Here is a 288,358-nt window from a genome sequence, read left to right as displayed (position 1 = left end):
AAATGCAAAATGAGAAGAAGGAGCTGTTGGGTATATATATTTTTTACACTTCAAGCCAACCGCCTGGAGATTCTGGCAGTTCAAAAAAGGTAGAAAGTATAGATGAAAAATTTGGTCATGATTTGTAATAGAAGTAGTATTTGGATCCATGGAACTGTTGTGACCACCAAAGAGAGAAGAATATATAAAGAAGATAGGTTTTAAAAGGCAACTTTTAAAATGTCTTACAGTTAATGGATAAAAGTTTTGGATGTGGAGGTATTATGGTTCAACATTGTGTTGATTCAGAATGTCTTCAGGTTCTGCCTAGTGTGTCATTATGAAAGGGGTATGCAGTAGAGGAAGCATTGTGGTAGCAGCTGAAGGATCATGGCTCTATTTTTACTTAGCCTACATATTATCTTGGAAATAAGCCTTAGCTGCCTTCAGAGTAAAATGAAATAAGGTAATAGGATTAAAAATGGAAAAGAAAAGAGCTTTATACAAATTGAGATTGGTATTGAGTCAGTTAACCACTTAGATACCAGCATGATGGTTGGATCATGCAACTCCATTGGAATGATTCCACAAAGATAAGAATTTGTGGTTATACTGCATCTAGGCTTTTGACCTAAAAATCTTGGGTGGTGAAATGAAATTCTCATTTCCTAATTAGTGTTTTGTGTTTTATCATTACTTTCACCATGAAAATCTGAGAAATATGATACAATTTTTAAATTCATTGCTCTGTTTTCACTCAGTGGCCTTCTTGTTGAAACTTTATTTTCTTATCTAGAAAATGGTAATGATTAATTCAGAGGTTATTGGAAGGTTCAATGAGATGTTGAATGTAAGAGTACTTTGTGACCTGAGAACTCTTTAATTACAACTATTCTCTGAGTTTGTGGTGTGTTGATGGTGGTGGTTCATCACTCAAACTCATCACTGCCTTTCTGCTGCCAGTACATTCATCCTGCATAGAAAAACAATGTACAGTGTGTTTTGTGAAATTCATTTTTTGAACTAACACTTAGTTATTGGTACACACAAGTGAGTACTCCTTTGCTTATCCCAGAACACACACCCTTTGTTGCCAGCCAGTTTTTTTGATGTATAGTACTTACCAGTGTGAGACTGAAGCACAATACAGACTTGCCATTTAAACTATGAAAAACTGCAATACTAGTTTTAACTTCTGATTATAAGTACATATAATTGTGGATAGTTCTTTCTCCCCCATTGCTCCTTTATTCTCCCTTCCTCCTCCCCGTTTTTTTCTTACTAAATCCCAGAACAAAATATAAGACAAATGCCCCATAGAATAGGGGTAGGTGAGGAATTTCTGGTGTCTGCATATCAAGTTTGTGTGGGAGGAATTTTATGAGCTATACTTCCATAAAAGGTCCTGTCTGCTGTAAGCATGCAGGATACAATGGGTGAGTCTCTTTCAGTAAAAGGTAGCTTGGGTTTTAGTGGTTATACTATCCTGCTCTCTCCCAAAGATACATATACACACCTGAGAGAAGTTACTCAGTAAAGTCCAGAGTCCAAATTAGGTTAGTCTATTCTTATGGTGAGAGTTGTAAATCTGAACTGTTGATTTTATCCCTTGTGTCTGTGGTGACTCTCCCCCTCCCAACACACATGATGATGCATATTCGTCTCTCCTATTTGATGCTCTCTTACAACCAGTATCATGTACATAAAGTGTGATGCTTTATATCATGTAACTTACCACTTGTTTTCTCTTAACATACTACACAAGAGAATGCACTTTGCATACATGAATGTTATATTAAACTATTCTGTTAATAGACAGACGATACAATTCTACTTGGAGCAAAGATGTAATTCTTTATGACCAACTTCTGACCATCCATTGCATCATTCATCGCACATCCATTGTCCTTCCTTAGCAACGCCCCACTCGTCATCAGTGCCTGGGCAGTTTCTTTATAGCTCTTCCTTACATGCTTTGTCCAATTACTAAATACTAAAGTGGCTTTTGCTGCCTTTTCTCAAGTGGGATCTTCTCAGGTGATCTGGTTAACTGTTGCATCTCCTTCCCACTGATGCTCCATTGCTAATAATCCTTTCTTCCTTTTCCTCATACAATCCATAATTGATCTACAACAGCACTCATGTTTCTTCTTTACTCCATTTCTCTTTTCTAAACCTGTATGTGGATCAGAATCATCTAGGGAGCTTAAAAAACATGAGTAAGCATGGTCCCTGGTGATGGATTTGTAGTATCTGGGATGAATTGTTGGGAATCTAGTTTCTAAAAGCTCCCTAGCAGAACGTGATGAGTATCCAGGTTGAGCAATTCTTGTGAATGACTGCAGTGTGGTAATCACATATCTTTAACTGGGTTCTTTCCATTGGATATTAACTGCTTTTGAACTTTTTTTACATTTACATGTGTCCTTTTCCCTAAAATGGAGACATGACTCTCAGCCTCATCTGATCCCTTTATCCTCACCCCTTGTAGTTCCTCTGCTTAAGAAGTTGAGGACCTCTTGCATTGTGGACATTCATCAAGGTTACATTGTCTTGAAATTTTAAAGGAATTGAGGCAGATCCCAAGAAAATCAAAGATTTTGGTTAGACTTTATCTAACAAAAGAATTACCTGCCTAGCTCATTGATGTATTTCAGGTGATTCTTTTAGTGGAGACCATCTTCCAGGAGCCTGTTGTCTAATAAAAGTAGAGGAGACATCTTTACTGGACTTCTTTCTCCAGGCCATCCTATCCAGCCCCCTTCAATCTCTTAAATCACTCTTGAACTCTCAGGGGTAGGCCTTACAGCCATGTTTACAATACCTGACCCAGGTAATTCACATTGGTCTTGGGGCTCACACTGGACCCAAGTTGGGGCAGAGATTCTAGGCTGTTTTTTGAGGATATAAACTGAGAAGTCATATAAAGCTGCAAAAAAGCAGCTACATGCAAGAGAAGCCTAGAAAAAAGTGAAGCAAGCTTGCAGAGAGAAATAGATAATGCTGAGAGAACGACATCAGTTCACAAGAGCCTTCTAGTTCTAGTCCCTAGTGGGAGTGCTTTCCATGTGCTCTGTGAGATACTCCTGTAAGCTAATAACAATTTTTTCATTTTTGGTTAAGCTAAGTCAGGGTTTCTGGTTCTTGAACTAAAAGTTGCTTTATTAAAATAACAGGATATGGACTATGTATATGACTATTTGTATTTATCATAAGATCAGTATAAGTAAAATACTGTCGATGAATAAGTCAGAGCCCTATTAGTTACAAGGAGTGTGACATACCAGAAGTATGTGAAGGGACAGTTTAGTTAAACTGAATTACAATTTGGCCATTAAATATCTGCAAAGCACTTCCTTACAGTTACCTGTCCCAAAGTTAGCCATTGTATTTTCAAGTCTAGTTAACATAGCCAGTGAGTATCTTATTAGCAGTTTTATCTGGCACTATAGTACTTCTCTTAGTTTTTGCTGGATCTTGCTTTTCCTGGTGTATACCCAAGGGGGTTTTAATAGTGGTTTTCTTTTTCCCCCAAAATAAATATGTAGTGTGCGGTTTTTCCATTCACACTGCCTGGAATTTTTAGTATCATCCTTTTTTCTCCCCCTGCCTCCAGACTATTAACAATCTTTGGTAAACAGTGTGTTGTAGAAGCATCAGATCTTACTGATCCTGAGTACTGTGATATGGAAATCCTTCTCCTATCTCTGTCCCCAAAATTACAACTGTGTAAGAACTTAGTCATTTTACTTGGAGGTCAACTCCTTGAATTTCCCTCAATGTAGTGAATACTACTGCAGTTCTTATCAACACTACAATTTATCTCTTAACATTGCATTCCCGCCCTATCATTACAGTATTCATTGTAAAAATCAAACACAGTGGTGGGTATTTGCTCTTTTTGGCTGCCCAGAAAATGAACTCCATATCTGTACTAGGGGAATTCTCTACCTCACGATTTTTTGTGGGAAATAGTGTCACTACGCATAACCCTAACCCTCACCCCCACCTCCACTACCCCCACCCTCTCACTTCCATAATCTCTATTTAGCTCAGCACCTTAGACAAACGAGTTCTTTTTAACTTGTAGGTTGTAATTCTTTTTAACTTGCTAACAAGTTTTATAGTTCTCAAAACTAACCTTAGAGTTAAGGGTTTCTCTTAGTATCTGTTGAAATCAACAGACCTTATTAATTTAAGCCATTTAATGGCATTGGGCTATTTAAAGCACATAAGTCTACAGAGCATTCATGATTTACTTATCAGTTTCTGACTTGTTTTTTTCTCCAGATTTTCCTGATTATCAAAACTATATATATCCATTGTGGAAAAATTTGGTTAAGTATAGAGATGTATTAAAAAACAAACAAAAACCAACAAAACAGTGTAGGTCCCCACATTGATCTACAGATTCAATGTAATTCTTATCAAAATTCTTGCTGTCTTTTTTGCAGAAATTGACAAGATAATTCTAAAATTATATGGAAATGCAACAGACTCAGAATAGTCAAAAGAATCTTGAACAAAGTGGATGGGTTTATAGTCTCAATTTCAAAACGTAATACTAAGCTACTATAATCAAGATGGTATGACATGAGCATAAGGATAGGCATATAGATCAATAGAACAGAATTGAGAGTCCAGAAATAAACTGTAACATTTATGGTCATTTGATTTTTGACGAAGACGCCAAGACAGTTTAATAGAGAGGGGTGGAGAACAGTCTTTTCAACAGATGGTTCTGGTACAACTTGATATCCACATGCAAAAGAATGAATTTGGACCTCTCACACCAAAATTAATTACAGTGGATCAAAGACCTAAATATAAGAGCTAAAACTCTTATAAGAATACATATTCATGACCTTGGATTAATCAGTGATTCCCTAGATATGACACCAAAAGCATAAGCAACTAAAGGAAAATAGATAAGTTGGATTTTATCAAAGAAAAAATGATAAATTAGGCATTATCATAATTAAAAACGTTTGTACTTCGAAGGACATTATTAAGACAGTGAAAAGACTACTCACAGAATGGCAGAAAATATTTGCAAATCATACATATGATAAGGGTCTAATATCAAGAATATATAAAAAACTCAGACAACTCAATAATAAAAGAAAACAACCTAATTTAAAAATGAGCAACTAATTGAATAGACATTTCTCCAAAGAAGATATACAAATGGCCAATAAACACATGAAAAGATGTTCAAATCTTTGGTCATTAGGGAAATGCAAATAAAAGCTACAATGATATGCACTTTACACCTGCTAGGATTACTATAATAAAAAAGGTGGATAATAAAAAGTCTTGAAGATGTAGAGAAATTGGAATCTCAAACTTTGCTGGTGGGCTTAAGCATAAAGTTACCATATGGTCCATTGATTATGCTCATAAACATATACCCAAAAGAAATGAAAACATATCCATGTGAAAACTTCTACACAAAGGGTCATTGGAGCCAAAAAGTGGAAACTTTGTTTTTTATAATAGCCAAAAAATAAAAACTAGCCAAATGTCTATTAATTGGTGAATGGTTAAACAAAATGTGTTTTATCCATATAATGGAATATTATTCAATAATAAAAAAAATGACATGCAACAGCATGGATGAAGAACCTTGAAGATAAATGTCAAATGAAAGAAACCAGACACAAAAGACTATGTTTTATGAGTCCATTTACAGGCATACATCAGAGATATTGTCGGTTCAGTTGCAGACCACTGCAGTAAAGTGAATATCACATTAAAATAAGTCACATGGATTTTTTGGTTTCCCAGTGCATATAAAAGCTTTGTTTACACTATACTGTAGTCTATAATGTGTGCAATAGCATTGTCTAAAAAAAGCAATGCATACCTTAATTAAAAAAATACTTTATTGCTAAGAAATGGTAACCACCATCGGAACTTTCAGTGAGTCATAATGTCATGATGTTGATGGCTGCTGACTGATCAGGCTAGTAGTGGTTGTTGAAGGTTGGAGTGGCTGTAGCAGTTTAAGATAATAATGAAGTTTTCTGCATCAGTTGACTCTTCCTTTGGTGAACGATTTCTCTGTAGCATGCGATACTGTTTGATAGCATTTTACCCACAGCAGAACTTCATTCATAATTGAAGTCAATCCTCTCAAACTCTGCCAGTGCTTTATCAACTAAGTTTATGTGGTATTATAAATTCTTTGTTGTCATTTCAACAGTCTTCATAGCATCTTCACCAGGAGAGGTTTCAATCTCAAGAAAACACTTTCTTTGCTCATCTATAAAAAGAAACTCTTAATCCATTAAAATTTTATCATGAGATGGCAGCAATTCAGTCATATCTTTAGGTTCCTCTACTCATTTAGGTCTCTTGCTATTTCTATCACATCTGTAGTTATTTCTCCACTGAAGTCCTGAACCCCTTAAAGTCACCCATGGGAGTTGGAATCAACTTCTTCCAAACTCCTGTTAATGCTTATATTTTGATGTCTTTTTATGAATTACAAATGTTCTTAATGAGATCTAGAATGGTGAATCCTTTCCAGAGGTTTTCAATTTACTTTGCCCAGATCATCAGAGGAATCACTGTTTATGGCAGCTATAACCTTATGAAATGTATTTCTTAAATACTAGTACTTGAAAGTTGAAATTACTCCTTGATCCATGGGCTGCAGAATGGATGTTGTGTTAGCAGGCAAAACAACATCAGTCTTGTTTTACATCTCCATTAGAGCTCTTGGGTGACCAGGTGCATTGTCAATGAGCAGTGATATTTTTGAAAAGAATCTTTATCTGAGCAGTAGGTCTTAATAGTAGGCTTAAAATATTTAGTACACTATGTTGTAAACAGGTGTGCTGTCATCCAGGCTTCGTTGTTCCATACATGTTGGAAAATTGGTGCTGATACCCTTGCTTGACGCAAGGTTGCCACAAACCTTCAATTCGGAAAAAACGCAGTATCTGCAAAGCTCAATAAAGTAAGGTATGCTTGTATGTGAAATGGTCAGAGTAGGCAAATCCATAGAGATAGAAAAGTAGATCAGTGGTTGCCAGGGGCTGGAGGAAGGAGGAAATGTGGAGTAACAACTAATGGGTATGGGTTTTATAAAAATGTTCTGGAGTTAGGTAATGGTGATGTTTGCACAACCTTGTGAATGTGCTTAAAGGCTGAATTTTAAAGGGCAAATTTTATGGTATATGAATTGAATCTCAATTAAAAAAAGATAATTAAACAACAACAAAGTAGAAATCACCTCAGATCCCATAGCCCAGGGACAGCCACAGCATGTTGTTCGAACATTTTACAAAATGTAAATTCAGTGCTAGGCACCTTAAGCCCTTTATCTACCGTCTGTTTTTCTTCACAATAGCTTTTTGAGTCTTGTCAGAAGTAGGACTCCTGAGGCCTTCTCCAGTGTTCTTTTCACTAATTCACTTGCCTGTTTTGACAAAGAATTTTGGGTGAAGAGAGAGCTTGCTAATCTGGAATATCATTAAAATTTTACAAGGTTAGGTGCTTTACCCAAACACACACTTGACAAAAATATATTTGTTGTGTGGTTCAGTTAGTACTCAGTACTCAAGTTTAAAGATATGCAAAAATTTTTCTCAATGGGTTAAATCTCTGAAGTTAGTCTTTTAGTACCGGAGAGTTTATGTTAATCCTTTTTTCTCCCCCGAGTTTGTAAGAGAAAAGTAAGTAAAATCAGAAATTTCCTTATAGTTGGCCATTCACCTTGGTCTGTTATAATGCTGGGGTTAGAAAAGCTGCTTGGATTTTGTTTTCAAAAAATACTAGTTAACAGAATATGCTATGGTCTGTCTGTTGCTCTTCTATGAAGCTAGAGAGTTTAAAGAAAACGTACTCACATAAAAAACTTTGTTACAATGGTTAATTTTGTTTATTTATGTTCTTAACATTTCAGAGCAACCAGTCATGTGTTCACAGGTTTTATCCTGTGCATTCCTTTCTCGATTGTTTTTCCTCATTAGTGGACTTCTAAAACTTAGTAAACTTAAAATTCCTTGCAAAACAAGTAAAAAACTTGGTTAGTAATTTTGGGGGAGGGAGAGTTATTCAGACTTTTTAATGACTTTGACATGAAAATACTGTATTTTTAGAACCTTGAACTTAAAATACTGGTGCTCTGGCTTTATTCTTTTATCATGTAATTAAAAATTATTTTCTATGAAAATTTATTATTTTTAGAAACTTATTAAATCTTGGTCCTGACTGGAAATTTTTCATTGTAGTGTAGTTGATTCCTGCCATTTAATGTCTTTTGCATTCTGATTGAAGAAAACTTGCTTTTAGTAAATATTATTATTGAGGTATGAATGTTTCAGTAAATAGCAAAGTACATTCTTTCTTCCCCAGAAAAATGCTCTCAAAAGTTTGATTTTAATATGATAAATGCTTGGGTATCATAATCTCATAATTTTAATGTAGATCGACCAAGCTGGGATTCTAAATTCTATGAAGGCAGAAATTGTTTTTGTCATCCCTCTATCATCCCAGAGTTTATCCTTATGCCTTCCTTGTCCACAGTAAATGCTTAGTAAGCATTTGTTATATGTATATATATTTGTAATCACATATATATTTGTTATACATATTGTTTTGTAATATCTGCCCCCCCCCCACTGCACAATTATCTAGATGTTGTCAATGGTAACATTGTGTATAATAACTTTTCTTTGTTTTTGTCTTTCTTTAGGTTGGTATTTTGTTTGGCATCTTTTTTTATCGAAATTCAAGTTTCTGAGGGAACTGGTGGGAGACACTGGATCCCAGGAGGGTGATCATGAGCCTTCAGGGTCTGAAACAGAAGAGGATGCTTCATCGTCTCCACACAGAATCAGATCTGCTCGCCAGAGGAGGGCACCTGCTGATGAAGGCCACTGACCCTAGCCATTGTCCTGTGTTAGTCAATGATGAAAGGCAGTTGAGAGCCTCTTGTCTTTAATGACTTGGCTTTGCAATTTGCTAAAATGTTGAAGAACATTTGTACTTGGATATTAAGTCCAATTCAAAAAAAAGGTTTACATGTAAGCCATATGAAAATAAAGGGAATCGAAACCAAATTGGACCATTGCTAATGTCATCTTAAAGATAATCTTTTGCTTTACTAGCTTTTAATTATATACTTATTCCTTGGCTCTTGAGCTTATTTTCTTGCACTCGTGTGAATCTGTTAAACATTACAGGCTTGAAAAACTGTATTTTGTTGGTTTTATAATGTACTCTGCCTCCCTCCCCCTGCCCCCAATTTTAACTTGTCTGAAATTGGGATGCATCCCACGATTACTGTCAACCAGGCAATATTTGATGTAATTTTCCAAGCCTGTGCGTGTTGGAACTTATAGCTTGTCATGGCGACATCACTATATTGTTGATGTCAAATGTGTCAAATTTAATTGGCATTTAAAAATGTCTTCTAAAAGATTACACTGATTCAGCACTGAAACGAAAAATTATTGTGTACACAGAAAAGCATGGAAACAGAGCAGCAGGGCGTACATTTGATATTAGTGAAGCAAATATTTGTCACCGAAGGAATGACTGCAATTCCTTATTTTCTTGTGAAGCAACAACAAAATGCTTTACAAGACCTAAGAAGGGAAGATATCCACAAATAAATGAAGCCGTACTACATTTTGTCAATGAGATATGTGCAAAAGGATTGCCTATCACACGCCAAAAGATGCAGTTGAAGGCGGGGGAAATTGCCAAAACCCTCGGAATAGATGAAACACAATTCAAAGCAACGAGAGGCTGGTGCGATCGATTCGTGTGTTGTGCAAGACTGTCGTTAAGGTGTCAAACACTGTTTTGTCCAAAGTTCCTGCTGACATTAAACAAAAGACGGTGGTAGAGCACCCTTTCAAGAAATGCTGCGTCACCAGTGCTCTTGATGATACCAGGGGTGCTGCTGTGTGGAAGAATATAGATATTGATGACTGTGATAAAAGAGATGATTCAGAAGAGTTGGACTTGGAATATGAAATTATAGTTATATCTTAACTAGTTTATATCATACACTTGCTTTATGTATGCACAAGATTGATGTGATAAAAATCTGTTTAAAAGTTCTGTTTCAATGAATATAAAATAAATATTCTACACGATGCGAAAGCATTGTCAGTTTAATTGCCTGTGTTTTTTCTCAGTGATACATATGGTGCATCTTACAATTGATGGTATCTTAAAAAAATAGTTTGTAAAATTATTTTTTCCTAGAATAGCAATTATTTATTGGGGAAATTAATTCTGACTCTTACAATGTTATTAAAATAGTTATCCTCTATGAGATACATTTTTAGGGCAACCTATTCAAGACTTTAGTAATTTAGTAATCTAAGAACTGTCTTCTGCTTTAGGAAGAGTAAGATTAGTTGCTCCCTTTGTATGGGAGGAGTTCATGCTCAAGGCATGTGTTGTGGAGAAAATATTTCTTCACGAACAGCAATTCAGTGACAAGGTCTCAGAGAAACTGGGTATTGAGAAAAAATAGAGAGTAGGTGAAAATGGCCTGCTTGAACTTTGGACTAAGTGGTTACTGGGGTAGAGAGATATGGATTAAAGAACCTTCCTGTTTAGTGTTTCCTGCTTTGTATAAGAGAGAGTTGCAAAGCTAATATTAATCCAAGTTCTTCTTAAGTTTTTAAAGTTTGTTTCTAAAGTACTAGTCATCACAGAATATCACCTCTGTTTTATGGTGGTGTGTAATTATGTTTGGTACCTCATACTTCATACTGATACTTTTGCTTGTTACTTAACAGTTCACATGCTCTGCCCCAAGCGATATTCCTGATGAACACCTCTGCTATCATTGTAGTCTTTTGTATGTACTAAAAGGGAATTTACAGAGCATAACTTTAGCTTTAAATATTTGCAATGGGAAGATCCCCAGCTGCTGAGAGTGGGGCATAACCTTTGTTTTCATTTCCTTATTAGATGTAGTTTTCTGTTTTTATGTGACTGTAGGGATTTAAACAGTGACACAAGTTTCAAGCATTGATTTTAGTGCTTCATATTAGCTAAATATCCCATTAAAGCAATCATCAGTTAGGGAAAAAATTGCCTAAAAAGCTTCTTGGTAGTATGAGGATATTTAAATTAGATTTTTCATAGTCTGATATTTTAAGCTGTGGATTCTGTTATATAGCAGATATCGTAGATTTAGATAATATTTGCTGACAAACTAAGTAGTTGGAGAGTTTTCATGTTGTGTCAGTATTAAAGAACGATGGCTGATATAAACCCCCAAAACCTTCCAAGGATCATCCACAAATTAATCCATGTAAAGGTGTACATGTTGGCATTATTTATTAATATTTATGCATCAAAGATTTCTTTTTAAATAGAATTTTAAGAAATGTTCTGCTTTACTTATTTGGGAAATAGATCCAAAAGCATGTTAATAGCTAACACCTTTCTATGTTTTAACTTTTGGGAGAGTAAAAAGAATACCAGTATGAAAATTCTACAAATGAATTCCTCTGAAACCTTTTTTCCCTCAATACAGTCAGCATAGTACGTATTTCTAAGGCCACTAAGAGAGGTAAGAGAAATAGTTGTCAACACAGAATTATTTGTGTGGTATAGTGTCTCTGTTCTTTTTCCTATTTTAGAGCTTTTGTTTCTGAACTAATCAGAACCTCTTCCTAAGGGCATTTTCAGTTTCTCAGTAGGAGATGGAATAACCTGTGGTTAATTTTAAAGTTTAGATGGTTCTGAGCATTAAAAAATAAAAATATTAGTCTTGTCTGAATACTCATTAACAATGATGTTAATCAAATATACTATCTTTTGAGGAGTAATTCTAAAATTGAGGACTCTGGTAGGTATTCATTTCCTTTCCAACCAACCATTCCCAAATCTTTCTCTTTGCCTCTCAAACTCTTGTGATAATTGCTGGTATCAGATGTATTGGTAGCACTGCTCTGACAAATGCCAAAAAACTCTAAATATTTGTATAGCACTGTTAAATGAGGTTTTTAATATTTACATCAAGTTAAAAATCATCCAGCAGATTTTGTAGTATTGTTTTCATGGTGGAAACGTTGATATGTTGTTATTTGATGGATAGCCAGCCAATTCACATGTTTACTGACTCGTTTCTTTAGATATTATTAGGTTTAAAAACAGCTTCAAACTGTTATTGTGTTGAAAGTTGGGAATATATTAAGTAATGATTTCACAAATATGGCATTTTAAACCAAAACGTGTTGAAAGATTTGACTTGAAAGTAGTATATTTTTACTTTTAAGAGCAACATTTTTTGAAATTATTTTGTCAAAATGCAATATTTTTTGAAGTCAGTTTTTCTGAAAAGTTATGTTTTAATGTAATATGTAACCAATGTAACTTTAGACTTTAACTGGTAAACTTTTGTATTTGAAGTTAACTTTAAAAAGCCAGTGAGCAGTACTCAAATGTTATAGACTCTCAAGCAGCTGATGGAATAGTATTTTGTTATGAAGTCTGGAATTAAAACACCTTGTATTGTCTGCTTCTAAAATATCTTGTAGCTTTTAACTTAAAGCATTAAATGGTAACATTTTAATACAAGTTATGTCGTCCATTTGTTATTGTACATGTGTTGCCTGTTTTATGACCAGTGTTTAACATTACCCTCCAAATCAGTTCTATGCATAACCACTCACTAAATACTGCTGCTGTGGTTTCTTAAAGGAAACATTCTGTGCTGTGCTATGATGCATTGTCATCTTGCTGCTTGACAAATAGGTTTATAAGAATTAGAATTGTGTATGTTAATAGTACTGTTGTATAATAAGATGTAAAATTAGAGATGAGGAGTATGTGTAAGTGATCCTTTATTTTTGTTTTAAAACTGGTCAATACTATATCTAAAGCTTCTGTGGTTTATGTGATGTTTTAACTTTCACTTTAAACTGCACAGAATAAATTAAAATGAAAACAAAAGTTGTGTATGTTTCATTGATAAAGTATAGTGTGAAGGGTACCTTGGACGTGAAATGATTTGAAAGCAGCCGTTTTGCCCAGTGATTCACCCTTCACCTCATATTTCAAACTCCAAAAATCTAAGAATTAAGGCAAGATAGCAGCAGTATTCTGAGCACCATGGAAATAATTGTCTTAGAGCCTGAAGGACATATAGCACTAGAGCTAAATTACATTTACCATATTTATCCTTTTTGTTTCTTATACTTTAGTATCGTTTTGATATTTTGTACAATATCAAAATACATCATCTGTATATTTGTCTTATATTTTTGTTGGTATTAACCACCAGGAAGACTGAGGAATCTGATCAAAGCCAAGAAAAAGGTTGAGGAATGCCTTCAAAAACCAGTTTTGAGATAGGAGATCATTAGTTGCAGTGGCTTAGGGCCTAAGTCCCCCACCGCCATTTAAAAATTTTTATTAAATTTATTGTGACATTGGTTAATAAAATTACATAAGTTTCAAGTGTACAATTCAATAATACATCATCTGTATATTACATTGCGTGCTTAGCACCCAAAGTCCAATCTTCCATATGTTTGTCCATATGTTTGACCCCCTTTACCCTTTCTCACTTCTCCCACCACCCTTTCCCTCTAGTAATCACCATACTGTTGACTGTGTCTATGAGTGTTTGTCTTATTTGTTGATTTTAGTTTTATATCCCACATATGAATACAATTATATGGTTCTTGACTTTTTCCATTGGACTACTTTTAGCATGATATTCTTTAAGTCCATCCATATTATTGCAAATGGCAGTATTTCATGTCTTACAGCTGACTAATATTCTGTTGTGTGTGTGTACACACGCACACACACACACACACACACACACACACACTCTACATCTTTATCCAGCCATCTATCGAAGGACACTTTGGTTGTTTCCATGTCTTGGCCACCGTGAATAATGCTGCAGTGAACATCGGGGTGCTCATATCTTTATGAAAAAATGTTTTCAAATTTTTCAGATAGAGACCCAGAAGAAGGATTGTTGGGTCATATAGTAACTCGTTTCTTAATTTTTTGAGGACCCTGCATACTGTTTTCCATTGTGTCTGTACCAGTTTACATTCCCACTTGTAATGTACAAGGGTTCCTTTTCCTCCACAACCTCTCCAGCACTTATTACTTGTTGATAATAGCCATTCTAACATTGTGGTTTTGATTTGCATTTCTCTAATAGCTAGTGAAGTTGAGCATCTTTTCATAAGTCTTTGTTTGTATATCTTCTTAGGATAAGTGTCTGTTCAAGTCCTCTGCCCTTTTTTTCACTGGATTATTTGTTGAATTGTATGAGTTCTTTATATATTTCGGATATTAACCACTTATCAGAGTTGTTTATAAATATCTTCTCCCATTTGGTTGGTTACCTTTTTTTTTTTTTTCATGTGCCCCAGGCATGAAATTGCTCTGGCCACCAACCCAGGCTTCAAAGTAGGATGAACAAAGGACTGTATGTCTGCTTTGACCCTGACTGATATCAGAGCAGCACCACAAGTCAGATGTCTTTATCCATAGCCAGGGGATGGTTGCCTTTTTGTTTTGTTGATAGTTTCTTTTGCTGTGCAGAAGCTTTTAAGTTTGCTGTAGTCTCATTTTATGTTTTGCTTTTACTTCCCTTGCTTTTTAAGTCAAATTCATAAAATCCCCTTTAAGACCAAGGTCCGTAAGTTTAGTACCTGTTTTCTTTTATGTGTCTTATTGTTTAAGGTCTTATATTTAGGTCTTTGATCCATTTTGAGTTAATTTTTATATTTGGACTAATGACAGAGCCCAGAAATAAACCCACGTATGTGCGTCTGTGTGTGTGTGTGTGTGTGTGTGCGCGCGCAAATAATTTTCAACAAAGGAGGATCTTTGGAAACATGGCAGAGTGAGAGACGTCCCCAAATCTCTCCCCTTGAGATAACAATAAAGTGAACATTTAAAACTCAACAAAAAACACCCAAACTGCACACCAGCACGTCTGAGCATGGGATCTGCACATAAGAGCTACCACAGGTCAGAACCCCCCGGGTGTCGGGCGGTGGACTGAGAGAAATAAAGAAATTGCCTCTCGCAGCTGCTGGAGCTCCCTGGAAGAGGAGGAAGAGGGGAGAAGGAGCAGCGAGTTCCCTGGGAAAGTTATGAGCTCCTCATGTCTAGCTGGTGGCAGGGCCCAGTCATCAGGGCAGAAAGCAGAGAAGTGACCAGCAAAAAACAGTTGATTTTTACCAACCACTATTGCAAAACCGAGGCTGAGACACAGCTCCCAACCCCTAACGCAGAGGCCCCTCCCTCCATACCCTCCGAGACCGATCACCACAGAGCCCAAGGGGAATCTGAGCAAATGTTACCGAAACTGTTGCTAACACTGACAGGGACTGAAACAGGGTAGCGAGTGTGATTAAATATCAGAAAATAAAAAGGCATTTTTAAAGCTTTATATAAAGCAGGGGGCCAAGAAGCTTAGATATCACCTACTGGAAACCAAAAGAAAAGCACCTTTTCTGCAGCAGGCTAAAAGGAGACCTTTATGTAATAAATCTTTCTGGAAAAAAAGCAGAATACATTTCCATTAATGCCCAGGGGGAGAAATAGTTCATTAAACACCATGAACAAACAAGGCGACAAGGCATCTCAGAAAGAGAAAAATGTCCAGAAAATAAGCTTACAGACATAGATATAGGTAACTTGAATGACGGAATTCAGGATGATATTTCTGAAAAAACTCAAGTGAATTCCGAGACGAGTCATATCAACAATTTCAGGAATTGAAAAAACAACTAGATGAGCAGAGCAAGGAGATTGAAACCCTCAAAAAGAACCAAATAGAACTTCTGGAGATAAAAAACACTGCAAGAGTTGAAAAATGAAAAATCAAGCTTGGGAAATAGAGTTGACCAAATGGAGGAAAGGATCAGTGATATTGAAGACAGAAATCTAGAAATAAATCAGAAAGAAGAAAAGAGAAACTGAAGAATGAAAAATAATGAAAGAAAAATTCAAGAACTAGCTGATACCACCAGGAGAGGAAACATAAGAATAATAGGCATTATAGAAGGCGAGGAAAAGGAACAGGGATCAGAAAGCGTTTTCAGACAAATAGTGGATGAGAATTTCCCAAATCTAAGAAATGAGCTGGAGCTTGGAATTCAAGAAATCAACAGAACACCCAATTATCTCAACCCAAATTCACCAAGACACATTGTATTAAAATTATCAAAAATCAATAACGAAGACAGAATTCTCAAGGCAGCCAGGGAGAAGAAAACGATAACTTATAAAGGTAAACCCATTAGATTATCCTTGGACTTCTCAGTGCAAACCTTACAAGCCAGAAAGGAATGGAATCCAATATTTAAACTATTAAGTGAAAGGAACTACCAGCTTAGAATAATGTATCCAGCTAAGCTCTCCTTTAGATACGAAGGAGAAATTAAGACTTTTCCAGACATACAAAAATTGAGGGAATTCTCCACTACTGTACTACAGGAAATACTGAAAGGGGTCAATTCACCTTAAACAAAATGACAAAAAATATATATACATAATTAGGAGTAAAGTGATTATCAGGCAAATAGAAGCAGAGGAGTGCAACCCTTACTAAGAACAGGGCATTATAAGCTTAAATAATAATAGAATTGTTATAACAAGATAGTGAACATTCGGCATACATAGGGACAAACTGAGACAATAATGACTGAAAAAGCGGGGATCCAAAGATCCAAATTCACAAAGGGGAATGGAGATAAGGCACAAGCAGAAGAAAATGGACGACTGTATGTTTATACAACTATCCTTTACATATTCGTAATGGTAACCACACACCAAAGATTCAGAACTGAAGTATATAACATAAAACAAGAAAGACCAGAGGGAAAACCCACAAAAGCCAACTAAAATAAAGAAAACAGAAACACAAGGTCAAGGAAGAAATGGAAACACCAAGCTACACAAAGTGAAACAAACACAAAGTGAAACAAACACAAAGCTACACAAAGTGAAACAAACACAAAGTGAAAGGGTGGAAAATGATGTTTCAAGCAAATGGTATTCAGAGAAAAGCAGGAGTAGTGGTAGTAATATCAGACGAAATAGACTTCAAAATAAAAAAGGTAAAGAAAGATACTGAGGGACACTTCATAATGATAAAAGGAATCATGCACAAAGAAGACATAACACTTATTAATATCTATGCTTCCAATCAAGGAGCCTCAAAATATGTAGAACAATTACGAACAGAACTAAAGAGAGAAACAGATCAAAACACTATCGTAGTAGGGGACCTGCATACCCCACTGTCGGATGTGGACAGATCATCCAAACAGAAAATCAATAAGGAAATAACATCCTTAAATGACACTTAAGATCAACTGGACATAATTAACATTTACAGAGCCTTCCATCCAAAAACAGCTGCTTATACATTCTTCTCTAGTGCACATGGAACATTCTCTAGAATTGACCACATACTGGGACACAGAGATGGCCTCAACAAATATAAGAGGGTTGAAATCATACCAACCATATTCTCTAATCATAATGCTTTGAAACTAGAGATCAACTGCAGAAAGAAATCAGGAAGAACCACAAATACATGGAGATTAAAAAACATGTTACTGAAGAATAACTGGGTCAGAGAAGAAATAGAAAGAGAGATCAAGAGATAAATAGAAATGAATGATAATGACAGTACAATATACCAAAACTTTTGGGACACAGCAAAAATGGTCATAAGAGGAAAGTTCATATCATTACAGGTCTATCTCCAAAACCAAGAAGGAGCCCAAATAAACAACCTAATGCTTCATCTTAAAAAACTAGAAAAGGAAGAACGAATGAGGCCTAAAGTCAGCAGAAGGAAAGAAATCATCAAAATTAGAGCTGAAATAAATGAAATTGAAAATAAACAATAGAAAAAATAAATGCAACAAGGAGCTGGTTCTTTGAGAAGTTAATAAAATTGACAAACCTAAAGAAAACAGAGAAAGGATACAAATAAACAAAATGAAGGATGAAAGAGGGAAATTATGACTGACATCGCAGAAATACAAAGGATCATGCAAGAAAACTATGAAAAAGTATATAATAATATTTAATAACCTAGAAGAAATGGACCAGTACTTAGAAAAATACAATCTTCCTAGACTGAATCAAGAAGAACTGGAAAATCTAAATAGACTGATCAACAGTATGGAAATTGAAACAATTATCAAAAACCTACCAAAAAGTAAAAGTCCAGGATCAGATGGCTTCACCAGTGAATTCTACCAAACATTCAAAGATGTAATACCCATTCTCAAACTCTTCAAAAAAATCGAAGAGGAGGCAATACTTCCCAACTCATTTTATGAGGCCAATATTACTCTGATACCAAAATCTGGTAAAGATAACACAAAAAAAGAATACTACAGACCAATATCTCTCATGAACACAGATGCAAAAATCCTGAAGAAGATGCTAGCGAACCGAATACAGCAACATATTAAAAAGATTATATACCACTTGGAATGGCTTCATCCCAGAGGCACAGGGATGGTTCAACATATGCAAATCAATTAATGTTATAAACCACACAAACAAGTTAGAAAATAAGAATCATATGATCCTATCAAACGATGTAAAAAAATCTTCAACAAGATATAGCATCCATTTATGATCAAAACATTTAACAAAATCAGTATAGAAGGAAAGTACCTTAACATAATAAAGGCCATCTTTGACAAACCCAACATTACACTTAATGGTGAAAAACTAAAAACCTTCCCTCTAGGATCAGAAACAAGGCAAGGCTGTCCACTATCACTACTGTTATTCAGTATAACATCAGAGGTCCTAGCGAGTGCAATCAGGCAAGAGAAAGATACAAAAGGCATCCAAATAGGAAATGAAGAAGTCGAATTGTCACTATTTGCAGATGACATGATTTTCAATATAGAGAACCCTAAAGACTCCACAAGAACACTGCTAGAAACAAGCAAATACAGTAAAGTTTCTGGATACAAAATCAACATTCAAAAATCCATAATGCTCCTATACTCTAATAGTGAAAAAGAAGTAGAAAAAGAAAAAAAGAAGTCAGAAAAAGAAGTAGAAAAAATAATTCATTTTGCAATTGTACCAAAAAGAATAAAATACCTAGGAATAAATTTAATGAAATATGTGAAGGACTTATGTTCTTGGATTGGAAGAATCAACATAGTTAAAATGACCATAAAACCTAAAGCGTTACACAGATTTAATGCAATCCCCATCAAAATCTCATCAGCATTTTTTAAAGAAATAGAACAAAAAATCATCAGATTTGTATGGAAGCACAAAAGACCCCAAACTGCCAAAGCCATCCTGAGAACAAAGAATGAGGCTGGAGGCATCACTCTGCCTGACTTCAAATTATACTACAAAGCGACAGTAATCCAAACAGCATGGTTTTGACAGCAAAACAGACACACGGACCAGTGGAACAGAATCTAGAGTCCAGAAGTAAATCCATGTTTATATAGGCAAATAATTTTTGACAAAAAAGCCAAAAACATACAGTGGAGAAAGGAAAGACTCTTCAATAAATGTTGCTGAGAATACTGGAAGGCCACTTGCAAAAGAATGAAACTAGACTGTTGTCTATCACCACACAACAAAATTCACTCAAAATGGATTAAAGACCTGAATATAAGACTCGAAACAATAAACTGCATAGAAGAAAACAGGAATTAAATTCAACAACCTTGGACTTAAAGAGAATTTTATGAATTTGACCTCAAAACAAGGGAAATAAAAGCAAAAATAAATGAATGGGACTACATCAAACTATAAAGCTTCTGCTCAGCAAAAGAAACCATCAACGAGAGAAAGAGACAACCATCTCAATGGGAAAATATATTTGCAAGCGACGCCTCCGATAAAGGCGTAATATCCAAGATATACAAAGAACTCGTACAATTCAATAACAGCAACAACAAAAATGATCTCATAAAAAAATGGGCAGAGGACCTGAACAGACTCTTCTCCCTAGAGGACATACAAACGGCCAACAAATATTTGAAACGATGTTCACTATCACTAGCTATTAGGGAAATGCAAATCAAAACCGTGATGAGATACCATCTCACACCTGTTAGAATAGCTATAATCAACAGGACAAGTAATAACAAATGTTGGAGAGGATACAGAGAAAAGAGAACCCTCATACACTGCTGGTGGGACTGCAAATTGATATAGTCACTATGGAAAACAATACGGAGGTTCCTCAGAAAACTAAGAATTGTTCTACCATATGATCCAGCAATCCCTCTACTGGGTATTTACCTCAAAGACTTGAAAAGCCATATCTGAAAAGATATTTGCACGCCAATGTTCATAGCAGCATTATTCACAGTGGCCAGGACATGGAAGCAACTGAAGCGTCCTATGATAGATGATTGGCTAAAGAAGCTGTTGTACATACATACAATGGAACATTACTCGGCCATAAGCAGAGATGAATTACTGCCATTTGCGACGACATGGATGGACCTCGAGATAATCATGCTAAGTGAAATAAGCCTGACAGAAAAAGTTGAAAATCACATAATATCACTTATATGTGGGATATAAACCTAAAAGCAACAAATGAGCAGGACAAATAAACAGAGACTCATGCACATGGACTATAGAGTAGTGGTTACTAGTGAGGTGGGGGAGGAGGAGGGAGGTAGATGGGATAAAAGGGTCAAATATAGGGGAGTAAGGGGATGGTGAAATGGGTAAAGGGGATCAAATATATGGTAGCTGAAGGAAACTGGACTTTAGGTGGTAAACACAATAGAATATACAGATGTCAAATTATAATGTACACCTGAAAATTATATAATTATATTAACCAATGTTACCCCAATAAACTTAATAAGAAAAGAAATAAGGAACCAAAAACACAATGGAGAAAAGAAAGTTTCTTCAATAAATTGTGCTGGACAGGTTAGAGATTAAATATAAAATGAGTGTAACATTTGTGTATAATAAAAGGAAGTTTTGAGCAGAGGCTGGATTTTAGAGGTGAAATAGTTCTGAGCAGTGACACTAAATACAGCCATAGAAAAAGGGAATCTGAGAACTGAGTCATTCTAGGGTGTTGTGCGGACTGTCAGCATGGTCACTAATACATGATAACTGGAGTCAGGATGGAGAAGACTACTATGACCTGGGGACCAGATCAGGTACTTGAGAGGTACTGATCTCAAAGTTAAGGATGTCAGGTGTGGCCCTTAAAAGGAGGAAGGAGTTTCCTGAAAATAAAAGAAGACCGTTCTTAGGGAGCTCTGAGAATATTTTCACCCTGCCCCGCTCCCCACCCCTCACCCCCCCCAGCAGCTCTATAGGCCAATGTATGATTGTTATGTACAAATAAGTACTTCAGTTATAAAAATGATGCTATTTATGGAGAACTTTTGTTGGGGGAAGGAGAAAAGAGGGAAGGACAGCAACAGCTTCTCTAAGAATCTTAAAGGAGGAGTTTTCCTAGTAGAGGATGAAAAGAGGATTCCAGAAAGAGCTTGTGAAAAGTCAGTCATGGGAAGGGGACTTGTTTGGAGAATTGTAGGTAGTTGGTTATTCCTGGAATGTAGGGTGATTATGCGAGGCAATGGTTTGAGGCTGGAGAAGTAGGAAAAATCTGGGTCACAAAAGACATTGTATGCCATGGCAAAGGCTTTGACACGCATGCCATATGTGATGAAGAACACTGAAGTATTTTCAATTGAGAACACTGATTCACTTGTTCAGCATATATTCAGCGGCTACTCTTGCAGGCACCTGAACTAGGTCCAGATGGCTTAGAAACTCATGCTGATTTCAGCAAGGAGGATTGATTTGGAGGCTCACTGAAGATAGGGTGTCTCTCACTGTAGCCCAAGCAAGAAAATTCTTAGAAAGCTATCGGCAGGCTGGAAAGGAGTGACGACCACGGGAAGTTTGAAGACATGAAGAATCAAGACCTGAGATTGGATTGTGAAGGCAAGTGAAGGAGAAGGGTAGGTGAAGGATGATCTCAACATTTAAATTTGAAACTGATAACACAGGGATGCATACAAAAGAAGTGGGTTCGAGGTTGGTCACAGGAAGATGGAAGATAAGAGTCTAGTTTTGGGCATACATATTCTAATTTGAGGAGCTTATAGGCTGTCAGGTGGATAGAAATACTAAACAGTTGTAAAAATATGAAGGGCATGGTTGAAAACATTTTGGTGATTACCAGTTATGTGAATGCAGTTGAAGCTATAAGCTAAAACGGGATCTGCTGAGGCCAGAATAAGAAGAGACCCAAGGAGTGGCTCCTAAGGAGCATCAATATTTAAGAGGCTGATAAAAGAAAAAGAGACCAGTAAGGACATTGAGACAGACTCAAAAGAGAACCAGGAATGTACCTGGAAGAAGGTAATGTGTAGAAGCAAAACAAAGAAAGAACTTGAAGAAAGAGCCAAGTTTTCAACTGATGTATGCTGAAGAATGATGTTTCTCAGATCTAACTATTAAGAAATGTGGCAACAGGAAACTTGCAGTCGTCCATGCAAAAGATGATGTGAATCTGTGCAAGGCCGGTGGCAGTGTGGTAAACTGATTAGGTACTGACAGCAGTCAATTTGACAGGGTTTGGTGATTAATTAGATATGAGAATGGAAGGACAAGGATGTATCATTAATGGATGGCTGATGGAGGACATGGGTGGAACATGTTTGGGGATAAGTCCAGGTGCATGTAAGACTGGTGGAAATGGCCAAGGTGAGGAAAACTGAATTCCTACCCAAGTGCCATAACTTGGTAGTTGGAATTTAACCTCTCAGTTTCCTGGTCTGCTAAATGGGAATGATAATGCCTAGGATTATTATAAGGAGTAAATTTTTAAAATACCTGTTAAATAACATGTTCTTTAATATATAGTAGGCAACCCATAACTTCCTCTCCCTCTCTTCTATTCTTACTTCTTATTCACCTTTGTAACCATAGAAGCTTTCTTAATGACAACTTTGGTCCAGGAGTTACCAGTTCATTGAAAATGTCAGCTGAAATAGGGAGTCATGAAAACATATGTTCATCCTACAATGTTTGAAGTAAGGCCATGACTTTTTTTTTTTTTACTGAGCATAGATCCACTAGAGTTCAATGTTATTTTGTATGAGAAAGTCAGACTTATAATTCTATGATTTCCTGTTCTCTTAAAATTGGAACAAGAACAAAACCTTGCAGAGCAGATTTTAATGTATTTTCCCATCTTTTACTGTTGCCTCACTCATCCTTAGATGGACAGGATTTTTAGCATCTTGCCTTTATCACATTATTTTCCCAAATCATTTAACTAAGTTTTTATGGAAATGACCCTTTTTTTACACTCATATTTCATCATAATATTTAATTATAGAATTATAATATCAGAGATAACTGAAATCAGCAGGTTTGGGAACCATTTTGGTTAAACAAGTCATTTGGTGAGGACAGAAATGTGTGAGCATATGAGATAGTAATCCTCTATCCTTAATTATGCTCCCCACCTAAGCATGTTAATTATTGCATGTTATTTCACAGAGCAAATGGAAACCTCAGCCTGGAATTTACTCACCCTTCTACAGAACTTGCCTTCCTGGTACTTTAGAGGACAGACACCTCTGTCTGAAACAAATGCCCCGCTCCTGTGCTTTAGATCCTATTCTCCTACGTTTTTAGCAAATTAACACCGTCAATTATTTCTTCTATATATTATCAGTCACTCTCTGTCAACTCTTTTCAACATTTAAATATATTCATTATGCATACTCTATCTTGAAAGAAAGAGAGGCCTTCTTCTATCCGCTCAGCTGCCAGCCACTCTTCTCTCTTCACTTCACACCAGACTTCTCTAAGGAATTATCTTTATGACCCCTGACACAAAATCTGAAGGACATTTTCCAGTCCTCAACTTCGCCTGACCTCCTATCAGCAGTTGTCCTGGTTGCTCATTCCTTTATGGAAACATTCTTTTCCTTTGGATATAATGGTACTAACTTCTGGCTTTACTGGTTTTAATCCTGTCTGTCTGGCTATACCTTTAATTTGCAGGTTATCCTGCAATTAAATGTCAGAGTTTCCCCGGACTAGATTCTGGCCCCCTTCTTCTTACTCTGTCTCCTCAGGCAATCCTATTTGTGACTTCAACCACCCTTTCTTCACCGGTGGAGCTTCATTCCTATCTCTTAAGACAATGATCTTCTCATTATCTCTTCTTGATTTTCTTAAACGCTGGTCAAACTCAACAACTGCAAAGGAAGATTTATAACTCCTGAACCTGGTGTTCTTCCAGTGTCTCTGTACGGTTGTTAAAGTCCCATATTCAACACATTGTCTTGTTGATTTTACGTCTGAAAAGCTCTTGAAACCATCTACTCTTCTCCATTTTTTAAATTACCATTTGTAGGCAATGTGGTATAGTGATCATGAGAGTGGCCTCTGGAATTAGACTTCAGTGTGCTTCATTTTTCATCTGTAAAGTGGGCATAATAATAGTAGTTATATGGGTTTTGTAAGGGGTAATGACTGAACATACACAGAGCATTTAGAGTAGTGCCCAGTATATTGGGCATTCCCTACCACTAAACTCAACTGGACTATTGCAACAGCTGCCCTCTCATATCTGTTATAGCCCCTCTACAGTCTTTTCTCCTCATTGTCACCAGAATGATCTTTTTGAAACTCAAATATGACCCTAACATGTGAATGCTTTCCTACTGATAGTAGAAAAAGGTGGAAAACTCCTAACACGCCCAGTGACACGCCACCAGATTGCGTTTTCCAGCCTCACCACAGCCCTCGCTCTATACTTCCGGCAGTGTGAGCCATTCCCCAGCTACGGAAAGAGGCGGTCTTTACCCCACGTTCCTCCATTACATGTTCTTCCCCCGACCCCACTCGAACGCCCGACTCCCCTCCCCTATCTCCTAGTCATTCATTAGATCTCGGCTCACAAGTTACTTTCTCAGAGAAGCTTTTTCTGAACCCGCCCCCCTTCTCCAGGCAGTTTCTTTGTTACATAAGACAGTCTTCTTTACCTTCAGTGAAGTGATTCCAGACAAGAATTAAACATTTGCTGGTGGATTTATTTGAATTACTATTTCAATGTAAGGTAGGACTTACATCAAAATAACATCCTGACCCGCAAGCTGCATATATTCAATCTTTTAGTCAGAATCTAGGATCAGAGACCTAATTCTTGCCTTATGAGCATCTCCTAAAAATGGTTACCATTTTCTTTAATCAGCAAACATAAAAGTGTTTGTTCATGAGATACTTTTCAAGCTTCTAATTCTTTCTGTGTATTCTGTGTCCATTACTCCTCCCATCCCTTCCAAGGTCAAAAAATCCTGTCAGATCCTGCTCGAACAGCACCTCTTGACCACAAGATGGCGATAGATTTCAAGAGTTAGGTGAGTACAGTTTCTATTCCTGTCGGGAGTGGGATCCTTTAAAAGAGTGTGGATGAGTTTGGTAATTATATAGCACCCTGTTTTATGGCATAGGTGTTTTAACTTATCCTATTTGCCTAAAGCAGCAAGGGTGAGCATCTAAACTGTTGAACGAACTGGAACACTTTGAGAGTGAAGGGGAGGTGGGTGGATTATTCATTATCCGGCCAGATATAAATCAGGGCTTCTGGCTACACATGAATGTTGTTTCTTCCATATAAAGCTGAGGTAAGCCAGATGACAATATCTGTAGTCCCTCTGATTCCTACTGATGAAGGCTTAAAGTCAGAAAAGAGAGTGCTCACACCCCTTTTCACCTCCCAGTGTATGAACTTCACCTCCCAGTGTATGATTCCAGGAACTAGACAATTTCAGAAAATGAGTGATGAAAGGATGATTGCTCCAAAGGCCCACATGTTTACTTGTAGGAGTCAGGAATCCTTGCATCTGGTGAGATGGCATGGAGATAATAAGGCGTTGTGTCGAATAATGCCTTCAATTTGCAAAGTCCTTTTTCATATATTGCCTTCCTTGAACCTCATAGCTTTGTGGGGTGTGAGGAAAGCAGGGAAAATGTTATCCTTGCTTCATAGGTAAAGTCACTGAATTTCAAAGAGGTAAAGTACTTGGCTGTGGACATACGTGCCAAACCCTGAGCTTCTGCCTTGTTGATTAGAGTTGGGAAACACACTTCATTTTTACTTAAAGTATCCAAATCACCTTATTTTATTCAGCACATAGGAAAGTAAGTACATGTTCGAATACAAACATGAGATGAAACCCTAATTCATATGAGTATACACGTCAGGATAAACTAATTAGGAAAGTCATAGTGTTTATTTTCTTTTGTTTCTTCCTTACTCCCCTAATAGAGCAGCTGGCCCTGTGTCCTGTAGTGCTGCTGGCTTTCTCTCACTCCAGGAGGGACTCAACAGGTTTGGGCTTGCTGGGGTTCTAAATCTGATTTTCCAACAGGGAGAAGGACTTTCAAAACATTGGCAGGGAAGGGACGTTTAGGGACAGTGACTCAGTGGCCTGAGGGGAATGCAGTTAGATTCCCAAGGATTGAAAGCAGAACCTTGCACCCTGCTCTCACGTAGCCCTGTGAGGTGGCAGGTATGATGAGAGTGGCTTGCAGATAATGGGGATCTGAACACTAAGCTCCAGCTTTGGAAACTTCAGCCAGGTTTTCGATGACCATGTTGGGCACAGGGAATGAAGCTGTGAGTGGATCTCAGGGCAGCTGAATGATGGACATCTCAAAGGCAGCTTTGAGTTTTCTGGATGGTGTACGACCCTTCCGGCTCTTAAGGAGGGAGATGTGTTTGCCAATAATGACTAATACTCAATATCTCACCAACCCTGCTGAATAGACTCACCGCCAGTTAATTTGATTTAGACACAAAACAATACAAAATAAAATGCATAAGTCTTGCGCTGAATGTCGTCAGGTTAATTCATACTCATTAATGATTACATGTAAAAACAAGCTCTTTGTGCTCCTCCCAGACAAAAGAAAGAAACGTAGAAAGAAACCCAAGGTCCTGGCCTCTCTTGCCTTCTTCCACCATTCCCACACCTCGAGTCCTTTAGAGCAGCGTACCATGCTTTGCTGCTGCAAACCCCCGTCACCTTGCCTGGTGACCTTTTACCTTTAATACCTCCCCCTCAGAAGCCGCCACTTCCCTGCAGCCTTCCCTGTTTCCCGTGCTCCTGTGGCCTTGTGCTGATACCTCTAGTAGGACACTTCTCATTTATCTGTCCTGCTAAATCAGTGTTCTCAGCACACAGAATCACCTGGATTCTTCCTAAATGTGGATTTTTGGCTTTTCCTTATTTCCGTAGACTGAGTCAGAATCTCAAGGAGGTCATAATAAATATCCTTTTTTTTTTTTTTAACCCCTTGAGCTGCACTGAATGGTGTCCTTCCAAAATTATACCTGGAACCTGTAAATGAGAACTTATTTGGAAATAGGGGATGCAATTACATTAGAACGAGGTCATACTGGATTAGGTCGGGCACTAATCCAGTGACCTGTGTCCTGAAAAGGAAGAGGGAACTTTAGATACACAGAGACATGGAGGCAACACCATGTGAAGGTGGAAGCAGAGATTGGAGTGATGCATTTATAAGACACATACCAAGGACTGCCAGCAACCATCAGAAGCTGTGAGATTCTCCCTGAGAGCCTCCATAAGAGAATCAAGCTGCCATCACCTTGATTTTGGACTTCTAGCCTCCAGAGCTATGGGAAAATATATTTCTGTTATTTTAAGCCCCTAGTTTGTGGTACTTTGTTACCACAGCACTAAGAAACTAACGGCACCCCCCTTTTCCTTCCTTCTATTGTCTTAGGTTATCTTTATTTCCCTTTTCCCTCTACAGGAAGTTATACTTCCTATTCAAATTATTTTAGTGTTACAGTGCACATATGTACATTTTTTAGTGGTCCAGTAGATGATCTCTGGGGTTTTCTCTACCTCTTATATCTTTGGGAAGCTGATCCTGCCTCTCTTTGTAAAAGTGAAAAAAAACCTCACTGCCTGCTGTGTAACTGTCCTGTGCTAGCATGTCAGCTCAGCTGATAGCTCGTGGCCTCAAGGAGGTTACCCCAGGGAGCCGTTGCTCTGGTTCAGCAGTGGTAGCTGCCTTGCCTTGGCCTGCTTCCCCAGGTGGCTCTGGCAGGGGTTCCGGGGTGGCATGTCTGATGCCATGGTGTAGGCAGTGTAAGCTACAAGGGCAGCAGTGTCCTCATCAAGCCAGCTCAACAGCCTGGTTGCTGTATTGGTCCTGCCCGTGCTGCCCTTGAACTCTGGGCTAGCTCTTCCTGAGATCCTGTGAGCTACTGAAGTTCTTTTAATAAATCTCTTTCCTGCTTAAATCAGCACCAGTTAGTTTCTCTTGCCAGCAGCTAAAAGCCGGATTGTCAATGATGGGCATTTTTTTTTTCTTTTAAACAAAGATACTTGTTCAACGAAATCTAAAAGACAGACAATAATGTTCCCTCCTCAGTGCCAGGACATTATGAGGTAGTAATTGTTCCATTCTATCCATCTTTCATTTTATTAGGATAGAGGATTTTTGATCCACCTTAATTTTAACTAGGTCATTAATTACTTATTATCATCATTATTATAGTTTTAAGAGTTTATGCTTCTTTAGTTACACCAACATATTTACAGATTACTTTGCTCTCCATTGTTTCTTGTAATCCAGTTCTGCCTTTTGGCTTCAATTTCCTTCTTACCAAAGTGTATCCTTTAGTAATTCTTTTGGCGAACGTTTTCACCAAAACGTTTAGTAGTGCACTTTTCAATCTTTGAACATATCTTTCCTTTGCCTGCCTTTATAAGTTGAGCTGGATATAGAATTTTAGATTGTATTTATTTTTTCTTAGCACCTGGAAGTTAGTATTCCTTTGGCTACTGGCCTGTATTGTTGCTAATAAGAAATTAGGAAAATTATAAATTATTGTCCCTTTGTAAGCTATCTGTTCCTCTCTGCCTCCAGCAAACACATTGGTTACTTTGCTGTTCTACAGTTTTACCAGTATGTTTCCAGGGGTATTTTTGTTTTATTAATGTTGCTTGGGAATTGTGGTGCTTCTTAGGTCTTTCTGACCTCTGGAAACTTCTGTAGTTGTCTTGAAATTTCATTTCTCCTTGATTCTCTCGAGTCTTTCTCAGGCCACTGAGTAGACTAATATTGGATCCTTCATATTTTTCAACTCTATATGCCTGTACTACTTTTTACTAGATTTGTTATATTTACCTTTCAGTTTAATTCTCTCTTTACCTATGTCCAGTTTGTTTAACTTTTCAATTGAATTTCATTTTTCATTTCATAATCAGTTTATATGTATACACACGATTATATTTTTATATAAATACATGAATATGACTTTGTCAAACATATGTGTAATTTTTTTCTTTTCCTTTTATCTTGGCTCTTTTTTCCATCTCTCCACTAACATCATTCTTTCTCTATCCTGAGTAACTCATGTTAACACAGTGAATATCCTCTCATATTTTTGCCTTGGTCATATAATCTTAAACTAACTCTTTATATACAAATACATATGACATATGGTTTAAGCTATTATTTATTCTACAAAAGTAAAATCGCACACATGAAATATTAGTCAAAGATAAGGCATAGAATTCCTTCCAAATAAACTGGTGAAATGTTAATTCATTGCTATTAATACTCACTATTCGTGGTATGGACATATTATAATTTATTCAAACACATTATCACAATGGACCGTCCTTTTGCTTGTCCCTACAAGCATGTTCCAACAAATGTTCTTGTACAAATAGCTCTATAGACTCATGATTGATTTCCATGGAATGGATCGGGGTCAGCAAACTTTCCCTTAAAGGGCCAGATAGTAAATATTTTAGGCTTGGTGGGTCATGTGGTCTTTAGCTACTTCTGCCCCCACTCAGTCATAGGCAATACATAAACAAATGAGTGTGGCTATGTTCTAATAAAACTAAATTTACAAAACCAGACAATGGACAGCATTTGGCCTGCAGGCCATAGTTTGCCATCTCCAGGTTAGATTATCAGAGGTGAGATATAATGTATATTTTTAAAAATTGCAATAGTAATTGCCAGATTGCTTTCCCAAAAAGCTATAATAATTCACATATTCCCCAGCAATGTCTGAAATTACCCCTTTCCCTGAATCCCATCCACAAATAGGTATTAGGAATATTAAAAAATTTTGCCTCTCTGGTGGAAATGGAGTAAATAGCTCACCGTACATTTATTTGTCCATCTTCTCATATTTGTTGGCCATTTGAATTTTTATCATCTGTGAGTTATCATCATGTCATTTGTCCATTTTCTATTTTATGTTCTCTTCTTGTCAGTTAATAAGGAATATTTGTATGTTGCAGATACAAACCTTTTCTCTATTCTCTTTAACAATATTTTCCTGACTCTTTTTTATTTATTATTTTGTTTACAGAATCTTATGCATTTAAAAAGATTCTTTATAGAGGTAAATATATCAATCTTTATTAAATAGCTTCTAGGTTTCCAGTCTTGGTTAAGAAGGTGTCTTCCATCCTTACTCTAATGTATAGTTGTGTATATTTTCTTGCAAGGTTTTAATTTTGTTTTTTATATTTAAGTTTTCAATCTATTTTAATTTTTTTATATGACATAAGATAGTGATCTGGGTTTATATTCTTTTATACTCACATATGGCAGATGCCTAAGGTTTTGATTTCTGAAGGATAATATTTTTCCTCTACCTAAGATGCATAGATGACCAAATTTCTTGTCTTTTTCCTGGGCCAGTGTACAGAAATGTCTGGTACCCCTTTCATAAACAAGACTCAATGATTCATGCCCAGGCTTGGTTCCAGTTCCTCTGCTCCCTGCAGTTTGGAGGTCATGTCTCCTGTCCATGTGAGATCTTCATATTCTAGGCCATAGGGCCTTTGTCAGGGGCCCATCCTTCATGGGCCCCAGCACTGCCTCGGCTTCCTCTTACTGCTCTAGTTTTAATTTCTGTCTTTGTTCCTGGCCCCTGGTCATCTCCCATTCTTTCTTTTTCAGCTGGATTATACTGCAATAATAGTAATAAAAAAAAAAAACTGCTATTATATCCAACTCCTCTATGTGTTTGTGGTAGAAAAGAAGGCCTGTGTGTATCACCTTAGTCTGTTGTGTTATTGGAAGAGATCTCTAATAATAGATATTGTTTTTGAACATTGGAAACCAAATACAGGGCCCCTGGGCCCTGCATGAAATGCGCCGAACTCTCCATCACTCCCGAGGTTCTCTACGGTTGCCGCCTCAGGTGCTGTCTCAGCACTGCCAATTCCCATTAAATCTCAGATTCTGTTCCAAATATATTAGCCAACCGGCTTCCCATGGGACTCACAATCTTCTAGGTTGTTGCTTTTTAAACTGTAACAAAAGTAGTTGGTTCAAATTCTTAAGTACTGTTGTTAAACCTATGAAGTATGCTTTTGAGTGACCTTAATGTGCATGAAAGAAATTAGATTGTGAAACTTGGGGATAGAGTCCCATAAAAGTGTATGGTACACTCAAAAAAATCTCACATCATATTGTGTTTGGTGGGATCATAAAGGAACACCAAGAGCTTTCTTTAAGTCAAAAGTTAAAATTGCCTTATGCTTTTAAAATTTCTTTGTTATGAAATTTTGTTATTTCTTTTGTTTGTTATTATTTCTTTTTGCTTGTGTATGTGAGGAAAATGACTCCCATGGAAAAAAATTGCTTAGGCAATAAATAAGAATCAAGGAATAGCTTAGCATTTTCTGAAGAGGGAATAACATACCATAAAGGTAAGCAAGCCTAGGAGAGTTTGGATGATATATAAATTGGGTAAATGTTAAGGTGTGACTATAAAATTGTGCTACTTTGGGGGGCATGTTATGAAAATAAAGTTTATTATTTGTATTATATTTTAGTCATAAAAATTTTATGTTACTATCTGTGGAGAAGCACCTGTTTCTAAATGATAGTTCAGACATCTGGGAATCTTTCACACGTTGAAAAATTTGACTTAAACAAGTCTACTTCTTTTCTTTTTTCTCTTTATTGATTTTAGAATTTATTTTTACCTGTTGTCACCAAATAGGAATGCTGCTTTTGGTAACAGAGCAAGGTGATTCAGACTGATCCTTTTGCTAAAAATAAAGCTAAAGTAAAGCTGGATAAAATATAAAATTCAATTTAAAAATCATTGAAGAATTAATAAGGTACTGAGAAATTACTAGTCAAGATCTGGGAGACGAAAATTGAGAGTGAGCCTAGTATTAGGGGCTACTCTTATCTTGGGAAACATTTGCAGATCTTGAAAGGGGAACTGAAAAACTGAGGTGCACTTTTAAAAACCTGTTGAGACTAAGGAGAAAATCTATGGTCCAGGGCCTACCAAGGTGGGGGGCTTGGGATATACCCCAACTTCAGTATTGGAGACCTGAAGAGCTTCTCCCTAAAAGCAAGAGTGGACTAGAAGTAAATGAGCCCTCATGTAAAATGTAAATTGTAGCCTATCTTCAAGACATTTTGTAAGGCCTAAGAAATCTGAAATCCTAAAATTGGAATAGGATTAGTCTGGATTGTTAGTAGTATCCCTACAGTTATGGCATAAGCAATAAAAATCCTCTCTGGAGCAAGATGTGTCACCCGAGGCTTCTAGTTATTTTTACAAATATATTTTTTTCAAATACAAATGTATAGTATACTTTGAAAAATTAGCACGGGAATGCTTTTCTAACCTAATAAAATTGTGCATATGTGTGTATCAGTCCAAAAGCCAGCTTCTTATTTGATTGCTAAATGTCAAACACTTAAGGGAGGCATACCCCTCAAGTCAGGAATAAGACAAGGATGCCTGCCACTACTACAGTTATTTAACATTGCATATAATGTTTGCTAATGCAATTAAACAAGAGAAAACAATTCGACTTATAAGAATTAACAAGGAAGAGACAAACTTCATTGATAACATAATTGTATATCTAGAAAAACCAAAAGAATTGATGGAAAAGTACTACAATCCATAAGATAATAAAATAATGGGACATAAAACTAGCATACTAAAATAATTTGCTTTCATATATTTAAACAATAAGCACTTTGAAGATATAATGGAAGAGAAGAACCTGTATATAATAACAAAATATAAATATCAACACATCAGCCTAAGAGAAATATGTAAAAATAAAAGAAAAAACTATAAAACATTCTTGAAAGATATAAAAATATCTTTGACCAAATTGAATAAAATATCATATTCTTGAATAGGAAAACCCAACATCATAAAAATGCTATTTCTCCCAAAATTAGTTATAAATTTAATGCAACTTTAATGAAAATGTTTAAGAAATCCTTATTACATTAAGTATATTAGTACTTTATGATATAAGTTGCAAAATTTTTCACAATTTGTAATTATCTTGTAATTTTACTTATTTTATTCTTGCTATGTTGTCAAATTTCTTGTATCGAATTTAGATTTTTTTTAGTCAGTTAGGAATTTCTACTCTTGGGTTATAAAAATAAGATTCATTCATGTTTTCTCCTAGTAGTTGTATATTTTTCTGTTTTGTTTTCATTTAGATCTTTAATACATTTGTAATTTTTCCTGGAGTCAATATTATTATTATTTTTTAAAAAGTGCATTGGGCACAAGGAAAATAGTCCCATATGGAAATCTAGAAATGCAGGAATGGGATGAAGAGCAATAGAAAAGATAAAAATATGGGTAAATGTTAGTGAATATTGACTGATTACTATTAGAGATTGCTAAGGCATCAACTATTACTCTTGAAATAATCAAACATTTTTCCTGCTTTTCCTTTTAGACTGTATTTCAGGGTAACAAAATAGTTGATGAAGAAAAAGTATTTGTTATGGAAGAATTACTACTAATAAGGACAGAGGAAAAGGTTAAATTAGAAAATCACCATATTGAAATAATTTCACCCTTATGAAATAATTTCAATAAAGAACTAAAAAATCACCCTTATGAAATAATTTCAATAAAGAACTAAAAATATATGTCAGATTTTCAAGAAAACCACCTTGAAATTATAGAATCAAAAAATAAAATAACTAAAATTAAGAATTCAATATAGCAGTTTAAATACAGCTGGAGATTTGCCATTGTTTTGCAAACTAAACAACAGGTCAAAAGAATGAAGCACAGTGAGACAAAAAGATGAGAAGTACCTACCAGAGGGTAAGAGACAAATATGATCAAGTGAAAAGATCTGACATACATTTAATTGGTGCCCTAGAAGGAGGGGAGAGAGAGAGAGAGAATGGAGCATAGCAATATTTTTAAAAGGTAATGGCTAGAAGGTCATATAGCCTTAGGGGCAGAGGCTGCCATTATGGGTAAGCATGTGGACCATATATAAGTAAATAAGTTAGTATATTTTCTGAGAAGAAAGAATGATTCAGATTTGGGATTGAGTTAAGATGGTGGAGTAGGTAAATGCTGTGCTTGCTCCTTTCACAACCACATCACAATTACAGCTAAACTAGAGAACAACCATCATTTAGAACTGCCTGAAGTCTAACTGAACACAAGTCCTCAACTAAGGACATACAGAAGAAGCCATGTAGAGACTGGTAGGAGGAAAGGAGTTGTGGAACAGGCTGGTTCCACACTCATGTGTGGCGGTTAAAAATCAGGAAGGATATCTGGGCTGCGGAGATTCCCCCTGAGAAACGAGGTATCCCAGCTCCAAACCAGTCTCCCCCAGCCCAGGGTTCCAGTGCCATGGAGAAAAGTCCCCACAACTTCTGGCTGTGAAAACCAGCAGAGGTTTGTGGCTAAGATAGAGGGTGGCTGGAACATCAGGCATTCCTTTTAAAGGGCCTGCACGTGGACTTATTCGTTGATGGACTCACTTGCTCTAAGTTCCAGTGGTGGGGCAGCAACACAAAAGGCACCAGGGACATGTGAGGAGGAATTGAATTGTCTGGCTTCAGGGTGAGGGCTGAAGGGGCAGCTTCCTCCCAGACAGAAGTGCTGGCAGAAGCCATTGTTTCTTTGTTGAGCCCTTCCCCCTCCTGGCATGCAGACCCAGGTGGCTGCCATATCTGAGTCTCCATCAACCTGGCTAACTCTGATCATCCCATCCAGGTGATTCACTGAGACCTTGCCACAGCCAACTTGTGGGCCCCAAGGTCTTTCCATAAAAATGGCTTGTCTTGGCTCATGCTGAGGACTTTCTTAATATTTCTCAATATTAAAGACCATAGCTAGCTGCCTTGTATCCTGGAATTTTTTTCGGGACCTACTTTTAGACCCTTATGACTTGAACCTGTATTTCCCTTTCTTTGTTTTTTTAAATCTTTGTAATAAATGCCCTTTCACTGAAGCCTTTTTGTTTGTTTAAAGTGATTTAAAATAAAAACAAAAAACTAATTTCTCTTTATTGCTGTTTTACACTGGTTAGACAAGTCATCTTTCTCCTGTTTTAGACCTTTGTGGAAATAATAGTATTGTTTCATTAATATCTGTGCTGTTTGCTTTTGGTTTCAGATTATGGAAGCATCTTTCTATTCTAGTATGCAAAGAACTTTTGTATGTTAGGAATGGGTATGGAAGTGTATCGAATATCTTTTTGGTATATATAGATATGTTCACATGGATTTTTTTACTTAAACTTATTTTTGTGATAATTTACACTAACAGATTCACTACTGTTATACTAGCCTTACCTACCTGATCTAAACTTTACTCATTATTCTTTTAATGCACTGAGGTATATTATTCTTTTAATTTACATATCCACATACTTAATTTACCTTATATTTAATTTACATATTTAATTTAATATCTTGTTTAGAATCTGTGTATCTGTTTTGGACTTCTGTGTATTCTTTTTTCCTTTGTTTTGGTATCAAGATTACGCGGTCCCTGGGGAGTGATGTCAAAAGCATGGAGGCATGAGGGATCTCCCCTGATCTCTCTCTCCCCTTGAAATTACAATGAACTGAACAACTACATTCCAACAAATAACGCCCAACCTGCACACAAGCACATCTGAGAGATCTGTGCATCAGAGCATCTGAGGGTGGTCCATTTGTGCGAGACAAGGAGGTAGAATACAAGAGAAAGAAAGCAAGCCAGGTGCTGCAGAATTCAGCCTGGAGCTCCCAGCAGGATGGGAGGTGGGGGAAGAATTATTCAGTGGTATCTTGGCTCTTTGAAGCCTCAAGCAGTCCTGCCTAAGGGATAAGTATATTCTACACAGTGGAGCCTAGTGATCAGGGCAGAAAGTAGGGCAGAGATGAAGAGTGGAAGCATGACAGCTGTGTCTTAGCAACTGTCTTAGCAGCAAGCAGCAAGCCTCCCTCCACCATCCCCAGTGCACCCTCCCCTCCTGTACCCTTCCAGAGCTAGCACCGAGCCCCAGGGGTTTTTGCACAACCAGAACTGAAACATACACTGTCCCCGGTCTCAATGATAGGGGCAGAGATATAGAAGCAAAGCAACTGAAGCCTGTGAGCCAGCACTACTGGAAGGAAAATGGCTGTACGCAACACTGGCCTCTCCCAGTTTACCTCACCGCCACCCAGTCAAGCTGATTTGGAAGGAAGAAGGAGAGCATTGCACCTGACTGTTGGGCAATACCGGGATTTCAGGGCCTTTTCAGAGGCTCAGACCCTTATGGCCATTCACATTCTTTTGCAGGAGTGGAGTTCTGGTACCAAGGTGACCTGGTCACAGAGAAGATACACAGCTCTCCAGAGAATAAAGGATATTCTTAATCTCAAAACAGAGATCCAGCAAGGTTGTGCAGTGCAGAACGCTTGGGTGTCATCTATTGGAAATCAAAAGAAAAACCTCTTATCAACTGCTAAAGAGAGATCACTACATCATAAATTTTCTTCGAAAAAAGAAAAGTGCAGATTGCATTCCCATTAATGTCTGGGTGGTGAAAAAGCCCATTGAACACCATGAACAACCAAGATGACAAGGCAACTCAGGAACAAAATGAAAACTCTCCAGAAAATAAGCTTAAAGATATAGAAATGTGGTATTTAAATGACAGAGAAATTCAAGATTGCACTTTTGGAAAACACTTAATGAGATGCAAAAAAATTTTGATCAACAGTTCAAAGAACTTAGAAACAAAATCAACAAATAGGAACACTTTACCAAGGAGATTGAAACTCTACAAAAGAACCATACAGAACTTCTGGACATGAAGATCTCATTAAAAGAGATGAAGAATGAAATAGCAAGTGTAGGAAATAGAGCTGACCAGATGGAGGAAAGAATTAATGATATTGAAGACAGAAATCTGGAAATGTTGCAGAAGGAAGAAGAGAGAGACTTGAGAGTGAAAAAAATGAAAGAACTCTACAAGAACTATCTGACAGCAACAGAAAAAGCAACATAAGAATAATAAGTATATCAGAAGGAGAAGAGAAGGAAAAGGGAACAGAGAGCATATTCAAACAAACAGCTGATGAGAATTTCCCAAACCTATGGAAAAAACTAGATCCTCAAATCCAAGAAGCGAACAGGACACCTGATTATCTCAACCCAAAAAGGCCTTTTCCAAGACACATTATATTGAAATTGTCAAAAATCAATGACAATGAAAGACTTCTCAAGGCAACCAGGGAAAAGAAGACAGTATTCTATAAAAGAAAACCCATTAGACTGTCTCTAGACTTCTCAGCACAAACTTTATAAGTTGGGAGAGAATGGAACCAAACATTCATTGAAAGAAAGAAATTACCAGTCAAGAATAGAATATCCAGTAAATCTCTCCTTTAGATGTGAAGGAGAAATAAAGACTTTTGCAGACATACAAGAGCTGAGGGAATTTTCCACCACTAAGCCTGCATTACTTGAAATACTAAAGGGGGTCATTATACCTGAAACAAAAGGACAAAGAAATACATAACTATGAGTAAGATGACTAACAGGCAGATGGAAGCAGGAAAATGCAACCCTTTTTAAGAACAGGGTATTATAACTTAAATATTTACAGAATGGTTAAAGTTTAAAAAAACACTTTAAAAAGATGACAACGGCTACTGCTACATGGAAATGAATGTACATCGTAAATAGGGATACTTTGAGACAACAAAAACAGAAAAGGAGAGGGAGTAAAGATCTGAATCTGCAAAGGGGAATGGAGATAAGGTACACGCAGAAGAAAAAGGACTACTGTATAGCTTTCCTTTACATAAACTTAATGGTAACCACACATAAAGAATCCAGAACTATGACATGTAACATAAAACAAAAGGAAACAGAGGGAAAAATTATAGAACACCATCAAACTAAAATAACAGAGAGAAACACAAGGGCAAAGAAACAATGGAGACATTAAGCTACCAGAAAACAAAAGTTAAGATGGCTATAGGAAAACTTTGTATTTCAATAATCACCCTAAATGTAAATTGACTGAACTCATCAATAAAAAATCACAGAATAGCAGATTGGATCAAAAAACAAAACCCAAAAACCATATGCTGCCTTCAAGAGATACATCTCAGCTGTAAGGACAAATATAGACTCAAAGTGAAAGGGTGGAAAACAATACTCCAAGCAAATGGCATCTAGAGAAAAGCGGGTGTAGCCATACTTATTTCTGACGAAATAGACTTCAAGATAAAAAAGGTAATGAGAGACAATGATGGACACTTCAAAATGATAAAGGAGACCACACATCTAGAAGACATAACACTTATTAATATATAGGATCCCATCAGGGAGCACCAAAATTTATACAGCAACTAGTAACAACTAAAGAGAGAAACTGATAAAACACAATTATAGCATGGGACCTAAATACTCCACTATCACATATGTATAAGTCATCCAAGCAGAAAATAAGGAAGTATCATCCTTAAATGACACATTAGACCAATTGGACATCACAAAATCTCAGAATATACATTCTTTTCTAGTGCACATGGAACATTTTCAAGGATAGACCATATGCTGGAACACAAAACTAGCCTCAACAAATTTAAGAAGATTCAAATCATACTAAGCATATTCTCTAACCATAATGCTTTGAAACTGGAGATCAACTATAAAAAGAAAGTGGGAAGAACCACAAATACATGGAGATTAAACAATATGCTACTGAAGAATGACTGGGTCATACAAGAAATAAAAAGGAGAGATCAAGAGATAGAAGCAAACGAGGATAAAAGTACAACCTATCAAAACTTGAGACAAACCAAAAGCGGTAATAGAGGAAAGTTCATATCATTACAGGCCTATCTCAAGAAACAACAAAGATCCCAAATAAACGACCTAACATTACATCTTAAAAAATAGTAAAAGAAGAACAAATGATGCCTGAAGTCAGCTAAAGAAGGAAATAATAAAAATTAGAGCAGAATTACATGAAATTAAGAACAAAAAGACAATAGAAAAAAATTAATGCAACAAAGAGTTAGTTCTTTGAGAAGATTAATGAAATTGACAAACCCCTGGATAGACTCACTAAAGAAAAAAGAGAAAGGACACAAACAAAATCAGAAATGAAAGAGACGTTACTACAAATACCACCAAAATACAAAAGGTCATACAAGAATAGGATGAAAAATTATATACCACAAAATTTAATAACCTAGAAGAAATGGACAAGTTCTTAGAAATATACACCCTTCTTAGACTGAATCATGAAAAACTGGAAAATATAAATAGACTGATTGCCAGTATGGAAATTGAAACAATCATCAAAAACCTACCAAAAAGTAAAAGTCCAGGACCAGATGGCATCATTAGTGAATCCTACTAAATATTCAAAGAAGATTTAATGCCTATTCTCCTCAAACTCTTCAAAAAAAAAAAAAAAAAAACCAAAGAGGAGGCAATACTTCCTAACTCATTTTATGAGGCCAACATTATCCTGATACCAAAACCTGGTAAAGATAACATAAAAAAAGAAAAGTACAGACCAATATCTCTCATGAACACAGATGCAAAAATCCTAAATAAGATATTAGTGAATTGAATACAGCAACACATTAAAAAGATTGTACACCATGATCAAGTGGGCTTCATTCCAGGGCACAGAGATCTTTTAACATACTTCACGTAAACAAAATAAAGAATAAGAATCATATGACATATCAATAAACACGAAAAAGCCTTTGACAAGATACAGCATTCATTTCTGACTAAAATGCTTAAAAAATGGACATAGAAGGAAAATATCTCGACATAATAAAGGCCATATATGACAAACCCTCAGCTAACATCATACTTAATGGTGAAAAACTAAAAACTTTCCCTCTAAGATCAGGAACAAGACAAAGCTTCTGCTATCATGACTATTATTCAATATAGTTTTGGAAGTCCTAGCTAGAGTAATTGGACAAGAGAAATAAAAGACATCCAAATAGTAAATAAAGAAATCAAATTGTCACTTTTTGCAGATGACATGATTTACTACATAGAAAACTTTAAAGACTCCACTAAATAACTATCGGAAATAATAAAGAAATACAATAAATTTCAGGATACAAAATCAATGTACAAAAATCTATAGAGTTTTATACAATGAATTTTCAGAAAGAAATGAAAAAAGTTTCTTTTGTAATTACAACAAAAAGAACAAAATACCTAGAAATAAATCTAATGAAGCATGTGAAGAACCTATACACTGAAAACTATAAGATATTATTAAAAGAAATTGAAGAAGGCACAAAGAAATGGAAAGATAATCCATGTTTATGGATTAGAAGAATTAATATAGTTAAAATGACCTCATTACCTAAAGCATTATACAGATTTAATGTGATCCCCATCACAACTCCCATAGCATTCTTTAAAGAAATAGAACAGAAACACTGTCAGATTTGTATAGAAGCACAAAAGACCCTGAATAGTCAAAGGAATCCTGAGGAAAAAGAACAAGGCCAGAAGTATCACTTTCCCTGACATCAGATTATATTTCAAAGTGTCAATAATAAAAACAGCATGGTACTGACAGAAAAACAGACACACAGAGCAATGGACTAGAATTGAGAGTCCAGAAATAAATCCCCATGTATACCGGCCAAATAATTCTCTACGAAGGAGCCAAAAACATACAATGGAGAAAGGAAAGCCTCTTCAATAAATGGTGCTGGGAAAATTGGAAAGCCACATGCAAAAAATGAACTAGATTGCTATCTATCACCATACACCAAAATTAACTCAAATTGGATCAAAGACCTGAATATAAGACCTGAAACAATAAATTGCATAGAAGAAAACATAGGTACTAAACTTATGGACCTTGGATTTAAAGAGGATTTTATGAATTTGACTTCAAAGGCAAGGGAAGTAAAAGCAAAAATAATTGGGATTATAGCAAACTAAAAAGTTTTTGCACAGCAAAAGAAACCATCAACAAGACAAAGAGGCAACCATCTGAGTGGGAAAATATATTTGCAAACAATGCCTCTGATAAGGGCCTAATAGCCAAAATATATAAAGAACTCATAGAACTCAATAAAAAACAATCCAGTTAAAAAATGGGCAGAGGACTTGAACAGAAACTCCTCCCAAGAAGACATACGAATGGCTAACAAACATATGAAAAGATGCTCATCTTCACTAGCTATTAGGGAAATGCAAATCAAAACCACAATGAGATTCCATCTCACACCTGTTAGAATGGCTATCATCAACAGAACAAGTCATAACAAATGTTGGAGAGGTCGTGGGGGAAAAGGAACCCTCATACACTGCTGGTGGGGATATAAATTGATGCAGTCACTATAGAAAACAGTATGGAGGTTCCTCGAAATGCTAAGAATAGAATTACCATATGTCCCAGCAATTCCTTTTTTGGAATTACTGAAAATACTTGAAAACTTTTGTCTGCAAAGATATATGCACCCTGATATTCATAGCTGCATTATTCATGGTGGCCAAGATATGGAAGCAACCAAAGTGGCCTTCAATAGATGATTAGATAAAGGAAATGTGGTACATATACACAGTGGAATATTACTCAGACATAAGAAAAGGTGAAATATTGCCATTTGCAACAATGTGGATGGATCTTGAAATTATCATGCTAAACAAAATAAGTCAGAGAAAGTTCGAGAACCATATGATTTCACTCACATGTGAGATATAAATCTAAAAGCAATAAACAAACATGACAAACAAACAGAGACTAGACACATATACTCTGAAAGTGGATTAATGGTTACCAGAGGGAAGGAGGGGAGTGTGGAGGTAGATAGGGCTAAAGGGGGTCAAATATTTGGTGATGGAAGGAAATTTAACTTTGGGCGGCAAACACACAATGCAATACGCATATGATGTATTATTGAATTATACACTTAAAACCTATTTGACTTTATTAACTAATGTCACCCCAATAATTTTAATAATAAAAAGATTATGCAGCCCTTATAAGATAAATTAGAAACTGTTTTTTTTTTTTTTCCTATATTCTGTGATAGTTTAACTCATGTAAGGATTATTTATATCTTCCTCAGGGCTTTGATATGTAGTGTCTTCTTTGGGACAGTTCTTCGAAAATTTTTCAATTTTTTTCCCTCTAGGGATTATTTCCATATAAGTTCCTGTCTCTTCCTGATTTTGCTCTGATGATTTAAAATTTCCAAGAAGTGTCCTATTCATCCAGATTTTCAAACACATTAACATAGAGTTGTATGTTACTATGTACTCTTTCTATACTATAATTATATCTCCTTTCATTTTTAATGTCACAGATTCATGCTCTTTTTTTCTCCGCACACTGTTGCCAGAGATTTGTCTTTTTTGTTGGACTCTTAAAAACAAAGATCTTAATTTTACTTATTAATTCTACTTTTTCTTTGTTTTTTAATTCATTATTTTTGCTTTTATTATTACTATTCTTTTTATCTATTCATTTTAGTTTATTTTGTTTTTTAACTTTATTTTTAAGTGAAAATTAGTTTATTTAGTTCCTTAGTTTCCAATTGCTTTTTAAAAATTTTTTTAAATTTAAATATGAATATGAAGATAGACACTTTCTCAAAAGAACTGAAATTATTTCCAAATTCCAGCTGTGACATTATATTAATTATGCTATCTTATTTAAGGAATCAATATGAGGGAATTCATATGAAAATATGAAGTTAGATCTGCATGAAAGAAGATCATAGTTGTCTTGTAAATTAAAAAGATATCTTTCTATGAAAGCATTAAGAAATGTGAATTACCATGTTTCTCTTCTGTTATTCTTACTTGAGCCTAAGATTATCCAAATTCCCATTTCCTAAAACTGCTCATTCAATAAGAGTATGTTCCTCCAAGGAATAGCTTTCCTTTAAAAACCTCACGCCACTTAACCAAAATTTTTATTATTAATTTTATTTGACAGTTCTCATTTTTTCTTTTGGCCCATCAGTTCTCCAACTTCAACCAACTTTGTTCAGAAACTTTTTAATTTTTTTACAATGGGGTAAAGCGATTCATTTTAATTGAGGAGAGCTTGTTCAGAATTTCCAAAATGAAATTTGACCTTACACAAAGAAAGCCTCAGACACAAGGGCTAATTTTTCATAAACTACTGAAAACGGGATGCAGAATGGATGTCTGTCTGTGACCTTAGTGTTTGTGGTTCCTGCTGTGGAACTGAGCTGCCATTCTTTATTGTTCTGTGACTCAGCCCTCATGTATGAATACTTACATAAAACAGGCACACAACGGAGCAATTCTTCACTAGTTTAAATTGTTTATAGTTTCTTTTGTACCTATAATTCATAATTTAAACATTCCTCTGAGTGCATTTGTTTATAAGTTACTGTAGTCTAACACTGAGGCTTTTTAGAAATTCCTATGAAATGTCTACTTAGCATGGAAAAGAAGGTGGTGAGGGGATGGAGAATATGACCTTATGCCCTGAGAACATATTCAAGGAATCAAGAATGTACTGTGGGAATCTGGGGGACAGAAACGATTCCTTCAAAAACTGAAAAGTGAGAAACAGGTGCTCCAGTATTGGGGAGGATGCACAGGAAGAAAGAGCCTGGGGTTAGGATTGGACAGAGGCGTGAGGTGATTCCTGAATAATGAAGAAGAATCAGGCCAGTGAAGAATCATGGTAATTGTGTGCCAGGCAGGAGAAATAACGTGATCAAAGTTAAGTATGAAATGGCTGATTTATAAAAAGGGGCTTCATGCATGGCTGAAGCAAGTGTGGGTAGGACAAGAAGCAGGGGATGTGTTTCTGGCCAACGAGGGCCTTGTATGCCACACCAAGGAAGGCATTGGGGCACCCCTAAATGGCAGCAGACTCACACTGGGATTAGAGGAAGGTCACCTGAATTTAGGATGGAGAATGGGTGAGACAGGGCAGGGTGCATGGAGGGGGATTAGTTAGGAGGCCCTTGCAGTATTCTAGCTGACAATGATGGTAACTGGCATTAAGGGAATAGCCATGGTAACAAAGTAAGGTGGTCAGATTCTGTCATATCAAAGGCAAAATTCTGTTCCTTTTGGTCACTGGTGTGATATAGGGCCTGTAGGAATAGAATGACTTTGATATCTGGCTTCACCAACTGGGCAGATGGTAATACCATTCACTAAGACTGACCTCATCTGCAGAAGTCGTCTGCAAAGGCAAGCAGTGATGATGCCCACCAGCAGGTGTGAGGGAGATGGAGAAGGCCTGAGGAGGCCCTGTGGAAAATGAATGAGAGAGCCAACCAGAGGCTTGTTAGGTAGCATTTGGTCTAGCTGAAGGTGGGGACTGTGAATGGCACAGTTTGTATGATTACATGATTTTGCTTCTGAGCTTATGAGACAAGCAGATGTTGACTGATGCCTGGGCTTGGTCAGATGTCCCATAGACCACAGCAGGGTGCACATACATTCAGAGGTATCCTATCCTACAATAGCCTAGAGGTGGAAGTAACCCAGCTGTCCATAACCAGGTGAAAGGATAAATAAAAAGTCGTATATACATACAATGGAATATTACTCAGCCTTAAAAAGGAAGGACATCCTGTCACATGCTACAACATAGATGAACCTTGAGGACATTACACTAAGTAAAATAAGCCAATCAGAAAAAGACAAATACGGCATGATTCTACTCATCTGAGATATCTAATATGGTCAAATAAATAGAAACATAAAGTAGAATGGTGGTTGCCACGGTTTGGGAGGAGGGGAAATAGGGATTTGTTTAATGGGTACAAAGTTTCAGTATGGGAAGATGAAAAAGTTCTGGGGATTTATTATACAACAATGTGAATATATGTAACGCTACTGACCAGAACACTTAAAAATAGTTGAGATGACAAATTTCATGTTATGTTTTTTTTTTAACCACAATTAAAAAAAAAAAAAGGCATAGTATAAGCAATGGAGATGCTTAACTTGATTTACAATTAAAAATGTAAAAAGCTGCCCCCTCTGATGTAGCTAAGCAGATTGTCCCACACTTTCTTCTCACTTTGTTCACTTTTGCTAGTCCTGGAAACAGCTCAGCCTGGTGTCTGCTCTCCTGACTCCTGGTAACTGACTTTGGCCGTGACCAAGGATTCACACTGGTCTCCTGAAGTGTATTTGCTTTTTCCCGTTCCCGCTGCCCCCCCACCCCAACACCAATAGGGAGGGCTTCAGGTTTTTCTCTCACCAACCAGTGGTTGGTGAATGACACAGGGCACTGATTTCTCTTGTTACCCATAGAACTCTGTCATGTAACATTTAGCAAAAGCCACCTATGGGATTTATTTATACACTACTACATTTTATTGAGGATTGAGAAGAGCTTAGCAGTGCATTCAGACCTTTATAATGTCTTTAAGACGAGCAAATCAGTGCAGGGGGAAAATAAGGAGAGAAACATAAGGAAGGATGTTACCCTGAAATGCATGTTATAAGGTCTGGTGCAAGAAGAAGTGAACTTTGCCTTTGACTCTGAAAGTACTGGGGATCATAGCTGTGAAAAAACACTCATGGTTCCAAAGTCTACCATGTCCAAAATATTCATTCAATAAATACTTGTTGGTGTATATCCCATCCTATTCCAGGCACTATTTGGCTCTGAGAACAAAACACTGGACGAGACAAGAGGGTTTCTTCTTCCATGGAATCATATTTTACATGGAAGTAGACAAAAAAAAAAAAAAAAAAAAAAAAAACAAGGCAAGAAGCATTAAGAGCTAGGAATAAAGGTTCTGAGAGGATTAAAAGGAGTGCATGTGCTAGAAGATGAGAGATGACATTGGATTGGGAGGTTAAAGCTGCTGAGCTTTGAGTGACAATAAAAAGCCTGATCGTGACCATCTGGGAGGGTAGCCTCAGGGTAGGGGGACAGCTGGTGCAAAGGAATGACTGGCTTATTTGAGGCTCCTGTGGTTGGAATGTGGGAGGTGAGGGTGAGCATGGTCTGAGCTGAGGTTAGAGGTCAGCACTGATTATGAAGGGCTTTAAAAGTCAAGGTTCCAGTGAAAGGGCATGGAGGACTGGAGGGCCCTGAATGAGAGAGTATCAGGATGTGATTTATGTTTTTAAAAGGTTGCCCTGGCTGCTGTGCAGAAATTGCATTATAAATGAGTGAGTGTTGAAACATGGAGGCCAGTTCTGGGGGCATTTGCCACTGTCTGGAAGAGAGAGAACTTAAGCTTGGATTAGGTTGATGGGACTGCTGTATGATCTCTTAGGGAGAAGAGAAGAGGGCACAGAACCAAGCCCTGATGCCCTCCAACAACGAAAACAGTTGCTCAGGAAAGCTTAGCTTTTCAAGGTCTGAGACCGAAGAGAAATTTCTCAGGGAGTCTTAATGAAGGAACACTTACGCACAGCAGAATACTTCTCAAAAGCTTCACTACATTCTCCTTTCTCCCCCACTGCCACCTCCTCTGCCCCTGCTGTGCAGCTGGTGTCTTGGGTGCAGACCTGGTACCTTTTTTGTGACACAACATCTGAGGGGTATCCAGCACTAGCCATGGCTGACACGAAACCCAGGGAAGCATCATGGCTGGGAACAGCGAGCTGATTAATTTGAAGGAGGCAGGGCAGGTTGTTCTGTTGAACAGAAATCCAGAACTAGTGAATGAATACAAACCTCATGAGAATGACAGGTTTTGTCAGTGAGGCAGGTCAAATTCCAATTTGATGGACAGATAATTAATGAAACAGATGTACCTTCACAGTTAGAAATGAAGGATGGAAATACAAATGTGCTACTTTACTCCACAACTCACAGACAAAAAACATTCTCAGAGAAGTACAGTTTGATTCTGCCACATCCTGACTTGTACATAGTTTTCCCCACTCTGTCATTTCCCCTCTCCCTTTCCTTTGTTGTACATGAAGTAACTGACGTATGTGACCACGTCTATTGTACTATCATTATTTTTTACTAAATGGTCATTGATATATCTGATTGACTTCAATGAAAAAATGGAGTGGAGAAAAAACTGTTTCTGGAAAAAGACCCATTAGTAGTATACTCATTCAATTGTTATTTTTATACGTCATTAAGTTATTTTGCTCTCATTGTTTGATAAATGATAACAACAACAACAACAACAACAACAACAACAAAATTCTTTGCATACTTTATTTGATTGGAGAATTTCAAAATATTTCATTTATCATTGTAACATCAAGGACAATTTTATAATTTTATTATTTTTTTAACCGTTACATGTTGGCAATCTGTTTTTAAGTTGGAATAAATTTCTCTAAAAGAAATCAATCCTAAATAGCTTTTCTTTCAAGTTAAGTGTCTTGTTATGTAAATGAACTTCTTGTTTAAAATAGTTATGTAAAAGTCCATCAATGTATCAACCGAACAGTGAGGCTATTTCTTATAGCATGTCTGCCAGGACCAGGCTACAGTATCAAGTCAAAGAGTAATAGCAGTTCTGTGTGTTCTAGAGATACAGCTCACTGGTGGACTGATTTGATCAGGACAAAGTTTCACACAGGTAGTGGTATAAATGATGACTTGCATATCTCTGGGGTAACCCAAAATGAGTATTTATTACCACCTCCAAGGTGCAGTTGTCTTGACCTGCTGGGTTGGAGGCATGGACACCTACCAGGTGGCTTCCTGAGGAGCCCTGCGGCTCTGGAATGGTTGGAGACGGAACTCATTCAGGCCCTGCCTGGAAAGAGTCTTTAGGAGCTTTGCAGAAGAGACTCTTAGGTGCCCCAACTCTGCTCTATTCCAGAAGAATTATAGAGGTGACCAAAAATAGGAAAATTTTACCTTTCCTTCCTCGGGTTTTTGATATAAGACATTCTCTTATGAAGTTTGAGCCATAGCTGTGAGAAGACTCTGATTTTCTAATTCCTTAGCATCCTAAAACGAAGCTGGGCTATCTAGGATATTATCATATTTTCCTCCTTTATTTCTTAGAAAGTCAATATAATATTCAAAGATGTGTTCAGAAGAGTAATGAATACTTATTTTCTCTGTGTTTGTTTTAACTCAGTATTTGATTTATAATACATTTCACTGCTTTTACAAAAGCAAAATTATGGTTAGCTTAAGCTCCTCCACATTTCTAACCCTGCTCAATGAACTGTATGTCCGGTTGGTCACCAACAATTAACACACTGTTCATGATAAATCTATGAAAACACTGACATATCAGTTTAGTCAGTCAATGGATCCTAAGAGGGAATTTTTACATTTGGAAAAGTTTTGCGTGTTTTGTTTTTAATTTCAGGATTGTAGCAGTTATTTATCAAGCAGTTGTGTGATGCTAATTGTATGCCAAAACCTGTTGTAAATATCTTACAAGTATTAATTTGTAATTTTAAGCCTGGTAATAAGCTTATGACACAGCTAGTATTATTATACTCATTTTATTGATGAGGTAAACAAAGCTTGCAGAGAGTGAAATAGCTCAAGATCACACAGCTAAGAGGCAGAGATAAGATTTAAACTTAGGTTCTATTACTGAGGCCAGGCTCTTATAGGTAAGATTAAAGTGTTGTTGCTAGTTTTAAAACTTTTCATTTAAAAATAATTCCAAATTTACAGAAATGTTGTAAGGATGAGAGTAGCATATTTTACTGAAATCCACTTGTTAACATATACAAAATTCTTTTTCTGAGACACACATGCCTACACTGTGGCCCTTTACCTTAGAATATTACAGTGCGTATTTACTAGGAATATTCTCTTACAGAATCAGAGAATTCATCAATTTTAGCATTGATTAGATAACTTCTGTTTAATTTACTGTGTGTATTTCAATGTTGACAGTTGACCCAGTAATAATGTCCTTTATTATTTCCTCTAGGATGGGATCCAGGCCAGGGGCAGGTAGTGTACCTAGTCGTCTTGCCTCCTTTAACATTCCATAGTCTTCCTTTGTCTTGAATAACACTGATGCTTTTGTAGAATATGATTTTTCCCCACCTTTGAAAAATAGAACAAGCATTCTTCATTTTCTGTTTGTCTGATGTTTTATCATGACTAGGTAAGGAAATCCAATATTATGTAGGTGATACTGTGACCGTCTCAGGGTCTCACTTCTGGAGGTATATTATGTCCATCTGCCCTTCACTGGTGGTGTTGATTTTGATTACTCCACTCCATCAAGGGGTTGTCTGATTTCTACCATATAATTACTATTTTCCCCTTGTGACTAATAAGTAGTCTGTGGAGAGACTGAAGGATGTTTGTCTGCCACTTGGAAGCACCAGTCACAGGAAGAAATGTATGTGTGTGAGGGTGGAAGGAAGTTCTTCTCATCCATAGACATAGGGGGAGAGTGGGATATGTGCCCCTTCCACCTGCAGCTGGAAAGTCTGCGTATTTTTTAGTTACACGGCTTACAGATGACAAAGGACATTCGTTAGGGCTTAGACATTGCTCTCAGGTGGAGCATTTAGGGCCTGGATGTTTCCAGGAACTGATGAGTCAAGCTTGCATCTATGAAATTATAAAGTGGCCAAGATGCCTCCGGAAAGAAAAAGGAATGAGAGCCTAACCCTTAATGCTATCTTTGAGAGTAAAATATGTTAAGACTTGTCCAAGACCAGATTTCAGGAAAGGGTGTTAATTCCTTGAGGGGAGACTGATAGGAGCAGAAATGGAACTCTGGACCATTCCACCCCCAAGCCTGGGAGAAGCTGCAAGGAAAGATCGATTTAGGGTGTGAGAAATAGCCAGTAGAAGAACTGGTCTCACCCCAGCACCCTGGAGGTAGGCCTATACTATAGAAGAGAATAATGAGCCCAGTAGAGTTAGTACAGCCCATTCTATCAGAGAAAATTTTGACTCTGTAGAAGGAGAAGCAAAGACCATACGTTTTTACACACCCCATGGACATTTGAGCTCTTATATGCTCAAAATATTTCATATGAACACATATGATAGTAGTAGTAGGCTGAAAAAGAGAAAACAGAGAATAATTGAGGTAGAAAAGATTAGGTGAAGAGAAAAGTTAGAAGCCAGATAGTCAAGCCACAGGTTGCTAAATACTGACACTGGGCATCAAATTTGCTTCTGACCTTCTCGGTAGTAAAAGCAAAAAGGAAAACATGATTAGTTAGTTACCAAAATCTCACTTCCATGACAAAAAGCTTATGAATTATGCAGGAGAAACAAAACATTTAATGCTTAAATATGAATATGTCTGCCTATAATTTGCTTACTGGTAATAAAGTTTTCTTCCCATTAAACCTTTTGTCAATCTTCTCTGTAATTGTTGTTTTACTCGTAGGTGTCATAGTTCAAAGGTCTGTAAATGTTGTAATGTGCTAACAATTTGAGTATCAAGATGGGGAAATAACAAGTGTCGAGTCGTGTGGAGAAAGCACACAGGGTGATGTAACATTGCAGTTATCCAAAATTATGGATTCTTAATCTGGGGACAGAGGGTTGAAGGGTGATGTCATTCATTTGTCAGTTAGCCAGTCAACAAACATAAATTGTGCCTTTGTGTGAACCAGGCTATGAGATGAAGAAGGCAAACTCAAGATACCCTAAATCTGAAATGTACAATAGAAAAGGGAGATGAGCAGGTAAAGAAATAATAGTACAGTTACACGTTTGTAGAACATTTAAGAATTATCTTAAAAGCTTATATTCACAACATTGAGCAAGGTCTGCATTAGTGTCTGCATTTCACCAGCGGGCTGGTGGCAGGAATGGTTATAAAAACCAAATTGTACCCCTAGACCTTTTGTTTCCCCATCCGACCACACGGGGGTGCTGTGTGAGACTACCCAGGACTACCAAGTGAACCCTGCTTTAGATCAGCAAAATGCTGGACCCTAAATGAAAAGCTTTGAAACCACTGGAGGGGTGTCCAGATAAAGATATTGTTACCCGGAGTGAATGGATGCTGGTAATTTACACTAGCAGGGAAACAAAGGACTTGAGTGATGGTCGGGGTTGTCCTTCCAATGAGGGCAGCTGCCTGGGAAGTGTCGACACTTACAAGTCCACTCCACTTTGCAATCAACAGGACACAATAACTTTTTTCTAGAAAGCTTCCCTCCACAGGACAGGCCTCTACAAGCCCTCTTCTTAATGTTCCTTGCAGACATTTTGTTCTCTTGCTCGTTGATTTTCCTTTTGCAAACAGGATTAAGGGACCCATTATGTAACTAAAACCTTCTTTTGTCAAATCTTAGGCCCTTTCTAGGGTTGATTGGCTGTCTAGACAGATAGGTGGAAATAATTGCCCAAGGGCAAGGACAATCTTAACTAAGTTGTCCATTTACAATTGTACATCCTCCTGAAAGTATACCCACACCAGTCCTTTGTCTTGCTGTTTCAACATTGCGCAAGACTCTGGAGTATATTGCTTCTCTTACTAATGTTTAAATGCCCCATTCACAACCATTGTTCTTAGAGACTCCTACTTCTTTACTAGGGATTTAAGTCACAAAGGGCCCAGGCAATTCTGAAAAAACCTCTTAAGTTCCCTGGGTCATAAAAGAGACACATAAACCACTTCTGGATGGTAACTGCTGGGGGAGGGATAGATGGTGTCTGGTGTCTGATGGTATCCTAACTGCTAGGCAGACCAGAGAAAATTAGGGGGAAGTTTTTATTAAACACCATTTCTTGCTGTCTCTTGTCTTCCATGAGGAAACAAAATAAGATGCCCTTTACTGTTAACTCAGTTTTCTTAATTACAGTTGTTGGGAGATGGCTTAAATCGTGTTGTGTGGTATGGGTTCCCCCAGCTGCCTCCCTGACCCCTGCCCTCACCAGGCTACAGAGGAATTTGTTTTAGAGCCTGGTAATAGTAAACTCTGAAATAAAAGTCAGCATGCTAAATTTTTTCTGTTGCCCTTTTTGAGGTTTATCCCCTGTGTATTGGCCTCTACTCATTAAAATTCTTTCAAGGTTTTTTTTTTCCTCTCCCTCTTTTTTTCAACTACAAGATAAGCATGTGTGCGCCTACACGTCAGGACCTGGGAGGAAGTAAGGTAGGCGTCACATAGCCTTCACCTGATACCGTTTGAGGTTTCTTAGCCAGTGTTGCTTCCTTCTGCTTGTTCTTAGCTCAGCCCAATGTTCAGTGCCAGACAGGACTGAAGTTTTATTTCACAGGCTGGTTCCATGGAGATGTCAAGAACTTGGGTGCATCTTAGCTCAAAATGGATCCACATCCATCCAGAGGCCAAGCCAGAAACCCTCCATTTAGCTGTCTCTTCATCAGACACTGTATCCAATTCCTCACCAATTCTGTTGATTTCCCTTTCTATATTCGTGGAACCTATCCTCTTCTTTCTCTCTTTATTCCTCCTTTCTCTCTTTATTCCTCCTTTCTAATCCAGGCTACCTTTGCCCTCTCTCCTAGAACTGATAAAAGAGCTTCCTAACTGAACTTTCAGAATTCACAAGACTCCTCCTTAGCACCTGCCACACTACAGAGCGATATTTTCAGAATGAAGTTTGCATTTGTTCGTATCATTATTGCCACCTTATCGAGAAGACTTCCCATGTATTAAGCACCTCTTCTTAGATGAAATCCCTGGACAGGCCAATCAGTCTATCTCTGCCTATATTTCTCTTTCCATCTATATGTATTTTCTTTTTCTTTCACTTTCTTGGTTCCCATCTGAAAAGTACTTTTATTTTAAAACTCTTCATTTAAGATTGACCTTCCCGAAGCATTTCTACAAAAAAATCTTAATCCAAAGGAAATTGGGGAAGTTCATCCAAATTAACCTTCTATGTGCTTTATTTTTATTGTAGGACATTCAGTTTATGAGAAGTGGACTGAGGAAACAATAAAGTATGTTTATGTATTTCTGTAGGTGCCTTGTATAGATTCAGGGAGAGGATGGGTGCTAAAGGTCAAAACGGGTGCTTCCTGTTGGCCTGTTGGTTCTAAAAAGCTGTTAAAGGTAGAGGTATTAACTTTGATAAATAAGGTGAGACCAACGATGATTCTGTGAGATGAGTCTCATTACCAGGCCTCATCCTTTTGTGGAGGTTGAGAAACAAAGATAAACAATCTGAACATCCTAGACCAGGTTTTTATAAGTGTTAAGAAAGATAGTAGATCTTCGGGTCAAAAAAGTTTTGGGAAACAGTGGATAAGACAGGTTACTTTATTGCCCTTAGAGCCCTTAATATTTTCATGAGTATTATGTCTTTCCAAGAAAGCCATGTACAGTTTGGTATTTTCCAAAATGAGAACACAATAATACATCTACTAACAACTTGTTTCTCAAAATATCTTGAGAACCTAGAATATCAAATGTTGCTTTAGAATCTACATCTCTTGACATCGTTATTTGTTTCACTCTTTTCTGATTCCTGTGTCAGGTGTCTTTCTCTCCCCTCCCCTCTTGCTGCCCCCTTTCTCCCTTCCTCTCTCCATTCTCTTCCTTTTATCCTTTCATAGTCTTCATTATCTGTCTTATCGCTTTTGTCTCACTTTGTGCCCCCTGAGGCCTGCTCTTTCTCCTGTTCGAAATAATATGGTGTTTTGTTTACTGCTCAGTTTCATTAAGCCAACAAATATTTGATATGCCTATTCTGAGTTAAGCAATTCTCTGAGGGTGCAAAGTGAAAAGCCCCAGTCCCTGTGTGGTAATTTTTAGCAAGCCCTTCATTGCTCCCTAGACTACCTCTGCTGTGCTCATTCTTGATTGCCAACCTTTGCCTGGCTTTCTTCTGCCTTCTTTCCATCTATTTAGCCCTGACTTTGCCATCAATCTCTTTAACCCCTTCCTTTGCACGTGCCTGTTTCTAACCATCTTAGATCATTTTTATTTTCTCACTCTCTGTACTCCTGAAGTCTTCGCCTGAATCCTTCAGTTGGGCATGCGCCTTAAATTGTATAAAAGGCCTATTTACTTTTGGTCTGAAACAAAGAACAGCAGAGAGCAGATGTTCCTTTCTTTCCTGTCTATTTGGTGCCCAGCACGTTGCTGAGCAAGTAGAGACACTGTTTGTGAGGCTAGTAGGCTCCTTGGCTGGGACAGCCCATTGCCTTATTGATGGGCAGGGTAGATTTGCCTGCTTTCGTTGGCCAAGGAGGAAATATTCAATGAATAAATGAATCCTTGTCTTTCAGATGAATGGCAACATTTCTTTTGTCATAATTCCTCAAAAGCTATGGAGAGCGTAGACATGGTTTATGGGGAAATATTGAAAGTCCAGATGGACTTTTACTGAGTAGGGGAGTAGGAAACCCCATTTGTCTTCCTGGCAGATAATAAACTAGCTCAAGATTGACTCCTTAGAAAGTTGAGCTTTCTGATTTAAAATTTTTCTGTGAGTCCTCCAGTATTTCTGTGAATTGATTGGTGATAATATTGATTTGAAAAAAAAATTGAAACATTAGAGTTAGTTGGGAAAATGCTTTACCTCTTTTAAAATCAACTTCATTGAAGTATGACTTACACATAATAAAATAAAGACATTTTAAGTATGTATTATTATAATTTTGACAAATATACGCATTCACATAATTATCAAGATATAGAGACAGTACTAAGAATCAAGATATAGGGACATTACTGTCCAGTACAGTGGCCAATAACCACCTGTGGCTACTTAAATTAAAATTAAATAAAATTTAAAATAGTTCCACAGTTGTACTAGTCACATTTCAAATTCCCAATAGCCACATTTAACTATTGTGTACTGTATTGAACAATGCAATTTATGAAACATTTCCATCATGTATAGAACTGAAATAAAACATATTCATCACACCAAAAAGTTCCTTTGTGCTCTTTTCCAGGTAATTTCCAACTCCCACCCTTGACTTCAGGAAATCTCTGACTGATTTCTGTTACTATAAATTTGATTTGTATTTTCTAGAGCTTCATATACATGTACTCTTTATCTACCTGACATTTCTCAGCATAATGTCTCTAAAGTTGATCCATGCATGCTGTTACATGTATAATTATTTCGCTCCTTTTTATTGGTGAATAGTTTTCCATTGCATGAATAGACTACAATTTATTTATCCACTCGCCTGCTAATGCCATTTGGGTTGTTTCCATTTGAGACTACAATGAATAAAGCAGTTTTTTTTTAAATGTGGATATATATTTTTATTTTTCTTGGATAAAAACCTGTGATAGAAATTGCTGGGTTATACGGTAAGTATATGTTTAACTTTATAAGAGATTGCCAAACTATTTTCCAAAATGGTTGTACTATTTTATATTCCTACCAGCAATGTAAGAAATTCCAGTTGCTCTTTCCTAGCAGTTATTACTATTTTTTTTTTACTTGTTCTATTAATTACTGAGAGAAATGTCTAAATTTCTAACTATAATTACAGATTTTCTGTTTCTCTTTCAGTTATATTATTTTTTGCTTCACATATTTGCTAAAACTTTGTCTTCTTTATGAGTTGATCCTTCTATCATGAAAAGCTCCCTTTTGCCCTGTTCTGAATTCCACTTTGTCTGCTAATACAGTCACTCTGGCTTTTCTCTTTTTTTCAGTTAGAATGTGCATGGTACATCTCTTTCTATCCCTTTGATTTTAACTTATCGATATATTTTATCTAAAGTAGGTGTCTTTTAAATAACCTATAGTTTAGTCTTGCTTTTTAAAAAAATCCAGTCTGAGAATCTCTGACTTTTAATTGGAGTGTTTAGACCATTTCAAAGAATAATTGTATGTATTTCAAATATAATTGACAAAGAATAAACAGTATGTTTTTCAAGTGTACAATTTGAGGAGTTTTGACATGCATATACCTGTGAAACCATTACCACAATTAGGCATCGATTTAATTTTTTAAGAAACTGCCAATCAACTTTCCAAAGTGTTTGTACCATTTTACATTCTCACCAGCAGTGTATGAGAGCTCCATTTGCTCCCCTTTCTTGTCAATAGTTGGCATGTCTTGTCCTTTTAATTTTAGTGATTCTATTTGGTGTATTTATGTTTACTTATTGTTCATTCATGTCTTCTTTTGTGAAGTTTCTTTTCAAAATTTTTGCTCAGTTGAAAGAAATTTAATTGTCTTCTTATCTTGATACATACCCTTGGCTAATGTCTGTGAAGTAAATACTTTCTTCCTGTTTGTGTCTTTTTGTTTTCTTAACGGTCTCCTTAGAAGAATAAAAGCTTTTAATTTTGATGAAGTCCAAATTACTTTTTCTTTTAGAAATGTGGGTTTGTTTGTTTTTTTTTTGCATTCTAAGAAACCTTTGTCTACCTAAGATCACAAAGATTTTCTCTTGTTTTCTTCTAGAAGTATTAGAGTGTTAAGTTTTACATTTAGGTTTATAATCTATTTGACTTAATTTTTGTGTAGGCAGTCAGTATTCATTTTTTTTTTTCCCATGGAGAGATCTAGTTGTTGCAGCATTACTTTTTCAAAAGACTTTCCATTCCCCATTGAAGTGCCTTGACACTTTCGTTGAAAATCAATTAATGTTTATAGATATGGGCAAGTATTACATGGTATATTCAAATACTATATCTATAAATCTTAGTAAGATAGTTGAAAGAGTGGGCCAAACATTAAAAATAATTTATGTAATTATGAATCTCTTATTTTCATGAAATATAGCTCTTTTAATTATTTCTTTATGTCTATTCCAGAATAAATGGAACAATTTTCTTTGATTCTAAAACCACATGAATGGTAGCATCCATATTATAGCAGAAATCATCCTATCCATCACTTAAATGTACAGGCTTTCTTATTCTAGATATTTGGGTTTGGTAACATTCACAGAGTCCAGAATTTTCTTCAAATGCTCACACACTTTTTAAGTGACCCAAAATGAAAAAATAAACAACTCAATTTTTCTAAAACAATCTACATTTATAGTATCGATAAATGACTTTCTATACTAGGAGTGCTAAAATAGGCCTATATTTAATTCTGTGATAAAGAGAGGAAATATGGAAAAGAAAACCCAGTGGCTATAAAAACACAGATCTAAAAAATTTAATGATTTAAAATAGCCTCTATATACAAGATGCCAAAGAGAATAATACATATTGAACATTTTGGTCTTGAAAACATGAAATGTCACCACTTAGCTTAGAACAAGTCTGTCATCGCCTAAGAAATACACACTTACAATGAAATCTACAAGGACGCACTTTTAAATATCTTCAAGTGTTTTTGTTTTTTAGCAAGCCCCTTTCTCCCCACACATTTACTTGTCATATAACAATACAGATTTTAATCATCTTTTGGAAGAGCAGAGTTTATTGTAGTTTTGAGAATGACGATAGCGGTTGTTTTGGAAAGCACCCTCTATGATAAGTTTCACTGATGTTTTATCATACTAAGATCACACATTCTTCTCTTTAAATCCTTTCCTGTTCCAATGATTTGGTTGTTTAAAATAAACAAGCTAATTCAGTCAAAGTATATATTGCAAATAAAAATGTTTCAAATAGGCAGAATGAAACCATTAAATAAGCACTGGACTGAAAGACCACAGATAACATGCTTCTTGACTTGGTAATATGTGAATACATTTTTTCACCATGTAGGAAGTATTTTATTTGTTCTATGATGAATCTGATGGCTTGTGGTGTGTCTGTGCTGTGCCAACATCAAGAGGGGAGTGGTGACAGACTGTGGAATGGATGCTGTGATGAGCAGTAAGATGATAGTGAGCTTAATATACAGGGTTGTTGGCCAGACAGAGTTGTAAAGATTAGAGGGGATCTGTACAGCTACTCTAAGTGTCAGGTTTGCCTATGCATGTTTTAAGGAGGGTGCAAGATCAAGCAATAACTTCTCATGGAGTAGGATGTGGCTTGTTGGCTCTAAAGTTCAGGTGACCAAGGAATTGGCCAGTTTCTCTCAGGTAATGGGGACAGTAGCTTCTAAGTGAATACTGGGAGTCAGAAATGCTTCTACTTACTGACAGATGGAATCATGCTTCTTTTTATGGATTATAGTCTGATGTGTCTTTATGAATTCCTGCTGCAAATAATATGGTTTTAGCAAATCTAAAAACATCATTTGGAAAACCTCATGGCAAATCACTCAAAAATACACAACATCAAATAGCCCCAGGGAAACACATGCTCTCCTTTTATTGTGATGTCCTCTCAGTGTTGAAACAACCTAGTCCTGACTGGGGCAATGCCTTCTAAAAACATGTGTCTCTCCTCTCTCTAGCACCTAAAATATCAGTGTGTGGATTAACGTACACTCTCTGAAACCTTTTCTCAAAGAGGGCTTTTTCAATCAGAAGTGAGACATTTTGCCATAATGTACCCAAGATAGTGGAAGTGGTTTCAAAACAAGGACAAGTCATATCATGCCTTGTTATTTGGGAGGTGAACACTTGCAAACATACTAGGCTTCCCAGACTTGGAAGTGACAGGCTCAGAATAAATTGCTAGTATATGTAGAGCAATATTACAACTGTCGGGTATGTTGTCTAAAAAAAAAAAAAAAAAAAAAATGCAGCATTAGGAAGTGCTTACTAAGGTGCTTCTTAATTCATGATTTTTAATGGAATGTATCAGACAAACATCTACAAACAAACATGAACACAAGCGCACACACTCACGTGGACAAGTTTCTGTACATTTTGTCTTAGATGCTTATGTGTGTACATAAGAACCACACAGAAAAAAAAAAAATCCCCCTCTAGCTCCCTGAACTTCTGAATGTTGTCTAACTCATAAAGTGTTAAAATATTTCATTTTCATATAAAATATCTACAAAAATAGATAGTATTTACAAAAACCAGACAGTATTTCCAGTTTTCTTTAGTAATCCACTTAGTCCCCCTTTCTTCCTTTTCTTCTCAGAATGTTGCCATCTCCAGCAAAGAGCGCTTGAACAGCTGTGCATTCCTGGACAGATCTGTCACTTGGTGGACCATTTCTTGTAGGGCGGTAGTGCTGGGGTAATGGAGGGCGGCCGTCTTGGTCGCCATAACTATAGTCTTGAGCTGTTCACAGAGCTGGTTGCTGGAGTTCATCACTTTGTTGCGAATGTCCTGAGCAGCAACCTGCCTTGTCAGCGTGTCTCCAATGAACACCAGTTTGTGTGCGCTTAGAATGACAAACTTGCTGTGCGCCACGAAGATCCGCGGGGGCTGGGCTGAACTGACGCAGCTGAAGAGAGCGTCAATGGCGTTGAGAAGGGAAATGTAATGGGTCTCACACTGGTCGTAGTAGAAGCAAAGCAACTGCCTATCCTGAGCACCCACGCTGCTGCTTGTGGTCGGGAGGCTCTGAGAGGGCTTCCACTTTGAGATGTCGTTCTCCACGGGCTTTGTAATTTCTTGTTCCAACAGCTGGAACTGACTTAACTGCAAGGAAGAAACAAAGCAGGTTTCATTAAGGGTAAGGCAGTGTGCTGTAATGGAAATTAACAAAGGTTTAGAGTTAAAAGACAGGAATTTTAATCAGTAGTAAGTGTCAGGTGCATAGTAGATGTGAGGCCTTGGTCAAGTTGCCTTGTTTTCCTAAACTGTAAAATGTCGAGATTGAGAAACATGATGTCTAAGGAACCCTCCAGCTGACTTTCTATCACTGGAAGATTGGGCTCCTCCTCTGCCCTTGGACTGGAAGGCAGGACAGGGTTTAAACTCAGCTCTGTTACCTACACCTTTATGAAAGTTAAATGAGTTAATATTTACAAAGTACTTGGAATGGTGTTTGGTATATTGTTGGCTCTGTGTAAATGTTTATTAAATGTTGAGTGGTAGCAAGAGAAAACCAAATGTAGGGATCTCTTTGTCAAGTAAATCACTGACAGTTTGCTCCTTCTGGAAGAAAACTTTGACTCTGTCCCTTCAAGACCCTTAGATAAATGACAGTCCATGACCCTTTTCTATTTATCTTACTCTTTCTGTCCAGATTTATAAATGTTATTACCCAGCACTACGGGGAAGACTAACACATATACATATATGTGTGCTATGGAAAAGAACATCTCTAAGGAAATCTGAATGCTAATTGTGCATCATAACAGCTCCACAGAGTTGTTGAAAGAAAAGGACATTTTACAGTCAGAATCAATGATTGTTGGCTTGCTTTCTTCTCTCCTCACTGCCCCCAGCTGGTGTATTATTAAATTGCAATGTTAATAACTTTCAGCTATTCTACCAAGTCTCTGGAGAGACTCTTTTGCAGGTCAGGACTATCTGTGACCTGAGTTTAGGACTCAGTTAATCTTCCATCCTGAGGTAGGGCTGAGTTAGAGGAGGGATAACCTCACTCAGCTTCTTCCTCAAGAAATACACAGAATCTGCTTTCTTCTTAGGAATTACTATGGTTTTAACAAGTTACCTAAAGCCCTGTAGTCTCGCTTGGCCAAATGCCAAACATAATAAGAGACAGGGTATTGCTTCAAGATATTTAGCTTATTATGCTTTTGTAAATATGTTCATAAATATATCATCTCATTAGATAAGAGGGTGAGGGATTTTTTCATTTTTCAGAGAACTGAAGTTCAGGGAGGTCAAGTGGCTTGCCTCAGGCTACAAGGTTGGTTTGAAAGTAAGGATTAGAACTCTGGTTTCCTGAGTGCAGTGTGCCATTTCATGTCTCTGCATGCTGTTATATTTCACCTAAAAAAAAGACTTATAAATCTCAATTCATGCCTCTTCATTTTTATGCCCTTGTACTGGTGATATTCATCATTATCTGCTCCACTCAAGCCCCACTTTTAAATGAATCCGCTCTGCCCAAAGCCCTTAGTAAATAGACTTGCATATGTTTCAGATCCTGTCCTCTCACCCTTAGGTTGAATCAAAAACAGCCAAGCCATAGGCTTATGTTATTGGGCATAGATAAATAGGTAGCTAAATAGGTAGATAAGTAGGTGGGCAGGTAGATAGATAGATAGGCAGACAGACAGACAAAAAGACATCAGACAGACAGATAGATAAATAGATAGATGATAGATGATGATAGATAGGTAGATAAATAAATGATTGATAGATAGATGATAGATAGATAGATAGATAGATAGATAGATAGATAGAGACGGCCCAATCAGACTCTTTTAAAGAAATCTGATGAACCATAAAGGAGTTGACAATCAGCTGAGCAAGCTGAAGTGAAAAGCCATCTATAAACAGGGCTTTGAGTTGCCATTTATGGGTTCTGTAAAGTTATAGGGGAGCCAATGAATAGATAAGCAGAAGAAGCTACCAGAAAATAGGGGAGAAGGAAGGATATTTAGAGAGAATCAAAAGACATACAAGGAGAAAGAATTTACAGTCCTAGTTCTCATTAGACTTGGCTATATCTTCATTTTCTGTTCTTGAATTTCCCTCCTGTGGCCTCACTAAATAATCTGTTCGCTTGGGCTAGCTTGAATGGGTCTTGCTCCTTGAGATCAACAACCTGAACTCAAACAGTCCTAATGTGTTAGATGTACAGGCTTAGCCTGGAAAAATTGCTGTTTGGATGCAATCCAGGTATACCAGCTGGATTACTAAAACCATAAACCTTCTCTTTGTTCTTACACCCTATTATATGCCTTGGAGCTTATTTATACCAAAGTGTGCTGGAAAGATCAAAATCATGATCTTTTGAAGTTACACCTTTCTTATTAAGCAGGAAATCTTTCAATACCAAGTGGTTTTTGTTCTGACTGAACTTACCTGATGATGTTCCAGCTGCATCTTGTTCTGTTTGATGATATTTTCTTTTTCCAACAGCTCTTTCTGTTGCCTCTCAAACTCCTCTTTACCCTATTATTTTTCAACATAAAGAAAACATTACATCACCACTATGATTCACTTATGCTAACAATTTCATTGACAAATATATAAATAGTCTTTCATTTTCCACTGCCTTGGCAATTTTCCTGCATGCCCAATTAGGCTCTGTGAATCTCAGACAGGGGTGACGTGCTTCTCGGCCAGACTTCCAGAGTCACTATGTAGGTTGGGGCTGCAAACTAAAACCTTCTTCCATGGTGGGTGTCACACTCTCTGCTCCCCTTTGCCATTTTCGGAGAGCTATCCATGATCCCCTTCAAACCTCCTTAACCAGTAATATTTCTCATGGTTCTTTTCTAATATGTGAACCCATAAACCTCCTAATGTAGGTAAGTCTAAATATGGTCCACACTGCATTTCTAGTTTCTTCGAATCATCTACAATTCTACAATATATTACTATTTCCCAATATGCAGAGTTGGACAACCAGTCAGGTGACTGTTTTATGCCTCCATTGACTCTCTCCCCTACCTTTCCTTAGTACTAAGTGTGGCTCAATGCTCTCTTCTCCAGTCTCTTGCACTCAAGAAAATTGTAGTTAAATAGTCTTCAGGATAATATGTGGCTCAGTCAAATAAAAAAAATGGTAGAATAAGGTAGTAAGCCAAATTCTAAATAACGAAACTTGGTAGAATGCTTTATCCCCTAGAGTGAAAGGGCAAGCTGTCAGGATCCTAGTTTAACTTGGTGAAATTTCCACTTGTAGGAGGCACACTGTGACTGCCCAATTTCCCATACGCAGGTTAAGTTCTAGGCTAATTGGCAAACACCCAGTGGTCTTCAAGGTAAGTCAGAAGTGGGGTTAAGTATTCCATAAGTAATTATAGACATGCACACACACACACACACAGAGCTTATGGGACCTTAGAAATTCTCTAGTACAGAGGCTTTCAAACTTTTTTTCTTAACAGTGAAACTCCCCCCTCTTTTTTTTTCAAATAAAATATCATGTGGAACTCTATTATAAAATGCAAACAGAAGTTGAGCTGGTATGATTACCCAAGGGCCCACTATTCTTTTTCGGGAGTCTCTTACTGCTTGTTGGAGACATATCAATGGGATCTAATACAACCCTGTGCTTCATTCATTTTGCAAATGAAGAAATTAAGGCCCAAGGAGGTTATATAAGTTAGTCACATAATTAGTGTCAGAGAAAGATCCTGTGCCAAGGACTCTGGTCTCTCAGGCCAGTGTTCTTTCTCCTGTACATTGCTTCTAATTAGTGAACCACTTGGATTAACATTAATCCTATTCTCTCTTCTGGCAGTGCAGCCTACCAGCCTTACAGGCCTTAGTTCTGGGCTCTCTGAATGTAAGTGCTTTATGAGTCTGGTTGCTTTACCTGGAGGTGGACATAGTCATAGTCATCCATCCAGCTCTTTTCAGAGCCATCACTGCTGCTACAGTCAGGGGGCTGGTCCTTGCCTAGGCTTGAGGGCAATGGCTTGTTGTGGGTCTGGGCCTTGTGGTCCCCAGGATGCAGCAATTGCATCTGGGATCCAGCGTGTGGGTACTCAGTGGAGTTCATGATGCTCTCAGGCCCGTTCTTCACATGCGAGCTGCCGGGGCCTGGTCTGAAGAGGGCCTCTGCATTGGTGTTGATGGTTGTGGTGAGCTGTTTCACATCATCGGGCACTGTCTTTGCAACCATCACAAACCGATCAAGATCATCACACTTGTTTTGGGGCTTATTGACTGCCAGGATATTCAGGGACCAGCTGCACTCATTTAAATCATGGCTGGTTTGGCTCAGAATCTGGTGGGAGTCTTCCACTCTTTGGAGCTCCCGTTTCATTTTGTTGTAGAGGATGACTTCCGAGAGGCAGGAAGCATTTGCTACGGCGCCCTTGGCAAAATGGAGGTAATCCCTCAGGAACAGCTCCACCTTGTCTACCGCGGTGCGTATCTCATTGATGTGTCGTTCCATGTATCCGTAACACCGCCAGTCTGTGGCGACCAGTGCCATTAGGCTGGAGACGCCCATCTCCAGAGTCTGCTGGAGCCGATGAAGTCTCTCGATGGCTGTGTCTGGATCCAGTAAGAGTCTTTTGTCCTGAGATGGGGAGGCTGACAGTGAAGAATCCTTTGAGGTGGTGGAAGACGTGGACATGTTACTCCTGGTGCTGCCGGTACTGGAGAAAGACAATCGGTTGATCCCATCTACCACATCCTGAGAGCCTTTAGCATCTGCTGGGTTGTGCAGAGGGACGTCGTAAACACCGTTTCTCTCTGCAGGATTTGCTTTCTCACTGGTTTCTGCTGGCGGTTCCAGAAACTGAACCCCTCGAGGGATATCATATGCGTCATTCTGAGTGCCCACTGATGGTCCCAGCTGTGGGGATGGGTGGTTCAGGGAAATGTTTTGATGTCTTCGTGTTGCCAGTTCAGCAGCTCCTGGAGCATCACAGTTATATTTCATTTGAAGGTCCTTCCCCACAGGCTTGGTGCTAGTCGGGGGGATGTCATACACAGCCTCAGGCCTGATGTCCGGCCTTCCGGCTTGTCTCATTGGAGGGGGGAAATCATACTCTTTTTCCCTGAGCCCGGCTTCATCTCGGCAAGCAGAGGGTGGAATGGCATATACCTGAAAAGTAAGTACAAACCAAAGCTAGTGAACATGCAGAAACAACAGCCCATTATAATGAAGGCCTGGATTCTCAGTCCTGTTTGCTGGCACCTCTGTCACTTCTACCCACGAATGGGAAGTATTTCCAAGGCGCTGCTTTGTTCCCACTTCCCTCGTCCTTAACAAGTGCACTCTTTCCCTGGCTTCAGTGCTGCCTGTTATGTGTACCCTCGTGGGTGAGCTATTCTCTCTGGGTCCCAGCCCTACATTTCTGACCACCTCCCGGGTATCCTTCCTCAGTGGATCCAGACTGGGAGGCAGGTAATGCGTTAATGCACTGGACTAAGTGTCAGATGACCCGAGGTCTCTCCCTGGATCTACCAGCTATGTGATGGTCAATAAGTCACTTTAATGTTCTGAGATACACTTCTCTTATCTGTAAAACAAGGGTACCTGTACTTCCTGTCTAGGCCTCCCCTGAGGGTAACAGACTACATTAAGTGCATTAACTCATGTACATGGACTAAGTAAGCTGTAACACCCTATATACATGAGATATATTAGTTGCTTGCCAAACTGAATGTTTTACCTTCTTATTGGTTTTCCTTATCGACTACCCCATTTTTTTAGTGGGGACCCCTACATATGGAATCCCTAGAGTTATCTTTAATTATTGCCTTTCTTTCTTCCCTCTTACTTTCCCTCCAATTTCTTTACTCCTTCACAAAGACTAGTTTTTCCCTTTTGGTTTGCCTTTCTTGTTTTATCTCAATTAACACACACACACACACACACACACACACACACACACACACACCCCTTTTTTGCTGCTATGTAGGAGCTCACTTACCCCTTTGGTAGGAGGGATGTCATAGACCCCTTGAGGATTTATCTCTCCCACTGGAACTGAAAACACAGGGCCTTTCACTGATGATGGAGGGATGTCATACACCTGAAGAGAAAGACCTGAGTTACTCGGAATAGAAATGTCTTATACTTGTCATTTTTTATATTACTAAGTTTTTAATTGCAAATTTATTTATCAACTTATGTATATCCTCTTTAAAAGCATTCTATGTAATACAGGGTTGATGAAACTTTTCTTTTTAAATTTCATATTCTTTGACTTAAAGTGAATATAAAAATGATCTTAAATGAAATATCTACACTGTCTGTACTTTAAACTTTAGTTGAAAATTACATACTTCCTGAATGATAAGCAACATATCTTTGTCAGATAAAAACCTAGGATTTCCTGATAAAGCAAATCCAGAAAACAATTTAAATAATGTTGGCTAAAATGGCTCCTAGATAGACAACCTAAATCAAGCTTCTTATGAAATATACATAATTTGTAATTCTCCTTTCCTCTGTAGCTTCTAAGGTGTGCCACCCTGAAGTGCTCCTCTTCCCTGGTGACTACAGTCCTGGTACATACCCCTTGAGTGGTATGGGAAGGAGGGATATCGTAGATGTCCTTTTGATATCTGGATGGGTACTCGTACACATAGCCGTGGCCTGTCCTTACTGGGGTTATCACCTGTGGGCAAGAAGACACAGAGGGGTAAAATTCCAAGCCTGAGTCCTAGCCTCCTCATCAGAAACTCCTCCCTCATCTCTCCCCTATAAAAAGAAAGAAAGAAAGAAAAACCCAAAGAAATAGGGACGAGAGAAAAGGAAGGAGACAAAGGGACACCAGGTCGGTAACCTTTTAAATCCCTCTTGAATCCCAACGAAGAACAAGTCCTTGAAATATCTCTATCCCCCTTCCTCATGGTAACAAAATTATCTCAAAGTTGGTCAGATAAATGTACTTTAAGAGAGAATGACTTTTAAATTATGAATGTCCTATATCATCTCTTTGGAGCATCAAAAGCACAGCATAATGAAAAAAATTTTTTTAAGGTTCTGGAACTATTTGTAAAGTGAATAATGCAAATAGAGTTCAGCTACTTAAAATTCCTCTCATACCGTCTCCAGGACGCCTCTTCATCTGACATTATTATGATTGTAACGAAAATTCCATAGGTCACTAGGGTATTTTTATGAAGCTAATGCTCACACAGTGCTGTCCTTAGAAGCCCCCAGGAGCTTTCACTCTAACTTAGAAAACAAATAAAATACTGAGTCAGGTAACCTCCAGGAACAGAGTTCAGGTCTCTAATCATATTCCCCTTTCCACCAGGGAAACAAACACCTCAGACAGCATCCACATCCAAGGATATCAGAAGTCAAATACACCCATCACGACTCTGATATCTGGAACGAATGTCAATGAAAGAAATCACACCCAACAGGCTCATGTTTTCATATCTATGTACTTCATGTGTCCTAAGCTTGGGTAGAGAAATTGGACTAAAACTCATTTTGAAATATATTTAATCCTCCAAGGGTTTCTAAATTACCAGAGTCTTGTTTCTGCCTAACCTCTGGCTCCCAACGACTAACAACACCCACCTCAGTTTTGCCCAGGACGTTTCTGAGAACAGATCTTGCAAATTAGGAAGAGTCGGTTGTTCCCTAACAGGCTGTCATCTTTTATCCTTTCTCTAATGTGAAAACTCTGGCGTAGGGCTGCCTACAGAACTATGTGAAAAACGCTCCTGTCTGTCTTATGCTGAAATGAGTGGACCTCAGCCAAACGCACCACTGCGCTTCTCCCTGGGGGCAGGGGGAGCTCTTTAATGCCCAAGTTCAATTTGGTTTTAAATCCCTGCTGCTTGTGGCTGATTCTTGCAATGAAGGCAAAAGAGATTAGTATGCAGTCACCATCCCATCAAATCTCTCCACTGCCTCCAGTTTAAGAAAAGAATCTATTGCTTTAAGGTTTGTTGGCACAGAGCACACAAAATTATTTTATCGAGGGGCCACTGTACCATGCACGACAAACTTTCTTTTTTAAAGCCTTCGCTCAAGAAAAACATACTGTGTTTCTAATGCCCTTATATAATATTTTCCTCACTATTGTCTAGGGGAGAAATGAAGTACCTTCTCTTAGTCTATCTCATCAGCTCCTCTATTTATAACTCTATTTTGGCTTTATAATAGAACCTGCTCACAACGCAGCTTTTGTTCATTCTAAAAGTTTCTAAGAGTAGATTTTATCCAAGGTTGCCAAGTTAGCAATAATGTTAATGGAAAACTAAGGCTGGTTATGCTGAAGGCCAAATGAATGGCTTTATCTTTAGTATAGAAAGGGAAGGGGGTTGGGTGGTGTTGGTATCTGAAAATAAACCTTGGTGAAATGTAAACATATAGCATGACCTCAGGAAGGCAGGGTCACGGACAAGGCGTTTTCCTGGCCTTTGTGGATCTTCCTTGGCAGAGAGCATTAATGCTTCCCGGTATTTAACATCTCACTTCCTGACAAATGTCACAGAACCCCAACTTGCTCTCTCTTTCTCATTTAGAGGATGCCTGTGGTCATCTGGTTTTTAGAAACTTCGCATTCCAAACCAGTCATTTTCCTTGTTTATGCATTAAAAGAAACAGATGGTGAAAACCACAGGGGGAAAAAGCCAACAAACTACAACCTCCCCCGATTCCAGCATTCCCAATGTTACCATCTAATTCACATTGGTCCACAAATGGCATTTAAATGGGACCAGCGTTTTGCATCTGGTCAGACACATCCAGAGCACACAGCAATCCACTTTGCAATGCCTGAAAGAACACAGAGCTGGAAATCGACTTTTGGACACTCTCCACTATCCATTGCTTGGGTCACTTTTATGCCAATTGTGTGTTCTCTCCTCTGAGGAAAGTGCTGACTGTTCTGTACCTTACAGAGTATCCAGTTTTGTGGTTCATCGGGCCTTTTCTTCCTGCTTGACATAGTACACAAAAAACCTTTCTACTATCCCAGAATTACTGAACCTCAGCCTGCGAAGAACACCACGGTCTAGCTGAGGGGACATAAATTTTGGAAGAATTCTCCTGGGCGATTGCTCGGCAAGGCATTGATGGAATTGCTACACAAAGGGCATTTTAAAACTCATTTTCTCAATGAAACCAAGTCAGATTTCTCATTTCCTTTTTCCCTCCCTCAGTTCGTTTGTTGTTCTTTTCTGCATTCCTTTCATTCTGTGTATTTATTTATAGTTACAAGGCCTCAGCCTTAGGAATGACCAAACTGACCTCTTAGTTCATTAGTGTTGCCACAAAGGGGGCCAAATTGCAGGATTCCTGGGGCTCTATGACCTACCGACTGCTACTGCAACTGCTTTTCTGATTACCCTGGAAGAAGATCTGCACTTTCCAAATGTTGGTTTTCTGTCCCAATGAGGACTCTGACTTTAGATGTTAGTACCATTCTTGTCAGTCAATGGAGGAGTCTGAAGGCTGACACTTTGAGAAGAGCTATAGAGCAGAGAAGAAGGGCTGACCGTAGACATTTAGAACAAGAGTCTATTTAATAAATCTTCAAGGCTGGGCTTTGGCAGCGTAGGATCAGAAGTCCAGAGACTGGGTTATGTTAGCTCTCTAATTAATCGGCTTGCATAAAAACAGGCAAACAGACGGCCTGCCCCGCCCCACACTTTGATGTATTTGATTTACACCATTTTGAGCCTCAGATCATGGGCAGCATGAGCTGTTTTTAGAGACACTTTAAATACTTTCACGTCTCATAATTTTGAGAGCCATGCATGCTAAAATTTTAAAGAAGAGTCTGTGTTTGGGGTAGCAGCCAGGGCTAGGAAACCCTGAAAAACAACCCGTGTGGGAGTCAGCGAGCTGGAAGAGAGGCCCCCGGGGGGTCTGTCATTCATGTTGTCTCCACTTTTGGTTTGACTGGGCTTGCCCCTGGCGCAGAGCAAGGGCCTGCTGCTTACACGCCTGTGAGGCTGAGCAGGTAGGGTGAAGGGAGAAGCAAGCTGGGGTTCTTTGTAGGGTAGACAGAACTCACACCCTACTGACAGGAGGCAGCCATTTGTCAGCTCCGTCCAACTGCCATCCTGAGAAAACATACCCTGTGTTGCCAGATCTTTCAAAGTTTCAGGAGAAGCCAAAAATCTGGATTGTTATATAAAATCTGATTTTTAAAATTGGCTCAAATATTTCAACAACATCTTGGCCAAACTAAACATGTCTCTGGCCCCCAAGATGCCGGTCTTTGCCTTCATGTGTGTATGTCTGCTCTCTTCCTTCAGGACCTTGAAAGCTACTGAGGGCAGGCCCCATGAGCTCTTCACCAATACCATGCCATGGCAAGACCGAACTACCCTGTTTTTTAATATATGACCTACCTTCATACCTCTGCACCTTTAAGCATGCTGTGTCTTTGTCTAAGATGCTCTTCTTTCTTCCCTCATATTGAAATTTTATTTGATTTTCAAGGCCAAGCCAAACGCTTCTCTCCCATGAAGCATTTCCCAGACAGATAGAATATCTCCCTTGTGGGCATTCCCTGAGCATATTATCTATACATCTCTAATTGTACTTATCACTTGTGGTTTGACTGTTTCAGTACATCTCATCACTTAGCATTGTTGAGACAGAGACCATTTCTTCTTCATTTGTATATAGACAGCGGGGCCTAGCATAGTGCCTTGAATATAGTAAGTCTTAGATAAATGTATTGATTGAATATATTAAAAAAACTAAAGAAAAACTGAAGGCTTTTCTTAAGCAAGATAATGTGGAACCAGAGATGATACTAAACAAGATCTGCCTGTGTAGGATAAGGTTGGTTTCTAAGTAAGTTAGCTCTAGGTTGAACGGGACCTATGGGATGGGGGCAGAACTGTGTCTTATCAGCCATGCATGGTAGCATTGAGCAAGGAGGGAGCCAAAAAGCCAAGTCACTGTTAGATAAAGCTGAGAAATCAGAACCCATGGAAGAATTATCACCTGCACCACTATTTGGTGCAAACCACTATTGGAAGCTACGTAGGGCTGCTAGATGGTTTCCTTTTCCTCAATCTAGAGGCTTCGTGTGACACGAACATCTGTGTTCTTCTCAGCCAGAAGCCAGAAACATATGGGGGAGTTTTGCAAAAAGAAATCAAAACAAACTCTACTTTTTACCTTAACATCAAGAGGAAAATACAATAGAAAGGAACTAAAGAAGTCATGCTTCTTTAGTTCTGAAAAAATGTGATAGGCCCATGTCATGGGAAGCTGTATACCAGAGGCTATGGCCACATTGGGTCTTTAGCTAATTGAAAGGATTGGGTCTGATGAGCGGAGTGGTTGAGAATATTAGCAGTACTCAGGCAGAGCTCGATCTAAATCCTAGCTCTACCATGTACTCGCTGTGAGAACATGACCAAGGTATTTGTCCATACTAAGCCTGTTTCCTCATAAGTAAAATGGCAAAAATAATACTTATAGGATATTACGAGCACTAAATAAGATCAAGTACATAAAGTACTCAGCATAGTAAACCCTTAAGCCTTAGCTATTTTTATTATAATTGTTATCTAAGTTTGCTTATTTTACTTTTGTACTCAAATTGTGGACTACGTAATTTGGATCAACCATCCCACAGAAGACAGCTTAAGAAAATGAGGAAAAGATATTAAAAAATCTTTTTAATGTCACTGAAGTGTTAAAAGACAGAAAAGAATTACCAGGTCAAAATTGGGAAGCGAAGAAGGAATTCATAAACAGAAGCCCAAATTTTGAGGTTGCTTTTTCCCAGGGGCATTCGCTGATCTGAAATTAGTGTCTAAGAGCCTACAGTGTGTTTTTTTATAGTTTTTTTGAGTGAAGAGGAACATTGGACTCTAGGTAGTGGCTCACCAAGGTAGGGACCCTGATAACCATGCTGCACTTCAGGTTGGGATTCTAAGGACTATGTGCAAAAGTAAAGATTAAATGGAAGTGAACCCACCTTGCACAGGCTGAGGCTAGGTTTTAAGTCATTGGGGTAGGAAAGAACATCTCAACGTCTGAAATTAGAATTATGTGTGCCCATGAGGCTGGCAGAAGGAAATAAAATTCTCTCTGGAAGTACAGAACACCTTTTTAGGATTTCTTTAAATGATTTGTATAAATATTTAAGAACTACAATGTCTAACACACAATCAAAGATAACCAGGAATGCAGGAGACGAGACAACAGAAACAAGACAAACAATGATGTTTTCTTCCTAAAATGATGAGGTCATTGTTTGTGTCTTAGAGATCACAGATCTCGAAGCTGTTTGCTTCAAAATGTTTCATGATTAAACCATGAGAGAAAACAAATGTTAATCATTCTTTAAGTCAGAAAGAATTAATCTTCACAGATGCATAAAATGTTTCTAGTGAGATCTACGAGGCAGTGGGAATTTCAAATCAAAGCAGTAAATGACAAGAGACTTTGGCCCTTAATAACCATCAGTAGATTTACTTGGGTTACTGTTTTACTCTGGTCATATCAGTGTTGCAATTGTCACAGTTATCACCATAACAGCCCAAAACACTCCAGTGGAAAACCCCAGGAGAAAACATGCTTTATAAGGCTTAGAGATAAAGATATTTATTCAAGAAAAAGACGGTGAGATCCCAAACCCAGGACATTTTATTGAATTTCTTTTCAGACAAGGTGTTTTAAGTTGAAGATCACAAGCTGAGTTTGTCAAGAGGATCTCACCAAGAAGTAGGGCACATACCCATCTGGTGTGTCTAGAAGCAAAATACTTTCTTGAAAGACAACTTCTGCTCACATGGTATCACTTGTACCATGGTCTCAGCAAGTCCACTTTGGAGCTGCTTTCCTTGGGCATCCACTTCCCCTCCTTAAAGTGGAGCTGGTGGGGGTCTGGGACTGGGGACATCACAGCAGCGGATGCCTTGAGATTAGGAGAACTTCAGCTTCTTGACTGCATGTTGCCAGTTTAAGGCAGCACTGAGGGAAGCGGGGAGGGAGCAGGCTATGCCTTTCATGAAGGTAGATCTTCCTTAGCCCCTAAGAATTCTGCAAAAGGCGATTAATAGGGTCTCAGTTTCCACCCTGGTCTGCTGTGCTTTTTTCTGATGCCAGCCCTACCGCCCACATACTTATCACAACTTCTCATCTCTCTCCTCCAACACTCGTTCCTGTTTTGACTCCTTCCCACCTTCCATGCTACCAGCAACCCCAAGGAAGAACAAGTACAGTAAAAAGGATGCAAAAATATTCTATTGTTTGACAGAAAGAATTGTGTGTTGTGGATGAGAACCTGGGATGGAATGGGGAGCATCACAGGTAATTTCAGCAGCATGGTCCTATTTTAGAGTTGTTATTATTATTATTATTATTATTATTATTATTATTCATAGTTCTATGTATGATGTACATATGTATAAAAAATTACAAAATCATGAAAACATAATTTTTATAATTCTAACAAAATTAAAAAAAACAGTAAGACATCTAACTTGGAAGTGTAAGGAGGAGTGTTTTGTAACTGTTCTAGTTTCCGTGTCCCATGATTTAATACTCTGTGTCTAAGTCTCTATAATCCACAGCAAGATTAAGAATGACCTGAAGTACACAGCCCTATGCTTCTGGTATCTAGATAATGCCTTGAGAACTGACCAGTGGAGTTTACCCATGACTCTAGCAGAACAAGAATGTGTGTAACCAGCTCCTGGCGTTCTACCCCAAGGCCTAGTCAAGAACTAGGCAACCCAGGTGGTGCTCAGGAAATATAATTGATGAGCAATTGATGAGAGGTTAAAAAGTGCCACTGTGCCGTAATGATTACAGTACAGATTATAACCTTGCCACTAACAGTACCTAAGATTGTCTAAATTCAAAAGTAGGCTGATTAGCAGTCATCTATTTACATTTTTCTTGGCATATATGGAACAAGTAAAATTAGATTGCTTCCCATCTAACTCTACTCTCCCCAAACCCCATGTTTGACTTATAATTTTATACTTTATGTATTTATTTTTATTTCTGGGTTTCATGCATTAACAAGAGTATTTAGACTTCTAAAACTGCCTGTTGGAAAGGACTTATTTCACTTAAATGCCTTTAAAAAGCATTAACAGAGCCACCACAGTATTTATTAGATCTTATAATAACCTCTTTGTCTTCAAGCCCATGAACTGAGTGACCCTTTCCTTTTAAAGAAAACCGTAGGAAAAGAAACATCACTATTATCGCTGCCTGCCCATTAGAACTTGGATCCCATTTTCAGAAACTGCAGAATTATAGAAATTTGTCTGTTTAAAATCCAAGATTACTCGTTGCTTTTCTCTGACCAGAGGAAAAGCCACATGTTGCCTACACTGAATTTATTAATTCTCTATAAATTCTCTCTGCCCAGCTTGGGTGTAGCAGTGAGCTCATTTATTTACTTGCATAGCAACAATATAATGAAAACTGGGTCTGGCTGTAAAAAGCCACCCTCATGGGCCACATCCATGGCTAACCCTCCCTAATGCTTCTCTTGTGCTCATCAAAATTTCTCCCCCTCTGTTTTTGGGAAGCGATTTACTTTCCTTCAAAGACATTCTGATGTCTGGTTTTATGGTAGAACTAAGCCTTTTGCTAGTTACATCTAAATCATGGCCAGTCTCTTTTCCCAAATGAGGAAAAAGTCACCAACTGAAAGCTGAAAAGTGGAGCGGGCTCTTGGGTCACTTTCATTTGCCACTGCATTTGGGCTGCAAACCACTCAATGGAAACAGTGCCCCGATTGTTAAGGCCCAAGCACGTCTCCCCTGCTGTTTTCAGGAAGCTCTTTGTGTAGCAAGTGCTAAAGCAATATTTAGTTATGGAGTGACCAAGCGCCAAAGAGCAGCTAGAAGCATTTAATGTGAAAGAACATGATGGGAAATGACGTCTGGGTTCCTAAGTGGTTGAGGTCTTTCTCTGGGCAAAACCTAATGACAGCTGGGTAGAGCAAAGCCATTTTTTTTTTTTTTTTCATATCTCATGGATGGACCAAAATGTTCTTTGAATAAAAACTATAAAAGTCACAAACATTTTGGTTCTTTTGATGTCTAAATAAGTCCAACAGGACACTAAGTGCTAAATCTAGATTTTGAAATGAATTTTAGAGAGATGCCTGGAAACTGCCGTAAAGGGAATGTGACTATGGAAAGGAGGCAAGAGAAGAGAATTTCTGGACCTAAATGCCTATGGGTATCGCTCCTTCCTTAAACAGGAGGCCTGCCACTAGAAGAAAAGACATGATGGCTTATGGAGAAAACTGCTCACGTGGCAGTTCTGAAGGGCACTGACCCAGTGCTGTGGCAGGGCTGTCGCTTAAAGAGACACCAGATCCACCAAAGGCCTCTGCCAAGGCGCAAGGATTAAACAGAGGAAAATGGGCAGAAAATAGTAAGTTCCAGGATGAAGTACTTTCTTAGCTCTGGTAACAAAGAAGGGATAAGAGGTCTCCTTAATACCTGGACCCAGAATGGGACCGGGTCTGCAAACTCTGGTTTTCCCTGGCCCAGCATATACCGGCCCTCCCTCCCGTGTTCCTGCCTGCTCCTTGCTTTCTATTCACATGGTTTTATCTTCTAAAGGAGACTGTGGTTTCTAGATAGTAAGGTGGACTGGATCTTAAAGGAAATGTAAGAAGGATTTGCCAAAACTAAAGGGTCAACTGAAATTTATATCAGTTCCTAAGTATCTTTTATTTAAGAATCTTGAGGCCACTCCATTTCATTAAACTTTTCAAATGACTCTGGGAAAGAATCAGATAAGGATATCTGGATCATAAAATTTTAGTAAAGACCATTAGAGATAATCCAGCCCTATTCCCCATTTCACAGTTGAGAGAGCTAAAGTTCAGAGAGGTTATTCAGCTCGGTAATGCCAGAGAAGTGAACAAGAGCTTTGGTCCACTGGGTCCAGTGGTTCCATAGTACTTTCTTCAATGTCCTGTTGCCTACCCTAGCAAGACACACTAAACTTTTACTACTTTTCTAATTTCACAAATAAACACTCTTCAAGAAAGTTACTTCCTTATCTGAGAAGCAAAAAATAAGATTTGGGTATCTTACTGTTTTGGGGGTGCGGGGGGAATGCCCCATTCATTGGCAAGCTCATTATGGGAGATTTAACTATATATCTGGTTAAATTAAGTTATCCATTTGAAGCAATTTGAAGTCATCCAAAAAGTCCGTATTTACAGTGGCAGAGAAAGCCAACACAGCAATGTTCTCAGTAATGCACCATGATCTTAATGACCCGCTCAGGATTTCTGGATCAGCTTTCCATGAAACCGACCATTGCAGCTGGGTGGCAGGCATTTCCACATTCCTTAACTCAGATTCCCTCAGCGCTAAGACTTCTCTAAGGATCTGAGGTGGGAATCTTCTGGAGTGACTTTAATTCTACCTGGCCAACGGGATGCTTTTTAGCACCCAGATTCTGGTGAGCTGAACTTGCTTATGAAATATCTAAATATTCCCTCTTATTTTAGGGCTTGGCAACACCAACCATTAGCTGGGATGTAAAAATCATTAGCTTCAGAGTCAGACAGACGTAGGCTCAAATATCAATCCTGCCTCCTACTAGAGGTTTGTCCTTTAGCAAGTTAACTTACTTCTCAGACCTCGGATCCCTCCCTTATAAAGTGAAGGTTGTGAGGAAAACCTTATGAGGCTGTTGAGAGGATTAGATGAGATTATGTATATAATGTCCCTAACATGAAACCAAAGCTCGAAGGCACTTTCAGGTCACCCTTTTAGACATAAAAGTATCTTGAAAACTGAGTGAGTAGCTAATAAAACATGCTAAAGGCTACACGGTCAATTGGTGGTAACTCTGAAAACAAATAACTATTCTGATAAACAACTGGGCTAAGCACACCATGCTTTAAGAAAATCAAGTATTATAAAAATTATTCAAATAAATAAGATGTGATTATGGCATTGCTAAAGGATTTTTTTGCTCAAAAACGGATGTATTCTGGGGTCCTTTAAAGAGAGGACTTCTTGGTACTCTTGAGTATTACTAGAGTTACAATTTTTAAGGAAGACATAGTGTCCTAAGTGAGTCACACCTGTACTCCTTAAACAGAAGCAGCACATCTGTCTTGAAAACCAGGTTTATGGCACAACTGTTTAGAACCCAGGGCATTTCTGATGGTATCTAAGTCTGCATTTTGCACAATATACTCATATAAGTCCACTTTTTAAGATGTGTTCAACCAGTATTAAGTCTGAATTTCACCAGATCAAGTAAGTAAATGTATTCTTTTCTCTCCCTCCCCCAAAGAATTAACCACTTAGCCAGATATCATACTACACACAATATCTGACCTATTCACTCTGATAAGCACAGTCGCTTAGCATGAAATCATTGAAAAAGGAAGGAAGATTACCTCTCTTTGCTTTGGTGTCAGTTTATAACAAGTTACTAATGCACTCTTAGAAATATTCATTATCACTGAGCTTTATAACAACTTGCAACTGAGTTTGAAGACCTTGGCAGTAAGCAAAAGAAAAGGACCTTTGTTCATTTTTAAGGAGGTATTACAGTTTGCTCATCCACTGGCATGGGTGACTCAATTGGGAAGAGATACTTCTCATTTTCAAAGTGAGCTCATAGAGTCCTGCCCTTGAATTGCTCAAGGACTTCAAATTTTGTGTAAGATTTAAAATTTATCTCTACTGTTGAGTGTAGAGATTTTAGATGAAAGTTCATTCCTCTGCATAGCCCCAAAAACCATGTGTTGAGGAAATAAATTTATTTAAATTAGAATGGTTTTTATACAGAAATGCGCAATTCTGAAACATGGTCATACTTTATTGAATTTATAAGTAAAAAAACTAGAGGTACCCTCTGCCCTGTCAAACTGTGATTTCTCCCTGACAGTTTTCAGGGTGTGTGTGTGTGTGTGTGTGTGTGTGTGTGTGTAGGAAGGGAAACAAAGAAAGTGAGGTGAAATCAGAGTTTATCTTCTCTGGGAGCTTTCATTTCCTCTAAGTCTATTTTCACTTGTTGGTAGACAAATCATACAGCTAATATACAGCAGTTAGTTGGCTGGTATCTGAGCGTTGATCTAGGCAACCAGATTTCACAATGCTTCAAATCTCAATAAGGGAAGTTCTCGGCTCTTAACCAATGGCTATGGGTGTGTGCGTGTGTGTGTGTGTGTGTGTGTGTAAAATTCATGATGACTAAGTGTCTAAGAAGGTACAAACATTGTAGTTAATCTATTTCTGGTTCTTATATTACCTTTCAGGAATGGGCCTAGAAGGCCTGGCTAATATCTGTGAATCATTTCCTGCTGACATATTGCTGTGTCCCATTTTGGAAGGTAGGAAATGCTCTTTAAAGATGATGTGATGGAGTCTAGATAAGTCTTAATATTACTTGAGTTTTCTGAGTGTCACCCCTGAAGCAGTACTTGCCTCAGCCTTGCCCATCATACACACTATAATGGCAGACCATTACAGCTTTAATGAACCCATGAACTCCCTTGAAATTAAGTGAAATGTATAACATATATTGGGACTATAGAGGAAAAAGAACTGCTGGGGTGCAGAAGGAAAGTTTCACAGAGGACATGAACACTGAAATGGGTGTTAAAGTGTGAATAGCATACACGAAGGAAGCTCTGTTTCTTAGTAGAAAAAAAATGTAGTTCTCCTTTTTGGGTAACTATAGAAGGGTTAAGTCATCTTGTCATCTAAACTGGGCAAAATGCATTAAAGTTAGGCCCTCAGACAAGCCAGACTTTACATCAAACATGCTTCAGATGCTCATTTGTTGTGTATAGATAGTTATGATTATAGAAAACAGATGGTGACATATCCAAGACCCTTCTGGGTGAAAACTACCATGTATAATCCGACATAAGTCATAACCGTACTGTAATGACCTGTCCGATGGGATTTGAACATTGTGTGACAGTGGATGGGTGATAAGATCGGAACCATTTTTCAGTTCATTTAAAGGTCAACTCAAATGCTTCATTTCTTGCTTCTGCCTTGTTCATTTGCTCATTGGCTGTTATCTGTGTGCTGATACTTTCCTATGAGCTTGGCCTATAGCAGTAAAGAAGCAGCCGTGACCCTTGCCTGCCCTAATAGAGTTTATAATTAAGTTCATACTGATCTTCAGAGGGACTCAAAGGAAATCAAATTCCACCAGTTAGAATAAAAGCAACATGTTCAAGGAATAATCAGAGAAACACATGTAATTCCTTGTGAGATCAAGCATGAAATGGATGAACTCAGGTGGTAGTTTTACTGATCTTTGAAGCATGGAAATGAGGCTGATTTAGACCTTAGTAGGTCTTAGGGTTTTGGATGTTCGGGGCTCTACTCTAAACTGTACTCTCACGTTAAGTAGAATTTTTGTTTTTAAAAAATCAAGAACATTTAAAAAAATAATTCGGCTTTTCAAATTATTGGACTATGAGTAACTATTTAGTTTAGAATTGCCTGTGTGTTCTTGGCAATCATGGGCCATATTTACAAAGCTTTGCAAAGTGAGAAAAGTCCAACCTACAAATTGTTTTCAAATGTAATGAAATAGTTATGAGCCCTAAATGTAACAGTTAATGAGGATGACATGATATTGTTTCCTATACATTTGTCTAAGTGTTTATTAATTTCTATTTTGCAGTTTTCGTGTTTCATATTTTGGAACCAAATTTTTTTTATTTAGCTTTCAAATGTTCACATAGGTCCTGGGCATTCTGCCCACAATGTCTAATGCATAAAACGGCCCTGCACACAACACCCAGAGTGAAAAAGACCAATGAAATTAAGTAAAGGTGTCAGTGTATATCGTTTCCAGATAACTTTGGGAATTCTCGTCCTCTGTGCAAAATTCTCGTAGATGCAAAGAGAGAGCCACATGCTCACAAGGAACAGCCTAAGTGCTAGCAATAAAGTATTCGCATATTTGGTATATAGTGAGAAACACAAAGAGGGCTCATGCAGTTCAAAATAAACTCTGAAAAAGGAAAGAAAAATGAAGAGAGAAGAACTAATATTTTTAAAGCCTCTACTACATTAAGCAGTGTGCCAGGTCCTCTCTATGTATTGTTTCATTTAATTCGCACAATAGCCCTATGATTCTTCCCATTGTACAGATGAAGAAGCAAAGCCTAAAGAAGTCCAGTAATTTGGCAAGAAATAAGAGCTATGAAGAAACAGAACCAGGAGTCGGCCTAACCCCAAAGCCCATGTTCTTTTCACAATATTCATGCTGTCTTCTTGTTTCATGAAAGAGTGGGGACTATATGATTATCTTTCCCTAACTGCTTATTTAATGAGTGATGAATGTCTTTTAATGTGGATGGGAGGCCAGAAGGAGAGTAGAGGCTGGAGTTTTCCAGAGAGCAAATTTGAAGTGTAGAAGGCAGAATTAACTGTCTTTATTTTTCCTTCGTGATTCATTAGAAGAAAAAACTGTGGTAAATAAAATTTTTGAATCCCACAGGCTGCTAGCAACATCAAGGGAATCTTTAACTGTGGAAAGTCCCAAATCATAATCAGATTGGAACGTATCCAACTCCCTACTTGGTCCCTTCACAGTGTTTCTCGAAGTGCAGTCCTGCCACCTCCCCCCAGAACTGTCCGAAGAGTTTAATAAAATGCAGATTCCTGGGCCCCGGGATTAGGATCCGGGGAAAGGTCTGGGAATCTGCATTTCAGCTCACTTTATTCTCTCTCTCAGGGAGAAAACACTTTAGTGTTTCAGAACAAGATTCCACTGTCTCCTCTTTTTCTTCTTTAATAACTTTTAAAGACCACACCTTAAACTACCAGGAATGTCTAGTTCTGGGTTCACCACCTTTTTATAGATGGGAAAGCCAAAGGGAACAATGGGTATAGGGCTATTTAGCTACAGTGAAAACCCACTGCCCTCTCTCCACTACCCTATTCCCCCTCGCTCCGCACCCCCCACCCGCCCGCCTCCACTGTACTGGGAATAACTCTTGGGTCCTTGGCTTAAATCATTAGGATGATTCTCACTTACTGAGAATATCCTGAGTCAGAAACCTACGCTGAGGGAATGACAGTTTTTAAAGTAGCCACTATTACCTAGAAGGTTAAAATTACTTTTTAGCAGCCAAGCCGTTTTCACTGGGAAGGAAGGAAGGAAGGAAAGAAGAAGGGAAGGAAGGAAGGAAGGAACAAGAGAAACAAAGGGAGAAAGAGAGAGATAAGGAGGGAGGGAAGGAGAGAGAACAAAAAAGAGGAGGAGAAGAGGAGGGGAGAGGAGGGAAGGGAGAGAGAAAAGAGGAAGAAGAGAGGGAGAGGAAGAGGGCAAACTCACTCCCATGGGAGTGTAAGCCAATGGTCCAGTGGGTAGGACAGAGATGGGCAGCCTAGAGAACCAGCGGCTCTAACATGACTTCTGAGGTGAGGTCAGGATATCCTGCAGAACGCGTGGCATTTGGCAGGGAAGAGCCAGGACCATTCTCTTTTGCCCCTCCCATTCTTGCCATGTTACCATCTCAGACCCCCCACTGCTTAAAGCAGCTCAGCTCTCTAGTCTTTATCTCCTCCTGAGCTCTGGTAAAGTCCAGGTCTGTTTGCATTCTCTGGAAAGGGTGCCAGAGGTTTCGGAAGTTGGCTTCTTCCTACGGGAATCACCTACCTTTCGCTAAACATAAAATGTTCCAATGATTTTAGAATTAAAAACACAAACATATTATTGAGTTCAAGTGCCCATGAGTAACCCCAATGCCCCAATATCAATCAAGAGATGGCGTGTGGTGTGATTAGAGTCTCTCTCCTCTAATAGGATGGAGAGTCACAGAGCAAATCTGCAGTACAGTTATAGCAAATAAAATGGGAAGAAGTCTGAAGTTTTAGGCTTTTCAGACTTGGAACCAAAAAGGTTGAGTCTAAAAAGGAAAACATGTCACCTTCCTGCCAAAATAAACTGATGAAAATTTAGACCCCACCACCTTTCAGCCAAGCATTTCCTGTTCTGGCCTTGCCTTCCCGATCTGCCTTGCACTAGCTCAGATGAAGGAAAAGCTATTTTTAAGGTGCAAACAACCAGGACTAAGAATGAGAGAAGTTATTATTTATAGTTACACCTTTCAACTGTTCTTTTCCCCCTCTAAAGTCAGAGGCCTGCTTTGGCTTTTCCTTTGAATCCAAAATCCCTGGGGTAAGGACATTGAAAGGTCAGGGCACAGTCTATAGCCTGCAGACAGGGATCATTGTCTTGGGCAACACAAGTCAGAAATCTGTTCACCACTTCTTGAGGAATTCCTCCCAATGTACACACACTCGGCTTAGGCAATAAATGTGCTTTGAGATGTGTTTTGTAAAACGTACTTTATGTATAAAAAGTGATTTGGGTACATTTGTGGTTTTGTTATTTAAGAAATCCAACAGTAAATTCCCCCCTTTTTTTTTCCAACAGGGGATTCCATTATCAGGCAAATAGATATTCCCTAATTTACATGGTTTTATAACTTCAGATTCTGCATAAGATTTTCTTGAGAGGAGCACCTGTATATGAGGTGTTCTAGGAGTCAACAAGCTCTTTCTGGTACTGAACTGGACCTTTCCTCTTGTAATTTTGGGGTCTTTTCTTATTCCCTTAAATCTATCCATTCTTAATACCAAACCTCACAGGATACTCTGTAGACTCTTGGAATTTGCCAGTAAACAAAAGAGAAAAGCCCTGCCTTTTAAAGCTCATTTCAGCTTTGGTTATTACCCCTATAAGCTCATTGACATTATTTTCCTCCCAGCACCTGACATGATAGTGTTTGCTTATGTCCCCGCATTATAGTGGCAGCATCATGAAGGCTTTGTTCACTCTTTAATTCATCATTGTATCACAAGCATCAAAAATATACTAGATGCTTGAAATTCATTCAATTAAAAATTTTTATTTATATCAAATTGTTCCGTCATTTGGAATTACATAGAGTGCTGAAGAGGTCCTTCCCTTTTTTAAACATGATGCAGTCCTAAACATCCTAGCTCCACTATTTTTACCCACTGGCTCAGACTTTATTATAGGACTACTTGAAGGATAAGAGAATGGGTCCTTTCTAATACAAGTATCTATGTGTTTTAAATGAGCCAAACTGTAAGCTAGCAACTCTGCAGAACAAACTGGTTAGCATGACCCACTCCCAGATTCCTTACTTCCTCTACTTCTAGTGAGTTCTTTGTGCAGCCAGGCCAATGGGGTCACGATTCACCTTTTGGCAAAAGTAAGGTTTTTACAGCATCATTGTGCTTGTACAAAATTTGGTGTCTTGTACCACTCAAGGAAGAAATTGAAAAGATGAAACTATTTGAGTGCAGAAACTGGGTCTAAAAGCAGATCTATTAGAAGGACAAAGAGAAACAACTAAATGATCCAGCACGACCTGGGATGGCACAGGAACTTATGATGCTGTGCATCAACAGTTATTGGCACACGGTAGGAATTCAAGAAAGTTTTGCTGACAAACGAATGGAAAAATGATGCAAAAGTACTGCCCAATCTAGGGTATTTAGATATATTTACTTCTTGGAAGTGTCAAGTACTTATTTTGGGGATACTTCTATTGCTCTTAGGGCAACGGGAAAAAAATAAGGGGGAAAAAATCTAGTCAGTAACTAACTCACCTTTTTACTTAAGTGAGGTCCATTAGCCCCGCCAATGCCTCTCTGCGCTGAAGGTGGTACTTGGTACACATCTTGTTCTTGGGTACCATGGCCAGTGGGTACTTGGTAAATTCCCTGATTTTGGTAGGAAGGTGGCACTTGGTAGATGGTGTCTCGAGGAGCACTCTGTGGGTTTGGCACTTGATAGAGCTTCTGTTGGCCAAAGGTCTGGTGTATCAGTCCAGAAGTAGGCTGGTCCTGACTGGAGGAGGTCTCCTGCACAGGGCCAATCAGAAGCTTCACCCGGTTGCCTGGGACAATGCCTTGCCGACCATGTAAGGAACAGAGCCACCATCCTTCGAGTCCTCCTGTGTTCTGCTCTATGACAGTCAGGATGTCTCCCTTGCGAAATGCCAGCTCCTCAGCGCACTCTGGGACATTGTCATATAAGGCTCTTGCCATAAGATTCTAAGAAGGAAAGAAGAGAGAGAAATCATATTAGAATATTAGTGCAGTCCCTTTAACACCTAAAACCCATGCTCTTATGGAGAGGCATACCTCCTGAAAAGAAGAGAATAATAAATCTGAACAATAGCCTGTAAGGAGGAAAACAGATGGTGCAGACAAAACACAGATACATACATACTGTGTCTGCCACCAATGACATCACACTGCCTCCTTGAAAAGCTCAGAACACCACAAGAGTTCTTTCCTCTAGCAGTAGACGCTGTGCCAAGGAATTATGAGTTAAAGAGTCAGAGAATGGTTCACCATACAAAACATTTTTCTTCCTTTCTTAAAGCCAGCTTAAAGAATAAAATATCTTAAGATATTCAGAAGTACTACAACTGACATTAATTTTTTCATATATTGGGGATAGAAGAGTCAAAGAACATCTCTAATAAAAAACAGTACAAACGGTATTTATATTTAGTGTTAAAATAGAAACAAAAGTACATTTATATATGTCTTGGCAGGGCTTAAAAATTCTCATTTTCAGTTGATCACAAGGTATTTGGATACAGGGAGAATCTCCAAGCAAGCATTTTTTCCATGATAATCAAGCATAGAGCATAGTGTGACAGTAGTCTGTATCTCCAGATTTGATGGCAGGGAGCTACTAAGAATTTATCACACATACATAGATGCCATCTCTTTCTCTTTTGGTCTTTTATTGATACCTTTCCTGAAGGCCCCTCCTCACCCTGCCACGATTTCCTATTTCTTGAGTCTCGCCATTCACATCAGAAAGGCTGTGCCTTCCCCTTTCAGGGGCCTAAAACACTTTCTCTCTTTGTATGAAGGCCTGTCTGGCACATTCAGTACTAAGCAGACAGCCAAAGTAGGCATTCAGCAGAGAGTGGGCAGCCAGTGCGTGCTGACATTCTTGGAAGCCTTTCAAAGGCCCCAAAGATTTCATTTCTTGGCGTTAGTAATGTTTCGCAGCATGATGGCAGCCATCACCACATGCCTGCTCCTTCCCAGCACACAGAGGAGCCAGGAAACATCGTAAATTCACCACAAGCACTCGGAAAGCTAAAAGTGATCTTTCTAGTGCTTCGCTAAATGTCTGGATGCACTAGGTGTTATTGCGATGATGATCATTTGTGAGAGAAAGAATGGCTGATTGGATGGAGCATGTTTGTGACTTTACATAATTGTGGAATTTGGGCTGTTGTTGTCCTTCCCCTATTTTCTTCTTTAGAAATGTGGACTTGATCTTTCGGCCTCATACTTTGCATTCCTTTATAAATGACACACGTTAATCATCTCCCCACTGTGCTGTAGGCCTTAACCACGGGTCTTTCTCTATGTGCTGATTCTCTGCTGTAGAGCGGCCGTGCCATGTTAAGCGATCTGCCCTTTGGTAAGTGGTTGGGAGGGAGTCTGACTTTTACTCTGCTAACCAGACTGCTTAACCTAAGGAGAGGAGGCAAAGCCATAGAGGTCAGTACCCAGGAGGCCTGATAATGCTCTTTAAGAATAAGGTTGAAGTCTTTGTTCTTGAGAGTTTCGAGATCCAGGAAGTCTATGACTTAGACAAGAGAAGCCAAAGGGAAACTGAGTGGTTTGTGTTTCACGTGAAGATTTACTTTGTATTTATATTCTAGGAAGCTCTGGGTTCCTTCTAACAATTCAAAGTTCATGTACATAAAGATCAGTCATGCAGCATTATATTCTGGTTTGAGTAACCATTTGAGGATGTGTAAGAGTCTAAAATCCCCTGTTTCTCTTCCATCTTTTGGGCATTCTGTAGTTTACAAGAAAAGTCATAGATTACGGAAGATAGTATTCTGGTCCTTTATACCAAAGTCAGTAGAAGGAAATTACTCTATCAGTGTATTGAGATTATAGAGCAGGGAGAGAGCTGACTCCTCTGGTCTCTGTCCCTTTGTCCGGGCCCATTCAACAACTGGGAAGGGCTGATAAGGAAGCTCCAAGATGAAATCAGAAGTTATAAAGAGTAGGGGCCAGTTCTTTGGGAACTCAGGGCGGATAGCTATGCAAATATATTGGCTTCAAAGAAGGGAAAGAAGAAAAAACAGAAAACAGTAGAAGGGCAAAGGACTACAGACCTAATCAGCATGAATAAATGTGAGGCTTTTGGAGTTGGGCCACTGCCATGGAACTCCATGACGCACTGAAGTAGAGCACTGGACCATGCTTGATTAGAGGCAGATAGAAATCCTTTGTATGAGAGTTGTTTTGGATGTCCTTTGTCTCCTGTCCCAATGACCTCCTCACTACCTGGTAAGCAGCGTACTACTGTTTTTTAGACGTGCTCGAAGAGCTGCTTCTCAGGGAATACTTTCAGAGCGGTTTGTCCTTGCTAATGGACCACCGCAGATGAGTTCTCTTGACTAGTTAGTTGTTCATGATTTCTCAAAGTCCTCCCTACTGCCTACAGAGATCAGGATTTAGAGAGAGAGCTTAGCACGGCTGTTAGTGGCAGGCACCGCAGTGCTAGCCTGATACCTCACACACTGACAGATATTCGTAGCCTTTGCCGAACAAGAGTGAGTTATTTTATATCTGTGCAAGCTACAGAGAGCCGATGTTAACATCCAGCCACTCTCTCAAAACAGAAGGTTCCAGCTCCAGAGACCTTTAGAGATACCTGGATCCAACCTTCCTATTTGACAGATGAGGAAACAGGTTGGGTGCCAGGCGGCAGTTTATCATTTGCCCAAGGCCACACAGTTGGTGTCAGAGATGGAAATAGAACTGTGTTCTCTTGGTTCCACTTTCTTTCCAGAACTCTAAGCCATCTTAGCTCTACTACACAATATCCTCCTAACTGGTCTCAATTCCATTCCATTCCATTCAGTTAAGTTCTAAAGATGACTAATTCTTCTTGTCATGTCTATAGAATAAATACATTATTGGGGTCTGGTGTCCTAGCTATGTGACGTGGGCAGATTACTTCTCTCCTTTGTGCCTTAACTTACTCATCCATAAAATGAGAATGTGGATAATAGCACCTATCTCATGAGGTTTGCTGTAAGGATTAAATGAGTTATTTCAAGTTAAGTACTTTAATATTGCTGGAGATTTACAAAGTTACTATGACTATTTATTTAATTTGTGGATGGCATTTTGGCCTTAGGCTTCCTGCCCTGTTTGCCTCCTCTCAGCTCTCAAGGGTTAATCCTATTCTGATGATACTATTATCAACATATACACACATATTTATACATATCTGACATTTCCCTTGCTCACAATTACATTTAGGAGAAGTGTCTCTCAAAACAGTGTTTTCTTGAATTAATGAGTTTTAGGGATTGCAACCTCTTGTCAAGGATCTGCCTACAAACAGCAATAATGAAACTATTGGTTGCATTCAAGAGACCTTCTGAGACAAATTACTGACACTAATAATAAGGATATTACTAGACAAATTATAGGTAAATCTCATTAGGTTCCAGCAGAGTACAATCCATCAAAAAGAGGGGAAAAACATGGGTAAGGAGCTTGGCTTTTGCAAATACTTGGAGTGTTGGGGCAGGAATTCAGTAAGAAGATAACAGCAAGTTCATCTTCAGCTGGAATGCAAACCATCTCATTCAAAAGTGCACAGGCAAGTCATAAATAAACAAATTAAGAGTTAATTCTTCTGGCTAGGAGAAGGTGGAGGAGCCCTTTCCTTCAGTGTAAAGGTGAGACTCTCTATGGCCACAAGTCAGAAGGTGATTTTCTGAATATCTTAGAAAAACCCAGGAGAGGCAGATCTACTCTTTCTCGCCTCCTCGCCCCCCACCCCAATATTTATCTCCAGAGCAAGAAAGGTCAACACAGAAACACATCAAGGAGAGATAACAGAGCTATGTAATTCTATATCCAGTTGGATGGTTAGCTGCCAGAGACTGGCAGCTAGAAATACAGCTTGGGCTTGGCAAACCACCAAAACAGTTGGGCATAGAACTTGAAGCCAGAGGAACTTTAAACAATTACAGTCCAACTCTTTCACTTTACAAATAAGGAAAACGAGCCTCAAGAAGTTAATGATTTGCCAAAGTCACCTAGCAAGAAAGTCATAGAACTAGGACAAGAATTTAGGCTTCTTGTCTCCAGCTCCAGAATTAGGACAGTATTTAATCAAATCCATATGCTACAAAAGTTGTGGTTCTAATCAAGATTGGAAATTGGCCTTTAGGGTCATAAATTCTAATTGAGGGAACTCTAATTGTAGCAGCCTCTAGCATTGATCCCCACTCCGATGTTTCTTGAAACTCTCCTCTGGCTTCCTGATACCACTTTCTGTTTTTCTCTCTTCTCTTTTTCTTATGACCACTCATCTTCCTTCTCTATCACAGACTAAAAGAAAAAAATTTTGGCTCATTCTTTAAGTGATCATCTTCTAAAGGGATCTCTCTTTTGCACTTTTCTCTTCTCTATATGTTCACTCTCCGTGGGAAATCACATCCATGCCGATGGTATCTGAACACAAAACACTCAGATCCATAGCTCCAGCTTAGATATTTCTTCTGCACTCCAGTCCCACATTTCCAGTTGTGTAATAGGTAACTTTATCTTGAAATCAACAAGTGCAAACACCCCTTTCTCCTGCTTAATCTCTCTTAGTTAACAGTATGACACAGCTGTCCAAGGTAGTAGCCTCAGAGGTTTCAGAGCCTCTTTACAACTCAAAACCCAATCACCTTGGACTCTGCTTTCTTCCTCAAGGCCACTCCTACTTCAGGCCCTCAGCAGCTTCTTGCGGGGGAATATGACAATTGCTTCTCAACTAATTTTCCTGCATTCAACCTCTTCCCACCTCAAAAACCATTCATCTTCCGCATAATCAGAATAGTTATCTTTCCAAAACCTATCTGATTGTTTCTCTTCCCAGTTCTCTGTTATAGTATTTATTACAGGATGATTTGTATTATATCTTTCAAGATTGAGAACTCCTTAAGTTCATAAAGGCTGTCTTAGTCCTTGGCATTTCCAGAACTTGAGCCCAGTGTCTGAAACAAAATATATACTCATTAAATGTTTGCTAACTTGAAATGGATTCTGGACTCTGGTTTCCTGGTTCCCTACAGAGAGGATGAAATTTTTTTCTAGAGAAATCAGCATGACATTTGGTCAACATTTTCAGATGGATGTGGGAAAATAAATTAATGGAACCAGAGAGATAAATGGCATGTCCAAGTCACCCAAGCATCACAGCCGAAGAATGTGGGAGACAGCAAGCAGGAAGGTGCCCGCCTCTCCCTATTAAAACAGGATAATGACGTAGATAGTGAGCCCGAGTCTCATGTCCACAACCACTGAGCAAACAGGAAGGTCAAGATGAATTGACCATCCCAGCCAGATTAAATACAGTGTTCTCTGTAAGTGCCTTTTTTCCCTTCAGTGTAACCCACATCGGGCGGCAGGTGACTGAGCACCATTCATACTTTGCCAGGACTAAGGTTTCTGCTGTTCCTGGTTCCCAAGCTATGCCTGAGGAGTGGGTAGAAAATACCGTACAACTAGCCAGAACAGTGGGTACAAAAAACTCTAAGTTACATGACAATTCCCACATTATTCCCCACTCTTCCCTGCCTTTTCCCCCCATTGCTATCAAAATATTAGGAAAGCTGCTTAGTCTTACTGCCAAGGAAACTATCTGCTATTCCAAATATGGAGAGGTATGACTTGTAATTTCCATGACCATTCATGCTGTTCTTTAAAGAGAAATGAGACACAATGGCTGCTGTGTCACCCCACTAAGACCGATAGCATCATCAATGGCCCAACTTCTTCTTCTTATTTTTACTTTACTCTATATTTATCATGCTGGAGCTCCTGTCACAGCCTCAGGGTTGCCACATTCTCAGTATGACTTTCCTCAGGGCTGCCACATTCTCAGTATGACTTACCCAATCCCCAAATTTTAGCCTTGGGATCTGGCAGGGTGTGTATGCATGCACTTACACACACACACACACACACACACACACACACACACACACACACACACACAGACACACACACAAAGCAGGACAGATTGTGAGAAACAGACACAGTATGGAAGGGAAAGGCCATTGTCAAGGAAATCAGTCCTAAAGGAAGTGGCTGAAGGATAAGCATTATGAAGGTCACTCTGAGGACGCAGGGGAAGAGAAAGAAAGGCTTCTGTACTTTTGTGACTGCTGACAAAAATCAGCTTCAGTTAGAGGGTCGTCAAACCACTTTGGCTACCTCCTAAGATCATCTTTAGGATATAAGGAGATGTGGTATTTCCCAAAAGAAGGAATCAGCCGTAGTCAGGAAACATGGATATCTATGTGTCTGGATTTTGGTTCCTGGAATACTCGGTTTACATCTGAGTTCTTTCATTGGGTGATCTGGAATGTAAAATTTTCTAAAAGTTGGATCTTCTCGAGATTATTAAGTAGTAGACACAAAGCTTTTAAGTTCAGGAGTTAGAAGATATGACACATAGCACATCCAAGTTCTTTCTCGGCAGTATTTGTAATTGCAATCTGACTGACTTTTCATTATGCGATCTGAACTAGTCACAGAAAGGCAGCAGCGGAATTCTTGTAGGCCCCACTAGTCCCTTGTCATACTGCTGATCACTAATGAGAAGTGTCCAACACTTGCTGCCAAAGATTCCTCTGGCATCTAGACCACATTTCAGCCAATACTTTTGTTTTCTGGAAAGCACTTCTAACTCCCTATGATGGTTACAAAGTTTATATGAGTATCTTGGACCCTCTCTGAATTTTCATGCTAATTACCCTGCCACAATTCCTTAAGTTTTCTTAGATTTTCCAGCCTTGTTGAACTTTAGCCATAGTATTCTCTTTGAGCATTTCTGAGTGGGAGATACTTTAAGAAATGTGACATTAGACACTTGCCCACTCAAAGTTATTCTTTGACATGCATCAGCCCTCACATACACCACTGGGGTGCACCCTGTGTATGATGGCCCATAAGGCTCCCAGGTTTGGAAAGCTTAATGTCTGTTCCATATTCTTATTTGATGAGAGATTGTTCAGGACCCAGCATTACTTTGGTGGTTCATATGCCAAAGTGACACTTGATAACTGATCAGGAGATCTGATGCTCATTGCAAATTTGGATATTTGGATCTCAGGAAGAAACTTCTTTTTGACCAGATTTGGCAACCTGATATGGACAGCATACCTGTGAGATTAAAAAAATTGTTTGTTAAAATGCTGGGTTCCTTTCCTTTCCTGCACTAGAACTAATGTCATCTATTCTCTCTTGATTTAAGGTTGACATAGAACAGAAACATTCCCATGCTAGGATTTATTTACCATGAAACCAACAAAAGCCTAGAGAAAATTGTTTTATATGAAAAAAAATTACAAGTAGGTTGATAAGTGGGTGTGCATGTATGCATGTATGAGTATATGTATGGGACTAGTCCACTAGTCTGCTTCAATTATTTCTTGGCCATTCATGGAAGATAAGTTTGATTACTGACAGTATTTGAGAAAAATAAATTAGCTTTTGTCTCACAAGTCTGATGGTCATAAATAATACATGTGTCTATAGGAGCTCATTTTCTCACTCTTCTGTCATCTTTGAGATTGATCTAAGCAACTCCTGAAGGTCTTAAAGAAAGTGGAGTGACACGTAGGTTTCTATGGGTATTAGACCCAGAAGTCACCCAAACCTAGAACCATCTAGACTAGAATTTTAAACCAAGAAGGGATCTTAGAGATCGTTTTAACCTAATTTTCTTGTTTTACAACCCAGAGAGTCTCCTATTAGATTAACAGCAGAGCCAGCAAAAGCATCTGGTTCCTCTCTTAATCTAGGATTTTTTCCACTAGCCCAGAATATACTTCCTGAGAATCTTCTTCATCTTAAAATTTAGTACTGTTGCTATTAAGCTTGGCAATTTATAAGCATTTGTCCCAGGTTGCCTGGTTTTGATAGATTTTTCGTATAGTAGATTGGCAAAGGATCAAAAACATGGGGCAGGCACAAACTCTTTTCAGGGTTCTGCCCCTAGATAAATCTGACAGGCATCACATAATGATGAAGGCCTGACACCCACTCACCTAAAATATAGGTTTTATTAACAATAAAACAACCATCTGGATTTCAGCCAACATTACGGTGTTGGCACCAGATCACATCTATCTGCCTGTCTAGACAAATCCCTCAACATCCAGGCACTTGGGGGAAGCGAAATGAGAATTGTTATAAAGGAATAGGAGACTCTAGTCCATTATATTACAGTGTATTTCCAAAAACAAAAATTTCTCAAAATTCAAAACACACAAGTTACATCTAACAGAGTATTTTAAAAGAAGGGAAGATCTTCCTATTTTTTACATTTTCATATATCTTCCTACACCAAAGTATGGAGCCTGTAAAGAATGAAGTTATATCTAAATACAATATGATACAATACCAATATCTCAATACTATACGTACACATCCGGCAACCCTTGCTTTTCTCCCAGCCAGAACCCAGTTGACATAACTTGAATGCCAGCCCTCACGGGAACCCTTTTAGATGTCCCCTGACTTAGGTTTGGTGCCTGATTGCTATTATTCCACTTAACTCGTGAGGTCTCCAAAGAGTTCTAAAAAATGGATCTGTATACTTGGTTAAGAGGGTATATGCAATCATATTCTGTCACCACTACAACTACAGAGTTGTCTGTAGACGTCTAAAGAAAGAACCTTTGGATGCTGCAGCTTCTCCGCTAGAGGAGAGGAAAGATGGCAGGAGCAAATGGAATAGAAAAAACTTCAAAATAAAATTGTTCATTGGTTAGGTATATAGATAAGCTCCTACATGTACATATTATATACCAGTTTATGAGAATAAAGTAGCTTTCTTTAAGGCCCAGTTCTAAATGCATGTATATGTATATGTATATGTATATGTATATGTATATGTATATGTATATGTATATGTATATGTATATGTATATGTACCAGACTGTCTCTACAGCAACCTTAATTCTCTGAAGTCTGTCTTCCTTTGGCCTGATGGTTTTACATGTCACCTGAGGAAGACCCCCATGCTTCTTAATATTTTGTGGTATATGCTTGAACAAATTGGTGTTAAGCATGTAAGATTAAGTTTCTTTTTGGTTAGGACCTGTTATATTAAGCTCAACCTTGGTCATGATAAAATTATGGCAAACAGTTCTGTGGTTGTATCTTTGTGCTTCCATCACATCAAACCAGTAAGGTAATTATATTTAAGCAGAAAGAATTAGGGAAGATTAGGCCAGTAATTCTTAACTAGGGGGAATTTTATCCTGCTAAGTGACATTTGGCAATGTTTGGAGACATTTTTGGTTATCACTGTGTGTGTGTGTGTGTGTGTGTTACTGGTTGCTAGTGGGTAGATGCCAGGGATGCTGCTAAACATCTTGCAATCAACATGACAATCCCCTATGACAAAGACTTATCCAGTCCTAAATGTCAATAGTGCTGATGTCATGAAACTCTGGAAACTAAATGGAATTAACAGAGTCTAGTCTCAGTCTTCATATGGGAAGTCTAATGACAATGAAATCACACTGCCTGTATGAATCTGTTTCTCCATCTGCAAAATGTGGATAATGAACATGTTCTTTAGAACGATATTATGAGGAGTCATGAAATTATGTATGCAAAACGCTCTGATTTCTTCAGAAGAAAGGGTCTCTAAAAAATCATGCACAATTATTACTGCATTATTATGAGCTCATGAAATTGTGTCTTAAGAACTGTACTCCTCCCCCTCAAAAATAATTCCTCCAGGAAAAGAAAACAAACCAGAAATGATCTCATCATGATTACACCTGCCACACCAAAAAACAGACATAGTTCAGAGAAACTAAATTCTTTCCCTCTAGCAATGAAGTAAGCTGCGTCTGTAATTAAGATCTTAATAAGGGAGGCAGGAGGCTTGGGCAGACGCTGCAGGTTATGAGGCACAGAGCTACCAAGCCAGGTTTAAAACAAGAACAACTGAAATACAATCTCCCTGCTGCTTAACCTCTCAGGTGTTCTCTGCTCAAGTCCATATTGCAAAATGGGCTTTCCGTCGTTTCTAAAGATGCTTATTTATGCAAGAAGAAGAAAAAGAAAAAGGACCACTCTATTATTTACAAGCAAATGTTATTTATAACTCTATGTGAAAAATTTACCTGCATTCACTTCAAAAAAACTTCTTAGATAATTTCCGGTCAAGAGCCTGACTGACGTAAGGGAAAAGGGATAACGCCTTCGATGATTGACTGATCTCTAGAGCAGCTCATATTGACTGTCTAGAGTGACCACATGTTCCTGAACTTTTCAAGGCAGGCCTAGTTTCAAATATCCTTCCCATTGTCAGACCATATGTCCCATTTTGGGGTTTGTGAAATATGGATATATTTCCTTAAATTTCCTACGTGAATTACATATATTTTAAACTAAAAATAAAAGATAGGTGTGCAAGTATATATCATGCTAATGGGTCTGCCTTGGTTGGATTTAGGATTTGGGAGGAAAAAAGATAGGTTTGATAAGAGTCTTTAATTCAGTCAATGGACATGTTTTCTAAATGGCAAGATGATCTTTATAAAGAAGTGAGATATATTCCAAAGGCATCTGGGCCTCTGTGAGACTGTCTAGAACTCCAGCTTCACAGTGAATGGGGTTATTAAGAGAGAGAATGCTGTTGAGCTAGCTGTATTTCTATCATTCTCTACCCTGACTCCTATTTAAGGAGGTGCTCTTCACACTTAGCTCTGAGTGAAAAAAGTTGGAGAATCAGGGAATAACATGGAAGTTCTACCCCAGAGGAGCACTCAAGGGAAAAGAGGATTTCAAAATGTTGCTCTGCCAACTCTGTTGTGATAGTATTGAAATCTGCTGGTCCACTCAACCATTTTGTGCCAAACTCTGTCATACCACAAATGATTAGTAACACACACACTCACCCCTCATTGACAGATTACTAACATATACTATTAGATACTAAAGACTCTGAACTCCAAGAGGCATGGAGTGTTTGGAAGTCTATTTTGTACCCTTCTCAGTGAGCTGACTTTGCTTATTATGGTTATTGAGTGTTGGGGGCTGGGCAGCTGGGGTATCTCAGCCCATTCTTTCAGTAGAGTGCAGAGCCTGGTGACAGAGAAGCCTACACAAGTCAGCCACATTTCCTGTGGGGTGAAGAGCTAAGTTAAGGGCAACAAACTGACTACCATAAATTAATGAGCTTAAGGCTAATTCGTACAAGAGATAGCATGGGTTTCCACATAACTAAAAGAAATTAGGAAAAATATTAATGATACATCATCCTGTCTAATTATATATTGCTTTAATAAATAGAAAGATCTGGTTCAAATCTTAACCTTATATACCTTTTGGTTGTTGCAACTTTCTATTGAGCTTCACAAATAATCCCCTCCCACTGCCACACATACAAACATACACAGTAAAGAAAGGAAATTAAAAAGGAGCTATCAAACATTTTTCTGCAATGCTTGCACTTCTACATATTCATAGTTGCTCAGTCTTCATTTCTAGTAAACATAGACATCAATATTCCACATAAGGAACATTTTTGGTAACATCCTATAACTATTACCTTGACATAGTAGAAATATCAGCAGGAATTCTCATTTGCAGTGTACACACCAAGATTTACAAAGAAATAAGACACCTCCAAATCAGTGAACCAGCTTTAAATAAGGACCATGAACCACCTACTTAAACATTATTTAGTACCATTAATGGCTGGGAAGGACAAGATCATTTTAAAGAATAAAATGGCATTTACTAGTCCATGGTGGGGTCCAGGTTTATATTGAGAACATTCTACTTGCAATTTTAATATCTCCATGACCAGCTGCCCACTCCCTACTTTAACCATGCAAAACCACTGTCACACGCCATCACCAATCATATTTTCTGGAGTGTCTGTTCTATCTTCCTTAAAGTACATACCTCGATTCACCTGGATCACGTTGCCTACTAAACTATAGTCTAAAAGAATTACTCTTTCTGTGACGGGTGGAAAAGGTCACTGACAAGGCCATTTATCTTGAAATGAAGATTCCTTAGGAAGATAGTCTTTTGCAGCTAGGCTGTAATGTTCCCCAGGCATACAAAGTCCTCATTAACTGGTAAGAATTACCGCAGGGAGATGACTGGAATGTTCAAAGTAAATAAAATGGAGCGAGATGTTGTTGACAAAGTATAAACAGGTTTTTTAGGGGGAGAGGGTCCTCTTTCCATGCTCATAGTCTTTGCAATCATCCACTGCTTAGGAAACCAGCATCTATTCTCTGGCATTTTAAGTTGGAAATATAGTATTTCTTTCCAGTGGCCTTGTTTTGTTTATCTTGGCAAGGAGGATTGATAATTAAGTCTATATGTTACTGCAGAGTGATGCCATGGGCTCGGTGGCTGGCATTTCAAATCAATTTGTTTAGGTTTCTTTCTAACCTTAAAGTGATCTAAAAATAGAGCTCTTACTTTACGTCTAAAAATAGACCTCTTACTTTACATCTACATCACTCTAATTGACTACAATAAGATAAGGGGTATAGTTTACACTGATCTTCTATACCATCTTTGCATTTTACCTTTGACTTTTTAAATTGGTGAATTTTTCTTTTCCTCAACTAATATTTTTGTTTTGGGGAAACAATTCAAGTGAATGCTTCCTCTTAAATTTGTATATATATAACGCCTGTATATCCATGTATTTGTGTGTATATATACATTGTATATATAGCTTATAATGTATAATATACTAGCTGCTATTTTTAAATGCCTGCTATGTGCTAGAAGCTGTTGATTTTCATATCTTATAGCTTTACAATTATATGATATGATAGGTGTTTTAAAAATCCAATTTTTATAAATGAGGACATGAAGGCCTGCAGTAGCCTGCCTGTTACACTGTTAGGAAGTAACCTAAGTAGGATTTGAAACAAAACCCATGTTCTTTCAACTTAATGCCATATTCATTAAGACTTTTTAAAATGGCGATTTCTCTAAGTATTTTATGTAACTTAGCATTCAGTTCAACATTAGTTCAGTACTTACTATGAAGGTCCTATAATTCCAGGAATATCAAATCTTATTAACAACAGTGAAGATACCAAGCATTAATATATTAGCAAGTGGGCAAATGAATGTGCTGGTAATTCCCTATGTGTGGCATTTACATTTCTACAATACATATCCAGGTCCATGGGACACTCAGTAATACTCAACCATCTTAAACTAGTAACTGGGATTTTGACATAATCTTGTCACCAAGTCTTGAGTCCACACTATCCTTTCAACATCTATTGAGCATTTACTATACAAAGAGAGATGGAGCTGACTGGCATTGTCTACCTACCATATGCCGGGAGCCATGGTAAGTACTTACATTCATATATTATCATGTTTAGGCCTTGGAACAATAACATGAGGCAGTTATTATTCCTGTTTCCAAATAAGAAAACTGAGGCTCAGAGAGCTTAACTTGCCCAAAGTTACAGAGCATTAAATCACAAGAAATAATAATGCCTTCCTCTAAAGCCCATGCTGTATCTTGTCTATACTACAGGAACATACAAGACAAAGGCCCTGTCACCTGCCATAACAAATCCTAGATCATACTTTTTATTCAAACGATCTGCTTCTACATATAAATAAAGGCCACCCTTCACTTCTTTATTGTATTCAATGGAGCTTACCTAAAACTGGACAGACCCTGCGGGTAACCTTTATGAGTTACAGGTATCATTAAGATAGTGATTTGATTGAAAGGAGTTAATAAGGTAGGTGGTACTAACAGAGTAGGGCAGAGGTAAAAAAGCCTATTGTAGGGAGTCATGGAGACACAAGTTTGGGCTTTTGATTGCTTCATAGAGTGTTTGAATGAGGAGACTTGCTGTGTGGGAAGTACAGACTAACCAAGCCATGTAGGTGCAAATAGACAGGAGAAAATAAGTCAGAGAGCAGCACGAGAACAACATTTCCCAGAGTAGAGTCAAAAGAGAGGAGAGAGGTGGGGTACAGGGTGTGCTTTGAGGGTGTCACGTCTGTGTGGGCTGGGAAGGTCAGCCTACAGAAGTCTGGTATTAAAGAAGGATAAGGGATGCTTGAATGAGAGACAATGAGGTCATAAGGGCATACACAAAAAGGAAGGGAATTTGCAAAGGGGCTGAAAAAGTAGAGAGGAAGTTGTTTTAAGAAGTCTTGGGGGCAGGGCGGTGCAGACAGGAAGCCACTGATGAATTCTGAGAAGAGGACTGATGTAGATCCCAGCAAGAAAAGGATGCTAAAGGCATCCTTGTTATGTCCACACTGTGCAACTTGCTACATTTGGTATTATCAGAACATCTTCAGCTCTACAACGACTTTCATCTCTGTGTAGATTAGTCATTTAGCCACGAAAGTGGATTTGCTCAATAAATAAATAATATATAAAGAAATAATTAAGATTTTTCAAAGCATCTTCTGGGGAGAGGCAGGAGTTTCTAATTGGATTGAGTGCAACAAATCATCTAAAGAGAATAAAGAATTTAAAACCAAAATGTCAAAGCAAGGAAAGAACTGGGAATCATATAGGTCATAAATGACCATATTAACTAAATAGAAGAAGCTCAATTATTTTTTCCTCACGCTAGCTTGAGAAAATAAAAATATTTTCAAAGTCCCCCCAAAAGTTTTAAGTAGTATACACTTTCTCGTTCCCCTAAACTTGCTCACATTCAAACAGAACAAAGAAATTTGAATTTCAGAATATAGTTTTCTGATTTGAATTGTAAGTTCCCCCTGTAATTTTTCTTCAGTCCAAGCATTTAAAAATGAATTTGTTGAATGGTAGATAGATAAATAATTTAGAATTTTAATGGCGGCACACAGAGTTCAGAAATTTGGCAAATCCACAAAAGCTGCTCAGCTATTAGAGATCAGACAGGCAGTGCCTGCTGAGCACCCACCTGGCCTGAGCCAGCATTAAGGGGTGGGGTTTCCCGCCTCTGTTCAAATACAGCTGTACATTGGCCTTTCAATCACGCTCCTGCATGAGAGCAGCCAAAATCTACCTCCAGACTCCCAGAAGTGGAGCCTTTGCTGAGCAAGCCACAGTCCCTTCTCCCCATTTCAGAACATGCTCTGTATATTCAGAGTAGCTTGTAGAAAACCCTTAATAAAGCCCCCATAATTTACTATCACAGAACCTCAGGCTGAATTTTTTTAAAGAAAAATGTAATATTAAGTACACATGAGAGTGACTACAGCCTTCTTATGAACAAATTAAAAAAATATACAATGAAATAAAAATGGACTAGATAGGTGCTAATCAAAAAAGTTTACTCAAGTAATAGCTCACATTCCACAGTTCTCAAGATTATTGTAAATACATAGCTGACTGACCTGGAGTAGAAGTGCAAAATGAGTGGAGGTTTGGTTGTTCTCCAGTTATGATCCCTGAAGTAGCCAAACCAGATAATCTGGTTAAAAAAAAAAATCTTATAGTGGCCTTATAGTGGCTGGATTATAAATTTCTCAGTGAACATTTTTAAGTTTGACTGCACTAAATTTACAGTGTATAGTGCAATACAGTGTTTAAAAGATAATTCCTGACTCCAGGATTTTACAATCTAATAATTATCTGGCTTTCCTACCTAAGTGACTCAAATTAAACAAATAATGGCGAAACATGCATTTCGCTTTGCTTTGAGTTATTGCCTAAAAAAAGGACTCTATTCTGCAAGAATACTTGGGATGATATAGAGTCTTAAATTTCCTGGGAGAAGAAAACACCATTTATATAGCACATTTTAGGGAGGTCAAAGATGGTTCTTTCTTTTTCTTTAATAATAATTTAAAGTCACAAGTTCTACAACCAGATGATCTTGATTCAAATCCCAACTCCACCACTTTTTAGCTGTGTGGCTTTGGATAAATTACTTAGCCTCTCTGTGCCATAATGTCCATATCTGAAAATGAGTATACTCATACAAACCTCAGAGAGTTATTGGGAGAATTAAATATGACAATCCTGTATTGTCATGGTAAGTCTTAAGAAATGTTATTGATCACTTCTTTACCTTTGTGTCATCTCCTCTACTTAAAATTACAAAATCTTCTCCTTAAATAAAGTTATCTATTATTAACAAGAGAGAAAATAGGCTTTATAAGAAAGGGGAAGTAGATTGCTTCGGCTATTGGTTCATTTTGTAGTCAACACAAGGTGTCAATCTGTCATTTGGTCAGTTAGAGAATTCAGGACCTTTGCTGGTGAAGGAATCCACGAGCTAATAAAATCATGTATTTACCTCAATTGGTAGGGTGTTCAACACTGGTAAGACTCGGTAGAGAGGCAAGTTTTCTTTGTGAGGGCCAGGTGAAATTTATATAATCTGTTGCCATGATGTTTTCTTTCCATAAGAATAAAACTAAACATGATGAGGTCACTGAATAAAAGTGACTTTAGACTGTCACTTTTGTCACTTTCTAGATTGCAACACTCGACGTTAATTTCAGCCCTTTGTACTTTCCAATAATAAATTTATGAACAAATTATCTTTTTTTTCTTTTGCAAGCTGTTTTTGTGAACTAAAGGCATTCCGCAATAGGGAGAGAAGGGACAAAGACTCAATGCAGGCTAAATAACATATAAGTCCTATCACTGCTCTAAATAAGGAAACTGTGGAAATTCAGGTGAACTACTTCAAGAAAGAGAACTTTCCTGCCAGATAGAAGGATTTGTTTCTGGTTGCACCTTAAAGTCAAATATTAAGAATTTTCGAGATTATCTATTCCTCTGATCTTGCCTATTAAGGCAGATAACAGAAAGCTGATAGTAGAGTGATAACTGATACCTATGTCTTCAGACAGCTTTAACCTTTTCAAGGAGAACTATAACTCATATCTTATAAACAAAGGCTTTCACCATTTAGATTTAGGGCTTTGAATTAAGATTTATAACTTTCCAAGAAATGATTGATCACTGAGGTTAGCCAGTGGCTAATAGCCATAACCAAGTATTTACAACATCACATTAAAAAAGGATGGGCCAGTTAAAGTGTACAGATGAAACTCATTGGATTTCATTAACTAATGTCACCATAAATAAATAAATAAATAAATAAATAAATAAATAAATAAATAAATAAAGATGGGCCAGAAGCTTAGATAATTCGGAGAGGAAGTGAAGTAGCTCCCAGCTACCACAATCTGAAGGTCACAGAAGTAATACAAATTATCAATCCAAAAGCATAGCCACCTTGCCAGAATTCATTTTAATAATAATACTTTTATTTAAAAGCACTAAGACTAGTGTCTATTCTGGAATAGAAGTAGTCATCCTTTAAGGAAAATCCACACCCTATTCACTGCAATCTGCTCTGTACAGTGTCCCTGGAAACTCCTTGCCTCCTCTATGAGGGTGACTTAAAATGGTATATGCTGAGCAAATTGTAATCCTTTTGCCAAGAATAAACACATAAATGGTGCAAAATGGATGGGAAAATAATGCTGCCGAAGTGTCATGGCACTCTGTAAGCTTCAGAAGACAATAAATTCGCCTGAGCCTTTAGAACTTCAGTCCATTCAAGCGCCAACAAAAACGTTTTCAAGAAATGACAAATACTCATTTGTTCTTACAACCAACGTCATTTAAGGATATCAAAATTTTCCATCATCAGCTGTATAACACCTGAGAGTTTTAATTTCTACCACCCAAAGTACACATGGCAAACTGCTTCCCGGACCAAACGCTTAAAGCGAAGGCTGAAAACTGCTTTAAAAGCCAGTCTGAGAGACTCAGCAGTTCTGATTCCACCCTTAGTACAGCTCCCCGGCTACCCCCGGACAGTGGAGGCCAGGCCTGGTAGAGCTGCGAAAACTTGAGCTAATGCTTGCTCCACTTTAAGTAAGTTAGACACCCTCTGATCTACAGTGGCCGCCACAGATCGGCTCTAAGACTAATTCCCCCAAACTTTCAGTAGAGATGGACCTCAGCGTGCTGTGAACTCCCAGAGTGGGTCTTAGCGACTTCGTCTCTGCCTGCCTGTTTGTATGCCAAATTCAGTGACTGAAACCCATCTCAGAATTCTCTCGGGCATACAAGGCGTCCCTGCACAGGAGCTGTCACGATGAGACGCACACACACACACACACACACTCTGAAACCTTATGTAAAAGCCCCTCTCTTACCTTATACTTCATCTCGGCAGCGGTGAACTGAGTCGTTTTCCTACACTAGTTAGACTGCATTAAGCACTGGCGTGCCCGCGCCTCCATCGAGTGTAGTGCTAAATGAAAGTGAGAACGGTCCGGGGCTAAGGCCGGTTTTTCAGTCCTTTCGCGCAGAGCTGCGACACGGCTATGCTCCAAAGCCTCTGAGCTCACTGTTTTGATTAAGGCGGGACCATCATCACTCACTATATTTGCATACCCTCCCGTCATTGGCTAATAGGCCAAGGTAATGCGATGCTCCGCCCAGTTCTTAACTTCTGAAAACCGACAAAGAACTTGTAATATGATCATTTATTTTACATTATCAGAAAGGTTGGAAAATAAAACAAAGTGGGGAACCGTTCCCAATTTTACCCTCCCCCCAAAAAACCTGGGAAGAGGAGATAATTTTTTTTTTTAAAGATTAACCTACGTTTTAAAGAAATAGAATTCACAAAGCAGTCTGACAGTCGTGCTTCCTGTGACCTAGCAACTACTTCATAAACCCATTTCATTTCAAAGCCATTCACTTCTCAATCTTTACATGAAACGAACTCTGGGGAACAAAAGGTTTTCTGTCTCCGGGCCCCTTTTTACTAACTACCCCTGCTGATATCTCTCTCTCTCCTTCTCTCTTCCCTCCCTCTCCTTTTTTGTGGCTGTTTGCTTTTTTTGTTCTTTTCAGTGTTCAAAGTACTTGCGACGTCAGTCTGGAAGGAGCCAGAATATAATTCTCCCTCAGTGAAAAGGAACTCCCTAGCCCAGGCACCAGGGTTCCCTGGCCAGCTTCTCACTAGGACCTCTCAGAATTGAGTGTCAGCCACATTCAACGACCTTCTCTGGCTTTGCTGAGGATAATGGTTAGATGTGACCCCTCAGATGGGGCTGGCTAGTGCACACCCTATATATCATCACTGTCCACAGAATACTGTGTTCTTTGATGGCTGGCATTTCTAGCGCCAGCTTTGAACACTGCAGTTTTTCCTTCTGACCTCTCTCCTGAAGGTGACCCATTAACCCACCAACACTTATTATCCAGGGAACAAAAAGATGCCTACTGTTTGATGAGACTGGTTAAAAAGACCCGTCTCTCCACAGTGAAGCACAGGACATTTGGTTCAGCTTCATGATTTCTGTAGAGAAAGACATCACCCAGGAGAGGACAGAAATGGTTCCTTTTAGCAACTTTCCTGAAGGATAGAGGGGTGAGGGGAAAATTCCCTCTAACTGGGCCTCAGGATTCAGAAGTGGCCAGTGCAGACAATAGCTGTCCAGCTGTCCCTGAGTGGGATGGACTCCAACCAGACTACACGACTTAGATGGAAAAATCAGCTCTTATTTTTTTCCTGACCAAGTTGGACCAAAATCAGTTTGATTTGTCCCCCACCCTTCCCCTTCTCAATGGATTAAAATTACTTTTAAGATCTAAGCAAAAAGATTAGGAGAACAGCTGCCTTACAAAAGTAGTTTCCAGATCCAGGGCTCACAGTTTACTTCGCAATTTAATGTGGCACCTATTCCCTGGACATAACCTCCAGGCAGTCATAATGAGGTTGACACACCGGTTTGGGCATTTGCTAGACCTTGCTATTCCTCATTTAGCCTTAGAGTGAAAATGAGCCTGAGTGATTCTGCAAGATCTTTCTGAACTCAAGCTAAGCATGAAAAATACTGCACTGCAAAGATATTCCTAACAGTCCCACAGACTTATTGGAGAGTCGTTAGTTTGCAGGAAATTGTTTCTGGTGTCTGCCTGAGTTAGTCAAAGGCCTTCCCATCTGTAAGATGAGTCTTGTGGCCTCCAGGAGATCTAGATAACATTCCTTTGGCTTCCTAAGCAGGAAAGCTGAATCCTCCTTCTGTTTTGTTTGATGAGTACCTTTGAGTAGTGAACACTATCTCACCCCATTTTAATGCTTTCAAAACAGTTTCCCAATACAGAAGCTAGGGCTTTTTGTCATTTCATTCTCTACTAGAAAGCTTAATTCACATCTAGTGGCTGTCCCACTTTCTGTCCTGTACAGTAAGACAGTTAAAATCCACCTGAAGTTCATTTCAAGGCAGTTTGGGTCATTGTATTGTTAGTTTTATAAAGAAAAGCACAAGGATGTTCAAGGCAGTTAAACCTGTGTTAGAATCTCAACAAATTTCTTAACTTCCTAATTTTGGTGTCGTGAAGTATAAAATAGAAAAACTAATAATATCTACCTGTTAGGATTATAATAAAGATTATTTGAGATAATGTAGATAGATAGTAACAGTACATGGCACATAACAAGACCTTAATAAGTGGTTATTATTATTTAATATTAAATTTATTATATATTACTTTTTACTATTTTATATACTATTAATGTTAACTATCAAGTAAATAATATTAATAATTAATTATTTGATTAATTATAACTATTGTCACTATTGGACTGTGAACGATATTAAAAGTGTGGTAGGAATTCAGGGAAAGGGGGAGGAATCCCTTCATTTGTGTGCCATCCATTTACAAGGCAGCTTTCTAATTTAAGAAATATCAATTGAGCACCTACCATGTGTCAGGTACTGTTCTGGGTGGGAAGGATACAACAGCAGCCCAGGCAAAGTCTTACCCTCATGGAGCTTACAGTCTAGTGGGAGTGAGGTACAATAATTAAATGAATATATAGTATAAATTTGGAATGATAAATGCTATAAAGAAAAATTAAGCAGGGAAAATTTCTAGAAGAAAACAGGCCAGGATGGGGGTGAGGGGGGCAGTCTTATTTTAGAAAGAGTGGTCAGGTAAGACCCTCTAAGGAGGTGATGTTGAAGCAGAAGTCTGAGTAACATGAGAGATACCCTTAAATATCTGGGAAAGAACATTCTAGATAAAGGAAGTGGCCAGTGGATAGGGCTTGAGGAATAATGAGCTTGGTATGTTTAAGAGCAGTGAGTAGTCCATACACCCCATGAGGGGGCACCCAGGGAAGGGGTGAAGAGGACAAGCTCAGAGAGGTAGGTGGTAGCAGTTTGGGTTTTCTCTTGAATGTCACTGATGCATTTAGAGCAGGGAATGATATGATCTGTTTCTCTGTTTCTACCTTTTGTTTAAACACTCAAGGACAGCGGGCTATTAGTTAGAATATTGAGCTCTGGTTTTAATGCAGTTTATATAATGCAGGTAGTAATTACATTATTAATGTCATCCAGAATTTTTCCTTCAAAACTTTTTGGGGGAAACACAAATTCTTTCAATGAACAGTGAAACAAGCTTCTCCCCATCTATTACCTGAGATTTGGGATGTAAAAATACCTTTTAAACTGTGCCATATAAATGCTGCTGATTGATTTGTAGAGTTGTTCTAGTACTCCCATGGGCTAAAATGGGCTTCAACCCTACCCTGTGCTCACCAGCACTCTCTTAGCCTGTCAACCTTGCCACCTGCCTGTTTGTCTGCCAAGGGCTCTATCTCCTCAGACAATCACTCAAGCAGGCAGGAGCAAAGGAAACGGCATCGAATGTCATCCAACAATTTTCCAGCTGCCACTGGGCACTAGCATGGATACTGCAAAAAGTCAAGATGATGTTAGAGTGAAGAGATTCATTCTTTTGCCCACAACCATGTGGCTGCCATCTAAGAGTGAAGGGCAAACAGAGCATATGAGGACAGGAAGTGACCTTGGGAGTCTATTTCAGCCCTTCATACAGAGGACAAAGACACTGTGCAGAGAGCGAACACCGTCACAGACTCTCCCACCTCCCCTAACCCCGGTTTAGATCAGAACAACAGTCAGTACTTTAGGTCAGTCCTCCATATCTCTTGTCTGGCTTAGTCCAGTCATTCTTTATAGTGTCCCTGCCTGAGATCTCTTCCTGCTCCCACATTGCTACTTGTTTAATTTCTAGAATACAGAGTCAATCACATTACTACTATGTTTAAAAACCCCTAGGAGCACCTCAATGCCTTAAAAAACAAAATATGCACGCTTTGGCGTAGACTATATCTGAGCTCACCCTCTCTTTCTGGCCTCATCTCCCATAATCTCCTCACTCCACATCCCACACATTCTAGCTACAAGTAGGGTGTGTGTGTGTGTGTGTGTGTGTGTGTGTGTGTGCGTGCGTGTATGTATGTGTGTGGCAACTCACCAAATCCAAGACGCGCTTATACCATCTTGACTTTGCACAGATGAGTCCCTCTGCAGAGGTTGTCCTCCCTTCGCTCCTCTGCTATGAAGCCTAGCCCCAACACTGACTTGTTTGTGCTTACATGTCAACAACTTTCACCCTGATCACCTCGCCCTTTCAGAACTAATTCCTCCTTCTCTTTGCTATGCCACCATTGTACTTGGAACACGGGGTATTATTATCAAGCTTTTCCATGTTGTATCTTAATGATTTATTGACATCTGTTTCCCCAGCTTCAAGGTGAGCTCCAGAGGTATGGGGTACTATCTTGTTCAACACTGTGTCCCCTGGAGGCTTATACCTTATAGGCGTTTAAATACTTGCTGAATGAATGATTAAGAGGATAAATGAAACTTCAAAGAATGTGTGTTATCTGGAGATTCTGTCTGATACCCATGAAGGGAATGGGGAGGACTTATGTTTGAGGGAAGCAGTGCAGTTTACACTTATTAGAAGTGGAGCTAAGATGTACTTTTTCAGAATCAACTTGAGTCCCGTTGCCACTTCCGGCTCTTGGACAGGGGTCAGTTCTTGGCTTGTGAGCACCTATTTTACATGACCTACGAGCTAAGAGCTACCTTTTTAAATGGAAGAAATCAAAAGAAGAAAAGAAGAATATTATTTCATGACATGTGAAAATTATGTGAAATTTAAATTTCAGTGTCTATAAATATTTACTGGAACACAGGCACCCAATCATTTATGCATTGTCTTTTGAGCTGCAATGTCAGACATGTGTAAGTTGCATCGGAGGTGGTAAAAAAATGTATGCAAAGCTAAAAAAATGTATTATCTGGCCTTCCACAGAAGAAGTTTGCCAATCTATGCTCTAGAATAGTGCAAAATATATCCATCCCTGAGTTCAGACTAAAGCATAGATCCTTCCACATCCACAGAGAAACAATTTAGAAATACCTATTATAGGGCCATGTTTTACCATTTCTAATTTGATACCGCTTTTTAAAAAAAGTCTGTATATACCAAAGTTATTTCAAAAAATAATCTGAGGCAGCAACTTTTCAATTCTACATGTCTCCAGAAACCTCCCAAAACAAAGATGAGCCATAGAGAGTTTTCTTTAATCTAACTGGCCTCTGGTTCATTCAGTCTCGATTGAAACCATCCCTGATGACTGTGTTAGATATTCACAAACATTATTTCATTTAATACTCTTTTTATATAATAACCCTGTGAGGTAGGTTGTAGTGTTCTAGTTTTACATGTAACAAAACTGAGACTTGGAGAGATTCTACAACTGGTACAAAGTTATGGACAGGTGAGTGGCAGCTCTGATACCAAATGCAGGCTTTCTGTCTCCTGAGACTGTGGTGTGTTATACTACCCAAGGCTTCCTCTAGATGCCTTTGTTGTCTGAGTCTCCATTTGTAAAGTAGTGTCTAATACTCTAGTGGGACTAAGCCTAACAAAGTATTCTTCTCAAGTTGTGACTAGGGATAAGAGTGTGCATACAAACAAATACACCTCTTACTCACTTGTACTTTCAGGTCTATATATATGTTGTCCTTCTTGCCTAGACTGCCCTTCTTTCATCATTCTGCTTACTTATATCCTACCTTTCCCCCAGTTTGAACTCCATTTACTTCATTAAACCTTTTCTAGAAAATCTCTCCATTGTTCATATTCCCCCAAACACCCTCTGTGTCTCTCTCATCACCCATGGCCACAGCGTTCCCCAAATCTGACCTCCTTAAAAAACACCTCGAATGCTAGGACTTCTCCCATTCAAGCTGGATTTAGTGGGCCTGGTGTGAGGCCTTGGAATTTACACATTCAAAAGATCCTATGATTCTGTATACAGTTTTATGTGTGTATCATATCATTTAGTGCTTAGTTATTGCACTGTACTGTTTCACCTGTGAGAGCTTCTCCACAATAAGATCTTAAATAACTTGTAGAAGGAGATCCTAGCTTTTCTTCAGCTGTATCCCCCTCTGCACTTAAGTAGCTAACTGAATCTCATCTTATGTCTTCTCAGAGGCCTGTGTATTGTCCATGCACCGTGCTTTTAATGACGTCAACATGGAAAACATAAATCACTTTCAGCAGGCAGGGGAAAGAACATCTTTCACTCCAGGCAATAGCCCTCTTTTATTTGTTGAGCAGGTCAAAATCTAGGAATGAATGAAAGTCTATTACTGGAGAAAAGCTTCAAGAACAGTCTCTAATGCTTGCTTCTTAATGTGCTGTGGAATGGAGCTTTCATTCATTTTCCTCTGCTAATATTTTGGCACAAGAGACCTCATGAAGGTCATCCAACTCCAACCCTCATGCCTTTTAACTACGGTGTAACCGTGTCCTAGGAATAAACTCTGTTTTCTGAAAGATTTGTTAAAGGCATTGTTTAAAAATATTTGTTGCTGCAAATGGAGGGTGGTGTTTATTAAAAAGGCTTGTTGACTCATGATTTCTGAATTACTTCTAATTTTATTCCTCCCTGACTTATTTCTTATTTTTACTCAATGATGAGCCACCTGCGGTGAGGTGTGGCTCTAAACAACAGAGGCTAGAAATGATTCCTCTAGATCTCTGTTTCCTGCATGACATGGTGAATTCCCACATTGTGAAGACTTAACAAGGTCTCATTGACCCTTCACTCGGCCAAATATATAAGTGTGTTATTACTATCCTTTTAAAAATCCACCACCCTCTTTTCCCAACCTCAGTACCATTGCTTTCTGCCTTTCATCTCAGACTCTTTGAGGTAGCTTTAATCTTCCCAAGGGTACAGTATTAAAATTGAGTGCTTTAGGTCCCTCTCAGTCCTTGATTAACCATGAATGAATACATGTAATACTGTTCTACTAAGAACCCAGTGGATCCCTGTAAATGAGATGATTGTGGGCAATACTTTGACTTGATTTTTGAAAAACTGTGCAATTGTGAAGTTTTTGATGCTATACATATACATATACATACACATACACATACACATACACATACACATACATGTACATATACAATAGTATTATTATAACTTTGGAATACTTAATTACTACCTTTTTTCCCCAAAGAACTAAACAACGTAACAGATTAAATTACATATTAAGCAAATTCACTCAACTCCAGTGAAATACGACAAGCAATTGTGAGGCTCCATTTTAGCACTTAGTATTTTCTTCATATGAACAATTTGGGTGAGTTCATTTATGGGTGAAATTATATGAAAAATTAGAAACACGTAATAAAGGATTGGGTTTATTTATCTTTATAAATGTGCAAAAGTTTAAATTTCTACTATTTATATGTATCCTGCTGGGCCAAGGAATGAAGTTCAGTGGAACAAAAGGAGTTTAATAGTAAACTTCTGCAGACTGCCTGGCAAAGGCTTTCTCTTGTTTTCTCTAGCCATGAGGTGTTCTGTTATTGAATGCTTTAGTTTTTTCCAAATAAACAATTGTTATACGAAACTGTCATAGAAATCTCTTCTGCTGGTAGAAACTTTAGACTGTGGATTTTTGCAAAGGTCAAGGTGATCTGTCAAGACCAAATAAACAGGAATTCCATAACTGGAGGGAGAATGGTCTTCTACTCTTTCCGAAGACACTGCCCAACACAATAATAGTGCCACATAATATTTATTAAATAAGAAAGAACAAAGGCAGCATGTTCTTTCTTGTTAACTTTTGTTCTTCCTTTATATATTCTTAAATTTGAAACATCTTCCTGACCCCTCTTCGCATATCTATTATCACTGTAGATATACTACGACATGGTAACATGACCTAATATGCTAGAACTTTGTAGCCTCCTTCCCATTCTCCACTTTTTGCTACTGTCTAAGTGGACTAAACAGAGAAGCTAATGGACTATGTGACTTAAATTCCTGCATGGGACTGAATGTTCTGTTTCCAATCTACTCCCAAGCTTTACCATTCTCCAGACACTCTGGCTGCTAAAGGTTAGCTTCCACATCCAACATCCTGTATAACTCTAGTGTGGAGGTGGGGTGGAAAAGGATAGGGGAGCATGGGAGTGGGTGTTTTAAACACCAAAATACCACTTTCCTGGAGACACCGGCTAAACCATTTCTTTGCATTTGGAGACATATTCCCCTTCTGGGCCCTATAAGAACCCAGCTGACCCAGTTCTCCAAGGAAGCCTGCCTCCTGTTCCTCAGCGCTCTCCTCAGCTGAGGCTAGTGAGTTGTCCAGCAGGCCCAGTCCCAGGGCATCTGTCCTGTCTGGCTGGCCCAGGCAGCCGCCAGCTGGTGCTGATGAGCGAGTAAAAGGAATCTGAGTAATGCAGGGCCTGGGGTTGGGTAGGGGGTGGCAGGATGTGAGGAATGTGGTATGGGGACACAGCACACCCGGTATTGTTAAATACAAGCTTTTGAAGAGTTTGATTCATTTTAGAAAGCAAACAAAATGCTCCAGCTATCAGCAATCTTTTATTTTGTCTGCCAGAGGAATGCCTTTCCAGCGTGGGCCAGAGACTGGGCACTTGTGGAGACACCAGCATCCACCCTTGACTTGCTGTGTGGAGAGTAGACAGCACATTCCATTCTGCCCACTGAAGCTGAGAAATAAAGAGCGGCTCCCTTCTTCATAAGAAAAACCGAAAGGGAGCCCTGCTAATGAGCATGCCCCAGGACTTTAAGGCTTACTCACTCACAACCACTGAGGTTTACAGATGTTAAGTATAAGTTCCCTTAATTTGCTTAGGTCCTGGCACCCTGTGATTTTAGACTAGAGGGTGTAGACAAAGGGGTATTGCAAGGATTTTCTTGAGCTTCATTGCTGGCAGTTCTTATGACTCATGCTTTAATCAGCCTTTGGAGCGTCTGGTCTTCGGAAAGGTAGAGGGTTGGGAGAAGAAGCAAGGCTTATGCCCTTCCTGCCCTTAGAAGATAGAGGCCACATGTTCCGCAGCTTTTGATTTTGCCATCTCAAAAAATTGCTCTATATCTTCAAAAGCCATCTCTTGTGCAGTTTTGGGAACCAGGGAGGGAAAAAAATCTTTCCTCCTTCTCAGGCAGCTCTGTTGCTTTTTAATCCCCCCTCTCAAGCCTACTCTGGGACTCTGCTCCCCAACCCTCCCTTCTCTCATTTGCACCCCCAATCTTTCACATCCTGCTCTCTACAAGTACATTCATGTCCTCCTTGTCCTAAATACAGATCCACGGTTCCTTGTTCAAAGACCTGGAGCCCAGACAAGTTGTGGAATTCAGACTATTTTAGATTTTAGAAACAGATTTAACATCCATACTGCATACTACAAAACCAGTGGTACCCGGGCCAGCATCCCATACACAAACTCGCTCATATTTCAGCAGTTGAATGTACCAAGAGTCATACCAAGTGAAGTCAATGAAGAATGTGTATCACTTCAGGCCAAGCCTGGTCATGTTTTACTGCCAAATGAGTTATGAAAGCACTATAGACTTTTATACTTTATAACGGCGGGTAAGCATGGGCCACCAATACACTTTCTAGTCCTTCAGTACCTTTTCTTTGCCCGCTCTGTTTCCCTCAACATCAAACCAAGTGCTCCCTCTCTTTCACTTGCCAAACCAGAGGGTGAACAGAGTCCTGGCCTCCCATTCAGACTTGCTCGCCACTGCTGCTGCCATCCGCTCAACTGACCAGCGTGCAGGCCAGCGCTTCTCAGGCTCTGCACTGTAAAATATCAGTGTTCTCCATTCCAGATCCATCCTGAACCACTAGTTTTGTAAACTACAGGGTTTTCCCACTATCTGAAAGCAGAGCATTCCTATGGAATCTTTTGTAACCTGAAATGGTATAAAATTTAGAAGTGATAATCTTAAGACACATCTTGCTAACTAATGCACAAAATATATGGATATAAAGCCCAGATGCTCACAGACACAGTTCCAAGCTCTGAGCATAGTCCCCAGGGAGGGCGCGCCTGTGTGTCATCTTGCTGCTGGGGGTACTCACTGCCTCTGTAACGCTGTGGGTAAACACACACTGAATGCCGTTTTCACTTTCCCCCTTGATTCATAAAAGCGAAAACCTCTTCAGATTTCCTTCAGTTAGCGAAAATTGGTACTAATGTAGGTCTTTTGTAAAAACGAAGTGGCAGAACATAAACTTTTGAAAAGCAGGGGGCACCTGTACTTGAAACTAAAAAAATAAAATAAAAAAGGTAAAATACAAACCTCGTTTGTTGTTATTATTACTGAGTTTAACCAGTATAAAATGAGTCCTGTTTAATTGCTATTGGAGTTGAGAAGTGCTCACTCTCAGTTTTGCTCTCAAGGTGGCCTGTGCAGGGCTTGGTCTGGTGCAGGTCTGTGTATCCCGTTTTGAGGAGCACTGCATCAGATCCTCGGCCTCCAATACAAAAGCAGTGGAGGCTTGCCTCGGTCCTTTGCACTCCCCGGCTCCTGTCATTCTCCACCTGTCTCAAAATGGTTTCCTCCTTCGGCTTCCACATCAATATTTCTCAGTCTTCCTTGCAGACAGGCTTTCCCCAAGGTTCCATTTGCAGCCTTTTTCCTTCTGTATTTTCTTTTTTATCTATCTTATTCTCTCAAATGACTTCCACACTCATTTCCATGCTGATGACAATCACATCTCCCGATTTGCGTTTTAAATTTCAAACTCTCAGTTGCTACTTCGCTGAAATATTCTAGACGCTTCTCATAAACTCTTCATATTCACATATTGTGATGGTCAATTTTATGTGTCAGCTTGGCTAGGCTACAATACTCGGATATTTGGTCAAATACTAGTCTAGATGTTACTGTGAAGATTTTTTTTCTAGCTGAGAACGTTTAAATCAGTAGACTTTGAGTAAAGTAGATTACCTTCTGATATGTGGATGGGCCTCATCTAATCGGTTGAAGGATTTAAGAGAAAAAGACTGACATTCCCCTAGGAAGAGAGAATTCTGCTCTAGATGGCTTTTGGACTCGAGCTTCAACATTAGTTTTTCCCTAGGTCTCCAGCCTGCCAGGCTGCCCTGCAAATTCTGGACATTCTGGACTTCTCAGCTTCCACAATCATGTGAGTCCATCCCTTAAATATCTCTCTCTCTCACTCTCTCTCTCTCTCTCTCTCATTCTCTCTCTCTCTCTCTCTCTGTTTTTGACTCTGTCTCTGTCTCTGTCTGTCTCCCTCTCTCACACACACAGATACACATGCCCTATTGGCCTATTGTTTCTGTTTTTCTAGAGAACACTTAATAATACACATAATAAACTTCCCAATGAAACAATGTCTACTTCTAACTATTCTATTTCTATTGATGATGCCATCATTGTCCCAGGTGCCTAGAATCAAAAATTCAGATTTTTGTTTGTTCGTTTGTTTCTTTTTTTTCCTCTTACTTCTCATATTCGATCAGCCATGCCAATTTTATACCCTCAACATTTGTGGCATAAATATCCTCCTTTTCATTTTTCTACTAATGGAGCACCTCAATCACCATTCAGGCCTGATCTGTCATACCAAACAGGATAAGAATGTATTCCCTGTCCACAGTGATTGTACCAAGAAATTGGCATGTGATGCAGAATCAATCTGAGGTTTTCTTTGAGATTTTGTAAATGAAGGTTGGGATCATAAACTGTAAATGTATGCTTGGCATTGAATATCTTTTCCTCATTGTAGAGAGTGCCTATAGCAGGAAAGTATGAGTTTACATGCAAAAAGAAGCAAAGATATTTGGAGTGGAGAAATGGAGACAACCTCAATCCTGTTGTCTGTGTCTCTGGATTTAGCCATGCCTGAAGTCTACTTATCCAACCTGATTCATAAGGCAATAAATATACTTTTTTGACTAACCTAGTTAGAATTGAGCCTCTTTCACTTGGAACTATGGTGTCCTGACTAACCCTCTGCCAGAAAGTATTCTCCTAAGAGGCAAAGACCATACCTTATTAATTTGTACCCCCTGTGGCACCACATTTAGGATTGTCTCAGTTGACATGTTGCACTGAATTTCCAGATTGTCCTTAAAGTACCAGCTGCATTATAAAATTGTGTGTGAGAGGAGAGGAAGAAACAACAGAAAGGAGCATTTTCTGTGGCTCCTATGACAGCAGAAATAGAACAGAGACATATGCATTAGGAAAATTCCAGGGTGGTGGTAGTTGGGGGCATGGTGACTCAAATGAGAAGCAAATATAGCTTTTCCTTTCAAATTCATTGATTTAAACACACATACTAACAATAAAAGGGATAGCAAGACATATTTTTACTATTATACGTGGGGTGGCAGTGTTGTGTCTACCTGTAGATCCGTATAAATATTTATATTTCCTTGCCAATTAACTTGTACTTGTTAATCACTGCTGAGATTTCATCCATCTGTCCACCAATACTTAATAATTGCCCAACAGAATCCTAGGCATCATGGGAGTTACAAAGATGAATAATACCCAGATGTTGCCCTCACTTCTTAAATACCTATTACGGTAGCAGCCAAGGAGAATTCATGAAGATAAACTTGTGTAGAAAAAAAAAATCACACCGTAAAGTTATGTAAGTTTCTATTTTAAAATCATCTGGTTCTAATTTACTAAATTTAATGCTTTAGAGTCAATGCCAAAGTGCTACATTTGATTTATGGAAATACTTTAGCACATTTTTTCCATCGCGCTCTTGTACAATATATTTACCGCCCTTTTGTTATGGTTAGAAAGATTATGGACCTTAAAAAAGTCCTCTTTACGAGTTTGCTGATATTTTATTATAAAATGCCATAAAATGGAATAAGAAGTCTAGTAAACAATCATATTCACTTAGGAGCATTCCACATGGATTACCTTTTTGTATATATACATGTATATATCTATATACACATACACGTTTCATATATGTGTATATACATATATGTGTGTGTGTGTATATATAGATATATACATATATATATATGAAAATTTAACAGAGAGGTCCATCTGAAAAATGGTTGTTTAAAAACTTTCACTTTATGCTAAACCACATTTTTTTTAGGGCAGACAGTTCTTTTTTTGAGGAGGAGTATTTAAATAGCAGTCATACTATGCTACACTGCTAACAAGATAATAATGTTAATATCAAAAGATAAAAGAATGTCATAGACCCAGACTTCCATTACCCCAGAGAGGGCTTACAAGATATTCCAGTAAAATGACCATAGACATAAGTTCCATTTGTGTACAGTGGCTCAGGGTTGGGGCACTTACCAGCAGGGCAGTGGCACAGTCTACCTCAGATTGAGGGACAAGAGATGCTGGACTGCTCTCACTGACATGCTCACCCACTGGTGTCCCAGTTCCACTGAAGAGACATAGACATATCAGTCCCAGGTCCCAGGAATGAACCACCTTTACATGGCCTTCTGGGCTCTGGGTTTGACTGGCTTCCTTGGCATGGAAGTTTGGCAAATACCTGAGGCATTTTATAGAAATATCACTGAAGCCTCCCAGACATGTTGTGGTTTAGCCAATAAAACCTGCCCCAAATTTTCAAAGTGGTGTTTAAAGTCCACATGTGTATTCATTTTATTCTTTCTTCACCCTGGACTTGCTGGACTTATAGAAATGAGAGGTTTTTCACTTCACACCCACATGCAGTGAGATGGCTGCCTAGGAATTCCTCCTCCATCTTGCAGCATGGTATTTCTTTAAAACAAAGAAAACTCATTTCCCTTAAACAGAGTTTAGATAACTCTCATAAATGGGAAATTGCAAAGGCCAGCCCAGTCCAAATGTTTTCTTTCCAACTGGCTACCTTTACATCAAGTTATACGACATAGGATACAGGTGTTCAAATACATCGGAAGAATGATAAGTGATTGTCTAGCATGGCTCAAGGGCCTCAAATAATAATGTCCTGCAACCTCCCACATCAAGACAAGGCCTAATCATCAAGACACTGTCTAATATTGCTTTTCTCTGTCCAGTCATGATTTTCCTCCCACCTCCTCTGCCCTGGAGACCAGTCCTCTCATCTCTTCTTGAAAACACTATAATAAAAAATGAAATTAAAAGGGCAATGACAACAAAGTGAAAAGACCACTGTGATCCCTCCCTCCTGGATTCTTCTTTGGAATGTCTCCCATTTCACCTCTTCAAGTTCATTTATTCCTCCCCAGTTCTCAGCTCAAGTCTCACCTTCTCCTTGAAATATACTCCAGCTTCCACTGATGAATTCTTTTCTAGAATTTGAGCTACGCTCACAGTCTGTTCTGCCTAGTCTAACATTAATTGACATCATGGCTCCATTGTATATCAATTATGAATCCCTAATTTTGCCTTGTTTGGTGGTGAGAGTCTCATGTTTGTATAACAGTTGACCTTAGAAGTAGGCATTCACCTATTTGACCCAGGAAATAGCAATTTGTTTTTATTGGCATATGGCTTACATATAATTCACCATTTTAAAGTTTTCTATTCAGTGGTTTTTAATATATTCACAGAGTTGTACCACCATCATCACTATCTAATTCCAGAACATATTTATCATCCCTTCTCCCCGATCAAAATCCCATACCCATCAGCAGTCACTCCCCATTCCTCCTCTCACACCTATCCCCAAATCCCTGGCAACTACAACCACCAATCTCATTTTTATCTGGCAATAGCAAAAGTTATAATTGACTTCATATATTTTATTTCCAGCACAATTCCAAAGGCTGACACGAACATGAAATTAGCCATTAAAATTTTTGTATTTATTTAAAAGGATTACTTCGATTGTATGATGAACACATGTATATCTTTAATACTTACTAGAGAATGTGGCATGATAATAACCAAAAAATGGTAATTAAATATAGAATGAGAAAGCAAAAATTGGGGGAGTGTTCGTGAGTGAGGGCTTTTGAAAGAGAGGGGATATAAGGTCTCGTTACATGTATTTACCATGTAGAAGTCTTATCATGTGTCAGATACAGCTAAGAACATTATCTAATCTCTGTAACAAACAGTTAGGTAGGAGTTAGGAGTCCTACTATAGATGAAGAACCTGATGTTCAGAGAGGTGAATGCCTTGTCCAGGATCACATAGCAAGTGTTTAATCAAGGCTTGTCTGGTTTCAAATCTCATACTTTTAATATCTTTGTTATTTCCTTTGAACAGTGTGGTCCAATAGATCCTCAAACTGGTCCCCAAAAAGTACCCTAGTGAGGAAATTGCTCTTCTGTGGCTAACAGCCAGAGAACAGTGGCTGGTATTATAAACACTTTCCTGACCTGGACAGAAAAGGGCCTGGCTGCTCTGTTAAGCTGCTCAGGTTCCTGGTCACTGTGGTTTCCGTGGAAGTCCCTGGAGCCTGTAGTCTATCACATCCCCAAGGCCAGCCTTGTCCAGGCACTTGAGGCCAACTCTCTGGTCAGCAGTAAGCCTCCTGAAGGACAGAGCTACTCCGACCTTCTCCAGCACTGGCCCCACCTTGTCCCTGGATGGCCCTGCTACCTGCATCTGGTTTTAACTGGTAGGCCGGTCTATGAGGACTTGACCAAGTGTCTTTGTAGTGCCTTGCCGGATACTTGCTGTCTCCTACACCTGATCATTAAACAGTGATGCGCTTTAAAGCTCTGTCCTTTTCCTTTTGTTTTCTTTCCCTGGGCAATGCAACCCACTTGCAATGTTTCTGTGGTCACTGATCCACATGTCAATGACTACCCAATTTTCATCTCTGTGGTGGTTAATTTTATATGTCAACTTGGTTGGGCCATCATGCCTGGATATTTGGTCAAATGTTATTTTGGGTATTTATGAGAGGCTGTTTGGATGGGATTTACATTTAAATGGATAGATTTGGAAAAAAGCAGATTGCCCTCCATTTGTGGATGAGCCTCATTCAATCAGCTGAAAGCCTGAGTAGAACAGAAGGCTGACCTTTCTTGAGCAAGAGGAAATTCTAAAGACTTCTTTTGGGCTTTATCTGAAACATTGGTTCTTTCTGGTTCATCACCAGATTGCCTTTGAACTTGAACTTGAACTTCAATTCTTTCATAAATCTCCAGACTGCCAGCCTCCTCCATTGGATTTTGGCCCTGCTAATCCTCCACAAATGTATGAGCCATTTCTTTAAAATAAAAATTTGTCTTGATATACACACATTCTATTTGTTCTTTTTCTCTGGAGAATCCTGATTAGTACAATCTCTGAGATCTAAATCCCTATGTACACCTGGTTACCGAACATCTTCTCTGGGCTGTTCATAGTCACTTCAAATTATGACTTCTGCCACCAGCCCTCAGGCCTCGCTCATCCTCCATATCTCCCCCACAAAAGTAGCTCCACTTCTAGCTATTGTAGCAAGGTGACATCTCCCTTATCCAGCTCACAATCAATCACTAGACATTTTGGTTGTGTTTCCCACATATCTTTCAAGTTATTCACATCCTTCTGTACTCATTTTCCCTGACCATACAGCTACCATCATTCCCTATATTATCCAACAACTTCCCTGAGTCTCTGTTTATCTACTTGGGCTTCCAATGCATTCTTTTCAGTGGGGCCAGAAAGACTTTTTAAAAAGGCAAATCTGATTGTGTTACATTTCCCTCCCTCTACTCAAAGGTTATGCTCTGTCTGCTGAGGTGGGCTTCCTCCCAGCTCCTGCTGCTAGGTCTGCCCTCCTGGTGCACAATGTGGTGAGTGTAGGGGTCATGGCGAAGGGGCTTCCAGCAGCTTCAGCTAGGACCAGGTCATTCCCAGCTTTCTCCAACTCACAGAAGGTCCTGGGCCATGACCGGCTGGGTCCTGAAGTGGATCATGAGCACTCCTTTTACCATCATTTCACATGAAGAGATATATAAATGGATGGGTGTGGCCAAAGCGTTACCAAACATCCAACAAGTTTGCAATTCAGAGAGAGAGAGAGGGAAGGACAAACCAGAACTGGGAGAAGAAACAGCCCCTGCTAGTCTTTCTCCCAAATGGCCATTGTCCTTGGAGGTCAGAGACAGTGTAAAGTTGTAAAATTTTGTGAAATATTGGCTCTGCATGACAGTTAGAGCTCCATGCTATGCTTTGTAGTCAAAGCCTAAATTTAATATGACACACCATGAAAATGAGACAATTGTATGCTAGCTTTGCTGGAATCCCCATATGTCACCTTCCATTAGTTTCCTTTTCAGGAAATATTGGCTTCCAACATTTCTCCTTTTCCTCAGCATCGTAGACACTAAGGGAAAACATCCCTGTGTGTCCTTAACACACTGAGGAAGAAAGAGGCTACTATGTGCCCAGAATCACATTCCAAATCTATCGAAGAGGATTCTGCTGCCATTCCTGTGACCATGGAGTGCTCAGCTTCTCCAGCATGCTGACATTCACTCAGTAGGGAATCTCTCCTCCCCAGGTCCTGAGAGAAACCTGTTAGTTGAGTCCAGCTACAGTTTTAGTTTGACAGTGATTGCATCCTTAGGATTAGCATATTAGGGAATGCATTGTGACTGCAGCTCTGAGATTTTAGAAGTGGGCACAGCCCGCATGCTATTCCTCTGAGTACTGAAGTATCCTTAAACTTTACCATTCCATAATGTTTCAAAGTTCTCATCTGCAAATCAATTTAACAAGGTCTCAGGCTGAACCCCTTGGTTAAAACATTAAAATGGTACTTCTTACTAAATTGGGGAATAAAACCACACACGTGCAAATTTTATACTACCTTTAACTCTTATCTCTAACTGCCAATCAGTATGCCATATTTTAATTTCTCTAGGCACTGTGCCTGGATCTTTCACCCATGGAAGGGTCTCAGAATTTTGTTGCAATGAGGAGATTTAAAGGAGACAATGAATTTTGTGATAAGTGGCTGTTTACTTTGGGTTCTAAAGCAATATAACCTACAATGGAAAGAATGAATGAAATCCTATAAAAAAAAATAAAGCCCTATAAAAACTGGTTGGTGATTATTTCTTTCTCTCAATCATAACTCTCTTAACATGGAAAACTTAATTCAAACTTAACTGAGCCAACCCTATTCTCATGTGTCAAAGAAGATAAAGGTTTTATAGATGTTTCGTAGTTACGGTTGTGGTTGTTTTGTTTAAATCACCTTTTTGGTTTCGTGCTCTCTATTAATGGGTCATCTATGATGAGGACACTTCAGAGGATTTAGTATCAAAGAGGTAGGGATATTGGAGTCCAGTTAAGTGAAGAGCTCAGATTCATACTGTAGAGAAAAATAACAACCTTCCTCATGGAGAGGTCATGTCAGAAGCACCTTCACCTCTCACATTTCTCTCTCTCCTCACTAAGGTAGGTGGGACCCATGTTAGGGTGAAGTGAAAAGCTGAGACTTGCTCGTTTTCTGTAGAAGGGATTTTCCTTGTTTAGAACTGGCAGCAGAGTCAGTTCAGCCCGGGCTCCAGGTTTTCCCATTCAAGTCAGTTCCCTCCCACTCACTAGGTTTAGTTCCAGTGACCCATGAAAGTTTCAAGCCTCAGAGACAGGACTTAACTACTTGGGGGATTTAGGAACAGTGCTACAGGGGAAAACAAAGCAAAACTGAGAATAGGCATGGCTTAACTGAAGAATATGGTCCTTTTTCGACTATTTTGGCAAAGAAATGACCCTTTGTACTGTAGTTGTCCCCAGAATCTTTGACTAATTTCTCTGTGGATTAATTCTAGGGGTCTGTTTGCCGTGGGCCCTGTGCTACTTCATGCCTCAACATGAGTCTGTGTGTGTGTGTGTGTGTGTACACGCACATGTGCATGCATTTCTTTGTGTGTATATATGTGTGTATATTGGGGGGGGGTGAAAGGTGAAATTCTCCTCTTACCTACTACTTTTATTTCACATAAATGCCTCTCCCATACTGTGTGCTTCTGCTCTACCATGGTTTGAGGCTGTATTATTTGATTCCTGTCAATCACAGATTGTATTTTGCTCTCTCCATGTGAAGTAGAGCCCAATCTTCTATCCTGGTGTGGGAGATCTACTTCTGCAAGATTTCAAGTCAAATCTGTCCTGGGGCTCTTAGCAGCAATAGTGGAGGCCTCTCTAGAGACAACTGGTATTTTTATTTTCTACCAGCCTGAGCATGTCATGAACTTTCCGGCCCACTGGCAGCTGAGAATACAGATGAATACAAAAATCAAAACAGGGCTTTGGAAGCTCTAAGAGGGTGTCAATCAAGTGAAGGAGCAGTAGGTGCCTATTGAAATATCCCAAGCAGCTCTCATGTCCCTACCTCGTGGTAATTCTTTTATCTCTGCTTATTTGGAATTCCTCAGCAAAAGTTGTACTGATATAATTCTCTGTTAGTCCAAGTGAGCCCTTCCCTTCCTTTAAAGAGAGTAAAACAAATCAACACATGCACACAGTCACACCCTACTCCCCACCTCCAACACACACACACAATCACAGATACACACTAAAGCATGATTCACTGCAAATTGGCGTTAAAGACCCTGAAAGTTATGGTTGACCTTTTCCCAGGCCTCCTGGAAGCACCCGCTTCTATGGTCAAAGAAACACTATAGAGATCAGAAAGGAGGTGCTAGGAAATCGGCGTTTTAGTATCACGGCACTTACACCATTTAATGATATAGAGTCTTCTGTACATGCAAAGCATTATTATCTTAATATGTAACTTTAGAAATGACAAACATTGGAGAGAAACTAATTCCTAGCCTGGTGTAGTTCTCTTTTCCTAAAAAAGCTATCTCTCAAATATATGACTTGTCTTTATGTGTAAATTGGTTTTGTACACCAGTGTTAACATATCCTTAAAATAAAATTAGAGAGAGAGTCGATAGGAATACATTCCTCCCCAGCCCTCAATTTCAACACAGACATCATTCTTTTGGAAAACTGGGTTTGAGTTGGATGTTTTTAATGCTTACTGATGGTTGCCTTGAAATAAAACATTATCTTTTGGGGAAACAATCAGGACACAAGAATGTTTAAGTTTTTCTTAAGGATCTAAGATTCTTGCAAAAACAGCTGAGCCCAAGGAAACCAGGACATGTTCTTTCAAAAGAAAATGCATGGATTTTAGTTCTAATAGGTTCACATTTAATTTCTCATCGAAGCAATGTCTTGTTGTGGTTTCGCCACATTCATTCATGTGTACAATCACTTAACTCACAATAACTTGTTAAATCAAACTGAGTTTTAATTTTCATTAATAATAATAAAAAGTCACACTTTTCCAGATTGTGAGAGAGGAAAAGATATAATTAAATCAAACAGAGCCTCCCTAGTTATAGAAATTTGGCCTCCTTTGTCAAGGTTGTAAGGAGTAAGTGTATGTAACAGTTGGTATTTCTGAAGGGAAAACTTGATTAGGGTGTACAGCTAATATTCACTTTTGTTTCTCCTCCTTGAAAAGTCATAGGTCTTCAGGAAAATTGCTGGAGAATATATGCTTTTTCCTTTTCCTGAATAATCCCATGTCCTAAAACAAACTCACATTTGATTGTGAGTTAAATCCTGAACTTTCATGTTAACTTATTTAAAATGTTCCAAATTGCTTTCCACTTTTCTATTTTTTTAATGTAAAATTTTATGTTTGGGAAACTATGGTATTATTTTGGAATTTAACTCTCAATCTTCTGTGAGAACATTATAAAAACTATCACCAAAGTCCATGCTTGCTTCCTGAACATAAGAAGCAGCAATACAAGCATGCTTCAAGTGCATACACAAATGCCATGTCATCCTAAAGATTCCATACAAAGAATAAAATAGATCCAGCACCTGCTCTTTCAGACAATAATGATTCATACAGTGATATGACAGCCATATAGACAAATGAATAATCATTGAGAAAGAATGACATCTATCTGATGATTTTTTACTGGTATTATTTTTTGCATGTGTTGTCATTTGGAGCCATCAGTTAATATCACAGCATTTTCAACCATATGTTAAAAGCATGTGGATAAGCTTGTTAGATGAAATACAGGATGACTAGTTACATATAAATTTCAGATAAATTATGAATACTTATTTAAAAGTATACCCATGATATATTTGGGACATATTTATAAAATAAAATATTTGTTGTTTATCTGAAATTTAAATTTAACTTGGAGTTCTGTATTTTTATTTGCTAAATCTGACAACCTTACATGCAGAGAAATAGTAATACTGCATGACAGCAATCTGGAACAAGAGAAGAATACCATCAGGCCCTAAAGATGATAGCAAATTCCTGTTAATTATGAGACACTTATGACATACCTAGCTTCTCTCTTCCCATGGAGAGAACACCTCTTACCATTTCCACCCTACATCCTCTCTTAGAAGCTCAAGTAGGTGGAATGTCACTGGTATTAGTGCTATGTTAGAATTGCTACTTGAACTTTAATAAGTGGCATTTCAGTTTAACAAATATTTTATTAAGCACATACTTTTTAGAATGTTATGTTAGTCTAAGTCTCTTTTTTTTAAGGAAATTAGAGTCAAAAAAAAGACTAGTATGTCTACAATTGATGCTATTTCAAGGCAACATGTGAAAAGATACTCATAAAGTACTACAGAATCACAGAGAGACAAATAAATTCTGTGCGGAGCGGGAGATGAGAGACGAGTTCATGGAGGAAAGAGTGGGTTAACTGGGTTTGGCAGGGAAGGAAGATTTTCAGTGGGTAAAGATACAAACCAACAAGTTCCCATGTTGAGAGGATAGAACCACCAAAGAGAAATAGAAATGTGTGGCCAGAAAGGGTCTCTCTTCCACTCCTTAAGAGAATGATTCATTTATTTGTTTGTCCGGTAAATATTTATTGAACACCAATGCATACATTAATGTAAGACTGAAATTACCTAAAGAGCTATGGAGATACATGGTGCCGTGAAGGGTAATATATGAGAAATGATCTACTGAGGAAAGTTGGACAAAGCCTTTGTGAGAAAGGCAGTAATTAAGATGAGCTCTGAGGGGAAAATAGAATGAACCAGATAATGAGATATGGTGATGACCTAGGAGTAAGAAAATATAAGGTAGATGAAACAAGTGCAAAGACCCTGTGGCTGAAGTGAGCAGGACACATTCAAGGAACCTCAAGAAAGCCAGTATATATGGAGCACAAGGAGCATAGGGAGATATTATACCTGAGAGGTAAGTAGCAGTTTGATCCTTGTAAGACCTTTTAGTATCTGTTAAGGAATTGTGTCTTAATCTCCAGAGCACTATGAAATTGTAATATGTATTTAAGTAAGGGTGTAACATAAAGCTTTGAATGTGAAAGAATTACTCTGGATGCACTGGCGAGAGGAGATTAAAGGGAAACAAGATAGCTGTAAGGACACCAGTTAGAAAGCTGCTTCAGTAATTTAAGTAGGAGTTGAGGAAAACCTGTATTCTCCATCTCTCTTGATGATTTTTTGTGCTACATTTTCAGAGAGATCCAGGAATAGTACACAGGCCTCCAATCAGCATGCCTACAGAGCATCTGGGTCTTGATGGCTCAGCAAAGTGAGGAGAACTTCACAAGTCACTATGTGTTGTTATTGCTAGAGAGTGATAGGGCGCAGGGTATCATGACTGAACAGTGGCAGTTCGAAGGAGTCCTAGGGGAAAATTTTAGGCCTCAGAGGGGTAGGAGAATACAAGCTCACAAGCCAACTGGCCTTGGCTCTTTAGAACCACCTTTTATATGCCAGCATCTAACAAGGCAGAGGCCCAACTGCTCAAGTTGGAGTCTTCCTGTGAAGGCCTTCAGGGCACTAGCATTTTTCTTCCTCCATTGGTTCTTTTCCTGCCAAGTATACCTGTGACAGGAGGGCAGAATGGTTCTATAACTCTTGGCAAACTCTTGGAACCTGTTTAACTCACTCCAAAACCATAGGGGCACCTCTGCTCTTGTTGGCTGTACTCATCAAGCAATTACCAGGATGGCATCTCTTTCATAGTATTCCTTAATTCTTATATTATATACTCATTACAAACCCTATGAGTTCAAAAGAGCCTTTGTAGTAGCCTTTTGGTATCATTGGGTGTGAATTGATTTCGATGACGTTATATGTTGTGTAAACTCAGAGGAGCATATGGGTGGGTGGCATATTGCTGACTGATCCACTTTCATGAACTTTTCAACTTTATTGCAGGTCAAATCTCCCTTTGAGTAGCATTGATCAACCTCTGAGTACGTTGGATATGTGCTTATGAATGCCAGGAAACAAGGAAAAATTTATAAGCATAATGGGTCACATTGGCTCTCAGATTCTTGGAAAAATGCAAAGTATGGCCATTGAACTCCAGACCAGTCCTCTGTGGGGTGGTGGGGCATCAACTACATGGATCTTATTAATAGTTAATAGACCCTTCAAATGGTACAGCCCTGGGCTTTTCAACTTTGGCACTATTGAAGTTCTGGGTTGGATAATTCTTTGTTGTGGGTGCTGTTCTGTGCACTGTAGGATGTTACACAGCATCCCTGGCCTCTCCACAATAGAGACCAGTGTGGCCTCTCCAGTTTGACAACCAAAAATGTCTCTAGCCATTGGCAAGTATACCCTGAGGGGGAAAATTGCTTGGGTTCAGACTACCCTCTTCATTTATCTAATGGGACATCTAGGACCTGAAGAGGGAAGAGTACCTCCTGAGGACCCACGATCCATTGAGTAGCCCCCAGGTCTCTGCAATTCTAATCGGGGTCTGTTTCCAAAACATATCATTTTTTCTAAATTTTGCTTCTTTCTATTAATATCACCACTCTGGACGTTCTGTACTCCTCTTTCATTCTAATTTTGTTCTTTTTCGGTCCTCTTGCCACTGAATTCTGCCTGGAAGTACTAAGCGATCTGCAAAGTCAAATTCCAATCGAACAGAAAAACTGGTCTCAGGCAAAATTCAAAACAAGGTGAGAACTGAAGCTTTGAAGCGTTTTATTTCTGCCTTCCCAGTAGCCCAGCAGAGTATCAGACACAACGTAGATGCTGTGTGTGTGTGTGTGTGTGTGTGTGTGTGTGTGTGTGTGTTTAGCTGAGTAGCATACAAAGTTATCACATTAGCATTCTCAGAGCAGGAGAACAATGTGAGAGCTGGGCAGCAGCATCTCACATGGGCTCAGCTGTAGAAGGTGTGAATGCTCTTCTCTGAGCTTAGCTTACAGCAAGCAAGCCTCACTTAATGATCTAACATGTTTGCTGTCAAGAATTTGAAGGGAAGTGGTTTTGTGGGTTAAATGCATTTTTTACATTTAAGTTTCAGGTCACTTGGTTATTGGTCTGAAGAAGTGTTTTGGTTATTTGACCTGTTTTGGAAGCCAGTTCACCATCTGCATTCTTCTGTAATCTGGACTATATGTTGCAGGTTCTGAACCATCTGACTCCACGCAAGTCATGATGCCCTATTGGTGACTGTGCCACACTTCCCTCCTATAGTGAATATGAAGCTGAAGGGGGGTCATTAAATTCTCTGAAGGGGTAATGCCTATTCAGGTTAGGGAACACAAACTCATAAATTTTTCAGGGCTGATTGTGCCTCAAAGGAAGGTAAAGCTGGTGAATGTCTGGGGGAAAGGTTATTTATTACTTCATAGGTTTCTGGCATTGCAGATGTTATTTCTGTCGTAAGAGGAGCTGGAAGAGCTGCAATATGAAACCAGAAAACGCACACCTCATTTCTCTCTGTTGGCACTCGGTGCTGCTGGTGTTTTTCTTGGGGATCCAGTGGAGTCTCTTTGTGCAGGATTCAGAGGGACCTAAAAACAAGACCCAGCTCTGGGCAGACCATGTGAAGGAGCCAGATGGGGCTTCTAGGTCAGAAGGAAATTACGCTTGGCCTTTGTGCTACATCAGGTGGGTGTCCCCTACCCTTCTCACCCAGTGACCTCAGGCAAGCTGAGAAGGCTTACAAAATAAGACCCTCTGGCAGCGTGAGGGCTCCTCCCATTGCCTTTGCTCTGATAACCTTAAGGAGAGTGCAGTCTCTGCTAATGAAGGTATTCTTGGAAGGCACTCTACCTGGAACCTGGTTACTCAGAAAACTTTTTTCTCAGGTAACCTAAATTAAAGATCTTTTACCTCCAAAGTCCAACTTGGAAGACAGGCAGAAATGGCCAATCTCAAACTTTTAAAAAAACAAATCATTTCTCAGATTCCTATAAATTAAACGTCTGATCATATCTTTGAAAATAGCAGGGCTCCATAAAAGCTTGATGTAAGAAGGTAGACTTGGAAGGTGAGTTTTAGTCCTGTCCCCCAAAACCAACATTACAAAGGAGTGGCACCACAAACAATTTTATGAGTATGTATAAGAATTTAACCTTAGAGCTTTAGGCATGCGTTATTATTAGCAAAATGACTGTTTATACAATGGAATTTCGTTTGTATGCTCTTATTCAAATAAAAAAAAAAAGACACCCAACTAAAATGATACACAGATATAAGTAGTCTAAAACATATTCCTTCACTGTTCCTGGAGTTAGAAAAACAAGTCATATCATGAGGAATAATTAGCATAATTTCTGATTCTTTGAATAGCAGAGGTAAATATTGTTTTAAAGTAGACTGATCAAATATTAATGTTAATTAGCCACTTTTCTTCTAAGACAAAGACATTGAGAGAAATGCTGCTAAAATCAAACCTTATGAGAGATCAGATCAGATGGTTGCCTAAATGGTACGGTGTTAGGAGTACAGTGATTGTCACTTTAAAGCAAACAAACATGAGGGCAAATGAAACAAACATGAGGGCAAATGAACAACAACAACGCACATAAGCTATGCTACAAGACACACACACACACACAGCACACACACACACACACACACACACACACACACACACACACAAACCCATAGAAACAAGGCTTCTTCCCCATCTGCTTGCCTCAGGTGTCAGAAATTGTGTCGTTAGGAACTCATTCATTTGACCGATGACACAGCTTTTCCTTTAAAGTACAGATAACCCTATAAAGGGGAATTAAATCATTAGTAGTCACTTACATTACAGTAATATTTAATTCTTTATATTTCTCCAGGCCTGGCATAGTCATCCATGTGTAGAGAAGGGTTTAAAATTATATGTTGGTGGATTGATAGTGATAAACAGAGTAGAGGGTATACATCCAGGAACTCCCAAAAGATCTTCTTTCTCATAAATCTCTGCCCTAGCACACTAGAAATTTCCTGTGATGGAAACACTTGGGAAGGCAGTAGAGTGAGGTATTTAAAACCATGGATTTTAGGATCAGGTGGAATTGGTTTCAAATCCAGACACTGCCATTTAAGAGTTGTGTACTTTGGGTAAATTACATAGTCATTCTAAGCTTCAATATGCCCATCTGTAAAACAAGGTCAATAATATTTATTTCATGTGGTGGTTGTAAGATCAAGAGATGTTGACTATAAAGCCACACAGTAAATGTTGAAGAAATGATGAAGATTGGAAAGACGATGATAAAGATGATGATTTCTCACCCCACCATTTTCACCCCAGTTGTAGCACTGACTGACTGGGCTCATATTAATTGATTTAGAAGTGGTAGAAGTTTAGGAACATGTATGGTGGGTCCTAAATTACTTGAGGATCCTAGACATCTGGGAGTAGAAACAGTATTGAAGAGAAAGAAGATATAGAAAGTTTGCTAGTCAGAGAAAATATTATTTCTCATTTTTTCTGGGGGTGGGGAGAGTGGTCTTCTTCACACCTACTATCATACATTCTCAGTGCTGAAGGTTATGTGGTATTTTGTGTGTGTGTGTGTGTGGTGTGTGTGTGTGTGTGTGTGTGTGTGTTGCAAAAGAATTCTTGGGGTTGGTGCTCTATAATTTACAAAATTTGATTGTATCCTGGTTGGCTCATTGTGGGGAAAAAAGTATGAAATGTTATGAGTTTTTTTTTAATTACTGTAAAAACTAAGCCAATTTGAAAAGTAAGCTCAGATGTGGAATATTTGTTGTGGCTACTAGCAGTTTTCTTTCTGAGGAGATTAGAGATAGCTCAGCAACTTATAATACTGGGGCAGTGATTATTAGTGATAATAATGATAATAAAAAAAAATTTACACTTGTGTGAATCTTTTCAGTTTACCTAGCATTTTCACACTCAAGATTTTTGTTGGTTTATACAATTCTGGGACATAAGCCAAATAAAGGAAGTTATTATTTTCATTTTAACTGAGCCTGTAGGAGGTTTAATAACTTTCTTAATGAAACTGCAGTCAGGATTAGAACCTTGGTCTTCAGGTTCTTATGTTAAATATTAATAATAGAGGTAAAGCAATATAACTTAATAATTGTTATCCCCATATTTACCTAAATTTTCACTAGCTTATTTATTTTTAAATTCATTCATTCATTCATTTATTCATTCAACTTATATTGAGCCCTTTTTATTTGCCGTATGTCATTAGAAATACAAAGATAAATATGTCACAATCATTGCCCTCAAGTAGTGGTAAAATTGTACCCTGTCTTTTGTAAATTATACCTAATTTACAATGTAAATTTTCCTAATTGAAAAGAGAGGCACCGCCCGTCAAGTATGACTACCATTATGGGAATAATCAGAGAGACTATATGAACAGGGGTCCTGGAAAATCCAGAATGTATGATATATGGTGGTTGTTGATAACTTATACCTTATTTTTGCCTTATTTTGTCTATTTCTTCTTATTTTTGCTTCACTGAAATCCCCAAACAGGCAAAGTCTGGGCAGTGGAAGATGACGCTGGCCCAATGCTGAAGCTTGCAGACCACCACATACCATTGCTGTGATGTGTTAGATTTTTGTCTTACTCTGAGGAGGTCAAGTTTGGAACTGACCTTGAAAGACATCTCCACCTTAACTACCTCCCAAATTCCTCAACTTTATCTGACTTTGAAGCATTTCTTTTAAGGAAATAAACAAATCAAAACCAATAAGTATTCTGGAATATTCTCCGACTTGGAAATTTGATGCCAAAATGTTCCCAGACCAGATTTGCAAAAAACTGTGGTTTAATGAGGCTCATTGCCTTGTAGCCCTCTGGCCCAAGTTGTATTTGCTGTGAGTTGATGGTGCATAAGCTCCAGCTCTTAGAAGACCAGGGAAGCGCAAGAGGAAATTAACAAGAAACTTCCCAAACGAGAGTACAAAAGAAGCATTGCTTTAAAGATTTACTTTTTCTGCACCTTGAAAAATTCTGGAGGCTATACTGGTGACAGATTTGTGGCAACATTCTTTTGGCTTAAGTAAATTGTTGCTTTTTTTTCCCTCCCAGATTGTGCAATCAAGAGCATATGGGTCTTGATTCCTTCCCTGCCCTAAGGTGGAAACAGGCAACCTACCCTTCTGAGTGTAGAAGGAAAACATAGACTTTGTTCATGTCCCAGATTCTCTGCTTGAAGCAAGTTTAGGAATTTATGTGTGGTTGGAATGGGGAATTATGACTATTCTGGAACCTGAATGCCACTCCACTTTTCCAAGTTGGCTCCAATTGTTATCCCAAGATTGAGTTCTTAGAGAAAAGCATTTCCATCCACATAGCCCAGAATACCAAAATAGAAAATTCTGAGTTAAACACAATATAGATTTGTTAAAAGAATAAAATAAGTTAAAGCCCAGCAAATACACAGAAAATAAGTTTGCGAGGAGCAAGGAAGAGAGATGTTTCCAGATTTCAGATTAGTGTGATTTTGAAAATCATGACATCTGTTTTATGCAAAGGTCACAAATAAAATCAGGTGACATTTTAACATACCGAATCATACATTAAAGTGTAAACTCTGGGCCAGATTCTCACCCAATAAAATTAGATGGAAATGGTCCTATAGAAATTTAGTTATTCCACTTTTCTCATAGTATTTCTGATGTTGAAAATCTGTTATGATCAATGTTATAACAGGAAATCTAAAGGAAATGAACAATAATTTCTTGGTTAATTTTTAATTCTCACGATTTCATGATATGCATAGTAATTGCATTTTGGGTTTTGTTTGAGTCCATTTCAAAGCTATTAAACATATGTTCAATTGGTGAGTATGTATTCCAAGTAAACCATTGTTTAAATGTTTAAAATCATTTAAATCAGATAACCAGGGAGGACTTGATAGCTTTTGTATTGGTGGGAGGGTGTGTGTGTGTGTGTGTGTGTAGGGGGGCTTGGAATCTGATTAAATGTAAAATAATTCAAAGAAGTTCAAGAGTCTGATCTGCATGATTAATAGTCTGAAGTAGATATTAGAAATCCAGACAGACTAAAGGCAAAATGCCTTCCCTTCGTAGACAGACTGTATTTTAACCTCTAAGGACTCCGCATATTTAGTCACTCTCTCAATTTTACTGCCTTTGCCAACCAGGCTTCATTGGATTAGAGAGTAGTGGAAAAAAATCCCCTCCCTGGAGTGATCGTATCAAATTCCCTGAGTGTTTAATCTGTTTGGCACATGGAAGGCCCTCTTGAGCTGTAAGGAGTGCACAGCAGAGAGAGCCGCCTTGGGCTGGTGTGCTTGTACTTGGAAAGTGAAAGCAAGTTGTTATTTTCTCCTCCTCAACTAACATTTCTGGCCTTCGACATCATGAGGTCATTGTTTGGTTGGAATGGAAGGGTGTGCCTTAAGGTCACACATGGATAGGTGTCATTTTTGTCTGGGACATTAACACAGAGAGCTTGTAACCTCTCTTGGTAGTTGAAGCTCTATCACTTTCACAGAAAGGAAGTTCATTAGTTCTAATCAAAATTTTAATTTATCGTTCTTTAAGCCTATGTCCTTGCAAACCTTGGTTGACATGGCAAACAGTCCATTTTCTTCATGATAATCCATGTAGAGCATCTTCTAGTCTTTTTGGGTTCAGGTTCAGACTTTACAGTCTGTTAGTTGTGTGACTGTGGGCAAATTCCTTAAATCCTCTATGCCTCAGTTTCCTCATCTTTAAAACAAGGAAAATGATAGTACTTCCTACCCAAGGTCATTGTAAAGATTGAATAAGATCACATATGTAAACAACTTAAAGCAGTGCCGTTTAAACGGAAAGCACTCAGTTAATATTTATTATCATTATTATTAAATTCTATATTTTAATCTTTCACTTACTTTTGGTATTCCTAATGCATCCTTTCCCTCCTGAGTCTTGGAATATGTTAATAGAATTCTCAATACATCCCTTTAATCAACAAACATTTACTAAATATTTCTATGTGTAGGGTGCTCTGTTTTCAGAGGCTTTCTGACACAATCTAAAAAGATAACTATTCATATGGTCTGGCCTTTTTATATGCTAAGATATGTATGGTAAACTAAAAATGCACTCAAAATTTAGGGAGGTAACAGTAGTAGACAAGAGTAAATTAGATGACACTAGAAAAAATTGGAGATTTACCTGCTTTGAGGGGTAAGTACTTAATCAATACTATAACCAGAGTATGGAAACATGGGATAATTAATCCTTCATGTGTGTGTTTCTGGAATGAATGTGGATACTAAGAGCACACAAGAAGACCTCTTTAGTACCCACTGGAGGAATTAGATTACTCAGTTGCAGATCTCGAGTGGGAACGTTAAGCAGAAAGAACACTGGAAGAGAGAAATGGTAGCTTATTCAGGGAAAGAGGGGGAGGCGGTGGTTCTGTGCCTTCTAGATCCAGTGGGAAGAGAGTGGGAAGCAGGGAAAGGAGCAATCAAAGTTCCCTGGATGAGTAAGAAGGGTAATGGGAGAGGAAGGAGGATCTGTTCCTGCTGTCATTCTCAGAGAAGAAAAAGTGGCTTAGCAACTGGCACAGGGGAGAGAGGCGGGAGGAGACTCGGGCCAAATCTAGTAGGTCACCTTCCTCTTCTGAAAGGCAGCAATGGCCTTCAAGAGATCAGAGCAGGCCAAAGTGTGACCTCAGGAAATGATGCCTCTGAGAGGAGGAACCAGGGGGCTGTGTGGGGCCACAATGCTCCAGTATCCAGTGTGGCTCAGACGTCGCTGCTATAGGCACTGGACATCATCTTCCGCACTGATCATGGAGTGGTGCCTAGGAAGCTTGGGGGCAAGAAAGGGTGACTCAAGAGTTGAATCTCCAGCCAAGTTGTCCTTCGAGTATGCGAGTAGCAGCAGATATCATCAAAGATTCAAAAATTCAAGAAATACAGTGTTTATGGGTCATTTTGCAAATCAAAACTGTGTCTTGAAAACTAATTCAGCCAGATTAAAAAATGAGTCAAAATAAAAAATTCAGGAACTGAGAGACTGTGGATTTGTTTAAAATAGAACTGAGACCAAATGATTGTAGGAAGTACAGCTAAAGTAGAGAAGTTAAAGGTCACATGTAAATATTATAACTAATCAAATGGGAGATGGGAGTAACAGGAGTATGAAAAAATATGTTAACTAACTTCCTCATCTTTACCGTTAGGGAGTCAGTAGATACCATTTGATGTTGAAAGGAATGGTTTAAAAACAACTTCAGATTTTAAAATTTTGCATAAACATTTTCTTAATTTAGGGAATTCCTTTAAGAAGCAATATCTCTAGTGGTGAAAAACATTTATCTGAAATTCACAGTTTTTTCAGTTTGCAGTTTCTTTCTTATCTGAAAATTAAATTTAATTCTTTTAAAACTGTATGAGTATAATCTCTTTTTATAAAGGTCAATATGGAATAATGAAATATTAATCCTAGGTTGTTTTATAGAAGAACTTCTGTTTATCTTTCAGGTTTTATACCTGTATATGTACATGGGGAGATGTCTGGAAGAATACTCACCAAATATCAGCAATGGTTCTTTTTTGGGTGGTGAGATTTGGGGTGATTTTCAAATGTTATTTAAAAAAAATTTCCTCTATTATTTGAATTTTTTTAGACTATTTGCTGGACTTTAATTTATTTTATTCTTTCAACTAATCTCTACTTTGAGTTTTCAATTTTAGTTTTCCAGGATATATAGATGGAAATACCTTTCTCTAAGAACGCTCGCTACCCTAGTATAACAATTGAATCAATTAATGTGTTGACCATATGGCTAGTAAGATTGATGAGAAAGCTGTTGAAATAAGCTGGTCATCTTTTCACAGAACAAGAGGTGAATCTTTTGGAGGGCTTGGGAGTTTGGAGTTGGGGAAGGGGTGTCATTGGTACAGATGAAATGTGCTTGCTAAATAAGGTCCTAAACCAGTCATTCTCAACTGGGGTGATTTTTCACTCTCTTCCCCTTCAGGGGACATTTTGATTGTCACAGCTGGGGTTGAGGGAGTGCTACTGGTACATAGTGGGTGGGGTACAAAGATGTTGCTAAACATTAAATATACGGCACTGCCCTCACAACAATGTTAATAGTCCCAGTTTTGAGAAACCCTGCCCTAAAGTCTTGGAAAAGAAACCCTTATAGACAGTTTGCTTACAAGAGTGAGCCCAGAGGCAGAGGATCCTATTCTGGAGATGAAAATTCTCTAAGAAGCCAAATTTATTCTTTCTGGCTATAAGGGTTTTTAGTCAAATACATTTACTAAAAAACAATGTTTCTGCTTTTTGTTGATCTTTAGTTAGTTTTCAACTCTAGTACCAATTCGTTTGTCACTGAGAGATGAGAGATTGTAATTGTAATCAGTGGTCTAAATCCAACCAAGGGCAGATTTAGTCTCACTGGTACCATTAGTGACCAGCTTAACTGAGCTGGTCCCTGGCCTCAATCCTCACTAGCTGGGCAAGCCCAGTCAGGCTCTGAAATCTCTGTGAAACCAGTTGATGGTTGCATTAAGGAGAAAGTGCAGGAAGACTGTACCTGTCTTGATATATAAGCATGTAGGGAATGAGCTACCCATTCCTCATTCACCGTAAGGACCATCTGTTGCTGTAAATCAGGAGCAATGCATCAACAGATGGGAGCAGGGATGGTTTCAGCTGAGAAGAAATTGTACTCTCAGCTCAAGAGTTTTTATAGCACCCATGCCAAAGAAAATTTGCAACATGCTGGAATTACCTGTCTGGGTTATGATCTACAAACAGCCTTCATGTGAAATCTCAGTATCACTGGCTGCTGCTTTCAGCTGCTCTCTCTGAAGTCAGAATGCCTTGATGTCAATTATTTTATTTCAGCCACAGTCATTTCTCTCTGGCAGTGCTTCCTGCAAATGTGTCTTTTCAAGAAAACTAAACCTGGAAATGGCTTGTGACATACCGTCTGACTTGATCATGCCAAGAACAAATGGCTCTTGTGCTTATTAGATGCCAGATGAACTGATGAATTCTTGGTCTGAAGCTGTGAAAAGGTCAGAAGTCTTTGCAAAAATAAAAAGATACCGCTTCCTTGGCTGTAAGGCTGTAGTTCCCAATATCTTGTCATAATGCCTAAGACTCAAACCTTGACTTAATTCTATTGTATAAAGCTTAAGAAACGTAGACGTGACTTTATAATAATACAGAATCCTTTGTACTAGAGAGCAAGCTAGGCATCTAGGGCTGTTAGAGGCATTGGCTTTCAGCTAAATATGCTGATTGCTGAACACATTATCAATTTACAACAGCGATCCTCAGGGGCAAGGGTGTGGGGGTGTATACTTCATTAGATGTAACACTAATGAGTTTGTACAAAAAGAAAAAAAAACGTGAAGCTAATATTTATTGAGATAAGGGTCTTATCTGGGGGAGAAAAATCACTTTTATTTAATTTTCCACAAAGTAATTATATCTCAATATTATATCTAAGGCTTATGATAAAGTTTATTTCTAAGCATATGTCATGAAAATAGATTGAATTTAAGTAGTGAAATGTAAAAAGGAACCAACCAACCCCTGAAACTTTACTCCACAGTAGTAAGTGCCTCAGACCACAGCAATTGGGCCTCAGCTTTGCAAGCCCTTTAACTGGACATTATCAGTTCATCTTGAATTTGTGAGGGTCATAAGACAGACCCTTACTGATCTGACTCAAAAGAGATTACTGCGGTGACAGCCAGAATGCGAATTAATTTAAAATGAGCTACAAGTACATCAAATCAGTAGACTGAATAAATGATGTTTCACATATGTGCTCTACTAGTTCATGGATGTATGTAGCTGCATTCATTTGAAAACATTATTGCATTTTAATTAGTTTTTTTTAATAATCGAAAGATCCTAAAAGCATATTTTCATTAGCCTTCACTTTTCTACATTATGTGTAGCTCTTACCCGCTTAGCCACGATTTTGCTTCCCACAGTTTCAGTAACCCATGGTCAATTGCAGTCTAAAAATATTAAGTGAAAAATTCAATTCATAAGTTTTAAATTGCACTCTATTCTGAGTAGAGTGATAAAAAAGTTGCGCTGTCCCGCTTTATCCTTCCCTAGGTGTGAATCATCACTTTGGTCCAGTGTTTCCACACTCTATACGTTCTCTGCCTGTTAGTCACTTAGTAGTTTTTACAGTTATCAGATCAACTGTCCTGGTATCGCAGGGCTTGTGTTCAAGTAACACTTATTTTACATAATAATGGCCCCAAGTTGCAAGAGTAGTGATGCTGGCAATTAGGAAATGCCAAAGGGAAGCCTTAAGTGCTTTTTTTCTTTCTTTCCTTATATTTATTTATTTATTACTTATTTATTTATAAATTTATTTAAGCAACATTGGTTAATAAAAATTATATGGATTTCAAGTGTACAATTCAATAATACATCATCTGTATATTGCACTGTGTGTTTACCACTTAAAGTCAAATCTCATTTGTCACCATATATTTGACTCCCTTTACCCTATCTACCTCCCCTCTTTCCCCTTTCTTGTTGGAAACCATTAAACTATTGTCTGTGATCCTGAAATTATCATGCTAAGTGAAATAAGTCAGACAGAAAAAGTTGAGGACCACACGATTTCACTCATATGTGGGATACAAAACTGAAAGCAATAAAGGAACAAGACAAACAAACAAAAATTTAAAGTACTTTCTTTAAGTAAAAAAGTGAAAGTTCTTGGCTTAATTAGGAAAGGAAAAAAATTGTATGCCGAGGTTGCTAAGATCTAAGGTAAGAATGAATCTTTAATCTGTAAAATTCTGAAAGAGAAATTCATGCTTTTTTTTTCTGAGAGTTTGCTTAGAGAGAGAGACCACATTCACATAATTGTTATAATTGTTCTATTTTATTATTGTTGTTGTTAATCTCTTACGATGCCTAATTTATACACTAAACTTTATCATAGGTATGTATGTAGAGTAAAAAGCATAGTTCATATAGCCTTCAGTACTATCTGAGGTTTCAAGCATCCACTGGAGGTCTTGAAACATATCTCCCAAGGATAAGGGGGACTATTGTATTTTGGCACTCCTAAACTTACTTTTGGGCACTCAGTTTAGACATTAATGAACTAGTACATTTCAGGTGAGTGCATGATGATGTTGCCTATCAGCCAGCTTTGAGTTTTCTTAGATTCCCTCCCTACTCTCCTTACCTGAAACTCTCCTTCCTTGGAAGTTTTTCTCATACTTGCAAAGTTTAAAAACCACTGGAATAGTATCCTCCAGTCATATTTCAGAGAAGAACTTTAATTTTTAGGGCATCCTTTCCCCTGGGCACAATGTACTCCCCACCCTCTATGAACATGGACACATTTTTTCAGCTCCATTTACCTACACTTCATGTAGTCTACAAGCCTTTTGCATGCTAACCTTTCTCCATGCCAGCTGCAATGTAATTCCAAATAATTGCAAAAATGTACTTCCTTGACAGGACTTATGTATTTCTTAAGTCTCCCTTAGCACATATTTATAAACCACCAGTGATGGTTATTCCTGATCATGGATAAAACCATGCATTTGGTGTTGATTTTCACTAAAGAAAATCATTTTTTTTCCAATTTTATCCTTAATTTGGATTCCTTTATTACCATCCTCCCAGGATTTTCCTGAAAATATCTCTTTATTTCTTCTGATTTAAACCTAGAGTAAATCCTAAAAGCAAACATTCTCTTATTGATAAACAAAGAGAAAACACTTCCTTGATGTAAGGGGTGTGCCATGAGGCTATTTCTAGTATTCTGTCAACTTCAATTAATAAGCAAAGCTTTAATGCTCATTACCCTTAGGTTACAAAATGGTAAGTGGTTATTAACTGCTCTTATGGGGAGCTGTAATTACAGTAAAACCAAATGCAGAGTATGTGGTTTCTCCCCCTCCTCCTTTTTAATGTGTCAGGGATTCCAACATCTCTTCACGCTGTTCTAATTTTAAAATGTCTCCAGTGATCTCCAGCCCCCGGCATTTCCTACCCTCCCAGGAATAATAGCAACACTTATCCACCTAAAATAAACAAGCAGACACTTTCAGGACAGCTGGAGACCTTGAACGGTCTTGGCCACGACTTATCAGCCTCCAGTGATGCAGCTGTGAAGCCAGAAAACTCCTGGGCACTTAACTTTATCCTGAATAGCAACATACCGAGCAGTGTCACAACTACATATGCATGAGCTGGAAGGATTCTAGTGACTCAATGAGGTTAAGTAACCTGATTAATAAGGCAATAGGGAAGGGTCCATTCACTCTTGACACAATTATCCTCATTCGTTTTGCACAGGCGGAAGACTTGTCTCTATGTAACTGAACTGAGCAAGTAGAGAGTCCATCAGGCCCGTATCTGCACTTTTGCATTTTGTTGTCACTCTTAACTAATAAGGTAGAATAGGTTTCCCTGATGAATTTCCCAGTAAAACTCAGGAGGTATTGAAACAAATATATTTGGAGGAGTCTCAAAAGTACTTATGTACAAGGCCGACTTAGCAATCTGAGACTCTTACGAGTACGGGAGTATAGCCTGTGTGGGCTTTGATGCTTTCAGTTTTTTAGGAGATTCAGTGGAGGCTGGTGTAGAACTGAAGCTTTACAATAGTGTATATATATATGACATTAACATGTTTCTTACAATTCACCCCAAGGGGCATTAACTGGCACACTATAAGTAGGACTCAACACTTATACTTTACAACAGTAAAATTGAGGTTACAATGATTTTTCCACCTTTCAATGCTTTGTTTCCCCTTCTGAATATTGTATGTATGTCGTGAGATACCTGGCTTGGGCCAAGTGTCCAGCTGGCAGCTGTGGGACTAACAGACCAACAGATGAATATGAACTTTGCCCTTATTGCATCATCAGTTTAGTGAAGTGGCTACAGATATATATTAATGTTATTCATTTATGCATTAGCTGAATGCCTACCATGGTGATACATTGTTCCTGACTCCAAAGGATTCTTGGTTCATTTGGACAGACAAACCCAAAGAGATACTTCAAAATCTCAAGAGGAAAGTGAATGGAAGAGAGTTGCTTGAGGATTTTAGGGAAGGCTTCTAGGAGGAGACAATACCTTGGCTGAGTAGTGGAGAAAAAAGAGGAATTAGATGACAGAGGGGATTGTGGGTGGATGAGTAGGGGGTGGGAGAATGTCATTGCAAGCTGAGGCGATGATGCAAGCAAAGACAAACTGTTGAGAAACAGCAATTTTGTAGAGTTCTTGGTTGACCTATTCCTAAGAGTTCAGAATGCTTTACAGCTTGTTTTCCCTGGTTTAGTGGCCTTTGTCAGGATAGAAAGACTTGCCCAGGCAGTGTGGGCCTGTCCCAGGTTGCAGAATGATTTGGTGACATAGCTGGATCTGGCCCTTAACAGTTAGCAGGTGCAATCTGAGCAGTTGTCCACCAAGAGAAGAGCCAAGGGAGTGCATTCTAAATAGTTAAAAAGTTGCACCTGCAAAATAAACGGCCCAGTGTGGAGCGGGGGTAAATGCCTTAGAACTTTAAGAAATCAAGTTAAAAAGTTTTTGGTTTCATTTACTTCATTTTCACAGTCCTGCTTTACATTCACTCTTACTTCTGTGTCTGGAAGGAAAAATACAGAGTTATGACACTGACACTAATTACATTTGACTGGATGTGGAGCTTCATTCATCAAGGAAGTTGTAGGTCATCCATTCTATTGTGATTCCCCTCTATCTTCCTCCCCTCTTCCTCAATCTCACTTAGCCATTTTCTCCAGCTGTTGTTGGTAAGGAAACAATAAACACACACATAGCTTAAGTATGACAATATTATACAGAACTGCTGCTATGTAATCCAGGCCCATGTATTGTAAAACCACAATGAGCAATAAGAAGCATCCCTGCCTTTGAAGCATATCTCTGGCTGATTCTCATATTGAGATAATTCCTCAAGCACTTCTTAGGTGGCCTGACCATAGAAAGCAGCTGTCATATCAACGGACAGCTCAGTAAAGAAGTGGCATTTCAAATCAGGAGACTTTCTCCTTCTTCCTTCCATTGGCCCTTTCTTTTTCCTTCCACTTCTTTCTCGCAGTTTGCTTGTTATGCGCACAAAACAAATTAGATCTAGTCATTCTCTCCACCCTCAAATTCTTCTTCATTGGTCACAAACTGTGGCTTCTCCCACCTGCCAAAGCCCAGTGGAAGGAAGGTGAGACTGGTACAAGATGTCATATTAAAATTTTGCCCTTGACAAAAGCTATGATTAAATTAAAACTCAACAAAATGATCTCCGCCTAGTTTTAAGGTTTCTTGCTACAGCATAATTAAATGCAGTTTGATCTAGTTTTGCTTCTTAGTCTGCCTTTCATTGCAATGTTTTAAATTAAAGTAGGATATGTAAGCACTGGGCAGAAAGAGGGAGAAGAACACGATCGTCTGATGGATTTATTTCATGGTCACTAACTGAAAAAATTCCTTTTTCACAAATGGCAAAAGGTGTGATTCCTTCCTCCCGGCCTAACCCCAGGTTGCTCAAGTCCTTGCCTCTCCCTTGCACTGGCCTTGGCTCTTACAGACCCTGGAGGTGTGTGATCCAGGAGTAGAGTCCAAGGAATGAGTCTGAAGATGGGTCTTCAAGTTAAGGAGAGAAAAGCCATGCCTAGGAAGTGCAGTTGAAAGCACTATTTCATTATTTCTGGCTTCATCTTATTCACACTTCAGTGCACATTCTGCAGCATGCAAAAGGGAACACTGATCATACTGATATTGGATTGTTGATCTTATCTGGTCTTTATAACTGTCTGCCTGATTTTTCATTTCTCTTCCTCCTAGTTTGATTAATCAAACTAGGACCCTGGAAGCATTGGTTTGTCCATGCCAAAATGCTGACTTCCACAGCAATGGGGCCTGAGGAATGAACAGATCTGTCACAGGGCAGTCCTTGCTTTCCAGTCTTCATTATTAACAGATCATCAGAGGAATTATTGGCTTTGTGCTGGAGAATGCAGAAAAGATATTCCTATTGTTTAATTGTTGCCTAATTTAACTCAGTTAAGGAAGTGATTTCTTAGGGGTAGGCAAGGTGAAGGTTTATTGAAAGGAGTGTCCAAGATAATGATATTGTGAATTAAATAGCCATGTGATGACCTACCTACCATTCTTTATGTGAATGTGTTTATAATAGATATACTCATGAAAATGTGTATTTAACTTGAAATTAAAAATATATATATATAATTACTGCTAGGGCACAGGTGCTATTTAAGAATCTGGTTAAATGAAAAAATAATTTGTAAATGCATAATCCCTCTCTAAGTTAGTTTCTATAAAATGAGTGTACCAAATATTGAATTTGCTTAAAGCAAGGGCAATCTAAATCGTGACGTGCATCACATAGTGCCACTGAAGCAGAGGCGTGAATGCCCTGTTCCTGTGCTTATCTGTCTGTGCACATGTGCTACCTTTAACACAGTCTCCACCTGCAGTCAATCCTTTCCTGTTGGCAGATTTTGTCCTGCCAGTGACTCAGTATGACTTCATTTATTTGAGGTTTTGAGTATGTGTTATCAAGGCCCAAGTGACTCTAAGCATTGTTCATATAACCGGAGGCAGAATTGACACCCTATGACCTATACAATACCTGGAGTGGTTCTTAACGCATCATTCAATCTGGGGTTGTTCCCTGGAAAATTGCTCTGGCCATCTAGACAATCTGACACCCATGGATGTGATTCTGCTGTCCAGAGAGAAAAGTACTGTGTTGGGGGGATAGGGACAATGAAGTGCTCTGTCTTAAGTTGGATAGGTTCTTTCTTCATTAGCGTTTTCCTAAATTGAGCCAAGAGATGAGGCTGACTGTGTTAATGCCACTTCAATGTCCAAATATGCTCTCCCTATTTTTTAATGATGGATTTTAGCCATAGACTCTAATTATATCACAAAACACTATGGGGCTTATTGTCCTTGATAATTTTCTTAAAATGTTTTCCAAGCAAAACCCAAATGTCCTTTTGAGACCAAATTTTCAACTCTTTCTATGTCAAGCCTGAGAACCAGATTAGAATATTAGCTACTATTTGTTAGGAGCTTTTTGAACGTACCCTAGTTTACACATAACGTGGTCTTCAAGTTTTATGGGAGTAATAATAGAGTATTTTGTTAAAAAGGGAAATGATAAAAGGTTAAGTAATCTGGTCCTTGTATAGGCTGCCCCATCATGAGAGAGTGTCTGTGTCTTGTGTTCCAAAGGACAATGAAGGTTCAGTCCCTCAGATCCTTCCCCAGGTCAGGAAGGGATACCTCAGTCACCAGCTTAGTCATTAACCCCTCGGTGCAAATGGGGCTATGGCTGGTGCCACATTCTGGGACCTTCTGCCAGAGAAGGTTATTGACACCACGGACCATCCTTTCCTTCTCACAATTAGTCTTAGACTTATTCCTGCTCTCCAGGAGTATTAATGCCTATGATTTCCCATTTTCCACTAATCAGTTATTTGATCGATTCATCTATTCACCCTTCCCTGAGTCTGCTGAGCATAAAGCACCATGCCCCATGATGGAAATATCAAGCTGAATAAGACCCACTGCATGTTCTCCAAGCATGCACTGTCTAGTGAGGAGGCCACCATATGCATAGGTAGCAGGCACAGCATAGTGGAAGAGGCACTATGATAGAAAATGTGGACAGAGCATCAAAGAAGCAGAGCAGGGGTTACTGTGACAAATTAATAGTTTATTTGTAATAATGCTCATCACTATGAGCTAAAAGCTAAGATATTTTTCAAAATCACATGTATTGCTCAGTATTGGACTTTGTCATTTCTTTGCTAGTGACCCACGTGGACAAGTTGCAGTGGGGAGGATGTTCTTGTAGGTTCTGACTTTGCCAAAGTAGTGCCCACCCTGAATAAGACGAGAACCAGAACTATAAAGCATGCCCTTCAATCTACCGAAACAGAGAGTAATTTTATATAATTTTTATTTTAAGATATTTTAATATGAAGACATCATCTTAAGATGTGTCTTTAGATACTATTGAATAAATCCTTAGTAAATTTGCGGATGTGTCATGAATTCATAAAGTCAAACAATACACTAGAATTGGAAGTGGGAGACATTTCTTAGCCACCAAAATTATGCACGTGGAAGCAGTAATGGATTAAGAAATATGAAGTCAAAATTCCACCAGTACCAATTGACATGGAAATTACTTGGGTAGAAACTAGTCTGGATTAAGGGAAATGTCTGCAAAACAGATTTTTCAAATGCAATTCAATTGTTATTTTTTATATACTATTTAACTGGCATTCATCCTATACTAGAATGCATTATTTGTGTGTGTGTGTGCGTGGGCGGGGGGTATCCTCTCCTCTTATCTAAAACGTGGGCTCCTTAAGGGTGAGAATTTGTTGAATCCTTAAGGCCTATGTGTTTAATGAGTGCTGTTTTTTTCTGCTACTGATGCTTCTAGCCTGCTCTGAATCCACATTAGTGGTTAAAATCTCACCAACTCAGATCTCACCTGGCCTTTTTTAACTTCAATTTCTAGTTCTCTGTGGAGGCCATACACCAACATTGTGGTGCATTTGCTTCAGAATGCCTGGGAGGGGAACAGGAGGGGTTTCATCTTCTCTCTTTACTCAGAAGACCCCAATAGTAACATTTGCCAGGCTTCCAAAGGGGAACAGAGCCAAATAATGGCTATTATAGCATCGTGTGTATGTGATGGAAAGCATGAATTCCAAAAGGAATTTGGAATGAACATAATGGAGTAATAAGAATGAATAGTTCAATTAAATATGGTAAAAGAATATTTAGTCATAGTATCTGGGAAGACCTTGATGAAATAAATGAAGATAGGGTCACAGCAGGGTCTCTAGTGCAATGAAGTATGTGTACTAGCACAGTATGAAAAGTTCCAGATGCACCCAGGCAGAAATCTAAAAGTTAATAATTTTCATTTTCCATGTGACACAGTGGCAAAACATGGAGAAGAAATGATCATACTGCATAAACGTTTACGGGGAAAACCACCTGTCAGCCTGACTACTGTCTTTTACCCTGTACCCTTGGAACGGAAGCTCCTGGAAGATGGGGGCTTCTGCTTCTACTTAGATCATTCTGTACTTGACAGGTAATGAGGCTCTGAGGACAGTTTTAGAGGGCAAACGTAAACACAGTGGAGAATGTCTACTTAAGTAGAAAGTGGGAGGTTGGAAGACTGAAGACTTTATTGGTCTAAAGGTCAACATTCATGAGTGAGAAGAAGGAGGTGGTGTTTGGGGGAAGGGAAGTGATGGAGGAAAACATTCCAAAGTATGTCAGCTCAGGAATGTGTTTCAATTAGCAAAGGAAGTGAACTGGGAGCTTTGTCTTCTGATGCACATAGGCAAGGGTCAAAAGAGAGGGAGGTGAGCAAGTGAGAAATAGGCTCAGATAGGAACATGAACCAGTCCATAAGGATGAAAGGCTTTGCACTAAACCCTGAGATACCCAGCAAGTATATGACAAGTTTTTAAATTGGACTTTTGCCTATAGCAGTGTGGAACCTTCTCAGTTTGGTGCTACATGTCTGTGATGATAGCATCTTTCCTGCTGAATGAGTGTGGCTTGAGGGGCAATTCTGATTCTACAGCTATGCTGCTTGAAGTTTGCCCACTCTAGGGTAACAAGGCTTTCTCTGCTGACTTCCCAGCTTGGTGATAATTAATAATAACTAACTGTGCTGTGCATTATCCATTTACCTCCCCTTCCCCTTCCTTTTTTTTTTTTTTTTTTTTTTTTTTTTTTTTTGGTGTTAGCCTCTGTTTGCGTCTTCCGAGAGGCTGACCATGAGATCAGAGGTTGGAAGGAGAGAGAAGTTGGGATGTTTCTTCCATGCTCTCTCCAGCTTCTTTGTCTCATCTTTGGCAGTTGCTGTGTCTCCACTGCCTTAGCTTTCACTGGGTTCCTATAATACTACTTCTCCCTCTTCCAGCCTAGGCTCGTTACAACTTCTCACTGTTACCAGTGTTACCATGGGTGAGGCAACACCCCTGGTTTATTCTCTTAGTCCTGTTCATACCTCTGTCTCTCCACTTTGACCATCTGAAGTAAATTTTGTTTCTCACCAAACCCTGAACTAATAATCCTGACTTTGTGCCAGGCTCTATTCTCAGTTCTCTATGAGCATGAACTCATTTAATTCTTCCAACACTTTATTGATAAGCATGAGGCACAGAAAGGTTCAGACATTTATCCAAGGTCACACAGAAAATGGCAGAGTCAAAGTCTGCAGCTGAGCTCTAGACTCCGAGCACTTTACCACTGGTACTTCCTGCCTCTCTCTTAGTTTATATCACTCCCTGGAGCATGGCTAAGAATGAGAAGGTGGATCCAAAGAGCTCAAAATACATGCCAAAAAGATTCATATACTAAAGCTTATTCTTAGGGAATCCTCTTAGCTGATAATTAACTCTTATTTTATGGTTCACTCTATGAGGGTAGGATATCAGACTTCTTACGCCAGTAGCTCTCAGCCTTGGTTGCACAACAGAATCACCTGGGGAGTTTTAAATTGTCCCTATGCTCAGGCCATGCCTCATACTAATGAAATCAGAACTTTGGAAATGGGACACAGGCATGAAAAAAATTTTAAACTTCCAGATATCAACATGCTGCCAAAAATTGAGAACCACTGTCCTAGCCCACAGCAGCAATTAAGGCAAGGATTATGGGGAGACATGCCTGGTGATATAAGTAAAGGAAAACAGTGGACAGCTACGCAAAAGGAGGCTCAAGAGGAGAGTTTGTGCAAGAACCATCCCTCTTCACAATAAAAGGCATAATCTGTGTTCACTTAATTCCTGGACAAATTGTTCCTGGGTCTGCGAACAGCGTATTATTTTTTTATGATTACATTCTAATAATTGTCCCAAGTCACTTTAAAAGGTAGAATTATTGTTAACATACTTTGCTTACTGAAGCAAAGGAAATATACACCTTTTAGAAAGTATTTCACACCTAAAGATGACATCATTAAGGTTATTCTTAAATAGAGTAAACTTCAGATATCTGGAAGATTTACTTAAATTACAATTCTTCTTTATCTATAGATGTCAGATAAATAAGGAATTGCCATGTGAGGCAAATGTTTATCAAAATACTCCCACTTGCTCACCTTTAGCAGAAGCTAAGTTCACCTGCTCTTAATTCATGGTCATAGTTGACATTAAAAAATTTTTTTGGTCTTAATGTGGGTGATTGGACAGACACCAGTGCTCATCAGGCCTTGGTAAAAACAGGATGGTGCCAACAGCTGGTTCTCTTGGAAATGGTCCTAGCACAAGGAAAACGCAGGCTTCGGGTATCTAAACGTCAGACGTGGTCTCCTCTTGTTACAATTGGTTGTTCTTTTTGGACTGGGGCTGGAATATTCCAACAATCTTTCCCTGACAGCAGAACAAACAACTTTCATTCCTTTCTTATGTTTCTCATGACTGGTCTTCTTGTTTACATACTTGCCCGTGAAAAGCTGATGTTGGGATCTGATGATAGCTCATGGGCTGCTGAGTGACTGGCACTGGTCCACTGCAGCCCAGCCTCACTTCTCCCCTGCACCATTAACTCAGAATTTAGGTCACTGACTAAGGGCTATTCCAAATGTAAGCCAAGAACCCCTCTTTCTCTCTCACTTGCCTCAGCCCTGTAACTCTGTTCCCACTAACTTCTCTACTCTCTGCTCTCAAAGGGACCTAGTGCTGTTTTTTTACTAGCTCACCATGAAAACAAAGATTTCAGCCTAGGTACACAGGGAGATCTTCAGGGTATGCTTCCTGGGAAAGATCTTAAAGCAACAACCTTGCACAGATTTAGCTTCTGTTGAGTTTCTCATCCTTACTACCGACATTTGGGATCGCTTCATTCTTTGTGGTGGAGCTGTCCTGTCCACTGTAGGATGTTTAGCAGCATCCTTGGCCTCTACCCATAAGATGCCAGGAGCATACATTTTTCATGGTCAGAACTCCCCTGAGTGTCTCCAGACATAGCCAATATCTTCTTGGGGGAGAGGGCACACGAAATTGCCCATGGCTGAGAATCACTGTGTTAAGGAAAAGAAATGTGGAAACTCTAAACTTCAATCTCCATTGGACACTGGTATCAAGGACTACGCTAAAGTCTCAGTGTCTTTCTCCCCAGCACTTGGCTGTGAGATATGTGGGCTGTTGTCCTCTATCTCTAGTGTTGTCATGGGGATGAGGTATTGGGTCTGTTCTGTATGGACTCCTTGGGTTGACTGGGAACTTTCCAGAAGTCAGAGATGTTCCAAGGTGAAATGAGCTGGCTCAGAGTGGCTGGTCTCCCCTTACGGGGCAGCCTGGACATCTTCTCTTTGCTCCTCCAGAACCATCTCCACCCTTCTCTCCCTTGCACTGTGCCCAGTCTCACCTGTAGGACCCCATTGATGGTCTTCCTTGCCTTCTGGCTTTTAGTTGGAGGAAGGGAAGAGGTGAGGTCAGGCATTTATTCTCCAGGTCACCTCATCTTCCAAGGTCTCTGTGGGCTCACTGTGTGCCTCAACAGAAGTCTTATCTCTTGTTAAGTGGCCATCCTTCAGAGGGCTCTACCTCCTTGGACCCAGGTGTGATAAAGAGGCCTCTCTGGTACTAGCCTGGCTGCTGCATTACCTGTTGCCTCACTATGCTCTGCCCTCACTCGTAGCTGGTCCTGGCATCAAATCCTCTGTGTTCCTGTTAAATTAGGATGATTTGAATATGTTGTATATATCTTGTTGGGATCTTTATATTGAGGATATATTACTTTCAAGGTCTCTTCGTCTCTTCTGACTCTAGATTCTATGATACTATGGAAGGCAGAGGTGAGCATTTCAATTGTTGCTCAAATACTACCTTGAAGACAAAACTTCTCATCTTGGTTGAGAGATAATGCATATTTGTTCATAGCCTCTTATATTTGGATCATTGCTGTGGAGGAAAAGGCACATCTAGAATGCCAAGCACTCGTTTTGCAGACAGTATTGGTCATTAAACCAAGAACCACCCCTTCAGTCCTTCTTTCTCTCTCACAGAATCCTGTCTCTTTTCGCTCTTTTCAGAATGGCTATGTCCTTCAAGAAACAGTTCCTTAGCCCTAAGATATGAATATTGATTTATATCATCCTCCCTGCTAGGATTAGTTTAGGCATGTGAATATAACACATTCTGATTTGGTTGAAGGGAAGTCCTGCAGGGGGACTACTGGTAAAGTTTCTTCTCTCTTAAAAAGAGAAACGAAAGGCTGTTCTCTTTATCCCATCTCTGGACGCTGTGAGAGAATATGACATCTGGAGCTACAGAAGCCATATTGTCATTATGGGAATAGCACAGTCCCAAGATGAAGACCTTGATGATATCTTTGAGCCAAGGAATTAACCAAACTCAAACTACTCTTCTAGAATTATACTATATGACATGATAAACGTTTTTATTGTTTATGCTACTTTTAGTTGAGATTTCTGGTACTTGGCTTGCAGCCTAAAACATCTCAACATACTGTTCCAGGTGTTTATCTCATTTAATTCAGTAATAAATTTTAAAGATTAAAATTGCCATCTTAACTTCTCAACAGCTTTTGCTCACTCTTTTTTTGAAACACTTTTTAAATTTGGTTATTGTGTTCCCATTCTCTTCAGATTTTTCCTTTGCCCCCTTAGCTATTTCATCTCCCTTTTCTTGGATCTTCCTTTTCTTGTTGGAACCATTTTCATTTCTAGCAATAGTCACAAGTGGGTGACCTCATCCAGTGCCATAAATTTCATGCAGATACAATGACTCCAAACGTAAATCTCTAGCCCTGACTGCTCTTCTGCAGCCCAGCCTTGTATATACAACTGCCTACTTGGCCTGCCCCTTGGGTATCTAATGGACAGCCCCAACTCAACATGTCTAAAGAAAACTCTTAGCATGCCCCCCTCAAACCTTCTTCTCCTCCAGGCTTATAGATCTCAGCAAATGACATCTCCCTTTTGCTCAGTCTAAACTATTGGAGTCAACCTTTCTTCCTTTCTTATTCCATGGCATGGAACCCATACCCTACATCTAATCATTCAACATACTTTCAAACATTTATTTCCTACCTCTTTTACTACTATAGTTCTAATCTAAGCCACAAATCTCTCTCACACACTATAGGGATAGTTTAGTGTTATGGTGTCTTCCTGCTTCCCCTCTGGCTACTAGACAGTCTGTCCTCAGCACATTAGCCTTAGTGATCTTTCTAAAATAAGTTAGATCTTGTTATTCTCCTGCTCAAAACTCTCCAAAAGTTTCCCATCTCACTTAGAATACACTCGATAGTCATTATGCTAGCCTATAATGCCTACATGATTTGGCCCCTATACCCCTAATCCAACTATCTCTTTCTTGCAAATATACGGGCCTCTTTTATTTTCCTCAAACATAATAAACACCCTTTTACCTTATGACCTTTGCACTGACCACTCTCTGTGTCTGGAACGTTCTTCTGCTAGTGAGCCTCATGTCATAGCACTCATTTTCTTCAGGTCTCTATTGCAATGGCATTGCCTCAAAAAGAATTTTCTTTAATACTTTATCTAAACTAGGATTCCTTTTCATTCTCCATCTATTTACTCTGCTTTATTTTATTCATATAATTCCCCACTCCTTGACAATCTATTACATATGTCTTTATTTGCTTATTATCTGTCTCTCTGACTTGAATGAATATAAGCTCTGTGGGAGGAAGGATTTTGTTTTGTTCACTGCTGTGTCTCCTGCATGTAAAATAACACCTGCTGTGATAAATGGTAGGAAAGATTTGCTGAATGGATAAATGACTCAAATGCCACCATCCCCTCTTATTGTATAGCAGAGGGTTTAAGTGGAATCTTAGGTTACAGAGGGAGAATAAAGGCACCTAGGATTAGAACCCAAACCTTTACTTCCCGGTACAGGGCTCTTTCTATTACTTCACATTGTCAGCTAATGAATAAGTTAGTGATTATTTTTCCTTCAAAGGTAAGTTGTGTTTTTGTAAGGAACAAAGTCTTCTAGCACAGAAATGGGTCTCCAGTTAGGCAGTCTGTGTCAGCAAGCCAGGAGAGAGACTAGGTGTGTGTATGTGTGTGTGTGTAAAGAGATAGAGGATAGTGGTGGTAGGTGATGAGAGCTGCACAAAACCTTCCTGGATTTGGAAATTATATCATACCATAAAACAAGTCTAGCATGTACAAAAGGTGATCCAGATCCTTCTTAACCCTATAGCAAAGGCCAAGGGTAGAGTAGATGCATCTCTATGAGGTAGTTAACTTTCTAAGGTTTTCAGGAACAATAAGAGAAAATGATTCATATAATCTCTTCCAGACTTTTTAACCTTAAGATAGGCCAGATAAAAATTAAGGAAGCCAATAGTATAGAAAATTATGGGAGATTTGCCCGTTATGGCGAGAGCCTACATAGACATATCTGATGGCGTATCTCAAGTATAACGTCCAAAGAGAAGAATAGGGAGCCTCTGTTCTGAATCAAGTTCACATCTTTTAAGAACAAACTTTCCTCCAGTAAATTCAGTTCAGCCTGGTATATTCAAATTTGATGAGAAGCATACCTGAAGGCATTATCCAAGTGGCTTGGTTTGCTATATAAGCTAATAATAAAATTTACCTTTTTTAGGGCTGCTTACTATATTCCAGATGCCATGTTAAGTGCTATTAATAATACAACACAGGGGCTTAAGCCTCTGGTGCCTTTAGCTTGTCAGTTTTCATGATTCTCCCTTATGGTTTGTGAATGAGAAATGTTTACAATTCTCTGTACACTGAAACCTATAAAAATTGCTGAAGAAATTAAAGAGGACCCAAATAAATAGAGAGATATAATGTGTTCATGGATCAGAACACTCAATAATGGTAAGATGTTGATTCTCTCTAAATTGACTTATAGATTTAGCCTCATCCCAATCAAAATCTTAGTAGGCTTTTTTAAAATAGAAATTGGCAAGCTGATTCTAAACTTCACATGGAAACACAAAAGATCTAGAATAGCAAAAACAAAACAAACAAAAACAAAAATATTGATTAAAAAAATAAAGTTGGAGGACTAATGCTACTTGACTTGAAGATATTATAAAGCTATACTAATCAAGATGGTGTGATATTAGCTTAAAGATAGACAAATAGACCAATAGAACAGAAATAGACCTATATGCATATGAAAACTGTGCAAAGAAATTTAGTGAAGAAAAATAGTCCTTCCAACAAACTGTGCAAAGAAATTTAGTGAAGAAAAATAGTCCTTCATTTGTTGGAAGGACTATCCACATCTAAAATAATGAACTTCAATCCACCTTTCATCATGTTAAGTATTAACTCAAAATAGATTGAAGAGAAATGTAAAACCTAAAACTACAAAACTTCTGGAATACAATATATGGGAGAAAATGTTTTGACCTCCAGTTAAGCTAAAGTTTCTTAGATACCACACAAAAAGCACAATCCAGATAAAAATAAATTAATAAATGAGATTTTATCAAAGTTAAAAACATCTACTCTTCCAAAGCACTATTAATAAAATAAACAAGCCAGAGGCTGGTAGAAAATGTTTACAATGCATATATATGACAAAATAATTGCTTCCAGAATAGATTTAAAGAGTCTCAAAACTCAACAATGAGAAAACAAACAACCCAATTTACAAAATGGGTAAAATATTTGAAGAGATGTCTTGTTAAAGAAGGCCTACGAATGACAAATAAGCACATGAAAAGATGCTCAACAACATCATCCTTAAGGAAATGAAAAGTAAAACAATGATAAAACACCATTGCACATCTATTAGAATGGCTCAAATTAAAAGAAAATATGATTATACCAAGTATTGGCAAGGATGTGGAGGAACTGGAACTCTTGTACACTGCTGATGTGACTGCAAAATGGTACAGCCACTTTGGAACACAGGTTAGTTTATGGCAAAGCTTGAGTTCAAATCAATGGTCAGAATGGAAAGCAGGAGGGATGGAGGCAGGCCGGTTAGGTATCTCCAAAGAACTTGGAATTAAGGTAGCTTTCAGAATTAAACTAGTAAAATGCACGCATAAAATGCATGTAAACTAGTAAAACAAAGTAGATATAATTAGCCAACTGTGGAAGAAAGCCAAGAAATTATCCATCCATATATATAAAATAGAAGTCTATGGTAGCATCTCAAACTTTAGTCCCATAGATCTGAGGGCATGATAAGGAGGAAGATGTGCTTGTGGTTATGTTAGTTGGTTTCTTAGAAAGTTAGGCATACAACTACCATACGATCTAGTCATCTATTTCTAGATATTTACCTAAGGAAAAAGAAACCACATGTCTATAGAAAAGACTTTTACACAAATATTCAAAGAGCTTTATTTCTAATTGCCTTAAACTGGGAATAACTCAAGTATGTATTGACAGGTGAATGGATAAACATATCAATACAATAAATTCTACTCAGCAACAATGAACAGGAATGAACTATCGATACAAACCACAACATGGATGAAAACCAAAATAATTATGCTGAATAAAAGAAGCCAGAAGAAAAAGTATATAATGTGTGCTTTATTTAAATGAATTTCTAGGAATTGCAAACTAATATAAGATGGCAGAAAAATAGATCAATGGTTTCTGTGAATGGGATGGGAGTAGGAAGGGATAGAAAATGAGATTATGAAGGGCACGAGGAAACTTTTGGGGTGATGATTATGTCCATTATCTTGATTGTGATGATGGTTTTACAGGTGTGTGTATGTCAGCATTATCAAAACTTACACTTTAAATATGTGTAGTTTATTGTATGTCAATTATACCTAAATAAAGCTGTTTAAAGAAACTAGTTGTTAACATCTATGGACATGAGTTTATACATGTGTGACAAGCTGGCGTGAGGGTACAAGAATATAAAAATCTTCCTTCCTGGACACACACATATGTAACACTCTAATAAAAATCTAGTAGAGACTAGGGATAATGCTCTCAAGTTTTTCATCCTTGCCCTTTCTGTACTGTCTTATAAAGTTCTGAGGTTCTGAAGTAGGACCTTCTGACTTTATTTTCACTGCAACAGGTTTTGCATGAAATCTAATGCCTCAAATGTACAAGATTCCAGACAGAGTTGTGGCGTGGAGAGTAGAGAAGGGACAGGGGTAAGATGCTATCCTATCACCCAGCAGGTGAGAGGTGCCACTTAACCTTCGGCTTCTAGAAGCTAAATATTGTAATGAGCTGTCACTGTATTTATCACCTAAAAATTACTGCAACTGGATAAGGTGTGTAAAAACCTGGAAAACATTGCCCTGTCAACTTCATAGGTATCTTTGATGAAGTTGTCTATGGCGGGGTCCCAGATACAATTAAAAATCAGTACGTGGCCTGTTAAAATGGTTTAGGTTCCTTCCATCCCTTCATTCTGCAGACTGCTTCTGGCTTACAATATGGCAATTGTTTTGTCAGATCACTAAAGGCAGTCATATTATTAGAACATCCTGATTTTGACTTTATAGATGCTTCAGTCAGAATTACATGCGGCTGGTTCAGATGCAGTCTAAGAGCACAGAGTGAAGGCTGAGCTGTTGCTGAGTTACAGTTCTGCCTGCCCAGGTGCACCCCATAAGGTGGTATTTAACTTGAAGAATATACCATGGTCTAAGGTCTGAAGATTTATCAAAGTGATTTTGTTGACATGCTTAAGGTGGAACCAGCTCACAGCATCAATATAATTATAGTAATTAGAAATAATAATACAATTGGCAAGTAGACCAGAAAGCTTTGAGGCAACTCTGTCAATAGGCTCACTATGTGGAGAGCCAAATTATCACGAGGTTGCTTGGTGTCTACAGAATCAGTCCAAAGGCTCTTATTTGATCTTAGAATGTTACTGTCTTAGAATGGCTTGAGGCACTCTTGGCCACAGAAGGGATCTTGCTGAGGGAACCATAATGCTTTGGTGAACATTGCCAGGACTGTCTTCCCTCTAGCTTCCAGGTTGATGGGCTCTGCTACCCAAAGGGCCTCTAGGACCCTCTGATTCTTTTTACTGCTTCCTCAGCTAACCAACTCCTTCTTTTCACATAGCCTTTATCCACACAGGAATAATGCAGCCACTTATTTTTCTTCTCACTAACTTATAACCATAAGCACATCTTCCTCATTATTGTGCCCTCAGATCAATGAGGTTAAAGTTTGAGATGCTACCACAGACTTCTATTTTATATGTATGGGTGGATAATTTCTTGGCTTTCTTCCACAGCTGGCTAATTATATCCATTTTGTTTTACTAGTTTGCATGCATTTTATGCGTGCATTTTACTAGTTTAATTCTGAAAGCTACCTTAATTCCAAGTTCTTTGGAGATACCTAACCGGCCTGCCTCCATCCCTCCTGCTTCCCATTCTGACCATTGATTTGAGCCCAAGCTTTGCCATAAACAAATCTGCGATTCAGCAATCCCATCAATTTCACAGCTTCAATATAACTGTTAATAAGATGAGCACAATATTTTCCCAACTTATAAGGATAAAATTTCATCGAAAGAGGGAGAGTGAGTATGGAAAGAAGAGAATGAGATAGATCAAAATAATGAAAGCACAGATAATTAAATTCTGTACTATTTTAAATGTCTGATCTGTAAATCTTTGAAATGTGATTATATTATGTGAATGGGCAGTTAAATAAAGTAATGTAATCTAGCACCGCTATGAATCTAATTTCTATTATTATTGTTACTTGATTTTGTGTGATAAGAAATGTTTAGATATAATCAATACCTTAATTTAGAGTCAAGTGGCATATACTATTATCATTTCTTTCTCTTTCTAGCTGTTATGGTGGATGAAGGGAGACCTCGGAATGTTAAATAGTTTGCCTAAGATCCTTAAAATTAAGAGAACTACTATGTGGCCTTTAATTACTCAATGTCGGATCTCCAAATTAAAATTTTAAAATTCAGGCAAAAAGTGTCAAGATTTATCATCTTTGTAATAATAAAGTCAGACTTAGAAAAAATAAGCATATAACTAAGTGTTCAATAGACACTGATGTAAATGATCAGAGGTGAGACAAAGGTTTATCCAGATTTCCATACAGGAGTTTCTTCACTAGTGAAGTGCTGCTCTCCAGACACCTTTCAGAGCTCTTCAAGGAGATCATCCTTGTCTGCACTCATTTCCTCATTCTTTATCAGGTATTTTTTTGGAAGTTTCTGTTTCTTCTCACATTTGGTCTCAACTATGAAGAGGACAGTCTTTCAAGATGTATTTTCTATGAGCCAATGTGATGATTGCAAACTAGGCTGACATCATCCAGAATTGCTTTCTCTATAAAATTCTGTCTCCATACTTTCAGTTCTCTTGACAGAATTAAGCACAAAACAGCCTTAATAGGTGACTTTTGGCTTACAAATGAAGCATCACGGCATATTTTGTTTCTATTCTTCTTTACTTTTCACAAAGCAATTTTATATCCCTTAGGAGCCAAAAGAAGCATTTTTTTGTAATTAGGGTTTGCTACTGGCACTTGCTCCTTGAAACATTCATCTGTCCAGCTCTCAGACTGAGAGGACTGTACCACAACTGTGAGTTTTGGAGCAGGGTGGTCATAGTCCTCCTCACCCTGAAATCCTGGATAGAAAGTTCTAAAATTAATGCTCCAACTGTATCTTGTGATATTATGAGCTTTTTTATACATTAATAGGAATTAATAAGAATGGACAAGAGAGGATCCTTGGCTAGAAATGAACTGAACTGTCACTAATTAGCTGTGCGAAACACGTTCTCTGGGTCTTGGTTGCTTCAATAAAAAGAAAACTCAAAGGGACTGAAAGCGAAGGACATCTAAGGACTCTCTGAGGCAAACACTATTAGCATCTTTGCACTTTTCTACACTTCTCAGCCCTCTTCGGGCCAATAGAATGCTGGTGGAAGTGATTTATTCCACTTTACTGGCCTGCTCCCCAAAATGTCTCATACCCTTTCTCTCATCTATATGGCTGAAAGGGAACCTGGCATGGTGGGGCTACACGAAGGGAAAAAAAAACAGATTCCTGAATATGGCTACCTAAGAGAGCCATTGACTATCACAGGAGTGAAAACTAAACTGTACTGTGCTAAGCCAGGGTTTACTAGTTACAGCAGCTTACTGCAGCCCAACCTTGACTAATGTGTTCTTCCAGCTCTAAAATTCTGTGTATCTAAGGAAGGGCAGAAGCAGGAAGAGATCTGAACATAGGAAGGAAACACTAGATGTAAATCTACTGTTTAATCAGATGTACTCAGAGAAGCTTCTGTAAATGAACTAGTGCAAAGACCAAGGAGGCTGGAGCAATATTTAAAGGATGCTTGGTTCTTTTTAGTGTAACAGTGATTCTGTCTGTGATACAAGGCCCTGGTCGAATCTGGAGAAATAGTTTTTTTAGAATAGAATAAAGGCGAATTGTGGGAAAATGATGACGTCTACCTACGTCCTTTATCAATAAGAGAACTCAGAACTCAGAATTTTTTTTTTTATCATATAGAAAGCGATTAAGTCTGGGTAGATACTGATCATTTGGGAAAAACAGACTGCTCCTTTTGTGTTTAGTTTAATACTTTTTCAGAATGGATTCCCACAGATAGTATTTTTGTCTTGACATATTTTACTGAGTGAAAGTACTATTTTCAAGAAAATCCCAAAGTTTCATATTTTAGAATAAATGAAGCCTTTCTGTGGGATAAGAAAGCCACAGAAGACACTAAAAAAACCACATGGCCTGTGTTAAATCAGGGAAAAAGTCTGGTGGGAATGTGAAAGCCTGTCTATGCTCAAGGGTCACTTTCTGTATTCTAGCTCCTGTTTACTTTCTGGACCTTGGTCAGTGTCTTTTTGACAGTATATTTTCTGCAGTGCAGCTGGGCTTTGTGATCCATAATCAAGCACAGAAAGCCTTTAGCAATCCCATCCAGGGAGCTCAATTTTCCTCGATTTAAATATGAAAGTTAAATCTCTGTCCAGACATGCCTCTTTGCAGGCCCAATGACTCTTACACCTGCAGGACACTTCATCTTTGAATGCGCTTCCCATTTTCCAGACAAGCTCAGGGGATCTGCGACTCTCCCATCCCAATAAAATTCCTGTCTGCACTAAATTGCCTTGTAGTTGTGATTTTTACCTCAATAAAACTACATCTTGAAAGGGATAATTGGTTTGATTCTTTACCTGACATAATTTATGCATGTTTTAGTTTTGGAATATACAGTATTTATGCAAGGGGGAGAAGTCTTTGTGATGTGATGGGCATACCCAAATTGACAGAGCTAATGGCCATTTAGAGCAGTGGAACTGGCCTCTGACATCTTCTAAGCACTGCATTCTCACTCTTACTGAGATTGCATCCACAGCCTCCAGCAGGGGACTTAAGATTTTCGGGGAGTCAGAAACCCCCATAGAGCTTGCTAAAACTGTGCATTCTTGGTCTTCACCCTAGATCCTGAATTAGATTCACTGTGAATGGGGTCCAGGAATCTGTATGCTCAATAATCTTTGTAGGTGATTCTGGTCACACCAGAATTTGAGAAACATTCCTCAAGTTAGGAAATCAAACCTCTGTTTCTGAGTTGTAATTGGCTAACACAAATAAACTATTAGATAAAAGAAAGGGAAGGGAACTAATTCTTTTTGGATGCCGTGTGTGTGTGTGTGTGTGTGTAGGAGAAATTGGAGATTCAGAGAGGGTAAGAAATATTAGTAAATAGTGAGGCAGAGAGTTGAACTCAGATCTCTTTGGATCCAAAAAGCATACTTTTTTCACTAAGCCACACTTGCTGACCATCCTGCTGGGCATTTCCTATGTTTCCACCAGTGGGTCAAATGTTTTAGGATTCATAATAGGTCATCCTTTTATCTACTGAGGAATATTATGAGAATTTCTTAAGACGATATTGGTAAGTCCTTCCATTCACTTGTGGGATTTCTGTTGTGGACACTGCAGTGTACTGACCAGAGACCCAACCTGAGACTGAGCAGTCATTCTGTCAGTTCCTGAAGACTTGGTTACTGACAGCTCTCAACAGAGTTCCCTCCTAAAATTGACCTCACCTGGAGAGAGCTTCTTAATGCATGTCATGTCTCCTTCCTGGGATAGTCCACATCCTATATCTGGGCCAGGCAGCGGTATAAAGGCCAAGCCCCTTGCTTCAATTCTAGACAACTCCGACAAACCACCCCAGCACCAGAGGGCCCATGCTGTTATCCAGGGCCTTTATTACAACTGCACTGCAGTATACCTCTCTCTCTGCCTATTCCTGTGTCCTTCCCTGCTTTTCTGTGTTCCCAAGAGCATAAACCTCCTGCATCCCAATTTCTATCTCTCTAGGAATTTACTTCTCTGGGAACTCAACCTATGGTGTTGTTAAATCAAATTCTTCTTGTGGATAAACTATGCCTATGCTTATGCTTGGGCAGTGTTATGGGCTGAATGTGTCCCTCTCCCCCAAATTCATATGCTGAAATCCTAACTCCCAGTACCTCAGAATGTGACTATATAAGGTCTTTAAAGAGGTGATTAAGGTTAAATAAGATCATTAGAGTAGACCCCAATCAAGTATGACTAATGTCCTTATAAGAAGAGGAGATTAGGACAGAGACACACAGAGAGAAAAGATCATGTAAAAACTCAGGGAGAAAACAACAATTTGCAAGCCAAGGAGGGAGTCCTCAGAAGAAATCAAACCTGCTGACACTTGGTCTTGGACTTTCAGCCTCCAGAACTGTGAGAAAATAAATTTCTGTTGTCAGTCATGAAGTCTGTGGCACTTTGTTATAGCAGCCCTAGCAAACTTATAAAGGCAGATTTAGAGCTACTTCATGTCAGTTCCTATTCTTTCATGTTTACTGTCACAGAACCATCTAGAAACATGAGCAGGTTTAGGTGTACAAAGGTAAGGTAATAACTTACAATAGATGAGTTTTCATATTCCCTAAAATATGTCAGAATAATCATATTTTTAAAGGGGTGAAAAAAGAGTGCATGCATTACTCTATTTTATTGCATCTCCCTGTCAGGGACATTTATCACAACCTATAGCAGATGTAAATACACAGTCTGACAGCTATTTTGGACCTACAGTGAACTTGTATTTAACGGGAAAAAAAGGACAAAATTTTCAAATTCTGTCAGTCAATACTTTTTGGCCTTCTGTGAAGCAATAGTTCAGTCTGGCTTTTTTTCTTTAGATTAACCATAACAGACCATGTCCAACTGCCAGCTTCCTGCCTTAGTATAGAGGAAGAGTAAAAGATGCCAAAAAAGAAAAAAGAAAAAAAAGAAAAAATAAGTTTTACAGTTTAGAAGACTTTTCTTTCAGTTTTTCCATTTTTCTGAGCTAGTCTCTTTATCATTCCCAGTAGCACACTGGGAAATGTTTAACTATCAGCTCTCTGAAAAAAACAAAAACAAAAACAAAAAATCCAGAGAGTCCTGTCGTGTAGTCTTTGCAGACTCCCACTATGGCTGTTACCAAACTACCCTCAGCTTCACTGAGAAGCACGAACACAGTTGTCTAGGGACCTGGAACTAGCTGCCTCCATGCCACCGATTCATGCCAAAAGGCAAAAGAAAGCTGTATGGTACCCAACCTCCCTGCAGCCCTAACATGGCCCTCCAGGTGTGAGCGTGGACTCTCCACCTTCTTCTCATTGATATTTGCAGTTACCTCAGAGCTTGCTGCTGCTACTTGCTGAGTTTTTTTGTTTGTTTGTTTGTTTGTTTTTGTTTTTTTTTTAGAGGCTTACTTTCAAGAGTATTTATAAGTTTAGCACAGGCTTCTTCAAAAGATTTTGCTGGCCGTGCCCCCATGCTATATTCATTGTTTCTACTAGAACCAGAAAATCCCTGCATCAGGGAGCCCAGGGGAGGGACCAAGTCTAGCCCAAGCTAGACACCCACAGACCTGTTCTCTCGCCAGGCATTTCCCCATACTCTGCTTCTCCCATCTTTTCCCTTTAGTAATTTGTTTTAGCTGCATAGACTTTACTTTTATGTACTGAAGAACTCCGGGTTTCACTGGAATCCTCTGTTGAGGGCTTATGCTCAATGAGTATATGCAGAAACACAACTCTAAGCAATTTACACACTCATCCCTACTTTATAGATGAAGAAACCAAGGCAAAGAGAGGTTAAATAACTTGTTCCACTTCATATCACTTGTTAGTGGCTGAACTGAGGTTCAAATTAGGCAATGTGGCTTCAGGTCCATATTTTTAACCAGACACTTGTCCCCCAAAAGAGATGCAGGAATAGATCCTTAGGAAGCATGGATGACAAGAAATAAATGCTCCTTTTTATCAGGTGATGCTAATAATTTCCAAATATTTGCATTCTACTTAGTCTAGCATGAAGTATGAAATAAAGTTTAATGATGAAAAAAAAAACACTCAGAAGTGGCAGAATTAATGATCTCAAAGAACCCTTGGACTCTGAACATAGATAATTCTAAAAGCAATTAAAGATTTCAGGTGGTAGAATTGTCTGCTTTTCAGGTCTAGAATACCAAAAGTGGAGAATCAACATGTATTTGAAAGAACACAGCGATAATGTTCATTGCAGGGACACATATGGAATGAAATAATGACTTGCTTTATAGAATGCTATGTCTCTCTTTCGCTCTCACTCTCGCTCTCCATCTCGCTCTGTCTGTTGCTCTGTTTTTGTTTCCATTTAATAAAACTGGCTGGGTGGTATTAAAAATGAGAAGAGATGAGTTTCATTTCACTCTTCATTAAGAAAATAATATACTTAAGGAATCACAAATAAATGTAATTTGTTTCAGTTCTGAATTGTAATTTGGTTTGGGTAAATCCTCTGAGGTGCCCAATTCTGTGACAGATTTTTGTCATAGAATTCTAGGACTAGGGGGGATTTTTTAGGAGGTCATCATTTTAAAACATTATGGTGATATGACAATCTAATTGGTCTTTAATGACTTTCACAGGAATTCTTTTAATACTTATCAAAATGTTTAAAGAAAACATTTGTCATTTTACTTAACTTACACTGTTCCCCTGCAAATGAAATAGGGACTTCTTTGGAATGACCTGGCTGCCCAGTGCTTTTTTATTTGTGTTGACGATTAGTTTTCCACATGATACAAACAACAAATTAATGATCTCAGCACATAAAGGAATTCACTTTTTTTTTCTTTTGAGCACATGTTACTTTATGCTCACTTTCTTATTTCATCTTCAAGATAATTTTCCTATCACCATTTTATAAATTTGGAAACAGATATTCAAAGGGTCAAGTAACTGGCTCATGGTTACTCTACTGATAAGTGTAAGAGTGAGAACATAAATCCAGGTCTGCCTGACCTCAGTGCCACCACACCATGCTGTGCTGCCTGCTTCCCTTAGAAGTCAAATACTAAGTGCTATTATATATCATTTGTGCGTAATTTCCATAAAACCTTAGTAAGATAAAAGAGTTGATTTTAACCCTAGCCACCTCCCCAAGCCATGTTGATTTTCTTGTGGAATGGTGAATGGAAGTGGAATTCTTTAAAGGTCACTGGCAAAGAGGAAAGGAGGCACCAGAGAACTGGCTAATCCAGAACTGAGGTAACCGTCTCTCAATAGTTCAGTAAGTGTAACTTCCAGACTTTCTTGGGCAATAGTTATACTAAGTGGAATATTCCAGCTGTACCCCAGAAGACATCTTCCATTCAGAAATCTCTGAATGGAAGAAGATTTCCGGTGGGCATCAGTGTATCCGTATAAAAAGATTCATCTAACAAAGCAAAATCTGGCAACCTAAAATCAATCTTTTAATTTTAAATATTAGTTGCAACCCTGGGTGAGACTGGAACACCATTTGTATTATTGTTTCAATGGAATTAGTCTGAGTCGAACTGGACAAAAGGGATGTATGTTCTTTTCATCACTACTCACCCTTGCCCACATTTTCCCAGATGGTTCTCTCTATTAAGCCAAGGAATGTTGGAGCTCTGGATCTTGAAAAGGTCAATTCCAGTGTTTTAGTCTGCTGATCAGTTTCTTCCTTTTCATTACTCTACCTTAAAGAATACACAATGTTCTCAGGCTCGTGAATGACAATATGGAATTCACAGCTTCCTGAACCTGAAAAGAGAAGTTAAAATCTTTAAAACAGGTAAACTCTAGGAAAGTCTGAGACACTTTTCATCACTTAAGGATTGCATTATAGCAGTTGGAAAAGCCAAATCCATAGTTTCATGGCATCTATCATTCATTTATAAAATCAAAGGAAGCAGTTACGGAGCTCTTACTATGCATAGCTGGAACTTCTAAGACATATAAAATATAGACCTGTCCTCTAGGAACCCACAATCTAGTAGGATGAACCAAAAAATACAATGCCATAAAATGTCACAGATACTCTGGTAGAATATGAAGTGGATCTGGTGAGAGCACAGAGGAAGGAGAAGGTAACTTTGGGAGTCGTGAGCGATGTTTGCCAGGTATTTCTTATTGGGGCAGAATGGCAGAAGTGAGTGGCCCTTTATTATCTATAATCTACAACTTTAGTCCTGTCATTGATTTAACTTGTTTTTCCACTCCTCCAGCCTGCTGCCTCATTACCCCCATTTAAACTAATATAGCGGGTTGCTACTGTTATCATTCTGAAGCCACCACACATGTCTGACTCTACCTCTCATCAGCAGCTTGTGAAGACCACTGGAACCATATGCTTTTCTTATTTGCTGAAAATGAGGAAAAATGGTGTTTTGGTAATGTAACTTTTAAACAGCTTAGATATAAAACCCAGAATTTGATTTTTTGGGAATAAAATTGAATGAGCTTTTGGTTGATTAGTCCTGACCAGTTTTTCATTTCCTTTTCATCACCTTACAGCCATAAAGTTCAGTTTGGGGATGGTGTGTGTGTGTGTGTTTGTATCTTTATGGACGATAGTTAAAATATATAGTTTAAGAAAAACACTAATACTTAAACCATGTGGGATGCACAGAAGTCTTTGAGGAATGGATATCTGAATATTTGTAAAAGGAAAGTGTTTTTCCTATCAAGAATGAAAAAATTACAATTAAATGGATATTTTAAAACATAGGGCAGAAAAATAAGGATTGTGTTTGGTACATGATAGATGCTCAGTAAACTGTGTAAAGGACCAATTCAGCTGTCCTTATGGGAAAAAGAGATCTTCCTAGAACTGTTTTCCAAACAGAGGATAATTGGGAGTTGATCTCTTTTCATTTCTACTAGTATGGGAACAGCCTTCTGTAATTTCATTTTGATAAACACAGTATTTATAATTATGGTTAAGTGGGGGGATGGGGGAAGAATTTTCCTCTGAGGCACTTGCAGTGGCTAGGCAAGAGGACATGGGCCCATGACTCATTTGCTCTGCCTGAACTCATGCATGGTCACCCCAGAATCTTGGTTCTAGATGGTGGAAAAGACCAGCAGTGAGAGTTACTGCGTTTCTAAAGTTCTGTCCATTTCCTCTGTAGAGATTCATATTTTGAGGCATTTTTAACTGCCCAAGATGTCTGAGCTTAAAGGCAGTCACTCAGAGTGGATTTGCCTGTGGGGATCCCATAAACTACAGAACCAGGAATAATATATATATTATAATATATATTGTCATATATTATAATAATTATAATATAATAATTATTGTATATAATAATATATTATAATATTATATATATAGAGAGAGATTTCATTAATTCTTTATTGTGAAATATAACACACCTACAGAAAACTGTATGTAACGAAATATAGAGCTTAATAAATTGTTATAAATGTAACTGCCAACCAGGTCAAGCCTTAGAATACAGCCAGGGCCCCAGAAGTTTTCTGGGTGCCCTTCCCAATACAACCCCTTTCTTTTCTTTAAAGGCAGCACTGCCCTAAGCCCTAAGCAAGGGACCTTGTTTTGGGCCTTGTGTTTTTGAGCTTCTAGCTCTCCTCCAGCTCTGTCTCTTTCTAAGGGGGATTGGGATCTGCAGGGCCAAGAGGCCATGACCACCTGGGACCCATGACTCCCTTTCTAGACCAAGTTCCAAGTACAGAGACATTTGGATTCCTTGTCTAAATGAGTCTATGCCCACTTCCAGGTCTTCCAAGGCCTCTTTCTCAGGTCTACCTTCCTGAGGGATAACCTAGGGGCAGATATTTGTAGGAGGCTGTGGATGAAGTTTAGACTTTAGGACTAAAGAGTGTGCATATATGAACACAAAGACCCTTGAGGTATGGGATGGAACAGAGGCTGGAAGGAGGAGAGCAAGCCCTGGGATCAGGGGCTTGCTCTTCTTGTGTCACGTGTTCCAGCGAGAAGCTCTAAGTAATCCAAGAATTCTAAGGTTCAGTTCAACCTTCTAGGTTGCCATAAAGATATATTTGTCGAGGTAAGATAGAAAGTCTTTTATTTAAGAACTTGTCATTTTAATTTACAACTTTTCAACATTTAGGCCCATAATATGAAGTTCTCCATTTAGGGCCCACAAATGTTAGGAGTAAGTCTGCCTAAAGGTAACATCCTGACTGTTATGGGAATCCCCTGTGCCTTTTTTTATACTTTATCCACTTAACTCTGCATTCTTATATACTACAGTCAATATCTTTGTTTTTGACCTCAATAAATAAATCATACAGTATGTATTCTTTTACATTGGCTTTTTCCACTCAGCATCATGTTTGTGAAATTCAACTATGTTGTAGCTTATAATTTTCATTGCTGTATAGTATTCCAAAATGTGGTTATCCAACCATTTTAATGTTAATGGACAATTGTATTATCTCCAGTACTAGGCTATCACGAATAATACTGCTAATTGGATCTCTATCTATTTTTGTTGTGCATATACCGAGGAACGAAATTGCTGGGTGATATATATATATATCTTCAACTTTAATGGAACATATTAAACTGTTTTCTAAAGTGCTTGTACTAATTTTTATTATCACTTGTAGGATATGAGAGTCCCTATTGCTCCTGACAATGTTTGGTATTTCTTAGTTTTAACTAGTCTGTACTAGGACTATTTTAAGTATGTTCCTAAATTTTTTTTTTATTTCCATTATTTGCATCTTAAAATACCAAAGTGATCCTAATAACTTGTAGTTCCATTTTGACCACCAATAGCATCAGTAGAGGTATATAATATTAATAACAATAATATTTCTAATAATCTCCAATTTTTTTATTTGAGTATGGTAGCGAAGAGAAAATCTGTAGCCTTGGAAGATTCACAAATAAAAATCCAAATAAACAAGGTTGGCCCATACAATATTTAAAAATAACACACAAATTAACAGACTGACTTAGGGGGTGAATGAACATGCCAGACATACAGTTGTTATTGACATCCTTTCATAGGGTTATGTGTGTCCCCAGAGCATGCTTTGACATTGTGTGAGGACTGGTAATTCATGAATTGCTGAATTACCCAGCTGGAACCAATCAGGACCACCTTAGAGATGGAAGATCAGCTGGGGGAGCCCATCAGCTTGCAGCTCATTAGCATGCCACATCTGGTAACATCTGTTACTCCAGGAGGCAGCAATAACCATGTGCTCAGGTCAACAGAAAACAAGGGACATGCTCAAGTCTCTTCAGCAGAAATAGTCATAGCCTCCTTACTGCCTGTTTCTTTCACCTACTTGGGCCCCTGAGCGTCCTCCCTCTTGCTAATATCCTCAACCTCCTTGCCATTTTGTCCTTTTAGTGCACCCTCTTGGGCAGAGCCCAGCCTGGAGGAACTCAACTGTTTACCTTCTCTACTTCAATCTTCCAGCTGTTGAGCATTGCCAGAGAAACCACACACCCTGCAGATGGTGTCACTGTAAACTTATGGCGACTAGTGTCATCTCAGCCCTTGTTGCTGTCAAGCAGCCCTTCTCTGCTCCCCGGTCAGCTCACCCTCCCATTCTCCCTTTTTTCTGTTACAGCGATAATAGGTCTTCTTCTGTAATGATGTATTGGGTGCCTACTGCAGACACAGCTGGCTATTGTCTGTTATGGACAGGAGTATTTCAGACTCTCTCTGGTCTTCTTAAGTCTCTGGTTTTATTGCCTACCCTTCTACGGAGCCCCAATCTCAAACTCCAATGTCAGCAGTGGTCAAATAGGCTCACGTTTTCCCCTTAAGAACCTGGTATCAGGTGCTTCCTTGGCTCGACCAAGACCTTCATTCAAACGTGGAAGGAAAAAGTGTTATGGGTTGAATTATGTCTCCCGAGATTCATATGTTGCAATCTTAACTTAACCCCCAGTATCTCAGAATGTGATCCTATTTGAAAATAGTATTGTTGCAGGTGTAATTAGTTAAAATGGGGTCATGCTCTCTTTGGATCTCAGTTTCCTCATTTGGGACATGAAGATGTTATAATTTTTGTAGAGTGCAGTTCCAAAATCTGTGGTAGCAAAAGTGGTGGGATGGAAAAGGCAGATTAGAAGAGAGAGCTTTGAGCTCTTCATGTCTCTTTTGACCAAAGCAGTTCTAGTCTTAATTGTTTTATATTTTGAAACTCTTGGTAAAATTTGGGTTAAAAAAGTGTTTCATTGTTTAAGAAAACAATTTAAATCTCCTAGCTCAGGTGACATTTAAGATCCTTTCCAACTGCAATAGACTATGATTATAAGGAGGCTTTACAAGTTAAGGCATATGGGTTTGATGAACATATAGCACAGTTTTTTCTCAAAAAAGCCTGATTTAATAAAAATTTATTTCTTTTCAGTAAAGGGAATTCATTAAAGGACTTACTAATGCAATTTAATTTTAAAACCTTTAAAGACATTCATATAAAAACAATCATAAATTAGAAAAGCAATCTTTTATTGGACCTTATGTTGGAATTTGGGGTTTACAAATATGCTTGCTGCCCACATGTGACTGAGACCCAAGTACCAGCAAGCACTTGTACATAACAAATAGGTGATGAGCCTTTGAGAATAACTGTGGCTGTTCCATCTTTGTTTCCCCGTGACACAATTTAATCTCTGGTACACAGTCCGTACCCAGGAAATGTTGAATGAGAACGTACGATGAAGTAGACTCTTTTCCTGGTGCTTTATGAGAATTCTTGGTGATAGAAAAGAAACAGAACTTCCTTCTAAAGGAAGAGGCAGGTGGGGGGAAAACAGAAACACAGATTAAGAGTGGACAGTTCTGGACTAAGTGCAGGTAAAAATGGCAGGGCTTCTGCCTTGAAGGTTATGGTGAAAATGCAGTGCTATTTAATGAAAAGGCACAGAGAAGCTAAGCATCTATCAGTCATGAATATCATAAATTAAGTGCATCTATCTGGTTACTCTTTCAACTATTTGGGTAGTGTCCTGACAGAATAGCGCCTGACCTGGGTCAGGTTTATAGGAAGAGTTGTCAGGAAGACTCTTCAGGGGGCCAGGCAATGTTCCCCCAAAAGAAGACACCAAGAAAACAAAGAGCAGAGCCCAGGGACTGAAACCAATTGGTTCTGTCTAAGGGCCATTCTGGGCCTGAGACTAATGCAGCCAGCAGACCACATTGGCTGTTCACTGTCTAGCAACTGACAGTACCTGAAATAGAGGCCTCTTGAAATTAAACACTTACTGACTTGTCTTCCTTAGTAATTTCATTTCCCTAGGCTGTGGATCCTTACTAAATTGTTGCCTGCCAGCAGATGATGGAGCCCTTCTCCCACAGTGGGATTCACATAGTTTATTTTGGTAGGTAACTAAGACAGAAAGACAGAGTTAATTAAACCCTTCATAAAACAGTCCATCAGCCACCTGCTTGCAGAGCAATATGTCAGATTTTTTGCTGCTCTTTGGCAGAAAGATTGTGTTCTTCAACCTTCTCCAGGGCCTCATTCAGGATTCTAACCAGGTTACCTATGAAAACTTCTTTTTAGTTATGGTATATATTTTTTCCATTTGTGTAAAAACAATAAATAAATACCAGGGACCTTGTCAGGCCATGCCAAAGAAGAATTTGTTGAGGATTTAGTACCCTAATGCAGTGATCACACTTGAATTTGGCTAAACTTTTTAATTGGGTGGTTTGGCTCAATTTAACCAATGTAAATGTAGTTGGCTTATAGCTTTGCAAATGACCTTGGTTCTTTCAGAATGATCCCTGGAGGGGATTGGCTTTTAAGTGAATTGGAAATTTTCAGATATGTTTTAAAGATCTACAGAACAAGCCTTTCCTTTGTTTTAAAGGGGTAAGACTCAGTAAATAGAGTGGGATGAAAAGGACTATCTATTATTTCATCTATGTGCACACCTAAATGTGCACCTTGGGGCATAGAAACAAAATAATTCATGTTGTAAAATTTTCTACAAACAATAAGCTATTCCAAACTACAGCCAAAATCTCGACCAAGGAAAAGGGCATAGTAATGATCATGAAATAAATGAGGGTAGAAGTCAAGAGCTATAAGTCTTTTAAACCCTTTAGCACTTAGCTAATGTCTTACTGAGTACACGGCTCCAAATTATTTTTCTACTCTTTGCCAGCAAATTTTTAGGAATCCCCTGGCAGAAGAGAAGACATTGTTTGCTGCATCTTCCATTCCTATTGAGTTCTTGGGCACTGACTATTTACAGGGACTTTCAACCACCTACTTCACCCATCTGGTATTGCTTTTTATTTCTTCTTCTTTACTAAGCTCTGACTCATCTCTGCTCAGACCTTTAGGTTTCCTGAAGGCGTCACTTCCCTAGATATGGTGCCCTACCCAGGACAACTTGCTGCTGTCCATGAGGAATTTTAAGTCTAGGTCCCCAGTCTTAGAAAATGGGACCATGATTCACTCAATCATCCAAGTCAGAAATGGAGAGGTTTCCCTTGGTGTTTCCTTTGTTCTCATTCCCTACATCTAATCAGTAATGGGATCTTGTCATTTCTAACTCTTTAGGGTCTCCAGCTTTTGCCTTTCCTCCCATCTCCTCATTTCAGTTGCCATTCTTAGCTCATTGTCTCCTTCCTGGACTGTTGGAATTGTCTTCACTCTTCATCCTTAAGGCAGTGGGGAAGACTGAAAAGTTTTAACTGGGAAGAAATTTGCTTACATTTCCTTATCATAAGAATCACAATGAATCGAATAGATGAATTAGAAAGTCTGCTAGAATTGAGGTGGAGAGAAATTCATTACAACACTGTGCTAGATTGTAGATGAAAAATGAGGAGGGGCCACATTAAGTTCAGTCAGAGACAATGAAAGCAGAGGAAGTAGCTATCTGGCAAGTAGAGTGGAGAGAGCATAATAACTGATTAGAATTAGAAGGTGAGAGGGGGAATATTTTTAATAAATGTCTACCAGGTAGAAGTTTAGGAGATTGGGTGCATGGTAGTATCATTCTGAGAAAGAGGAGATTAAGAATTAAATCTGTGAGAAAATGATAAATTTAATGTTATGTGTTAAGCTCCAGTTTAATGTGGAGAATATCATGTGGGGAGAGAATCTATAAACAGTTTATATATACAAGTCTGGGAATCAGAGAGAAGTGGCCATTGAAGACACAGATTTTGGAGTTATGAGCTTATAGCTTAACGCAAGGGAATGTATGACACAAGCTGGACAGAGTGTATAAAAAAAGAAAGGAAGATGGCAGGCCCTTGGGGGAATACTATCCCTAGAGGGCACACAGAGAAGGGGATGGGGAGGTAGGAGGAAATTCAGGATACTACGCTGTTATGAAAGCAAAAGAGGAAAGAATTTGACAATTAGATTATGGACATTCTTAAAGAAATCAGTTTCAATGGAATGGCAAAGACAGACATGAAATGCAACTGGTCTGAACAATGAATGAGATCAGAAATTTCAGATAGTGAGTTCAGACTTCTCTGTCCAGAAATTTTACTGTAAAAAAAAAAAAAAAAGAAGAGAAATGGGAAACAGAAATGATAACATGAGCGATCATGGTCTTAGGCCCATTTGCACAAGAGAATAGAAAGGCTTCTGTGATGAGTAATTTTATGTGTCAAATTGATTGAGCCATGGAGTGGGCCCATGTATTTGGTCAAATAATACTCTAGATGTTCTTGTGAGAGTATTTTTATATGAGATTAACATTTAAATAAGTAGACTGAGCAAAGTAGGTTACCGTCCCTAAAGTTGGTGGGCCCTATCCAAACAGTTGAAGGCCTGAATAGAACAAAAAGGCTGACTATCCCTGAGTAAGAGAGAATTTCTCTTTCCTGAATGCCTTTGATCTAAGACATTGACTTTTTCCTGCTTTCATTCTCAAGTGAGACATTGGTTCTTCCTGGGCCTGCCAGCTTTCTGAACTGTTTTAGACGACACCATTGGTTCTCCTGGTTCTCAGGCCTTTGGATTTGGACTGGAACTAGATCTTTGGCTATTCTGGGTTTCTACCTTGCCAATTCACCCTGTTTATCTTAGGACTTGCCATCTCCATAATTACATGAGCCACTTCCTTATAATAAATCATATATATGTTGTCTATATATACGTATATATAAGCTAATATAAATGCTATTGCTTCTGTTTCTATGGTGAACTCTGACTAATACAGCACAGAATGGAAAAAAAAAATAGAAAATAAGGAGGGAAGGGTGAAAGGAAAATGTGGGATGAATAAGGTCCATGAGAGTCTACGTGCTTTGAAAATGTAGGGAGAGGGCGGCTGATTGTTTAGCTGTCTGTTATCTCTGAAAACACTGATGACTCATTCATGTTATGTAATTAGAATTAGGCTTCAGACATTGCTGTCTTGGACTTTCTTGTCTTTCAGAAGCAGGACTTCCTAGCTTGGCTTGTTTTCCTGTTACTTAGGACCGGTTGCTAGCATAAAGTCATACTTAGAAAATTGAACCTTTAATAAGATTACTCAGAGACTTGGCTGCTTTCCTCCTGGCCATTTTGTCTTTATGTTGAAAAAATAAACATCACTTTTCTAAAGTGACATTACACATCACTTTGAAATATGTCCTATAGGCCAGCCCTGAAAACTATTGTGTGTGTGTGTTTTTTTAATACACATGAAAAAGAAGCTTTTGTTTTAAAATATATATAAAAAAATTATTTTACTCTAAAAAGCTTCTCTGATACTACCTGCTGAATAAAAACATTCTGTCCAGCTCGTCGTATCTGATCCATTTCTGCCACAGTGATATGATAATGGCAGAAATCACTGGGGTGATTTAAATAATAGGTTTATTGGGCACTTACAATTCATTTTGTTTCTGCTCTATTTCTAATATTAAAGTGACAAAGATGAACCATTTTATTTGTGGATGTAGCAGATGCCATTTGGAATATCTGCCCAGCTCAAAAAGATTCCTCTCGTTGTTCTCCTCACTCAGAGTAGTGGGTTTCCGATTTCAGTTTGGACAACATGATCATACTTTAGTGTTTAACAGCTGCCTGTACTTGAGGTGGGTGCCTGACCCAAGTTCAGAGTCAAAGTCCTTTTTGCACACTCACTGAGTCACTCACACAGTACCCATTCAAGGGTGAACTTGGGACCATGGCTGCATTTCCATCTCTGGTGCCATGAGATATATCCTTTTTCTCACAATGAACAACCTCCTCACCTCCCTTTCTTTCTCAATACCCTCCCAGCCCTACCTCCAGCAAGCTGAGTTGAACTGTATTTTACTACCTGCAGCCAAGAGTCCTAATTTATTCAATTATAATAAAAATATTCCATTCTTGGGTTGTATAATAAAAACAAGCTTAAGAATTTCAATGGTAACAGCCATGGACAGTGCACTAGGGAACACAGTGTTCTAATTAAATAACCACCCCATACTCTCTAACACCTTCTTTATCACAAGAAAGCTTCAGGAACTAGTCGCAACAGGGATTGCCATAGCCTTTCACACTGTTGGTGGAGGCATAGTCAGGGCAATGCTTGTAATAGACAACTTGTCCAAATGTATCAGGACTACATATGCATATACCCATTGGCCCAGCAAGGGCATTTCCAGAAATTTATGCTACAGCTATATTTGGACAGGTGTAAAAAAGACACAGTGCAAGGTTACTTGGTAAAGCGCTGTTGGTAACAGCAAAATATCAGAAACAACCTAAATTTCTGCTAATATAGAATTGGCCAAATAAATTATGGGATTCCATACAATTGGAGTACTTTGATGCTGTATAAAAAGAATGAATAAGTTATTTATATATGGGAAGATCTTGAGACATAATGGTAAGTAAAAAGAGCAAGGTGCATAACAGTAGGTTTTGTAGGCTATCATTTGGGAGATAACAACATTTACTCAAATTTGCTTATATATACATTGAAAAAAGCTCTGGAAAGAAAAACAAATAAGTTAATTCCAGTAGGTTACTTGTGTGTATAAATTTGTGTATGGCAGAGAGTGGGAGTAGGAACTGGACAGCTTAGATAGAAGATAGGAGTACAAAAGGGACTAACTGTATATCTCTTAAAGTTTTAAACGATGGTATACTGTTTGTATATTGTCAACTATTCAAAAGAAAGGGGAAGGAAGAGGGAGTAAGGGAAGGGAGAGAAGAATTAGGAGGAAGAAGAGAAAGAGAAAGGAAGGGAGGAAGGAAGGAAGGAAGGAAGAGGAGAGAGAGAGAGAGACAGAGAGAGAGAGAGAGAGAGAGAGAAATCAGTAGCTACCAACAAAAATGATATCTTTGTTTTATCAGAATTTGTCACTCTCATTCCAAAGAAATATCAACCAAACATCACCCCAAAAGCAGAGACTGTCTTTCCAGTTATGAGGTGGCCAGCTCAGGTGCTATCTGTGACTCCCATCAGAGAAAGGGAACGAACCTATCCTCAGAGATATCAGCTCTCAATCTGCCTTCACTGATTCGAGGTACACATCACGCTCATAGAATACTGCTCAAGTTTTCTTCTCCATCACAGACAAAAATCTCACACAGGGGAAGACCTCTTGGAATGTATTCCTTTGGGCTACACACAATCTACATAGACAATGACATAATGACAGCGAACACGGTTCCCAGCATCCCACCTCCTAGAAACAGGAAGACGTGTCAATCCCACAAACGGTAAGCTTATCTTCTCTGAACCTCGGTTCTCCCAGATTCTAGCTTGGTGAGTCAACAGTCTGTCTTCTGAATGGTCTATAGGGCTGGAGGCACAAGTATGAACAGGGTTTAGCTTTCTGGAAAGGGTGGGCTTATGGAAGAACAATTAAAGACAACAGCTGTACTAGATCAGGGCCATGGTAGAGGAATTAGCTTTTTCCTGAAGCTGCAGCTCACCAAATAAAAGCTAAAGCCATCAGCAACTATGTTTTGAGTAACGAAAAATTACCACTGAAGTGATGATTCAGAGACACCGAATTCTCTGCACACTGAGTGGGTGAATTGCTGGGGATGTTACATCACACAGGCTGATTTTACCCAGTGAGGTTTGTAGAGCAGACATACGATTTTACCCAGTGAGGCTTGTAGAGCAGACATACGATTGCGTGCAAACAAGTCACAGGCACAGTTAACAATGTCTTGTGTCTCTTTGCAGGTTTTCTCTTTGGCCTCTCAAGGGAGCTGGGAGAAACTCGTCTGAAACTCAAACCTGCCTCTGCCATTATTTTCCCTTAAACTAGATCTAAACCTCAGGAGATCTTCTGGAGTATTCACTGAATTCTAATGAGAACTGAGCCCTCCAAATATTATTCTTACTATGTTTTGCTAATATTTTTCACTGGAAACACATCATACCAAGATGTTTTGGACCCTTTTACTTCCCAGATTATTTGGAAGCTAAAGGGAGCAAATGTCCTGCTTCTGGGCTGATCCAGATTTTTCATGATCTAGCCAGGGGAGGCAAAGATTCCAGGACAAGCCTTTAGGGAAGGCCAAAGGTTTCTGAAAGTATCTGTGGACAAACAAATGCAATGTTACTGGGCTACCTCCCATAACTGAGCAGATGATAGTGTTTTGTGATTTACCGGCAGGTAGGCTGGCAGTGGCCTGGGTCCTGGCACCTGACACCTGAACTATGTTTTACTAATATTTTAGTAAAAGCTTTTAGAGAAAAGCTTCCAGCCTTTCAAATGCTCCTTGGCTGCAAAGAAGCAGGCAAGATCCAGGGGCATCCATGGGAACTAGATTTTTGGACCTAGTATTACCAGTCAGACCTCGGGCCAAGCCTTCAGGATGCGGGAGGAATCCCAGAGTACTTTCAACCTTTCCCGACCCTTTTCTCTGCTCCTCTCCCCTCATCTCCCCTTCCTCAACAGCTCTCCAGAAATCCTAGTATAATGTAGTAGGATGGATTTCAGTGTTTCTCAGGTGAGATCCATAAACCAGCTGCATCAAAATCACTTAAAATCTCAATTCACGGGGCCTGCTCTAGAGCCATCCATTGAGTTTTTGCGGGGGCCTAGGGGTGGGGAGGTGGGCTGGGGCTGGAAACCTGCATTGTTCACCAAGACCCACAGGTGATTCTTACATGCACTCAAGTTGAAAAGCATTGGTAGAAGGGAAAGGGTCTCAGATTAGCAGCCAAAAAACCAGAGTTCAAATTCATTTACTTCCTGGGTGGTCTTGGGCAAGTTACTATTAACTTCCAGCCTCATTTTCCCATCCATAAAAATGGATACGCTATTTTATAAAACATGAGCATGCTATTTTATAGGAATTATATTTTTTTCTCTTTGAGAATCAAATGGGATAAAACATATGATAAGGCTGGCAAACACTGAGCTCTTGCTAGATATTTGTACCTAACACTCTATTATAGAAAAGGAATGGTGAGCTAACAAAATCTTTGTAGGCCTTGAGATGTATATTTTTTGCAAGTTTTCAAAAGCTCATATAACTCTTTTGGGTGGATACAGAGTGAGGCGACTTAGCTACTAGAGGCCTTCCTACTAACTGAGGCCTTACGAATATACCCAGGAGTGTGAGATATTATGCTATAAGGAAGAAGAGTAATAAAGATACATGTTTGGAAAAGCAGACACAGGCTAGTATAAAAGTGGGATAGTAAGTCCAACTAAGAGCACACAGTGAAAGTGGTATCTTCTATAGGTGTCTTCCTCAGCAGGGGCTCTAAGTCACCGATTCTCACTGAGGGTGACTATGTCCCCTAGGGGACACTAGGAAATGTCTGGAGATGTTTTTGATTGTCACAACTGGGTGGGGGGTATTACTGGCATCTAATGGGCAGAGGTCAGGGACACTGCTAAATATCCTATAATATAGAGGACAGTTTCCACAACAGAGAATTATGTGGTTCAAAATGTTAATGGTGCCAAGGCTGAGGAACCCTGCTCTCAGTTAACAGAGAAGGCTGAGTCATGGATGATGGAAGGAGGCCTCCAGGTGGTTAAACATCTCCCGAGTTGTGGTCGTCTGCTGTTGTATTGCAAAGTCTCACAGATGAACAACAGGACCCAGAGTCCTGCAAGCTGGCGGGTCACCATTAACCACTTCCCATATCACATGTTCAGCGTAGCCAGTTTCCTACTTGTTTCCACAATGAACCAGTCTGAAAAAGCATTCTTAGACTTTTGGAAAAGCAAAGATGCTGCTCTCTATAGCAGAGAACGAGCCTGCTTTATTCCTAGTAATTGCCTTGTATTTTTATCAAGAGGAAAGAACAGTGAGAAGGAATTGGGAGGCCATGCTGTCCAACAGGGTTTTCCACCCTAAGGAGCCAAGTCCAGGCATATGAAATGGACTGCACAGGCTTAGAGGGACACTATGGTGGGCACTCAGGATTGCCATCAGATCCACATGGTCACCGCTTTATGATAATTCTTTGCCAGTGTCTTGTATCCCTATGTGATTCTCAGCTTCAGTTTGTGGATCTCTCCAGGTGCTTCCAGTTTAGTGTCTTAGTTAATCAGTTTTCTGGCTTTTCTCCCTCCATTCGATTCCCCCTCCATTTGATCCCCTGTCTCGTCTCTTCTTTCCTGGCATGGTTTGTGCTCTGGGGCTATGCCATGATTGCCCTGGGCTCTTCCCATCCAAACTCCCATGTGTGCAGATCTGGATTTCTATTTTTTTCTCAGTACCAAACCCTGATTCCCCAAGATCTCTTCACCATTTTCACACATGCTGCCTTCCTGTGTGTAGGGGCCCAGAGTCATGAGTTTATCTGTGTGGTCACATAGGACTCCATGCCCCCAAAGACCCCATACTGAGTTTAATGCTCTGCTGTCACCATATTAAAATTCTTAATAGAATTTTGGACTTGTATTTTGTAAGTGAATTCTGATGGGACAACAGAGCATGCAAAAGAACGATAGTTACATACAATATATGCATCTATCCTTTCTTGCTATCTCATTCTCATAGTGTTCACCATGAACACAGAATTCTAGTGGAGCCACAATATGTGGGAATTCACAGAGACTCAAAGTGAATATGAGCTGAGTGTGTTTTGTCTAGGACTGAGGAAGCTGTGGAGGGGAGGGATGCCGACAGCCCCAAGAGGCCACACCTTCCATCTGAACAAAAACTTGCTTCAAACACAGAGAGAATGTCATTTTAAAAACCATGAATGACCAAGGGATCCTTTTGTGTCCTTTCTTACTCATGTTACATCCCTGCACTAGCCCACTGCTTGACTTAGGCTGAAAACGATGACAGAGAAGGAAAGAGAAAGATAAGGCAACCCATAGTGCCTTTTCTTTCAATCCTTCCTTACTCACTAGTGAGCCAAAGGTAGAGATTGTGCATAAAATGTGAGTATCAAGAAATTAAAAGCAGTTGAGTTAGTTTAGTACAGCTTTATCACTGTTATGGAAAGAACAAAATATGCAAATTGTATAATTTTGGTGATTAGCATTTGAGTTAAATGCTCTATTTGCATTTCAAAATGGCATCACACAATAGAGATGAAAGATAAAATTCAAGCTCATAATATAACATTTAAATTTTAAATTTTTCTCAGAGTAGCATTAAATAGAAAATAATAATAATAAAAAGCCGTGACAAATAAAGAGAGAGACTGTGGAAGAAAGGAAAAGCTTTTATTTTAGTACCACTGATGGCAACTTTTCCCTGCTTTTAGAAAAAGGGTGCCCATAGTTTTATTTTGCACTGGGTCGTGCATGTATGCTTTTACTCCTTGAAGCGAGAACTGGTGTCTCTTTGTTGTTGGACTATCTTCAGGCTATAGGAATCAATTAGCCTGTGTGCACCGATGTTCCCTGAGACTAGTGCTGAGCAAATGAATTGGGAGGTATAAATACTCCGGCTCCCACATTACCCTTTCAGGATAGCCTTGGAATGTGGCCTAAACCAACTCCAAGTTCCCCTGTGGGGCTAACCCAAGTAACCTTCTACGTGACTTCACTTGGTAGTGTAGCTTTGCTTGCTCCTTTACCTTCATGGTCCCACTTCCTCACTCCTCACAGTTTTTCCTGGGGAGATTACAAAACAACCACTTCCATTCAACTTAAAATGAATTCACCTGTCTGTGGTCTGTCTGTGCCAAGGCCATTGGTTTAATGGTAGATGGTAGATGGTATTAATGGTAGATTGTGATCAGATTCTGGGGTGGGAATACAACACTATAGATATTCCCAAGGGAGTCTTCTATAAATGTTGTGTTTTGAGGTTTATACTGAAACTTTTGATACAAAAATATTTCCATGCAGGTCAAAGGGAATTCGGAGAGCACTTTGGACAGAGAGTCAGTCGATCATGGGCTACTCTACCACCAAGCAATGTTCTGGGTAAGCTCTCAGTGCTTGCAAATGTGCTCGATTTACTTAAGCCTCCTGATGCCACAACATCCCTGGTTCTGCTTGATTTAGTAGGGGAAAGGAAAAATGAAACTTACAAATATCAGGCTTTGTTTTAGCTTATTAAATTAGTCATAATCTGGTAAGAACTGGACTGGAACCAAAACAAAAGTCATACCATCTTTTTCCACTTGTCTAGGTACATAGTTACTTTGAGCAATTTTAGAATGCCTTTTTACCTTCTCTGCCTGGAGAACTTTTCTCCATGGTTCAAAACTCAGTGCAAATGCCAATGGTCTTTCCCAAGGCACAATATATCCCGTATAAGTATTTGTGCATATATTTGCCACTCCCTTAGATTATAGGGACTTCAAGTCAGAATCTTTATCTCATTCATTTTTGAAGCCCCACAGCCTTATGCAACACTTGGCACATAATTGATCTCAAAAGCATTTGATTAAATAGCAATAATGGTGGCTAGCATGAGCCAGGCACTACGCTAAGTACTTTACATGCATTATTGTCTTCCCTCTTCACAACAACACAATATCTCTGAGGTGAGTACTAGAATCCTCATGTTACATTTGTGGAAACTGAGGCCAAGGATGGTTAGGTAACTTGCCTGAGATCACGCAGCTTCCAAACAGAAAAACAGAGTCAAACCCAGACTTGCTAGCACCAGAGCCATGGTGTTGTTCATCATAGAGTAAATGAAGTCAGTGGATAGGTATTTCCAAGGCTGTCAGGAAGAGTGCTCATTAGACAGACAGACTTGCCTGTACAACAGCCTCCTAATTAAATATTTTAACAAAGTTCCTTATATTTAAAAAAAGCCATTTTTATTTCCTAACTCTATATGGAATCAATTTTCATTTTAACCAGTTTCTCCCAAGTTCATTGAGCTTTGTTATAGAAGGTCTTGTTACTCAGGTGCTTAGTTCTGGTGCAAGTTGAAAGATTTAAAGAAACCTAGCACAGTAGCAGAAGTTGGCTCCTCCCAGATCACAATTACAGCTTGCTGTAAGATTCTACCAAAATTGTATTGTGTGTTTACAATACATGAGGAATTCTTGAGAGTGGTACTGATATATCAATTAAAGACAATGGTATTTTTGGTCCAATGGGTCAGACAAGGAAAAGGGTTTTTAGTTTGTTATGAGAAACATTCTTGTTTTTACTTAAATTTTATTGTTCATAAAGGATTTCAAAGTATTACCAAAGAAAATGAACACCACACTTGAGTCATCTGGATATACTGGACTTTTATAACCAAATGGGTGGTGTTTCACGTTGTATTTCTCTTCAACTCAAGCGTAGATTCATTACAGAAATTCACCAGCTTTCCTGCCCCGGTCCCCTTCCAGCCTTTGTTACTGAGAATATGGGAACACATGGGTAGCTGTCCAAGGCTTGCTCAAGGTGGCGGGTTTGCCTGGAGCCGAAGTGATGCTCTTCCTGGGGTGTCTTGCTTCCTTGTCCACTCAGGAAACAAAGGCCCCATAGATCTGACAATCTGGACTTGGAGTTGTCATTTATAGCTCCCCAAACTTTGAGGATGACTAAGTTGTAAAAACATAAATAATGGAATCAGATAGGAGGAAAAGTTTTGAGAACCCCAAAAAGGAAATAGCAGGTTCTGTAGTGTGTTGGCGGTTAAGAGACTGGGTTTTTAGGTAGGTGACCATATACTTTATCATTTAAACTGGGATTCTTTTGAGAATGAAAGGGGTTACTATTGATGATTGTGCTGGGACAGGAGGCACAAATGGGACTATCTTGGTATGGCATGGTCACCATAGTTCTAGGCCACAAACTAACTTTCTAAACTTCAGCAAGTCACTTAATATCTCTGGGCCTCAATCTCTTTTCAACAAAGAGGCAATTGGGCTACAATTTCCCTAATTCTTTTCCCAGGAAGAACCTTATTTCCAATTTCTTCCCACAATCTCTGTGTAGTCAAGATGATAATGTCAAGTAATATTGAGTTGTAGTAGAAGTTCTGTCAATCAGGACTTTTTTTTTTTTGTCAGCATGAAATAATCAGTTACTATACCATTTTAATTCAGTTTTAGGCTAAAGGGGAGAGAACCTTGATATTTTAATATACATATGAGTCTTATTTAAAGTAAATTGAAGAGTTCTGATACCATGTTTTAAAATGATAAGAACTTGTGGATCTCCTCCATTATCTTTACAATCAACAGACAACTATGACTGTAAGTTGAAAACCACTTGAATGGATGATGTATTAGCTCATCTCCAGTTCTAACGTTCTCTGATTATCTGATAACTGTAGTTCTTCACTCTATGAGACATAGGCAGAGAGAAAAGATGGAAATGAAAGAGAGCCAGCTAGGAGTCTTAATCTGCTGGCCATTAATATGGGTCTGGGGAGGGGACCTGTATGAGGATGTTAGATGATGAGGAAATTCCCTTATCTAAGGATACCTGGACAAAGGTCCCTCAGAGGGAAAAGAGGATGGTTTGCTTTGGGGCAAATTTCCTTCCACCATAAGTTGGCTTGTTCCACACCTGGAAGAGGGTATTCACAGTATTAGAAGATCAACATGGAGCAGGAATGGAATGGCTGTGCAGCCAGTCATTCTCATTTTTTGTCTTCCACCCATACAATCTCACTCTAGGGGAAGAAATGGGGCAGTCAAAATCTTTTCATAGATCTGTAATAGTGGGTCTCAGATCTGAGGTCCGCAGAATCAGCTAGCAAAATAAATAAAGGACAAATCCACTGTCTAAATACTCCCATGGGTAGTGGCGACATGCTAATTTCTAAAGCAATAAACTTGCATTGTACTCAGTGGGGACTGTGCTACCCACCGACTGGTTCTAGAAAATGCATGCGTTAGGCAGTGATTGGTTGTGACAGTGACTGAAGACAGACACCAATGGCATTTCATGCCTGGAAGTTGAGAATGCTAAATGCCCTCTTATGAGCAGGAGACAACTCCCATCATGAAGAGTCATCCCAGCCAAAATGTTAAAACATCCCTGCAAAGAAACACTAAATAAAAGAATGGGCTTTTAATTCTTACATGTAAGGATTATTTTGATCCTATAAAAAGGTTTAAATTACACTAGACAATGTCCTGTGGTGCTAGACCATTGGGCAGAGCTTTGAGATAGAACAAGTTAATTCTGATAGTCCCTGGATAAAAGGAAAGACAGAGGTCACCCCAGAAGATACTATGCAATTCATCCCCACCCCTACCTAAAGTATATAAAGTATTTTGTGGAGTGGTTTTCTCTTTTCTCTCAATGTTTAAAAAATTGTTGAATCGTTGTCTTCATTTACTATAAGATGATTGACATTATCCTTCAAAACAAATTTAAAAAACCAACTCGATCTAAATCTAAAATGCAATTATGCCGCCAAGATGTGGTCCTTCGTCTCTGCTTTGCCTTCTATGGTAAACTTGGACTTCTCCTGAGTTTGGTTCCTTTCATTTCAGCTGGAAGTGTGTGGCGAATAAACGATTCACCAGTCTTCCCAAGGAATGGTCAACTCAGCTTTGCTGTGAGATAGTGGCCCCAGTGGCAGCAGGCCAAGAACTCTCTCTTCATAGAATGGCTCCTAAAAGGGAAGAGGTCACCGACAGCACACAAAGGAGGCTGTGCCCATAAATATCTCAAAATTTGATTTCCTTAAAATCTTAAATAATGAAAAACATTTGCTTGTTTAATACTTTTAAGTCCTCCAGTCTTTGGATTCAGGCTCCAACGTCTTGCTTCAGAATTCCATGGTGAGGTACAAGCATGACATCACAATCAGGAGAAATGCACACCACATAAAGCCTTGCCTGGGTCAGAGAGAAGTGCTAAGCTCTCAAGAGGGCCCTAAGACAAATACACAAATGCCGCCTTGCACACACGTGCAAGGGCAAACTTCTTTATGACTTTGGTCCTGGGAAGACAGACCCGGCCTGGGATTAGAATTTATAGCTGACAAGCTGCTGATGAAGCAGTAATGGCCATTTAGTGCATGAATGGCCACTTTGGGAACAAGAGGCTTAGAACACAAGGCTGGAAATCTCAGAGTGAAGTTGGGGGCAACCCTGATCAACTTTGCTGGAATAAGTTAACTCACCGCACAATATGTCCCTTGGGCCTTTTCTCTGCCTTCCTGTGGATTTACAGCCCTTCCTGCAGTTCTTTCAGGCTTCACCACACATGACAATTTAGCATCAAGGGAATTTCTGAGGCCAGGGGAAGGATATCTTTCTTGGCTATAAAAGTCACTCTGAAATTCTTTTCATCTGCAATATTCCAAGAGCACTTGAAATGTTCGTGTTCTGCCCTCTGCACAGTCCCCAACCTCTAAGAGCTCACAACTCCCTGAACCCATCTTTCTCACTAGCACACTTAGAGGTGCTCTCTCTGATCCTCAAAGCATCAGCCAGCTTTAGTGCAGTGGTTCTCAACTGAGAGCAGTTTTATCCCCTAGGGGACATTTGGCAATGTCTAGAGATGTGTTTCACGGTCGCAACTGGGTGAAGGGTGTTATTAAGCATATAGGGGATGGAGGCCATCTTATAGTGTACAGAACAGTCCCCAACAAAATAGGATCTAATCCAAAATGTCAGTAGTGCCGAAGTTGAGAAATCCTGCATTAGGGCATGGGGTAGACCGCCTCTGCAGAGGCCAAGAAAATAATTGTCTAAACTTTCATGGTCTGATGAAATTTTCTGTGATACCTGGAAATGTTCAATATCCATGCTGGCCACTATGTTAGCCACAAGAGACATGTGGTTGTCTAGCAGTTCAAATGTGGCCACTGTGGCTGAGAAAGTGAATTTTTCATTTTATCTCATTTTAATTAATTAAATTCTAATCGTCCCATGCATCTAGTGCCTATTATATTGGACAGTGCAGGTCTATGTAATGGGAGCACAGAAACTCTGAGATAGCCAGTTATTTCCTCCACTGGTTTATAACAAAAATTCCATAGTTGGACACTCCTTTCTTATCTAAGACTTTGACTCACTGATATGAAATTACCCTGGGAGGGAGATGACTTTACCTTATAAAGCACTGATGTTAATTTAATATGACTAATGGATCTGAAAGATGTTTTGACAGGAGCAGAGAGCATTGTGGGCCCTTAAGTGTAGGAGGCGACACCATGACATTGACTAGGGCACATGGGGTAGGAATCTGGAGTAAACTGAAGGAGGTAGAGACATGGGCTTGAGGTAACAAAGGCAACCTGTGCTTACTTTAATCATATAAACTCTGCTGAGAACAGAAGCCAAATACTCATAATTCCCATTCAGAGACATGTTCTGTGAAAACTAGAACCAAAGAGGGGTAGAAAAGACAAAGTATAATACAAAGGTGAGTTTGTTTCCTGCTCCTTTTCTTCCTGATTTTAGCTCTTAGATCGAGTCTCCAACTACTGAAATACTATGGTGCCCCCTCCTGTGGGCAAGTCAGTAAAAGCAATACTCAAGTGCAGGAGACAAAAATGGTTGTTCTCTTTAATCTGATTACAAAATTCTGGATAAATACATCAAAGCTTTATTATTCTGATTTCTGCTGGTTCCCTAAACAGGTACGTGCCTCCTTGTTAACCTAGCACTGTTTTAGGGCCTATTTTCTACATAACTCATTGAATAACTAGTCTATTATACAAAATTTCACATATGGAATATTTTATACTTTACTGTAAATATTTCTAGAGAAAGAAATCACTAACCTCACTTGGTAGGCTGTATCTATGCATATTTCTAGAGATGAGGAAAGAATAATGATTAAAACCAACCTCTTCCTAAATGTTCTGTAGGGCTCAAACTGGAGCCCCTGGTGGCATCAGTTTTGGTGATTCTCATGGGAAACAATGGAGACTGAATCAAAAGAGTAAGTCCACCAAAAGTATGACAGAAGTGGGGAAACTGTGTTACAAGAAGAGCTAAAAAGAAAAGAATTCTTCTGCCCAGAAAGACACAAGCTGAGAGAAACATATGCCTGAAAAAATAGTCGTGAACATTGACTTGGTCACAAAGTGTTAGTTTGTCTGAACATGGCAGAGTTGATGGGGTGGGTGGGAGGGTGAAGGGGAGTGGAATGTTGTTAAATTTAGGAGAGTGAAAGGAAGTATTTCATCTGAGTCAATTTAGGTTACTACAACAAAAATACTGTATACTGTGTGCTTATAAACAACAGAACTTTATTTCTCATAGTTCTGGAGGTTGGAAAGTACAAGATCAAGGTTCATAGATGTCTTCTTACTGTGTCCTCACATGAAGGAAAGGAAAAGATAGCTCTCTGGGGTCTGTTTTATAAGGACACAAATCTCATTTATTAGGACTCTACCTTCATGACCTAACAATCCCCTAATTCCATCACATAGGGGATTAGGTTTCTATATATGATCTTTAGGGGCACAGACATTTAGTCTATAGTATTCTGCCCCCATCTCCCTGAACATCACATCCTTCTTGCACGCATAGTGTCTTTGTTTCATCCCAATATCTACCAGATTCTTAACTCATTCCAGCAGCAATTCAAAGGTGTAAAGTCCAAAGTCTCCTCTAAATGTCATCTAAATCAGATATGGGTAAGACTCAAGGTGTGATTCATCCTAAGGCAAATTTCTTTCCAGTTGTGAATCTAAGAAACTCTGCTTATTTTTCGCTTAACAATTTCATCTTTAAGTTTTTCTCTCCTCAGATTTTACTACAAGCAGTCAAGAAGAGCCAAGCTGCACCTTCGACACTTTGCTTAGAAATGGCTTCAGCTAACTATCCAGTTTCATCATTGACTAGTATTACCTTCTACAAAATACTGGAACACAAAATAATTCAGCCAGGGTCTTTGCCAATTTATAGCAAGGATGGCTCTTCCTCCAGTTTTTGGTAACATGTTCCTCATTTCTGCCTGGAACCTCATCATAATGGCCTTTACTAACCATACTTCTACCAATATTCTGTTCATGATTACTTAGATACTCTCTAAGGAGATTGTGGCTTTCTCTACAGTTCTCTCTTTTCCTTCTGTGCTCTCATCAGAATTGCCCGTAAGGACCCATTCATGGCAATTTAGGCTTTTTCTAGCAGGCAACTCAAAACTCTTTCAGCCTCTACCCATTACCTGGTTCCAGTGCTTCTGCATTTTTAGATATTTGTTACAACAGCATCCCAATTTTAGTAGGAGTTTCTGTCTTAGTCCTTTCAGCTTGCTATAACAAAAATACCACAGACTGTGTGGCTTATAATCAACAAATATTTCTCACTGTTCTGGAAGCTGGCAAATCCAAGATCAAAGCATCAGCAAATTTGATGTCTTGTGAGAGCCCTCTTTCTGGTTCACAGACATTTTCTCATTGTGTCCTCACATGGCCTAAGAGACAGGGAGCTCTCTGGAGTCTCTTTTATAGGAGCACTAATCTCATCCATGAGGGCTCCACCCTCATGACCTAATCACTTCCCAAAGACTCCATCTCCAAACACGTTCATATTGGGAATTAAGCTTCAAAATATGAAGGGAAGAAAGGCACAAATATTTATTCTATGTCAATAATTTAATACAGTTGGGAGGGAGTAGTGGGGAGGGTGAGGTGATTGGGAGCCTTTTATCTTGATGCCAAAGGCTGTAGAAATAAAGAGCTCCAAGGATGTTTAAATGTAAAATGACAGTTTCAAAGTTTATTCTTCACTAGAGGAAACTGAGTGTTTAAAATTAATCTCTTGAGATAAGCCTAGAGAGGTGTTCTATCTCTTTCCCATAATGACTGCTGTGCCATTCTCCAAAATAAGACACTAGACCAGTCTTGTCACAAGTCTTTGGGTTTATTTCATATGGCTACTCTTATTAAACCTCATAATTGAATTTGCAGTTAACTCATATTTGACACAAGCAGCTTTTATGTGCTAGTGCTAAAACCAGGCTGAAAAACACAGTACCTCCCTGGGTAGAAGTGGCAGCAGCAAGCCCAGACATATGGGGTGGGGGCTGTCATTCAAGTGCACTAATAGCTGTTTTTAAACTGATCCCCATTAAGTCTTAGAGTGCAATGGCTGATTATTGGGTCAACAAACATGAAAAGCTTTGTCAATGGCCCAAGTTTGAACCAGAAGCAACATGTCTTTCATGAGCATTTAGGATGAAAGATGTAAGATTAAAAAAATGTTGGTAACAGTGAGCACCGTTTGAGGGTCTTTTTTGTGTATGTTTTGCTTTGAGAGAAAACGTAAGGCAATAAGATCTGTGAAATGTCCTTGTTCTGTTTTCAACCCAGGGGTGAAAGCTCTGAGTTACCTTTATGTTTCCATTACAAGAACTGTAGGGTAGGGTTTTCAATCAGAATTTCAGCTCTTAGTTTAATGAGACGACATTCATATGTAGTGGTTAGTGAATGCTGGTTCAAGGAATACATTACTGAGTATAAATTTGATCACGTTATACCTCTTCTTAGAATCTTTAAAATTCTGGAGGTAGTGGCTCTCCATTACCTTCAGGATGGGGGTGTCTCCTCATTGGTACGTATACACCTCTCACCTTTGTTCCTGTCACATGGAGATACTTCCAGTTCTCCAAATGCTCCAAGTTTCCTTGCTGTTTCCTCAGAATAATATGCATCTTCTCTGTAAAACCAACCTTAACAACCCTTGAATTAGACTCTCCTTTGCATTGTTTCAACTTCATTATAGCACACATTGTGTCCTATTGAAATCAGCTCCCAATTCAACTGTGAGATCCCTGAGGCCAGGGGTGGGTGCTTTGTTGCAGTCTTTCCTGTTTTCCCAATGACTAGCATAATGCCATGCACAAAGGTAGTAGCAGGTCAATATGTATTAAATGATAGAATAGATGAGTTTCAATGAACTACAAATGATGAAGAGCTTTTCAACATAGACACACCCTATATTTTCTTTTTGGCTGAATAAATGCTAATAGAGCAGTTAGTAGTCAGTCCCCTTATATCAGTTCCATACAGTTAAAGCTATATTCTAAATCCATGGTTTCTCTTAAGACAAATGGAAAGAAAAGTAAAAATAGAAACAGTTCATACACTTCAGAAAAAGAAAAAAGAAGGAAGGGTCTTCTTTCAGAAAGTCTACCTCAGTGCAAGTGATTGTTTGTATTTTGTTCTGAGGCTAGGTCCCTGAACAAAAAGAAAGTGACTGAAATATATTATGTTCCATCCATGAGATTAAAGAGGGAACAACTTTTAGTTTCCAATCTGTCAAAAGATACAAGATGTATTTCAACCAGAAACCTTTTTTAAAGAAGCTTAGGAGTGTAGGAGTTGCATTAGACAATGGAAACAAAATTGAATCTAACATGAAGTGCCTGATTAATTATCCTGTGTATTTTGCAATACCTCCTCCCCTTTTCATTTTTTAGAAATGAATAAGCTTTATTATTCACCTCAAATGGACTTGTTGTGCCTCACAGGTATTGATGTTTCCCTTGGAAAGAGCCATTCTCCTCCTCTTCTTTTTGTGGAAAGACCAAGGGAGCATTAGCACAAACACTGTATCTCCCAGGATGTGGGGAAGACATCAGGTGAGTGGTAGGTGCAGAGGCTGGGCCAGGGCCACACAGCCCGAGAGGTTTTCCCTCCTGGCAGAGAGGGCTGTCTCTACTTGTTTCTCCCTGAGATTGCTCATCAAGTGCAGCTGGGATTTGGGCAGCCCGCAGCTGTGTTTAGGAGTGCATTTGCTTTATCTACCGCATCCTTTGAGGATTTCGTTGCAGGCCATTTTATCCACTTTAATGAATGCTCTGGCAGTTTCTGAACGCCAGGCTGTGTCTGCATGTCCTGAATAGTGATTATTTTCACCATTGTTGAGATTGAATAGAACATATACTCACATATCCTTTTCATATAATGTGTCCTCCAGTTCGAGCTTAAACAAGAAGATAACCCGCAGGGAGAAAAGCTTTAGCTTTAAAGTTGAGGTTGCCCAGTTTTCTTTCTTTTCCTCATGCTCCATTAATTAATCAATTGCCTCCTACTGCTCTTTATAATTTTTTAGCGGTTTTCAAATCTGCCCTCTAGGTTCACCAAGTAAATATGGCACATCAATTAAAAGTTAAATTGTACAAAGTTACTTAATGGAATAGGGAAATATGATACATAAAGTAGAAGAGGCAGGTTATAAAATAGTTTGAGCAAATGACTATATATATATATATATATATATATATATATATATATATATATATAATTTTCAAAGAAACTAATAGGATACATGCAAAAATAAATAAAGCTTACTCCTGGAGTGGAATTAAGGGCCATTTAAATTTTATTCCATATGCATTAACATTTTCCCAAATGTTTTTACATCAAGAATGTATTAACTTTTATAATCTCAGTAATACAAAATTCTAAGAAAATGAAATGAATGCATGCAAATAGGGGAATATAAGTATTCCCTATGCTTTCTATTCCTGTCACTACATAGTTCATTTCTCCTTTTTTTCTCATCTACGAAAATTTCCTTGCATGTCACCCTCTCTTTAATCTCTCCCCATTTAATTTATTCTGTTTCACAGAGGTCATCTAGAGCAGAAAATCTGACCATGTGGCTCCCCTAAATCCTACAGGGTTTCCTGTAAGGCAAAGAAGTCCAAAATCTTCAGGCTGAAGATTAAATCCCTTGAGAAACTCTTCTGCACCTGGGGTTCAATTCCAACTCCTGTGTCTCCATCCTGGGTCATCAGGAGGCTGTCTGGGTCTCTCTTGCTTTGAATCTGGTGTCTTCTCATCTGTCTCCACCCTCATCTATCTCATTTACTCTCTGATTCTTTTAAGAGTCAGCTCTTGTGTTGCTTTACACAGGAAGCCTTCCTCAGCATCTCCAAGTAAAATTAGGTTTTTCTTTTCTGCCTTGTTCATATCTCCACATTAGCATTTATCTCATCAACATAAATTATTACTTCATGTGTCTCTTTCTCCACCTAAAGGGCAGGAGAGTGTTCTGTCCCACTCCGTGCTCAGCTCCCAGTGCAGTTCAGGCACTAGCAGGTGTGCAACAGACATTATTGAGCAAATATACCCTCAGCTTGCATGGAAGGGGGAGGGAAGAAAATGGAATCTGAGTTTACTTTCATTGATTTATTGCTCTGACTCCAGAAGCTGTCATTCTTAGTTAAACAAATATTGGCTCTCTCTTTCCTCAGAGGATGGTGATACACTAAAAAATTTTAAGGTATTCAAGCATGCCAGCACTTACCCACTTTGCACATTTGGAGTGCAAGGAGATTCATCCCATTCACTGTGCCTTGTAGACACACTGCAAAACACTTCCCCTCAGTAAGCAATGTAATTCTGGATAAGTGAAGTCTTACATGGTATTATGGGTTGAACTGTGTCCTCTCTAAATTCATATGTTGAAATCCTAAGCCCGAGTGCCTCAAAAATGTGACCTTATCTGGAAATAGGATTGTTGCAGATGTAATTAGTTAAGTTAAGATGAGTTCGTTAGGGTGGACTTGCTAATCCATTATGAGTAATTCAATATGACATTCTTATAAAAGGGGGAAATTTAGACACAGACACAGAGAGAATGCCATGTGAAGATGAAAGCAGAGATTGGGATGATGCTTCTACAAGCCAAGAAATATCAAGAATTGCCAGCAAAACACACAAATTTGGGGAGAGGCATAGACTCTTCCTCAGAGATTTTGAACCCTGCTGACACCTTGATCTCAGACTTTAAGCCTCCAGAATTGTGAGATCACAAATTTCTGTTGTTAAACTGCTCGGTCTGTGGTACTGTTTTAATAGCAGTCCTAGCAAATTAACACACTCAGGGATCCTTCGGTGAACTATCAGAAAGAGGCATTATAATCTAAAGCTCCCCTATTGAATTATCATTTTGGTAGCCAGTACCTGGCATGATTATGGCTCCCTTTACAAATGAGAGAGGAAAGAACCTATCCTAGCTCTTTTGAAAATTATACTATGGTGTATTTTCTTCTTCGTATACTTTACAAATTTTTTTCAATTGAATAAAAAAACAACACAACCTATTTGAATTTAGGTACATATAGAACTAAATTTAAAAGATGAAAGAATAGATTGAAAAATAAGTTCTTTGCTTACTCTCAGTCCCTGCTACCCAGTTCTCCTCCCCAGAGACAACCTCTTTTATATGTATATATATATGTATATATGTATATGTATATATATATATATATATATAAATTTTGCATAAATGATTTTATGCTATACACATAGTTCTGTACCTAGATTTGGTGACTTAATTATAGAAGTTACAGATAAATCTCTACTAGAATACACAAACGTGTCTCATTCTTTTTGATAACTGCTTATTATTTCTTTGATGGATATTTTCTGCCCATTCTTAATAAATTCTTAGCTGACTTCTCATAATCGAAACAAACAAAACATTTTCAAAGTGATCCCATCACAGCCTGGACAGGGGTGAGCCTGCCCATTGCTTTAATCCCCATTAAAGAGATGGTTACTATCTTTGTGGAGTTGTTAGATGTGTTTTAAACTCTGTGAAAGCTGGCTTTCCTCATGTTTTATACAGGTGTCTCCAAAGCAGAGTAGCCTATGTTTGGTATGGAGCTGGCCCATCCTGGATGGCTAGATCCTATTTCGTCAAATTTTTCCCCTCCCGTAAGCTTTGCTAAAAATGATCAATTGGTACATGTTGGGCCAGATGAAATGTGAAACCACATGTATTAATCAAAACCTTTGAGTAGTGTATTCATTGCCTTCCTGTAGACCATGGGCCATCATTCATTCCCAAATGCTATTGCGCTGGGATTTCAGGACTCACCTGAGTTTTCTGCTTACATCTCTCGAACCTTTCCTGAATTCTCAGAGGCAATTGGGAAATGCTTCTGTTTCAACAAGACTGTGTATGCAATCATCATCTAATTTCCAAAAATAAGTTAATAAAGTCATTCAGTTTTAATATAACTACATCATACTTTACATGGTTGATTCTGAATGTGATCTTAAGGAGATAATGGCCGTATCTAATTCATTATTTTTCATATTTGTCTAAGGAGCCCTTTAAATATTAGCCATGGCCACAGGTTCTGGTGATATTCAGAAGCTGTATTTATCTGGAACATCATTCCTGGTGAGTCTGTGACTTTCGAGTAGGCCAGGCAGCATGTGTGCATGATAAAAATTCCCTTCCTGTTCAGAGTCTCATTTATCCTTCAGGGTCTGATTGCCTCTCAGAAGTGTCCAAAGATCTCTTCAGTCTGAATGAATAGCTTTCTCTCTTTATCCAAAATGTGAAAATATACTCCTTTACTTAGTAGCTCTTATTTTCCTCAGTGTTGTTTTGAGATATCGTTTCCATGCTGACTTCCTTTACTAAGCTGCACATTTGCCTTGAAGATAAGAATTAGGTGTCTGTACTCCTCATTCACAGAGTAGGAGATAGTCAATGTCCCCTGAGTGAAGAGATGATCATCACACATTCAGATTATCAGACAGCAATACATAACATTTATGGACCACTTACTCTATACACTTAAAGCATCATTTAAAGAATTTTCCATGGATTATCTCATTTAATTGTCATAATATTCTTTATGTGATATTATCATTATCTCCATTTTATAGAAACAGAGACATTTTAAGCCTCTTGCCTAAAGTCACAGAGCTAATTCAGCTTTAGATGATGTAGTCTCAGACACACTAAGATGCCTGTTTCTCAACAAGCCCCAAAGTTTACAAAACTTAAAAGTCTAGCCATCAAACTTTTATGATATAGAAGTTTAATTAATTTACAAGTTTAGTTAATAGATTATTTTAATGGCCTTCTAATTTAGCTCCCTGCTTTTGTTTTATTTCTCTTGCTTTTGTCCTAGAGGCTCAATAGACAAATGTGATCCTGTTATATCTGAAGTCAGTTCTTGGCCCAAAACTTTACAATGGCTTCCCATGTCACTAGGGTAAAAGACAGAGCCCTTATAATTGCCTATAAAGTAAAACGATATCTTTTTTGACCTTTACAATGTCTCTGACTTCATTTCTTACTCTTTCTCCTTTGCTTACCACATACTCCAACCATGCTGCCTCCTTTCTGTTCTATTAACAAGTCAGGCACGTTTCTGCCTCGCAGCCCTTTTTATTGATGCTCCCTCTCTCTGGAACTCTTCCCCCTAGAAATCTTTTATCTTCTTCAAATTGTTACTTTAAAGGAAACTTCTTAATCTGCTGACCATGACAGAGTAACCAGTTTCAAACTAGCTCATCCCCTGTAAATAATCAGGAAACTGGGCAAGATATGTGAGGTTAACATAATGTTCAGGTAATGGAAAATAAGCAGCACAAGAATGCATTACCTCGCAGAAGGGAGCATGAAGTGAGTCCCACAGTTATTCTGCTCTCTGCCTGGAGATCTAAATTTGAGCAGAGTACAGTAGTTTGGCCTAGTTGAAGAGACAGGGATCAGAGTTCAGAGCAATTGAAATGAATAGAATCTTTGCAGAAAGAAAGCCCTAGAAATCTGTATGTGAGGGGATGGCTGAGAGCTGGACTATACATATGCATAGAAAAGCAGCCCAAGGCTTACCAAACATCAGCTGCTAAGGATTGAGATTGAAACAAAGATAATAGAACTTGAGAAGTTCTATGGGGGAAAATATGTGAGTATTTAAATTAACTAAAATTAAATAAAATTTAAAATTCAGTTCCTCAGTCATATTTGAGTGATCAATAGTCACTATCCTATTGCTTGGTGTAAACATAGAACATTTTTCTCAATGCAGAAAGTTCAATTAAACAACTGATATTGTGCCTCTACAATGTAAAATTCACAATTTTCAGAAGTCAACCATAAATCACTAGAAGTGGAAAAACACAGAGTGAAAATCCAGAGTGAAAAATAAAAGCAGTCAAAGAAACTGATTTTAAGATGGACCAAATGTTGAACTTAGAAGATGAAGACTTTAAAACATAGTTGTTTTACAATGCATATTCAAAAAATTAAAAATATATTCACTAATTCTTAAAAAGGTACTATTGAGTGAATAAATCAGAAATCTTAGCAGAGTAGTGGAAACCATAAAAAGAACTGCATGGAAATTTTAGAATTGTGCAATACCTTCAGTGACTCATTCACTGGAGGGGCTCACAGGGTGAAGATGGTGGAAGAAACAACCAGTGCAGTTGGAGACAGATCAATAAAATCCATCAAAGAAGGAAAAACTATTTAGGAAAAATGAACACAGGGTCAGGACCAGTGAAACAGTGTCAAATAGTCCAACACATGTGTGACCGATATCCCAGAAGGAGAAGAGAGTGAGAACAGAAAAAAAATAAATGGTGGCCAAGAACTTCTTTGTTTTTTTTTGTTTTTGTTTTTGTTTTGTAAAATGACAAACAAATCCAAGAATCTCAAGCAATATAAAGGTAAAGAAAATACACATAAGTAAATCATAGTTGAACTACTGAACATTAAACATAAATAGAAAATCTCAATGGCAGCCAGAGAAAAAAGACACATTACATACAGTGAACAAAGTTCAGAATCATTGCTAATTTTTTTTATCAGAAACAATAGATGCTAGAAGATAATGAAACAATATCTTATGAGTGTTGAATAAAAAAATCCTGTCCACCAGAATTTTATATTGAACAAAAATATTTTTCAAAAATGATGTTATAGACATTCTCAGATAAACAAAATCTAAGAAAATTCATCACTGCAGACTTGAACTATAGGAAATGCTATAGGCTGTCCTTCCATCTGAAGGAAAATCATAACAAATGGAAAATACAGAAAGAATAAAAAGTAGCAGAAATAGTAAAATAATCAAATGAACAAACTGTGGTACATTCATATAATGGGCTAATTAATAATCAGTAATTAAAGCAATAACTACCCATAAATGCCATCATATGGAGTAAGCTGACCAAAAGAAGCCACATGCAAAAGACTGTATGCTATATGATTCCACTTATATGACATTCAAAAGAAGAAAAACTAATCTATAATTACATTAATAATAACCATGGTATCTCGGGATGTGAGTAGGAGATTGACTATAAAAGAGTAAAGGGGAACTTCCTGGGGAGATGGAAATTTCCATAGCTTGATTAGGGTAATGTGTCAAATGTTATCAATTTAAATATTTAAAATGTGTGAATTTTACAGGAGATAAATTATATCTTAGAAAGGTGGGTTAAAAAATTTTAAGTTACCTACTCTTCGAGGTTTTTCCCCTATTTAAAACTACACCCCAGTACTCCCTAGCTTGTTTTCTCTCTAGTATATATCACTGTCTAATGCACTATATATTTTATCTAGTTTTATCTTCTCTTTAGAATTTAACTTCCATGTAAGCAAGGATTTTTGCCCATTTCTTTCACTGTTGTGACAGTGCTAAGTACTTGGCACATAATACGTGCTCAATAAATGTTACGTGAATGAACAAAAGAATGAATTAAGAAACAAATGAATAAGTAAATGAATTATTTGACTTCCTTTATTTTTTGTTATCAAATGTAAGATTGTCTATGTTGTGAAACCAAGACATCAGATTTTAGTGTAACTCATTTAGAAGTCAGTAAACCTGATTAAGAAAGAAATTAACACATAGATGAAATACAGGTGTGTGTAGTTGGCATGCCATGTGTGATACTTTTCCTAGACTCTCAGATGAACTATGAATGTTTACAATAAATATAACCTCAGATATTTTTCTGTACTTTACCCACTAGAAATAGAGGTGTAACTAGGAAGTTAGGATAATAAGGAGGAGGAAGTAGAGCTGTAGTTGGCAAGAAATAAGATGGGTGGGCTGTTATCTATCATCCTGAGACCTACTATCTTTTTGATTCTTTCGGAAATTAGTAAGTGTAAGCTCTATTAAGTGTTGTGATCTCAGGAACCTGGGCTTGGCACATCTCTGGCTACAAAAAAAAGTGCTTGAGATGGACATAATTATTAAGTGGCATCGATTCTAATGAGTTAGGCACTTCATTTAGCATCAAATTTCTGACAATTGAGAAAAATCTATCTAGTCTACCTTATTGAAAGGCCCACTCTAGTGAAGATATTTACCTTGAAGAGAGAAGGCTTGTTTAAGGTAGGGGAAAGTTTGGAAGGGGATGTGCACAAAATACTAACAGCATCAAGCTCCTATCCTAAGTGCCACACCTTTCCAGAGAAAAGAACAAACTGTACTCCAAGTTTCAGGCAAGGGCATGTTTATTTCAGGTTATAGTTGATAAAATAAGATTCCAACATAAAAAGCCATCCGCATGGCTCTGAAGTGTGTGACCTCAATGCCGCCTCCTCCAAGGCAAACTCCAGCCTCTCTCTGATTTCTACTGCACTTAGATTGCATAGCGTACATTCCAACACGTGACTGCATTCTGCTGGGTATTGTTCCTGTTTTTTAGCCAATATTGCACCACCTACCCCCACCCCATCATGAATGTCAGCCTCTCCAGAGTTCAGAAAACAGGTACCTTATCTCCTACTCTGTTTATTCTTGCCATCAACTTCCTTCTCTATCACCCCTCCCCCTCCCCCTACTCTGCCCTCCACTAGAGTCATTATTCAAAGAAAGTAGGGTTGGGACTAAGGGGTGGGGGAAAGAAGAGGAGAGTATTTGTAATTCTCATTCTGTGTCCTTCTGAGTGTTAGGATTATAAATGCCAGAAGTTAGCCCATTCAATGGAAAGGAAAGAAATATGGGGACATTCTTGTGGAAGTAGAGAAGCTATTAAAGAAGAAAGATATTTAACAAAAGATGTTCTTGTCTGGAATAGGGTGACTGGGAAGGGGAGGCTGCAAAGAGGGACCAGGGTGAGGTAGAATGGGGGGAGGGTGAGAGTGAGAGTGAAAAAAAAACAAACAAAGATTCCGAAGGAAGGAAGAGAGAGAAGAAATCCACTGAGGGGAATATTTAAGATTTAACAGGGGTTTGGGGCGACAGATAGAGAAGATGAGCTGATTAATGCTTTAAGCCCAAGCCAAAAAACTGCGTAATGAGAGACTATGACATTTGTGACTTATTTCAACAGTATATCATTTTAGACAGTGTGAAAAAATTTCAGGGTTTCAAGTTACGCATGTATGTTATATTGGTTATCTTGATGCAGGACAGTATGGATGAGATGAAGAAATAAACACCAAGATAGCAAGTGTGAATGTGTGTTTATGTATGTATGTGTGCGTGCGCTGCATTTAAAGACATTAAAAAAGACTCTCTTCCTGCCAACTCTAGCTCGGTATGTGGAACAAAGATCCGCCTCTTCTCCTGTTATCACAGCCATAGAAGGGCACGGCTTAATTGCCAGGCGAACCTCTGTATAAAGGGGTACCCAGACTCAATTCCGTTGTGGTGGGTTCCCCCCACGCCAACAAACAATTCAATTCTTATGCTACCTGCCCAGAGATAGCATCGGATTCCACCAGTTAAGGGTTCAGTCCTACAAGATTACTTCCCCTCACACACATGTACTTCAGATGCCAGCTGCAAACCCAGGTTGTTACCTGGACTTCTGACCAAATGTCTACAGAGTGAAGGTTCTAACAACTCCCTTTAACTCAGAATGAAAATTATAAGTTTAGGTCGTCACCCGTACTTCTTACCAACTGGCTATAAATCAGAGGATCTCATGACCTCCTCAGGTGTGATTAATTTGCTAGAGTGGCTCACAGAACTCAGAGACACATTTTATTTACTAGGTCACTGGTTCATTGTAAAAGAATATAACTCAGGAACAGCAAGGTGGAAGAGATGCATAGAGCAAGGCGTGGGGAAAGGGCTCAGAGCTTCTATGCGCTGTCCAGGCATTCCTCTCATCCCACACCTTCACGTGTTCACTAGCCCAGAAACTCTTCAAAAAAAGGCCAACGAGCTGTCCTCTTGGGTTTTCAAGAAGGCTTCATTACATAATCATGATGTCATTGGTCATCATCAGTTGATTCAAGCTCCAGCCCCTTGCTCCCTCCTTGGAGCCTGGGGGTAGGACTAAAAGTTCCAAATCTCTAATCACATGGTTGGTTCTCCTGGCAACCAGTCCTCACCGATGTTAATGTAGCAAAGACACCTTGCTCACTCTCAAAACTTAGGAAATTCCAAGGGTTTGGGGAACTGTGAGCCAAGAACTGTGGATGAAGACCAAATAGCTGATAAATAATAATATCACAATCGGATTATCCAACGTTGAATCTGCTCTTAGTCCCCTGTCCCCGAGTTTCCAAAGAGACTTTCCGAGAAAGAGATTATCTTCTTTTCAACCCTACAAACACTTGTAGAGGAAGTATCTCTAGGTAGAAAGTACATGAAGCATCATGCCTTGGTTGTAAATATCAGTACAGTACTAGGCAAAGCAGCATTAGGGAAAGATACTTTTAGTTGACATCAAAAAGCCAAGTCAGTGTGATAGATGGGGGTGGAAACAATTTCCAAGCTCATTTCTTACCACTTCCCCTGGCTCATGCCCTTTGGCCTCACTGGCCTCTTGCTGCTCCTCAGACACAACTGCTGCACCTGCTTTCTTTGCCTAAAGGCCCTGACACCAGACTTGGAGGATAATGACTCCTGAGACCTCTCTGTCTAAAGCACCTCCTATGCTCACTTCTAGCTTCTTTATGACACTTACCACTCTAGCATCATCTAGTGTATCTATTTATCTATTTGGCTTAGTTGTGTCTCCACTGTTAGAATATAAGCTCCATAAGAACAGGGACCTTGTCCACCTTCTCTGTCACTAAGGACAGTGTCTGGTGCTCAGGAAGTGCCCAATAAACGCTCACTGAATGAATAAGCGTTCCTATTTATACAGTATTTTAATCTTTTATGTTACGTAGAAGAGATTTTTCTGTACTGGGTACTAATTCAGCAGACTTTCCCAGTCCTACTATTTCATACAACAATGAGTACTGTCCTTAAAAAACAAAAGAATGTGGTGGGGGATGTGTTAGCTGTAGAGACCCATTCAGAAGAGGAATGCTCTTTATTAAGGAAGAAAATATCTGTAGTTCACTTTTGTGTGTGGTCATAGGAAGTCCCAGAGGCCCCCAGGTGAATTCAAAGTCCCTTCTGTTTACTGAGTAGAACTTTATTATGATGCACACACTAGAATTTGCAGGCGGAAAAGGCTTGGCTCTCTTTGACTTATGCCCACAGTTTCTGTTTGAGTCTAGCCTGGACAGTCCTTGAGAGAGAAAGTTAGGGCTGGTGAGCACTGGGGCACTGGCATTGCAGAGAGGATCTGAGCTGGCAGCTATACCCTCAGCTTTTCAAGCCTCCCTGACTTGCTTTGATCACTCAACCAGTAGCTGCTGCAGGCAGCATCCCTAAGTTTATGCTTAGTAGGGTCCCAGCTCTTGAACCTCATGTAAAGATGGTGTGAAAACCTCTTTTCTCTGTGGGAACCCACACTTGATAGCTTTAGCCCAATGCTACTGTGTCAGGCCCAGCCCAACACTGAGTTATGAAGGGTAAGCCAGTCTTTCCTGTTTCCCTTCCTCACAATTACATTTCCATGCCCCAACCCCTTTCCCCGCCCTTCATGGATCCCCATTTGGGCTACGGGGCATCTGGGGCAGAGCTTATGCAGTCTGCTCTGGCCAGCCCTTACCTAATCTTTCTTTCCACTCTCCGGCCTCAACTTACGGTGCCCACCTCTCCACCAGAAGAGCAGCGCCAGGGAGGTGCAGCCTGGAGTGGCACCAAAGGGATGAAAATTGGGATGCCAGGCCATTCTTTTCATCTTTATGATCTGCAACTTTGGGGAAGTCACTTCTCTCTGAGACTCAGTTTCTTTGCAACCATGCAATAAAAATTCTCTATCTAGCTCAGAGTATCTCTAGGTTCAAATTAATGATGGTGTACAAACTTAAAGTCTCACCCAAGCTTCTAAACTGAGACGTTCACAGTCCACGGTACTTCTTGAACTAGTCTGGGCAATACAATTTATATTATCATTTATATCCAATCTTCATATATATCCAGTCTTAAGGAGAAATCATTTAAGGTGAGGATTTCAGGTGTCAGGCTGACCTCTAGAGGCAATACCTTGAGAGAGAAGGTGCTTTTTAAACACTCAAGTCATAGTTTGACAATTGTCCTCTTGGCCAATACACAAAGCTGACCCATACAAATTCTCATATAATCTGGACAGGACCAAGAGATGGTTTCAGAGGCTACCATCACTGTCACATAACTAGTTATTTTGCAACTCTTGCCTCATCAAAACCATGTTTTTCTCTCGGTTCAGTTTCTTTTTCAAATATCCTGATTACAAATTGCAAAGAACAGGCAGACCTAGGCAACCCAAAATGGACGTCTCATCATCAGGCTTTGGCAACTTCCTTTCCTCTGTGACTAAGTGTGGGAGCAGAAATTGAGACTCACAGACTCTTAGAGTAGATGAGAACTTACAGGTCAGCAGGTGTGGCCTCCCTCAATGTCGTCGGTCACCATGCTGACTGAGAACCTACTCTGTGCCAGATGCTAGAGAAGATATGAACAAGATGCTGAATAAGACACTATGATTAACCAGGAGGGGGGCAGGCAAGTAGACAAGCAGCTGGAGTATGCAGATAAATATAGTGTAGCTGTACTCTTGAGGGATTCTGGAGAGAATGTCCCCCAGAGTTTGGAAAATCAGAAAAAGCTTTTGAGGAGAGGTAGAGTCTTAGAGGAAAAAAAGGAGTGAGCTGAAAGAAGATTGAAGGGTGGAAGGAAGATGTTCCAGGTAGAGTTTATAGCATGTGCAGGGCACAGAGGCCAGAAAGGAAAAGAGGTGGGAAGAAAGAAAGGAGAGACTGAGAAGGCGAAGTAAGAGAGTGGGAAGACCAGGATCAGGGGGATGTGACTGATCTCTTCACACAATTAGGGACCTTCCAGGGGCCCCAGAGCTGGAGTGTAGAGTTCAAGGTGAAAAGTGGCAGGAGATGAGGTTAGAGCAATAAGCCTGGACCAGATCAGGAGGGGCCTCCTGGACCTCGTTAGGGAGTTAGGACTTCATCCCAAAGACAGCAAGGGGGCTCCAAAGGTTTTAAACAGCACAGTAGCTAGAGAATACTGGATGAATTCTAAGGTTTCTTCAGTGGTCCCCTGGCAGACAGTTCATTCAACTGTGCGGCAGATCAACTTGTTAACAAAATGTGTGTTCAAATGGAGTCTGAAGCTGCCATCATAAGAACATGAGACTGGTCCTTCCCTTACTAGTCTGCTTGCTGTACCACCTGTAGTGTTCTCAATATTTGAAGACTTTCTCTTATCCTACCTGTGCCTCAAGTTTCCTCTTCTTCAGGGTTAACAAGCCCAATCTCTTCCATGACTTCTCATAAGACACAGGAGAGTTTCTCCTTGGAAGCAGGTGGTTTGGGAACCCAGCTTTTCCCCTCTTGCCTCTCCTCTAGAGAAGTGAGTTGTCTCTACCACAGATGTTCAATCAGCCATGAGGGCACAGGCGGAGCAGATGAACCCCTTCCTGGTGGGCAATGTATACGTTTACACAAACACTGAGCCCAGCTTGCTTTGTTTTATCACAATCAATGTCTAGCTTTTGCTTCTTTGGGTAACTAAATCTGCCACCACTGATCACCTTGCTGATCACGTTCTCTTCACTCTTCCTTGTTTCCCAGGAATATACTCTTTTTATGTTCCTTTATTTTGTCAACCCTCAAATATAACTATTCAGTTTCTTTTTACAGCTTCTTTCTCCAAAGCTAGATAAATCTTAATATGGATGCCTTAATGCCCCCTTGGCAACATGGCATAGTAGTAAAAACAGTCTTCAGAGTCAGAAAGACCAAGTATGAATTTTAGCTCAGCTAATTAATAACTGTGTGGCTTTGGGCAAATGACTTAGTGTGGCTGAGCTTCAGTTTCTTCATCTGTATAACACTGACAGTATCTATCCTTCAGAGCTGGGAAGATCTCAGTTAATTTAGGTAATGTCCTAGGTTCATAGTAGGCATGCGAGAATTGATAATTATTAATAATGAAAATGACAATGGTAATAATGATGATGATCTAGCTCTTCTATTTACAGCTGTATGCCCTGGGTCTACTTACTTATTTGGAGTCTCAGTTTTTTAAATAAGAATAATAGTCGTTATTTGGAGATCCAATATGACAAAAATATGTAAAACACACAGTAGGCTCTTGGAGCACGAGTATGTTTCTTCCTCTTTGCCCTCCAGGGGATCCCCCTCCCTTTTTGGCTATAACTTCCATTCTTAGGCCCTTTCCCCCCATTTCAAGATGTTACTGGCAGGGGTCTCGAACTCTTTCTGGGCAAACAGCGTGCGAGATAAGGCTCTCTCTTTTCGTTGCCCAAGATCAAAGAGTCATTTGTCTGTTCCTTGTTTTTCCTTTGTTCTTTCTTTCCTGCCTGTTATGGGTTGAATTATGTCCTCTGCTCTTCACCACAAAAAAAGATACGTTGTAGTCTAAACTCTCAAGATTGGTAAATGTGACCTAATTTGGAAATAGGGTCTTTGCAGATTTACTTGATATCAGATGAGGTCATTAGGGTGGGCCCTTAACCAATATGACCATTGTCCTGATAAGGGAAGAGAAGCCATGTGAAGATGAAGATAAATGGGAGAAGATGGAGAGAGATTGGAGTTTTGTCACCATGAGCCAAGGAATGCCTAGGGCTATCAGAAACTGGAAGAGGCAAGCAACAATGCTCCTCTAGAGGTTTCAGTGGGAGCATGACCTTACCAACACCCTAATTCAAAACTTCTGGTCTCCAGAACTGTGAGAAAATACGTGTCTGTCAAGCCATCCAGTTTTTGGTAATTTGTCATGGCATCTCTGGAAAACTAACACACTGACCCATGAATAGACAGAGTCCACATGACTGAGAGGTTTGTTATATGTGAAATAAACATTATTCAAGCACACATTTGAATTGACAAGTTTTGTTTTTTACCAAACAGTATTATATTATACAATCGTGTATAAAATAAAGTGGATCGAATGGAGTACAGGCAGGTTGATCGCGAAGGGAAAAAAAACTGCTTTAAAAGAGTCACAACACCACCTTACTGATGGATAAGAGAAAGCAAGTTGTAAAAGTTGGAAGGGACTTATATGAGTGTTAGGGTGAAGAGAGTAATATGAGGCCATAATTCAGAGGTCTCAGGGGAGCTGGCATTTTCATGCTGACTTAATCTAAGATTTCAGCTTAACAAGGGATAAAGGTTATGTCTAAAAATTAGCCACAAAGTACAACTTTACTCCTGACTTAAAAGAGGGCTAAAAGAATAAAACAAGCAGCTGTGTCAGAACTTGCAGGGCAGCGTGAGATGCTGTGGTTCGAACAAAGCTGAGTTGGCCTGAGTATGAATTGCAGGAAGAAGGAAGAAAAAGAAAGAGCTCTGGGGCTATTTATTCCTTTTCTATGGGACACATTGAAGAAAAAATCACATCATATGTCACAGACCCAGATGGAAAATGTGGGGCCAGGCAGAGCACAAAGAATGTGAGTCACCAGCTCCCAACTTTTAGAAGCTTCGTATTTGGGAACCCAGCAAAGAGTCCCCTTGGTTCTGGGGCTGCTGTGAGCTTCAGCCAAATGTTGTGCAGGTCTTAAAAATTGGGACTGGTTGGTGGTGATGGCCTTGGACTCAATGAAATACGGCGTTTCGGGGCAAAATAGTACTTGGATTTCAGCTGAGTGGAGGTGGAGGAAAAAACTGGAGTATACATTGTTGATAGGGTGGTCAGATCTGATGGGGGTGGGGTGGTTCTTGGCTCAGTTTAAGACCGTAGTGTGGACTTGCAGTTGCCTAGCATCTTTTCTTCCTCTGCTTCTGGGAACCATGTTCTGATGCTCCTTTGGGGACTCATCTTTCTCTTCTCAGTCCCTGGTGCTAGAGGTAGCACATGTCCATGGTCCGGCCAATAAGGACAGTCTATTGCCTTGGTCCCAGTAATTGGTTTAGGAATGGGCACAGGGCACATGCCAGCCCAAAGAGAGTCAATGCTAGGTAGGGACTTTTACAAAAACTATTGGGCACAAGATGTAGTCAGCTGGGTTGCTGAAGGAGAGGGTATACACCTGGAGCTGCTGGGGGCCTTCTTGCTACCACACTGGAAGAGCCAGCCTGAGTGAGCTCATGGATTGAGAGAGAGACCAAGTCCTGATGAGACTGAGCTCTTGTATCCAGCTGTGCCTAAAGCTATTTTCTGTTACATGATCTGGTATGCTCCATTCTTAAGCCATTAGAACTTAGGTTTCTTTTACTGGCAACCTAAAGAGTGCTGACTAATACATAGACCTCAGCAAGGCACAATAGGACCACCACAGTACCATAAAAATATCTAGAAGCCAGAGAGAAGATTCAATCTGTATGCGTGTGACATATTGGAACCGTGGGCTTTTAAAACAGAGATTATATAAACACAGGGATGGTTACAAGAGCAATTTAGAGAACTTAGAGTATTTTAAAGCATAAAATAATGGCATTTTTCCTATAAATCCTGCTGGAATTAGGGTATCAAAACAAAATTTAAAAAAACCCAGTTATCTGAATTCTTCTTGCAATAATATGGAATAATAATAATACTAAATAATAATGATAAAAACAATCTCAAAGGCAAGAAGTATGGGTTTCATCTAGGCTCTGACCTAGAACTCCCAGCTCCTCCTGGTTTGTCCGGTGGGATTGTCCCTATTTAAAAATAGAAAGTTCCATGTTCTCAGAACTCTCTTAGTCCTGAACAAATCTGAATGGTCGGCCGTGCCATGTTTTGGAGGAGCTCCAGGTTTCTATAAAGGGCCACAGTAGCCACTGCAGAAGGAGGTACCGAGTAACCTCTTTTGCTTCAGTCATTGGAGTTTCTTCTCTTCTATACATTTAAAATATTAGAGTCTACCAAAGATTTGTTGGGGGCAGGGAAACCTGCTCTCTGAGGAACCTCTCTTTGGAATTCCATGAGTTTGTTTGTTTGTTCGTTTGTATATGTATGTATGTATGCATGTTACGGGGAAAATGGCTCTTGTAGACTGGTGGTTCCCACACCTGGATGATCATAAGAGTCCCCTGAGAAACTTTAACATGATATACATTCTGGATACCACACCTGGATGGAGATTCTGACTCAACCAGAATCGGGTGGAACCAGAGATCTGTATTTTAAAAAATTTTTGCGGGTGATATACATATAAATTATTCATAAATGTCGGTGTGTTAACTATCATCAATAATAAATCACTTTCCACACACTTCACAAATGGCGAAGCACACCTTTGTTTGAGAGACTGTGTTCCAGTACACTTAAATTTTTCCATGCATGACGAGGGCTTATTAAAACAGCTGGGCCCCAACCCCAGGGTCTCTGCTTCAGTAGGGCCTGGGGCTGTGGACAGGAAATTTGCATTTCTAAGATGCTTCCTGGGGGGCAACAGTTACCTTTAGTAGCATGATTGTAGATCACAAGCTCAGTTGAGTGTCCTGTCTGGTTTCTTTAATCTTTGTAATTATTATAATATCCCCTTTCACCACACCCTAGTATGGTGCTCAGTAAATCATTGATGAATAAATGTGTGGATAAATGTCTTTTTGGCCTCAATGATGGTGACTTTTCCACCAGCTTTCTAAAGAATATTGTGATCTACACTTCTTAGCATGTAAGAAAGGTTTCTGTTGGTTATCTAAGGAATATTGTCTCATGAGACCATAGCTGAGGATAGGGTGGGAACAACAGGATTTCCTGCTCTCAGCTTTAGGGGCTTTGTGTGAATACAATGAAGCAAATGCTACATTCTCTCCTGGGGCCTCCAGCCAAGCCCATTGGACTCTCTCAAAGATTCCGTTTTGCTTGTTTGTCACTTTTCACCCACAAATTCCTTTTTGGCTTACTTTAGCTTTCGTCATATTTAAGTTTTAAACTGATTTCCCTGGAGAATACTCAAGCCTATAACTCTATTCCTGTGGGTAAACTTGTCATTATCCCTCGGAAGGCCCAAGGATGACTATTCCAATCTCTGCTCAGGCTGTGCGGGGCCCCCTAATCATCTCTGCATCCTTTGGCTTATGTTTGATTTTTGTTGGGCTGGAACAGCTGCGGGCACCTCGGCACTGTCTTCCCACCCTCCTTCATTAGTACAAGAAATGTTTCTCGGACTACAGAGGCCTACACATGGATGCAACCCAGACCTCTACCCAGACACGCCCCAAACAAAGTTAGGAAGGGAGGGAAAGCCACTGACCATTATTAGCCACTAAAGGGAGAGCACCCTTTCCAAGTTTTGCAAGAAAATTCAGATGGTGTTTAAGTGGCTTGGCAACTTTTATGTAACTACTTGAAATAAGAAACAGCACCTGGAAAAACACGAATAATAATGGCAATAATAGTAAAATTTGAAGGTTCCCTCTATTTTAGACTCCGGCTACTGTGATGATGCCGCAAACAGTTGATTATTTGATATACAGTCTTGTCACCCCTGAGAATACAAGATGTGTGCCCAAGCTGCCAGGAAACAGAGGGTTTTCCCATCTCCTCCCTGGAAAGAAGGTTTGATTCTCATCAGAGCCTATACTTAAGAAGAAACAATCTCCTTTAGATCAATTTTACATCAGATGAGCTGAATGGCCAAGTATGTGGCAATGAGCAAAGGCAGCCTTCCTGGCCCTTCACCCAGGCGGTCACTGTGGTTCTCGCCTCCAGAGGTGACTAGCCAACAAATAAGAGAGCAATCACTCTGCTCTTTAACACCAACAGTGTAACAAAAGCAAAACCTTTCCCCTTATCATCACAAGTAGTAGAAATGCCTGTTGGTACAGAGCTGTTCCTTGTGAAAACTGGCCACGTGTGTGCCCTAGAAGGTTCCAGAATCCCTTGGGTGTTGAGTTAAGGACATTTGTGTTTTAGGAAACACCTCTGAATCTGGCAGGAAAATACTGTGTTAGATAATAATAAATTGAAGATTTAAAAAGTTTTGTTTCTCCAAGTCAAGTCGTTCTAGAGAAAAACTGGCTATTTTTCTTATAGGTAGCCTGTAGTCTTTCAGCAGCATGGTGGTGGTGGTGGTGAGCAGGTGGGTGGGAGGAGAGAGGAAACATGATATTATTGCCTCTGGTAATCAGGACTTTTTTTCTGCTTTACGAAATGTGTAATGGTCGGGGAGGATGTTGCAAGGAAAGATCTAAGACAACTATGACCATTCATAGCAGTGGAGGAGATTTTACTACCAAAGCCACTATAGGCAACAGAAACCTGAGAAAGGCAAAAGTACTGCGGCTTAATAATGCATATTACTACTACTAAGGGAGAAACTAGGTAATCCATAAAGTTCATCTTTTTTTAAGGTGGGTCAGGAACAAATAATTTGTAAGAGACACATTGAGTTCAAAAAGCTAAGAGAGACTCAAAAGGGCTTCTGTATGTAACTGAGAGAGAATAGAAAGTTCCGGCCATGTGGAGGGCAAGTCCCCAAAAATCTAAGTCAGAGGAGTTACAGGAAGAGAGCTAACAAGAATTTCATTTAGGATGGCGGCAGAAGCAGCACAGAGAGGAGCATGCATATTTAGCTCTATGTAGGGAAATTATTGAAGAAGCGGGCTGAAACTTTCAGTAAGCCATCCTGTTTACACTTGAGGGAATCCAGAGTGAAGGGGCCTCTGCTCAGGAGTCTGCAAGGTCCTCTGCTGTGTTTGGGTTTTTCTGAAGAAGAGGGTGGAGGAAGATTCTACCTAATGGTCTGGCATCATTGAGACATACCCAACTGGCTTTAGAGAACAAAAGCCTGCCTGTCCATATTTCACAATAGTCTGCATTGGCTAGTTAATTTTTGGTAAATACACATTAAAGAGAGAACTATATTTATGCCAGTTTGGTTATCTGTGAGTTCCCCTCATTCTCTGTACGCACTTTATTTTTACGTCACGTCCTTTTGAATTTCTTCCTCTGTGTTGATGATTGGATATCATCATTACAGTAGTTTCTCAAGAGCTGTTTCAACCATTGTTAGGCAGAGCTGAACACTTTTCTTTCATAAACATCCCAAACAAATTACCACAGAGAAATTTCAGGGAGAGACATCATATAAGGTTGGCATCTCATCCATTAAACACTGTCTTTGTTATGAATGTGTTCTCTAGTTGGGAGAGTTTAACATGTTGGTGCACCATTTTGTCACCAGATGATTATTCCCTTGAGACTTGTTTCATGCCATTGAGGGACAAAATGCAGTGTAATTGACAGTTGTGTCCAAAAAAAAAAGAAAAGACTTACCAAATAAGTTTTCGAAATTCTTGCCTGTATCATGACAGAAGGAGGATGCTATTCTATCAGCAGAGGTTGGTGTGGAATTCCTAACTAAATTATCTATTATGCGGTAGAATTCTTCAGGCTTCCATTGTCATTGTGTCACAGAGTGAAAAGACAGTAGTCCTTTCCAACTCCAAATTCTATGGTTCCATGGAACTGCTCTTGGAAGAAGACTCAGTCTCTAATGCCACCCAAAAGGGAAAGATTAAAGAGAGGTCAAGCAAAAGAAACCTGCCCCTTAGGATGAAGAGGAATGACATATGAGGAAAGGGTTAAAATACAAATACATCACAGATCCGCAAAACAAACAAACAAACAGAAAAACAAAAGACAACGAAAGGAAAACATTATCAAGAGCTTACTAATAATTTAAAGAGAGTCATAAGAAAAAAGAGAAAATGAAATAATCCCCACAGGTAAGAATTGTGTGGTCACCATTTAGCAAGAGAAAAGCATCACTCCCTGCCTGCATGGACCTTTTGTGAGAGAAGCTAACAGATCTTCACAAGAGCAGAGCAGAAAGGATACACAGCAGAATTTCCCTCTCAAACTGGTGAGACAGGCCAAATCCTACACACATATGTAAGCTAGTTTGTGTGTATGCATATATGTGGCACTTTTTTTTATTGCCATTTAATTTGGCCGCATTCAGGCTTTATTCAAACAATGAAATAGTAGAGGCATGGCCTCCAGAATTAAGCAGCTGATCTGAAAATCAGAAAACAGTCTTTTGCAAATCTGGTTTTGGGTTTTGCTAAAGGAAAGTTTGTGCTTAGTGCTTAGACAGCAGTGCCGTGGGGTCAAAATTGGAGGAAAGGGGGTCTTAGTAAAGTGGAATCAATCCCTAGATGGTACCCTCCCTTCACCCAAGTCACAGTAGATGGTTAAGAAATGCTTGTTGCTGATGAGAGAACAAAAACCTGCCAGTTTTGTTTAAGGAATTCAAGGGTGAAGAAATATTATTATATTAATAAATACGTAAATATATACATATATTTATAAAGAGTTAAATATATATATATGTTTTTAATGTATATCCACTGATAGTTATATATGATCTAATTTTATATATACACATATATGCATATATGTATATATAGTTGTATGTGCGTATAGATGTGTGTGCGTGTGTGTGTGTATAACCTAAATGTGACTCTAAGGAACAATATTTAACATTACAACAGAAGCTATATGTGTTTGGAGGAGGCAGGAAGCAATGGGGGCTGAGGCGAGCTGGGGTATTCAAGAAAAGATGTCAAGAAAGAAGGAATACATGAGCTAATACTGGTACATGCGTAGGAAGGAGAAATTGGTCTGAGCAATGGTGGAGGCATTCAAAGAATATTTGGAAGATTGTATAGGAAAAAAATAAAGTCTTAATGAATTGTATTACACTGGCATTCTTCCATTTCATCTCCCTCCTTTTCTCCCTCCCTGTTTTGTGTGTTCTACCTCTTGCATCCCCTCTCTACGTCATAAGCCTTTCAGTAGGAGCCTCGAGCCCCGCTTCCAGCAACCAGAGCTTCAATGAATACTTTGGCCTCATGAGCTTCAACAAATGCTTTAACCTCATGTTCTATGAACTTTACTTCTTATTTTTCTAAATCTCATTATTCATTCTTCAGATTATGCTATTAACCTCAGTCACATTATTTTTTCACTTTAGTTCCCATCTCTTGCTTGCTTTTCTCACTAGAGGGAAAGATTTGTGTAAGTGTCAAAATCTAGCACTGGGTCGACTATAGTCATCCAAGAAATACCCAGCTACACACTTGGGATATGCCATAAACCACTAAGCCCAGAGGTAAATTTCTTTTATTAAATGGCAATACATTAGGAAATGAATGTGACCATTCACCATTTGTAAATTCTATGCAAGACTCTATGGGGGACAGAAAGATTAGGAAGTTTATAGAAAACTTCATTTATTGGAAAAGACAGATACATAACAACTAACTAAGCTAATGTTGAAAGAAACTATTCCCTAAGGCTCTTTGTTTCATCATTTGACAATCTCCATTGATAATGCATATGTTTTTAACTGAAAATTTTTTCTTGCAAAGTTTTTCTAATAGAATCTGTCGAGGCAAAATTCAAAAGATTCTACTAGCCCTGTCCCATTTCTAAATGCTTTCTCATTTAAACTAAAAGATCTTTCTCAATGGACTGCAGTCAAGGACTCCATCTCAATATAGAGATTCTCTGGCTTAACTGAATTAATTTGTACCACGATTGTCTACAGCTCATTCATAGCTAGCTGTTGGATATACCTGCTGCCCATTCCACTGACATAACCAGACATGAAAACCTGGTGAAAGATGAAAGGTGTGTTTTAAAGAGATTGATCAACTGGTTTGCACTGACAAAGGGTGAGCAGGAGAAAGTTTTTGGCAGAATTTTTTAATCCTAGGGAATATAATTAATAATACTATAATAATTATGTATGGTGTCAGATAGGTACTAGACTTCATAAGTTATAAAAATGTCTAATCGCTATATTGTACACCTGAAACTGAAATAGTATTGTACGTCAACTATAATTGAAAAAAAAGAAAAAGAATTTTTTAAGCTGTAAAATGATATACAATTGGACAATTTCAATTATATGAAGATTCACTAGATATTATAAAAAAAATTCTTAGGGTGTTATGGATACATATCCTGAAAAATAAGGGACATCAACAAAACATGCCCGATTGAGTAGAAGGGAAAGATTGTAATAAGTCCAAAATATGTTCCTTTGAGGTATTAAAGTACTAGACCATGTCTATACTCTAGGTGTAGGTTTAATCAATGAAGGTTCTGTAACGAAGCGTGGTACTGCTTATAGCTTGAGGAAGCTATGTCTTGAAACAGGCAGTTACCCTTAAAGTTTCTAGCTGCTGTAAGCCTGAGATGGGAGGGATCCACCATCTCTATTCTCAGTTGAGGTTTAAAGAAGGATATTATTTTGCTCAAGCTAGAGTCAAGTGAATTAATATGGGGATGTTTTTTAGTCAGGCAGATATGAATTCAGATTCCAATTAGGCCATTCTTGGCTCTGTAGTCATTCTAAACCTCAGTAATTTATTTCCATTTAATAGCAATGCCATGGCACCCTGAATGTGCCTGATTTCTGATCTCGGAAGCTAAGCAGGGTTGGGCCTGGTTAATACTTGGATGGGAGACCACCTAGGAATACCAGGTGCTGTAGGTTTAAATAAATAAATAAATACATATATAGATAGATAGATAGATAGATATTAGTAATGGCTTAAAAATTTTTAGGCCTTCCCAAGTGTAAAACCCAGCTGTAAGCAGTAGATATATATTACTTCATCTAATTTCACAACAATGAGGTGATGTACAGAAAAAAGTTAATGTAGCAGGCCCAAGGCTGCTATCCTTAGAAAGTCCTACTTGCAAGGTTGGCCCTGGGCTGGCATCAGGGAACATGAATTTTAGGAGGGTTCCCTCCATTTTCTGTTAAGAGTACTCACTGTACTTGTTTATACAAACAATGTGGTTTATGCTGAACACCTGCCCCGCTTCTGGAAGTCTGGAATCTTGGTGCATGCCTGGCAGAGGGTGCCTAAGTGCCCCAGTTCTCATTTAAAACTCTAGCACTTAGTCTCTAACGAGCCTGGTAGACACCATTTCACACCTGTCATAAGTCCTTGCTGGAGGAGTTAAAAGTGTCTTATGTGACTCTACTGGGAGAGGACTCTTGGTAGTTTGTGCCTGGTTTCCTCTGGGCTTTGCCCATGTGCTTTTCCCATTACTGATTTTGATCTGTATCCACTTGCTGTAATAAATCATAGCTGTGGGTATGACTATACGCTGAGTCTTGTGAGTCCTCCTGGTGACTCATCGAACCTGGGGGTGGGCTTGGGGACCCCTGACTCAGGTGTGTGACCTTATTATTATCTCAGTTTTAAACGTGAGAAAGCTGATTCTTGGAAAGGGTGTCTCTTAAGGTCACACAGCAGGCCCACAGCATAAACAAGGTTTGAACCCAAGCAGGCTGGCTCCAGAGCCCTTGCTTCTAACCCCTATGAAGGCTCTACAATTATAGTAATAATATCTCCCTCATTAGGTGGTTGTGGGTTAAAAGAGGTATGTGCTCAATAAAACTCAATTATTATATCATCACACCAGACCTTTATCTCTTCTACCTACTAACAAGGAAATCTACCATATATTTCTCACAGTCCCAACAATAAGCAGAATGTATCCAAGAAGTTGAAAAATCTATGAGGAGGATGGTACAGAACTCATCCTACTATGTTTTGTTTTTTAAAACAACAATATCTATCATAATAATTTTTCTTTACAAATGGAGCCTTTATACGTCCACTCCTCTTTCCTTACTTCTTCTGTGGCCTCCTTGTGTCCAGTTTGGAGGAGCTGGACACTGTGGTGGTGGTGATAAAGTCATAAAGCAGGCTGGACGTTTAGAAGTACTGGGGCAGAAACAGGAGAGGAGGTGGGCAGTTTGGCTGAATCCCTTTCATTGTGCAAACCATATCTTCTACCACCTATCCCCTAAATGGAAACACATTGTTTTACAAAAGAATGTTAACATTCTGTTTGCTGAAATTATTTCTCAATCACCCTCACGCCTTCCTACCTTTCAAGCCTTCTAATTAATGCAGAAACATCCTCCTTTATTATTATTATTATTATTTTTATTGAGGAAACAAAATGACCCCAGCATTCCACAGATTCATTTTTGCATTGCCTTCAAAGAAAAACAGTTCTTCCTCCTAAGAGCCTGTTTACTATAAGTCATAGCAAATGTATGGCAAGTTGTTACGTTGCCTTAGTTGGTAGATCAAGATGTCCTAGTTAGAGTGAGTTGGCTAACGCACGTTACACCTACATAGTAGAATTTGGAGGGAAAAGGAAAATGTCCTTGATTAATCAATCATGATAAAAGCAGATATTACTAAATTAAACAATAGAGAGAAATAAATGTTAAATAAATTCTTGATCTGTATCTTCGATAAGATTAATAAAATAAAACTCTAGCGAGATTTATCAAGGGAAAAAAAATTCATCTTCTCCATCTACTCCCCTATATTCCCTTTACTTGAGAAGCAAGCTTCTTATTTCATAGTAAGAAATATGGCTTAAAATGTAAATAACAGATGAATAGTGCCTTGCTGTTGCACCTGCTGAAATCAGTGAGATCAAATTCTTCCCTACAAGCATATTTTGATAAAAGTAAAATCGGAAGGAGCCCATTGATATTAGGTATTTGAAAAGAGAACTTGCCATAACAAATACCAAAAAATAGAAATGTGTCGTAGGAAGAAAACCTGATGGTACTGAAGGGTCGCTTCAGAGATGCAGTAGATTTTTCCATGGGAAATCTTGACCCTTGGTGGTAGTGTTTTAAAAGCAATATGAGAGAGGCGGAAATAAAAACCAGTAACAACCTCCTATCTTGAAATAAAATGCATTTTCAGCTAAGAAAAATCGGTGTTTTCATATCAAAGACACCTACACTGTTAAGGATCCACCACAAAGAGATGCCTGGTCATTGGATGAATACCTTTAAGCAAATGGCTTAGTCAAAAGACCTAGGTATTAGTTCTAGCTGAATCATTTGATCCATTGCCCAACTTCACTAACTCATCCTATTTATTCCACCACTGTCCCTACAGTTTCATTATCTGTAACATGGAGGACATAATAACACTCCCCAGGTCTTCTATGAATGTCAAATAAATGATGCGGATCCATGTGCTGACTGAATTATAACTTAGTACCTAAATGTTCGTGATTAATATTTTGATTCAATGATTTAATTAGCACCAGAATGGAAGAGAAAACTCAAACATAAAATAAAAACCTAGTTTTCACTGTACTGAACACTAAGAAAGGAGCGTTACCTCCAGAAGAGAGCCTTGTAGAGCTACATTACAAATGGAAAGGTGTTGCAATGAACTTACTATACTCATTGCAACAGCCTTAATTCTTCCTCCAGGGTTTGTCTGGTTAGAATCACACACAGTGGTCTAATAAGGCAATGGGCAACAATTAAGTTTTAAGTCAGAGCCTCTGAAGTTTAGTTTTTAGGATTTAGTTTTTAGGATTAAGGAAGACAAAATCTTACTGATGCCTGGATAACAATAACATTCCTTTCTATTGTGATCATCCTACATCAAGGAAATGTTTGAAATTTAGGCAGCAGAGTATGATGTGCCTGCTAAAGTTATTATATGGTTGAACTTTTGAAAAACACAGCAGCGCAAATGTGTTTTATCAATCTTTACTGTTGGTAAGAATCTTGGAGAAAGCAAATTTGACTCATCTCCTGTTGCAGTTCACTCTAAAATGGATCATTGTTATAAAGGACTCATCAAGCCTCTCTCCCCTCACCATCATTCAAATGCAGCAGACTGTCATTAGGTTTAGAGTAAGCTACAATTAGCAAGTCTCTCAGCTTCTCTCACAAGGAACTTATTTTCAGTGGAAATTTTTGTAATGGTTTCTGTTTGATTTTTAACTCTTCCATGGAGACCAAACTCCCCAGCTCAATCTTTGGCAATGAGATTCTAAGAGTAAATAATACCACTTTGGACCAACTAATTACTATCATTTCTTAAATTTAGCTACTAGCTATTTTGGCACCTTCCACACAACATCCCTGGCAAATAAATCCTGCAGAGCTATGAAATGTCTGGCCTGTTTGAACTCTCAGAGATTTATGGGACTGGATCTGAGCTCTCACAAGGACTCTTCAGTGTGGTCAGAGGCAACGAGCAAAAGCTTCAGTTTTCACAGACCCTCTTGCCTGTATTTTACTGGGTGAAGATGATAAGTTGTTCATCAAGGTCATCCAGCTCTATGACCGAGGGGCTACTTACATTTTACTGAGGTAACGTGACATTTTTAAGTTGGAACAGAGAGATGGGGATGGAGGATAATCAGAAATCCAAACAGATAGAGTAAGGCTTTCAACTTAAAAGGCAAAACAATGGTGATTTATTTCACTTACAAATAAAGTAAACGTAATTTAATTTATCAATTATATTTGTTCTTGTGATTCCCCTTAAGCACAGAAATTCAAGAGTTGTCCATAATTTTCTTTTCTATTCATTAACAAGTCATACCGAGGCAACTACTATAACCCTTGGGTACACTGCAAATCAACACACAATGAAACAAATGATCCCAGTAGTTTTCCAGCTTAAAACCCACTTGAGAAAAGTTCCATGCTGGCAGGGACTGTTGGTCTGGTTCCCAGCAGGGTCTAGCACACTGTAGACACACCATAAATATTTGTTGACTGATGACTAATCCCCAGGTTTGTCTACGTGATAACAAAGAAAGCGAACTTTAAGAAAAATCTTCCTTATATTTCATTTTAATTCTTATACCTATGTGCTCCTGTTTATCACCTAGGAAATGAAACACTATTTTTACTTTCTTTACACAAGTCAAGCTGAATTTAATTGAATTGTTTCATTCATCCTCTTTTTTTTTTTTTCTCGTGTTTGTTTGTTGTTTTTTTGTTTTACCATGGTCTTCTTCTCTGGAATTCTTTTTTCTTGTCTAACCCTACTCATTCTTTAGGCTCTTTCTCTTTTATGAAATCTTATCCTCTCTTCTTCTCTTCCTCTTACTAGCTAATATGTATCGACCATGTAATGTGTCAGATACAGCTTTAGGTACTTTGCGTACATTGACTCATAGAACACTCAAAACCATATATTGACTCATAAAATCTTCAAAACCACCCAGTGAGTTAGGACTGTTATTACTGCTTCTGCAGATGAGAAACTGAGAAATAGAAAGGTAAAGTAACCTACTCAAGAACACTCAGCTGGGGGATGGTGGAGGTGGGATTCAAACCCAGGCAGTTGACTCCAGAGCTGTTCTCTTTAGCACTGCGTCAGTTATTCCAGCCCTCTTGGATCTGCCCATTTCCCAAATGCCAATGATCACTTTATTTTTTAACAAGGAGAGAGATAATAATGATCATTTTATTAGATTGGGCTTATACTATATGTTCTGTTGCATTTGCTGCTTTGAATTTAGTTCACATCTTTTTATGTCTTTGTATACAGATTGGCTTTATTCTTTTTTTAACAGTAGCATTGTATTCTAAAGTGTGAATTGCCAAATTATAATAAGAACCCTTCTGATGGACGTTTGGATTGAGTTCATGTTTTTAATATTATGCACAAATGCATTTCAAATAGGCTCAGGAGAAAGAAATCCTTGCTTGGTTGAACTCAAAATAAGAGTATTTGACCAAGAAACTATTCTATGCTATTAAGAAATTAGGCAGCAGAGAGAAAAAATGGCATAGAAGAGACCAACATTTCTCTGAGTATTCAAGGAGTACTGTTGTTTGGGATGTTAATTGATATATGTGAAAAATCTTTTCCCTGTGCAACACTTTGTTTAACTACAACATAGACACATTTTGCTACTAAATCATCCTGGCAGAAACCCAGGAGGGCCAATCACAGGCCTGCTTAGAGTAAGATGTTATATGAAAGCATTACTGCAGTTTTCCTATGGCTGAAGCAAGCAGCCAGAAAAATTTTCTCTGAAAAATGCTTAGGCCAAAAATATTCTTTGCTCTGCTATATTAAGTTGAACTCTGTTTTCAATCAGGCTGTTATTCAAATACTGGAGCAGATCCAAATTTGCTTTCCCGAGGAAAAGTCTGTCTTTGCTACAGATTGCATAGCCGGACAAGGCGGGCTTCTCACTTTCAGTGGATGGCCAGGCCTGCCCACTTCTCCAGTGTGCAAGAGGCATGGCTTCCACTTCTGCCCTCCCACAACCTGCGCTCGAGTCAGAAAAATCAGCCTACAGGTCCTCATCAGAACACTGGTGAGTGGTTGCCTCCCTTCTCTGCTCAGGCCACCATTTCTTTCCTTCACAATCTCATACTTGTATCTTTCCTATTCTACAAAGACCATCCCAAGCTTCACCTCTCCTGAGCAGGCCTCCTGGCTTAATTGCTCTTTTTCTCCTGCACAGAAGCACTTGTCTCTAACACTCACTTGGTGATTCATTCATTCATTCATTCATTCATTTATTCAACAGATATTTATTGAGCTTCTACCAAATGCCAGAGATACAACAGAAAATTAAACAAAGGCTTGCACCCACAGAGCTGGCATTTCAGGGAAGGAAATGGACGGTAAGTAAATACACAGGTATTTACTATGTCTGCTGGGGATAAGCACAGGTAACGGAGCGGGTATGTGAGGTGGCTATGTGGCTCTTTTATATAGTATGGCGAGGGAGGACTGCATAATAAGGTGACATGTGACCCAAGAGCTGAATGAGGAAAGAGAATAGCCTTGCAGATATCTTCCAGAAGTTTCTTTTGGTGCTAAAGTCCTGAGTTGGCCTTCTGAGGAAACACCAAGGAGGCCATTTAGCTGGTTTTTAAATGTGACTTTTGTTTCACAAATGTATGCTTCTCTTCAACTTGAATGTAAGCTTCCTGAGAATGGGAGCGCTAAGTTGGAGATAACAGGCAATAAATTGTGACGATGCTTTCTTCGAAGTATACCAATCTGTAGTATGTGTCCTTGTGCCCTCTCCAACTCGTACCTAAAATTTTGATTGAATTACTACCTGTACCTGTGGCACTCAAATATTATAATAAAATGCTGAATTCTTATGTGTGTGTGACATGCCTATGCCCATGGTCAGCCATAGCATGTAACTGCAACGTAGTGCCAGTAATCCCATCATTCTGAGAAAAAGAATTCTCAGTTCTAAGCAACATGAACTAATACCTTTATTACTAGTGCCTGCCCTTGCTTCACACACACAAAAAAAGAAAGTAAAATAACACCAAAAAAAAACCCACAATGAAAACAGAAATCAATAAAGTAAATAATTTAAAGCATCCAAAGAAACAAACTTCATTAAGCAGTCCTTCTGAAATCATAACACCTCAATTAAGTGGTTCTTTTATTCATCTTAATAAAAAGAAAGAAATTATGAAAAAATAACTATGTATAAAATACTCTGGTCATTTTACTTTAAATATAATTTTATATAATTTGTTAATCCTCACCGTCATTTATAACTGAATTACATGTGCTTTTGAACGCTATCCATTATATTTGGTATATTGGATAGCATGTTATATATAACTGTTGAAATGTGTTTACTGTCATTGTATAATTTATATATGAGGTCCCTTGTTAATCATAAAGTCTATGAAGACACTAAATCCCAATACTATATTTTAAGGAAAAAATTGTATTGGATTGGCTTGAGTGCTTCTTGAAGACATAAAACCTACTGCAAGTGTTTTGAAGTACTTAGATACCTCCCACATATGAGGATGGGGACTTTGCTTGGCTTCACTACTCAGTCATCAACAGCACAGTGCCTGGCTCATAGTAGGCCCTTAACAAATGTTGGATAAATAACTAACTTATTTTTTGAAATGAGATTTAGTATCTGTGGTGGTTAATTTTATATGTCAACTGGGGTAGGCCAAGAATACCTAGATATTCGGTCAAACATTATTTTAGATGTTGCTGTGAAATTATATTTTAGGTAAGATTAACACTTAAATCAGTAGACTTTGCATAAAGCAGATAATCCTCCATGTCAGTAGGCCTCATCTAATCAGTTAAAGGTCTTGTGAGAAAAAGGATTGACTTCCCCTGAGCTAGAATTCTGCTGGCAGACTGACTTTGCTCTCAACTGCAACATCAACTTTTCCCTAGGTCTCCAGCCTGCCAGCCTACTCTGCAGATATGTAACTTGCCATTTCCCCAAAACACATAAGCCGATTCCTTAAAATAAATCTCTATATATACATGTGCATATATACATACATCCTAGTGAATCTGTTTCTCTGAAGAACCTTGAGTATCCCTTAGTCATTTACTCTTTCAATGAATCAATCAATACAGTTCACTTGCCAAGAATCACACACACCTACCAAGGTCCCACACCACCAAAGCCAGACCAGTGACACAACCCTGACACCAGCTATCGATCTCAACTTCTCCACTCTGGTAGAAGGACAGAAAGCATTATTTCCTCTCTGTTTCATTTCTCTTATAATGCAAAGCACCTGCACATTTTCTCTCCAGAGAAACAGGTGCTAAGAGAACCTTGTACTTACTAAGCCATGTTGTGATGGTGTTAGGTGAGGCACCAGCTTACCACTGTGCTCTTAGGGGAAAATGCTTCCTATGGTGAAGCTGAGTGGCTGATGGTATCACTTCCTCTAAACATTTCCATTCTTTACGAGTGAGGCTGTGGGTGGGGAATTTCAGAGTCATGGAAACTAGTCAAAAGGTTACAAAAGGTTCACTAACACTGTACTGTTTGATGACTATCTGATAACTAATTAGTCTTGCGTACTGTAAGGAAAAGATGAATGTAAAAATGCATCAGTGGGAAGCCTCTGGGGGAGCAGGGTACGAAATTTGGTTCCCTTCAGGATCTAACAAAGTGATCAGCCCTGGTAACACCCATTTGCTCATCAGGAGGAGAATGCTTTTGAAAAGTAAGTTTTCATAGGGATCCTTCCACCTAGAATTTATTGGGTAGGGGAAGTGGACTGTGAGGCTGAAAGCCTTTCTTAAGGTGCCCACAATCAGCGTGATTCTTTGTCTCAGATATGTTTTATCACTGGGAGTCAGTTTTATCCCTTCCTTGTCTACATTTAAAGCTCCTTCCCTCCTTTGATGTCTTTTTCCTTATGGCTCTCAGGTCCCTAATTCATTCACCTCTTATCTCTAGTTAAAACTTGTTTCTAACATGAGGCAAAGCTTCATGCCTGTGCTGGTAATATTGTGTGCATCAGAGAGGGAGAAATTTGGGGAACATGGTGCCTTCTTGAAATTGGGCTCTGAGCCTTCATCTCTGGCAATTACCTAGCACCGTCAATTGATAGACATGATAAATACATGGCCATATGTATTGGCCATGTATTTATCATGTCTATCAATGAAATGAATCATCAACCCTTATTTGTATCGACATGGATAACCATCAAAACACAATTGTTTAGGGGCATGCAGTTTCAAGATTTGATAAGGTAGTGAGCAGTAAACATGCACCTGTTTTATTCTATTAGTATTTAGAATATACATATACATTATACATACCTCTTTGTAGTATGAAATGTTTCACAATATCTAAAATTTTTTATAAAGGGAAATTTACCTAGATTATTAACCCTCATTTATCACCTTCCTTGGGAAGAACAGGTGCTCATAAAAATTAAATAGAAAGATAATTGAGCTATAGACCTCTGATAACCAAAGCCTCTATCAGAAGTGAATATGAAAAGAAATGTGGATGCATCGACACCTCCACCTGTCACCTCATTTCACCATAGCTGAGTTATTTCAGAATCCTCAGGATTCTACCTGATGGCTATAGCTGCCATAAAATGGAGCCTCGTTGTGTGTCCATTTTATGTCTTCGCTATGCCATGGATATTTGGGAGCCAAAGTGGGAAGCCAAGTTGTTGATTTGGATGACCAAAAGAACCTGCAGCAAACAAGTGCAGCTTGGACACCCCCTGCATAGGAGGCCCACGCCATTCCTGGCCCTGTGGCACACACTGGGCAGGCACTGGGTGAATAAGATGTAGCCATGCCTTCTACACAGCTCTTGTGGGGCTCTGCCCAGTCTTCTCTCATTCAAGTCCTACCTGCCAGTGTTTGCCATATCAGGTGTGCTGCCAGTACAATTAGTAATACACTTTTTTCTTTAAATCGATTCACCTTTTTTTTAACTTAAAGACAATTATATTGAAAAGAGAAAACTTTTTATACCAGTTCTGCAAATTAAAAAACAAACAAACAACGCTATTGTAGTTAATGAGATAATTATGAAAAATAAATGCAAAAACAAAACTATTCAATTTTAGCTAGCTGCCATTGCCTATTGATGGCTCATAGCCCGAGGTCCACTTTCTCTTTGCTAACAAGGTATATAACCAATGGTTACAGGATATTAAGATCAGGCCGAAATCAGAGGACCAAAAGAGTGAAAATGGAAGTTTTCTTTCTACAACAAAGTCTAGTGACTCAAAGTGGTGTAATATCACACCCGTGTATCATGTATCATGTAAAATTATCACATTGTTTCCCAAACTTTGGAAATTTTGATCAAATGAGTTGTAGAAAGATAAGCAGAAGGAAAGTGTGTAGCAGGATATATCTTCATGGGGTGCAGTTTTGTAAAGACATGCTGAGTCCAAAGGAGCTCTCCCTGTAATAATACCTGGGTCCTTCTAGAGTCTCAGGAGGGATGAGCATGACCATCTCTCATATGGCCCTGGAATTAATATTAAGGATATGAAAACACAGACATCTAAAGTCAAATGGAATTTATCATTGCAGAACCAAGGGTGAAACAACTAGAGTATCCACAGTATGTGTAACACTAAGGGTCTTAGTTGTGTCCCCCAGAAGCAACTAGTTCCAGTGTATATAGATTAAGAAATGATCCCAGGACACCTTGGTGGGGAGTGAGGGGTGGGGTGAATGAAAAGAGAAGGGATGAAAGCCATAAAGGGGATATTATCAAGCCAGTTGCCACTGCAGGCAACTATTGCTTAAGCCCATATGGAAACTTTGGGAAAAAGTAAAAGATGTGTTTTAGAGTTATTCCACTCAGGTGTGAGGGAGCTAAGATATTTATAGTCCATTGGAGTGTTAATTCCTGGACATTTTCATTTGCCTTGGGCAATTATGATGGCCCTATATGACTTGGAGAAAGCTCAAAGGTCCTGAGATAAAGATTCAGGCTGTTAGAAGTCATCTCAGTCCTGAAGAAGCCTGAAGGATGTAGGTAGGGCACTGACTGCTTCAACTACAGCCCTTCTCTGCTAGATACTTAAACATTATCATGTTTAATCCCTACCACAGCACTTTAAGATAGCTATTTCCCTTATTTACATATAGAGAAAGAGGCACCAGGAGTTTTATTATTTGACCAAAGTCATACAGCCTGTATTCTCCTACACCTCTAGCTATACCTTTTAGTCTTCTTTTTTTGTTGTTTTTACTATTGAAATGAAATTCACATAACATATTAGTCATTTTAAAGAGAACAATTTCATGACATTCAACGTATTTACAACATTGTGCAATCATCTCCTCTATCTAGTTCCAAAACATTTTCATCACCCCAAGAGGAAACCCCATACCCATTAAGCAGTTGCTCCCCATTTTCCAGGCCCTGGTAACCACCAATCTACATTCTCTCTCTATTGATTTACCTATTCTGGATATTTCATATAAATGGAATCATACACATTTTCTGCCTGACTTCTTTCACTTAGTGTAATGTTTTTGAGATTTAGCCCTGTGGTAACATGTATGCATACTTTATTCTCTTCTGCAGCTGAATAATATTCTATTGTATGGAAACACTACAATTTGTTTATCTATCTATTGATAGACATTTAAGCTGTTTCCAGTTTTTGGCTATTGCGAATATGGCTACTATAAAAATGCATGTACATTACTTATTTAAGTCCCTGTTTTAATTCTTTTGGGTATACAACTAGGAGTGAAGTTGCTGGGTCATATAGTAATTTTGTGTTTAACTTTTCAAGAAACTACCTTAGCCTTCTTGGGAGAGCTCGTTCTCCTGTACCTCTATTTAAATGTTAGAATTTCTTGAGGTTCAATCCTAAGCTACTCTTCTTTTTTCTCATTTGAAACTTTCTCAAGCATAGTCATGATGTTTCAGTCAATGCAGAAGTGCACATAGGATGGTGGTCCCATAAGATTATAATGAAACTGAAAATTTTCTATCATCTAATGATGTTGTAGCCATAGTGACGTCCCAGCAAAAAAGTGTTACACACATTTGTGGTGATGCTGGAGTAAATAAACATACTGTGCTGCCAGTTCTATAAAAGTGTAGCACATCCGATTACGTACAGTACATAATACTAGATAATAAGAATAAATGGCTATGTTTCTGGTTTTTGTAATTGCTGTACTATACTTTCTATTGTTATTTTAGAGTGTACTCTTTCGACTTATAAAAAAGGTTTGCTGTCAAACAGTATACTGTGATAGACTTGTAGCAGTTTCATACTTCTTGTATTTACCGTGTCTCTTGATTACATCATTTTCTCTTGTGCTTGATTTAATCTCGTGTTGTTTTATGACCCTAACTGTTTACACAATGACAAAATCACCTAATGACACATTTCTCAGAATATATCCCCATCATTAAGCAACACAAGACTGTATGTACTAGTGCACTCATGGCTTCAGTTACCATCTATCTGTGAAGGTTCCCAGAGCTCTACTTTGAGATCTAAATGTTGGTCAGCATCAACCTTTTGGCCCTTCAAAATCATCAGTTCCAGAACTGAACTAACCCTAGGCTTGGTCTCCACCAGCTTTTCCAGTCCCTGTGACTGGCAAGCAGCATCAGCATCCATTTGGATGCCCAAAGCAAGAAACTGAGGATCATCTTTGAGACTTCCCCTTCACTCTCCTTTCCTGTCCACCACCAAGTCCTGTTGGTTTTCCTTTCTAGTTGACTAATTCTATCTATACTGCCATCACTCTTATCTGTATTCCCATAGATATCCTTACTTGGCTGGCTTCATTAACCAGAAGGTTACTGGTCTCCTTGTCTATATCTATATATGTGCCAGCTCCATCCATTCTCCATACCTAATCAAAAAGGATTCCTTAAATTAGAAATGCAGATCAGATCACAGTACCCTTAGGTTCTCCATTCTTTTAGCATAATCAGCATCTTTAATGTGGTCACCTTAGGCTCCCCTCTTCCATCCTGCCACACTGGTCTTAATTGTGCTGGGCAAGTCTGTGGTCTCCCACATCGGGGCACAGTATAAACTCTTCCCTCTGTCTGGAGCATCGGCCAGTCCTTTGCCTTGTGAACTCATATGCCTTTTTCAGTTCTCATTTCCACCTTCCTTATGGAAACCTCGCTGACTCCCAGATGAGACTAGGTTCTTTCATAGTATGTTCTGTTCTGGTTCTCATCATGTTTGTGTACTTATTAATTGATGTCTGCCTCTTCCTTGGACTGTACTTTTTCGGGGGACAGAGCAACATCAGTTTTGCTTCAACTTAAGTAAGTTTTGACTTAAAAGTGACCTCCACCAGTGAATATTCACTAGGTAGTTGTTAGATTAATTAATAAATTAACAAGAGATGGTAGATCTCTAAATCAAAACTGATTTCAGATCCTTCTCTTTCCACTACGCCACTCTACCCATTCTAGGACACGAATGTCCTTGAAAATAACCAAACTTGGGAGAAAATAGAAACAAGAAGGAAAACTGCGTGGCTGGTTCCCAAGGTTCTGTCACAGATATTGCTCTTCACACCCACTTCTGGGTGGGAAACCAGCATCTGGGGGAACGGAACAGAGGGGCTCCTTAAGAAAGAGTTAAAAAGACTGGAGCCCCCACTCTTACCTCTGATTGGCCATCTCTACACGGCTTTAAACAACATCTGATGGTACCCCCTTGTCTGCAGGGGATAATGTTCCAAGACCCCCAGTAGATGCCTGAAACTGCGGACAGTACCAAAAACTACGTATACTATGTTTTTTACTATGCATACATACCTATGAGGAAGTTTAATTTATAAATTAGGCACAGTAAGAGATCAACAACAATAAGTAATAATAGGGTAATTATAACAATAAGCTGTAAAAAATTATGTGAATGTCTCGTCTCTCTCGAAATATCTTATTGTCCCGAACTTGCCTATTCACTTAAGGAAGCACTTTATGGCTTCTCTTAGGCATATCTGAGTTACCAATATCATTACTCTTGCACCTTAGGATCTTTATTAAGCAAAATAAAGTTTCTTTGAACACAAGCACTGTGATACCAAGACAGTCGATCGATCTGGTAACTGAGATGGCTACTAAGTGACTTAACAGGTGGGGAGCATACACAGCGTGAATACACTGGACAAAGGGATGATTCACATCCCAGACAAGATGGAGCAGGACAGTGTGAGATTTCATCACACTGCTTAGAATGGCGCATGATTTAAAACTTATGAATTGTTTATTTCTGAAAATTTCCATTTAATATTTCCAGACTATGTTTAATGACAGGTAACTGAAACTACAGAAAATGAAGCCGTGGATTGCAGGGGACTACTGTACAACCCTTTTAGAATGGCTTCCCCCCTTTAAAAGTTGTATGCATTCTTCATTTTGAAGTAACTTCAGCAAGATAAAAAGGTGGCCTCAAATCCTTTGTGGAAGAAAGACAATTGAATGAATGGGCAAATTAAATGAATTAATAAATATAGATAAAAGTACAAATGGAGCTTTGTTGGTTTGGCCCAGTGTGGATGGGTAAAACGGTGTAATTTCTCAACAACCTCGTATAGTGGATGCTAATGACCAGTTTTCTGCAGAGCTGGGACACACACTAAATTCAATTCTCAATCACTGTTTCTTGCTCCTCAGGAGTCATTCCCAGAGAGGTTGAAAATAGCATTATAAATAACTCTAATTCATCATAAAGGCAGCCCACATTCTGAAGTACTGAAATAATTTAGGAAAAATAAAAGCTCAGGGTTATCACAGGTTAGCTCTCTGAGGCCTGTAGGAAGAGGGAGGAGCCATCTACTTTACACACCAGGAAGGACCTACCCAGGATGAGTTTTAAAAAATAGAATAACGTGGGTTTTAAGTTAAATTAATGCCAATGCCTCCAGGTCAACTCGTAGGAGACCTGGAATCACTATTTCCTTCTTTGGAGCAGGTTGAGTCCCTCCTACCTCCAGTTAAGGGGTGTTAACAGTGGGGAACACCACCAGAAGTCTGACACCAACTCAGGAAGTCTCAAGTCTGAGTGAGTTCCCCTCCCTTCCCCGCTCAGGCCACAGCAAATATCTGAGAACTCACCCAGGGCAGAACCATCAATGGATCATCTAATCTCCCTGACGTCTTGCGCCGTCTCTAGGCAGGCAGGCAGGAGGTGGCAGCTCAGAACTGCCTCACGATTATGCTTCTTTCTCGCTGCAGCTCTAAGCATTTCCCTTCTGTGTAACCACACACGTAGAATGTGAGTGGCATAAGTATGTGTGTGTTTTTCCTTCCGGTTGCTGTGAAGTGATGTTGTCTCAGTTCGTTTCCCCTCTGTTCCTCTTCTTTTTTTCTGTCAGAATTTCTGATACACTGTGGACGATTCGTAATTTAGGGACAGGTAAGAAATCTAGTTCTACTCTGTACCATTTGCTATTTTGAGAAATAAGTAATCTTTGAATTATTATTGCAATAAAACTCTGTGGAATGTACTTTCTAAGTGGCATAAGTTCCTTTCTAGGCTGCATTGAGACAAAATGAGGCTATTTTAAGGCCAACCAAATTGGGATCTTGTGGCTTTATGAACTCAATATGTCCCAGAGTTCCACTATAAATTGACACAAAACATCCTTCCATTTTACAAGTATTGAACCTGTACACTGTGATAGGCGCTCAGCTAGGGGATAGGTGCATAATGGAAACTCTCCTACTTACAATGTGGTATGGAAGCCTAGATTTGAATATGTGGAAAGGAATTTGAAAGTCACTTAGTTCCAAACCCTTTGTTTTCTTCCGGCTGTACTTTTGAATAGCAGACAAGTGGATATGCTCTGAGGCTAACAATGCAGGTTTGACTTACCTCTACCCTTTAAACACTTTTGATCTTTCTGTGCCTTAGTTTATTCATCTGCAAAATGGGAATAAACATAGGGTTGTTGTGAGAGTTAGATGAGTTGTTATATGTAAAGCACTCAAAGAGTGCCTGGCACCAATAAATAAGTAAGTAATATATAAGTATTTGCTATTAATATTTGTGGCAAATAATATTATTATAAGCTCAGTCCTTTGCTTTTTTTTCCTTCTCTTCCTCACTTTTCACCCTTTTCTAGTGCCTAGGAAATGACTTGGGAACATAGAAAGTTGAGGAAAGAGGGAGATGGCTTGAACAATTGATGCTGCCCAAACAATCCAGTGGTACTTGATGCTCCTTTCAACTCCATCATCAAGACAAGGAAAGGACTGTATTTGGTCCTTCCCTCATCTTTATACTCTGCTCATGTTGTATGTTTCACTCTTATGATTTTTGTTTTATTGTTGTTGATGATGATGCTTTGTTTAATTTACAGTAAGATTTCTCTGAAATTCAGATCTGTGTCATTTATTTAAAAATGTTGAACTGGCCTACATCTTGCTAAGAAACACTCTGCACATAAGCAGATGCCACATTTAAACAAAGAAACAAACACTCAGCTCGATACCTTGTGCAATTGGGTCTTATAAATACATCAATAACAGAAACATTTATATTAATCATCATACATATATTGCATCAAGTGTAGTTAGCAAAATTCATGGTAAAAATACCATCAAGATACTTTATTTTTTTTTTCTTCCTCTCTTCCTATCCTTAAAAAAAAAAAAACAGTCTGAAGCACATACTATGTATCAAGAACTGTTCCAGATTTGGGGTAAAATTATCCTTTCCCCACATTTTTATTTTATAGTGCTGTGTATTCATAATAAATTGACAGAGGTAGAGGAGTAGTATAGACAATACATAGTTTTTCAAAAGGTCCCCCTATTCTCCATCATACTAAATCAGCTAAGGTATTATTTCTTCATTAGATATTTAAGCAGTATAAATATAAATGTGTCAATTTGAGAAAGAAGTAATTTGCTGTTATGCAATATAACATGAGGATTAATGCCATTAAGTTGTCTCCATGAGTTGGTGACATTCTAGATATACTAAAAACACTAAGCTTTGGCTTCATTTTAAATAAAGTACTTGAATTTGGCAACTTGATTATTCTTAGTTGTTCTTTCTTCTACAGCCTCATGTCTTCATTTCCCACATTGAGCTGCCTGGACCTTCCACCGTTGAATTCTTCAGAATGGAGAGAAGGCACATCTGTTGAGGCAAACTAAGGAGCTCAGACTTTGTCCCAAAACAGATCAGACCTGTATTAGAAAAAAAAGTTAAATATTTTCCCCACATGTCTGTTTTCCTACTTCCAGTCTTAGATTATTTTCTTCTACTTTTTTTTCTTCTTCTTCTTCTTTTTTTTTGGTGAGGGGAGGGGGTTGTTTTCTTCTTTTTGAGTAGCGGCAGGTTATACCATCTGTTAAAATTTTGACAAACCACACATGGTTCTGACAAAAACCAAACAGCTGTAATTTCTAATCACTCTATCCCATGAAGACTGTGTTTTCATTTTCATCTTTATTTAAAATGTCTTCTTAACTGCTTTAATTAGCTTCTTCATGCCATCTCAGTTAGCTGGAATCTCAGTTAGCACCACAGAATAGTTTATAACTACCTGTTAAGCAGTAGCCAAACCCAGGGCACTGTTTTGAATTTGTCGTGACTGTTTGATCCAGAAAGCAACTGTTGTATAAAGTAGAGGATGAGGGGTGAGGGAGGGAGAAGTGAGGATAATTTGAGAGGATAAAAAGATTTTAAAAATTCATGGCTAGTTGTGTGTGTGTGTGTGTGTGTGTGTGTGTGTGTGTGTGTGTGTCCATGTGTATATTTGATTCCATTTGCTTGACTCATTCATAGCCATGACTGAAGACAGTATTAGCCGAAAGGAATCAGCTGCCCACTGAGGAATTTAAATGAATATGTTCAAGAGTTGGTTTGGCAAGTTTTAAAAGCAAAAGTTGTCTAATATTATAACATATGCCTCATCCCTGCTTGGGAATGGCAATTGGTTTTGTGGTTTTCATTTTTAGATGACGAAATCAGAGCTCAAAAAGATCTAGTTTATTTGTTCATTCAATAACTATTGTGTACCTGCAAACTCCCCTGAGCTTCCCTGTACATTTCTGATTCATTGGTTCACAAGACACAAGGCCTGCCCTCAAGAAGCTCATAGTGTAGTGGGGAAATAATCTAGTGGGATAATTATTCCCATTAATTGGTTCACTCATGATACCAAAAACATTTATTGAACAAGTGGTGCGATAAATAAAAATAAATAAGAATCAGCTCCTTCCCTAAGAGATATTACAGTCTAGTAAGCATGACAAAATGAACCTATCTACCTTCCTCTTCTGATCTCTTGCCACTTACAACCCTCTTTTTATCTCTCTCATAAACAGGATATTTTTGTCTTCCACTTCTTTTATTTTCCAAGTTCATCAGATTTTCCCAAGTCGTGGAGTCTAGTGCTCTGACATTGCCAGATCTTCATGACCAGCTATTTCAGCAACACGTTGATGTTCTTTCTCTTGCTCTTCTGGGTGTTCACCTATTTGCAGCCCTAGCTCTCATGCTTCAGAGCTATCCAGACTCACTGGGGAAAGTTAACGAAGGCCAATTTGTTACCTTGCAAATCTCCCCCAAACAACCTGAACTGAGGTGCTTCTGTTGCTCAGGAATCTTCCTGCTCATCTCCCACTGACTATCCGTCAAGTGTTCTTTCCAAACTCTTCTCACTTTCCAGAAGCTCTGAGCCCAACACTCACCTCATGCCATGCTTAGGGTAAGAGCTCTTTTAGCTGCTAGGATGAGCTCTTTTAGCATGCCTCATAATCTGCAGAATTTCACTCTTCCATTCATCCTGTTTCTTGTTCTCTCCACATTCTTCAATCTTTTAAATTATAGCTTCAAGCATTACCACTTGATTAATAATAATAATAATAATAATAATAATAATAATAATAATAGCTACCATTTTTGATGCTTATCATTAGGAGATAAATAACATTTGCAAAGATAAAACCATTCTTCTAGGTTACAGAATAGCTGTTTGAAAAAGCCTGCGTACCTGGAAGTGCAAAAGGAAGAAAGACTGAATTATTTTTAAGAGAGAATTCATGGCAAATTTTAAAGATTCTGATTTATTGGAAGTATTCATTGCATTTAGGCAACTGGCAAGCACTAAGTATTGATTTCTCCATTACTTATATCCTGTTCACTTGTCCCTCTATAATTGGATGATAACCATCTTTGACCTCTCAAAAAATGATTGGGAAAATCTTGCTGGTGCTGATTTTTTCATAATTTTTTAAATTAATTTTTAAAATCTACAAGTAATAAATTCGTATTGTAAACAACTAACTTTGTAGGTAAAACTAAAGTGCCTTTGACCATCAATCACAATTTCAGTTTCCTCCCCTGCTTTGCCCACAGTGAATCTCTGATATCAATTTGGGATGTATTCTTCCAACACATTTTCTAGGCATTTATATAAATATATGGAACAACTGTCAATTTGCAATTGTGCACACATGCAATCTCACCCTTGAGCATGTTTGTGCACACAAACAGAACATGAGACTGAAACCATTATAATATACTCGGTTTCTGAGGGAACTATACAAACTACTGTTCTGGTTTCACATGAGATAACAATTAGAAAACAACATCTTATTCATGAGAATATACAAAATAAAACTACATTGTTACCTTCGACAGTTGAAGAGATCAGATTCTTCAGTTTATCTGATTTTCCTAAATATACAAAAAAGTGGATTTACATCCAACTGATTTGCCTCTGAATAGAGACTCCCAAAACAACTACCAAAGATCCATTGGCTATTTGATAAAGTATTTTTCTGGATTTTCCTTTTTACCTACATAATCTCTTAACCAAAAAATCAAATCAAATCTTGTCTCACTCTAGGTATGTATGCTGCCCCCTGACAAAAACTCTAGTCCCAGAGAGGGACTGCCAAGTGCTATGATCATTTACAGCCACTTTTCTCTCTACAATGGCTGGCTTTTTATCTTTCCTCTCCCTTAAACATTTTCTTCCTTGGACTCTAAGAGCAGCCTCCATTTCACAATTCCATTTCAAGAGATTATTATTACTTTAAAGATTGAGAAAAAAATTTTTTACTCAGTACTTAAAACACCAGCACTATCCTTTTTCCCTTTAGTTTTTATATAACTTGTTTACTATAAGGAAATAGAAATTAAAAAGGAAATATAACTTACTCATGCTCAGTTTTCACCATAACCTTTCGTATTATAAAACCAAAGGCCTTGTGTCCACATGTTCGTGGAAGCCCTAAAACTCAGCCCCTGGATTCTATCTTCTTGCTCCATTTTTCTCTTCTCCCTCTATGCTCAATTTTTCTGAAAGAGCAATGTGCATTCTATGCCTCCACTTCCACACCTTCCATTTCCTCCTTCCTCACTGCGTGCCTTCCATTCTGACATCTGGCTCACACCCCTGGCTCTCCACTGAAATTGTCCCTGTTAAAGTCACCGATGGCTTCACCTCTCTCCTTTCAGACCACTTCTTTCTTTCTTTGGGAGACCCCACTTAGCCTTGGTTCACCTCTCTCATGGTTCATTACCCCGTCTCCCCTTATTTCTATCCACGTTTCACCATTGAACCTCACACACTTTCACTCTACTGCTCTCTCTGGATAGGCTCACCTACTCCTATTTAAGTCTAGAGGCAAGCCTTTGCCTCCTGCACTCTCCATTAAAATCATTATTACACACTTAGTTTCTGTCTTAGTTCTGGCTGCTTTAACCAAACACCATGATCTGGGTGGCTTAGACAACAGGATGCTGTTCAGGATGCTGGAAGTCTGAGAACAAGATACCAGCATGGTCACCTTTGGTGAGAACGCTCTTCCTGTTTTGTAGACAGACACCTTCTTGCTGTGTCCTTACATGGGGAGAGAGAGCATGTCTCTTGTTATAAGGGCACTAATTCCATTCATGAAGGCTACATCCTCACAACCTAATTACTTCCCAAAGACCCATCTCCTAATACCATCAAATTAGAAATTAGGCTTCAACATAGAAATTTGGGGGAGACACAGACATTCAGTCCATAGAAGTCTCTCTGCCCCCAAATATCGCAAACCTCCTTTTCTTTGCTTCTTAAATTTAACCTGTCATCAAATTCTTTTTTTTTTTTTTTAATTAAATCTCAAATCTTACCGACCAATTCGGTTCCCTTTGTACGTACCCACTGCCACTCCCTTAGTTTCAACTTTCATTACCTGGAATGTCACAATTCCTAACTGTAATAGCCCTCTTCTAATCTCTAATACTTAACACTCTGTCAGGCACAAGGTGGATCCTAAGGCGATACTAGATATTCTCATAGACAAATTTTGAATATCCTCATGTCATTGTCTACTTAAAAACTTCCACCTACTCCCTATCACCTACAAAATAAAGTTGAAATTACTTAGTGAATTGATAGCCCTGCTATCTTCTTAGGTTCTCTCTCACTTGTCCACCTCTGGAATACTCTTTGCCTTTCTATCATCCTGAATTGTGTACCATTCCCTAATATTTTATGACTTCTCATAATTATGGCCTTATAAAGGTCATTCCCTTGCCTAGAATACCCTTCCTTCTCTTTCTGGCAATACCTTCAAGACTGCACTTTCCCGGGCAGAGAATCCTTCCACTCTCACCAAGACTTCCATTACTGCATTGATCACACAAGATCACAATAGTGCGTCTCCCTTCCCTGGGCTTGGAGATTCCTGATGGCAGGGAACTATTGCTTATTCATTTTAGGGACCAAATGAAACATTTTACAAAGTGGTCTGAAGAGGTCTTGCATCAGAATCACCCAAAAGGCTGGTTAAATATAGATCCTGAGGCCCCGCCCTTGAACTGCTGAATCAGTTTCTCTGGGGAGTGGAACCTTCTCGAGTAGTTCTTATGCATATGAATTTTGAGAATACAGTAGAATGTCCAACAAATATTTGATGAAAAAATACTGAGATCCCTTCTCCTAAAAATTTGCCCTATCTCCTTCATTCCTCTAGGGTATATTTTGTTAGAGACAGGTCCAGGGGATTTGGCTCAGATATGGTTCAAAGTGACCTAATGAGAAACAGCCTTGCATTATTCTCTAATCAAGTCATGTGAAGTCCCTGTTGTCCTGTCCAAATGCCAAATTAGGTTTAGGATCACTCAGAGTCCTGAAACTGATTGTCTGTGATAAGAACTAACAAATTCTTTCTCAAGTGAGAACTGGTGTTGCTGGCATCCTCTGTATTTTTAACTCATCAAAGCCAAGTTTTTAAGTTGAAGTGGTCTACAAGTACCTTCAGAAAGTGACACTGTCTCATTTGCTGTGTTTATTACCAGAGCCATTAACTCTATATCAGTTAATAGCTCTCTCCTGTTGACTTTTGGTGGATTGTGAATGGACCTCAAGGGTTTCAGACTTTTAGAGAGGTTGATGAACTTGTGAAGGCAAGTCTTGTTTGCACCACAAGTCTCTAAAATGTCTTTTTAAAATTTCTTTAGTAGATTTTTGAGCTCTATTAACATGATCTTGAGATCTGTCACATTGCATCATAGCAGGACTAATGAAAACTAAAAAATATGCATCATCTAAATGACCTCATGACTACACAAAGTATCCTCAATATTTGTTGGATTTGTTATTTACTAAATAATTAAATCTTTCCAAAAGTACATATAACAAAAGTGTAGAAACACATAAATATCATTGGGTAGTTGAATACAAACACATATACCTGAGAGGTGAAAAAGAAAATAAAGGCATCAAGAGTGATTTGAAATTGGAGGTCATTTATGGAAGAATTGAGACTGATTATAGCTTTCAAGAAGAGACAAGATATAGGGTGACAAATAAGCCATCTCCTAGATTGTTCATATAATGTCAGGCTGGGCTGAGCCTTAGACGTTGTCTAATTTATTTTTGCATATATTACTTATTCTTTAATATTTTAATTTTTATTATATGAGGAGCACATACTCATTGAAATCAGAAAAAAAAGTAATTCAAAAATGACATAACCAATGTTACATTGGAGTGTGTATTCTTTTACATGTTTTCCCATGTATGTGTATTGTGATCTTAGAGCGAATTAGTTTTCTATTGTTGCTGTAATAAATTACCACAAACCACAAAACAGAATACATTCGGGCTTAAAACAGAATACATTTATTATTTTACTGTTCTGTTGGTTATAAATCCAACATAGGTCTCACTAGACTAGAATTAGCATGTCCATAGGGCTGCATTCTTCTGGAGGGTTTAGGGGAAGATACATTGCCTTTCCAGCTTCTAAAGGCCACCTACATTCCTTGGCTCTTGGCCCCTTCCTCCATCTTCAAAGCCAGCAATGTTGAATCTCTATGACCAGGAGTCTCCAAATCCTAGTCTCCAGACTGGTACCAATCCGTAGCCTGTTAGGAACCGGGCCACACAGCAGAAGATGAGTGGCAGGCCAGAGAATGAAGCTTCATCTGTATTTGCAGCCACTCCCCAGCACTAGCCTCACCACCTCAGCTCCACCTCAGATCATCAGGCATTAGATTCTCATAGGAGCACTGGTCCCTGGTGCCAAAATGGTTGGGGACTGCTGTCTATGACCATTCATTCATCTGTAATCACATCTTTCCCCAATCACAAATGGGAAAAGTTCTCTTCTCTGCTTTTAAGGACCCCCTATGTTTAGATTGAACTCTCGTATATAATACAGGAGCCCATTTCAAGGTCCCTAACTTAATGACATCTGCAAAATCTCTTTTTCCCGTGTAAAGTAACATATTCACATATATCTAGATTTAGGATGTGAACATATTTGAGGGACCATTATTCTGCCTATCATATATAAAGAGTAATCAACTAAATAAAGTTCATGAAGTTTAAGTGAGTAACCTGAAATCACAAAGCTGGTAAATATTGGATCTATTAGTTAAACTTTTTCAGTCTGCAAGAATCTGATGCAAACAGATTCTCAACTAATGGAGATTTATGATAAAGGGATGTAATAAAGAACTACAAAGAGTTTAAATAAACATAGGACGGAGGCCCCCAGGAACTGGCATTTAATTCTCAGTCTATAGATACCATAACGTGTCAATGTCTCAACAGCAGCATCCATGGCACCAGATGAGGCCTGTTTCTGCTGCAACTCTTGACACCTCTCAAAACCCTTCTAGCCTCCCCCAATGCCCTTCTTTTGCCGCTTAGCTTCTTAGTTTCTACTGATTCATAGCTTCTGCCTACTGCCTCTTCCCCATGAGTCTTTTGGTTTCTGGACCTTTCTGTCACTTTTGTTTCTTTCTCTATGTCAACTTCAAGCTCCCTAAGAAAAAGAATCTGATAGAGTCTGTTAGTCACTATAGGGCACTGAAGATCCCTGTCCTATAGAAGTCTCCCCCAGGGTTGTCTCATTGGATGGCTGTCTTTGAAAACAATTGCCACTTCCTGGTTCTATCAGCAGGATCATGAAGTCAAATGTGACAATTCATAAAGAATCACATAAGGTCACTTCCCTCACAATAGAGCCACAAGCAAGTGGGCACAAAGAGACTCTTTTCCAAATCCTAGATCAGAATGTCTTCCCTAAGCATCCCTGCATACACTGCAGTTGAACCATATCTGGAAACCACAACTAGAGTAATCTAGCTGAATGAAAGAGTATAAGCTGGGGCAGACTGAGAAGAGAACAGTGCCCAGAACTATTACTGAATATGGACATTTTGAAAATGGTTTAGGTCATTGCTTTCAGTACTTTAGGTCTAATTGCTGGTCTTTAACAAAAAAGCCACACAGGCTTCTGAAAGTTCTAAAATTATATCATTTTTATTAGTAACCGGGACCTCAAGTTGCTCTCACAAACCACACAGGACCCTGTGAAATAGGCTTTGGAAAAAAGACTCTGATGTATCTAATTGTGCACCCATTTGTTTCTCCATCTACATTGCTCTGCAAAGGGAAAAGTGGTCTCATTAACTTGGAAAGAATGAGTCCAAACAAGTTTCAGAAGAAGAAAAATTCCCTTGGGCATGGTGAACTCTGCCACCATCACCACCTCCTCGTCCTAATGGAAAAATATTGCTGTAAAAGTTCCATCTGATATTTTCCACAAAAATGTATGCTGTGGTCACTGCTCAGAGATGCCAATGCAAATCTCAAAAACAGCCAGCCACCTCCAGACAGAGAATACAATCTGGCTTGTTTTTAGTCTGGTCCTTGGTAACCAGGGACAAAAGTTGGTCTCAAATTTCGATTAATTACATGGTGTGGAGGGGGGCGGCGGATAACCATCCAATAGACAGTGTTCTTAGCACGAATGCTTTTGCCCTGGTAGCAGACTATTGGGACGCTGCCATATCTCAAACAATCAGGACTATTTCTATGGAGTATGCTATTTTTCTCCTCCTATTGTGCTTTTAAAGAGAATGCCAATGGCACGCTATCTCTTCGACTTTCTATACTCTATAATAATTTATTGGATTCATTCATTTTTACTTGGAACGAAGAAATACACAACATTCTTCATGCAGGCAATCAAAACATATTTTGGGAGCAATTACCACTGTGCTATGAGTTGGAAATAAACCAGTGAGTAAAAATATATGTAGTATACTGTGTATATTTAACATCTTAGCTATAGATAATGTAAAAATAGAACTTATAATGGCTTAAACAATAGATTTTTGTTGCCTCATCAGGCAAGAAGTCCAGCGGTAGGGTAGTCCCAGGGTTGGTTAATTCAGTATTTAATAAATGTTTTCATGCCGGCTTTGTTCTCAGGTGGTTGTTTCCCTCAGTGTTGCAAAGGGTCTGCAATATCTCTACACAGTGCATTCTCCACCATGTCCAAATGCAAATTAATGCATGAATAAGTAAAGCCAAAAGGAAAATACTCCCCATTTTGGTTCCTTCTGACTTTTTTTTTTGAAAGGTGATCCATTTCCTAGAAGGACTATCTCCCTTACCTTACCACCACAGCAGAAATGCTCTCAAGTCTTAGGAGGCAGAATTGTATCACAGGCTTGTTTCTAAGCCAATCAACAGTAAAGCAAATGAAATAATCATAATTGACTTAGACTAGTCACATTTTGCCTCCTGGGGTTAGGAAAGGGCTCAGTCTTTCCTAAAGCACAAGGTTGCCCCATACACAAACGAAATCCAGCCCTATCAGCAGGGAGAAGGGGTTAGCTATTGGATAAACCAGCAGGTCTCCCTCAGTGTGAGTCTTTCAGATGACACAGGAGGGAAGGAGAAAGCACTCACACACACACACTTTTTTTGTTGCACAGAATCTGAAAGATAGATGTTCCAGTCATCCTCTTTGCTACTAGTTGTAAGATCTTGGATTAGTTATTTAAATCTTGGGATTTCTGTATATGTAAAATGGTAAGTGATCCCTATCTCATTGGGCTGCTGTGAAGATCAAATATATTAGTGTATACAAAATATCTAGCACTGTGCCTGGCCCATACGAATTGCCCAATAAATCCCATTCCCTTTGCAAAGCCCTCAGGCTGCTTACAGTCTAAATTGCTGGGCAACTGACAAGTCAATCAGCTTGTATTCTTATTTATAGACCCTATGGTGAGTATGTACGAAGGCTTCTTGTGGAGGTTATACTACCGCAGTTGCTAAGAATCACTAAGGTCCCTGACATGGGTGCCTTTCATTTTATGCTACTTTTGTCAGCTCTCTGGAACTCTTCTTCTCGTGTTCTGTAACAACATTCTCTTGATTTCCCACCTGCTTCTTTCCATGCTCCCTTATAGGGTCCTCATTTTGGCCTACCTCAGAATTGTGTACTCCGCCTCTGTTGCAATCTCACATGTCAGTTCTTGATGTGAGATTTCATCCTTTCCTACACCTTCATTTTCTAGTTATATGTTCATGACATATATTAGACATTCAGTACATAGTTCTTTAATCCACTTTTTATTCAATCATTTATTAAACAAGAATTATTGAATACCTACTATGTACCTGGTACTGTTCTTCACGCTGCAGATATGACAATAAATGAAACAGACCAATCCCTCCCCTTATGAAACTTACATACTAGTGAAGAGACAATGAATAAACAAATAAACACTTCCTTCCTATGTTAGATGGAGTGTTATAAAAATATAAAACTGAGTGACTAGAAAAGGGTAGACATGAAGTAGGGACAAATCTTTTTAGGGTACTTAGAATAACCTTTTGATGACACAGCATTTACACAGAGACCTGAAAGCAGTAAGTGACCAAAACATGAGGCTTGGCAGAGGGAATGAACACAAATGCCCATGGATGGGATTGTTCTTGGAAACATCAAGGAATCTTCCAGTGACAAAAATGAAGTGAGCTAGGGGAAAGAGGAAGGAAACATATCAAGGGCAGTGGGAGCGGGTCAGAGAGGGCCTCATGGGCGATGTTAGGGCTTTGGCCTTTACTTTGAGGGAAATGGAGAACCGTTGAGGTTTCTAAGCAGAGGATTGATATGATCTGACTTATACTTTCAGAGGATCTCTTTGGCTGCTGTGTTGAGAAGAGACCTAGGGGGCCCAAGCAGAGTCAAGATTCCTGTTAGGAGACAATTACAAAGCAAGAGAGGATGGAAGCTTGGAATGGGGTGGTCTCAATGCAATGGTTAGTTATGAATAAATTCTACTTCTCATTTGAGGTGAGATCAATAGGATTTTCTGTTGGATTTGGGGAGTGAAGGAAAGAAATCAATATCAAGCCCAAAGCTTTTGGTTCCAGCAAGAAGAAGAAGGAACTGTCATTTTCAGAGATGAGGGAGACTGTAGGGAAATTGGTGGGGATGAGAACGAAGAGTTAGATTTGAGGCAGGTTAAGTTCTACATGGTTATTAGACATTGATGTGTACCTATTGAGATGGAAGGTGGATTTAAGAATGTGGAGGCCAGGGGAGAGGTCTGAGCTGGAGATAGAACTTTGGGAGTCATCAGCAGATAGATGACATTTAAAGCAGTGATGCTGAATGAGATCACCAAGGGACTGCACATGGAAAGGGAAGCAAACTAAAGGCTGAGCACTGGGCAGGCCCCGCAGAGAGGTGGAAGACAGGAGGGAAACCAACAGAGGGGACTGAAAAGGAATGGCTCAAGAGGCAGGAGGATGACCATCAATGTGTGGCGTCCTGAAAGGCCAGTGAAGAAAGAGTGTCCAGGAAGAGGTGAAAGTGTGTCAACTGCTGATGAGGGAAGTATGATGGTGCTGAGAACTGCCTGATGGATTTGGTGATGTGGAGATCCTTGGTGACATTGACAAGGCAATTTCAGTTGTTGGTGCAAGGTAGAATGGGAGAAGTCAGAAACAGTACGGATGAGTCCTTCAAGGAGCTTTGCTGTAAAGCAGAAGAATGGGCGATAGTCAAGTGAGGCTTTTATGGTTTGTTTAAAGATAGGAGACTTAGTACCCTTTAATGATTTTTGAGAATCTATGATACAGGAGAGAGGAGTGAATTGTTAGAATGAGATCCTTAAGAGGGGTAAGGTGATGGGCTCTAGGAAATAGCTGAGAGGTTGGCTTCTGTCAAGAGTTTGGCTAGCCTAACCCATGGCATCGCTGCCTCAGCATCCATTTTCTTTGAACAAGCAGCTTAGAGGGGCCTTAGAGTGACAGTAGTCCCTCATGTAAGCACATACCCTATATAGCAGCCTCAGAGTCATAAGAAAATGCGTTTCTGGTATGACTTCCCCAGTAACTCTTATGATCAACAGTCTCCCCTACCTCCCAGGGCCTTCCCCTTGTGTGCCCCTTAGATAAGATCCCTGTGGAACTAACCAAAACCCCACTCATTTGAGTTTGAATTGACCAATTGGCCTTAGCCTGAGAACCACAAAGAACTCCACCCATCAAGGCGTGTGACCCAAGTCCTGTTGCTCTCTCTGCCTGCACCCTGCCTTGACTACCCCTCATGGCCCCTGGAAGTGTGCTGTGTATTTCCTGTAGGACCGATGAGTAATACATTTCTCTATTTCAATGTCTCGTATGGTCATTTGTTGAACAAAGGAAGCTCACCATCTGATACCCTGTGGTTCACTTACTGTTAATTTAACAAAGTCATAACAGCTTCTCATCAAGAGGAAGGACAGACAACAAGTATGGGGCATGAGTGGTTGCATGACCTCTGCTGATCACTTCTATTTTCTCTGTGAAATAGAAAATGAGTTCATCAGCTAAGTCTGGGGAGAAGGGCTAGGATGTGAATTAATCATTCTGAAGGTTGAATGAGTGAGGGAAATGTGGTAGGATAACTGGTGGGTAAATATTGAATCAACACTGGCTATTGCACTTTGGCTCCAAAATCTATTTTGAACCCTGATATCGCTCATGAGTCCCCAAATCACATATCTATTTACCTATTGATATCTTCCCCCATACTCTGGCTTCCCATGGGAAAACTAAAGTCATTTTCTTTCTGCCTACCTCTACCCAATCCTCATATGCTCCCTTTTTCAGAGAATGTCACCCCCAATGTTCCAAATTTCCAAAGCAGAACAATAAAGCCTTTGAATAGGTCTTAAACTAACATAGGACAATAGTTATTATTTTCCGAGATTGATAATACTAGAGGGGAATCATATTTTTTAGAAGTTCATTATTAGCTCAGTTTGTACCCTATCAACTCAATATATCTGTGAGAGATCCAAGTAGGAAGGTGAGTAGTTTTGCTGACCCACACTAGATGACTGACTCACAGTCGGTCCCAATATTATTCCTTTAGTAATTGCGAGGGGTGTGTGTGTGGCCCAATGTACATTCAATTCACCTGGAGCTTTTATTAAACTGCAAATGGTGATTCCATAGTTCTAACAAACTCCCAGATGATGCCAATAATACTGGTCCACAAACCTCACTTTAAGAAGCAAAGGTTAAGAGACAGAATCTCATGCAGATCATTTCAATTTAATGTTTTAATTATAATAAGAGAGCTATGTGAATGTAGTTTCGCAAGTGGATTCAAGCAAGTCTGTGGAGATTGTTCACTGAGAGGCCAAGAAATGTGTTCTCCATTCTGAAGATAATGTAGAACCATGGAAAGATTTAAATGGAGGGCTGACATGATTCTCTTGTAAAACCATGAAAGTCAATTGAAAGTCAACCATATATCATCTGCTATCTAGGTAATGAAAACAAAACAGTGAACCATGAACAGGAAACCCGGGGACCTGTTCTTAGGGAGCAAACATCCTGGGCGGAGTTAGACAGATAATAATAAGAAAAAAATAAATAAACAAGGTAATTTTAAATTGAAGAAGTGCAGTAAAAAAAAAAACCAAAAAACAAACAAACAAACAAAAAACATTAAAAGGGTTAATGCAATTGAACCTGGGTAGAATGCTCTGTGGAAGTAATGGTTACACCAAGAACTAATCATGCAATGGAGCCAGTCCTGCAATGACCTGGGGAAAAGCATTCTTGGCAGAAGGAGTAGCAGGGTGGTGGCCTTGAGGCAGGGGTGAGCTATGAGGCTGGAGGGTCAATCAAGTTAGAGTGACTAGAGCCTTGTGAGCAGGGGGAAATGGTTGTGAGACGGGGTTGTAATGAGGAACAGCAGCCAAGTCATGCAGGGCCTTTGAAAGCTGTGATGAAGAGTTTGCATTTTATTTTAAATGTGGTAATGAAATAAATTTGCTATTGTGTGAAGATTGGATTGTGAGTCTGCTTGTCAGGCGGAGTGTGGGGAACATGCTCACAACTATAACGTAGAAAGATGAATGTGTCAGCAACATGTAAAATTGATCAGAGAGGAAAGAGCGGCACTTCAGCAATATCTGTAATCGACAGCCAAAGAGAGCATGAACTGGGGAAATCAGACTCAAGCTTCCAAATGAGACTATAGGAAGTGAGATAAGAGATTCAAATGATACCCAACTCTTTTCAGTTAGGCTCAGAGGCCAGGACTTCCTCACTAACTCCCTTATTCAATCCTCTCTACAACATATAATTCTGGTTACAAAAAAAATCAGTTTCTGAGTTTTTACCCAGACTTACTGCAAGTGAGATCCAAGGGCAACTGGCTGTCAATGCATAAATGTTTCAGGTGACTTTAAATTCACGGAAGGTTGGAATTACTGTGTGTCTCCACCTCCTCTGCCCAAATGAATGAAAATCCTTACCATTTTTTGAGCACCAATAGCTTTCTTACCCTAACTCTTTGTGCCTTGCTTTAAACCCTGCTGATTAACTTAAAACCCGAGTAGTAGTTAAGATTTCAGGAATTCCAGAATGACTCTACCTTAAAAATACCAACTTTCAAGGTTAAAAAGCCTGGGAAGGAGAGTCTCTACTCCTTGCTGGAGTTGGCATGCAATGTTCCTGGGAGATTTAAGACGCAGGTGAACCTTGAGGGTAATGCTTTCAGTTATAATCCTCATTTGTATTTTAATGTAAATTAGTTTCAGATCCTTCTTGAGAGAAGATTTTGGCTGGGAAACTATGGACGGTTCTGTGCCCAGAGTTGGGGCAAAAGCCTTGAGGGACTTGAATGGGGAAGGGAAAGGGGAAGGAGGTGGCACTAGAGCACTGAACTTCACTTCCTTCCCAGCGTTTGCTGGAGCTAGGAAACAACCACCCACCCCCTTTCCTGAGCAGAGGGCTCTCAAAATGCTGAATCTGTTTTTAAAGCTTTGCATTATCTGTACTTGATTAGATTCTAATGTGAGCTATGCATCTGGATTGTTACCTTAAAATATGTTTTTCTATAAAAAGGAAACATCGATTTACATTTTGACCACTTTCCTATAGCTTAGCTGCTGGGCTGTGTCTCTAGACCAGAAAAGGTTTTGTGTTCACAAGAGAGCTACAAGGTAGAGAAGAAAGAATTACACACTTCACATTCATTTTCATAGAAATAGAGAGATGACAAAAGTAGAAGGAAGAAAAGTCATCACTTACAAAGCGTCAACTGTGTGCCTAGCTCCGTTTGGACCCTTATCACAAAGATTATCTCAGAAGCTCATTTTCCTCTACTTCTCCCTGCTCTCTCCATTATTAGAGATCAGCCCGAATAGTGAACACAGCTCCTGCTGAGTCTCTCTAATGTGTGTGTGTGTGTGTGTGTGTGTGTGTGTGTGTGTGTGTGTGTGTGTGTCAGTAATAACTAATATTTATTAAGCTCATAATACATACTAGGTGCCTTACAGGGATTCTTTCATTCGTATCCTCATTTTCAGATAAAATAACGGAAACCTGGAGATGGTAATTACTTGTCCAGAATCAGCAGTGTCATGATTCAAATCTAGGACACTGGATTTTAGAGATCACATGTTTAGCCATTATGTGATACCACCTTTTTCTTAGATAGGAAAGGCACGAAATTATACGCCTGCTCTCATTACAATTTCCCCTACATTTATTTTTGAGGTTTTCAGCTTTCTTATCCTTTTCTCCCCAAAGGTATCGCCTCTTCACTTTATGTGCCCATAGCCCTCTTGTACTGTATACCTCACTACCACCACCACCTCTTTTCTGAAAAAATTATCCAATATAATTTATTTATTCATACTTATATTTTGCCTTCCAGGCATAAATGCATCTTTGGACTTTTTAACTCTAACCATAAAGAGTTTTTTTGTTTGTTTGTTTGTTTTTCTGAAAATCTTCAATGATCAACTCACAGATAAGGATCCATTTGTCTCCTGACTGTAGTTTTTGGATGTATGGAGCTGGTTAATGGTCAGACCAACTGAGTGGGGGAAACTCCTCTCAGGGATCTCCTGCTTATCTGGAGAGGGTGAAATCAAGAATCAGCCACCATAAGTGTGTTCTCTGGGTGACATATATAGTATAGGAATAGATGTCCTGGCCTTACTAGCTTCTGAGCTGTAATTCTGTCATCTGGAGCCTACTCTGCCTGAGCATTCATTCATTCACCAAGTATGCATAATTACTTTCTTGGCACTGGGGATGCTCTGATAACCAAGACAAACGTTGTTCCTGATTCTACAGAGCTCACAATGCTAAGTAGGAGACAGACCTTAAACAAACAACTTCAGTGGAAAATGAGCAGATGTCATCTCCTACATGTCCTTTTCCTTCTTCTTCTTTTCTTACTCCACTGACATTATAATTTTTCTCCTATCCCTTTGCCCCAAGGCTCCCAGATGCAGTGTAGTATCTAGAACCTTCCTCTCTTGCACCAATATCCCAGCTGAGATCTGCCTATCTCACTTCTGCCTAGTGGGTGATCATTATGTTTGGTACAACTCCCTGCCAGCCAGGAAACCCATAACTTGTGGCCCATTTTTCTCTACCATAAATCTTTTGGTCATTCCAAACACACAGAATTAGGAACAGTGACAAAACAGGTCATAGTTGATGGTGAAGTTCAGAATGTCCATTTAATTCATTTATTTAATTGGCAAACATTACATGGCTGGTACCTTCCAGGAATTGAAATATAGGAAGAAAAACATATAGTTTCTGCATAGTAAAAAGACTATAAATTTCCAAAGATAAGAATCCCCTCCATCTTCTTCATGTCTCTGTTCTCAGTATTTAACTCCTTTGTACAAAGTGGGTACTCAATAAATATTTGTGAAATAAAAGAATGAATTCATATTTTGGTAGAAAAGATAGATATACAAAGAACTATAATAAAATGGATGACTTGACTGAACATCCCTTAAGTGCTATGCACTATATCAAATAAGACAGATGCAATCCTTGCTCTTATGAACCTTACAGTTAAAAATTTGCACAAATAAGTATTAGAGTTGCAATAAGTTATGAGAAGAAGTGTGAGATCTTGGGGGCATATAACAAGATATGTTTGCCTGGCTCATGTAAAAGCCCTATAGCCCTCAAAAAGCTCACATTACTTTTGAAAAATTGAAAGATTGATAAGGTCGAAATATTTTGAGTGAGGGAAAGGGAAAGTGGGAAGAGATGAGGTTAAGAAAGAAAGCACTGATTTTATTCCCAGGACTTGGAGGGTAAATTAGGGATTTGGGGCTTATCTCAAGAAGAATGAGAAGCTTTTCCAAGGTTTTAAGCAGGAGCGTGGTATGATGAGTTTTAAATTTTAGATAACAATTCTACTCTGAGGATAAAAAATGAGAGGAGGTTAAGAGTGGACACTAGGAGCCCAATTGGGATGTTATTGCAGTAATCTAAGTATGAGATGACATTACCTTAAACTAAGAGGGTGATATTGGAGACAGAAAAAAGTGAATGAATCCAAAATACTTCTTGGATATAGAATCAATATGCCATGATCATTGGGCTGGTAAGTAAGGTGATGGTGAACAGTACAGGGGAGAGATTGTCAAGCATAATTCTTCCGTGTCTTGTTTGAGTAAGCCCGTAAATGTAGGTGAAATTTTCTGAGATTGAATTCTGGAAGAGAATCATATTTTTTAGAGGAAATTACTAGTTAAGTTTCGAATACTATCACTTTGAGACACCTGTGAGACATCTAAATAGAAATGCTAAATGGTTTAACTAATACACATTGGGTGACTGCCTGGCCCAACATTACTCCTTTAGTATTTATGAGGTATGAAAGTGACCCAATCTAAATTAATTATAATATCTTCATTTTTAGGCCACAATGATTGATTCATAGAAAAGCCATGTGAGCCTCATTGAACCAATCATGTTGCTACTGAATCTGTGTGAGTAGGAGAGAGTTTTACACTCTGCTTTCAGAGCTGTGAAGCTTTAAGTTCAGAGTTATTGATGAGTATGTCCTCTCTGTGGGGATTATGTTGGCTTAAAAGAATGAAGATAAAATGCAGAGAGAGGAGTCAGAGAGAAAGAACCTTGAGAATACTGAAGTCCTCTTGTTCTTGTCTCTAGTTTGGTTACATGAGTTATGAGTCAGTATCTATTAACCAATCTCTCTCTCTCTCTCTCTCTCTCTCTCTCTCTCTCTCTCTGTGTGTGTGTGTGTGTGTGTGTGTTTTGTTTCATTTAGCTAGTTTTTGATGGATTTTATCACTTATAATCATGATAGTGCAGCAATGTAAATAAACAGTTGGATTTATAATCTAGAACTGAAAAAGAGAGATCTTATCCATAGACATGTGTTGAGAATTGTTGATATAGATATAGAATGTAAAGAGAAGGAGTGGGCAAGATCACCAAGAAAGAAAGGAAAGAGAGAAAAGATTATTGAGATCTAAGCTCTGAAAAACTCTAACATTAGAGATCCAGGAGAGGGGGATGAACTCGCAAAGCAGTTGAGTGAAATGCCTTTCGTCATTGCAGGAAAACCAGTAGAGCATGGTGTCACAGAACCCAACAGTGTTTTAAAGGAGTGGTGGTCAACAGTGTACAACTGTACACTGTGAACATTGTACACTGTTGACCACCACTCCTTTAAAACACCGTTGACCAGTGTACAATGTTCAAGAGAAGACAAGCATGTTAAGGACAAAAAACTGTCCATTGGATTAGGCGGCATAGAAGTCATTGGCTCCTTTTCCAAGAATAATTTCAGTAAATTGGGGAGATCAGAAGCCACTTGGGGTAGATTGAGGAGCAAATAGAAGTGAAGAAGTAAGGCCCAAATGTGGAAACAATTCTTTGAGAATCCTAGCTGTGAGTGGGGAGGAATTGGATAGGATGGCATTGGAAAGAGAGCTCAGGAAGGAATATTGTTTACTTCTAAACCTAGAGGGAATAAAGCAATATTATATTTAAAGATCCATTAGACCACAGTAGAGAAAGCATCTGCCTGGGTGAGAAGAGGAAGATTTCCTCAAGAAGATGATTTTGAGCTGGGTCTTGAATAGTGAGTAAAATTTTTCCAAATGAAGAAAGCATTGCATGCAAAAGGAAGATTGTAAGCAAAGACACAATGGTGTATTTGGAGAATGGTCAGTATCAGTGCATGGAAAACTTTAGCCTGGAACCCTGTTAGAGATATATGAAAATCCACCCAAGACCTTTCTCTACCTTTTATTTTTGTTCTCATTTTTATCTTTAAAACAATAGGCGAGGCCAGATTATCTTTAAGGTTTGTTACATTAAAATTCATAGCTAATGGTGATCTGTCTTGAATGTTTTGTTAGATTGGTAAAAACACTCCCCAAAATGAATATTCCACCCCAATGATTTCCTGAAATTATGCTTTGTATTGTGTGGTGAATGACCTCCAAGAGATTGGAGACACAACCCAAAGGGGCTCACTTAGGAAAAAAATAATAATAAAAAAAAAAAGAAAAAATCATGAAATATCTCATAAACCTACTGTGTTTTTACCTTCAAAGTTTATGTACATACTATTCCTTAATGTATTTGACATGGTTTTATTATTAAAATATTTTATTATTATTCATTGATGCCCTAGGAAAAAAGGACAGCTTTACCCTTTAGATTTAAATATTTCCAGATTTTACCTGTATAAGCTCTGAGTAAGCTTATGCTCCTATTTCCTGGTCTTTTTTCCCTTGTCCACTCACTCACTGCCAGCTTCATAGAGGCAGAGTCTGAGTGCCAGCCCTCTGCACTGGTGAAATAGGGTGGAACCCGAGGAAAGAGAGGAAGAGTGCTTTAAGAGTAGCTAGATGGGGAGAAAATTTTTAAATCATTTCTTCAATTTAATAAATAAATAAATAAATAAATAAATAAATAAATAGATTTGCAAAATAAAAATAAATAAAAAATAAAAAATGATAAATATAACTCACACACACACAAAAATAAATAAAGAGTAGCTTAACTGAGTTAATCAATCTTTATGAATGTCCTGGTCCAGAGGAATCAAGCTATTCATATATTGTGTTATTCACATCAACTTGGCTGTATGATTTTTTTATTTTACGAAAGCCTACGAGATATAAAAGCCACATAAAATTGCCCGAAAGAAAAAAACAACATACATTGATTGGATTCTTGGCAAAACACTGAAAAAATGTACCAGAACTGATGAAGCAAGTAATTTTTAAATGAATTTGCCCTTAAATATGTTGATGCTTCTGTGAATGAGTTCATAGCACATACTACAAACTCCTTTGGCCTGATCCTTCAAAAAATCTTCATTTTTTTCTTTTTATTACATAATAAAAGAAGCAGTCTCCCAGTGCCGTCTCTTGGAAGCTTTCCTCAGTTGAAAGTTCTTTTTCTCTGCTTCCATCTTCTTGTTTGCCTTCATCTTTTCATATGCTCTACTTTTGTAACCTAAAGATGTTAATAGAAATTTAAGTTTCCACCATTCATTTAGTATTTTAGTTGTCTCCATTTTTAATCCATGAACTCACCCTGATGATTCATTAGATTTCCAATACAACAACCCTCTGCTATGTTACTAATGAAAAGGTTGAAGACTAACACTTTATATGGCATTGCAAGGAAAGGATTAAGCCTCAGGTAGTTACTGAGATCTGACTTTGTGATAAGAGAACTACCAATGATTAGAAGACCTCACGTAGTTGATCTTAAAATGAAGTTAGTCCAGATGGTGCCAGTGGGAATTAAGGGGCTGCATGGTCCCAGAGCAAACACAATACCTGTCTTTTGAATACCCCTAATCTCAGAGTCAAATGAAGAAAATGGGCCTTTCTAAGGGCTAGCCACACATTCCCCAGTGATTATAGTACCAAATACTTGTGATTCAAAGTGGCTGTTTATCAGAGACTAGAAACATCTTTTAAATCATTAAGGGATTTAAAAGTCTGCTTGAGGGTCCCATGTTATCAAAATTAATGGGTTTTAAAGTCATTTATGCACATTTGAGACTGTATCTAGAGAGGTTTTCAATAATCTTAGTCATGTATATCATTGAAAGGAAAGGAAATTTACTTCTAGAAATCATGATCTGGATACATATATGTTTCCTTAGTGTGTCCTGTTTTCTTTGTTTATAGAACCTTTATTTTGTATATGCTGAACAAATTTCAGGAGCTCTGTGGAAGCAAGCATACTTATAATGCTTATGTCTTTATGTTTCCAGCAGCCTAGATTTTGGCATTAGAGTTAAAGTAGATTTTTAGTATATATATTGCTTTTAGGGATTAGGAAAATCCAGCGGTCCTCTCAAAATATTGCCCCTTAAATTATTCCTTATAAAATTGTCTTATGATAGGAATGATCAATATTTTGGCCTTTAGGTTTAAGCTTGAATCTCTGGTAAATGCACATAGTCTGATCGAAACATTTCATTATCATCATTCATTTCGACTAATGTGAATGAGACCTCTGAGAGATTTTGACACAGAGTGGAGAAGAGAGCTCAGGATACTGGGTTGCTATGGGTGATAATGAAGAAAGATTCTTTGAGAATGGAAATAAATAAATTCTGACTTTGCTTAATTTGACTGTTGTACTTAGATGGCCTTTCCCTCAGTCATGAAAGTAGTGCAATTCTTTCAAAGAGGAGCTGCTACCAGACTTTGAGCACTTTTTTTGTAAATAGGAATGAAGTATGTTGGGTCACGGAACCTAAAACCAGCTTCTGTTTCTGAAGACCCCCTCTATGGGCATGCACCAATCTAGGTCAATGTGAGCAAGTCAAAATGATTTCCATCCACAGATCTTAGGCATTCGTATCTATTGTACATTCTTCATGGCTGTTGTTCTTGTTGCTGGTTATAGAATTGACTTTTGAAGCTGAGCGATGCAAAACCTTTCTGTCAAGAAATAGAGTTTGCACATAGAATTTTCCTTTCTTGGAATGTCTTCATCTGCTTTTCGTATCAGGGTAATGCTGACCTTATACAATGAGTTAGAAGGTGTCCTCTCATCTTTTATTTTTGGGAAAAGTACACAAAGGGTAGGTAATCTTTAAACTTTTGATAGAATTCACCAAGTGAAACCACTTGGATCTGAGCCTTTCCTTATGGAAAGTTTTTTGATTACTACATGTGTAGAAGCAAAGAAAGATTAGTGGTTGTCTAATGATTGCTTGGTAGTGACTGTTAAGAAAAACAGAATTTCTTTTTGGAGTGATGAGTTGTTCTAAAATTAGATTGTGGTGATAGTTGCACAACTGCATGAATATAGTAAAAAACCATTGAGTTGTTCACTTTAAATGAGTGAACTGGCATGTGAATTATATTTTAGTGCAGCTGTTCATCATCTCTACTGTTTCTCTTTTCTGTATATTAATTTCTGCTTTCTTTTCTTCTTTTTAATTTCTTTAGATTTGCTCTTATTTCTTAGCTTATTAAGTTGTAAATCTAATTCATTCATTTTCAATTTTTAGTTTAAAATTATATGTTTACCTCTAAAACATTTAAGCTACATCCAACAATTTTTAAAAGCAGTATTTTTATTCTTTTGTAAATATTTTATAATTGTTCCTAAAATTATAGCTTCAAAATACATAAACTATATGAATATTTTGCAATGTCTTCTGTGATTTTCTCTTCTTCCATGAGTCAATTAAGAGCATGTAAAAAAGTTTTCCAAATACGTGTTTGTGTTTACTATCTCCTGGTAGATTTTTATTTTTACTATTATGTGGTACTTATATTTATCATTATTAATGTGTTGTGTCTGGAATTCTATTTTGTCTACTGTTGATATTGTCACACAGAATTTCTTTGATTATTAATTGCATGGTATTGCTTTTTCATAACTTTCAATCTTTCTGTATGATTGTGTTTTAGATTTTGTTTAGTGTTTCTTATAAACAGCAGCTAGCTGGTTTAAAAATTCTCAATCTGTTAATCTCTATCATTTATCTGATGAGTTTAATCCATTTTCATTGTTAATAATCACTGATATATTTGCAGTTATTTCTATCACCTTATTTTCTTTTTACTATCTAGTTTCATTGGACTATATATTGAATATATATCTTCTGTTTTCTTTTGAATAAAGTTGGTAGGTTTTTTTGTTTTGTTTTTTGTTTTATTTTTAGTATTCTCCATGTATCTTTCCTCCCTACTCTGTTGGTTTGGAAGCATTTTTTTTTTTTTAATTTTAATTCTGTTATTTCTATTATTTTAATTATCATCTCCAATCTTTGACTATGTTATTTTTTCCAAAGTCTAAATTTATTCAAGAAATTTTGGAATTGTATGCCAACTATAATTAAAAAATAAATTTAAAAAAATAAAGAAAAAAATTTTGGGATGTTACAAACTCTCTAGGCATATTTACCCATTAAATAACTACTTCCTGGAATTTTAAAACTTTTTCTTCAAATCTGCTAAAATAGCTTTTGAAATTAAATTAAATTAACCAGCATATTTACCATTTTCTTATGTTCCATGCCTTCCTTCTAGGTCCACTTTTCCTTTTACTTAAATACCATCTTTAATAGTGGTGATCATGAGTATCAATTGGTAGTAAACTCTTGGTCTTTCTTTATGAATCTAAAAACATCTTTATTGCTCTTCATTTTTTTTTTTTTTGAATAATAGTTTGTATAGGTATAAATGTCTAGGCTGCATTACTTTCACTTAACATTTTGAAGATATTATTCTTTTATCTCCTGGTATCTATTATTGCTGTTAGTTTAACTATTAGTCCTTTATAAGTAACCTGTCTTTCTACTTTTAGCCATTTTGGAGATTTTCCCCCTCTCTTTGTTCTCATTGTTTGTAGTCTCTCATTATATGTATTATCTTGTAGTAATTAAAATTTATTTATCACTCTGGGTTCTTGGACTTAACTTCTGCCCTTAGTACTCATGTCTTTCTTTAGTTTTGGGAAAAAAAAATTAGCAAATATCTCTTCAGATAATGCTTTTCTACCTTTCTGGGAAATTCTGTTAGACATATATAAGTTAGACTTTTCCATTTATCCTCTAAAACATTTAACTGTTTTATCATATTTTTCTCTGTCTCTTTGTGATGCATTTTACTGAAATCCTCAGTATTATCTTCCAATTTCCTGGTTCTAAACAGTCTGGATATCTTTCAAAACTTTTTCAATAAATGTTTATCATGTCTAAATTTTTTACATTGTTTCTTTCAGATACACCTGTTTTATTTCTTCCTGTTTTTGCTTGCCAATTCTATCTTCTATTTCTAGTCAATATTATTCTTTCACTTATCTCCTTTATCATCCTAAATATACTTATTTTAAAGTTTTTGTCAGCCGATTTTTATATGTTAGTTTTGCTTGGTAAAATGTATCTTCTAGGTGATTTGTATTGATCATCTGTCTTAGCATTATATTACTTTGTTTCACTATCATGGTTTCTAGGCTTATTTTGAGAAGAAAATATGGTTTGTTTGTTTGTTCTTTTGTCTCCTTCTCTGTCCATTCCTCCCTCCCTAGTTGTTTTAGTGATTGCTTGCACCTGGACCCTTATTGCTCACTGACCAAAACAAGTTTTTTGTTGCAGGCTTGGAGCCCATATACCTTAAAATTATAGTCTTGAGGATTAAAGTTTATAGCCAATCTGGTCATAGAGCTATTAATTAGCCTCTTTTAGATTCTGGATATAAGGCAATTTTATTAATTCAAGGAGGCAATATTCTCAGGCAACAATTAGAAGATTTTTTTTCAGCCTTTTTTTTTTTTAATCAGTGAGAGTTCACCCCAGTTTTCAGCTTGATTCCTGTTGTCACTTTACATAAAGTAATTTTAGTTACTATTACCTTAGATGAGCCCAACTCCCAGACATCTTTCCTACTTCCTGCCCCAGAGGTAGGCTCAAATCTTTGTGTCATATGCTACTGATTGCCCTGCTTATCTGGTACATGGACCATGTAGATGCTCATTGTGTTTAAACCCACATATTTGTTTTACTTATTTTTTTATATTTTGTCTGTTATTGTTTTTGCTGAACCAGGATGTCGAGGTTAGGGTTAGGGGTGGGTATATATACAAACCATGTGCTTAATAATCTAATCTTATACCTCCTTAGTGTGATTCTTGCTTAAATACAATTTCTAAATTGCTTTAAAAATTTAAAAATACCTTGAGGCCAACTGAAATAAACAATTTCTTTGTGCTTTCTAGAACTGTAGAGCAGCGCTGTTCAATAGAAATATAACACAAGCCACATAAATACTTTTACATTTTCTAGTAGCTACATTAAAAATATAAAAAGAAACAGGTAAAATTAACTCACATTTTACTTAACTCAATATATTCAACATATTATTGTTTCAAAATATAATCAAATATAAAAATCAGTAAGATACTTTTATTCTTTCTTCAGACTAAATCTTTGAAATCCGATGTCTGTATTGTAGTTACAGAACATCTCAATTCAGAGTGGCCATGTTTTAAATGCTCAGTAGCCAGTGACTAGTAGCGTGTGACTAGTGGCTTCCATGTTAGATGGTGCAGATTCATAATATTTATAAAATGATTATACTTTAATCATTGTGAAAAATTAATCACCACCATGACCACTTTGGATTTTGGAACGTTTTTTTCCCAAGAATTTCATTAAGTAATTGAGGCAGGGAAAAGTTTAGATGGCCTCAAATGTTGTATTTTCCTCTATTTTATGCTCAACATCACAAAATTAGCATATTTAATGAACACTCCTTAGTTTCATTGAGGGAAGACAGTGGAACATCTTGTGTACACAAATTGAAAATAGAAACAAAACCATTTTTGCTTTCAATCTTGAAAAATTGTTTTCTGAAAAGTCAGTTTAATTTTCTTGTGAGTGATGTGAAATAAGATTATATAAGTTTTAAAGTGGTCATTACATTAATTACCTAATAAATTAATTAAGAAATTAAACTCTATTTGCTACCAAAAAGCATTTAAGGGTGTTGGAAAGGATTAGTAAGGAGTCAAAAGTGTAAAATATAATAAATTTTATAGGATTCTATGGAATTTTTGCAGTTATGATAACTTCTCAATTCCCAGGGACTTAAGATATTTGATTTTACTGAGTGTTCTACAGTGGTTTTGATAGGCTGTTTACAGTCTGACATCTCAGGTACCTCGGGCAGCTGGGTAGATCTGTTTGGATGCAAGAACTCCTTGTCCTCTATGTTGTTATCAATAAATCTTGCTACTTCTGGAAGAAGTATATCGTTACATTATTAAATCACTTGTTTTCCAAAGCATGAGACCACCTTTTCTCAAGATCTCTAAATCACACTACGTTATAAAACTGCTTATTTATACAGCTTAGAAACATTGATAGTTCATCAACCTCCTGATTGTATGGCCAATATTTAAACATGCTAATTTGTCACATCTTTTGAAACCCCTTCCTTCATCGTTGTGGTTTTCCCCAGTAATTCCCAACCATGTCATATTTAATGAAAACAATACTGGTAATCACACTGGTACATAGCCCTTTTCTCTTGGGAATCTCCAAATGGTTTCCAGATTGGTGGAGGTCAGTTTTCAAAAGCTCCATGTGAAGAAAGAAGGAGGAGGGATTAGTTTCCAATCAAGGTGGGGGAGTGAGGCTCAAGACAGGATTGCATCATTACCTATGCTGTTCAGTCCATCTGTGCTGTAACATTTCCTTTCTGCCCAAATGTTACAATAAGTTGAAATGCACCTATTTGGCAGGGAGTCCTCTCATATTGGCTGGGGAACCATCATACTGTCATCACAGCTAAATATGACAGGTTCCAGGAATTTAGAAATTGTTCCTGACATGATGGGAGGCATTTATATGTCCTAGCCTCGGGAATGCATCATTTCCTATGTAAGCAGTACTGCCCCAGCTCTTTCTATCTTAGTTACCATGGCTTCTTTTTCCCCCTGGCACTTATCACCACATAACATGTTACATATTTGTTAATCTTCTGTTTCTACCCACTAGTATGCAACCTCTATGAAATTCCTAGCTTTGTCTGTTTTATTCACAGGTATGTTTCTTGACCCTGGCAATTATTAGGAGCTTAGTAAATATTGAATGAAAGAATGAATTTGCATGCAAAAACTGTACCTTCTTTCAAACAGTGAAGTGGAGTTAGAAGCTTAGATTCAAATTGCAGTGCTGTAGTTTATTAACTGTGAGATCTTGAGCAAGCTACTCAAACTCTCTGGTTTTCAGATTTCTCAGGTATAAAATGGAGTAATTATGCATACCTTCTATGTTAATTGAAGACTAAATGATGTAAAATGCTCATCCAAACTTAGACCTGGCTTTCAGTAAACACTGAGAGAAGGGCAACTATTTGGGGAGAAAAATGCAGTATTATTTCAGTGGTTTGTGGAAAGTTGTTAGAACTCAGAACCTTCACTTCATCTGTGAAAGTTTAAACCTCAGGGCTAAGTCATACTGCTTCAAGGATCAGGGGCAAAACCTGAGCATGGTCACGGGTCCCAGAGTGGAGGCTGGGGCAGCAGGAACATGCTTAGGGGTTTTCCAGTGAAGATTATAAACAGTCTTCCAGAACACTTGTTCTACACACAGGGGCCACAGAACTACAGCAGGGATGGTTTCTGAGAAGAGGGCTCTCACAATACCCCACAGCATGTAGTTTTCAACAAACAGAAGATAAAACCTTGGTTCAGCCCCCTTTGGTTGGAGGTTATCAAGTTGGCTTTGCTGAATGGTGCTTAGCCCTTATTTGGACAGGGAGGAGAGGAGGCAAGAAAGTAGGGAGCTTCATTCCTAGACCCCTGAATACCAGCTCCTTCCCAATCCTTAGAGTAGCAATAGCTGACTCAGCTAACCCAACCCCTCACTTGTGGAAAAAGCACTAAATATCCTGCTTTTTTGCTTCTTTCCAGGCTCTTGTGGAGAAGGCATACCTCAGAAAGCAAGTGAGTGTTAAGTGCATAATCTTATCTCCTTCTCAAAGCACAGAAAGAATATTTTAGCAATCATGTTAAAAAAATGGCATTGCACAAATACAATAAGAAGCTGATAAGTATTCTTGAAATCTCCAGGAGTGCGTAGATACAGATACACTTCAAACGATAATAGTATAATGTAATAAATGAGACAAAGACATGAAAAACCACTTTTAAGTTGTTTGCACTTTTATATATGAGAGAGACTATTATCATCGCTAATACTCAGGCTATTTTTTCAGATTAAGAAAAGGGCGGTAAAAGGATTTCAGAGACAGGGTGCTCAGATAAAGATTTCTATGAAAACACATACATGCCTGCATGGGTGCACGCACACTTGCACATACACACACACACACACACACACACACACAAATACACTTCTGTTGCAAAGCTTTCAGATCCTAATTTTTCCTCTCTGAACTCTTGGACAGACTCATCATGTGGGAGCCCTGGCCCCACAAACTCTGCTAATTCCCAGCTCCTGCCTTTGCTGACCCTCCACTCAGGAATGTTAAGAATGTACCCTTTCCCTGCCCCCTATCTCACCCACCCAAATCATGTTCAGTCATCTAGGCTCCAACCCCAAGGCCTAGAGAATTCTCCCCTCAGCATTTCACAGTGATTTACATTCTACTTTCTCTAAGCATCTGTGACATGTTTGTGCCATCCTGTGTTTATAATTGGAAGTTTGTTTTTATAACTGAAAGAGTGGAATAAACCAATGTCTTCACCATACTCCCCTCACTGCTCCCCACCAGCAAGATAGGCACTGAAGACTGTGGTTCTTGTATAAAAAGATAATAAATCTTCCCACTCCCTATTCCTCTAATGGATATCTCCAGAGGACAGGAATGTGACCTACCAGACAGAAAAAGTAGCATGTCAAAGCTTCTGCAGGGCTTCCTGTAGCCATCAATGATTAGATGGTTCTGACTGATCCTGGGTTTCTTAAACAGGCGTAAGAGGCTCAGAGGGGCACCCTAGGGTCCATCTGAGCATGAGAAGAGTTGGGGAGTAAGGAGAAGGAGGGACAGATGACATTAGACATCTTTCAGTACATTGATATAAAGTGTTTAACAATCATTACCCAGGGCCTACTCATGTGAAACTTGACATAGCACATACCCTGAGCTCCATGTTACTTTTGTTCTCCCCTACATCCTTTCAGTGCCCAGAAACCCCTACATACACACACACCACACACATACTGGAACACAAACAACAGCCAAACTGCCAACACACACACACACACACACACACACACATGCACACCTTTGTTTTGGGGGGTCCTAAGGGTAGCTTATTTGCATAGGTGGCCAAACAGTGGGGCTCAACCCAGACCGCCTTTAAAGAATGAATAACTGAATAGAATTCTGGGTACGCACATGCACACTAGTCAGACTTATATAGCAGCCAGGTGTCAATCAAAATGACCTCACTTGCCAATTACCTAGGAATGCCTTCGGAAGCACCCATCACAGTCCAAATATAAGCCAGACATTCCCACTTCTGGGCCTTTTTTGCCCTTCTGGGTCTTCTTTTTGCTCCCTTCTTTTCCTCCCTTCTTTTTGCCCTCTTGTTGTTGTTGTGGTTGTTATTACAGCACTCTGTTGCAGCTCTCATCGCTGGGACCTCCTTGGGGCATGCTTCATCTTTATCCATCTGCTTTTGGGGCTTTCTTTGTCTTCCTAAAAAATATTTTTAATAAAACTATTAAATCTCAATGACCTGTGATTCTTCATCGCCATCATTTGAGGAAGAACTGAGAGAAAATGCTAACGACACATCTTTCTCCTTCCCCGCTAACGTTGGGCCGACACCGAACTCAGAACTCCGATCGGCCCCAACAGTGACACTAAAATGCAATGACCTGGGCTTACCAGGCACTTTTCAGTTTTCCATTCTATAACATCACCTTGGAAAGAGGGGATACTGGGGCTGTTCCTCCCTAAGGCAATCCTGAGGGATTTCTGGGATCTGTTCTTATTTTTATTCGTATCCTTACATCGACATTAGCTACAAACATAATAATCCCCATGACTCACTGGGAAAAGTACATAGGAAGTCAGGTTTTTTGTTTGTTTGTTTGTTTTAATTTTCCTTTTTAAAAGTTAAAATTAAGGCAGGAAGGAGCAGAGTATTACTCTGCTGGGCCCAGCATGGATGGGAGACCTAGGCCCAGCCTCGTTGTCTGTATACTTTTCCCTGACTACAGCTCTCCAGTCTATGCACAATTCACTTTTCTCAACTATAGGAGGAAGTCACTTCAGAAATGATTTCAGATGCCCTCCTCACCCAGCACCTCTCCTGCCCTATCCGATTCTAACCTGTCTTCCTCATACTTTCTTCCTGCTGTCTGGCCTCTTGTACTCTGGCCATTCCCCCTCCTGGAAATATTCTAGGTCTCTCAGTGTTCTGGCTTGACTCATCTTTGCCCCTTACCTATTATCTCTGCACCAGCTGCACAGAGTCCTACCCCTTCCTGAAAACATTGCTGAGACTCCATCTCCTTTATGAAGTATGCTATAATTATCTAAGCCAGGAGTGCCTACTTCTCCACTTGGAAAGGACTTATGTGGCATTAATTTCATTTATTTATTTGACAAATGTTTGTTAAACACCTAGAATGTACTAAATAAACATCATGCTCAGTGTGTGAGATATATCGATGAAAAAAAAAAACACAAAGAACAAGCTTCCTGTTCTGTGGTCGATTCACAGCCTGGTTGTAAGTTCTTTTTAGGGAAGGACTGGGTCTAACAGTTCTTTGCATCCCCCAGAATATAGTAAGAATTCAATTGACTGTACTAAATTAATGATTAACTAATGAATTCACTCTTTTGTACCATGGCACACAGTTAGAATGAACACTTTAAACGGCCCCTCTAAATAAGTAGGGCTGAATTTAGAAAGAAGAAGAGTACATTTCATTCTTTTTTAAAACATTAAGTGATTGTTTTCCGCATCAAATGTAGAATTCCGGTTTTATCAAGCACGTCTCAGAGAAACATTCAAGCCTCCAAAACAGACAACAGTTGTAAACATCTCTTCTTCCTGCTTAGACTGTGGAATTCCAGAGCCTGACCTGTGAAATACCAGTTTTCTTCTCCCTAGGAGGGATGGAAGTGGGATGGAAATAAAGCCCCGAGGGTATTTGTGTGTTTAGACCCTCCGGGTAATGCCTAAAGCTGGTTGGGGAGTAACCTCAGCCCGCAAACCACTAGCAAAGGGGTTGAAAAAAAAACAGGCAGCACTCAGAGGAAAGGGACACAATTGCTCAATGATCCAGAATCTGGATCCTAGAAGCCAAATTATGGTTAGCCACATCGCTGCCTTATTGACCTTGCTCTTTGGTACTTATATTCTTATGTGTACACTGTGTCTTTTTCTTTTTCTAACCATTTTCCTCCTTCCCACCAGCACAGTCTGTACTAAAAAATTGCATATGGCACGTATACGGGCATTTTTCCTCAGCTTAAGACACAGTCAAGGCTCTTGATGACTTAAAAGAAAACACATGACATCAGCTATTTCCTTCCCGACAACTACACTACTTTAAAGGAACACTGAGGTTTTGTTATAAAAAATATCCTGATGATTATGTAACCAACGAGGTCTACATTTTCAGCATATTTCATTTTGTGCAGACTCAATTCAAATGTTTAGCCCTCATGTAATCTTCTTTAAGCTTTATGGTTTATTTGACAATCTGGTGAACTATTACACTTACCTAAAGGTTGGATGTGCATTTTAAGATGTCAAAGCGTGAACTGTTTTATTCTGAGGTGAAGGGGGAGACATGGAATCAATTCCCAGCCTTAAATTAGCATTGGATGATATGCTTCTGGAGGCCCTGTGACATCAGGTGATCAGAATGATGGAGCAATAACAGCCCACAAATCACATGACAGTTGGGGAGGAAACTGAACAAATTTCCCAAGTCTGAGACTATGAATGCCCAGGCTGGGGAGGAGCCGTATGACTCTTCTGTAGCACTGAGCTGGGCAAGCCTCTGTTTGCATGGCTAAATAACAAAAGACTGTCGTAAACAGATTTGTGCTTACACTGTGTGATGAACCATTATTAGAGCCCTGCTAACTGACCACAGGTTTGAATGACTAAAGAGCAGTCTTGTGGTTTACAAAGATCAAGTCCTTGGGCATCGGGTGTGAGGTAGAGGAACCTGTCAGTTCTGCACCATGTATTTGCTTCTCCTCTTGATATCAGGAAAAGTTCTGTTGTGGACTAATGCGTGCTCCCTAATTCATATGTTGAAGCACTATTCCTCAATGTGATGTTAGTAGTCGGTGAGGCCTGTAGGACATAATTTGGTTTAGATGTAGTCATGAGAGTGGAGCTCTCGTGAGGGGATGAGCATCCTTTATAAGAAGAGACCAGAGCTCCCTCTCTCTCTCTATGTGCAGACACAGGAAGAAGGCAACCATCTACAAGCCAGGAAGACAGCCCGACCAGACACCGTATCTGCTGGCACCTTGATCTTGGACTTCCTAGGCTCCAGAACTTTGAGAAATATATGTCTATTGTTTAAGCCACTGATTCTATGGTATTTTGTTATAGTAGCCCAAGCTGATTAAGACAAACTGTTTGTATTTGTTGTAAAGAAAACTGCTCAGTCTCAACTTTGAAAAACACACTACCCTTTCTTCTTATTATTCACTTAATATTTCCATTGTTTAATTGGCATCTTTTTATGTACTCTTCTTTTGTTGTTTTGTCTGTCTCAATATGCTTTTCCACCCAACTGCCCACATCTTCTACTTTTATATCATTGCCTGGATAAATCTTACTGCGTGTATGCCAAGACTCAGCTGTGGTGGCTTCTCCTACGTGAAGCCTTCCCTGCCCTCTTCTCTTTCACCCCCCACCCTGAATTCAGGCCTGACTCTATGCACTCTCAGAACACTCTGTGGTGGCTTCTACCAAAGTCTCTATTCTTCTGTTTTACTTTTTACTGTCTTCACTAGACTGTGAATTTCTTGCTGAAGGGAAGAGTGTGTACAGATCTCCAGGAGTAGAATCTAGAACAGTAGGCATAAAAAAAATGTTTATTGAGAAAAATATGTTTTTCAATAAAACCCTTGGAACAGAGAGCTTCAGTTGTTGCTGCAAGGTAGTGTCAGTGTGCAGTGAAGGACAGGGTGGGTGGGGGAAATGTGCCAGGCAAGGACTGAGGAGCAGCCTGGCATTTAGATGGGCTTTCAAGTCAAAATGGGGTTTCAAGTGTTGCTGGACTTGCTCAGACAATGGCAGTAAAGTAACAGAGGAGTTTGGAATGGAACTGGGTTTTAGAAGCCCAGAATGTGGTATCTCAGGAGGAGATAAAGTTCAATATGGAGGGTCAGAGATTGTAGAATTTTTACCCATTTGAATAACTCTTCTGTGGCTTGAATTATGCCCCCCAGGAAGATGTTGAAGTCCTTACCCCTACTATCTTATTTGTGACCTTATTTGGAAATCGAGTCTTGCAGATGATTAAGTTAAAAGGAGGTCATTAGGGTAGGCCCTCATCTGATATGACTGATACCCTTATAAAAAGGGAAATTAGGATACAGAGACAGATACACATGGAGATTAAGATGACTTGAAGACACAGGGAAACTGCCATCAACAAGCCAAGGAACACCTGAGGCTACCAGAAGCTAGGAGAGGCGTGGGACAAATTCTCCCTCACAACCCCCAGGAGCAACAATACTGCCAATACTTTGATCTCAGATTTTTGATCATCATAACTGTGAGAAAATAAATTTCTTTTTTTTAAGCTACACAGTTGGTGGCACTTTGTTCATCACAGCCATAGAAAACTAGTACGAACTCCTCCATTGAACTCTTAATTACTCACAGACAGGATTTGGGGTGATTTATGCCAGAATGTCCAGCACCTGGCATATCAGTTAGACATTTGCAGAAAACTGAGGATTAATTTGCCATGATAGAGGCATGAGATGCCCTTACAACCCAAGCTTTCTTTGGACTTTAAGTTGGAGAATAAAGGCTAAAGAGAAATATATAAGCCTTGAGTACTGGTACACACCAGAATTTTGCCCAACCTTTTATTCTTCCTGCCCACACCCACCCCCAAGTCATGATGCCTCCTTCTCTGTCTAGTCTTCTCATCAAGACTCCAAGATCCAAGAAAGCCGTTCAGGTTTAAAGTCATCTGCTAACAAGGAAGTGAGAACATGATGTCTTCACCCTGCATCCTGTTCCCTCCCTACTCTGGAGTTTAGCTACCCCGTAATTTCATAGGGAATTCTTGTTTTTTATTATTTAAAGGTTATCTTGAAACTCATTCCTGGTGAGAAAAGTAAGAAAACTCTGAAAAGCTGTGCTTGGGTAAATGTTTTACCTTAGGATGGCTTCTAATTCCAGAAACTTTAAAAACTATAAAACTGGAATGAGGATTTTTATGTGGTTCTCTGACCAATACAGATATTTGTAATAATAACAATTGAGAAAAAGATAGCACAACCTCAGAAATTTTTCCCTTTACTCAGCTGAAAATTAAACCAGACAAGCAATTACCTAGGTTTTGCCATAATATATAATATGTGTACACCGCATTTATGGCACATTACATATTACATGGTTATTATTCCACATTTTCATCCAATCATCTTATTAGTTCTGGTATTTTTATGTGGTGAATGACTACAGCTAAAAGTCAAGTGAGAAAAGCACTGGTGGATAAGTAAAACACAGACTCAATAAAGTGGGGCCCATTAAAAATGTGACCACACTACAGTGGACCACAATTGGTGGTGTTGACAATAAACTCTTGAAGACTGGAAAAATACTAAGGTACTAAAGTGAGAAGGGTAATTTCTAATACCGTTTTTACTGCTCTAACAAATTCTGGTATTTTATTCTATTATCATACACAATTGTGATATTTCATTTCTCTTTCTCGAGCATTATGATTAGATAGCATTTTGAGTGCTTTTGGTACATTCCCTGCACTTAGCTATTAGCTAAAAAAAAAAAAAAAAAATCAAAAGAGAGTACCGTGCTGAAATAGAATTCACAATATCTTTAATACACTTTTTAGGCTCTACTGAACGTCATTGTATATTCTTAATATTTGAAGAAAATGAAATGGCTCTATTAAATTCTAAAAATAAACTTGGACACATTTTCATAGCTCATTCAACTGATTTTCTAAGTTATGAGTCATTCATTGCTTTTGGTGTTTGATGTCATTTGCTTGGAGCTAAACTGAATCCTATTTTGGGTAATAAGCAAAGATATGATGGATTATAATAAATAGGACTACTGTTCAGATCTTTTCTTTTAATTTCATAACAGGGTTTGGCCCATCTTTTATTTTCTCTCCTTTCCTTTTCTTTTCCCTTTCTAAATTCTGTATCTTCCTCTCGTCTTTTCCCTTGGAGCTAAAATTTTGTTTCCTTTTGTTTATTTCTTTTGCACTCTCTCTAACTCCCTGCTTTTCTCTTTTGAAGTTAGTGTGAATTATTGCCACTGGGAAGTCCAGAATTTTCCATCCTGAAGATAGAGTAATGCTGCTCAGCCAAGCAGGTCTGAGGGTATAATTTGACTTCTTACATCATATTCTAAAATGTAAGATTTGTAGAGAGAAGGTTCATATTTTTTTCCCCAATGTAGGAGAGTGGCCATGTGAAGTGTATTAAAACTGAAGGGTCTAAATACCATTTGTTGGTGCAGGTAACTTATATGTAAGTTATCATCTATTATAATTACATATTTGGCCATATATTCTGACTTTGAGAACTAAAAATCAACATTCATAGGTTATAAACAACTATATTCTGACCCACCAAGGAGAAGTAAATGACAAAGTAATATGTTGAAATATGTAACTTCTGTAATTACTAAGTACGGTGAACTAGTTAAACTCAGGATACAGGACCATTTCTTTCTGCTCTGTAGCTTAGTGTCTAGTTTACAATCAGGCTTCAAATGTCGATATAAATCAAACTGTAGGAGTGAATCCTTGATCAAAATTAAATATATAACTGCCCGTTGGCGTAGCCTTCTCCCTCCTGTGTGCTTCCTTCTAATTTGGGAGTGTCCTTAGGTCAAGTCTCATCTCACCCTCTGGGGCATGTGATAGTTTATTATTTATGTTTTGATCAAAAGATTGTAATATTTGAAGGCAACAAGTGACAAGTTCCTTACTTCTGGGTATCATTCCCAGGGCTAAATGGCCAAGCAGATTAAACACAAGACATTTAAAAGTAATTGTTGATGGCTTTCCTTATTTTACAATTCTAGAATGTGGCTATCAGTGATAGAACCCTGGCTGTGTTCTCAGCAGCCCAAGCCTGAATTTCAAGGAAACACACTCCTTAAAGTATGAAATGCTTCTGAGAATTCCTCGTTATCTCTTAAGTAACTTGAACCAGAGCTCAGGCACTTGATTCTGGTCCTTCATTTTGTAAGCATTGAAGAAATTACTGACTCTGTGTTGCCTTAGCAAACAGAGCTTGTATATATGCCCTATAATGGGGAGTTAACAAAACCAACTCAGCTACAGTGGCTGATCTGATCAGAAAAGCTAATGTGGTTGACCAGCATGGGTCTTAGAGAGTCACTTTTCCTCTGCATTCTTGGGCATAAAACAATGTATGGCTGAGAGCCATCAACTGGATTTCTTGACTCTCTCCTCTGTGGTGCAATGCACTGTGTTGGGATCTCATAGCATGGCCAGGACACTGTACTCCAGGTTAGTCAGGGGTTCCTGGTTGTGCTTAGACATCCAGGTAGTGGTGTGTGAGAGAGTGGAATTCAAACAGGTGGTACAATAGGGGGTCTGATTCTATACAGAGTCAGAATCAAAGTAACCCCCAAAATGATCCTATTTAAACACTCTGTGGGCTATTGGAATACTTCTAAAATGATAATAGAACCACCCATAGCCTTGTTGAATGGAAAGAGCATGGAATTTAGAGACAGCCAGATCCGGCTAAAAATTGTGGCTTCGACATTTACTATGTGATCTTGAGTAAGTTACTTAGGCTTTTTGAGTATTAGTTTCCTCATTTAAAAATTAAAAATTATACCTATTTAGTGAGTATTTGTTTCAGATTAAATGGCAAAAAGATTTCCTATTTTAATTATTGGCATATAGCAAACACCAAATCAAAGATAGCCCTCTTCTCTCTCCCCTCCTCCTTCTTTTCCTATTTTCCTATTCCCCTTATTCTTATTTTTATTCTATCTCTATAACTGGGGAAAGTACTCAGAATGGAAGGCTACACCCATCCTGCATAGAACCAAATGTGACTCAGGGCTCTAGGCTTCCTCTTGATTGTGTGTGTGCACACACGTGCGCATGTAAGCAGAGAAAGGGTTTGAGGTGGAGGAGGAAGATGACAGACTTTTTAAGGCAAGGACATTATCTCATACAGCTGAATTCCTCACTCTTCACCTTCAGCCTCCTGCTCCCTACCTGCTAACACTCCTTGAGCACAAGCATGGAGCTGATGATGTGCTGTTTTGGTTTGATTGATGTCTCTCTGCAGTCTCTTCAATCCCAATGCCCTAGGAGGGTACATGGAAAGAGAAAGGCAGTACCTTGCTAATGGATGATCTGCACCCTCAGAAAGATCACTTTCAAGTTCACAGGTTTCAGACGGTTGCTGGCTTCCAGTCATTCTTCATCTAGTCCTTTTCTGGGGTAAGTAGAGCCACTCAGGGGCTGTAGCAGATGGGCTTCCTGAGACGTGGTACAAGGCCTTTCACTTGGCCACCTCATTATTCCAAACATTAGGTCAAGGAATGATCAAGAGGAAACCAGTAGGAATTAAGGATATAGAACTTGAGAGATAAGAGAAACAGTACTTTGGGCAAACCAACACTTGTAACTAGATTGCCAAACTTAAGGTGTGAGAAAGAGATGAATAAACATAAAGTTAGAGAAAGAAACCATGCATCCATTCATTCATCTATTTATGTAGTTGAGGTTATATACTAAACCTTATTATATGCCAGATATTGAGCTAAAAGCTGAAGTTACAATGGTAAACAAATCAGATATGCATAGACCCTGTCTTCATGCTTGTAGTCTGGTGTGGGTTCTTACAGCCTAGGTAAGGGAACATCCATCTATACAATTATGTTTCAGTTACTATTCTGCGCCGTGTCACAAATTATCTGCAAATCCAGCAGCTTAAACCAACCAATTTATTATGCTCATGGCTCTGCAACTTAGGAATTTGAATGGGGTACAGGATTCCACAATGTCTGGGCCTCAACTGGGAAGACTCAGTGGTTGAGGATGACTTAATGACTGAGGGCTGGGTTTATTTGAAGATAGATGTCTTTACTCACTTACTTGGCTGGCAATTTTTGCTTAGCTGTAACCTGAGAGCTGTGGCCTGGAACACCTACATGTGTTCCTTCTAGTATGCCAGTCTTAACGTCATTGGACTTTTCACATGGCAACTGGCTTCCCTCAGAACAAGTGTCTCAACAGAAACAGACAAAAGCTTCGGGGCCTTTTCTAACCCAGCCTTGCAAATCATGGGCTATCACTTCCACCACATTCTATAGGTTACTAAGTTCAGCCTAGATTCTAGGGAAGGAGAATTAGACTCTGTCAGCCTCTGCCCCCAACCTCTTGATGAAGGGGAATGAAGTAGGAGCACATGAGATAGGAGATACATCTTTAAAAGTACAATCGGCCAAAAATACAGTGGAATAAGTATTATGGGAGGGGAGGATAGGATAACAGGTAAGAAAATATAGTGTTCACTGGCAGAATCAACCAGTAATTTTTTAAAGGAAATGCCTACTGAGCTGAAATTGAGGATCGTTGGAAGTTAGCCAAACAACAATCGTTTTCGTCAGTTCAGGCTGCTAAAACAAATTACCATAGGCTGGGTGGCTTAAACAACAAACATTTATTTCTCACAGTACCGGAGGCTGAAAGTCTAAGATCTGGGTACCAGCATGGTTGAGTTGTGGTGAGAACCCTCTTCCTCGTTTATAGACCTCATTTTATCCTCATTTGGCAGAGAGAGAGGTCTAGTCTTCTTCTTCATCCTATAAAGACACTAATCTCATCAAGGAGGCTCCACTCTCATAACCTAATCATCCTCCATCCCCTCAAAGGCCCTTTCTCTTAATAGCACCCTTTTGGGAGTTAAGTTTTCAACATATGAATTTGGGGGGACACCAACATTCGGTCCATAACAAAGACTATGCTGAAACAGCGTTTTAAGCGAATAGAACAATGTGGGCAAAGTTCCAGAGTCTGGTGGGAACCGAGGCCATACATGAACTGAAATAATATCCATACGCCTGCCTTGTAAGGTGTGAGTGTGGCGCCCTGTCAGGGAGGGTGGGATGAAGTTGGTGGAGGAAAGTTAGCATGTGCATATGTGTGTGCTCCTGGAGGATTAAAAAAAAAAATAAAGCTGAAAGGTTAAACAAGGGCCAGATCATGAAAGTCCTGGTAAAAGGTACTCAGAAGCTTGAACAATAGTCAATGAAAGGCAAAAAACCCCATGATTTATATGTTAAAAGGCAACTACAGGCAGCATAAAAATGAGGACAGAGTTTTCAAATCTAGGTAGCTCTTAATGGTTCAATATTCAAACTCTGAAAAAGGTAAGGATGCTTAGCTTGCCCATTTGGAAGAAAGTGCCTCATGCTTTTTTGACTCTTTTATTATTAATTTTAAAATTTGACCGGAATGTCCTATCCACTATTCCAAAGAAGCATACTCAAGGACTCAGACATGCTCCTTCTTCAACATAAAGCATTTTCAGACTTTCCTGATATCTATCAAAAGCAATAGTGTACCTGAAATATCAACCTAATGCTTAATGTTAAGCATAATTTATTGCTAATATAATTTTTCATAAACATGGAGAAAATCTTTTCTTCAAGAAAAAACGTAAATCCCCAGTTACCAATTTCTTCTCTAGAAAAAATTCAACTTTTCTCAGAAAAGGAAGATGCTGAGTAGGAGATCCCATCATTGCAAGATGTTTTATGACAGTGTGGACTGCATGGTAAATGGCCATTTATGTGAAACCATTCATTTCCTGCAGGGTGGTTCTCAAATGTTTGCCTTTTTGAAACAATAATAGGAAATTTCCTAACACAAGAAGGACTATGACGTCAGCTTCAGTTACAAGTTGGTCTTCCTAATCTTGGAGAATGTCCCATTGTCTTTCATGCATTTGATGGATCTAAAATAAGCAAGAAGTCTAGATAGTGAAAGCCATATATAAAATATATGTTTTTCCCTCCATTATATAGTATTGTGGAGTGAAAGTTACTTAGTAATCTACCATTTAATTGAAGAAAAATTAGAGAAATATACAAAGGAATAAAATATGTCAGGTAATAAATTTTTGGCTATTTCCCTAATTAATTGCTAGCTACTTTAAATCTTTTAAAGAAGAGGGTAGGCTAAAATATATATGAGTGAATGAAATTGTATTTATCAGTTTGAAAGTAGCTTATTCTATCTAATGTGTCCCCAACTTTCAAGACTCTTCACTGACCAATTTTGATTATATCCAGCAAGTACTTATTGGGCTTTCTACATGATACTTTGCCAATCTGTGTGAAGCCACAACAAGCTATTTTGTTATTTACTACATCCCACCATAAGAGCTGTTTTGTATCCTTTTATTTACAGATACTTTAGGCAAACTTACTATTGAGTCTTTGTTCCTATTCTTACCCCTACTTGAATACCCTTTATCTCTAAATCAAGTAGTAGCCTTCACTTCTGTTCTTCTCCACATTGGCTTTAGATATTTTAGGTCTTTTGAATTTCTAAACGAATTTTAGAATCACTTTATTTTCTACAAAAAAAAAAAGAAAGAAAAAAAGCCTCCTGGGATTTTGATTGAGATTTCACTGATTATACAGAGCATTTTGGGGAAAATCGATAACGTAACAATAGTGAGTCCTCTGAACTACAAAGAATATCTCTACTTATTTTATCCCTTTTTAATTTCTCTCAGCAGTTTCATAGTTTTCAGGGTACATCCTTTGTCAGCTTTTACCTTAAGTAGTTCATATTTTTGTGCTATTTTTAAATGTATTCTTTCTCTAGCTTCGGATAGATTCCTCACACACACATATGATTATTACTCAACTGACTACTGGTGGCAAACCTCTTGCAGATTTCAGGTTTCCCACTCTGTGCAGCTCTCCTCTTTTCAGTACTCTGTCCTGTGAACTCATGTGTCTTGATCTTCTGAGACTCTCAGATTCATCTCAAATAAAGGAGTCTAATAGGCTCTTCTTGGGTTCCCTCTTTCTCAGTGACACAGCCTGAAAATGAAAATTCTCTCAAAGGAGCAAGCTAGGAACAATTATAGGACTTATCTTGTTTGTTTTTCATCAGTCAGGATTACTATCCTTTGTTACCTGATGTCCAGTGTCTTGAAAACTGTTGATTGTTATATTTGTTTTTTTTCCCCTTTCAAACAGAAGAAATCCAGTCCCTGTTACTCCATCTTGACTGAAAGCTAAAACTCTCTCTTTTTTAAGTGATGGCTATTATGGATTTTTCTATTACTTAACCTAAACTTAATCCTAACCATCACAAAAAATAATTAGAAGCTTAATAAATAGAGTATTAGTAAACCAGGAATATCTGAACCATAAATAATTCAGAATGTAGCACAGGGGAAAAAAGAATTAGAAAATATAAATGTTATAAGAGACATGAGGATAGAATGAGAAACTACAAAATATTTCTTGCGTGCCACTCCTTCCTTCTGGGTTTAGTTCTCTTCCTACTGACGTATGCATCCTTTTGTAGTTCTTTCAGTGACGGAAAGTCCATGAGTTGTAAATTCTCTCAGGTTTGATTTATTTGAAATTATTTATTTCACCTTTACTCATGAATAATAGTTTAGCTAGATAGAACTTTCCATATTAATAACTATTTTCTCCCAATACTTAAAGGCATTGTTTTATTGCTTTCTGGCCTCTGGTAATGCTGATAATAATTCTGTCTTTAGTCTAATTGTTTTGTTACTTTGTAAGTAATCTACCTTTTATTCTGATTTAAAATTTTTCTTTAGTCTTCAATATCCTACTGTTTGCTACTGGCCATGTGTCAGAATTTCCTACCTTTTTAAAACCGAATAATATTTTATCTCACACACACACACACACACACACACACACACATACTACATTTTGTTGAAATCCTTAATAATTTTTTAACAAGGGTTCCTGCATTTTCTTTTTGTTCTGGCTCTGCAAATTACGTAGCTGGTCCTGCTTTCATTCTATCACACTATCACACTATCACACTAGACTTTTATTGAAAAGCTGTAAAAGAGTACAATATAGGAGAAAAAATTAAATGTGTATGCTTCACAAGAGTATTCTAATAGTCTAAGAGCAAATTACTCAGAGTTAAACCTTTCACACATATGCACAGTATACCCAGCCCTGTCCCCTGATCCTCTGGTCTGTCTCCCCCTGAGGGGGGCTTTCCTTGTCAAAACTCTGGAATGTGAATCTTCATCTCTCCTTGGAGAAACCCATCCCCTACTCAGTTGTATTAGCCATGTCCCAGAATTCCCTTCCCACCCATTTCCACACCTCAATCAGTGCGATCCCTAGGGCAGTTGCCTGCAGCAGGACATTTCCCAAGTTAAACTAGAGTATCACTGTTTTGCTTTGTGTTTTACGGACAGTCCAGTGTAAATGTTCCAAGCCCACTGCTCTTTGAGATTTCCTTGGTAGTGTTATATGCATACCTGCCTTATTCTTATTCTTTCTAGATCATCTAACAGATAAATCTTATCTCAGGAGAGACATTAAGTCTCAGAAACATCACAACCAAGATCCATATTAAGAATGAGAAACGTTTCTCTAATGACAGCATAATGTGCTCTGACCGCTCCCCCAAGGGGATGGTAATGTATATTATTATGCGCCAAAGTGACAGGCTGCCCTTTGTCTTTTTCCTAATTCCAAAACCTGACCACAGGCTCACAGCACCTGAAAAATAAGCCGTGGTATTTATAAAGTTTTCAAACAACAAAGCCATTTCCTTCTCAATGTCTTTCTCCAGCCACATAAAGACCTAAATGAAGCTTTGACATAAGGGTTTTTCTATATACCTTAGGTGGATCACATTTTAAAGCAGAACATACTGATGCTGCTTTTTGTACCAAAAAGTTATAAGAATTAAAGTATTTTCCTAATTTAAAGCAATTTCCAAGGGTTAGAGGCTAGAATACTTTTGGTTTTGTGTGGTGGTGGTGGTGGTGGAGGGTGGGGGAGGGGAAGGCGATTGCTGGTCATAACATGTGTTTAAAATGAATGAGAGTATGTGAAATTGAATTGGATGACAAAATGATCCTTAGAGGAAAGTCTGTTATGTACCTGGAGTTCTAAATATAAATGAAGGCAGTCTAAACTCACTATAATAAAAATGCAGTTTTGGCTTCTTGACCACGACTAGTGCTTTTGATCTGGCCGTTAAAGATCTTGCAAATATTTTTAAAAAGTGATTTGGTTCATTTACTAGTTTGTCTAGACCTAAACTTACCAGCACTGTGACAACTAGTCATTGGTGGCTTTGGGACACTTAAAATGTGCTCTATTAAATTCGCACTTGAATTTGAAGACGGTATAAAAATGAGTGCTACATTTCTCAGTAATATAACAATCACATTTTGTACATATTTGGTTAAATAATATATTATTTAAATAAACTTTACCTTTTTCTTCTTTAATGGGGGTACTAGAACATTGAGAATTGCATATGTGGCTCACTTTTATGGCTCCATAGCATCTCTATTAGACCCATTTAGTTTTGATGCAAATCCATTTAGTTTTGGACCTTTGGTATTCTCAGATTTGTTATCATCCCAAAGATTCATCATATTTTGCTCTCTTCCTAATTTTAGTCTCAGAAGTGAGTCATTTGCTGTTAAGTGAGTCCGTCCTACTCTCAGCATTCACAACTTGACCTCTCTCTAAGTTGTCCATTTACACATACTTCAGGTAAAGGGAAAACCATTTTATTTCTTTGAGGAAAATACATGCATCTCCTATCTAAATTGATATTTCAAACAGTTTTATTTTTTAAACTGAAATTTAGAATAGAGTAAGAAATGATTTTTCAAATGGAGCAGAACTTTTCTTTCTAATATCAACGAACCTGTCCATCACACTGTAAATAAATAAATGACTTAAAGCCCCCAGTGTCTTCCTCAGTGTCCTGGCCAGAGAACAAACTACTTATAAAGGGAGATAGATTACTTCAGCAAAAGCAAGATTTCACTAGATTTTATTAGACATAAGGCAGCAAATTCCTAGCATAGGGAAGTGCACAGAAAATGCCATGCTCAATGCATTCAGGAGAGACTTATTTAATAGATATAAAATTGCTTTTGCTGCTGGAAGCTAAAGGGCAGAAAGAAAGGAGATAACTGGGAGGTAAAGGGGGTGTAATTAGAATATATTCTGTAGGATTTCTGTACTTAACATATGCTAAGAATATACTATATGCATTAACTTTTCATTTTCTCAACAAAAGGTTTTCAATTTTGGTAGTTGGTTAATAAATGAATAAGAAGTGTAATTTTAAAATATTTTGAACTTAAAATTTTATTTGGTGTTGTACTGAGCAAAAATATATAGAAGAATAAATAGCTAATTCATTTTTATTTTAAATTTTATTTAATAAAGTTCAAGTGTTGAATTTATATTTTGAGCTTATAATTATTATATCCTGTCATGTTCATATATTTTAGATTCATGTTTTTCTATAGCCTTTTTATCTAATTGTAAAAATCTTATTTATAATTTTTTAGGTTTGACGTTTGTAAGAGGTTAACTTCTTTCAAGCTGACATAGAAACTTTTGACACATCTTGAATTTTTTTGATTTTTTTTTCCTTGTATGATATAGAATATTCTAATACTCCTTTAAAATACAAGTGATAGCAAAACAAACATTTTCCTGGAAACTGCTTTTCTTGTGTAGTTACTTTATTGTATCTGAGAGTAGTCATGGATTTTTCTGGATGTTATCCAAATCTCTTTACCAGTGTTTAATGTTATAATAAGAATCAAGTCTTTTTTTCCACTATAATTTCAGCACTTGGATGTACTCCATAATACATGTGGTGCACGGTTTATCATTGCAATGAAAAACTTTGATCATATGCTTCCCCATCCCTCCTGAGGATTAATATTAGGAATATAAGTAAATAAAATATGGAAGCCTCTTTTCTGATATCACTCAAGGCCTGCATGAGAGAGCCTGAAACGACTACTGAGTAAAAAATAATGTTGTATTTATTTTAAGTATAACATTCTAAAGTTAATTGTGATAATGGTATTTCTCTACTAGGAAAATTAACTGCTTTAATTATAATAAAAGCCTAGAGAAATCCTGCTTACGTCAATCTCCTTGAAGTGTTTTTAACATTGAATCAGTACTATAGTTACGGTGGTTATTATTATTGCAATTTAACATCAGCCTTTGTATCATATTCATATCTATCTGTATCATAGTTGAACTTGTAATAGTTATACGTGCTGATGGCTGCTTACTGCTAATACTTTTTAATTTTCTGTCTGAACACTTTTTTTCTGACCACTGGAGATTAATGTTCTGTCCATACAAAGGCCAACCCAGGAATGCCAGAGATTTGAAACTCTCAGAAATAGTTCACAACCAATGTCAAATGGGGAGTTGGTGGATAAATCTCACAATTTTCTTGCCCCTTAGTTAATTTAACTTAAGGCATATTTTGCCCTCATACTCTACAAACTCTGTCACTTGGGGCTCTTGTTAAAGATTACATTCTGAACCAGTGGATTTGGCATGGAGCTTGAGATGGTGATGATGACGATGGCGACAATGATTATGATGATCCACTTTGAGTAACAGGTTCAACACAGAATTCTCCAGTGGAATTAACTTGCTCCATTTGCCCTCAATGAAAAGTCGTTTGGTTTTTCTTTTTTAATTAGTTTCTTCCCTCTCTTATTTCTCATTTTCCCATTCTTTTACTAGTGTTTCCTACTTGCATGTGAATCCTTATCTCAGGGTCTGCTTCTGGGGGAACCTAAACCAAGAATAGACTTACACGTACATAAATGTCTATATCTTGATCTCTCTTCTAGATTCCATCTATTTGTCTATTTATCTTGAACATAGTAACATGGTGCAGCCTCTTAAAAGATCCAAGAAATTGAGGAGCTGGAAGAGAAAGAATGAAGACATCCAGGAAAGGATAGAAAGAAAAAGTTGATCATCATCAGCTAAACTGACTTTTTCCTCCTCCTGATGTAGTTTTGAAAAGGATTTGATAGTGTGAAGCACTGTTTAAAAAGGAGACTGGGCAGTTAGTTACGGCCGCCTCCTCAGAAGTCCACAGAGAGATAGCCATTATACTAGAGAACATTGGCAAGGACTTTTTGTTTGATTCTATTATCCAAGACACACTGTTGGGAGCATTGGCCATTGGGGTAATGAAAAGAAAGTAGGTTAAATGTTAACTTTGGAAGAACTAAAAGCGGCATAAGTAGAAGTGGTAGAGAAGGCGATGCCACACTTGTGGGCTTGTGGGGTCAGCTCTGTAAAGGAGAGGAAAATTAGTGAATGGGCTTTGTAGATGGTCACCCAGAATTCTTTAGTGACTTTGTGCAGCCAATACAATGTGTGCTACTTATCTTGTGGGAGCACGATTGAGAGCAAAGCTCTGGACTTCCTTAGCTCAAATCTCAACTCTACCACTTCCTGGTTATGCTACCATAGCATGTTATTCAACCTTTTTAAGCATCATTTCCCATTTATATAGTGGGGACAATATTACTGACCTTATAGAGTTATGATGAAAATTAAACGAAATATAGTGTGTAAAGTACTTGTGTAACTATAACCAGAAGATAAGAAAGCTGTCCTAGTATTGCAAATATCCCCAAGAATGCTGGGGAGATGGCCAGTGATCATTTTACCTGATTCAGGCATTGTGTTTACACACACACACACACATACAGACACACATACATATATGTTTAATATCATATTTGTTCATAGAAAACCACTTGAGTGATAAGGTCCTGATGGTGTAAACCAATTCCAGCTATGACAGAAAAAAAAAATCCTACTTTTGCCCTTAGCTCTGCATGAAATCACCCCTGTGAAATTTTTCTTTGAGCAAAGCAAACACCTGTTCTTGGTGGAACTCAAATGGGAAACTTTCTTTAAAGCTCTTCTTCCCCTTCTTTTAAAAGTTTGCGACCCTAACTAAAATAGTTCCTGCCAAGGCCACTTTCAGTTTCTGAAATTCAGTAGCCTGAGAACCAGCAATCCAAGTTCTCTTAGAGCGAAGGCTCAGTCTTGACAGTGTCCTATTATATATCAGAGTCTGGGAGCTGAAAGAGAGGCAGAATCACTTTGTTTCTGCCGTCAAGATCCACTGATCGTACCCAGTGGTCTCACCATTTGCTGTGGGTTCTCTCCAGTGCCCTGACAAGTTGGTATTCTGGAAGCAACATTTTCGAAGGCCAAGGACAGGTCAGTTCTCAGGAATGTGTAAAAGAGAATCCGTTATTCTACTAAGCAGTTTGATTCCAGTGGCTCTTTCATCTCAGAAGCAACTTCCCCTCCTTAAACAAGTTCCGCTCTGGTCTCTTCATGGGCCAAAGGAGGTGAATGCTGATGGAAATCACAGATGTGGCCAAACTTCCTTGGCGGCAGTCCAGTTAGAGGTCATTTGGTCCCTTTCCTGTAACAGGTGGCCCTTGGTTTTCAGATCAGCCTCTACTTTTCAAGAAGGTTTGAATCAAGAGACATTTGGGGTGAAACACTGTCACTTTGCATTTTATTTTCTGTAAAGCCACCTTAAAGCTAATTGACATCTGCCTTTTTGAAATAAGCCTATAGTATTAGGTATCATAGGTATCAGACCCAAGTCTCTATTCTTTTATTAGTGTGAGTTACAAATGTTTCAAATAACATCTCAGTATACCACATAATAGATGTACTACACACACTTTAACTCACACACATTTACACACGTATGGAAGTGAGTAGGTCATCAGAAAAGGAAGCATAAAGAACTTATGCTAATGTCTAAATAAAGGAATCATATTAGTAAAATAAATAGATTCCTCTTTACACTATACTACTATTATGAAGGATAATCATTTGTTAGTTAATGAATATGCTGGACTTGAAAGGGGTTCTCATTTGTGTCGAAAAGCTAAATGTTTGTCTTCTCCCCTTCTTCCCAACTAGGAAAAATAAAAGATATTCAATGCACATACTTGTGAAATTCAAACACATTTTAAAAGAATCAGTAGGTCTGCAATTCTAACCTAAAAGATTCATATTGAAACCACTGATTACATAAATATAAATATGTTATAATTAATGAAGGGACATAACCATTCTCTGCTTGGGGAAATTGCCCAAGTTTCAAACTGCACACTTGACATTCATGCACCATGCAAAACCATGGGTACAAATACAGAGATCCTGGGATGTTGCCTAGAGCTCTAACAATGCCATCAGAAACAAAAGCGTTACATCCGACAACTGTGTGATCTAACACTACTGGCCTACATGAAAGATTTTAGCACTGCCCTTATTCTTTAATATATACAGGGGCTCAACAGGGTGGCCACCTAGAGATACGCACATGCATTTTTCTTCACACTTATCCTTTAATTCAATAGTCATATTTGTAGCTCCCCTGGGAAAGAATCAAAGGCCAAGGGTGGGTGGCCCAGACTCTTGTTTGGACTGGAGAGAACATACAACAGCTGTAGCATATCACTGAGATTGGCTGCTGACAGGAAAAAGCATTGACAATTTCATCAGGCCTTATAAATCAGTAACAGCAGAACACCCTCCTACTAATTGGTGGCCACCATGTAGCTACAGTTTGATTAAAATTGATGTTAAAAATTTTTTAAATTGTGGTAAAATACGTGTAACAAAATATTCAATCTTAACCACTTTTCTAAATTATAGTGGACATACAATATTATGTTAATTTCAGACATACAAGATAGTTATTCAACATTAATATACCTTAGGAAGTGATCACTACAATAAGTCTAGTTACCATTTTAAGTGTACAGTTCAGTAATGTTAAGTGCATTCACATTGTTGTGCAACCAATCTCCAGAACTCTTTATATTTCGAAAGCAAAAATCTATACCCATTGAACAATAACTCCCCATTTCCTCTCTCCCCACAGTGCCTGGAAACCACCATTCTACTTTCTGTCTCTATCAATTTGACTACTCTAGAATCTCATTAAGTGGAATTATACAGTATCTGTTCATTTGTGATTGGCTTATTTCACTTAGCGTAATGTCCTCAATGCTATAACATGTGTCAGAAGTTTCTTCCCTTTTAAGGCTGAATAATACTCCATTGTATGGATTATACCATATTTTGTTTATCCATTCACCTGTTGATGAACTCTTGGATTGCTTCAATCTTTTGCTTATTGTGATTAATGCTGCTGTAAATATGTGTGTATGAAATCAGTGTTTTAAATTAGAACAGTAAAGGCTCTTATTCCATTTCATGACGAACCTACTCTCTGATCCTCAATAAGTCATGTATTTTGTAGAGAGTGCAAAACTGTACTAATCCAAGGAGCCCTTTTAACCCACGATGCTCACTGATATAGCTGAGTGGGGTTAGGAAATCTATGGGCATGGAGCTGAAATTAGGCTAACTGGTCTATAAATCTATCTAAATTTTAATCTTGGCCTCCTTAGCAGTAAGTTTTCATTGTCTAAACCATTCCAGCCAAGATACAATGAATAAAAAATATTACTCAAGAGTTCTACTCTTACTGATATAACAGTCATGGCTAACACAGGTGACCCTTGAACAATGCGGGTTCGAACTACATGGGTCAATTGAGCTTCATGGGTCAATTGAAAAAATTTGCATGTAAGTGGACCTACATAGTTCAAACTCATGTGGTTCAAGGGTTAACTGTATTGCATAGTGCTTAAAAAGTTCCAGACACCATTTTTAGCTATTACACTGTCAGGATACTTGTTTTACAAATGAAAAAATTAGTCAGAGAGTGGCTACGCCTTTTGCCCAGTTGTACACAGCTAATCACATTTTTGAACCCAGGTAGTTTCACTTCAGAGTTCATTCACTTTACTACTACATATCTCGTAAATGCACATATATGCACTTACATGGATAAATTGTGATTTTTTGACAACCAGCAGTGAGAAAAGACATGTTAGGACTCCAAACTGATATTGCAACAATGGACAATATAAAGTACAGTACTCTGGTTTTGTAATTAAACACAACTAGTTTGAATCCCAACTTTCCCACCTGCTGTCTGGTAACAATGACCAGACTGATGAATCTATATTGACACGTCATCACTCAAAGTCCATAGTCTACATTAGGGTACACTTTTAGTATTGTACATTCTATGGGTTTAGACAAATCTAAATGACAAGTGAAAGTATGATGTATAATGGCAATGGAAATGTGAGTTGTTTTTCTTTATTGCTCTCTTTTGTGTATTACTTGAGATTAAAAAAAAAAAAAATTGAGGGTCTAGCATCCATTTAAGCTTCCTGGAGGGCTGGTGCTTTTCTAAATGGAAGTGTTAACTGCACAAACTACCATTTTCCAGAGTCAGATCAACTCTTCTGACTTTTAAGACATGGCTGCCAGCTCTGGTTTTGTGTGTTGTGGGAGTTTATGCTTTTTATGTTTTTTCTTGAATAAGTTGGTTCCTCCTTTGGAGTGGGTGGAACGTCTCCTGCCAACACTTATGATAAGATTAAATTTTTCTTTTAGACCAACTCTGCTTACAATAACTGCTCTTGAACTATTCAGTTACTGCATTGTATGATATTAGAGCGTATTCTTGTTGCCGAGACAAAACCAAGCATGAGATAAGGTAGTGACTCATTAAGAGGATAAGGTACATTTTGGTTCAAGGTGAGAATTCACTTGCCTTGGTCCATTGAGCCATGTTTCCCATGCTTACATATCTGTGAAACAGATGCTGTGAATTGAAACTCTGAGAAATATTCTCAGCGAAGTTGAAGATTTAAAAAGAACCAAACTCTCTCTTCCCTCTCTTTTGATAATCTGTCACATTTCCTCACAGCTATCAGTTCTCTTTGGTTTGAGTACACTGTGATATGACACTTGCTGCCTGCCTCTCAAGAAACTCATCTCAGATCCAACTGTGCCTACTTGACAGAAGGTATACCTTCTGTTAGGTAGAATAAGAGTCTACTTCTTGGTCTTTGAAATTTGGCCAGTGTTTTAGACAAGGATTTTTAGAAGTAATTTTAAATAGAAAATGTTGCATACTTTAGAAGTTTTATCATTGAATTTGAAGTTCATGAGCCTTACTCCTGTAATTTATAAATCAGTTTAGTTCTTTGTTTCTCAGAGTATCATCTTTTTGCTTTATACCTCTGTCATTTTCTTCCATTTTCTGCTTGGTGTCCTACTTCTCTCTGTATATATTCTCATGTGTGTATTTCTCTTTGGGTGTTTTTTTATTTTTCTATTTTGACTTCCTTTTAGTTACTTTTCTCCTTAATTTTAATGAATATTCATTAAGCACTTATTTTAGACTAAGAAGTGGGCTAGATACTTAAAGAAATATAAGGAAAGCCTTTACAAGAAAATAAGCTCCTCTGTAGAATTTGGTATCTCTCCTTTAATTAACCATAGCAGAAAACTAATTTTTCCTAGCTTTGTCTTATCTTCCTCATAGTTAACTGAAAAGCAAATGAATAAACAAACAAAAAAACAAAACAAAAAAACAAGCATTTTGAATATTCTATATTATTGTAAGGAACAAAAAGATAATCTATGTGGGTTTATTTTTCTGTTACCTTTTTGTGACACTCAATTGATTTTCCACCTTTTATATTAGGGGTCCCCCAACCCCGGGCCATGGACCAGTACTGGCACCAGTCCCCTAGTTAGAAACCAGGACACACAGCAGGAAGTGAGAGAAATTTTGTCTATATTTGCAGCTACTCCCCAACACTAACATCACCGCCTCAGCTCCACCTCGATCATCAGGCCTTAGATTCTCACAGGAGCACGAGTCCCTGGTGCCAAAAGGGGTGGGTACCGCTGTTTCACATCACTGGGCCTTGGTTGAAAAATAATAATTTATTTATCCCCATACTATTCCATTTTCTTTGAGATGAGAAAAATGTTAGGAATAAGGTTTGGGTGTTCCAGAGGCCCTACAGCTTTGTCTTATTAATAAGCTATGCCATATGGTTGACTTATATTCAGATATCTGTTGGTCTTTCACATAATGAATTGTATGCAGCCAGCGGTCTTCAAATTTGAGCCTGTATTAGAATCACCTGGAGGGCAATTTCTAGTTCCCACACAGAGTTTCTGTTTCAGCATGTTTCGGGTGGGGCTTGACAATTTGCTTTTCTAACAAGTTCCAGAGTGATGCTGGTGCTGCTGGTCCAGGGACCGCATTTTGAGAACAAATTGTATTAAATTGAACTTCAAATAATAGGTGGCAGGTCTATTCACCTATCTTCATTTTTTTTTTTTTTTTAGTTCAGAACAGTGAAGCATAAAATAAACTTTTAAATAAAAATATTATTTAATACATTGTTCTTACTGAATGTTTTTCTACTAGTGAAGAAAATGATTATTCTCAAGAGTCTTAGAACTTCCAGCCTTGACATCGATCCAAAGGGCAGGAGGACCCTTCTTTGTTCAATACCATTTAGTGTTTGCTCTGTTTTCTCCAACTGTCATACTGCTATGCAGATTTTAAGTTAATTCTGATAATATTGTTTTTCTAAGCCAAGGAGCAAACACACTAGCATGATTCAGATTATAAAATGTTGATTTTAAGGGCCTCCTGCTCTTACTATTTTTGTAATTTAAAGAAATCTAATCTCCTCAAACTGCCCTGCTGTGCCTTTTCCTATCACGTTTATTTGAGCTTTGGATTCAAGAATAAAATCATGATTTAAAAGAAAAGAACACAGTGACCTTAAAAGTCAGGGTTTCTTTTAGACTCAGGCTGGGGATAGGCCAGCCACTGTGGACGTACATCCATGTATACACATATGCAATGTGTGCACATCCCTGAAAAGGGCACGCGTGTGAGGGAAGGATGGAGAGCTCTGGAGCTACTCAACCCATGAAACATACACATGCTTCATTGTTTAAGATCCCTGAGGATGAGGTTGATAGATGGGTTTGGGGACACAGGATAGAAGGATAGAAGTTTAGAATTTAAAAATTCCTACAAATTATATTTAAATGTTTTTTTAATAAATTTGAACTTTCAAGAAAACGGTTTTATTAACTTGATGATTTCCAGTCCACCCCAGTAATAGAAAATTTATTGCAGTGGTTCTCAAATGAGAACTTTTTTGGTTTTCTGAGACAAATTAAGCTGTTTTGATACTTCCCATTTGAATCATAAAAAATAAATCATTGCGAGTCCTGGGAATAGTTCACTTACAAATATTATACTATTTTTTAAAAAATTTATTCACTAGGCTTACCTTTAGATCTCAATTTAGTAGTGCAGAGAACACTTCATTTCAAATTATTTAGTATTTTCTATGAGTAAGTTGGTAGTTGGACATGATAGAACTGGAAAGATCCTAACATGTACATCTGACTGAGAAAGAGATTTTTAATGTTACAGCTAAAGAACAACAGGAAGACACGTCCTAATTCTGTTTCACAGTACCTTTCTGATTATTTCAAGATATGAATATAGCAGATAACTTCATCCATCATCTTCTTTGCTCTAGATAGAGGGAATTGGGATGCATAAGAGTTCGCGGCATGTTCAGAGCAGTAGGGCAACATGCAATAATTGCATGAGGCTGCATCGGAGGGTATATGGGGAATGAGTAAGAAAGAAACGAGGCCAGGAAAATAAATTGGAGGCAAATTACACACTGTCTCGCATGCTATGTAAGGAATTTGAGTTTAGTTGCAGGCAGTGGAAAATCATCAACAATTTTTAATTAAGGAAATGATTTTTTAAAAAAATCACTTATATTCTAGAAATATAATTTGTGAAACAGCACAGAAGAAAAAAGCATTCTAAAACAAAATGGAAAGCAGTGTCTTCATTACTAGGTTATCCGGTAAACTAGTTAAGAAATAATCAGGAACTGATTTTAAAAAGTAGCAATGAGAATGAGTGATAGATTTGAGATACGTTTTGCAGGAAGAATTTACATGACAAGGAAGAAGGATAACGTCCATTCTTCTGGCATGGTGGACTAAGTGAGTGGTCATGGTTTTGACCAAGATAAGGAATAAGGAGGATAATCCTGCTTATAAATGTTGAGTTGGAGATATGTAAGGTAAAGGTTCCCAGTAGTAAAGTGCAATTGGGGCTGAAGTTCAGACAAGAAGTCCATGGCAGAGATATAGATCTAGGCAAACTCAGTGAACATGTGAAGCCATAGAAAGGACCCAAGGAGAGTGCTGAGTAAGTGAAGAGAAGTTAGCAGTGGGTGAGACTCTGGTAACCACCAGTCTTTAAAGGGTGGGCAGAGGGAGAGGAACTAATATAAGAAAGAGATGGAACTGGAAAGAGTTATCAGAGAAGTAGGGAAAAAACCCAAAACAACTTCAAAAACTAACAACTAAGGGAGTCAAGGGAGAAAAGTTGCAGAAAGAAGTAAAGAATCAACAAGAATAGTGATTTGGCCTCATAAGCGAGTCATTAAAGAACTAATAACAGTCTAGCAAGACTAAGGATATGATTTGGCTTCCTGTGTTGTAGAATGGGTGAGATTTAAGTGAGTAGAGAAGTAAATGGGACTTTCCAATGGGAAAGATAGAAAATGTAGAATGGGAAGAAGTCAGATTCCAGAGGAGGAGGTAAAGGATGAATATGAACACAAAGGGTTATGCTTATAACTATTTAAACATACATAGGAAAAGAAAAGAGATTAAAATACACAAATATAGATGATGGTGACTATGTTAAGAAGTTGACTAGCTTATGAGAGACATTTTGTCTTAAGTTTTCTGTTGTTTTGTAATATTTTTATGATTCTTTCACCTCACTTTTTTTATTGGAAGATAAAGTTTATTTTTAGGAGTCATATGAAGGTTTTGCCTTAGAAAGAAATAGACTCCTTTTCAAAGATAGGAAGAAAGATGGTAAGAGTATCTTATAGCTACTGATGATTTCAGAAGCAAAAGGAAGGGAATTTAGGAATTTTATTCCAGATGGTCTTTATGAAACTTTTCCTGCCTTCCTAGGTGGAACTGATAACTCCTCTCCTGCCTTCTCTTTGCTCTGTACATCTATCTATTAATTCACCTACATGGTTTGTCTGCCCTTATTTGTTCTCATGTATTTCTTCTTTTACCAAGCTAAAAGCCCACCATGGCAGAGATTATGCCTTGTTTGCCTTTATATTAGAAAAATTTCACTCAATTCCTGCTTCATGGTAGGCACTCAATAAATTCTTGTTGAAAATTATGGATTTTCCTTGGGAAAAGAAGAAATTAGATAATCTGCTAAGAGGGAAAGGTTGAGAATAAGGTGAGAACTTGGGGAAAGTAGTTCTGAGACAACCGTGGTGGAGAATTGGAAGGTGGCTGGCTAAGAATCCATATAAGGATTTTTGGCTAAAAATCTGTACTAGAGGAGACAGAAATGTTTCATCACATTAGTTTAACAGCCACATTAGCAGCAATAAGGTAATTAATGCAGGCACACCCTTATAAGAGAAAAAATCCTAGTTGAGGCTTTCAAAGAGATTAGACAGTTACCAAGTAGGTCATCTAAGACTACATACAGTCTCAAGTGCTGGTAAATGCAGAATCCTGATATCTGGGCACCTACAACCCTCCCTCAGCCTAAGATATATTCTTCAGTATTTCAAAGAATGTGATACATGTGCTCTGACTGCTTCCCAGTAACCTGGCACAGGAACAATCAGAACATTCCCTCTGCTGGAAGAAGGTCACGGTCCAAGATGACAGGTAAACCAAAGGTTGGAAACCGAGGGCTCTCAAGGATGCCAACTGGCTTCACCATATCGGGTGATTTCTCACATTCGCTCAGCCAAGTCTCTTGTTTTATAACAGTTCAGTCATGGATTTTACTGGAGTAGACAAGCATGAAATGAATTTTCCAGAGAAGTTTCTGAAGTAGGGGAAAGTTCATGGCTCAAAAGTGCCAGTGGGTAATGAAACGAGACTGTGAGCTTCTGTTTTTCTTTACAAAGAGAGTTTTCCAGGCTTTACAATCTGAGTCTAAAACTCAAGCTGTATCCCCAACTCGCAGATCGTCTTATTCTCTAACCCTGGTGTTGCAAGTTTATTTCGTGAGGCTTCTAAATTGCCCAATGTGTTATGCTGATGCCACTCTGCCCTGCGAAATTGCTTGGAACACGTAGCAGCTGGCCATCCTTTACTCTTGAGACCTCTGGCTTGTGACTCCTGTCCACCCCAGAGTCACAGCTACCAAAAAGAACTCACTGAGAGCAAACTTAGTGAAGGGTGCTTGCCTTAACCAGCTGGTATCACTCATTGTCAATCTTTATTAGACTATTGTTTAATAAAGAACTCATCTTTCATTTCAAGAACTCATCTTTCATTTCTCTAAAACCAAATACTTAGTTTTGAGGATGAAAAATCAAAATTAAAACAGAATTGGCCATCACTTTCTGCTTTGGATGTCCCCTACTCAGCAGTTGTCTGATATACAAACATACACAAAGCAATGTAAGGTTCCCAGACCTAGTAGAAAAAAATAAAAGTAGAAATATAGTTTTATAAAGCAAACAAATTAAAACACTTGATTCATTCTAATCCACCATCCATCCAATTTGCTGGTTCTTAACCCTGTCCCTCCTAGCTGACCTTGAATAAGTTATTTAATAAATCACTGAGACTCGATAATTTCTAAATTAGAATAATACCCTATGGGAAGGGTTGTTATAATAATTAAGTAAAATTATGTGTGTCAAGTGTAGCGCACACAACATTTAGTAAATACTTGCTTCCATTTTCTTCAAACTGCCTCTTGGAATGACTCCTTTATCTCTATTAAAATTACCACATTAGAGCACAGATCTTTAATTTATTACATATCACATCCTTATTGCAGAAATGGCAGGACTCATGGCAGGACTCTTAGTTTACCTTTTTGAAACCCATTTTGCCAGATGCCTTCAAGCATTTCCTTTCTAAAACATCACTTCCTTTATTTCACCTTTGCTCAAGGTTCCCAAAAGCTTCTTCCTGCCTATTTATACTGCAGCCTGGAGTTCAAAACCCACAGCAGCTTCATTCCATTCATTTCCTATGATTATACTAAATATTCCCTTTTTTCAACCAGAGTATCCTTTTAAACTTTTTCCCAGGTATAGGAGAGTCTAATTTAATTTTTCTAACTTCTTTGGTTTATGTTTTTGTACATATGTCTTTCTTCATAGTCTTTCTTCAGTGTCCACATCATTCTCTATTAATATCCTGTGCATCCAACAAGTTTTAACTAAAGTCCAATCCCCTTCATAAAACGATTCCCAACTTCTACAGTCCACACTGACCTATAGCCTCACTGCAAAGTATGGAAACTCCATGAAAATGGTACATAAATACTGATAATGATCATTCTCTTGATTGCACAGCTCCAGAGACTGAGTTTCAGCAGCTAAACTGCCTCAGGTATGGCACCTCTTTAATACTGTCTTCCTTTCTCTTGCCCTCCCTTCTCCCTTTTTTTTTCTTCTTTTCTTCCAATGAAAAAGTATTTTACACAGATTTTTTTATATTGATCAGCAAGATTTTATGTTTAATTTATCAGTTTTTTTCTAATATGTTTTAGAGTTACTTTTTTTCTATTTTCTAGATAGTTAAATGTGATATCTGAAATTGACCTTCAGCTTTTGCAGATATTTCCTCAAGTCAGGATTTAGGATTTCTGAGTTATGTGTTTGAAGCAACACACCTGTTAGTTGCAACTTTGTTTTGTTTTTTACTTTAGATTTATACATAAAAAATTTTAATGATACAATGTGTCACAAAATACAGATGGTTTAGTATCCATTTATATTATGAGCTCATAGCATTACATCAGTGTTTGATATAATTTCACAACCTAAGGTGTTATTCTAATAAATTCCATATAAGCACTTTTATTTTGTGATTCTTGAGAATAAAAAGAGTTAGCATCACATAGTCTTGGGACCAAGGTATTTGAGTAAACAAAAATGTTAACTTTGTAGCATTTCTAGAGTTTCAGTAATTGCAAAGTACATACAAGCAACAGTTTCCATAGCTACGATCACATTTTCAATTTATGTAAAATAAAATTGACAAAGAGTACAGATAATAGGAAAGATTAAATTCTGGTAGTGAAAGTCTGATTGCTCTCATAACTTCCCTTCTATTATTTGCCATTATTAAGGAATATACTGTTTAAAAGCTAAGACTTAAAAACTAGGATAGCCGTCTAATCTCTTAAAGTTCTATGTGATCTTTGAATACAAGTTGAAAACAAACCATGTTCCAAGGTGTAGATTGTCAGGCAATCAAGAAAAAATAGCTTGAATCATCTAAAAACAGATTCATTCATTCATTTAACGAATACTTATTGAATATTCGTTGTGCATAAGCATTGTTCTAGACAGCAGTGATGCAGCTAATAATAAGTCAGAACAAGTCCCAACACTTATGGAGCTCACATTTTTGTGGGTGATGAATGACAACAAGTGAATTACAAACAAGCCTGTAATTGCAACCAATAGTAAGGGCTTTAATGGAAATGAACTGGGAGTAGTGATGAGAGGGAAGGCTTCCTTTGAACTGAATCATGGGGGAAGTTTGATCTATGGGACTAACAGTAACAAATAAGAAGGAATCAGCTATGCAAAGGTGTAAAGGGGAAATCACATATAAGGACCCTAAGGTGGAAAGCATCATGGCATATTGGAGGAGCAAAAAGACAAACAAAATGCCTGTGATAGAGGAAGTGGGGGAGAAAATGGCATAAGATAACAAGGAGTTAGTTATGTATGGACCAAGTCAACTGGACTCTTATAAATTGGGGGAAAAAGGTGTATATTTTATTCTAAGTACTTTGGAAAGGAAATACCTAAATGGTTTTAAGGATTAAATGACATATGATTTACATTTTTAGAACATCTCTCTGGTTGCCATGTGGAAAGGGATTGTAGAGGGGTAGAACAGAAGCAGGGAAACATCCAGAGGCAATTGTAGCCATCCGCATAAGTGATGATGGTGGTTTAGATGAGCATGATAACAATAAAGATGGCGTGAGGTGGGTGGATTTGAGATATCTTTTGGAGAAAGAACCACCAAACTGACTAATGGATTAGAAAAGAAAAATCAAGCCATAAGTTTTGAGGTAAGTAGATTAGAAAGACTGGGGGAGAAAAGGTTGAAGGATAGAAGAAAATTAACTTTATATTTGACATACTATTAAAAATTCAAATGGAGATAATGAAAAAGTTAGATATGCAAGTCTGGAGCTCAAGGGAAAAGTCAGGAATGAAAAAGAGAATCTGAGAGTCATGGCATATAATTGACATCTCAAGCCGTAGGAAAAAATTATTTCCCTAGAGAGACAATGTAGATAGAAGAGAAAGCCTAGAACTATGCCTTGGGGACCCTTCCACATATTAGAGGTCAAGATGAAGATGACAATCCATCAAAGAAAATATCAACAATAGCTAGAGAGGTATGAGGAAAACCAGGTAAATATAGACTCAGAGAAATGAGAGATTCCAATTCAGGAAGTAGTCAGTTCTGTTAAAAGATACTGAGGGAATGAATAAGAATAGGACTTTAGAAGAGTGCTGGATTTGGCAACATGGAAATTATTCGAGACATGGACCAGAATATCTTAGAAAGAATCTTAGAGGGTGAGGAAGTGGATACCGAGACCATAATAACTCCATTGAGAATTTTGCTAGATAAGCAAGAAGATAAATGAGGCAGCAGCTGGAAGGGGATTATGGGGCCAAATGAGGATTTTTGTTTGAGAGTTGATTGTTTACCCAAGTGAAAGCAACGCTATCACACCTGGGAAACATTCAAGATGGACACCTGTATTCTAAGATAAATCTTTTCACTTCTGTAATAAAAATACTACATTTGAATAATAGGGCTGCAATTTGTTTTCTATAAGTCCTAAAATCACAGACCAGGGATATTAAAAAGGATCTTTAACACTTGTATTCACAACTGAAGCACAGCTTCAGTTTCTCTTTCTCCTACTTATTAAGCAGATCTTAATCAGACAAGGATCTAAAACCTGCTAAAACCTTTTCAAGGTTTACTCCAGCTTAAAAGAAGAAGCATATTCCCCAGACCTCAGACCCTACCCACCTTGGGAAATGTCTGAAAGTAAAAGAAGTTTTCTTTCTCAAATGAAATGGGTCTAAGTTTTGAGAATGATTAAATATAAACTTATTTAGCTGAGGAAACAGACACACAGAAATGAAAAAGTCAATAGAGTGCAAGGTAGAATAAACACATTTTTAGAACAATTGAAAAATTTCTACCAGCTTAAGAGTGTACTTTAAAAATTATAATTCCATCACATAAATAAGAGTGAGACTTGGATCCGAGAAGATTCCTTTGGAAAACATATGAAAGGAAATGTATTGTATGGGGACTAAAGTATACAAAAATATATATATGTATGCTGCAGTTTGGATACAGTTGATATGAAACTTGGCACTTTCTTTAAGTGTAATTAGGAGATTTAAATACAATCAAAGATTAGACACTGCTACATAAAATTAAATGGGTAAATAGTCACATATTAACTTTCCATCTTCATCTCTGGTCCCTCTTCAACCTTCTGCCACCACCAGCATGTTCCTATTTTCAATCTTATGACCTGAACCTCATTTTTTAACCTAAGTCATTTGTTGCCATGAAGATCCCGAAGACCAGTGATGGTGGTGGGCTAGATAGGTACAGATTTTAAAGACAGCTTCAAATTAATAGGCAAGTAACTTCACTTCAGTGGCTGGTAAAAGAAGGGTTTAATTAATTAGATGACCTCTGAGTTATTATCCATTTTTAAAGATTTAGTATCCTATGGTTCTTCAATGGTGACCTTGCAGTTGTCAAGTTATTGATTTAGAATTAACTGATGAATTCCATGTTGATACATTATTGCATTTAATTAGGAAGTTTTACACATTTCAGATGAGGGCTTAAGACAAATATATTGTTTCAACTGAAAAGTTCAATAATAGGTAGGAAGGAGGGCAATTTTAAGATCTACATACAATTGATATTTAAATTGCATAATACATTTATATCAACTTTAATAAAAATGAGTTTGTTCCTTTTCCCTTAGCTTTTTTGTCTTTGTCATTCATATACAGGTAGACACCACCAAAAGAGAAATAAAAGTAAATAAAGAAGGCTGGAGGATGGAGAAGAAAGAAAAAAAAAGGAGAGAGGGAGCCTTTTCTCAACAGTAATACATAGCATATTAGTTATCCCAGAAAATTTGAAATCTCCAAAATCATAGCCATCTTTAGCAAGCTACTCTCTCTTTTATAAAAATTAATTAATATTCTGTATGTGGTTACCTTAAATGAAACTGATATAGATTGTCATCTTAGTTTCAAGGGCACTAAATGTTCGTGGTCAACCACGAGTAAGAAGCAGTAGCCAGGCCATGGGATCTTGGGTTTGGAGGCATCTTGTAGTAAATGCTCTAGATTATTAGCAGCCTAAAAATTCATATATTTTAAGGGCCTTTCAACATTAGTACTCCTTCCTCTTTACTTCTAAAAGATTATCTTTCTCATAGGCCTGGATAAAGTTCTAGCAACATCAACAGATATGTCACTTAAGAATCTAGCTTCACAACTTTCTTTTGCTGAGTATATGCTATTCCTGTAACTATGGCTGTATAATAAATTATCCCAAAACTTAGTGGCATAAAGCAATCTTTTATTATCCTCATAGATTCTGTTAGACAAGAATATGTCCAAAAAATAGTGGGACATCTTGTCTCTGCTCCATGGTGTCTGGGCTTCAGTTGGAATAATCTGAAGTCTTGTTCATGCAACTTATCTGGAGGTTGATGCTGGCTGATGGCCATGAATTTAGCTGGAGTTTTTGGCTCAAACACCCACATGTGGCCTCTCCTTGTGGCCTGAATTCCAAAATGTGGTTTACAACACAGTGGCTGAGTTCCAAAGTTTTGGAAGAAAGAAAGGGGAAAAGAATGAAAGGAAGAGGGAGAGAAGAGAAAGAGAG

At 38.5% G+C, this 288,358-nt stretch overlaps 1 protein-coding gene, 1 long non-coding RNA gene and 1 other non-coding gene across 5 annotated transcripts; 1 reads left to right on the top strand and 2 right to left on the bottom strand.

Annotated features, from left to right (window-relative positions):
- Positions 1-14,347: 14,347 nt before the first annotated feature.
- LOC120599220 (small nucleolar RNA SNORA48) lies at positions 14,348-14,490 on the bottom strand. Its single transcript, XR_005651830.1, has one exon. It is a non-coding gene; the product is annotated as a small nucleolar RNA SNORA48 (small nucleolar RNA).
- Positions 14,491-56,483: 41,993 nt separating this feature from the next.
- NEDD9 (neural precursor cell expressed, developmentally down-regulated 9) lies at positions 56,484-224,760 on the bottom strand. Of its 2 annotated transcripts, XM_039857850.1 has the most exons (8): positions 224,619-224,760; positions 161,821-162,009; positions 83,072-83,518; positions 66,028-66,129; positions 65,440-65,541; positions 63,366-64,607; positions 61,904-61,993; positions 56,484-59,599 (listed from the first exon to the last, which is right to left on the bottom strand). In XM_039857850.1, the coding sequence occupies exons 2-8, from the start codon at positions 161,830-161,832 to the stop codon at positions 59,090-59,092; spliced, it is 2,505 nt and encodes an 834-aa protein (XP_039713784.1). In that variant the 5' UTR covers positions 161,833-162,009; positions 224,619-224,760; the 3' UTR covers positions 56,484-59,089. The 2 variants fall into 2 exon arrangements, with proteins under 2 accessions (XP_039713784.1, XP_039713783.1); XM_039857849.1 differs by lacking the exons at positions 161,821-162,009; positions 224,619-224,760 and adding an exon at positions 101,684-101,874.
- On the top strand, positions 84,811-173,747 carry LOC120598786 (uncharacterized). Of its 2 annotated transcripts, XR_005651750.1 has the most exons (4): positions 84,811-84,917; positions 172,507-172,679; positions 172,747-172,875; positions 173,351-173,747. It is a non-coding gene; the product is annotated as an uncharacterized LOC120598786 (long non-coding RNA). The 2 variants fall into 2 exon arrangements; XR_005651749.1 differs by lacking the exon at positions 172,747-172,875.
- Positions 224,761-288,358: the final 63,598 nt, after the last annotated feature.

The sequence above is a fragment of the Pteropus medius genome, unplaced genomic scaffold, assembly GCF_902729225.1.
Source record: "Pteropus medius unplaced genomic scaffold, Ma_sr-lr_union100, whole genome shotgun sequence".
NCBI lineage: Eukaryota > Metazoa > Chordata > Mammalia > Chiroptera > Pteropodidae > Pteropus > Pteropus medius.
This window is presented reverse-complemented; position numbering and strand designations above follow the sequence as displayed.

Excerpts from the sequence above, each read along its gene's own strand:
- NEDD9 (XM_039857850.1), bottom strand. Across the intron at positions 66,130-83,071 it reads GACCTCACTTAAGTAAAAAG|GTGATAACCCCAGTAAGGAC; the intron begins GTGAGTTAGTTA and ends TCTTGCCCACAG. Across the intron at positions 64,608-65,439 it reads ACATCCCTCCTACCAAAGGG|GTATATGCCATTCCACCCTC; the intron begins GTAAGTGAGCTC and ends CTTACTTTTCAG.